The 288,358-nt window shown below is 42.2% G+C and overlaps 3 protein-coding genes across 3 annotated transcripts; 1 reads left to right on the top strand and 2 right to left on the bottom strand.

The window, feature by feature from the left end:
• Positions 1-20,399: 20,399 nt before the first annotated feature.
• Positions 20,400-35,855, bottom strand: LOC138720676 (astacin-like metalloendopeptidase). The gene is given in 14 exon segments (XM_069857026.1): positions 20,400-20,570; positions 20,573-20,630; positions 21,191-21,241; positions 21,243-21,310; positions 22,502-22,578; positions 23,202-23,235; positions 24,892-24,995; positions 24,997-25,057; positions 25,060-25,064; positions 29,928-30,045; positions 31,505-31,639; positions 32,569-32,589; positions 32,754-32,864; positions 35,678-35,855. Coding segments are annotated over 14 exon segments (1,191 nt in total). The 3' UTR covers position 20,400.
• A 21,738-nt stretch (positions 35,856-57,593) lies between these two features.
• LOC138721239 (transmembrane protein 263-like) lies at positions 57,594-271,309 on the top strand. The gene is made up of 3 exons (XM_069858134.1): positions 57,594-57,744; positions 71,845-71,935; positions 266,631-271,309. The coding sequence occupies exons 1-3, from the start codon at positions 57,739-57,741 to the stop codon at positions 266,915-266,917; spliced, it is 384 nt and encodes a 127-aa protein (XP_069714235.1). The 5' UTR covers positions 57,594-57,738; the 3' UTR covers positions 266,918-271,309.
• Positions 271,310-273,735: 2,426 nt separating this feature from the next.
• CHST1 (carbohydrate sulfotransferase 1) lies at positions 273,736-282,650 on the bottom strand. Its single transcript, XM_069857014.1, has 2 exons — positions 282,562-282,650; positions 273,736-275,809 (listed from the first exon to the last, which is right to left on the bottom strand). Exon 2 carries the CDS (start codon positions 275,763-275,765, stop codon positions 274,506-274,508), a length of 1,260 nt encoding a protein of 419 aa, XP_069713115.1. The 5' UTR covers positions 275,766-275,809; positions 282,562-282,650; the 3' UTR covers positions 273,736-274,505.
• Between the last annotated feature and the right edge of the window lie 5,708 nt (positions 282,651-288,358).

The following is a 288,358-nucleotide window of genomic DNA, read 5'->3' as shown; positions in this document are numbered from 1 at the left end:
TTGCAGAAGCACGACTAACAGAACGTTTTAGTCTAGGGCAGTGAATTGTGACTTCACTGCGCCTAATAACACGAATTTGGAAACGAGAGTATCTCCCGCAGGGAAGAAGCTACCTTAGAATGTTGCTGCTTCTGAATATCTTCCCTTAGAGCGCTTTCCCTACAAAGCAGCACTTGAAGAACTTTAGGTCTAGGCTTGTGCACTGTAACATCAGAATGGCTATTGTAGCGTGACTACACAATTTCAGATTGTTCAGCTTAAACACTGCAGGGAAGCTTCTACCGGCAAATGCTGGGACTCGTGAGAGTCTCTTCTGGAAGCGCTTTCACTGCAAGCTGCATAAGCACGACTCACACAACATTTTAGTCTAGGGTACTGAATTGTGACTTCACTGCCCCTAATAACGCGATTTTGGAAAAGAGTGTGTCTCCCACAGGAAGAAGCTACCATAAAATGTTGCTGCTTCTGAATGTCTTCCCTTAGAGCGCTTTCCCTACAAAGCAGCACTTGTAGAACTTCAGGTCTAGGCTTGTGCACTGTAACATCAGAATGGCTATTGAAGAGACACTTCAAAATTTCCGATCGTTCAGCATACGAACTGCAGGGAAGCTGCTGCCTTTAAATGCCGGCACTCATTAGAGTCTCCTCTGGAAGCGCTTTCACTGCAAGCTGCAGAAGCACAACTAACAGAAGGTATAAGTCTAGGGTAGTGAATTGTGACTTCTCTACGCCTAATAACGTGATTTTGGAAACGAGAGTATCTCCCGCAGGGAAGAAGCTACCATAGAATGTTGCTGCTTCTGAATGTCTTCCCTTAGAGCGCTTTTCCTACAAAGCAGGACTTGTAGAACTTTAGGTCTAGGCTTGTGCACTGTAACATCAGAATGGCTATAGAAGAGACACTTCAAAATTTCAGATCGTTCAGCATAAGAACTGTAGGGAAGCTGCTACCGTCAAATGCTGGCACTCGTGAGAGTGTCCTCTGGAAGCGCTTTCACTGCAAGCTGCATAAGCACGACTCATCGAAGGTTTTAGTGTAGGGTAGTGAATTGTGACTTCTCTACGCCTAATAACGTGATTTTGGAAACGAGAGTATCTCCCGCAGGGAAGAAGCTACCTTAGTATTCTTCTGCTTCTGAATATCTTGTCTAAGAGCGCATTCACTGCAAAGAACTTGTAGAACTTTATGTCTAGGGTTGTGCACAGTAACATCAGAACGGCTAATGTAGCACCACTTCAAAATTTCAGATTGTTCAGCTTAAACACTGCAGGGAAGCTTCTACCGGCAAATGCTGGGACTCGTGAGAGTCTCTTCTGGAAGCGCTTTCACTGCAAGCTGCATAAGCACGACTCACACAACATTTTAGTCTAGGGTACTGAATTGTGACTTCACTGCCCCTAATAACGCGATTTTGGAAAAGAGTGTGTCTCCCACAGGAAGAAGCTACCATAAAATGTTGCTGCTTCTGAATGTCTTCCCTTAGAGCGCTTTCCCTACAAAGCAGCACTTGTAGAACTTCAGGTCTAGGCTTGTGCACTGTAACATCAGAATGGCTATTGAAGAGACAGTTCAAAATTTCAGATCGTTCAGCATACGAACTGCAGGGAAGCTGCTGCCTTTAAATGCCGGCACTCGTTAGAGTCTCCTCTGGAAGCGCTTTCACTGCAAGCTGCAGAAGCACAACTAACAGAAGGTATAAGTCTAGGGTAGTGAATTGTGACTTCTCTACGCCTAATAACGTGATTTTGGAAACGAGAGTATCTCCCGCAGGGAAGAAGGTACCATAGAATACTGCTGCTTCTGAATATCTTCTCTCAGAACGTATTCACTGCAAAGGAAGACTTGTAGAATTTAGGTCTGGGCTTGGGCACTGCAACATCAGAACGGCTATCGAAGCGACACTTCAAAATTTCAGATCTTTGAGCATTAAAACCGCAGGAATGCTGAAACCACGAAATGCCGGCTTTCGTTAGAGTCTTCTCTAGAAGTGCTTTCACTGCAAGCTTCATATGCGCGCGTCAGAGAATTTTATAGTCTAGGGTAGTGAATTGTGACTTCACTGCGCCTAATAACACGATTTTGGAAACGAGAGTATCTCCCGCAGGGAAGAAGCTACCATAGTATTCTTCTGCTTCTGAATATCTTGTCTCAGAGCGCATTCACTGCAAAGAACTTGTAGAACTTTATGTCTAGGGTTGTACACAGTAACATCAGAAAGGCTAATGTAGCACGACTTCAAAATTTCAGATCTTTCAGCTCAAGTGCTGCAGGGAAGATGCTACCGTGAAATGCTGGCTCTCGTGAGAGTGTCCTCTGGAAGCGCTTTCACTGCAAGCTGCAGAAGCACAACTAACAGAAGGTATAAGTCTAGGGTAGTGAATTGTGACTTCTCTACGCCTAATAACGTGATTTTGGAAACGAGAGTATCTCCCGCAGGGAAGAAGGTACCATAGAATACTGCTGCTTCTGAATATCTTCTCTCAGAACGTATTCACTGCAAAGGAAGTTTCGTAGAACTTTAGGTCTAGGCTTGTGTACTGCAACATTAGAACGGCTATCGAAGAGACACTTCAAAATTTCAGATCGTTCAGCTCAAGTGCTGCTACCGTCAAATGCTGGCTCTCGTTAGAGTCTCCTCTGGAAGCGCTTTCACTGCAAGCTGCAGAAGCACAACTAACAGAAGGTATAAGTCTAGGGTAGTGAATTGTGACTTCTCTACGCCTAATAACGTGATTTTGGAAACGAGAGTATCTCCCGCAGGGAAGAAGCTACCATAGAATGTTGCTGCTTCTGAATGTCTTCCCTTAGAGCGCTTTTCCTTCAAAGCAGGACTTGTAGAACTTTAGGTCTAGGCTTGTGCACTGTAACATCAGAATGGTAACATCAGAATGGCTATAGAAGAGACACTTCAAAATTTCAGATCGTTCAGCATAAGAACTGTAGGGAAGCTGCTACCGTCAAATGCTGGCACTCGTGAGAGTGTCCTCTGGAAGCGCTTTCACTGCAAGCTGCATAAGCACGACTCACCGAAGGTTTTAGTGTACGGTAGTGAATTGTGACTTCACTGAGACTAATAACGTGATTTTCGAAAAGGGATTATCTCCCGCAGGGAAGAAGCTACCATAGTATTCTTCTGCTTCTGAATATCTTGTCTCAGAGCGCATTCACTGCAAACAACGTGTAGAACCTTATGTCTAGGCTTGTTCACTGTAACATCAGAACGGCTATTAAAGCCTCCCTTCAAATTTTAAGATCGTTGAGCATTATGGCCACAGGGAAGCTGCTACCGTCAAATGTTTGCTCTCGTTAGATTCTCCTCAGGAAGCGCTTTCACTGCAAGTTGCAGAAGCACGACTAACAGAACGTTTTAGTCTAGGGTAGTGAATTGTGACTTCACTGTGCCTAATAACACGATTTTGGAAACGAGAGTATCTCCCGCAGGGAAGAAGCTACCATAGAATGTTGCTGCTTCTGAATGTCTTCCCTTAGAGCGCTTTCCCTACAAAGCAGCACTTGAAGAACTTTAGGTCTAGGCTTGTGCACTGTAACATCAGAATGGCTATTGTAGCGTGACTACACAATTTCAGATTGTTCAGCTTAAACACTGCAGGGAAGCTTCTACCGGCAAATGCTGGGACTCGTGAGAGTCTCTTCTGGAAGCGCTTTCACTGCAAGCTGCCTAAGCACGACTCACACAACATTTTAGTCTAGGGTACTGAATTGTGACTTCACTGCCCCTAATAACGCGATTTTGGAAAAGAGTGTGTCTCCCACAGGAAGAAGCTACCATAAAATGTTGCTGCTTCTGAATGTCTTCCCTTAGAGCGCTTTCCCTACAAAGCAGCACTTGTAGAACTTCAGGTCTAGGCTTGTGCACTGTAACATCAGAATGGCTATTGAAGAGACACTTCAAAATTTCCGATCGTTCAGCATACGAGCTGCAGGGAAGCTGCTGCTTTTAAATGCCGGCACTCGTTAGAGTCTCCTCTGGAAGCGCTTTCACTGCAAGCTGCAGAAGCACAACTAACAGAAGGTATAAGTCTAGGGTAGTGAATTGTGACTTCTCTACGCCTAATAACGTGATTTTGGAAACGAGAGTATCTCCCGCAGGGAAGAAGGTACCATAGAATACTGCTGCTTCTGAATATCTTCTCTCAGAACGTATTCACTGCAAAGGAAGACTTGTAGAATTTAGGTCTGGGCTTGGGCACTGCAACATCAGAACGGCTATCGAAGCGACACTTCAAAATTTCAGATCTTTGAGCATTAAAACCGCAGGAATGCTGAAACCACAAAATGCCGGCTTTCGTTAGAGTCTTCTCTAGAAGTGCTTTCACTGCAAGCTTCATATGCGCGCGTCAGAGAATTTTATAGTCTAGGGTAGTGAATTGTGACTTCACTGCGCCTAATAACACGATTTTGGAAACGAGAGTATCTCCCGCAGGGAAGAAGCTACCATAGTATTCTTCTGCTTCTGAATATCTTGTCTCAGAGCGCATTCACTGCAAAGAACTTGTAGAACTTTATGTCTAGGGTTGTACACAGTAACATCAGAAAGGCTAATGTAGCACGACTTCAAAATTTCAGATCTTTCAGCTCAAGTGCTGCAGGGAAGATGCTACCGTGAAATGCTGGCTCTCGTGAGAGTGTCCTCTGGAAGCGCTTTCACTGCAAGCTGCAGAAGCACGACTAACAGAACGTTTTAGTCTAGGATAGTGAATTGTGACTTCACTGCGCCTAATAACACGAATTTGGAAACGAGAGTATCTCCCGCAGGGAAGAAGCTACCATAGAATGTTGCTGCTTCTGAATGTCTTCCCTTAGAGCGCTTTCCCTACAAAGCAGCACTTGAAGAACTTTAGGTCTAGGCTTGTGCACTATAACATCAGAATAGCTATTGAAGAGACACTTCAAAATTTCAGATCGTTCAGCATAAGAACTGTAGGGAAGCTGCTACCGTCAAATGCTGGCACTCGTGAGAGTCTCCTCTGGAAGCGCTTTCACTGCAAGCTGCATAAGCACGACTCACCGAAGGTTTTAGTGTACGGTAGTGAATTGTGACTTCACTGAGACTAATAACGTGATTTTCGAAAAGGGATTATCTCCCGCAGGGAAGAAGCTACCTTAGTATTCTTCTGCTTCTGAATATCTTGTCTCAGAGCGCATTCACTGCAAACAACGTGTAGAACCTTATGTCTAGGCTTGTTCACTGTAACATCAGAACGGCTATTAAAGCCTCCCTTCAAATTTTAAGATCGTTGAGCATTATGGCCACAGGGAAGCTGCTACCGTCAAATGTTTGCTCTCGTTAGATTCTCCTCAGGAAGCGCTTTCACTGCAAGTTGCATAAGCACGACTAACAGAACGTTTTAGTCTAGGGTAGTGAATTGTGACTTCACTGCGCCTAATAACACGATTTTGGAAACGAGAGTATCTCCCGCAGGGAAGAAGCTACCATAGAATGTTGCTGCTTCTGAATGTCTTCCCTTAGAGCGCTTTCCCTACAAAGCAGCACTTGAAGAACTTTAGGTCTAGGCTTGTGCACAGTAACATCAGAACGGCTAATGTAGCACCACTTCAAAATTTCAGATCGTTCAGCATAAGAACTGTAGGGAAGCTGCTACCGTCAAATGCTGGCACTCGTGAGAGTCTCCTCTGGAAGCGCTTTCACTGCAAGCTGCATAAGCACGACTCACCGAAGGTTTTAGTGTACGGTAGTGAATTGTGACTTCACTGAGACTAATAACGTGATTTTCGAAAAGGGATTATCTCCCGCAGGGAAGAAGCTACCATAGTATTCTTCTGCTTCTGAATATCTTGTCTCAGAGCGTATTCACTGCAAACAACGTGTAGAACTTTATGTCTAGGCTTGTTCACTGTAACATCAGAGAGGCTATTAAAGCCTCCCTTCAAATTTTAAGATCGTTGAGCATTATGGCCACAGGGAAGCTGCTACCGTCAAATGTTTGCTCTCGTTAGATTCTCCTCAGGAAGCGCTTTCACTGCAAGTTGCAGAAGCACGACTAACAGAACGTTTTAGTCTAGGGCAGTGAATTGTGACTTCACTGCGCCTAATAACACGAATTTGGAAACGAGAGTATCTCCCGCAGGGAAGAAGCTACCTTAGAATGTTGCTGCTTCTGAATATCTTCCCTTAGAGCGCTTTCCCTACAAAGCAGCACTTGAAGAACTTTAGGTCTAGGCTTGTGCACTGTAACATCAGAATGGCTATTGTAGCGTGACTACACAATTTCAGATTGTTCAGCTTAAACACTGCAGGGAAGCTTCTACCGGCAAATGCTGGGACTCGTGAGAGTCTCTTCTGGAAGCGCTTTCACTGCAAGCTGCATAAGCACGACTCACACAACATTTTAGTCTAGGGTACTGAATTGTGACTTCACTGCCCCTAATAACGCGATTTTGGAAAAGAGTGTGTCTCCCACAGGAAGAAGCTACCATAAAATGTTGCTGCTTCTGAATGTCTTCCCTTAGAGCGCTTTCCCTACAAAGCAGCACTTGTAGAACTTCAGGTCTAGGCTTGTGCACTGTAACATCAGAATGGCTATTGAAGAGACACTTCAAAATTTCCGATCGTTCAGCATACGAACTGCAGGGAAGCTGCTGCCTTTAAATGCCGGCACTCGTTAGAGTCTCCTCTGGAAGCGCTTTCACTGCAAGCTGCAGAAGCACAACTAACAGAAGGTATAAGTCTAGGGTAGTGAATTGTGACTTCTCTACGCCTAATAACGTGATTTTGGAAACGAGAGTATCTCCCGCAGGGAAGAAGCTACCATAGAATGTTGCTGCTTCTGAATGTCTTCCCTTAGAGCGCTTTTCCTACAAAGCAGGACTTGTAGAACTTTAGGTCTAGGCTTGTGCACTGTAACATCAGAATGGCTATAGAAGAGACACTTCAAAATTTCAGATCGTTCAGCATAAGAACTGTAGGGAAGCTGCTACCGTCAAATGCTGGCACTCGTGAGAGTCTCCTCTGGAAGCGCTTTCACTGCAAGCTGCATAAGCACGACTCACCGAAGGTTTTAGTGTACGGTAGTGAATTGTGACTTCACTGAGACTAATAACGTGATTTTCGAAAAGGGATTATCTCCCGCAGGGAAGAAGCTACTATAGTATTCTTCTGCTTCTAAATATCTTGTCTCAGAGCGCATTCGCTGCAAACAACGTGTAGAACTTTATGTCTAGGCTTGTTCACTGTAACATCAGAACGGCTATTAAAGCCTCCGTTCAAATTTTAAGATCGTTGAGCATTATGGCCACAGGGAAGCTGCTACCGTCAAATGTTTGCTCTCGTTAGATTCTCCTCAGGAAGCGCTTTCACTGCAAGCTGCAGAAGCACAACTAACAGAAGGTATAAGTCTAGGGTAGTGAATTGTGACTTCTCTACGCCTAATAACGTGATTTTGGAAACGAGAGAATCTCCCGCAGGGAAGAAGGTACCATAGAATACTGCTGCTTCTGAATATCTTCTCTCAGAACGTATTCACTGCAAAGGAAGACTTGTAGAATTTAGGTCTGGGCTTGTGCACTGCAACATCAGAACGGCTATCGAAGCGACACTTCAAAAATTCAGACCTTTGAGCATTAAAACCGCAGGAATGCTGAAACCACAAAATGCCAGCTTCATATGCACGCCTCAGAGAATTTTATAGTATAGGGTAGTGAATTGTGACTTCACTGAGACTAATAACGCAATTTTGGAAACGAGAGTATCTACGGCAGGGAAGAAGCTACCATAGAATTCTTCTGCTTCTGAATGTCTTCCCTTAGAGCACTTTCACTGCAAACCAAGACTTGTAGAACTTTCAGTCTCGGCTTGTGCATTGTATCTTCAGGTTTGCTATTAAACCGTCACATCAAAATTTCAGATCGTTGAGCATTATGACCGCAGGTTAGCTATAACCATCTAATGCTGGCTTTCGTTAGAGTCTTCTCTGGAAGCACTTTCACTGCAAGCTGCATATACACTACTCACACAACGTTTTAGTGTAGGGTAGTGAATTGTGACTTTACTTCGCCTAATAACGCGATTTTGGAAAGAGTGTATCTCCCGTAGGGAAGAAGATACCATAGAATGCTTCTGTTTCTGAATGTCTTTTCTTAGAGAGCTTTCCCTACAAAGCAGGACTTGTAGAACTTTAAGTCTAGGCTTGTGTACTGTATCCTCATAATTGCTATTAAAGCCTCACTTTAAAATTTCAGATCGTTCAGCTCAAGTGCTGCAGGGAAGATACTACCATCAAATGCTGGCTCTCGTTTGAGTCTTCTCTGGAAGCGCTTTCACTGCAAGCTGCATATGCACGACTCAGAGAATGTTATAGTCTAGGGTACTGAATTGTGACTTAACTGCTACTAATATTTCGATTTTGGAAACGAGAGTATCTCCCGCAGGGAATAAGCTACCATAGAATGTCGCTGCTTCTGAATGTCTTCTCTTAGAGCGCTGTCACTGCAATGCAAGACTTGTAGAACTTTAGGTCTAGGCTTGTGCACTGTAACATCAGAATGGCAATTGAAGCCTCACTTCAAAATTTCAGATCGTTCAGCACCAGTTCCGCAGGGAAGCTGCAGCCATCAAACGCTGGCACTCGTTAGAGTATTCTCTGAAAGTGCTTTCACTGCAAGCTGCATAAGCACGACAAACAGAAGGTTTTAGTGTAGTCAATTGATACTATTTAAGGCAATAATCCCAAAAAGCAAGTCAGAATTACGTGGCTCACTGGTATTTGGATCAACAGGTGAACAAATATTTTGAACACGTTCCCTAGGGAAAGAAAGGTCTACAATGGAGCTAACCTTGATAAATCTTCAAAAGGATCCCAAACACTGGAAAATCCAATGTCTTGTAGACTCAGAGGCAGATGTTACAGTGATAGCGCAAAGGAATTGGCCCACTATGTGGCCACTATCGTCTCTCTCAAAAGGCTTAATGGGAATTAGTGGCGTGTCATGTACATATCAAAGTACAGATCCAATTCAAGTAAAAACAGCAGAAGTCTATCATTATACTTTTAAACCATACGTCACGCTAATTCCAATGAATTTACTGGGATGAGACGTTCTAAGTCAAGCAGCTTTCACAATTGCAAGAAAACAAAATTTTTTATAGGGGCCATTGATTGGCAGCCTGTCCTACACCTGGCATGGAAAACAGAACAACCTGTATGGATAGATCAATGGCCCCTATCGGCAGAAAAATTAGCCGCCCTAGAACACCTAATAGCTGAACAAGAAAAACGGGCACATATTGTCACTTCAACCAGCCCTTGAAATGCACCTGTGTTTGTAATCAAAAAGAAGTCAGGCAAGTGGAGGCTCTTACACGACCTTGGAGCAATCAACTATATTTTGGAAGATATGGGACCGCTTTAGCCTCATCTTCTGTTGTCAATGATCCTGAAACAATGGGACATAATTACTCTTGACTTAAAGGACTGTTTTTTCACTATTCCATTACATCCAAAGAAAAGTAAAAGATTTGCATTTTCTATCCCAACAATCAATAAAAGTCAGCCACATATTGTCATTTTCAATAGACTGTACTGCCACAAGGAATGAAAAACTCTCCAATCAGGTGTCAAGCATATGTGGCACTAGCTCTGCAACGTTTTCGACAAAAATATCTGCAATTAATATGTTACCATTACATGGATGACATCCTCATTGCAGGCCAAGAGCTGGAAACTTTCATGGCCAGTGTGCATGATCTTAGAGTCTTTTTGCAAAACCGAGGATTGCAAATTGCACCAGAAAAAATCGAAATGGTAGCACCCTGGAGATATCTTGGAAACATTATTTTTTACCATTCTGTCCAACCACAGCAAGTTCAGCTGAACAAAAACATCAGGACTCTAAATGATGTTCAGCAACTTGTCGGGAACATCAACTAGATACGTACTACAGTAGGAATTTCAAATGAGTTAATGCATATTACAAATACCAAAAGGATCTACAGAACTTACTGTACCATGACAGGTGACAGCCGAAGCGCACAAAGCAATTGAACAAATTGATCAACTTATCTCCCAGCAACAAGTTTATCGATACAACCCAAATTTACTATTTAACATCTATTTATGTAATCAACCCTAACGACCAATAGCCATTATTGGTCAGTGGGATCAACATCAATAAGACCCTCTTCGAATAATTGAATGGATCTTTTTACCACACCAACCACACAAAACTTTAGTCACTCGCATAGAAATGTTTGCCCTTTTAATAAAAAAGGGGCGAACTTGACTTATGGAACTCAGTGAACAAAGCCCAGCAACAATATATTTGCCAATAACCACAGATTATTTGCAATGGAGCATTCAAAACAGCTTTGAATTACAGGCATCGCTAGAAGATTTTACCGGGCAGGAAAACAACCATTTACACTCTCATAAGTTATTTACCTTTTGTCAACAAATAGAAATTCTTGAAAAAATCGTTGTATCAAGACCAGCCAGTCGAAGGCTTAACTGTCTTTACAGATGGCTCAGGGAACACAGGTCGGGCGGTGGTTACTTGGTATAGTGATAATGCCTGGCATGAAAAAATAACTACAATTGAAGGATCACCACAACTGGCAGAATTAGCAGCCGTTATTTTAGCCTTTGAAACATGGCAACAGATGCCACTTAATGTGGTATCGGATTCTATTTATGTTGCTGGTTTAGTTCGATGAATGGAAAGAGTGTATCTGAAATGTCTTATGTGAATCATTATTTTTGTTGTTAAAATGCTTGTGGCTTTTGTTGATCCGCAGGAAATATTTATTGTATTTTACATAGCCGCAGTCATACCTCACTGCCAGGATTTGTCGCAGAAGGTAACATGAAAGCAGACAAATTAGCTAATGTAATTAGAATAACCACATCTACACCGCTGCCCAATTCAATTGAGCAAGCAAAACTCTCTCATGACTTTTTCCACCAGTCAGCTAAGGCTTTATGCAAACAATTTAATTTAACTCATGAAGCAGCAAATCAAATTGTCCAGTCCTGTGCAGGTTGTCAACCTTTTCAATCTCATGCTCATTCTGTGACAAACCCTCGAGGTATTCAAGCACGAGAACTACGGCAAACAGTTGTAACACATATAACAATGTTTGGGAGACAGAAACGTTCACGTCTCCATTAACACATATTCATCTATGACGTGGGCAACCACACATGCAGGCGAAAAAGGCCACCATGTACAAGCCCACTTTTGTGCTGCCTTTGCAGCCATGGGAGTCCCCAAAACCATCAAAACAGACAATGGGGCAGTGTATGTCAGCAAATCAACACAATCATTTTTTAATATGTGGAGCATCAATCATATCACAGGCATTCCACACAACCCTACAGGTCAAGCAATAGTAGAACGTTCCCACCAAACTATCAAGATGTATCTTAACAAACTAAAGATAGGGAGCCAAGGTCGTACTCCTCATGAACAATTATATAAAGCCTTATATGTTATTAATCATTTAAATTTAGGACCGTTTGATAAACCCATATTTGAAGTACACTTTGGAAAGCCTGTACACATATCTCTAGAAAGTAATCAAAGACCGTCAGTATAAATACAAGATTTAATAGATCAAACATGGAAAGGACCATTTGAATTGCTGGTATGCAGAAGGGGGCATGCTTGTGTTTTAACAGATATTGGACCACAATGGATACTAGCCCAAGCAGTCCGCCTATACCTCCCAGGAGACAAGATATCAAGATGTCAAAAGGAAGACAATCATTCCACTTCATAATATTGGGAGTTGTACTGTTGTTAATGTTTGTATTAGTATTGTTGTTAGTTATACCATGTATTATGCAATGTTGTTGGAAAACGTTAGAAACAACCGTCAAGAGAGTTTGGTTGCTTGAAGTTAAAAAAAGGGGGAAATGTGGGAATTAGCGATAGCAACGTAGACCTATTCGATACCTCTTTGACTTGGGGACCTTGAACTGACCTTGGGTTGTAGGAGTGGGAAGCTGGACTCAAGCCAGACATAACAAGGAGGTAAGCATCGGAAAGATATAAATCAGGATGGAAACAGCACTTGGAGGTTGCGTGTGGGTCAACCAATCTAAGGTTGGTTGCTGGTGCTTGCAAGCATGTGGACAATAGGCTTGGACCTATCAGGTTGCTATGGGAGGCACGTGGATACATGAGCAAATATATATAAACCTGTAAATTGCAACAATAGGTGTCTCTGCTTTACATCTATCTGGAGTCTGTCTCGTCAGTCATTCCTGCACTGAATCATGAATGTATTTAGTAGTTCAGGCTTTGATATTTTTATTTCAACTTTAGGAAATCTTTTTTTTTAAGTAGTTGATTTTGGTTTTGCTGGTGATCTTCATGCTGGAGAGTGCTACCGAGTGGAAAAAAAGCAAAGACGGAGATTTCTACCATGTTATTTTATACTTGCTATTTAGATGAAGGGAGTTTTGTAAAAATGAAAGGAATTGCATAACAAAAATAATCTTATGCCTTCTTCATGTTCTGCAGACTTGAGACATAAGCAGGTATCAGCTAGCAACTTTTGTCTGTATGCAAAAATGATCATCTGGCTCTGTCAATCTGGGCTCCTTCCAGAGGGTTTAGATAAGCATGCATTGGAGACTACAAGCGGACTACCCAGCAAGTTATGCCTGTGAACACATTCTCAGCCATGCTTTTGTAGATGCTTTGTCAATGAGAAGTCATGCTGGTTCAGCGACAAACACGTATGCTGAAGTTCTTCTGGTGAAACTAGGTGAACGTGTGGTCAGCTGATGGGCAGATCTGTAGAGTAAGCTTACTCACCAATTAGGAATAGCACAGATAGTTCTGTGCAATTGACTTCTTGTAATTAGTAAACTTTTTGCTTCATGCTTTTCATTCGCCAGGATGCCGGTGATCTTTGCCTGAAGGAGGAAGCACCTCCCAGAAATTCCATCTTAGAGCATTCTGTCAAATTACTCCCTTGAATTCAAAGGCAGCTGGCTGTGGAGAGAGCCAAGCCATATCATTTGCAGTCTTCAGAGTTGGTAACACTTAGGGGTGGAATATAATAGACAGCCAACCATCACTATGATGACACAAGGCCAATATCTTTTCCTCTCTTGTTTTATAGTCTCAACACCAAAGCCACATTTTCCTCGGGATTCTACAGCAACAGAACCACCAGTCACAGTACAACCTCCCCTGATGCGCAGTTGAGAAATGCTTCTGTTAGGACATCAGTCAGAAAATGAAAATATTCCAGGTAAAGTAGAGCCACAGAATGAACAAAAGAGTTGTTTTCCTAGATGCGTGTGTCTGTGTTTATGTTTTCGGTTCTTTCAAAGTATTCCGCAAGTCTGCCATCCAACTTATGTGCACAGAAACAGGGGACTGAGGACAAAAGTGGCCATCTTTTCTCCTGCACACCAATATCCTCACTTACCCAACTAGTCTTTTCATTGACCACTTCTCATACCCTTGTATACCTGCCCTCTGCAAGCGAGAAGGACTACAGACACAGGGAAGCAAGCTACTGCCTTCTTTGTGGTATAGCAAGCTGGTCACTGGCCTGACACTTCTGAGAATCAGACCTGAGCGGGATTGTCTGGGCACAAAGTGCTCAGGAGAACTTTCCTAAGAAGGGCTGAGCCACAGTGGATTGTCACAGCCTAAACCAGAAAAGCCCAAGTACTCATTGTCCCTACTTCAGCTACAAGAGGTTTCAGCTGCTGAAGTAATTTCCCCAACGATTTGGCCTAAGGACCACTGAAAAAGGGCTAAAGCCTGCAGGAATTCAACTTCTCTGGCAGACTAAATTTCGCCGCCAACACTAAGCAATTCGTTTTCCTCTGGAGAGCCATGTGCACATCAGGAGCACCAAGAGCCTTCTCCCTGCCTTGTGGCTCAGCTCCCAACCACAGCAGTACTTATGGTGGCAAAAGGCCAACAGAGGGAAGTTTTGAATTGTCAGCTCAGCCCTGGGGCAGCAGAGCTACGTGGTGAGGAAAGCGCACTTGCCCGAGGTTCTCTTCTCTTAGCACACACTAGCTTTCCAGCTCCAAGAGAAGCACCGCATTCCCACACCACACCGCCCTCTCAGCGAGGGGATGGGTGTTTTCCAAGGCAGCCGAAAGTCCAAAAGCAACAAGCCCGGACTCCGGGGCCACAGGCAGCAGGGCAGGAAACCGGGCCGAAAACACAGGGGCTGCGCAGCCCCGGCTGGAAGGAGCAGGGACCGATCTGGGGCCACAGGGGACGATCCATTTTCCCTGCCTGCCTGGGAAATAGAGCCTCACCTGCCTACAGCTCCCGGCGTACCCCACAGCGCGTCATGCTCCGAACTGCAGCTCCCAGCATGCCCCACGGTGCGACCCATTCATATAGAATCACCAGGTTGGAAAAGACGCACAGGATCTTCGAGTACAACCATTCCTATCTGCCACTAAACCATGTCCCTGAGCACCTCGTCTACCCGTCTTTTAAATACCTTCAGAGATGGTGACTCTGGTGAGTCAACCAACTGCCTGGGCAACCTCTGCCAGTGCCCAATGACCCTTTCTGTGAAAAATTTCATTCTGATATCCAGTCTGAACCTCCTCTGTCAGAACTTGAGGCCATTCCCTCCTTTCCTGTCCCCTGTCACTTGGGAGAAGAGGCCAGCTCACTTCCTCTACAACCTCCTTTCAGGTAGTTGTAGAGAGCAATATGGTCACCCCTCAGCCTCCTCAAGGCTAAAAAACCCCAGCTCCCTCAGCTGCTCCTTGTAAGACTTGTTCTGTCTTCACCAGCCCCTTCACCATCTTCTTTGCTCTTCTCTGGACATGCTCCAGAGCCCCAACATCCTTCTTGTAGTGAGGGGCCCAGGACTGAACGCAGGATTTGAAGTGCAGTCTCATCAGTGCTGAGTACAGGGGAAGAATAACCTTCCTGGACCTGCTGGCCACGTTGTTTCTGATACAAGCCAAGATGCCACTGGCCTTCTGCTGTCTCTTGTTCAGTTGGCTGTCAATCAACAGCCCCGGGTCATTCTCCTCTGGGCAGCTTTCCAGCCACTCTTCCCCTCATCTGTAAGACTGCAAAGAGTCTTTGTGCCATTTGGCTTTGTTGAACCTCATGCCATTGGTCTCAGCCCATTGGTCCAGCCTGTTCAGATCCGTTTGGAGCCTCTCTACCCTCCAGCAGATCGACACTTCCTCCCAGCTTATTGTCACCTGCAAACTTGCTAAGGGTGCACTCACTGCCTTCATCCAGGTTGTTGCTAAAGATATGGAACAGGACTGGATGCAGCACCAACCCCTGGGGGATACCACTTGTGACCCCACGACTCCATTTTCCAGCAGGAAGGGCAGAGGGGGTGGCAGTGTCCCCCGCTGTCCAGGAGGACACTGAGCCCTGCCCTGGCCTGTCCGCAGCCTTGTGCAAGAGATGTCAAGTGGCTGGTGGTGGAGTCAATAAGCAGCCAGTGCTGGAGTTGTCAGTCAGCCAGTGGTGGGGTCAAGTGGCCAGTGGTGTCACTTTGGGTCTGGCATTGCTGCCTTGCACACTGGGGTGTGCCACATGCCCAGTACTGCCAGTGCAGTTGGTCAGGTATTGTGGGTTTGCCCATTAGCTGTAGTTGGGTGTTGATAAGACAAAAAGCCCCGGCTCTGATGGTGACAGACTTGCACTCATTACTGTGTTTTTTGCCATAATCCTGTGTTGAGGTCCTGTTTCAGAAGAGCATGAAATCAGCTGAATTGCAAAGCACCGGTTATCCACAGCCAATACTGCTGCCAGTGTTTGTTTGGATTCTTTCAGAACTGAATGGCCGACAGTGTAGGTAAAAAAAAAAATGTTACTGAGTGTAGTAACAGGTACCATAGCTCCCATGAGCCATCCTGTTAATCTTGTAGGTTTGCAGTTACATTTCCCATTCTTTCCAGTTTAATAGATAAGCCCACACTGTAATGACCTACACAATTAAATTAGGAAACTGATGGATCTACTCTTCTAGTAAGACATTAATATCTGAACAAAGCTAAATGTAAAGGGAGAAAATATGGGTTTCCCCTCTTAAGTGTTTGCGTACAGGGTCTTAGAACAACTGTATAAAGCTTGGGAGATAAACTTTGCACCTCTTCTGCAATTATATTAGAGAACACCCTGAAATTCCAGGTTCTGTTTGCATAAAGCAGGGAACAAATATAAAGCAGAATTTACTCAAATAAAAGACTTCATTTGATGTTGTCTTGCCATTAAGCTGGTCAGTAGGAAAAGAGGAAATTTCAGTCTGAATTTTATAGTGCAATGTACCTATTGACAGGTGAAATTTGGAGTGCCGTTTTTAATACAAAATGCAAGCAGCGACCCAAAGAACCTTACCGTCCAGAGGGCGCTGCTGACAAAGATAAGTAAGGCAGTTAGAGAAATTGAACTTGCCTGTGTAGCAACACCCCGGCTGGCTTTGCTGGATGGAACCGAGAGTCGTAATCACGATAGAAGACCTCACTCTCCAGCGGATGGAGAAGAGGGAGTCGCATTCCCCTTCCCCTGCTGTTGCCACCAGAGGGAGCCCGGCTCCCGTAGCTCCTCCATCTCTTGCACCTGAAGTCCATTTGGCAGCTGAACAGCAGCAGCTTTTCTTTATTTTTTTCTCTTGCTTGCAGATGTTTCCCGTGATAAAGGGAACTCCGGTTATTGAAATCCTATTTGATTACTTATGCCATAAGAATTACAGTTTCTATTTGAAGTGCAGGAGATATTAAGAGTCTTTGGTCCATATGCCTTCTCCTTGCCAAACTCAGTTGTACAGTAAGTTGTACGTTCTCTGTCCTACACAGTTATAGCTGCAAATACTGTGTTTTTCTCTCACTTGCTGTGAAACTTTGCCTCAGAATAGGCTTGTCCTTGATAATCTTGGGGTTTGACTACTGTAATGGAGCATATCTAGAAGTAAAACTTTTGGTCTGAAAAAGTTCAAATTCATTCAAAGTGTGGTCGTCTGCCTACTAAGTCTCTTTGACTGCAATGTTTCCCCTTGCAGTTCAGTGTGGTTAAAAGGGCACCTCATCACTGCAGTGAAATTGAAAACTAAGTTTCAGTACTTCTGTTTCAGGAGGCTCGCTTTCTTCTTCTAGAGGAGGAACCAACTGTACTATCAGCATGCCAAAAGCTGTCCTTATTTTCTATCAGGCACTGCGATTCTAGTCATGCAAGCAAGCATCATCTCAGCCACAGTTATTTACTTATGTAAAGGAAATATGTTCTAAATTAAACACAATACCCCTCACTAAGAGTGGTGGTGGTGGGTTTGTTTCTTTGTTTTTTTCTTTTTTTTTTTTTCATGTCTTTCTGTAGCGCCTCATTCCAGGCTGTTTTTCTCTTACAGCAGTGACTGACAGATCTTTGCTTTGGTTCTTACAGATTACAAAAGGATACCACTGATAGGCCCTGATTTTTCTCCCAGGTAGGAGCCTGGGCAGTCCCAGAGCAAGTAAGACTGGGTACACAAACACAAACACTCTTGTACCTTCCACACGCACAGGTTTGTGGAAGTGTGGTCTGCAATTAAGGTAATACCATTGTGTAATGAGGTATGTAGCTATATGGGAATACATATGTATATTCATCACTGCTAGATACCTCTGTTTTTCAACATTAAATTCTCACATGTTGGATTTCAAAGTTGCATTAAGTGAATGCTGAAGTTTCATTAGAACCTCTTAAAATCCACCTATTTGAATCCTAAATTTCTGACTATTCTGTTCATTGTGTCCACTGGCTGCTCATTCTGAATTCATATATCTCAGAATATGAATGCTAATGGACATTGCTTATAAACAATTTTTTTATATATGTGTATATATATGCAGTGCGTGTTGTGGGAGGATTATTGTCTGTTGGATGCAAGTCCCCTTACACTTTGCAGCTGGGGACCCTTAGTAGGTCCATGAATTCTACAGCTTCTCCCTTGTAAGATTCACAACTAACTGTGGGTGAAAGTGAGCAGCAGTTATTATAAGATGGATGCCATTCATCAGGATGTTTTGTATCTTGCATCTGCCTGTTTGGTGGGCCACAGATTTATAGAAGAGTAATGTATAACTAACATGGAGACTGCTGGCAGGAAACCAGAGATTTGAGCCATAATTAGAGGGAAGCTGAAGGTTTTGATTTCTGTGGAGGGTCAGGAGGTGGTTAGGAGCATGTGGAAGCTCCAGCTAATGTGCATGTCCCTGAAGGAAAGTGGTTAACTAGGACCCTTAACAGAACCCTTGAAAAGCGGAGCCTTTAAATCCCAGACTGAAACACCTTTCTTATGAAAGAGAGAACTTATTAATCACATTACATTTCAGCCTGTCTGTACATTCAGGAATGCACTTCTACATCATTATGGTCTAATTTATGTTTTCAGAACAAAAGAGATTGGAGTCTTCAGCCAGGCTGTGTGCCCTCAGGGCTTACAACCTGCCTGCAGGAAGGGCTCACTTACAAATAAAGTACCTAGATTAAGTCACATTGGCACATCTCAGACTCCTACTTAAAACCATAGATCTAGGTACAACTTGGAATTCTAATGTTCCTATATATGGTACATTGCTTTTTCAACATGTTCATGCTCCTTTGCTATATGAGTCAAGATCTAAAACATTGGATCAATGTAGAACCCCACATCATATGAGGAGCATATGAGGAGCGGCTGAGAGAGCTGGGGTTGTTTAGCCTGGAGAAGAGGAGGCTGAGGGGTGACCTCATTGCTCTCTACAACTACCTGAAAGGACGTTGTAGAGAGGAGGGTGCTGGCCTCTTCTCCCAAGTGACAGGGGACAGGACAAGAGGGAATGGCCTCAAGCTCCGACAGGGGAGGTTTAGGCTAGACGTTAGGAAAAAATTCTTTACAGAAAGGGTCATTGGGCACTGGAACAGGCTGCCCAGGGAGGTGGTTGAGTCACCTTCCCTGGAGGTGTTTAAGGCACGGGTGGACGAGGTGCTGAGGGATATGGTTTAGTGTTTGGTAGGAACGGTTGGACTCGGTGATCCGGTGGGTCTCTTCCAACCTGGTTATTCTGTGATTCTGTGATTCTGTGATCAGGCCATGGGAAGGAAATCTAAAGTAATACTCAAGTTACAAAGTGGTTCAGCCTTCGATATATGAAATAGGGACCCATTCAACTTTGTATACACTGAGTTGTCATGGGGTTATTACTTTTTCACCTCTGTGAAAGTCCTCAGACTCAGGGAGGAGAATTAGCTTTTGTACAGTCTGAAGTTATGGTTAAAAATAGAAATAGGGTTTAATTTTCTCTCATGCTGCTGAAATTGTTGCATCTTCCCAAAATATGCCAATCTAAATAGCAAGGTAAATTAAATGAAGGAATATGTTTTATAGCCAGAACACATTAACTTGTAAGAACTACAAATATTTGTTGGCTGCTGCTCATGCACTTTAACCACCTTGAAAGTAAGCTCTAGGCCCTGATGTCCACAACTTATCAATTATCATTCTTCTGAGGGTGAAAATTAACCAGTGCTTTTAAAGGAAAATATTACAGATCCTTTAAAAAACCCCAACCCCGAAACTCAGCATAAACCAGAAGTTTGTTGTTTGCCTTTCTAGCACCAAGCAAGCAAACTGGCATTTTCTATACACCCTTCTTCATAAAGGCATAACCAGAACAAGAACTTTTTGTGTTATGTTTCGGCATTTTCCAGTTTGGTACTGGCGTTTAGTTCTGAATACATCAAGGCAAAGCAGACTGTGAGCTGTCTACAGTGGTCATTGTTTTCTCCTCTTCAGATGTCAGAGGTGGAAGATTTCTCTCTACAGACAAGGTACTTCGCACTTAATATGTTCTCCGAAATTACTGACTCCACTCACATTCAGTGGACTTTGCATTAGGTTTTCAGTCCTTGTTGTTAAAATATATTTTGGCAATACCTCATGGACAACGTCAATACTTGCCACAGCCCACAGCAAACTGGCAAGAAGAGGGGCTTCACTCTATTCCTTCTCCCTCACTGCTTGTTCATGCCACTCTTAATCATTAATTAAATCTATTCCTTGACGTGTCTCATCTCACAGTGGAGTAGTGCAGTTCTTTGAGCTGAGGTGCTGTACCAACATCCTGGTTTGCACCTTTGGTGTAAAGTGGTGATTTCCAGGCTAAGCTAAGGTGCCTATATGAACTGTATAAGTGAGGCTGGCTTCAAAGTACAAATAAACACGTCTCAAGTTTTTTGTGTGTACATACTGGAGTGCACATTAAGGTTAGGTACATTACTTGAGACATAAGACCAAGCTTCAAGCTTTTTAAAGGTATTGAGGAGATTTATATTTTGCTGAAACTGGGGGTATCTTGACTTTTACCTGTGGCTAGGTGATCTCTTACTTACATTCTGTGTTTTCCAACTCCCATCTTATAGTATTATATAATCTTATAGTATTATATGCCAAATGTGTAACTCACAACAAATCCAGGCAACTCCCAAACTATATCACTGCGAAATTCAACCAGCACAAAGTTCCCAGTGGAAGTAAAGTCTGCAACCTTCTCTGTCCCACAATAAGGGCCAACTGCAGGTGATGTAGTTCGGCTTCCATCATGAATGAGCAATAGTCATAGATGCATCTGTTACTATCTTCCAGCTCAAAGGATAACATTTTGAGAGATATCTGGAGGAAATACAACCAAAGCACTTTGCTGTCAAGTTATATCCTTTTCTCTTACACATGTATGTAGCAAGTACAAATAGTCAAATTCCTTATGTGTAGACATAATTTTTTATTTTGTTTTTTCTCCACATCCTGAGCCCATATTGTAATGCAAATTAGTAGCAAATTATTTGCTTAGCTCATTGGCATTTGGAATGGAAGGAGAGGCAAGGGACAAGATTGATCTTGTACACTTTGAATTCTTTTCTCCAGAGAAATACAAAACCAGCACCTGTTCAATGTTTCAGTTTTCTAGGGGGAACTCTTAGCTAGATATTCTGAACAAAGCCTACCATTACAAACTAAATTCATAAGTTCCCACGGACATGTAAAGGTTTTCCCTTGCTGAACACCTTAGGTACCAAGATCCAGCACAAGACCTTAAACTGGATTTTTGTGTTCAGTTTTTTACTCTGAGATTGCCAACTCAAAAACTGGCATTACAGCTGTTATTCTCCAAGGCAAAAATTATTCCATTAGAGTAAACATGAAATTCACAAATTAATTAATCTGTGTCTTACCCTGTATCCTACTAGAGAACTGATGACCCAGAAGCACGCTTGGTTTTTTTTGGTATTTATTGGGGTAGTTTGGAGAGGTGATGACTCCATTTGAATCTGTGAAAGTATTTCCACAATTCACTGAGAAGTAAAGGAGAAAAACAGAGAAATTTGATATTTTTGTCCCTGTGACAGTTTTGAAACTAGACTTTGAGTATACTGTTTCCTGGAACTAGATCCAAATTGCTATTCTCCACACAGAATACATAAATATGGATATCAGAATGGGTGTATTTAAAACCAGTAGAAGTAAACTTGCTTATTGTATTCTTTTTTCAAGAAAAAATGCACTAGCAAGAAATCCTACTGCTGAAATATATTATTTCTTTGCATAGTACTTTGTATCAGCAGCTGTATTGAAGGAACTAAGAAATGGCTGCTAAATAACCTTTGGAGGAGAGGAAACAGCTGCATCTGAATCTACATCTGTCTTTACTATTGAGTGTTACCACATCAGCATCGCATTCTAATAGTACAAACTTACTGCACTTTCAGAAAAGAATTAGCTCAAGTATTCAAGATTGCATTATCAAGCTACTCGTAACACTATCTAGAAATGACTCCATCAAGATGAATGCAAAAATAGTAAAAGTGACACATTTCTAAGATTTCTTCAATTTATGCTTTAAAAGTTTGACTTTTGAGTTGAAATTAGGTGATAAGAAGTTATTTGGGTTACTGCCTTCTAACTGAAAACTGTTGCAGCACAACAGAATTTTATCCAGCAGTCCATAATAGACACTCCTTAAATGACTACAGTAAGCACTGTGTTTCATGTAGCATAACAACAGCCTTTAATTAAGAAATCATAAGTTAACCAAGGTTTTTATCTCTCCCGTTGCGTAACAGGCCACAAAACTTAGTATAACATACTACCCAGATACTGGCATTACATGTCATTGGTTGAGATTTCTTGTTGAGTTCTGCAGACTGTGCTCTTTGGCTGTGCTGTTCCTATTACTTACAGCTGTTGCATTGTTTTTATTAAAAGAAATTGGTTCTAAAGGTGTGAAGAGGCCTAGCAGAGGCTCTCAGAAGAATGTGAGTGGGTTCTCAGGATTACTAACATGAGACCCATGCAACACTCCATTTTCTGTTTCCTGCTAACCTTCAGCTCCATCATTACCTAGGCTTCCGCATTAGCAATTGCTGTGGAAGTGTAAAGAACAACATGGAGAAAACCTACTCTGGAGTACATGGTCAAAATTCTCAGTTCTTCCATACAAATAATATTAATGCTGTTCTCCAAGCTCTGTAAAGGAGTGTTCATACCCCTGTTGTAGGAGGCTCTGAATCCTGTGGCTGTAGTGCTTTCATCACTTCCAAACTCCACCAGCATTGTGGAAAATCTTGAGAAATAAGAAAACATGTTGGGTTTAATGCAATACACAGGGAAAGATTCAAACCATCTAACTGCTATGAAGTGAACTGGGACTTTGTATTCATTTTATTATCCATATATCACTGAAATTTTATTTTCTGTGTAAGAAGAGCATAGAATTTCACCTAGATACCCTGTTACTGAGCCCAGTGATTGATGTTTGCTTGTCTTTGGAAAGCCATCCAATCTTAACTGGATGAAAATCAATTTAAATAATGCATCTGACAGGCCTAATAAGTCTTATGAAAACAGTTGAGGCTGTCTCTTCATTCACTGCATAAAAAAATAAATGTCTTGGCCCTTGAAAATGACTTGCAGAGGGCAGTCATAATAATGAAGAAATGCTGTGTAACCTTGACATTGTGGTCAAAAAAAAGTTTGGGAAAAACAAGCTGAGTTTCAAGTAGCCAAGAGGACAGCAACCAACCAGGCTACATTTTGTCAAACAAAGAAGTAGGATGGCTTCCAAGTGGAATTGTTGGGTAGAAACAAAATCCAGCAAACATCCCTAGTACTGCAGTCCTGGCAAGAGAGAAACAGCTTGTGTGGGAGAGATGGAAAGCTGCAAAAGGTCTTGAGGTGTAGGTCTACAACACCGAGGTCAGGGGGAGTTCTGCCATCAGCACTATTAAGAGCAGCATGTTTTTACAGGAGATGTTCACTAATAGTCATCATGAACATAGCTGTGTTTCTTTGTTTCCTTTTCCCTGTGTATGTACCTTTGTACTTTTTCTCTACTGTACTTGTGCTGCACATGCTCTGCACTCTAACTCCCTTGTTACACCAGTCTTAGCCTCCACTCGAGGTGAATGCTGTTAAAACACTGAAGATATACCCCATCTTCTTTTGTATAGTCTTGTCATCTGCACCTCTTCCCCCTCTTTTCTCCTTTCATGGTACTGTGCCTGAGTCAGAGTGTGGAATTCCTGTATCCTTTAGGAATAATGACATCTAAACCTGTGGACTTCCCTGCCAAATTAGTGTAAGATTTTATGTGTGTCTGCTGTCTTCGGTATAACTTCATGTTTCCAGGTCCTCTTCCTCAGCACATCGTTTGCTAGCATTTCAAACACGGTATGCCCTTCTTTTGCAATGGCAAACAATTCATAGCAAAATTACACCTTAACACTAGAGCTGAAACCTCAGTATAGAACAGTACACATGGAATTTACTTAGGATATCACAGGAATAGCTGAAAAAGTCTGGAGGACAGTGTGTTAGGAATTTGCAATATAAACAATCAAATTCCATCTGGAGGAATAGATATATTTTCAGCTATGCATGACATAGAAGAGTTTAATATCTTATTTGTGGAAGACATTTATTAGAATTTGGTATTCAGTTGCCCTGCCTAATTTACTGTTATTTTCTGTAATGAATGAAGTACACTTATTATCTTTTTACAACTTCTGTGGGTTGTCCAGCTCTCTCGTAGTTATCAGATAAGTGATTCCTTGCATCCTTTCTTCCCATAATTTCTTTTATGTACCATTTTCTTGCTTTACCAGGGACCTCCTGCAATTCTCTCTACCCTACCCACCCCAAAGCATGGAGCTCTGTCTATGCTCCCATGTCTCCAGCACACAGACCAAGGGCACATGCCCAAACCATTCATCTTGCATTCCCTTCCTTAAATAACATTCACTTGTTTTTCCCCTACAATCCTGATTGCTCCCTATTGCTCCTTCTTTTCATGGCAGTGTGTATTATTTTCTCCTCAAGGAGGAAATAATTGCAGTCCTCCCTCTCACAGGATGCCAGGCCCCAGAGTTTTGCTCATGCTAGTGGTTGTTCATCTTCATTTTAGGCTATGCACACTCGTTCACTGTCAGTCCCAAGATGTCCACCTGCTGCCTTCCCTATTTTCCCTGCTTTGTCAGAGATAGATAGAGTTGCTGTGTGACCCCTATCAAGATCTCCAACTATCATGTTTCACACCACATCGGCTACAAGTCCCATAGTCTTGTCCACAACATTTTGCTTTCCTAGTGATCTTGGTATTTTGGATATAAGGCGAGTCTGGGCTCTAGATGGCAATCAAAATAAGAATGTAGAGCTACTTTGCATCTGCCTTGGAGGACCAAACTAACCTAGGTGTAGACACAGATATTTCCCTAGTACAAAAAATGAATGAGAAATTCCATTACACTGAATGTGCTGCTGCCGCAATTCAGCCAACATTAACCATTAACGATTAACCATATTTGCATTGCTGTTCATAAAAGAAACAGTCTTCTTTATCTGAAAGTATATGCTTTCTCTTAAGATTTAGTGAACATACCTGCTACAATGTGTTCCCACATAATCTTGATAAACCTGTCCCGGTCACTGCATGCGTGTTTATGGATGAAACCCAGTGAGTGGTTCATTTCATGCTGAATTGCATTTATCCATGCAACAATTTTTCACCAGGCCTACTGCTTGACGTCCTCCAATTTTTCCGAAGACCAGCAGCTAAGAATAAGCAATTAATCACCAAAATGGTCACATTCATAGAATCATAGAATCATAGAATAACCAGGTTGGAAGAAACCTCCAGGATCATCGAGTCCAACCATTCCTATCAAACACTAAACCATGCCCCTCAGCACCTCGTCCACCCATGCCTTAAACACCTCCAGGGAAGGTGACTCAACCACCTCCCTGGGCAGCCTGTTCCAGTTCCCAATGACCCTTTCTGTGAAGAATTTTTTCCTAATGTCCAGCCTAAACCTCCCCTGGTGGAGCTTGAGGCCATTCCCTCTTGTCCTGTCCCCTGTCACTTGGGAGAAGAGGCCAGCACCCTCCTCTCTACAACCTCCTTTCAGGTAGTTGTAGAGAGCAATGAGGTGTCCCCTCAGCCTCCTCTTCTCCAGGCTAAACAACCCCAGCTCTCTCAGCCTCTCCTCATAAGGCCTGTTCTCCAACCCCTTCACCAGCTTCATTGCTCTTCTCTGGACTCGCTCCAGAGCCTCAGCATCCTTCTTGTGGTGAGGGGCCCAGAACTGAACACAGTATTCGAGGAGCGGTCTCACCAGTGCCGAGTACAGAGGGAGAATAACCTCCCTGGATCTGCTGGTCATGCCGTTTCTGATACAAGCCAAGATGCCATTGGCCTTCTTGGCCACCTGGGCACACTGCTGGCTCATATTCAGTCGGCTGTCAACCAAAACCCCCAGGTCCCTCTCCTCCAAGCAGATTTCTAGACAGACTTCTCCTAGTCTGTAGCACTGCATAGGGTTGTTGTGCCCCAAGCGCAGGACCCGGCATTTGGCCTTGTTAAACCTCATGCCATTTGACTCAGCCCAGTGGTCCAGCCTGTTCAGATCCCTTTGCAGAGCCTCCCTACCCTCCAGCAGATCCACACTTCCACCCAGCTTAGTGTCATCCGCACACTTGCTGAGGGTGCACTCAATGCCTTCATCCAAGTCATTGGTAAAGACATTGAACAGGGCTGGACCCAGCACTGAGCCCTGGGGAACCCCACTTGTCACTGGCCTCCAGCTGGATTTCACACCATTTCCCACCACTCTCTGGGCCTGGCCATCCAACCAGTTTTCCACCCAGGAGAGTGTGCGCCTGTCCAGGCCAGAGGCTGACAGTTTCTGAAGCAGAATGCTGTGAGAAACTGTGTCAAAGGCTTTACTGAAGTCCAGGAAGACCACATCCACAGCCTTTCTCTCATCCAGCAGCCAAGTCACTTTGTCATAGAAGGCCATCAGGTTAGTTTGGCAAGACCTGCCTTTTGTGATCCCGTGTTGACTGGGCCTGATCACCCGGTTCTCTTGCATGTGCTTCATGATAGCACTCAAGATCACCTGTTCCATGACTTTCCCTGGCACTGAGGTCAGACTGACAGGCCTGTAGTTTCCTGGGTCCTCCCTGCGACCCTTCTTGTAGATGGGCACAACATCAGCCAGCCTCCAGTCCAGTGGAACTTCCCCAGTCTTCCAGGACTGTTGGAAGATGATGGAAAGGGGTTTGGCCAGCACATCCGCCAGCTCCTTCAATACCCTTGGATGAATCCCATCCGGCCCCATAGACTGTGGGTGTCTAGTCCATCTAGCAAGGCTCTGACCACCTCCTCTTGGATCATGGGAGCCTCATTTTGCTCCTCTAGCTCCTGGGTTTGTACACAGACGGAACAACTTTCTTTACAATTAAAGACTGAGGCAAAGAAGGCATTAAGTACCTCAGCCTTATCCTCATCCCCTGTCACTGTTGTTCCTTCTGCATCCAATAGGGACTGTATGGTCTCCCTAGTCCTCCTTTTATTATTTATATATTTATAGAAAGATTTTTTGTTATCTTTCACAGACTTTGCCCATCTGATTTCTAGCTGAGCCTTAGCCCTTTTGATTTTTTCTCTACACAATCTTACTTCCCTCCTGTACTCCACCCAAGAGGCCTGTCTCCTCTTCCAGAGCCCATAAACGTTTCTCTTCTTCTTGATATCACTCAAGATCTCTCTGTTCAACCAAGCTGGTTTTCTCCCCTGCCGGCTTTTTTTCCGGAACATGGGGATGGCTTTCTCCTGAGCTGCTAGGATTTCCTTTTTGAAGAGCTTCCAGCCCTCATGGGCTCCCTTGCCCCTAAGTACTGTCTGCCATGAGACTTTGCCAACCAGCCTTCTGAAGAGTTCAAAGTCTGCCCTCTGGAAATTTAATGCTACTGTCCTGCTAACCACCCTCTTCGCTTCACCTAGAACAGAAAACTCTATCATCTCATGATCACTTTGTCCTAGGCATCCACCTACTGCCACATCCCCCACAAGGGCTTCTCTGTTCACAAACAGCAGGTCCAGGAGGGCACCCTCCCTTGTTGGTTCATTCACCAGCTGTGCAAGGAAGTTGTCTTCCACGCACTCCAGGAACCTCCTAGACTGCTTCCTTTCTGCTGTATTGTACTTCCAGCAGATACCAGGAAGATTCAAGTCTCCCACAAGAACGAGAGGCATCAATCTAGAGATTAACCCCAGCTGTTTATAGAAGAGCTCATCAGCTGCTTCTCCTTGGCTGGGTGGTCTGTAACAGACTCCCATCACAAAATCTACTTTCTGGTGGGCCCCTCTGATTTTAACCCACAGGCACTCAATCTCCTCATCACCACAATCCATCTCCATGGTGTCCAAGTCCTCCCTTACAAAGAGGGCTACCTCGCCTCCTCTCCTACCCTTCCTATCCCGCCTGAAAAGTTTGTACCCCACCATAGCTGTACTCCAGTTATATGAGTCATCCCACCACGTTTCCATGATGGCAACGACATCATAGGCTCCTTGCCCTACGACAGCTTCCAGCTCTTCCTTCTTATTCCCCATGCTGCATGCATTGGTGTAAATGCACTTCAGCTGAGCTGCCGAGCCTTCAGCCCTCTTAGAGTGAACAGAGTTTGTTCCCAATTGCCTGGTAACTGGAGTAGCTAGCTCCAGAGTGCCCGTATCTCCCTTAGCACCCTCAGATGTGTTCTCCCCCACTTTCTGTGTTGTGAGGTACTGGTGGCCCACACCAGCACACCCTCTCCGAATCACCACTGCCCCACGTCCAGGCTCGTTCCTGTCTAGCCTGGGCTCAACCCCCTCCCCCTTCACATCTAGTTTAAAGCTTGATTTATGAGCTTGGCTAGGTTTCTACCAAGGGCTTTAGTCCCCCTAGGAGGCACACATGTCCCACCCTTAGCAAGAAAGCCTGGGGGTGTGTGAGCCACCCCATGATCAAAGAAGCCAAAGCCCCTCTCCTCACACCAGGCTCAGAGCCAGGCATTAATCAAATTCTTCTTCCTGACTTCCTGCTCCTCTCTATTTAGCCTTGGGATGGAGCAGAATACTATTTGTGCCCCAGAGCCCTCCATCATTTTCCCAATGGCCCTGACGTCATTCTTGATGGTTTTGGTCTTTTTGTTTACTAGATCATTGTTACCAGTTTGGACTACTATCAGAGGATACTAGTCTGTCTCGTGGACCAGGGAAGGAAGTTTTCTAGCTACCTCCTTCACTGATGTCCCTGGTAAGCAGCAGACCTCTCTATGGAGTGGGTCCAGTCTGCAAATGGGTCCCTCCGTTCCTTTTAGGAGGGAGTCCCCTACAACAATCACCCTCCTCTTCTTCTTGATGGAGGAGGTTTTTGTCTTTTTCTGAGGATGGTGCGGCCTAGGGAAGGATTCTAGGCTGTGGGAACCATCATCCTCATCCTCAGGGTTGGATTCCACCTGCAGCACCTGGTACTTGTTCACCAGGGGAATCTGGGGTTTTGGCGTCTGGGTGAGGGGAGCAGGTTTATTTTGTCTGGCAGGAACTTGCTGCCATTCCCCATCTCTTGTAACCCCAACCTTGCAGTTTGCAGGTGGATGGTGTTTGGACACACAAGCTCCAGCAGGCTGCTGAGTTAGTGAGAGGGCACTGCTCCACTGGTCTATCTCCCTCTCACACTCCCTGATGGTCCTCAGCCTCTTCACCTCCTCCCTTAACTCCTCCACCAAGTGAAGGAGTTCCCCCACTCGAGCGCAGCTTTCACAAGTGGAGCCAGTAACAGAGGCACGAGCTGGTGTGGGAGGGGGGCACTGCCTGCAGCCCAGGGTCTGGGTAGCTGTGTGCACCCACTGTGGCTCTGTCTGGGTGGCAGCATCCATCCTGCCTGCTGCAGCACACAGAGCAGCTTTAATCTTCTGCCGGGTAGCCACCATGGTCCTTGGCGTCTTCTGTCTAATCTCTAAGCCTTCTCTACACCCCACCTTCTCACCCTGCCGTGCTCCCAGGGGGACTGTTCAAATCTCCCGCGGTGGCCGCCGGGACCGGCCCCTCCCGTCAGGCACCGCGCGGGACCAGCGTGTCAGGACCCCCGCCCCCGCCTGGGTTTTTCTGGGTTCATCAAATGCAAAGAAGTAGATGTACTGAGTATGCCACCAAGGGCGTCCATACATGCAGCCACAGAAGTGGACACTGTCCACTGGAATGAGATATCAAGGCTTCTGAAAGCTGCCAAACTATGGGGGGGGGGGGGGGTGGGGGGTGGGGAGAATAAATCATTTGTGATGAGTATGACAAATTTTAAAACTGCAAAATGGCTATATCAAACTAAGGTGAAGCAGTTTAAGTAGTTTAGCAAAGAACCTTTAACAGTTACACTTCTTTAAAGTTTGACAATTAAGGACAATAGCTCATTTTGAATTTTACCCCATTATATTTAACTACAAATATATCTAAAGAACAATGAAACATTGTACCTGCCCCCTGAATCTTCACTTCTAGGATAAAAAAGGTTAATTACTTAAATCCAAATCAAAACAGAAAAGAAGCTGAAAGACCTCCTGAAGGCTTCTATTTCCAGGAGACAGAGAGCTTACCTCTGCCCATATTCAACATGCACATAGGCTGTTTCCGTAGTGCGGTTTACAAACTGCACACAGGTCAGTGTGGAAACCTCTTGCAGAGCATCAGCAATCCAGGACCTCTCTGTCACTGCTAGAAAGAGAGAGGGGCAAAAGAAATTGTCCTTGGCTAATCCAAAACAACCTTTGGTGATGGGGTGCATTTCTTTAAAACTTCACTATAGTCATTAACTTTTTCTCATACAAGTATAATAAAAAAAAAGGGCACAAAGCCTTCAGAGATCTTCAAGTTGATTTGACCTCTAAAGGGGGATTTACGAATTGTAGCCAGCCCTATATTTTGTAGGAGACAGCTGATGTAGACCAAAGACTGGCATTGTTTGTTCCATTAGACAGAATGGAAAAAATGAAACTGTTTCAGGTACAAATAATTGGATTAAAGTTTCCCAAATGAGCCATCTGACTGCAGCTAAGCACCCAAACCCTATTTTGTTTATCAGAGAGAACAGATGTTTGTTATACACTCCTTGGAATCACTTGAGACAGCCTGTGTTCACAGGTTCTGAAAATCACAGTGTTTCTATTTAGGTACCAAATAAAGATCTCAGTGTTTATCTAATTTTGAATATTTTGGCCTAGTTCGGCTTCCTCAGTTATGAATTATCTACAAGTTATTTGTATCTCAGTTTTCTCATCTTAAAGTCTGGGGAGAGGGATGTAGATGGAATAACCATCACCTAACCACAAAAGTATATGCTGCAGTTCTGGAGGTACACTGACAGAGGAGCAGCCCAATAGCGCAAAGACTGGGCTTTCCTCAGCTGAAATGATGATACAGATTCTGTTCCCCCAGGAATGAGAATCGGGCACAAGTTGCATTTCACTTGCGTGCCACTTTCTCTTAAGTTGGGATCTTTTCAGAAGGGTTTGTATGGAAGCCTCAGACTAGACAAACCTCAGCAGAGGAGAGATGGAGGATCTGCACAACCCATATGAAGTCTTTCAGAATGCAATTTTCTAGACTAAAGCATTGGTCCTGCAGCCTCTTGCATGGGACAGAACTCTTGACTGACTATAGGGAAATAATAAGGGAAAAAATAACTCCAAGTATTTTTCTTCCATTTTTGCCTTACAGGACTTCTTGTGCAGGAATGTTTCTATGAGAGATCTGAAAGAAAATTATAGTGTTTGAAAAAGTGCTCCCAGTGGTAATTTTGACAAAAACACATTCATAATGTGAACAAATCATATTTCTTCTTCTGTACTTGCTAAATACCAAAGTATGCTGTAGCTAGCAGGAATGAACTAACAAAATTTACATTTTAACTTTGAATTGTAAATAAAATTACTTAGCTGGTATTTATATAACAACTACTGCCCGAGTAACAGCACATTTTAAATGTCTCTAGCTGAAATGCTTGGACTCTTAGCCAAACTACCATAGGGCTAACAGATTAGCAAAAGGGACATGTCAATAAATTCTCTTTTGGAGAAAGATTGCTTTTGGTACACATCATAGAAACATAAAATAATAGAGTATATGGACCAGAAGATCAATGCTAACTTTACAGCTTCCATTTTCACACACTCACAGAAATCAGAAGAGATATTAATTGGAACCTTAAGTCCATCTTGTGACTTGGGCCATAAACAGCTCTCACAGTTAATTGCACTGCATCGTCCTTTTTTCAAGAGGATGTCTCCTTCATGCACAGCTATTTCACTACCTGGTAGATGAAGAAAATAAAGAACATACAAGGCACTGAGAAGGCAAATAGATGTGCTAAAGGGAGATGAGAGATATAAACTAACCAAGCTTTTGTATGTTTGGAAATTTCTTTCACTGAAGTTCGTTTCCCTACAATTTGAAAAAAGATTAGTAAAATAAGACTGAGTGAATTTAGTATTCACAATATGCTAAGTCTTGTTAGGTCTGCCTTGCTTCCTAGATAGAAAAATTCATATTAATGTAGATGTTACAGTGCTGCTGTAATCAAAGTTGTGAGTAAATATATTTTAGCTTAAGACTCTTTGGGATCCTTCAAAGTGAAAGGCTAAGTATCACAACTCATTGTTCTCTTCATTAGAGCTTGTGGAATTAAATAGTAATCATAACTGACCTCAGTAAAAATGTAATGAATCATACTGAAGAAATAACTATTTTTATCATGTGTATTGAATGCATGGAAGCTATTAAATTCCAAGGTTAACTGTTAATTTGACATAAGATATTGTGACGCTTCTCAGTTCTGACTCCAAAATACTTGGAATACATTTCTCGTAGAGAAGAGCTATTGGTTATTATGTCAAAAATGTGCAACAGTCCTAGATACAGAAGACGGGGAAGTGTCTTATACCACATAGATAAGCTAAAACCATATCAAGGTTAAAAGTATTCTGATTTGCTGAGGCTACATATGGAAAAGAACATTCCTTGTAGCAATTGCTCAATAAATCTTAATTTCTTCATCACAACAGCATAAAAAATTACACTGAATGTGACTTTTAAATGCATCTGAGTTCTATGAATTATTCTCCCTTGATGCTGGAAAATATTTTCAAAGAGAAAAATATACAAAATAATGACAATGAGGTATAGAGAAGCAGCCCCAACAAAATCTACATTTATTTCTATAATAATTACAATCACACTCACCTAAGTAGTTGTTTCTTGTAGCTATCTGTGGGAAAAAAAAGCATATCTTTTAATAAATGCTTATATCCATAGAAGAAAACTTCTGCCATGCATAATCACAGCAGTAAAAGTTTTTAACTGCTTTTAATATAGCCAGAACAACTTAGCAGCAGCAATGTAAATTCTAAAAATCTGAGAGCAGGGACACATCTGGACAGGTTTACTTCGTGCAAGGCTATAAAGAAATGCTAAACAAGTTGGTAGAAGAAAGTACTTAATCTTCAAGTTTCTGAGATGATGATCTCTGCAGCTCAGTTCTCAAAGCTGTGGTTAGTTTACTTGGGGCAAGTTTCATGGGAAAGCTGCTGCTGTTGTTAACAAGTGTAACAAAATTAGATAACAAGAAGTATTTTCACAAAACAAACAAGCTGCAGGACCTCTCAAGAGAATTTCCAAGCTCTCATTTCTTATTTATCTTCAGAAAACAGAGGATGTGGAGCAATAGGAAAGAAAGTCCAGCAACCTTTAAGTGACTCATCTTTAATTCTCAGAAGTACCCATGAGCTGTTCCAAGTCCCCTCACTGCTAACCAAGGGACAGGATATTCAGTAGCAGTCTATTTACAGCAAAACTCAATGTCAAGGAACTCTTTGATCCATCCATGCTGACTACTTGTACTAGAAACTCTTTACCTTGCTGCCAGGAGCCACTCTGCTGAGCCCACCTGTCAGCATTCCACCTCTGTGCACAACTCTTAGCCAGGCATTGATGGCCAGGAGTTGAATCCGATTGTTTGTTGAAATTGTCTTTCCAAAACCATATCTTGCACTATAATCATCACAAGCAGTGATTGCATATCTTTGTGGAGTCTACAAATAAATGAAACCACCAGCTCCTAGATTTTTCACTTCCCACCACCTGGGAAGCCCTCATTCCTTTGATGTCCATGAATGGAAACAAGCCTAGAAAGGCAGGCTGAATCCTAGAAAACTCGCACTGCAAAACTAAGCCACACAACTGGAATATTCATGTTGAAGCCACATGAACACCACCACAGACAGGCAGATGTTGCTTTGTCCTCCCAGCTTCAGACCCTGCTCAAATACCTAGGTGCTACAGAAAATCCTAAGGATTTGCTGCATCATGTCTTTAAGAAACAAGCAAGAAAATCTTTGGAATTGTCTGGAAAGGCAAAATTCAGAGGAATCTATGTGGTTCACAGCAGATTGAGATGGCAAAGTATACCTCTCTGGACAGATATATGGGCTGGTCCATTTTTTTAAGAAGTCAAGCTGGGAAAATCTTAGCTGATGTTATGTAAAGCTTTGCTACTGAGATTTTCATTTTACCCTAATAATAACTTATTCCTAAACTTTCTAAAATATTCCACATTTCTGTGACTTCCACAATCCTTCTACAGTTATAATTTCCGTGTAGATTTTTACAACAATAGTGAGGTGCAGATATAAAGGACCCCTTTTGCTTTGGCTGGTAAGAGGATGAAGTTCAAAAGCTCTCGTTAGTTTTGTTACAGGGGTAACCAGCGTTCCTCCTTTACAGTTCTGAGCAACCTCTGTGTCTATTCAAGGGCAGGTTCAAATGAGAGAGAGAAGGAGTCACAGGAGCACATTTACGCTGGTACCCATCACATAATCACAGAATCACAGAATCACAGAATAACCAGGTTGGAAGAGACCCACCGGATCACCGAGTCCAACCGTTCCTACCAAACACAGGAGAGAGAACAGAAGTTATTTAGACAATAAACACGAGAGAACAAGCCTACATGACCATACAGTCCCTGGAGCTGGGTCACTCCAGGTGTGCACCAAGGAGGGCCAAAAGGGCCCTTTGAAGTTCTACCATGCAGATTTGCACACCTGTTCTATGAAAGGCTGTAATACCTTACTGACTCCTGTTGCAGACCACAAACCAGAGTAACCCATGTGTCAGGAGATTTATCCCACGGTTTAATTAATTTTCCTGACTACCAGAAAGAACTGGGTATTTTTCAAGGCTAATTAATAGACCAAAGACCTATATCACCTGATAACACATAATCAGAAGGTGTCTTGTATATGCAAATTTCCTTTTTGATGCTCCTTGTCTACACCATCTGCTTTGATATTCTAGCAGAATAATGTTTGTCTTGGTCGCATTATCTATGCAATTGATTTGATTTCACAGCTTTAACTTGCATTGTTTCTCCTGTACACCTTTTCTTACACTCTTGACATTTCTCATTCTTAGCCGTACTGCCCTTGATCTGCCAGATATTCTATCACTGCTCTTTGGTGGTAATTTTAGTAGTGTTTATCACGTTCTTAGTGATGCTTACTTAGTTTCATCTTCAGTCTGCAGCAGAGAATGAACACTTCTTTCACCATGTAATCCAGGTCCTTCTTGGCATAATATTAAATGAGAAAGCTTGAAAAAACAAACACCTGTTGGATGTTTAAGTATACATCTTTTCCTAGCTCTGTGTCAGAAATAGATATCATCAGAAGCACAGAAATTTTAGACAGTTTTATTTAAATGAGAGATTTATTCATTAAAAGAAAAAAATCTCCAGTATAAATACTGAGATGTGTTGGAATTATTTTGAAACCGATGAGTGTTTGGACTCAGTTCCTTCTAAACTGCTCCTGCAGCAATGTAATCTCTACTGTTTTAGACCATTTCCCTCTTACCTTTCCAGTGCTAGAATGATCCCATACTGTTAGAAAGGAGAGGCGCAAGCCCAAACACTGTGTTGGAGATAACTACAGGTGTCAGTGAGCCTTAACCTGAAACGATGGTTAGAGACAAGAACCAGCTGAATCTTTCACAGCTAACTTGGTTTTATCTGGTTTAAAGCAGCTGTAAGCTGAAGAGAACTTCACTGTAGTTTTTCAACTCTATGCAAGGGGTAAGTCGGGTTCCTGAAGACAAGCTACAAAGCTTGGTGTCAGTATTTGAGTACTAAGTACCCAGAGGCTGAGCCACATGGGGCTGCCTGGTCTATAGCTTCCCTGGTTCTGATAAAATCTGATCTGAAACCGGTGACCGGCCCTACTGTTTTGTTTTATTCATGGGTGGTTCAGGCACGTAACAGAAGTCCAGGCCTAAGGCTGCCCTCTAGTGGTTTGACGTTTGTGCAAGTGGGACGCATTTCCAGAAACAGTCAAGAACTCCTCATCACTCGCCGCCTGTTCACTCCTTCGATCCCTATCCCAGTACAGACCAGTAGCTGCTTCCTGCTGAAAACTCTTGCAAGAATAAAGAGTCTGTCCTGTAAACTGTACTGAGAAGTTATGCACCAGTTTCATCCCAAAGCATCTCAAAACTATTTTAGCATGTGCACCTTGTTACTGCACTGTTCACCTTCATAGATTACACATACCGATACACTAATAGATTTATGAGGTTCTTTGATGGCCCATTAGGAAAATAAGCCATTTAGCTGCATCATTTTCCCAAAAGTATTTTCAAATTTTAATATTTTTTTGATGAGTCCTCCTAAAGACTTTTGGAAAGCTCATAATCAAATATTCCTCTGGCTCTGCCCTAGCTCCACTTCAACATTGCAACATAGATCATTGCCTCACTCCCAGGCTTGCCTAGAAAGACAACCAAGACAAACAGGGGAACAGCAAGGAAAGGGCTACTCCATAATGAGGACTCCCAAGGAGCTGGGACTGCAGCATTTTGGTACAGGATGGAGGATGACGTGATTGTGAGCTGCCCTGCAGAGAAGGACTTGGGGGTGCTGATTGATGAGAAGCTCGACATGAGCCAGCAATGAGCACTCACAGCCCAGAAGGCCAACTGTATCCTGGGCTACACCAAAAGAAGCATGGAAAGGAGGCTGAGGGAGGTGATTCTGCCCCTCTATTCCACTCTTGTGAGACCTCATCTGGAGTATTGTGTCCAGTTCTGGAATTCTCAACATAAGAAGGATATGGAGCTGTTGGAATGTGTCCAGAGGAGGACTATGAAGATGATCAGAGGGCTGGAGCACCTCCCATATGAGGACAGGATGAGAGAGTTGGGCTTGTTCAGCCTGGAGAAGAGAAGGCTCTGAAGAGACCTTATAGTGACCTTCCAGTACCTGAAGGGGGCCTAGAGGAAAGCTGGGGAGGAGATTGCCTTTCAGGCTCTGTAAAAGCTATGTTGATTCAGCCCTGACATATGATATTTATCACTGAATCTACTACTTCCATTTTTATTACATATTTCTTCCAACCCTGAGTAAGGAAGAAATACAATTGCTCATTCTGGATCCTTTAGAAAGTTTGATTGCACTTCCCATAGCTCTGGCACTGTGGTAATTTAAGCAGCACTTACTGAGCTCACTCACTCAGCACCAGAGCAGTTTGATACGCAAGCCACCTCTGAACTCCTAGGTGAGCATCATTTGCTCCTAGCAAGTCAGTCAGTGCCCTGATTTGTGCTAAAACTCTTTCTACCAAGCAGTGATATTTTGTTTGAAACATTCTTTCTGAACCTGAGATTTCCGCAGATCAACCCCTGTAAGGATGGATCAGGAATATCCCTGTCCTGCTCCATAGCACAAGTGAAGAGATCCACAGATATTTATTTTCACCATTCAGATACGACTTCCACTCTTTATTTCTGCTGCTCCCTGTGTCAAAGCATGATACTTGTCTTTTCACAATGTCTAGCACACATTTTATTTCTATCTGAGATAATGATATTTTCTTGCCATTTCCAAGATTTTATCCTTTTAATTGTTCCTTTTACATAACTTAGTTGCTTTTAGGGAGTTACACTTTTAAGTATCATGTTACAACCATGCACTTTTCAGGCCTTTCTGTTCGATAAGAACTTGGAGTTTTACAAACATGGAAACATATGCATACACATACACATACACATATACATAGAATCATAGAATCACCAGGTTGGAAAAGACCTCCAGGATCATGGAGTCCAACCATTCCTATCTGCCACTAAACTATGTCCCTGAGCACCTTGTCTACCCATCTTTTAAATACCTCCATAGATGGTGACTCAACCACCTCCCTGGGCAGCCTCTGCCAGTGTCTGATGACCCTTTCTGTGAAAAATTTTTTCCTGATGTCCAGTATGAACCTCACCTGGTGGAGCTTGAGGCTGTTCCCCCTTGTCCTATGACCTGTCACTTGGGAAAAGAGGCCAGCTCCCTCCTCTCCACAACCTCCTTTGAAGCAGTTGAAGGGAGCAATAAGGTCTCCCCTCAGCCTCCAGTTCTCCAGGCTAAACAACCCCAGCTCCCTCAGCCACTCCTTGTAAGACTTGTTCTCCAGTCCCTTCACCATCTTCTTTGTTGTTCTCTGGACTTGCTCCAGAGCCTCAACATCCTTCTTGTGGTGAGGGGCCCAGAACTGAACACAGTATTCAAGGAGTGATCTCACCAGTGCCGAGTACAGGGGGAGAATAACCTCCCTGGACCTGCTGGCCCCACTGTTTCTGATACAAGCCAAGATGCCATTGGCTTTCTTGGCCACCTGAGCACACTGCTGGCTCATGCTCAGTCGGCTGTGGACCAACACCCCCAGGTCCTTCTCCTCCAGGCAGCTTTCTAGCCACTCTTCCCCTAGTCTGTAAGCACTGCATAGGGTTGTTGTGCCCCAAGTGCAGGACCTGGCATTTGGCCAGCCCAGCGGTCCAGCCTGTTCAGATCCCTTTGGAGCCTCCTGACCTTCCAGCAGATCAACACTTCCTCCCAGCTTAGTGTTATCCACAAACTTGCTAAGGGTGCATTCAATGCCTTGCCCTTCAATATAAAGATATTGAACACGACTAGGTCCAGCATTGAGACCTGTGGAACACCACTTCCTCCCAGCTTCCAGCTGGAGTTAACTCCATTTACCACAACTCTTCGGGCTCAGCCATCCAACCAGTTTTCCACATACATATACACATGCATTTCCACAGTAGCTTTCAAGGAAAGAAATATGAAACCTTGCAAAACTGGTTTCATACACAAGAGACTGCTTTCAGATAAATTTTCTTAATAGATAAGCATTAGGCGATTGGGCAAGAATAACATTTCTTTCATAGATTTATCAGGATGAAGCTTCAGGAGCAGAACAGGCTCAATTTCTCTGTATGTCTGTAGGGATGGTGCATGTCTTGGGAATATACACAGCTAGGCTAAAAAGTGACATGAAAAATGTACAGGCAGGTAATAACATTCAGTACTTTCATAGCATGTCTCATTCAAAGTATTTTGGAAATATATTGAACTACTATACTGAAAAATGGGATGTTTATCTGTATTTCATGAGTAGAGAAATTCAGATGCTGACTTATGAAAAAGTGCATGCAGGACCTCTCAGCAGCAGAATGAGAACTAGAAGACAGGATTCCCGTGTTATCCCTCCCCATGGGGAGTGCTGTATTTGGGGAGTGCTGTACTTTCCTGATAAGTAACATTTGGCAAAGGAATAGAGTCTTCAAATGTTCACTTGCAAGGACTTAAAAAGCAGTTGGGTACTGTTACCTCTGTTCTAAATGAGCAATTAAGGTCAGGTTTTCAATGCTGATTGCTAAGGAGAAGCACCTTCAGCCACATTTAGGATTTGAAATAGGTGCTCTAGTCATCAGAAGTGCTTAATACCTACAGCTTTCACAGAGTTTGGGGATCTAGCCTTGAAAAAGTTGTATCAAAGGAGTTGCCTAGCTTTGCACAGGGGAAGATGTGTTAGAGTCAGTGTTTCTGTGGCTAATCTCTGTAAGTTTACTGATGAAGTACTTTGTCTTGAATCCCAAGTTGTTGTGGCACTGGGTAACGTGTAGGAACTGGTTCTTTTGTATGGGATTTTCCCATGATGATGGGAGAACATTGTGCCACTATTGTGACTAAGTAACTGTCATTTTAGTATGGAAAATTCTCAGAGTCAGAATATGGTATGAGTAGTGATGCCTGTCAGTAGAAAATAAACATAGTGGATGCTTGATGGTGTAAATGCATGAGTAAAAGACTACAAGACCCCTTCAAGGCCACTTAGTCCAGCCTCTGCTGGCACAGGTATTAAAATAGTACATTAGCTTTTTTAACTTAAAATTTGTGCACTTTCCCCTATCACACCTATGCTCTAGTGAGAATACTGTTCTGAAATTAGATTTTGTGACTAATACAGATACTAATGATGATTTATTTTGAGTTGATGAGAGAAGCTGGGGTCTAAGGAAGCATTGCTAATGACACAAGCTATCCTTTGATGTTAAGATTTGTGGTGAAGATGGAATGTAACAGAAAGGTCAGGCTGGGGTTAAGTGAGTAGCATATTGAGATTGACCACGCAGATACGGCCACACCTTAAAGACTCTGAGCCGACCTAATTGCATTCCCCCTGGATATGCAAGCAAGTTCCCGGAATAAAGTACAGTTGTCATTTCAAGGAAATAGTATGAATTTGAAAACAATCCTGTATATAAATTTTCCGTGAAATCACTGCTCGGGAGAAGCACTCTGAGGACAAATTCCGAGTCTTCTCCAGCGCTGAATAAAGTGTACCTGCCTTAATGGTTAAATTAAACTGTTAAGCGTAAGTTTCTTTGTTTCATCATTACCACTGAAACAGTTGTATACTGGTCAACATCGCCGACTTTTCAAGCGCATATATAATATATATAGTACAACTTTTTTTTTTATATTATGATATAATAGTACAACTCTATAGTTCTAAGGTGTTCTTTTTCTGAAGCAAGGAAAAGAAGTTGAGGGTCTTGAGCTGTTAAAGACTGTAGAAGAGAACAGCCAAGGTTTTCTCAGGCAAATGTTTTGGCTTCAGACAGAAAAAAAAGCCCCAGGTTGTAAGGCCTTTGTTGTGATCTCTAAGTACCCCTATCTTCCACCTCTCATGGCAAAATTAAGCTACTTAAATGGAGGCTGAGATGCCCAGGACAGAAGAGGGATGGTTATTTTCAGGTGTGCTGGAGAAATGGGGCAGCATGGAGACACAAGACAGTTCATTTGCCTCACAGGAAAATGGTGATCTTCTTTTCAAAAGCTAAGAGGAGAAATTTGGGAACTAGTATAACCACATCATCCTCCCTCAGTTTTGGGCTACGTATGACTTCAACAGCTTAAGACCTGACATCGCATGTTTAAGAAATGTGCTAGGAAAGCTTTCATGAAAAGAAATATTTGAGTTCCTAATTTTATAACTCATCTGAAAAGTGGAGTTTCTAGCCAAAAATTACTTCAAACACCAAGCTGTGAGTATCAGCTGGTTATAATTTGCAAGAAGAAAAGCAATAGATCTAGAAATCAGCACAGTTTCTTCTATTTTCTTGCCTATCTGAAAAATGCTTTTACACAAGTATTTTCCAGGTTTTTGTTTGCTTTTGAAACCCAATGGGCTTATAGCACATACATGTGATGTTATAACCTTAATCCTGGAGACTCTCAAGAGTTAGACATGTAGCAGTTCGGCTGAGTTTAGGTTATTGCACTGCTGGGATTTGACATAAACAGCAATTCAAATATTAGAGTTGCATTATCTCATACATCTCTGAACTATGTTTTTTTAACTGTGTGTTTTTGGTGAATGAGGTGACAGTGCCTGATCAACAGGGCTAAAACAATTTAAGTGACCCATGGATGATTCATATTGCATTGCTATGTGTACTGTTTAATCTGCAAGCTGTCATATTGTTGTTATCAGTAGAATCATGCTGTGCTACTCTTATACAAAGCGTGTGAGAAAATGTATCATAGTTGGCATTATCAGTAGAATTGGGCTGTGTCACCTTAATTGTAGCTTCTCCAGCATAAGCAGGATGAAGAAAAGACCATCAACCCTGGCTGACCAATCATAACAAGCATGAATGCTATGTGAAAGGAGACGGACTATGCAGGAATGCTGCACCTTCAGTTTAAAGATAAGAGACATCCAGTTGCCTCCTTATTTTCTCTCTTGGGGTGTTCCAGGAGGCGGGGCAATGAGCAACTGAGACCAGAGGTTCTGCATTTTTAGAATTATGTAAGTTGTTTATTTAACAATACAAAACCTGGTCCCTTTGCAGTGATCTTTAGAGATGCCACCTGTAAGTGGAGGCACTGTGTAGAACACCTTAGTTGCCTGGACAGGCTCTCTGAATCTTTGCTGCAAAAACGGGCTCCCTCCATGACTGTGGATCTGGATGATGATGATAGGGCAATTGGTGATGTATCTTTCTTAATTACTATACTTATTCTCTTGTAGTAATGATTAGACTCATTGCCTTGAAATCTGTTACTGTTAACTTGTTGTCAATCACTACTAATCAATTGTTAACTTTCTTGTTTTAGTAAGTTCAGTAAAACTTGATTTCACAGAGTATTACAGAGGGGCTGGAGAACAAGTCTAACAAAGAGCGGCTGAGAGAGCTGGGGTTGTTTAACCTGGAGAAGAGGAGGCTGAGGGGAGACCTCATTGCTTTCTACAACTACCTGAAAGGAGGTTGTGGAGAGGAGGGTGCTGGCCTCTTCTCCCAGGTGACAGGGGACAGGACGAGAGGGAACGGCCTCAAGCTCTGCCAGGGGAGATTCAGGCTTGACATCACGAAAAAATTTTTTCACGGAAAGGGTTGTTGGGCACTGGAGCAGGCTGCCCAGGGAGGTGGTTGAGTCACCTTCCATGGAGGTGTTTAAAAGACAGGTGGACAAGGTGCATGGTTTAATGGTTGATAGGAATGGTTGAACTCGATGATCCTAGGGGTCGTTTTCAACCTAGTGATTCTACGATTCTATGAATTTGGGCTTTTATGCTGAATGCACTTTTTGTTTAGCACCCTGTAGTAAAATGACAAGCTATTCAAGAGCAGTTTCCGTGCTGGGGCCATCTCATGCAAGACACTGTTAGAGAAAATAATCTCTAGCTGCATTCTGAAGTCACACTGGATTCAACCTGCAAGTCTACCGCTACCTGAATTCCTAATACGTTGGTGGGATTCTTGGAGAGGTGTTGCTCCCTCCAGTGTTTTATTTGTGCCTAGAGTTCCTCTGCTTTGCCTCTGTGATATTTATGGGAGCAGCTAATTTCTATGATATTTTCTTTATCATTGGAATAGAAGAAGTAGGGGAAAAAATAATTGAAAAGGCAAGTCTTGACAATCTACTATGTTATCTTAGTGCTGGCTGATGTAAAAGTCAGGCATTTTAGACACTAGTGTTCTGCAGGGGGGAAAAAGGGGATTTCATTTGGTCAGTGCCTTTCACCTGAAGGCTGACAAGGCGCTGCAACAGCTATTTAATGGTACATGACTGTCTCCATCAGCTGAAGAACTACATACCTTGTGAAGAGTCAAAGCAGGGAAAGAAAGGAGGAAAAGAAAAAGGTGACAGTGCTTCAGGAAGGCTATTGGCCAGCAGTGGGATTATCATGGCATCTTTTGCAGCTCTCCTATGCCAAGTTAGTACTTCCTCTGGATACAGTGGGGAAATGAGACCACATGCCCTAAATGTTTTGCTTTTTAAATAGTTCATATATTTTTCAATGGTTACTAAAGTCCATATAGCCTGCCCGTGCTTTTATCCCCTGCACAATGCCAATATCCTGACTCCATGGTAGCTCTAGAGCAGGTAAACCCAGCTCACCTTTTTTCCTTCTACAGCTACAATTACTCAGCTGCAACCCATTAGTGGAGAACAATACCAAGAGTATGAAAGCATTAATGGCCAAACCAGGTTTCACTAGGATTAGATATAGGACTAATTATACCTGCTAATCACCATATGCGTGCATAAAAAGCAGAAGTGCATGCATAAATGCAAAAGCGCAGTGTTTTGCATGTGGGCACTGTCCCTTGCAAGTACATAAGCATACAAACATTAACAAATATTTGCTCTGTGAGGGATTTTAAAAATAGTATAAGATCTGTAACAGGAATTTAAATGGCCTGTGCAAAATACTTGTGTGTTTGTGTAGTGATGATAAGGTATGAATCTCCTTCCCCCACCATTGTAACCCACTGCTGAGATGGAACTGGATTACTGTCAGAATGGTGGCTGTGTCTTCTATCATCAGTTCTGAAGCATTGTTGACACCCACTTTGTGTGCAACTTCAATTAAATATTCATAAATATAAAAAGACATATTCCTTGACTGATGTACTTCCAGGCTTTTTAAAATATGTGTACCCCTATCATTCCTGTTCATGCAGCATCCACAGCGCATGGTTTAATTGATGGTGAATTATTCCCTCTTTCATGCAGCCTTTGCTCAAAGTCATTATCTGTGAGCCTCTGCTCTTACTAAAGTGATACCAGCACCTAGAGAATGACAGAATGTCCTCTGGAGTTCATTCATCAACCAAAGACTGGAGCTGGCTCAAAACTCAATCTGTAAAAAGGGAGCTAGTCACATATGGCAGCTGGCAATATCTGTGTTGACCATAAACTGCAAAAGCTAAGTGTGGATTGCATATTACACCAAATAAGGGAACGTTCCTGTTCCTTGTTTAGTTCTAGTCATTCAGGGACTACAAGTAGTTGGTTTGAAGTGTTCAACACCCTCTGTGACTAGTTACCACTCCTGGTGCTGACATCTGCCCTCTCCTGACATAACAGCTTGAACACAGACCTGATTCTGTCTGGGCTTTTTTTAGAAAATTTTTGCCTAGTGATTGGACCTTCCCACCATTATTAATGTGTATCACCAGCTGCTTTCCATGGAAACTTGTTTTGAGCAGAAGCTCTTGAAAGTAGGTAGTATTTAAAGCTACACAAAGTGTGCCTCTGTGAGAAGAGAAGGATCTCTGCCATTTACTGCATCAACACAGTGACACTGACATTTCTTTTTTCACTGGAGATTGCCAGGTAGTTAGTCTCTAACTATTCACTAGGCAGTTCAACAACAGTCATTATTCTAGAGGGTGTGTTGGAACATTAATATGGGTCTAATCCAGAGCAATGGATGCTTTATGGATCAGTGGTCAAATTGGAAAGATGACCTGGGAGAGGCAGTAAGAGGGCACTAATGTCAGGACAGGGATACAAGGCTAAAGCTGCAGTGGACAAGCAGATCTAGAATTAGTTTACAGCTCCAACTATACCTGTAGAGCTTCGAAGAGATCATGCAGTGCCCTGCAGAGAAACAAGCCACTGCTGTTAACCCTTGCTCTCTAGGGGTACTAATATTCACAGGACTAATTTATTCATCACAGAGTAATGGAATTAGTGCACTGAAACCTACCTGTCATTAGGAGAAAAGACCTCTAAGATCATCCAGACCAACTGTCAATTCAGAAGAATCAGCCGGATCCACTAGAAATGAATCTCCTCTTTCAGTAGCAGGTACTTTAGGACATTAGTCTACCTTTGCAACACAATTTACATAAAGACATGTTGCTGTGTTTAATCAAGATGCACTTTTGCAAGTGTAGACAAACATCTTAAATGTAGTGGTAAACACCTCTGTAGTAGGGTTCTTTGTTAGGATGTAATTCAACCTAGCAGAACTGGGCTGTAAGGCAAAATCCTTGGAATCTCAAGGTGCAGACCCTTGATGTAGAAGGAGCTACAAAGCTAGTTAAGAAGCAGCAAAGCTCCACCACAGTTAATGTCCCAAGTCTATCTGCTGCAGTGCCTCATGATGTTATTTCCCTCTGGTTCCCGCTACTAACAGAGAAAGTAGAGAGAATGACACTACAGTTAATAATTTATAAATACCCAGTACCGTTGAGCTGCTTAGTTGTGCACATGCATCCCTACACAGACAATGAGCACAGTGGGAACCTGAGACTCAGTATTTGAGGGGTAGAACTCTTACCAGTGAACAGACACCAGAGAGAGCCTGAGAAATGTCAGTGAACTATCCTTCACTTCTTAATTGCTGGAAAGGTGGATCTGTTAGGAAGGCATGTGGGTTGGGCAGCAGTGCCTGGTCAAGCTACACCATAGGAATGATTTCAGAGTCCAGATGTTACATGTGACAGCAGCCATGATGAACTCCTGGAGTTAATATCAAGAACAGTATTTGTAAAGAAGGTCAAAAAATGAAAAAGAAAATTAAGTTTCCACATATGTACCACTGCAGTATGTGGATAGAAGATAAACTAGGAAAAGGTCTTCTTTAGGAGGTCTCTAAAGGTTCCTGACTGACACGTGCAGTCTTGTATGAATGATCTGAAATACTGGATACTTCATGTCTTACCTACATTGAACCTACTACTGGCAGGATTGAAGAGCATTGTTCTCCTTTATTGTGTCTGCACACTCTGTTTTAACAACTGGAAAAGTGAGGATTTTTGCCTCCTCCTTTCTTCCTCCTGTTCTTTTTCTCTTTGGACACATTACTCACCTTTCCCATCTGCAACTGGGGGGCAATTTAATTTAAAGGGAAACACATTTATGTGTATGTGTATGCAGTGATGGCAAGATGGGAAAAAAAGGAGTCTGTCACAGGGTGAAAAGAGAAAGGGAAAAATCCACCTACTCCAAAAGCAGCTCAGAAACTCAGCAGGTTAATCAGGCCAATATTTAAGTAAGCCTTTATACTCTAAGGTACAATTTATGCTCGAATAAGAATCATTCTCAATGCAGTGCCACTAATATGCTTTCTGGACCACAGATCGTGAGCTTGGAGGTTGCTAGTTGACTTTTCAGCCCTGTTGTTATTGATGTTGAGAAAAAACTTTACTCTAGGGAGGAGAGATCATAAAATGGATGACAAATTCATTAGAAGATTTTGGCCTGGAGCACTGGTTAAAGGCAACACCATACCTTTGCAAGCATTGTCTACGTCAACGCCTCCTTCCTGTAAAATAATTTATTGCCTGGGTCGGTTGAAAAAAAATACTTGAAATGAAAAGGTCAAAAATACCTTGAAAAGACAAAGACACCCATATGAATTCTATTTTTCATGATAAGTGTGAAATATCGTCTAGAGCCTTGTTCTGGCATCCTGAGAACAAATCACTGGTGATTCCAAATGTCAGCAGAATCTAGTAGCAGAGCTTTGCTGTCTGTATAGTTCAGAGTCTTCGGCATGAGTTCAAAGTAAAAATGAATCTGAAAATTTCAGAAGTCTGGGAAGCCCATATGCAAACCCAGTTATGTATCCTGGCACTTTGGCTGAGACAGTTTTTTTATTACAAGACTTTGAAGCCTGTGTACAAAAATAAATTGCCTTTGTGCTCTGTGACTAAAGGCATCCAAAATACAGCAGCTTTGTTTAAGTGAACCCAGAAGTTCAAACCCACTTATTTTCACTGTTTTTCCTCATTAAAACTATCAAAACCTGCTTTCAGTGCCGAATACGTGGCTTTTTTATGAAATGCAGCTTCTAATTGATATTAAGGCTGGTGAACCTCGGTAGATTTTTCAATTAATCTCATCTGAGTTTTAATTTTGGAACCATATAAGCACAGTTGCTTTCACAGTTTAGTTGGTGTAAAGTGCTTTTGTATCTTGTCAGTTTTTCTTAGTGATACAAAGATAACCATATATTATATGAAGAAACTGGATACCTTTATTAAATTATAAAATTAAACTAAAATAGTATCTTTTTCATTCTCAAAGAGGGCAAATTCTAATAAAAAAGAGCAACAATATGACAGAATACAATTCTTGACAGGTTTTAAAATTACACATGGGTTATCTAAATATTGCTATCAATCTGAAGCAAAATACTAGCCCTATGGAAATCAATTTTGTGTGACTTCAGTGAATGAAAGGATTTTATTCCCTGAATGCTCCTATAACTATTAGATAATAAGCAGGAGGTGCGGGTGTTCTAATTATGTTTCTATAATGGCTATTCTTACTTTATCATTTATGCCATCTCTCCAGGTGGTAGCATTTTCTACCAGGTGTGTACTGTGTTTGCATGGATGTGCATGACAAAAAAAAGGACAGTAGGTTAAAAATCAAGCTCTGAGCACTCCTGGTTGCCAACAATATGCTCTTTATTATACAACACATTTTGTAAAAATTTCTCTAGAAGGTTCCATCATCTGGTGGTGTAAGTGCCTTGGTCATACTACCTAAGCATCATGAAATACTGCCTGCCATAGTGTAAAAGAAAATAATTACTCCTCGATGCTGTTAGAACAAGCAGACCATGGCCATCGTTCAGTGTCTCCTCATACCATCTTTATTTTCTTGTCATTGCACAGTTTGTGAAAGGCTCTGTCACAGTCATGAAACAGTGAGCCTCATTTAACAAAGAACTACAGAGAAATAAAATGAAGAACCAAAACCAATGACACATAAGCCAAGCTGATATTTAGCGTTCAGGATTTTGAGCAAAACCACTTTGCATTCAGAGAAGTGGGCAGACTGATTACAGTTTAGCTCTAGAAGGCAATGGCTAAGTGTTGTACCCCCGTGCAGAAGAATCATTAATAAAAAGATTTGAAATGGATTTTATATAAGCACTTTCCCAATAACAAGGGAAAAAAACCCAGAGTGAAGTCAAAATACAAAATACCACTTGTAATCTGAAGCAGTAACATATACTAAATCCTTTTTATATATCTACTTGACAGCTGGACGATTTCAGCTTAGTAAAAAGGCTGATATATTTTTCTTTCTATTACTGCCATTTTTGAGTATTACATAAATCACATCTCTATAGTCTTGCTTAGGCCCCCCTTGTAAGAGCAATACTTTGCATGCCCAAACCTGTTTGTAACATAACAACACAGAAGGAGGCAGGGAAGGGGGAATTAAAACCATAACGAAAGCAAAGGTCAATTGCAATCAGTTTTCCAGCTTATTTTTAACACTTATGGTAAGAAAGGAGAATGCATTATTACAGTCATCAGTAGTAAAAATTAGTGTGTGGTTTTTATATTTTGCCTTTCAGCTCAGATGGTGAAACCAGCTAGGTAAATCTGCGTTCCCCTTACCAATTTTTTTTTCTATTCTCAGCCATGCTTATGACGTGCAGATATACCAGGGACATGGTTTGGGCTGTAGAGTCTCCATCCTCCCAATTACGGCCAAATGATGCAGCATCGGTGTTCAGCCGTTTTAATGCACACTACCCTTAACCTTATTACGAAGTATTTCATTAAACACATCAGTTCTACAGCATAGATAGTGAAAAGACATTAGTAGAAAAATATTTCCTTATTTCTAGATTTCAAATGCTCTTAAATCTTGCTGTTGCTTGCTTTAATTTCTGCTAAAGTACTGCCACAAGTATCCATTTTTAACAGTCTATGATCACCAAATCTGCTTTAAACATGAGGAGCATAACAGATTATTTAGAAACATCAAAATCTTTTCCTTTCCATCTGCAAGCCCCAGAAATCATATGCATGAAGCTTAATATATCGTTCATATGCATGAACATTAATATATCAAATCCAGCTGTAACTAATTTCAGAAACTATTAATAAATCTCCCATTGTTACCGCCTCCTAAACAGCCATTCGAGAATATTCTAGTCACTTGGTCACACTTGATTTCATTCCCCTTCTTGATACTTCTCATCTTCCCTGATAAAATACGTTGCTCTGTCCAGAAAGAACCATGACTTAACTTTGTTTTATGCACCACCGAGCCATTCTTTTACTTTAAATTACACCTGTACACCTTGAACCTAACACTAAGATGTCTTGTGAAACACTAAGATCCTCACAGAGGAAAACCCCCTACCACATAGAAGCTTTTGGCATTCCAAATTCTTCAGCTTCAGTGCACAGGCTCCTCTCAGGAGAGGACAGTTAGGGACCTGTGGACCTGTGAATGCTCCTTTCCACAACTATGAACTGTGGCCTCCACTTACACAGCTGAATCACAAGATTGTCTATACTTTTCTTCTTAAACCATTAGGGTGTATTGATGTTTTAAAATCAATAGCGACAAATATTGGAGAGGAGTCAGTTGACGAGTTAGGCTCCTGCCAGTCCAGGATGTGGAGGACTAAGTGATGCTCTGCCACAAATATTCTCTGTGGCATCCAAAACCTCATTCAGATTCTGTCTTATGGCCATATAGACAAAGGACTGCTGTAGATATGTAACTTCCCTTGATTTAGTCTCCCTTATGCCTTCAGAACTTCATTCTCAGGGAGAATTTCATGAGTTCTCTGCTTGAGTTTGAGTGTTCTTCAATATCCAGCTACTAATGCAGCAAGTGCCTCCCCACCTTCCAGGGATCTTGTAAGGGTGAATTTAGGAAAGAGAGAATTAAATGCTGCTGTACTGACAGCTATGTAAACCAATATAATATACAAATCCAGGGTAGTTATCTCAATATGCCAGCCCATCATCAAGATGAAGCACGAGGAAAGGTTAGTGTTTACATTTTTGCGAAGTTGTGGCTAATGTTTTTGCTGGGTGTTCGTAGGATGCAGGATAAGGCCAGCGGCAAATTAATTTTCTCAAGGCAAGGGAGAATTTTTGATCTTGAACAGGGAGGTCTGGAGGAGTTGTAAATGCTTCAGTCATTACTAATCAGCAGCTTCAGTGTCTGGAAGTAATTTCCTTTTCACCAGGACCCTTTAGTACACGAGCTACCATATCATGACTATTTGTTATAATGAATTATTACTGTTCATTGTTTTCCTGTCTTACATCATGTAGTACTTGCATTTATTTTATGCTGTATCATCCTTTATAACAGCAGGCAATGGAAGACTGTTCAAACGTCACAGAGGGCAAGTACATTACATAAGAAACTAGGTCTGAAAAGAGCATGGAGGTAAACAAGGGTAACAAGATAGAACAATTCTAGTTTATGATGGAAGTCACCTGCACTCAGGTGGCTAGTAGGGAAAGGTGAAACAGAACCTCACAGCAGTCTAATTAGGTATCAGTTCTCTCTATTTTAATGCTTCAGTCCACCTGAATGCTTTACAATGATCATTAATTATCTCAGTATGTTAAAATATATTTACGGGAAAACTCTGCAATTGTAGGGGTGAGATTTAGAATCTCAGTTATTGATCAGTCTCTTATCTCCGAGCCAGTGTCTGGTTATCAGCATAGACAAAAACTGTTGAAATCTCACCTCCTGAAGTTAGCACACGTGACAGAGACATGCCATGATGTTATGCTGTACCACTGCTTTCTAGTCTACACAGCAAAACTATGCTCAAATATCACTCTCTCTCACACACACACTCACCCCTATAAAAACAATGATAACTTTTACAAAACTGTATTTATTTTTCTTGTAAAAAGTTGTTTAAGAATGTACTGTTACCAAATCTAAAGGTCAAAATATTTTTTTCACTGGTTTCAACATCTGTTTAACATGTTTGAGATCCTCAGCCTTCACTGAAAATTTGGGGTAGCTTAGAGTGGTCTGTTCTTCAGGAAGGCTGGGAAGTGAACTTCTGTATTATAATGGCATCACTTCTAATTCACAAAAAATAGAGTTAAACTATGGAAATATCTAAACTATCCCTTTCTGCTTCCATTAAGACACACTTACAAGGTGCATCTCACCAGAGCAGTCTTGGAATGTGTTAACTGGATATAATCTTTTCGGATGAAACTAAACTGGAAAGCCTTATTCCAAGTGCACGGCGGTTACAGTCATAAATAGACTTTCAGTCTAAAGTATTAAAGATTGTTCAAAGCAATCACCCCCCAATATATAAAGGGGGGGTTCTCAGCACCACATTTTTCACTGTGTGAGCTGCACTATCTGCTAGTGTGCACACAGCCCACGTTAGGTAATTTTTTGTTAGGGAATTTTTTCATAGCTGCTGAGATAGTTTCAGGAATAAGGGCTTTCTGTGCCTAGCACAAAATAAGCAACTTTCTATTTCCCATTATTTTGTTTTCCCCCTAGATTTCTCTGTCATCCCGAATATTCTGATTTGTCAGCTAGAATGTTGTTTGAATGTTCTACAGGCATTGCAAACACAACTTAATGCTAACTTGTTTGAGAGGTTGTGCATATTTTATTTTAGGGGCTAAGGAAGTTCCTGAGAAACCACAGAATCATAGAATCACTAGGTTAGAAAGGACCCACTGGATCATCGAGTCCAACCATTCCTATCAATCACTAAACCATTCCCCTCAAGCACCTCACCCACTCGTCTTTTAAACACCTCCAGGTAAGGTGACTAAACGTCCTCCCTGGGCAGCCTGTGCCAGTGCCCAATGACCCTTTCCGTGAAATTTTTTTTCCTGATGTCAAGCCTGAACCTCCTCTGGCGGAGCTTGAGGCCCTTCCTTCTTGTCCTGTCCCCTGTCACTTGGGAGAAGAGGCCAGCCCCCTCCTCTCTACAACCTACTTTCAGGTAGTTGTAGAGAGCAATGAGGTCTCCCCTCAGCCTCCTCTTCTCCAGACTAAACAACCCCAGCTCCCTCAGCCGCTCCTTATAAGACCATGTTATGTTTGTCTGAAATTTTGAATTTTAAAGGTAGAAAGCTGCACTGTTTTAAACTTCACTAGAAGGACTCATTTTACTTTGATGAAAGAAAAGGTCTGTTAAGTTTTAATCCTTTAAAATTTAGGCAGTAATCTTTTGTAAGGACTCAGGCTGTAATTTACATATTAAACTCAACATAACCACAATATGAACATCTTTCTACTCACCATCTGACTAGAATATAAATACGGATTTCTACTATGCAATTGAAAATCTAATACAATCTGTGCGAATGGATATTAAGGAGATTCGTGTCAGCATGACAGGAAATGGCAGCAATTGTGAAGTTGTGAATGTTTATCTTCAGGTTTACGCATTTGACAAAATTCACGGTTTAACACTTTTGTAGGGTTTAGCTGTATTGGATTGTGCAGACTGGTGTGTTGGGATGGGGGCGGGTGGGCTCTGTTCGCAGAGCCTCGGGGAGGAGCTCTTGAGAGTCCCTGGGTGGTCCGGGAGGGGCCGGGTGCACTAAGGGGAAGGAACATTCTCGAAGACGGTTGTAATATTCATGAGACTAAATGAATATGCATGAGGGAACATTCTCGAAACTAAATGAATATGCACTAAGGGGAAGGAACATTCTTGAAGGTGATTGAAATATTCATGAGACTAAATGAATATGCATGAGGGAACATTCTCAAAGGTGACTGTAATATTCATGAGGCTAAATGAATATGCATGAGAACAAATGTATAAAAAGGTGTGGCAAGCGTGGTTTAGTGTGTGTGTTTGTAGAGCAGAAGCTTCCAGCTCACCCAGTGCTGTATTACTCAGCTCCCCATCCCTGGGTAATAAAATACTTCGCTGCTGAATTGGCCTGGCAAGTGTAGTCATTTATAACAAATCTAATGCTACTAATACTATTGACAAGATTATTCAATATGAATTTTGTTATAGAGTTTGTTGAGGAGAGGATTTACATTTTGGCTATGTTATTACAGTTAGTATTAAACATAAAATACATAGGGTAATATCTCAGTGCACACATATACACTTATCTTTAGAAATTACTGTGATCAGTGAGACCTTCCCTGAAGTCACTGGCTTCCCCTCCTGGTCTTCTCAGAAGATTTACATGCTGGAAGCAAAGTATGCATATATGTGCAGAACAAATTGTAAATTCTGCAATGATAGTCTCAGCCAGGAAATACTTTCTTTGCAGAATTCTGCAGAATACTTTCTTTGAGAAGTGATCCAGAAAATGATTTAAGGCAGGGATGTATTGTGAGAAGCAAAGGAAAGGGGACTCTGGAGTTGTCAGCCCATGTGAAGTGAGGGAATTGCTTTGCTTGGTGTCCTTTAACGGTTTCCTATTTAAGTGAAAAATGAAAACTAGTCTTACGGTACCACTGTAACTCTGCTCTCCAAGGAGGTTCTGCAGATTACAAAAGACAGTATTAAACAAAAGAAACTCACAGCTTTTCATCCACTTTGCATAGAGAGAAGCTATTTCCAGCCTTTAAACTAGCACATTTTTCCCTTTGTGGTTTCCGACAAAATAGGGTCTACTGTAGTACAGAACAATTTAGAAGACACACTGCTGTCAGGGGCATATTCTTCAGAGAAGAAATTGCAAAGTTTCTCCATCAAGGGGTAAAAAAATGGGACAGAAGCAATCTTTGCTCTTTTGGATTCAATCACTTGTAAAGGTGTAATTACATTTGCCACATAACGCATTCACCTGCAGAATACTACTGAACCAGAGACAACTGAACTCTTGCTACCATAATTTCCTTAATGTTTGATCTCCCAGTCCCAGGAATCAGTACTCCAAACCACTTTTCATTTTGCTTGGCTTTGTCTGGCTTTGCTCAATGCACCCAGTCATTCATGAGCAGTTGACGCCCTTCTGTCCATTTATATGATGTGCCCAATCATACCGAAAATGCCGGCAAATAAACATTCATTTTCGACTCATTTTGGAATTAGAGAAAGCAAGCACCCTTTAATCATGCCTGGGCAACACAAGGGAGCAATCTCCACTAATCACGTGCAGTGAGACAAGACCTGGTTGCTGAATATGTTTCCCACTTACATGCAAATGAATAAATTTCCCCAGAAATTCTATGCATATTTTATTACTTTCCAAGGACTAATTTTAATGTTATTATAAACTTCATGACAGTCAAAAGTCTTGCTAATTTGGAGCTTTAGAATCAGCTCTCTGTCTGACCTTGCATTTCAGACAGACTGTAAACAGAGGGGGGCCCCTCATTACAAGAAAGACATTGAGGTCCTGGAGCGTGTCCAGAGGAGGGCAATGAAACTGGTGAAGGGGCTGGAGATCAAGTCTTATGAGGAGTGGCTGAAGAAACTGGGGTTGTTTAGCCTACAGAAAAGGAGGACGAGGGGAGACCTTATCACAGTCTACAACTGCCTGAAAGGAGGTTGCAGAGAGGTGGGTGTGGGTCTCTTTTCCCAAATGACAGGTGATAGGATGAAAGGGAATGCCCTTCAACTGTGCCAGGGTAGGTTCAGATTGGACATTAGGAAGAATTCTTCACCAAAAGGGTTATTGGGCACTGGCCCAGGCTGCCCAGGGAGGTGTTTGAGCCTCCATCCCTGGAGGTATTTAAAAGACAGGTAGGTAAGTGCTTAGGGAAATGGTTTAGTAGCGGACAGGAACTGTTTGACTTGATGATCTCAAAGGTCTTTTTCAGCCCAGTGATTCTATGATTCTATGGAAAAATGTGTATCTGCCAAGCACAGATCACACTAAATGAATGATGTAACAGTGTCTAGAAAAACACTATTAAAAGAAAACCCCATGCTTTAAAAAAACACGCTGTCAGAGAACTGTATTCAACAAATACAGTTACTTGGGTGAATTTAAACGTTCTCCTGCTTAAATGAAAATATTCTTCTTTTTGTAATAGTAATAATGCTGTGAAAAGCCAAACTCAATAATAAATGCCAATTTGATTATTAAGTAGGTATTCTTTATTAGGTGACGCTAGCACAAGGGGGATAGTTCCATCTAATGGGTGTGCCATTATTGAGGCTGGTTATATGATTTTTTATACTGGTTAAATATACATATTCATACAGATTCCGGGAAACACATTACATATTTGTTACTCTTCCTGGAGTAGGTATGTCTATTATAATCAGTTCTAGGAATTTATTTATATAAATTTCCTCCCTTGGGCACATGCACTCTGCCCTCTGGGGGTCTTCTTCAGGGGTCTCTGGATGAAGGCTGTAGGTCTCACAGCTGAACTTTCAACTCACCTGTCTTGTGCGTGCTCTTAGACTCCTTGGGCTCCTCTCCAAGGTTGCATCTGGTCCTTGCTGGTCCTTTTTTCTCTTATCATTGCACTAGTCCCTGTTATCTGGCTTAATTAGATACAGTCACATCCTTTCACATTTTTTCTAACTGCAGCCTTGCTAAAAGTCCTTACTTAAGCATAAATATGTAGGCACATGCTAACTAAAAACTAATCCTACATTTTAGTTCTAAAATCACAAACTCTGTACATAAATTCAAATATATAGTATGTTAGCAACTTATAAAAATTAGAATGAAAGTAAGCTGGAGAAGTGGGCCAGTGTAAACCTCGTGAGGTTAAACAACGCCAGGTGCAAGGTCCTACACCTGGGTTGGGGCAATCTGCAGTTTCAATACAGGATGGGGGATGATGTGATTGAGAGCAGCCCTGCAGAGAAGGACTCAGGAGTGCTGGTCAATGAGAAGCTCAACATGACCCAGCAATGTGTGCTCGCAGCCCAGAAGGCCAAACATATCCTGGGCTGCATCAAAAGCAGCATGGCCAGCAGCTTGAGGGAGGGGATTCTGCCCCTCTATTCCACTCTTGTGAGACCTCATCTGGAGTATGGTGTCCAGTTCTGGAATCTACAACATAAGAAGGTACTGTTGGAATGGGTCCAGATGAGGGCTACAAGGATGATCAGAGGGCTGGAGCACCTCCCATATGAGGACAGGCTGAGAAAATAGGGCTTGTTCAGCCTGGAGAAGAGAAGGCTCCAAGGAGATCTTATAGTGACTTTCCAGTACCTGAAGGAAGCCTACAGGAAAGCTGGGGAGGGACTTTTTACAAAGGCTTGTAGTGATAGGACTAGGGGCAATGGCTATAAACTGACGAGGGGCGGATTTAGACTAGACATAAGGAGGAATTTCTTCATGATGAGACTGGTGAGGCACTGGAACAGGTTGCTCAGGGAAGTTTTGGATGCCCCATCCCTGAAGGTGTTCAAGGCCAGATTGCATGGGGCCTTGAGCAGCCTGATCTAGTAGGAGGTGTCCCTGCCCATGGCAGGGGGTTGGAATTATATGATCTTTAAGGTCCCTTCCAACCCTATGATTCTATGATCTATTTCCTTTCCTCATCCATTTCTTAACTCATCACTGTGGTATTCTAAGTTTTAGAAATATCTAACATTTCTCTGTATCAGGCACTCCTCAGCTGTCTCAAAGACAGAGGTAATAACTAATTACATTTATTCTTGATAGCTGGGAATTAATCACACTTCAATACCATTATTATACTATTTCATAATTAAATCTGTATGTTTTGGAAGAAAAGGGCTAAATTTTTTAAAAAAGGAGGGAATTAAAATGCAAGAAGGACAAAAAGTCTGATTGTCTCAGGGCAAGTAGGGAGCAAGAGAAAAATTTCAAAAATCTATATGTTCAGATCTTGGCTTGTATCAGACATGGCGTGACCAGCAGCTCCAGGGAGGTTGTTCTGCCCCTGTACTCTGCACTGGTGAAACTGCACCTTGAATACCGAGTTCAGTTCTGGGCTCCTCCCTACAAGAAGGATGTCGAGGCTCTGGAGTGTGTCCAGAGAAGAACAAAGAAGCTGCTGAAGAAGATGTCTTATGACATCTTGAAGAACAAGTCTTATGAGGAGCAGCTGAGGGAACTGAAGTTCTTTAGCCTTGAGAAGAGGAGGCTGAGGGGAGATCTTATTGCTCTCTACAACTACCTGAAAGGAGGTTGTAGAGAGGAGGGAGCTGGCCTCTTTTCCCAAGTGACAAGTGATAGGACAAGGGGGAATGGCCTCAAGCTACAGCAGGGGAGGTTCAGACTAGATATTAGAAAGAAATTTTTCACAGAAAGGGTCATCAGGCAGTGGAACAAGCTGCCCAGGGAGGTGGTGGAGTCACCATCTATGGAGGTATTTAAAAGATGGGTAGACAAAGTGCTCAGGGACATAGTTTAGTGGCAGATAGGAATGGTTGGACTCGATGATCCTGGAGGTCTTTTCCAACCTGGTGATTATATGATTTTATCTCATATGTTTGTATTTTGTAATTCGGGGAGTTAGACATAATACAGTAAATGAAGACTACATGTGAGGCACTGGCACAGGTTGCCCACAGAAGTTTGGGATGCCCCATGCCTGGAGGTGTTCAAGGCCAGGTTGGCTGGGGCTTTGAGCAGCCTGGTCTGGTGGGAGGTTTCCCTGCCCATGGCAGCTGGGTGGGAACTGGATGATCTTTAAGGCCCCTTCAAATCCAAACTATTCTTTGATAATATTCAAATACAGAGTATTTCAGCATCTTATAACAAAATTTTTTTTCCTTCAGCAACTACTTTTCTCAGCTTTAAAGCGGCAGGTGAGACAGAGGGCTCTTTTATTTTCCGTCCCTCTCTGGATCCCGGCTCTGGGGCAGGTGACAGCGCGCCAACCCGGCCTCCTGCAGCATCCCCGCGCTCCCCCAACATGGCGGCGCTGACCCCCCGCGCTTCCTCTTCCGGCCCGGGTGGCCATGGCGCTGACCACCCCCCCTCTTCGCCCGCCATTCCTTTCCCGTGCCGGGTCGGTGTTTGCAGCGGGCGGGAGCATCGGCAGTCCCAGCGCCGGGGGACACGGGGACTCAGCCCACGGACGGTGCTGCCGGGGGACGCGGCATGAAGGTGACGCTGGCGGGATGGGGAAGGCGGGGGGGAAATGGGGGTGTGCACGCTCGCTGTCTGAACAAACCCCAACTTCCAGAAGCTTCGGGCTCCCCGGGGGCTGCGCTGCTCCTGGGAGGAAAAAAAGAAAGATCCACGCACCTCGTGAAAGCCTGGGGTCAGCGCTGCCCTCTGTCCCTCGTATTCTGACCTGTCTGTTTAATTTGCAGGTGTGTGACCTTTCAAAGCGCTCCCTGTCGTTAATCGGTCTGAAATGCCAGGCGCTCCCCGTTCTCCTTGTGAGAAACACTGATTCACTGGGAAAACATGACAAAGTCCTCGAAGCAAAGACGATAATATTTTTATTTTACAGTTCAGCGCTGAATCGGATGCCCTTCTAAGCAAGGCATCCCATCTTACAGAAGCAGTGGGTATATAGACTAGTTTTAGACAAAGAACCGTGTAAGTCCTCAAAGAATGTCTTTATTGTTTCTTTTAGGTTATCCGACCGTGCCTGGAGACTTCCTTCAGGTTATCTCCTGACCTAAAACAGCTATATCTAACAAGACAACTAAGCATATCAATAAATTCTCACAGCCCTAAGGCAGGTTATCTCTTGACCTAAACCAGCTACATCTTACAAGACAACTAAGCATATCAATAAATTCTTGCAACTGAAAGAGAGTGTTTATTCTTAAAGGTTATTTAGCTGTGTCTGGAGATTGTCTGCATATTATTTCTTAATACAGGACAGATTTATATTACAGGATAATTAAACATACAAACCACCTGCAGCAAAACTTACCAATTAATTCTCACATCCTAAATTTGTCTTGCAGAAAAAAAATGTATCGATGAGCTGGGTTGTGAGCTCTTTGAGGCAGAAACTGTACAGAGACACAGTCTGTGCCTGTGATGATGGAGAGATTTGGCATGGGCCTTCCTCAAGCCTCCAAAATGAGTCAGTGTGCATTACGAGTTTTCCAGCTTGGAAAAGTTTGGGTTCTGGGCAGTGCGCCGGTGTTGGTCCCTCAGATTAACATAATCGCTGTGCACGAGGGACTTTCCGCTGTCAGTGTCTGCACAGCTGGCAGAGGAAAGAAAAGGGTCAATTTCCAAGTACATGAAATAAAAATATACAAAAAGAAAGTTTCCTTCTATGCAGTGGCATGTATTTGTTTTGTTTTTGTTCAAAGCCTGAAGAGTAATTTTTTTTTTTTGCTTTCTTTCTGAATGCTTGTTAGTTCAAATAGTGTGGGATAACATGTGTAAGGCTGTTATTGGTAAGCTGTGCTATGTCACTGGATGTGTTGTTGACTTATACAGCAAAACAAAAACCTCAAAGTGCTGGCTGAATGGAACATGAAATGGAGCTGAAAATGAAAAGATTTTCTTTAGCTGCTGTTGCACACAGTTTCTTAGCTTCCTGCACACAGCGTAAACTGTTGATTATTCTTGCTAAGCCCATTACTTCTGCTGAATTCCTCTTTTGCCCTGATAGAGTGGGGAAAGCTCGTGGCTATTTTGGGTGGTCTCAGTCAAAATATAGCCAGATGTGAATGGAGCTGTTTAGATTGCAAGGAAAATGTGTGTGTAGTTGAGGGAAGGTATTTTTTTATTTTTTAAGCAATCTAAGCACTGTATAGAGCGTTTCAGTTTTTTCTCTGAGTGGTCAATTTCTTTTGCTGTAGCAGTTGCCTCAGTTTCCTCTGTGTAAGATTGTTGTAGAGGCATGATTTAAAGTGTTAATCTGAGGGGGGATAATTACCTTTTTAATTAAAAAGTGGAATGCATCACAGTGTTTGTACACAATTTTTTACCCCTTAAAATGGGGAGGAAAGGAGAAGTGGGATTGGGGAGTGTCTGCGAGGTGTTGGAATTGGATTCGGAGTCCTCTTCTGGACTTGCTCGCAAATAGCCTGGTGTGACTTTATAAAGCAAAGTTTTAAGTTGTTACTCGTTGCAGGACTTGCACTAGAACCAAGCTTTTTGCAAAGTCGTCTTGCCTATTTCTCCCCTAATTGTTGTTACATCTTGGGAAATACATCTGAGTTTGTGCATTTTTAGCAGTGTTGATTTTGAGTCTTTCTCATTGATGCTGGCTAGTAGGTTGCTGAGAAGGCAGTGTTGTCAAAGTAAGACAAATTAATGCAGAATTAATGAAGAAACAGGTGAAGAGAGGTAACTGGTAATGTCGGGGGAATTCTGCTGTGGGAGTGATCCTTTCAGAATCCATCACTAACGTCTGATTGTTGCTGAGGAAACTAAAGCTTCATGTATTCTTTAAGTAAATCAAATAGCATAAGTTTCCTACTAAAAAGGTAGAGCGAAATAAAGTAGCATGGTAAAGTCATACTTAAAGCTTGCAGTGTTGTAGCTTTATTGGATTCAAGATATTCTCTTGTGTACTTTGCTTCTTTTCCCATCTCTTTAAAACAATGGCAGTGCTGAAGTTTGTGGGTCCTTTCAGGCTATGCAAAATATAAAACTGGTTGAAACCCATATTTCCTGCACCACAGGACAGGAATGAGGCAATCAGCTCAGAAGTGGACTGTTCCTAAATGTAGGAATATTTAGGTGATATGTGATGAATATGCCAAGAGCGTTTGCTTTCCTTAAAGAGCAGATCGTGTCAATGGCAAGGAAATACACTTTTTCAGGCTGTATTAGGAGCCTGGGTAGCGGGTCTGTCAGGTGGGGAGAGCAGTTTCATTGTTTAGGGAAATGGAGAATTGTGGGGAGATGACCAAATCCCCACCTGTCCATTATGCTGCCAATCACCAATTACTGCCCCACAATACAGTACATTTCCAGTATTCTTCTGTTGTGGCTAGGCACTGGATTTCTCGGGTCTTAGGCAAGCACTGGAGAATGTGCTTGCATCCTTGCCAACAGGACGTCTTTGTGCCTTTTCTTCAACCAATGAATGAATTGAGGCATTAGGATAGTCCTTGATGGCTACCTTGTATGGTTGCTGCTGCAGGCACTGCAGCTGATGCTGCGCCTGTCACTGCTCTAACCTAAATATGGAGTAAGAGGAATGAAAGGCATTGAGAGTGTCAGATCATATTGAAGATCTTGTTTGGAAAAGCAAGCTTAAGATGGGATCTCAGTTCAGTAGCTGCTTCTCTTTTGGTTGAATTGAAGTGATAAGCCAAAGCAGAATGAGAGCTTATGATGCTTTGGCATGTGCTCACATTTAAGGTATGTATTTTGGATTAAGAGAGGTGCCATAAATCTGACATTTTCCTTTGAGAAATTTTATAGCTATAAGAGAATGAATGTGAACTCACTGTAGTTGTTCTGTTCTTCTACTTGTCTGTGATCTGTGATGTTGACATGTGAATCGTAGAGATCACAAAAAGGCAAAGTAGTTTGAAGGTGAAGCAACAAAAGTTGTGGAAAGCCTGAATAAATATTTCTATTGCTTGCATTTACAGACAGCTGTTCCTGAAGGGTGTCATGGATTAACCTGTCAAAACTTGGTGTATATGTAACTTTTTTTTTTCCTACATGTCTGTGATCCTGTTTAGCAGGGCTCTCGACAGTTGAAATGAAAAGTTCTTGGGAAAGAAACAGCTTAGAAAAAGAAGAGACAAAAGGTATTGCGTTCTGTGGACTACATAATAATCTTTTTTCCTGGTATGTAGACCTAAAGTTGTAGGAAGCAGAAGGAGAGTGAGTGTAAGCGATAAGAGTAACAGGAACATGAATTAATTGTATACTCTGTAGATAATTCTGACTTAAATATTTGCGTATGTTTAGTCGCATTTAGTTTTCTTTATTGGTGACCTACCTTACAAACTTTTTGGTGGTTTTCATTTCCCAGTGTTTCAGCTGAATTTCAGGAAGATGGGAAGGGATTACATGCCTTCTAACTTTTGAGCAAGGTACATGCTTGTATTAGTGAGGGCAGTGGTCGAGCTCTTAAGCAGTTTTTTCAAAAGAGGTATTGCTGGTTGAACTTACTGGAAGTCTTAAAAGTGACTTGTGCTTGTGTTAGCAGATCTTAAAGTCTTAATGTTTCTGCAGAGCTAACTAGATCTAGTACAATTGTTCTGCTTCCTTTCAATCTAAACAAATCATTTTGGAGAGGAAGTCTGTGCACCTTGCAGATCATCAAAAGTAAAAGGCAACTGCTACCAAAAGTTATTGCTGCCAGAATTAATTTTTACTGTTAAGTTGTGTGGCTTGCGTTCATAATGATCAACTGTTTTCTATGTTTGATGGCTGTTTAGTTGCTGAGTGAAGTTGGAATCTTGTATGGAGCAAGTTGTGATCTTGCAATCCTGGCAGGTAGTTTGGAAGAAAATAACATCTATATGAAGCCTGAAATAAAAGGGGTGCTACTGCTTGTAGTCAAATTTAAAGACGTGGGATTGGGGTGATATTGGGGAGCTTGATAATTCCAAAAGGTGTAGTGTTTTTTCTGTAGAATAAGTAATTATATTATCTGAAATGTTATGCCGTTAAAACACTACAACAATAAATTTATAGAGCAGCAAGCAATGCTGTACCAAAAGAGCTCTGAACGGAGTTCAGAAGGTGTTCGTAAGGAAGAAAATAGACTTTACTACCTAGCCATCAACAAAATAAATTTAAAATTTGTGCAATAAATACATCATATTACAATGTCCCAGGTAATTCAGAAATGTTTCATATTTTGCAGAATATGCATTTTGAAATTCCTGGTGAAATAAAGAAACAAATAAGTTCTGGACTGAACGAAATATTTTATTTTTAACCTCATTTTCTAGTGTTTAAAATGACTTTCAGTGCTTTTGGAACAACTTTTTACCTTCAAATGGATTTGCAGCTTTTTTATGTTTTCTGTCTAATTTAAAGAAAAAAACAAAATAAAGATTTTAACAAGATTACTTGTTTCAGACTGTTCTAGCAATGTGTCTTGTGACTGTCTTTTGGGAGGGAGTACTTGTATTTTTCAAGCTGTATATGTGCTTATGCACTTTGAATTCAGGTTTTATTGTAGAAGTTACTATTTTCTAGCTGTAAGAGGCCTTGAAAAACTTAGTTAAATTTCAAATCATTTAAGTTATAACAGTAGTTGTGCACTTTTAAGGAAATAAATGCATGGAAATTGAGTAGTTCAAGTTGGCCATGTGAAACCCCTGTTATAGAATACTGCTCTAATGCGTCCTTCCATGACTTGGGGTTTTTGCTTGTTGGGTTTTTTGCATGTGTGTGGGTTTTTTTGTGTGTGTGTTTGTATTTTTGGATTTTTTTTGTTTGTTTGTTTCTTTTAAATTCTGACCCTACTAAGGATAATAGGAAGGGTTTCTTTCAAGTCTTGCATGGCTAAGAAAATCTTGAAGACCTCTGCAATACAGGCCTCTAGTATTAAACAAAGGACTTCTTTTTATTTCAGACATTTCTCATGCTGTCTGCAGCTTTCTGGAGTGATTATTTCCACATCTTGTTAGGAAAATGGAAAATATTCTTTCTGCAGCGTGCATTACCTTGTTACTCTACTCTGAGTAAAACTGGCATTAACCATTAAATCCACCTGTCAAGGACAAGGCTAGAGAAAATATGTTTATACTGCTTTTGCTAATTGTAGTTATGTAGGAATTGTAATAAAACCACAGGTCATTAAGTCTTGTTATTGGTTGTTTTTAATTCACCAACTCAGCTGTCTGAGTGATTATTCTTTCCCCTTTGTGGACAGAGAGTGAATTACAGGAAAGTTTCTTCCCATTGAAATTATCTAAATTGAAATTATCTAAAAATATTGAAATTGAAATTATCTAAATAGGTGAATGCTCAGTTATCAGTATGAGTTAATTGATATTTTTCAGGTTATTTTGTTGGTAATTATTTAATTACTTTCAGATTCATTTGCCGTGATGCAGGGTTATGCTTTGGTCCTACATCGTTCTGTGTCGTACTGCTGTTTCAGAGCCCATTAGGTGTTTGTGTAATGACTGTTTTTCCTATGTATGAGCCTGTATGAGATTTTAACAATTGCTAATGTTTGAGTGATGTTGTGAAATGATACTTTGTCTTCATGTAACTTCTTTTTTTCAAACAAATGCAATTCACCATGGTCAGTTTTTTGATATATACTCATTCTGGACAAAGCAATACCCTGCCTTGTTGAAGTAATAGTTTGAACTAGAATTGACAGCAAATTTTGCAGTCTCTTTTAGGGTAAGTTTTCAGCCTTTGCACTGCTACGTGGTATCCTTTTGATAATTAAGCTGGTTAACCTGCTTGGAGTGAGGAGTGTTCTTTTTGGGTTGGATCAGTTCAGGATAGAATGTAGTGTGGCTTGTTTGGTTTGTTTTCTGAAAAACGCTTTCTGTACTAACATTGATTTAGTAGGTAAAATTCAGATGGAAAATATCTGGTCAATCAAGACAAAATTCAATACAATAATTAGTTCAAAGTCCAGAACTACCACTGAACATACTGTATTGGCTGTTGCTGCATAAGTGGTGTTAAATGCCCCATATAAACTGCAAATCTAAAAGTGTAAGCCAGACTGTTTACTGGATTGCTAGATGGAGAATTAATTGTGGTGTCACTAGTGCTACTGAAAAGTTATTTGTGCCAAGTAAACCCTAATTAGGATTACCAGCAGTACAAAGTTGTTTTATCACTATAGAAAGAGGGCTGGACTCTTCTGCTCTGAACAACAGAACTCAATCTTAGTTTGAAATTTGCAGTATTGAAACTTACTCTCATTGCCTCCTCCACCAGTCCTGTTGTCAAGACAGAATTAAGTGTTGTTAAAATTGTAGCCTCCTTAAGGCATTCGTTCAAATGCAGAAAAGAGCAAGTAACCTCAGCAACTTTTCTCATTCTTTCTTACAGCATATTTTGAGCAAAGTGCTATAATTTTACGCTGTCATCCTCAGCATTTCTATTTCTGTACTTTCCTTTAGTGTTCTAAGGGATTTATTACTGCAACTCAAATTCCCCTTCGGCTCAAACCCAAAGCAGAAGCTCTCATTGTGAGCAAACCTTGTTTTGCAAAATTAAAAGCAAAGTATCCATCAAGAGGCTTTCTTAAAGCTACAGGAAAGAAAAAAATGTTTGTGATTGCAGATCAATTTCTTTTCCTGCTGCAGCCGACTCTGGAAACCCCTAAGGTGTGGGTGTTCAATCAATGGCAATGGCAGGTTCAGTGGAATGTTCCTATTACATTTAGAAAACTTTAATTTAAAATCTTAATTCCCCAATATGCTGAAAATTCATTGCTGAAGTAAAAGCTGCATCAGCAACAGATGCCTGACTAACAAAGGAACAATGATAGTTTTAAACTTCTTTCCGCTGTCTGGTTATCTGGGTATTTCCACTGGATGGTTGTCTGAGCAATAGTGTCTCGTCTCCTCTTGTCTCGTCTCCTCTTGTCTCGTCTCCTCTTGTCTCGTCTCCTCTTGTCTCGTCTCCTCTTGGTCTCCTCTTGTCTCGTCTCCTCTTGTCTCGTCTCGTCTCCTCGTCTCTGCTCTCAGTATTGAGACTTCATGCAGTCCTCAAATACTGTGTTCAGTTTAGGACCCCTCACTACAAGAAAGACAGTGTGGTGCTGGAGCGTGTCCAGAGCAGAGCAACAGAGTTGGTGAAGGGGCTGGAAAACAAGTTTTACGAGGAGCGGCTGAGGGAGCTGGGGTTGTTTAGCCTACAGAAAAGGTGGCTGAGGGGAGACTTTATCACTGTCTACAACTGCCTCAAAGGAGATTGTAGAGAGGTGGTTGCTGGTCTCCTCTCCCAAGTGATAGGTGATAGGGTAAGTGGGAATGGCCTCAAATTGCACCAGGGGAGGTTCAGATTGGACATTAGGAAAAATTTCTTCACCGAAAGAGTTATTGGGCATTGGCCTAGGCTGCCAAGGGAGTTGTTTGAGTCTCCATCCCTGGAGGTATTTAAAAGACAGATGAAGTGCTTAGGGATATGATTTATTAGCGGATAGGTATGGTTGGGCTTGATGATCTCAAAGGTCTTTTCCAACCTTTTCCTATGATTCTATGCAATTGTGTAGAAGCAGAAAGGACATTCTGATCCACAAGTCACTTTCAAATATTGGAAGTGCAATAATTTAATTTGATTAAACATGAGATATCAAAGATAAGTTCCAAGGAACTTCATAACAATAATTGGGTAGAAGAGAGATCTCAAAGTAATGCTATCATTGATTATGTCATTATAGAAAAGACTGATGAAGGTTAGCTTCGTAGTTACTGTGCCTGACAGTAACAATCTGCATACACGCAGCCCTATGACAATGCATCATCTCTCACCAGGTTGGAGGAATTTACCTTGCAATGAGAAGAGCTGGGGTTCATGTGATGTTAAGAAGGGGCAAAGTATGCAAATGTGCAGGAAACTGTTTTTTAGTCTTACGGTCATGCAGTAAGCATTACTTAAACAGAATAAAAAACCAGTAATGCTTTCACTAAGATACTTTAAGAATAGCATTGAAATGTCACAAAATTCTTAACAAACTGTCCTGTGCTTGGGGATTGCTTCACTTGTTTCTTCCTAGGCACCCACTGAATCTTGTGATACTTTAGGGATGCGTATATCCTTCGTTAGCAGTTGAGTTGTATTTGATGATGTATAAAAGGGGTGTTGGACCCGTGCTGGGAAGGCTTATGAGAGAAGTCACAGGTGTGGAGGGGTGAATCCTGTGCTGCCACTAATTTTCCTCTGCTAAATTGCTATATTGGAATTGTGCCTGCGGAGAATACCAGGTCTGAAAATCAGTGTTAGGCAGGACAGAGGACATGTGGTTTAGGCTGGCAGTTGGAGATTGCATCGAATAAGGTAGGTCTGACTTTCTGGCCTGTTGAGAGGCTTTGCAAGGAGTTAGGTGGTTTTGAACAGTGAAAGAAGTGAGGTTCTGGGCTCAAGTCCAGAATAGAAATAAATGTGAAGATGAACGTCAGAAAGGGAGAAACTGGAGTAAAGTGTTCAGAAGCAGGAATGGAAATATGAAGATCTAGGTTGGGAAATAAATACCATGTTCACTTGAAAATGCACAGAGAAAGTGGTAGCTAAAGCTGCAGATTTTAGAATAATTTTCAAAGGATAGTCTTGAAACTGAGACACTAAACTGCTGCTGAAGTTGTGACTGAGCTTTATATCTGTTCCTCCAGCTTCTGTTCTGCAAGGGGGAAATGATTACTGATAAAATTCAGCATAATGGAGAAAAGTATTCATGCGTGTTTTCTTTTGGTTTGGTTTTTGTGGCTTGTGCAGTTCGTTTGTTTTAAGAACACTGTTTTTCTAAGGGTTGAGTAGAAATGGCAAAAAGGAACAGAATTGTAAGATATGTTCTTCTTTCTCCTTGGTTGGGAACAGCTATAGAGTGTCCTTATTAGTAATTAAAAACTGAAGGAAACTTGATGTTATTTGCCCCAAACTCACTTCATTTCAGTAATAATTTTTCAGAGGATGGATTTTTTTTTTTCTTTTGTCTTTGAGCCCCCTCCCATTCATCAGCCTTTGTTTTGGGGTTTTATTTTTTCCTATCCATTAGCCTAATCCTGGCTCAGTGAACTGTCAATGAGCAGACTCTACTTGAGTTTAAGATTATGTACTGTAACTAATCTAATGCTAAGTACGAAAGTAGAGTCCTTTTAGACTAAAAGCTGCCTAAGAGCAGTGGTAGTAGTGGAGGGTAGGGATATTTTTGTTTTTTCAAGATGGTTTGTAGGGACCTTTTAGAAAGTGTATCTGTTTCCAGTGTTGACTTACCTGTTTGGGCATTTGCTGTGACAGTCTCATGTTGCTGTTGACTTAGGTGCAAAATGGGCTGATAATGGTTACCAGTAGTTGCGATAACTCCTGAACTATGCAGGGTTTTTGAGTACCTAATACTCTGCTGAGACGGAGATAGTATAGGTTGGTTTTATGATTGACAAAGCTGAAATAATTTGTCAATACAAATGTGGTGATAAATGCAGCTCTTGGTTTCAGCATCATAAATGTAATTCAGTACTATGTGGAAAATACTGACCTTCATTAGATAGCAACCTTCGTTCTGTCATGCATGGATTTATCACAGCACTTGTAAAATGTACAGTCTTTAAATGTACTGAAAATATAAGCATGTCACTGAAGTTCTGTTCAGAATTATTCTCAAAAGTATTGTATCCCATGGAAAAGGGTGAGTTGTAATCTGAAATGCTTGTAGGTGATTTGTCACATTTGTTTAGTTCAATGCTGGAAGTTCTCTCCAACCATAAATACATACTGTGTTTCTTAGAAGACTATAAGACTGTAAATGAACATATAATTTACTGGGTCACCGCAGCCCATAATTTTGAGTTAGAACTGCAGTGTAAGGTCAGCAGTCATACAGTGCGATCAGAGCATAGGATATGTTTCTTGGGCAGTTTCTGTGAGAATCCTTGTAGGATTTTTCTCTTGATCTTTATAATTTGCTGTGTTTATACAAAGATTTTTAGTTTCCTTGTAGTTCATTGGAACTGTTGGGAGGGGCAGAGTGACCTTGGAATTGGCGCATCTGTTGCTTCAATTTGGAAGGGTTAATAGTGCATCTTCTTGAGTTGACTTGTTTCTGGTCAGTTTAGATATTGTTTTAAAATACGACGTATAAAAATTGTGACTAAATCTTAATTGTGTTAATAGGCAGAAACTCATCAGTTGCTGAAATAAATTGTATGATGTTCTTGCTTGTGAGAGCAGAAATGATCTCTGGAGAGCCAGGAGGTTTTTTTTGTATGTTCCTAGGCTATTCCTGTAATAATACCTGTTTAAATCTCTGCTTTCCCAATGGCTCTGGTGAGGAATGGAAACACATTCTCAATTAAAAAGGCTATATATAAACCCTAAATAATTGAAAGCATATTGTCTAGTTAATAATGTCTGAACTGTTGATACATCTTCTGAATACTAGATGCTCCTAGAAGGAGCCTCAAAGCAAAAGTAATGTCTGTGTGTGTTACTTCTGTCATGGCTGCTGCTCAAGAGGATTATTTGAGGATAAAATAATTATTATTCAAGGATTATTATTCAAGAGGATTATCAATTGCTGGATGCTGCATGGCCGCTTATCTGCAAGCAATTAACTTCATATAGTTGTGTGCATCCCATTCCCCTATTAGTTTGTCAGGGATCCAAAATCATACCAAACCCCAAAATCAACCCAGCGAAAACACCCAAACACTTGGGACCAACAACTTTAAGTATAGATTAGTTATAAATCTTCTTAGAGGATGGCTTCCTGAAATTTCTGATTGCTGTAGGCTACCGTGCTGCCAGGACTGCAGATACCTTAGGTACTGATTATCAAGCTTGCAGCAGACTTGGTGAATGGAACTCAACAGATATAACTGGGAAAAAGCAATGGACATGCTAATCTAAGATACAAAGCTGTTGTAAAGAGACCTGGTAATCTTTTTAATAACACCTGACAGTTTTTGAGCCTTAGGTATTACTTCTAGGTATGGATACAAGAACCTAGAATCTCATCTACTCTTGTACATTTAATTTTTATACTTAGTGAAATTCAGTGCCAACACTGTGCATACTTATTCACTGATCTTGATGATTGAACTGATACACTGAAGTCTGATAAACACCGATGTTTGAGACTGCTTCACCTAAGGGTTCCCTGTATTATAGGTGTCTGTGTATAACAATAAGGTGTTGATAAGATAAGAACGGGGATATTCTATAGAAGATATGTCTAACTTCATTATAAGAACTAGGAAATCTTAAGATTTCTTGTAAAATAATTCTCGTAAAAATTAAGTTTGTAGTTTCTTGACATGCCATGCTTCAGTCTAGACTGTATTTTCAATTTTTAGCATTAAATTTTTAAATATAAAAGATGTAAATTTTTTTTGGTGTTTTTTTGGGGAAGATTCTAGAGAAAGACAGGAAATGTGTACAAAATATAGTTCAAAATGTGCTGTGTCGTGGTTGGTTTTGAGTGGTAAAAAAAAAAAACCCTTCAAAAATTCTGGCCATTTCTGTTAAATATGAAGAATGTTCTATGGAAGTAGTAATTTTGGATTGTGTATTTTTCTTCTGTGGCATTCCAATAGCAAGTGTTCAAGTTTTGAAGTGGAGGGAAGTAGATGATGGTAAACAGCATCACAGCCATGGACTGGTCTCTGGTGGGCTTTTGTTTTCCTCACAGCTGGATTTGTTAATACTAGTTTAGGACTAAAGCTGACTTCCTGCTAAGATAAACCTTTATTTCTGGGTAAGTGTTGTCAGTGGTAACCACCATAGTGGGAAAATTGTATTGCCAGAGAATACCAGGGAGTAGTTCATGCATAAGCGAAAACCCCCATAATGTCATTGCTCATTTTTGATAGTGTTTTACATGCTTTTTGTAAAATTTATGTAGATGGCAACAACTGTAAGCCAAAGGAGAATTACTCTCATGGGTGGTTGTTGGGAGAAGCTTCTGAGCATGTTTGGTAGCAAAGTGAGGCTACTGCCTATTTTGAGGAAGGAAAGATAATGTTTTTCTTACTGGCTTTTCCTTAGTCTCTGAAAGTCGAATTGTCATCAAATAGTTAGTAAGGGCTTAAGCTTTGCCTTGTGCAAAGAGTTCTGTTACTTTTTAGAACTTAAGATAATTGTGGTGTTGCAAACTGGAAGCTACAGTTAAAGGATTCGAGACCACTTCTAGTTTAGGAGTTCTTACGTTTGTGTTTCAGAATGTTTGCAAGGCTAATATTGTCTCCTCATGTCCTACACATCTACATCTTTTATAGGAAAATAAACATTCTGATTTGGTATACCAATGTAGCCTTGTCTTCTCCTTTCTCCCTGTAGCATTAATGGTTGGGAAAGAAATGTATGTAAATATGTTGCCTGTGATAAAATTAATACTCTGTATTCAATTTGTTGCTCCTATCTAGAATTGTTTACGCATTCTGGAAAGCTAATTCATAGTGTTCTGGTGAAGTGAGATTTGATATTTAATTGGACTAGGTTAGGCAACTTACTACTTTCTCATTTGTAGTAAAAATACTTTTCATGGTAGCTACTGCAAGGCATGACTTAACGTTTGAACTGTTCATTGACCAAAGCTGGATGTTATTGATACCAAGTGTTTTTAAATGTGTAGAAATAGGTGAATAGCTTATATAAAGCTTGCATAGACATGGATGGCAGAAATCATGACTGCAATGATGGCACTAACACAATGGACTTCACCTGACTCGTCTCACTTTCCCTGCTATCAGACTCTTGATGCCAGTGTGGCGGTACTTGTTGTTTCCATGTCTGTTTTATTGCAAAAATGGGGAATGGATGCAAAAGTAAGCTATTTGTGCAAAGGAGAGAATTTTAGAAGCGTGATGATCTTTATAATGTGCAAAATGAGGAAACAAAGAAAGCCTTGTTTCCTAATGGCTGCGAAGTGTCCAGTTTCACTCTTGACTGTACTAGCATTCAGTTCCAAAGGAAGAAAACTGGTTAGTGTTTCATTTTTCAAGGAGCTCTGTAGCTATGCCTAGTGTTTATTCTGCCATTACTTTTAAAAATAACAAGGTGGTGCTGGGAGGACCAGACAGTGGTTTGTTTCTATCCTTTTTTCCTCTGGCAGTTTGAAGCTGAAAAAGCAACTACACTTTATAGCTCCACAAGTCATGAAAATATTGCCTGTGCAAGGCGGGGTCAAGCAGTCTTAAATAAAAGTGAATGCTCTCCAAGTCTATACATCTAGTAACTGCTATCATCCTTCCATCAGCAACACTGCAGGCTTTTTACAAGACCTCTCATTTCCCCCCTCCCCTCTCTCTTTTTGTCTTCTCTGCTTTTTTTTTTCCACTCCCCTTTTTATTTCCCCATTTTTTCCCTGTCCTCTGTATTTCCTGTTTATTTTTCCCTCTTTCTCCTGCCTTTCAATTTCCCCCACATCTCTGATTTTCCCCTCCTCTGTGATTTTCCCCACCTCACTTTTTTCCTCTATATTTTCCCGCCTCTCTTTTTCCCACCCCCACCCCCTCTTCCTGCAAGTAATTTGCAAACAAATCTAGCAGCTTCCTTTATTTAATCAGTTTTTTTTTTCACCAGGTTTGTGTCTTTACTCTCTGCCATATGATCGAATCCTGTAATTATTTCTGTGGCTCCTTGTACTCCAATTTCCACTCTTGCTGTTCTGTTCTGCAGGGGCCCAGCTTAGAAACACCAATGGTGGAAGATGAAACCGAGACAACAAGCGAAGAGCTGCCTCCTCATCTGCAGGAAGAGGCTCCTGAAGGTGCAGTACTAGCAGTCAATATAAACTCTTCATTAAACTGGGGAAAACATTCTGGCCAAGGAAGTCTGTCTTATTTAAGTCTGTCTGTCTGACTTGAGCCTACCTCTGCCTGTTTTCCGAGAGAGGCTTTGCTAATGCCAGCCTTTTGCATTCAAAGAAAGCTGCACCCACTGAGGTGCGGTCGTTGTTCTCCATTCCTTTTAATAATACAGTTTCTGTTTTAAATTATCCTGCTTGATCATCCCATCTATACGCTTAGGAATAAAAAGCATCCTCTACTGTCTCGTTTGTGATGTTTTGAGCTTTCACTAGGGAAAACTTCCTAAGTAGTCATCTGTTCTTTCCTCACCTCTCTCTGCAGCATCCTGCTATTGCAGTTGTCCTCAGCAGAGAGTTACCAAAATTGGAGGTACTAGCGATTTTGTTTCTTTCTGCCATCTCTCTTGCAAGCCATTTTAGCCATCTGAGGAGAAGGCAGTTAGACGCTGTGAGTCAGTAGGAGACTCAAGAATGCTGATTTTAATAAAAAACCTTGTTTGTAATGACATGTCCAGGATTTTTACAGGGATTAGATTTTTCCCCACTGTGTAAACGTTGCAGACATTGTATATATGTGATTCAAAGGAAGGAGCTTCCAAGCCCCCTTGCATTCTAGCACTCCCCCCAAAAGTGAGAGGCTAGGTGTGGCTGGGTAAGGATTCTGAGATACTGACTCAATGTCAACTGTATGGTCAAATATTAAGCAGGTACTCTTTATCTGCAGTGCTGGGTGCGTGAAGGATTGCTCCTCCAAACATGCACACCAAGTGAGAAAACCACGCATCTTTTACATTACAGATCTATCCATATTCATTTCATCTCCCAAAAATGTTTTACATGTTCATTCTTTTTCAAGACATCCTTAACATACCTCCATGCCTCGTCCACATGCGCAGTTGGTCCTTTGAGTGGTCATGAGGACCCCGCCTGGGGGTCCAGAGATGAAGGCTCAAAGTCCTCCTCGTTGGTAAACTTTTGACCTTAGGAGGGGGTGCAGCCCAATCTTGTAAAAAAATTATCCTTTTCTGCCAGCAGAGCAATATGGCTTCCCTACTTCCTTATCTTATCTTACAGGATATCAGGTTCGTGTGCAACTGGTCTTCTTTAGAAAAACATTTACTTTAGCTCAAAGCATATATCACTGTAAGATATACAAGTTTAAGCAATTGCCATTTATCATATGCAACAAAATAGGTGTTGCTGTCTTTTGGATAGAAGCTGCTAACATTGCTGCAAGTGATGATATGCTTTGAACTTTTGTCTCCATTTCAGTGACTTTTAAAACTCAGTTGGTCATAATCATTGTGGAAGGCTTAAACAACCCAGAGTGTCCAGATTCTCATTAGCAACTTATTGCTAAAATACCGTGACATGTTTTTGGGAAACATAAATGTGTGTTATGTTTTTCCTTTAAGAGAACAAGGTGCTGATACAGCATTTATACTGACAGCCATTTTTAAAAGGAATATGGACCGAGTAGGTGATTTTAGGAATTTGCGGTCCGTCCCTTCTTGTTTTCTCATTGAGCTTCAGTTTCTTTTTCTTACATTTCATATACACTCCGGCAATTAGAGTATATAGAGGTAAGCGTAAGGCAGGTTTCTTTTTGCATCTCCTATATACCCAGAAGGAAATAAACATGGAAGATGCTGTAATTACTATATATATATACACACACACAGAGAGAGGGTATAATCTTGATGTTTTTTCCTCCCTCCCTCCTTAAGTGTTGCCCAGTCAGCATGTAATGCCAATGTGTTGGTGAAATAAGAATTCTGGTCACTAGCTGTGAGCCTGTTCTCTAAAATCTAAAACACAGGAGATCATCCTGTCTCATCAGTTTGTCAGGAATAGCCTTGGACTATGACTTTCAATTATGTAATTAGAAGGTGTTGGGTTTTTTTTTTTAACATTCCTGTGTATTTTTGCAAACTGAGTTTTTGTGATTGGGAGTGTTTGCTTCTGCCCACAACCCTGCTGGTTTGAATGATGTTTTCCACTTCTGTGACTTGTTTGGTGGTCTGGGAGAAATACATGCTCTAGATATGCCCACTTTTGCTTGGGTGGAAAAAAAAGAAAGGTAAAAGTTGAGCTGCTCTGGTTAAGCGGTGGTACTGTAGATACTGTGATTTTTGAGTTTACAATGACATTAAGAGTAGCAAAATAGGAGGGGTATTGAGAACACAACTGAAACTAGAGACTGCTTGGGAGAAGAGGTGGAAAAATTACTCCTAAAAGAGAACTATCATGATTATACTGAAATTATAGCTGACTCTGTGTATTAGTGGAGCTGAAAAACAGGATTCTTGCTTACAAGCTGCTGTCTACCAACATAGACCAAGTGGAATTCCTGTGATGAAGATCATGTAATTGCGGGAGTTATTCCAAATACCCTATGAAAGAAATAGATCTCTGAAGTTCCTTTGATATTAAATGCCATTAAGCATTATCTTCTTATTGTTGTTCTTGTACTGATTTCTGACTTTTTTCTGATAGCATCTTCTTAGTTAAATGCTTTGTGATAAATAAACCATGTTGTCATGACTGCTGCACTCTTGTTTCCTTGGATCTATGAATTAGAGATTCTGCTTACCTTTTGATAACGAGCGTGTAAGGGATGGAAAGCTCTCCAGAGTCTATGTCCTTCTAGTATAATCCATTCTTTCTCTAGACTGCATCATAGTGATGTTGCATATTTACTCCCCACCTGAAAGGAGGGGATCTGGAAGCATCGTGCTGTATAAATATTGCAGTGAAATAACAGGTTACCCTTCAGGGACGTGTTTCTGAACAGTGTCACCGTATGGCCTTCCACTATTAAAGGGACAATTTTGCAAGTCCATTGTGTATGCAAATGTCTCAGATAGCTGTACGTGTGGGTAACAGGCAGGGTAGCACAGCAAGCGCTGAATTCTTTGTGTCAGTAGTTGGGACAGGAAGAAGTTTTGTGGGTTAAAAAGGAGATTAACCAGGAAATCCTTGCAGTCACCGGTCAGTATTTGCGTGTAACCTGGATACATTTTGATCATCTCCTTTCAAAGTTAACTTCTTCGCTATTAAAACAAGTCAGAGGCGTAAATGTGTGGAAAGCACAGCTGGCACGAGATGCTGCGGGTGATATTGGTTATCTAAAGGGCTTTTTATCTTCGCTCGCCTTGGTACCCTGTGCCCCGCGCAGGTGCGGGCGGCGGCCGCGGGGGGGCGCTGCGGGCTCGGCAGTGCCCGCAGCCCGGGCGAAGGAGCTTATAGGAAAGGCGTTAATATATAATATTATAATATATAATTATAACAATATAGTATTATAATTCATAATAATATAATATTATAATATATAATGATGCTGAGAGCCCGGGCTGCGATGCTGGGAGCCCGGGCAACGCCAGGAATCTTTTAAACCTATTAATGCCTTTCCTATAAGCTACTTTCCAGTATTACAAGCATTGCTTTCCACACTTTCTGCCTCGGGAAGTCTGTTTATCCCCTCATGATGTGTCACCTCTTGACTTCACTATCTGTCTGACCGATTCACATTTTTATTCCCCCTTCATCTTTCCTTCCTCTTCGATCTTGTTAACATACATTTTGGTTTTTTTTCCTCCTCAGTTAAAAGGCAAGTGCAAGGGAGCAGTAGGAATTAGCGCGTGGCTCAGGCTAGCGTGCTTAAAGGCTTCCCAGGGGAGGCTGCGTGTGTGGCAGAGTTACTGTCGCCAAACAGCGCAGGGCAGGGAGTCCCTCCTAAGTGTTAGGAAGTACTTTCCGCTTTGCAAGGATTCAGCACTGAATCCACGTTGCTGATCCATGTTTGAGCACTGAGCTATTCTCAGGCAGGTTCTATGTGATCTGGAATCATAGAATCATAGAATGGGTTGAGTTGGAAGGGATCTTAAAGATCACCCAGTTCCAACTCCCTCTGACATGAGCAGGGGCACCTCCTCCCACTAGAACAGGCTGTTCAAAGCCCCATCCCACCTGGCCTTGAACACCTCCAGGGATTGGGGCAGCCACAGCTTCCCTGGGGAACCTATGCCAGTGCCTCACCACTCTCATAGTGAAGAAATTCCTCCTTATGTCCAGACTAAATCTAAATCTAGACTAAATACCCATTGTCCATAGTCCTGACACTACAAGCCTTTATAAAAAATCCCTCCCCAGCTTTCTTGTAGGCCCCCTTCAGGTACTGGAAGGTCACTGTAAGGTCTCTTCAGAGCCTTCTCTTCTCCAGGCTGAACAACCCGAACTCTCTCAGGGTGTCCTCGTATGGGAGATGCTCCAGCCCTCTGATCATCCTTGTAGCCTTCTCTGGACCCGTTCCAATAGCTCCATATCCTTCTTATATTGAGGATTCCAGAACTGGACACAATGCTCCAGATGAGGTCTCACAAGAGTGGAGTAGAGGACCGGAATCACCTCCCTATATTTGCTGTTAAATAGTGAGAGAAATAGATGCAGTTACCCAGGTAAAGCAACACCTTGCTATATCTGTTGCTATTTTATCTCCTGTTTCAGAGTTCTGTTGCTGATCATTTAATACAGTGTACTGTTAATTATTGTCATTGCCTTACTTTTCTGTCCTTTTCCATTAAATTACACAAGGGAGGTGATGGCAATGAAATGTGATGGTGATTAAATCTTCTGTAACATAATCAGTTGTGAAACAGCAGTGTCTCCTTTGTTGAACTACTCACATCTTGATCTCTTCTATTTGATGAATCAGTGACCCAACTTTATTCCTGCTTCTCCATCCTGTTGCCACTAGATTGAGGGAAGTGATCCTTCCCTTTTATTCAGCGCTGGTGTGGCCAGTCCTGGGCTCCATAGTATGAGAGAAAAATGGACGTACTGAAAAGACACCAGCAAAAGGCCACAAAGATTATTAAGGGACTGGAGCGTCTTTCTTGTGAGGAAAGACTGAGAGATTTGGGACTGTTCAGCCTGGAGAATGATCAAGGAGGAATTTATCAACATGTACAAATACCAGAAGGGAGAATGTAAAGAAGATTGAAGCAGGCTCTTTTCAGTAATGCCCAATGACAACAGGAGGCACAAGACACAAACTTAAACATGATTGAACATAAGGAAACACTTTTTAATGGTGACCTTGTAGTTACTGAAAAAGCTGTCTGAATGTGGTTGTGTGCAACCTGTTTTAAGTGACCTTGCTTGAGCAGGGGAGTTGGACCAGATAATGTCCGAAGGACTCTCCCAACCTCAACCATTCTGTGATGCTGTACCTCATACATACTGTCTCTGTGTGTTTATTGCCTTTTTCTGAAGTTCCTGCATATATACCCCGTCTATTACGCTAATTCGTATGGAAAGAGTACCTTTACTCTGTCAGACTGCTAATTTTATGCATTTTGAGCATGCATCCTTAGTAGATACTGGGGTATGACTGCAGTTCCTTTGCTAACTAGTTTGCTTAAAGTATTCTTCAGAGGGAACAGTCTCCATCAGAGACAAAGTTTTAGTTTTGTCTAAATGTTTTCTGCAATAACCACCATGCCAAGATTTAAGTGCTGTACACTTGAGCTGCACCGTGTTTTGCATCCTCTTCTTTGCTAACTGCAGTTCCTATGTTGCTAACTAGTACTGCTTATACTAAAGCTTAGTGCAAGGTGGTGTGGTCTGATTGAAAAGCTGTGCCATTAGTTAACACCAGTAGCTGCTTTGGGGAGTTTACAAACCATTTTTTTCTTCCATGATCTTTAAATACTAAGCATTAAAATTTTATCAGCCAACCTACTACGACCAATTTGGCAATGAGTGCAAGTCTTGTGTCTGAAACATCTGCTATCTTTTCCACAGTTATCAGACCTAACAGAGATGTTCCTTCTTTGTTGCAGACAGATTGGGCCTTGTGGAGTAAAGCTTTATTAAAAGCAATGGGTCTTAGCAGCTCTGCAGTATGTAACAAATTGTGGGAAATTTACTTTCCAAATAACTGTGGTGTTCCTAATTCAAATTGTTTTACGCTCGCTGTGGGTAAAGAGCACACACAGATAGTTACTGTAAATCAGATGATTTGCACCAATTTAGAACACAGTATCTTGTGTGAGCCTTATAGTCTACCTCCATGGAGGCATATAGCCTTTTCTGCTGTTTTATAGCTTCTGCAACATAAAAGTATATTGTGTACTTCTGTGGGAAGCTTTAGGTCTCCTTATCCACAGTTTGGGAATCTCTAACCCAAAGTATCTAGGAGCTTTGTGGATCACTCATTCAGGATTGTCCTTGGATACAAGTATATTACCTAGATGTATTATCTGTACAAATCTAGCTCAGAAAAAGAAGTACAGTTGCATTTCAGGAGAGGTACTACCATGAGTTCAAGATTTCTGAAATTAATTAGACTTCTAACTTCATACCGTCTTAATGTTGGGGTATTCTCTTACAAGAACACAGTGATTTCTTGAAGCCAGCAGATGCCAGAAGAACACAGCTATTTAAGCATCTCATCTGAGATGTAAGTCATTGAGTTCAAGTCCATGATAGAGGTACTTTTAAAAGGTATATTCCTATAAACAGATCCATTTTTAATGAATGTGTGGCACTTCCAATTAGTTTGCTTAAAGTATTCTTTAGAGGAAATAGTTTCCGTCAGAGACAAAGTTTTATTGTTGTCTAAATGTTTACTACAATAAGCACCATGCCAAGCTTTAAGTGCTGCATATTTGAGCTGTATGTATTTTGCATCCTCTTCTTGCAAGTAACATTTAGTAAGTTTGTCTCCAGACAGCTTATATGCAATTAACCATAAAGAAATAACCGGCAAATGGTGCATTTAATAACAACTCTGTTTCCTTTCAGTGTTAAGCTCTGTACCCAAAATGGTTGATCTTTCTGGTATAAGTAACTACTAAAGTCTCCTGTGGCACTGGGAATCTTCTGTTACCTACGTACCTGTGTGTGCGTAGGTAGATAGTCTACCAGACTAATATCTTCGAGAGGTTCTGTGAGGCTCGCGGTGCAAAACTGTGCTGTCTGGTAAACGCTCTTCTGCTTTCCCAAGTCAAATCACTCTCTTCAGTGTGCTGCCTTGCTTGGCCCAACAGTCAAATCCTTTCACAGATTGCTTTTTAAATGGTCTAATTTTTTTGTTTAATGGCCAGTTCTCAGCCTGGATTCATTTCTGCAGTTCTGTGGTCTTGCAGCTGAAGTGAAAGACTGGGAACTGGAGCACCTATAATCTATTCCTGGCTCTACTCTTGACTTATTCTGTGTCAATGAATTTGGCCTTCCTTGAACTGTAGTAGTCTGTGTGTATGAAAAGGAAATAGCTGTTCTTATTTATAAATTAGGATGGTGAAAAAGAAAATTGTAACTTTTTAAGCTTTAGGAGGTAGGAAATAATTCAAAATTGAAACAATGTGACCCTAATGTATAAATAATCCAAAACTGCCTGATGTATAACTTGTCAGGCTTTTTTTTTTTTTTTGAGTCCTTGAAGTGGTGATTGGATTTGTCAGATAACTTCAAATCGAAGGACAGGTTTATTACAAAGCAGAGAAAGAAATCAGCAATGAAGCTGTCTGTTCTTTGGAGCTGGGACTTTATGTACCTGGCATGTCCTCTCATCTGTAAAAACATTTCTTGAGCTACTTCTGTAAATGGCCTGAGGCTGAAAAGCAGCATTTCAGTATCATCTGTCTCTTTTTAAGGCAGAGATTCTGCACAGCCATACTCTTGTGTTGGCCAGAAGAGTTCTTGTTTCTGCAAACAAAAAAAACCTGGAGTGTCAGCTCACTCTTTTGTGCAAAGTCTACCTTAGTACCTCTGGTTGAGTTGTAATACACTTTTACATCTCTCCAAGTTCTAGTACTGTGTTTCTGTTTAACTTATAGTCATAAGTAAAAGTTAAGATTCCTCTTTGTTTAGGTTTTCCAGTGGATATATTGGCTTCCTCATGTTTTATTGAATTTTGTTCCTTGGGAGATGTCAGCAATAAGAAATAGTAGTAATATTCAACCAGTGTTTTTGGGTGCCCCCTTTTTCCCTCTTTCATCCTCCCTGCTCCCCCATTTCTGTATGACTTCTACAGCATGCCTGCTACTGGCAATGGGCATCTTCCATTCAGCAGGTATGTTACATGGTCTCCTAGAAACAGCATGAAAGGTATTTAAATTGTTTTTATTCCGCTTCTCCCTCTGCCCTATTCTTTCCTCTTCACTGTTTTCATATGATATAATGAGATGTTACTTAGACAGCTCAGCATCTTTTTTCTCTAGCCTACTCCAAGCCCTGCAAATCATTCTGTCACTAAGTGTTGTATGTGTGCACAGCATATGCTGTTAATGGCAGCATCAATAGCCTCCAAGTGCCTGGTGAATACCGTAAGAAAGGTTCTTGTAACTTAAGTGTGGGAAACCTTTTATCAGTGGATCTTGCTAATACAATAACGTTATGAAGTGCGTCAATAGCCACCTGATTTTCTCTGAGGCTGTTTGCATATATGATGGGGCAACAATAGTTTTACCATATTCCTTGGCACAGTAACTGTAAGTAATGTGCATCATCCAAAGGTAAAGGCATTTTAGGGTGAAGGAGAGCCAGTGGGAAGCCTCTGTCAGAAAATACATCATTTTCAATTGCTAGTGAATGTGTTTTAGTCTAGCAATAGGGATTTGAACTGCAAGAGTGACGTAAATGTGTTCTTTTTGTTCCTAATGGACAAAATGCACAGCATATGCAAGCAAGTCTCACTTATAGCTGCCATCTGAAGTACTAAATAAGAATGAGCAATGCAGTAAATTAGAGTCAGGAGTGAAACTGAATCGGTATATCAGTGTGTTAACAATGTTGATATTTTGAACTGCTAAACTATCAGAGTATTATAGCAGGCAATTAAATCAAAAGGTCAGTACATGAAGCTGTTAATTTTGCCTCAGAACTGAGTGAAATGCCCCGTTAACATTTCATAAACAGCTGTAGTCTCAACCTCGCTGCCTGTCTTGGCTTCAGATTTTTGAGCCACTACTTCTATTAATAGTATGATTGCATGATTGCACAAATCCTGGTGACTGATCATTTTGGATCACAAAACCAATCTTGTTCTGAAGAGTAGGTTTTTTTCCAAAGCTGTTTATGAACATAAGGATGAGCTGTAGAAGTGAGGAGGTTTGTGTCAATTTTCTTGCCTTCTGGGATAGTATTCTGGAAAAGTAAAATCTTCATCCACTTTGGAATTGTGTAGAACTGGAGTCATTTTTATAGAGAACAGTCTAGCGCTATCTATGTGTGGAATTCTCCATGTGTCTTATTTTCTACTCACAGTGAAGACCAATGCACGTGTGTTATTAATGTGGAGGATTCTTGGTCCATTCTAATACACTTTGGCATATAGTGGGGGATCTGTACTCTTTCCATCTGTCTCACACTCGTCTGTTAGAGTTTAACTAAGGCAAAATTTTAGGTGGCTTTCTATTGTTGTATCATGAAAAATTAATGTTCTTTTTCAGATCATATCCAAAAAGAACTAATGTAAATATTCTTCATGTAAAATATTAAATCCAGTTTGCAATTAAAGCAAAAAATTTGGCCATATGGTATTTCTGTGAATTGTGAGAGGATGTATTAGAATCTTCTTATAGTAGAAAGAGCAAATTTGGAACCTTGAACTATAAAAACAAAAAAAATATTTTCTAGCATCTGAAACCTGATCTTCCCAATAAGTGAGAGGTGTTCAAGAGGTTGGTAGGAAATGAATGGTTTACAATGTAGCTGTGTGAGCCATTCACCAAAATACCTGTTCATCCATTTAACACCCTAAAAGAGAAGCTGGTAACATTGCTAGCTTCTACTGTTTTTACCCTTTTGAATGTAAATTTTTTTGTAAAGGGGGGATGATGATGATGATGATAATGATAATGGTTCTGCCCTGTGCAGCAGTTCAAAGTCCAAGATTGTAATTTGTTTCCTTCCCTGCTGCCTCTCCAAACTTTTCTAGAGATTAATGTGTGGTGGAAGTGGGGTGTTCTAGGGTTTATCTTTTATTAGTTTGTTTTCCTCTAGAAAGTTCCCAAATCTCTTGAATACAGCATTGGAGTAATTCTAGCTAATTATGTGGAGTACTGGAAAGTGCGATTGTATAAAGTGACCAGTACCTCTCAATCATCCCTCCAAAAGCCAAAGAACAAATCTCTAGCTTTTAATACAATGTCATTGCAATATGTTAAAGTTAGGGCTTGCTCTGCGAAATGCAAAATGTGGTTGCACGTTTGGTTTAGGTTTTTTTATAGCTTGAGAATATTATTGTTACTGTTATTGCAGTATTTTGTTCCTAGCACTTTTTTTTTTTTTTTGCCTCAAAATACTTGACTTATTTAAGCAGGAAAGTAAGTAAATGCTTCTGGTCTACAAATCTTGTACCTTTATGGTTAAAAAGGAAAAAAATACATTTACCAAATCTGAATATTGTCTAAAAATCTCCTTTATGTTATATAAAGAAATGTTTCCTGAGGGATCTGCAGATACTTAAAAGACTCTGATTAGCTGAACCCAGCTGTAATTAAAATACAGTTTGGTCCTGGTTAACATGTGCCCACACAGCTACTGAGAGAGATGTTCCTACATTCAGCCCTGGCTGCCCAGTGCATGGCTGTGTGTGTTTGCTTCCTAGCAAAAAGGCAGCAGAGCAGGAAAAAAAGGAGAGTGAGCACCTCTTTCTGGAGTAAGTGTGGACATCACCAGAGCGAGTTAACATTCACATCATTCCCACGGACCATAGGTTGAAGGATGGATTGTGCATACCTGTAGCATGTAAGCTTGCTTGGAACTTAAGGACAGGTTTTGGGTCCAGTGTGTGCTATGGGGCTCTCCTAGCTTCCTCATTATTTCAGTGAGGAAGAGATCTGCAGCTGCAGGCATCATTAAAAACCTCTTTTGTGATGGCATACAGGAGGTCATCTTTTGATGTCCATGTTTCTAGCAAGTTCAGTGTAGCACAGTAATTAAGATAGTGAAGAAAGCAGAGGGATCTTGGCTTTCGAACTTACTCTTCCTGGCTCTGATCCAAGTATCATTAATATGATATGAGACGTTTTGTTGGTATTTGATTAACTGGGAGGCTTGTTCTTGTTTTGTGTGACACGTTGTAAGTTAACCACCTGGCATGCTGACATGTGTGATTAAAAACAAACACTTAAAACTAAATTAAGAAGCCGACTGCCAAGTGCGCTGCAGGGAGGAGCCCAAGCAGCTACCCCAAGGGACGAACTGGGACAGTCCCTACCAACTTTCCTACTGGTCTGGCCTCCACAACTTTTGTGTTCAGTACTGTGTTCATGACTGTTTATTTTTAAACATTTTCTTCATCTGTCTCATGCACTTAAAGAACAAAATCAGGCAAATGGCAAATTAGAGTTGCACTGTTAAAGCAGACTGCTCTGTGGTGGGAGCTGCTGTTCTTCGGTGGTTCTCAGCACCTTCTGGTAGTGTGGTGTTCCTGCTGTCCAGAATGAAGACACTGTTCAGCCAAGAGGCTTTTCCATTCTCCTACTTCCTGGCGCTGTGACCACTGCGTGGTGTAGGACCTGACAGAGGGTGGCTTCAGCATGTGATGACAGACAAGGTTAGAGTGATCAAGCTGTTTCCATGAGTTGAATTCCGGGACATCAAGCGTGTGTCTGGTCTTTCTTATTTTGTAATTGATTAGTTTGAAAAAAAACCTTGAAGATTTAGCAAAGCTTCTTTCCTCTCTAGTACCCTTCTTTATTTTCTAGTTCTCCTCTTTATTTTAAGGTTTTTAACTTTCCCTCTCTTTTTTGGGACCTTGGTGTGGAAACCGTTCTACATTCCCCAGTCAGCTGCAGGGTGTCTTCAAAGGAAGTGTTGCCCAGACAGGGAGCTAGGTTTACGGTACTAAATATCCAAAGGAATGAAAACTGTAGCATGCACAGTAGCCATTGTTTAAGTTTTGGTAACCCTTAGCTTTATTTTCAGACCTGAAACGTGCTTCACAGTATAACAAGAAACCTTCTGCTGATTCAGTGGGCACTTTCCATTCCACTTAAATCAAAATGTGCCCTCTGACCTGTTTCCAGACAGCTGTGCAGTGCTTGTAAAAATACATAAATCCTCTTGTCCAGAATTGCTGATCTACATCATATGGTGCATCCTGGAGCTGGGTGGTTTTGGAAGGCCCTGTTAGCCCCTCCTGGAAGGGAGAGCCATAGGAAGAGGTGCAGGAAGCTGGGTACTCCTCAGCCCCCTGGCTGGGCCAGCTGAGGTTGCTCCAGCGCACAGCTTCTGAGGCTGTGATGGGGCTGTTCTCATCTTGGCTGTGCAGCTGAATGGCTTCCTTCCATTTTGCCTGTTGATTTATTCCTGAAGCAGAGTAGTTCCTTGACTGATTATTGACTTTGTGAGACTCTACCTTAAAGGAGGTTGTGGAGAGGAGGGAGTTGTCCTCTTCTCCCAAGTGAGAGAGGACAGGGCAAGAGGGAATGGCCTCAAGCTCTACCAAGGGAGGTTCAGGCTTGACATCAGGAAAAAATTTTTCACAGAAAGGGTCATTGGGTACTGGAACAGGCTGCCCAGGAAGGTGGTCGAGTCACCTTCCCTAGAGGCATTCAAAAGACGTGTGGATGAGGTGCTGAGAGGCATGGCTTAGTGATTGATAGGAATGGTTGTACTGGATGATCCAATGGATCCTTTCCAACCTAGTGATTCTGTGGTTCTGTGAATCTGTTAGAAAGTATTTTGGGGAAGGGGGAAGCAGGCCTCATATAAAGCTATCTTGTTCTTGAACACCAGTATCAGATTTCTTTTGCATAGAGGCAGATACAAATATACCTGCTAATTCCCAAGTTGAAATTTCGGTCTGTTTATTTGAAATTATTTTTTTCCCAGAGGAACAAATTTTATGCTTGCAGATCATGGCCTGTGACTAGAGCAGAGGGAAAACAGCAGCAGCAAGTTGCCAGGAGGGGACACATTTGCCTGCTGCTGCTGTGAATTACAGCCGGAAAGAGAAATCTGTAAAGACACTTAAAGTATGGAACAAATAAGAGTGTTTCTAAATAGTTGGAGTTTCCATGACATATCAGCAGTTCTTTTAAATGACCTGTGAATTTATGGTAGCTTCTGGCTAAAAAGTGCTTTCAGACTAAAAGAACAGAGTGTTTTTTCACCTGACTTCTCTTCTTCCTGCAGCACGAAAAAAATAGGAAAAAATCAGGACTTCAGATAGAGATAAAGAGGGTCCTGTGAGGACAGTCTGGAAAAAGTATTCTGACAGCCTTTCAGAAGGACCTAGTTGGAGTGCATTAGCAGTTGTAGGTTTGATTTGAGGTCGTAAGAAAGCTTTTACTTCAGAGAAGCAAGCCATCCACTGCCCTCAGTTTGTCCTGACAATGCTCTTGTTCTCAGATGGTCTCTCTGCATCTCAGATGCATCTGTCTGTCACCCTGGAAAACAGAACTGTGAGTAATGAATTGATAGGAAAGCAGTCTTCCACCCTGCTTGGAGTACCTAGGATATACTTGGGTTGTTAAAACTGACAAATAGGGAAAGGATAGTCTTTGGATTGCACAACAACTTTTAGCTGCAGATGTAGCTCTTCTTTTTAAAAATTGTGGTCAGACTTTTCCTTTCAGACATCCAGCCCTTCAAATGTTGGAATCAATCCCTTGTCAGAGTTTCACACTCTTTAAAGGGTGGGTTGTAAGGGTGAACCTCACATCATTTATCTTTCCATTTCCAGGGCTAAGTTTGAAATGGATCCTGTTTGAACTTAATGCTATTTCCATTGTAACATCACAAGATGTGCTACATTGCTAGTGAAAACAATGTGGTGTTTGAAAGTAAAGCAGTAAATAGTGCAAAGCTGAGTGACTTTAGGAAGAAGAGGTAGGAAATACAGAAAGGGTAGGAAGAGGTAGGTAAACTGGCTCTGGTCAAGATTTTGACAAGAATGTAATAACCTTGAATGAGTTTGGTCCCCAGCAGACACTGAAGACATCCTGACCTTTTTTAATTTTGATTTATTCATAATGGGCATCATGAGAATGGATTTTGTACCTCATCCATTCTGTGACTGATGGGCAGGAGTAATTTCTCTCTCAGTACAGATGAATACACTGTGGTAGACTCCATTTGCCACAATGACAGGAGCAGAGTGCTGTCAGCCACAGCGTTAGCTGAAGAAACTCTAACATGTGCACGATGTATGTGTAGCAGTAGGGTGGGGGAAGGTTACTGATTTGTATGAAACGCAAGTCATGAATTTCCTTTATTGTCTGAAATCTCAGATCACAAGGAAAAGGAGTAACTGTGGCTTTGCTTGAAAGAATTCAAAGAAGGGGGAGGGGAAACAGATTCTCTTACTCCCACCCCCAGAACGACTCATACTCTTTTTTTCCCATAACAGAATTTTATGGATCTTTTGTTTGCAGATACATTCCTTATGTCTGTAGCTTCTTCAACTGTCATGATCCTTATATGCTGAATTTTTGTATGACTGTCTTGTCATGTGGATGTCTGTATTCAGCTTTTGTTTCAAAATATTGGAGACGGATCAGTTTTCACAACTACATTTCCTCATGGATGGCTTTGGGGCAAGAGTGGGAAATATGGGAAGGGAAGATAAAATAATTGAACTGATGCTAAGGAGTATAACTAACATTGTCAGCTTATTGTATTTCAAAATATGCAAACACAGTGAACATCTTATGTCAGTGAACATCAGATATTTAAAAAAAGTCAGACACAAAACCCTAGAATTTTGATGGTGGGTAAGAGGAAGAGAGTATCTGTAGTGAAAAATTGTAATGAAGGGGTTTATAAACCCAATTTCTTTTTTTTTCAGCACAAATGAGCTACTCGCTGGCTCTGGTCACTAAGCAATAACCATATTAGCAGAGTATTCCCGGGTCATCCATTAGGAGTAGCGCTATCTGCTGGAGGAACGAAGCTGGTGAAAGGTCTGAAGCACAAGTCTTATGAGGAGCAGCTGAGGAACTGGGGTTATTTAGTGTGGAGAAAAGGAGGCTGAATGGAGACCTTAATTGTGCCCTCCAGCTACCTGAAAGGATGTTGTAGCAAGGCGAATGTTGGTCTCCTCTCCTAACTAACAAGTGATAGGACAAGAGGAAAAGGCCTGAAGTGAAGTTGCAGTAGGGGAGGTTTAAACTGGATATTAGGAAATACAGTTTCACCAAAAGAGTTGTCAAGCATTGCAACAGGCTGCACAGGGAAGTGGTTGAGTCACCTTTCCTGGAAGTATTTTAAAAGATGTGTAGATGTAGTGGTTAGGGGCATGGTTTGGTGGTGGGCTTGGTAGTGTTAGGTGTACAATTAGACTCAATGATCTTAAAGATCTTCTCCAACCTAAACGATTCTATGATTCTGTGATACAAGCAGGTTTCATGACAGGATGGATGGTAACAGTGGTTCTATTCTGCAGTTCTTTGCTACTGACCAAAACTGTTCAGGAAATAAGGAAATTATGTGTTAGTTATCATTGTGATGGCAGAGCATCCGTAAGTAAAAGAGGAGAGAGGGATGAGAAAGGCAAACATGGAGATACTGGCCTCAGTGGGCCAATGTCATTTTCTGTTCTGACTTCATCAGGTTACATGCTGAACTGCAATTCCAGCATAAATGCTTTGAAAACTGTCCCACAAAACATTTCTGCTGGTGTAGTCCTGCTGTTCAAGCATGTCTTTCTGCTAGTAGAGGAAGCCCATATAAAGGTGGGTAGCCACTATAGGATGCTGTAGGTTTCTTGAGAGGATCCTTTTAAGAGGATTATATTATATTAACAATATATTATATTAACAATATAATCAATTCCTGGTGAATGGAAATAATCTCTAAAACATGGTTTCTTATGCTGGGTTAATGTTCTTGTGGGCTTCCCAGAGAACTAGTCGCTCAGCTGAGGTAGACTCTGCATCTTTGTGTTTTTCCTCAGCTTTATTTGGTAAAAGCTTGATGTCCACTACTAAGTCTCTTTCTAGATCTTGGTCTGCTCTAATTGGTTTACATTAATTGATATTAGCTATTGCTGCACTGCAGACCCAAAATGAAATCGCATAGTCTGTGATACCTATTTACTTTGAGATTCAGGAGTCCTGCTGGGATGTCATTCGAGTAGATACTGTGGGGCAGAGAGCTTCAGGAGTTGAGGGTTTTTTAAGAGGCTTGTGTAGCTCGGCAGCAAGTGATTGCTTCCGTGATGCATTTGGAGTCCTGTTGCTAGCAGCATTTGGGATTTGCTTGATATCTCAGCTTCTTCATTCACGAGTCTATAAAATGTAAGTGCAAACGTGTTACACCAGACCTGTGGTATTTGCCAAAGTTTGCCTGCTTTTTCTGAAAGGTTGTCAAAGTAGAGGCATGCTGATGGTTCAAGAAGCTAAAATGAATGAATAATATGTTGATGGTTTTTTCCTTTCCTCTTTTCCAAGGTGGCAAATGGTGACCTCACAGGACTTTGGCCTGGAGGAGACCTCAATGAGCGTAAATATAAGTCCTTATGGGCAAACTGATCAAGTTCTCAGACAGCTTGAAAAAAAAATCTCTTGTGTTGCCTTTCTTTTGTCTAGGGACTGTTGTCTAATGACACATACTTTAAGTGTAACTAGTAATTGCTTTGATAAAGACCCATCTTATTGCTGTATTTATTTCACCAAATCAAAAGTGATTTTATGTTAATTTCACAGGACCTCTGAAGTCTGAAACGCATCTTCTGAGACTGGCTGTTCTCTGTCAATATCGTCTGTGCTGTTTTCAAAAATAGAAAACTTTGGCATACTAGGAAATTAGTATGAGAATGGTGTCAAATATACTGGACTTCATATCAAGATTGATGGGGGCCCCATGTGATTTCTTTTGTAGTTTGTATTTAATTATAAGAGAGCTTCCCTTTATTTGTAAATACACCATTACCAATTATGAAAATCCTACCACTGAATTTTGCACTTGCCTATTCCATGATAAACAATGTCTTGGTATTTCATGCATGATGATAAAAGCTTTGGTATTTGCAGGAGAATGCAAAGGAGGAAGCTTGGCAGAGTAGGATGGTTTAATTCCTTCGCACCACTTGCTGCTGCTGGAATTCTGACTTTTCCCCTTTCATTTCTTTAGTGATTCTTCCCTTCTTTCACTTTCAAAAGGTAATCTACCACTGCCTCTCTGCTTTCGTGACTTTTTGTTGCTGACCTTTAACAAGCCCTGTAAACGTTACACTAGGTTGTAGGGTTTGTATATTTTTTAACAAGTGAGAAAGCTACAGAGATCAGTGAAGGTTTTCTGGATTGTGTAGAGCCACTGTTTTGGGATTTCAAAGGGAGAGGAAGGATAATGATTACAGAAATATATTTTCCGGAAGGGCTCTCACCTTTTTCATAGAGTGTCTCTATAATACCGGCTCTACTTCTCCTTTCCCATTTTTCCCTTAAAGTTGATATACTTTGTGCACTGGAAGAACAATTGTCGCACTCTGAATCGTTTCCACCGGCTTTAGTCTCCAGACCAGGATTGTTGAACCAGTTTGTGTTGATTGCTCTCCCCATCCCTTTGTCTTCTCGCTTCTGTCTGTTTGCAACTCATGATAAAGCTGATGTAATGTGAGACACTAAAGTAGTGTGCTTTCTTATTTTATGTTTAATACATTTGGGTATTTAATTGATATTGGCTGACATTAAATTTATTAAGTTCAATAATTCTTTTTTAAAAAGTCCTTAATTAAACAGTTTCATGCTGCTATTCAAACACAGCTTTCCGGTCTCTCTCTGAAATGTGGCAACGCTGCTGCTTAGTTGGTGTGTTAAAACGATAATGGCCTGTGTGACAGTGACCAACATGCTGTGATGTTCCCCAAGCTTAAAATTCACTTCAGTTTGGAGGGTGAAAATCTGTTTGTAATTGTATGAGTGATTCTGATATTAACAAGATGCCAGGTGCTGTAGTATGTCCAGCTGATGGTGGTTAATAACTGCATTGTTGATGGAATTCTGACTCCTGTTCCATGCTTTTCTTTCTCAGAGGGTTTAAATAATCTTTTGAAATCACCTTGGGAATTTTAATACTTACTAAGCACAGCATTTTTACTTTGGTTTGCCTCTTTCTGCTAACCCTACAGTATTTCTTAGGCATTGCTACTTCAGAGATCATGACATCTAGAAGCCTGAAAGTAATAACCTGGTGGTTTTTCCCATTAAAATAGAAAAGATCCTGGTTTTGGGACACTAAGCACTGATATGGCACTGCCTAAGCATACCTGGGGCTTCCAGCTCCCAAAGACAACTAAAAATAATTTTTCTTCTCTTTTTTTTTTTTTTCCCTTTCAGTGAATGTGCTTAATCTGCTGTCTTCTATAGCCTAGATGTTTTGTGAGTCACTTCTGTTGCAATGGCTAAAAGTTTAGCCTTCTAAGAACTGCTTTTCTATTTTCCAACCTACCTTCTACCTACCACATTCAAAGAAATGCAAAACATATTTTATTATGAAACACCTATAAGTTTTATAGGTGTGCTGAAGAGCAACCTCAGTGAGTTGAAGGCTTCCCTTTTGCAGTTGATCTGTTAGCATATTTAAGTAGGATATAAAGGGCTCAGTCACAGTTGCAATTTTGGTGTGAGTGTGTTTACGTCACTGGGCAGACAGCTTAATTTCCAGTTCTGTCATTCATTCTTACAGAACCAAGCTACCTTTCTGGGTCTGAATGACCAGTTCCTTACAGTCCTGGGCCTGACATTCTCAAACTGGCGTATGCTACTAAAGAATTATGTAGCCTAATTTGTAACTTGTAAAAGAAATTGTTTTCATTTGGGTTTGGGTTTTTTTGTTGTTGTTTTTTTAAATGTCTCATATGTTCTCTTCAAGCCTTCAAGCTGTTAGGATTAAAGGAGGGGCATATTTATGTAGACTGTTATCTAAAAGATTCTATTTCTAACATGAGTAGTTTCTAACATGGGCAGCCTACCCAGTCCTAGAGATAGCGCTCTCTACAACTACCTGAAAGGAAGTTTTAGAGAGGAGGGAGCTGGCCTCTTCTCCCAAGTGACGGGTGATAGGACAAAGGGCAATGGCCTCAAGCTTGGTCCAGAGGAGGTTCAGACTGGATATCAGGAAAAAAAATTTTCACAGAAAGAGTTATCAGGCACTAGCACAGGCTGCCCAGGGAGGTGGTTGTCACCATCCCTGGAGGTATTTAAAAGGTGGGTAGACGAGGTGCTCAGGGACATGGTTTAGTGGCAGGTAGGAATGGTCAGACTAAATAATCTAAGAGGTCTATTCCAACCTGGTGATTCTATGATTCTGTGATAGTTTATGATATATAAAAAACAATGCCCCTATAATTTCCTCTGGTTTTTTAGTAGCCACTATGCAGTGCAAGTATGCAGTAAAATTTTGTATCTTACCTTGTATTATGAAATTTTATAGTAGTCAAAACTATTCTAAGAATGCATTAGTCAATAATGAACTGAAAAGGGAAGGTCTAGATAAGAAAATATGGACCTTCCTTCCAGACCTGCGTTTGGGTATGGTGTCTGCAGCAGATATTTAACGGCTATTCATGGACTTCTGTTGCACTTGTAACTTAAACGAACTGTTTTAATACAATCTTTTAATTTTATCGTAGATCATGAGGAGTAGGAAGGTGACTTAAAAAAATTTTCCTGAGCATATGGTCTCTACTGCTGCATTTATACAGCCTTTCTGATCCCCTTCAAGAACTCTCAGTATTTCTTCTTGGTTTTGAAAGACAATGTAGATTCTTATTCTTTCATGGCAATAAGCAGATTTAAATGCAAACTGGTCTCATTTCTCCTATGAAGGATGTGAAATTGTCCTGAGAGGGTTTTATAACCACTGTTGGAAAGAGGGGGGAATTTCTGCTTGAGCAATGCTGCTTTTCTGGTGGGATGCAGGTGAATTCTATTGTCAGGCTTGTACATACAGGTAGTGAATTGGAAGCCTAAGATGCCTGACTGGTATCTGACCAAATCTGAATTTGATACTTGGATTTGATCCATGTATTACTGTTCTGTGCGTGCAACTTTTGATTTAGCAAATATAACTTAGTGCATATAAAAAACCCCAAACCACAAAACAAACAACTGTGTTGCTACTGACTTATATTTTAATTGGACTATTTTATAGCTCAGAGGATGGACCACAAGGGAACAACCAATTACTCTGTGTATCTGTCTAAAAGCCTTTTCATTATAGAATACTGATTAAGATTGTATAGTTTCATATTGTTTCATGTTATTGATTTCCATCAACCCCAAGTCGATGGTCTCATTAATTGACAGTTACGTTTTTTCCCCATGTTTCAGAAAATTGACATAAGCAACCTGAGGTGTTAAGTTCAATTTGAACTAGATATCAGTGTGCCTGTTTAATCTTTAGCAACACCCATTATACTCCCTGTTTTAATTTTACACAGGCCATAACGGCATCTCCACAGGGAGGTTATGACCCTCTTGTTATAAGGAAAGCAAATACAGACTTTACAGAAATATCTGTAATATCTGTGAATATCTGTGAATCTGGGAATATCTGTGATAGGGCTTTTTGCCCATCTGTGCTGACAGGAGGAAATCAATATTTTACCTGCCACAGATGCCACAGTAAAGTCTGAAGCCATCAACATATACCAGCTTACTTGAGTTGTACCTTTAATTTGTTTCACTCTATGTGTCTTGCTGGAGTTGGATACAACATTTGAAATATTTTGTCTTCTATGAGAGGTTGGAATATTAGAAACCTCAAGTGAAAAACAAAGGGAGGAACCTCATGTATAAAACATAAAGCAGGGGGGTTTGTTTTGTTAGATAAAGATTGTCTTTGTTCAGGACTCTTAACTTCCCCCAATACTTGCTCATGTATCTTATGTAAAGCTGTCAGCCTTTGATCAATGGTGCATTGCGTTTACCCTTCTGGCAGCTTCCTCTGATACTGTAGTGGCCCCATTTCTTTGTGAACTTCCCAAACGGTACTCAACCACAATGAGCAATGAGGTCCTTTACATATTCAGAAGAGATGCTTGAGGGCAAAGAAGCAAGTGGTGCAACAACCCTTTGTGTTTAATCAGACGGGCAAAAATGGAGCTACTCCAGAGCTAACCTACCTAGCCAAGCTAAGGTTAGTAGGGCTTTATTATAACCAGTAGCATCACAGGGTTTCTTATTGTGCATACTGTTTGTTCAAGCAAAGAACAAAAATTAACAATGCTATGGTGCTTGATTTTAGTTGGTGTTTCTTGGTCTCACGCAGTGTCTCAGTGCGATGAAGTTAATTGTATGCAAGGCTTATAGATTTGCAGATCTTTAAAAGAATTGTTGTTTTCCACAATCCCTGTCCTCTTGTGCTCCTCTGTGTCCAACTGAGGAGCAACTCTGTGTCCACGTGCATGCTCTTGAGGAAAGCATAATGAATTGTGTTTGTCTTGGAAGGGTTTGTCTTCTAGCTGTTGTCTGTTCCTGTGACTGACATACGCTTATTTGAGTAAGTGGGTCCTGCAACTGCTCATCACTGTAAGGTGGAAGGAAACTCATATGCCAGTACGAATGAACCCGTTTGGAGCATGCAGTGCCATATGCCTGTCACTGCTTTGAAACCTCGTTGCTGGACTAATTCAGAAGACAAAGAGTAACTTACACTTACTTTTGCAAGGCCAAAGGTCAGGTACTTGATTCCAAGTGTAGAAAGAGGTAAATAATTTCATATTATTATTTTCAAAGATTTATTTCAGTTTCTTAAAAATGATTGGTTAGAGACACTCTCTCAGGGCCTACCTACCCCAACCATTACTCACCTTTCTGTTTCTCATTGTAGTTCTGTTTCACTGGGTAACCTCTATGACTCAGAATTATGTGATCTTGAGAGGTTTTCTTAGGAAGTTTTTGTTAATTTAGATTAACGCACTCTTCCAAATGTCTTGGGTACTTTCCAAGTAGGGTTTATAATCCCTTTTTCCTGAAGGTTATTAATTCATTGATTATTAATTGCATGTATATAATTGTAATAATTGCATGTGACTGGGACCCAAGGACCCCAAAGTTTTAGAGCTGTTCCTCTTTATGGTCCTCATAGTTTCTTTCCAGTTTTTTTCCTGATGTGGATTTTAATTCAAGATCATTATAATCTGACTTCAAAATCATATTTTGTTTTGCTACTGCTAGGTATATCGCTGTAAATATCTACTGTTTTGTTTTATTTAGTCAATCTCTCTAAAAACAAACAGATTTATGGTTCAATTACAGACACTTTGATCTTTAATGAGTTGTGATAGAAGAGATGGTAGCAATCTTCAGTGAGCCAGAATTTGTTACCAGTTTTCCAGAGGAACAGTTACAATGTTCGTTATCCTGATCAGTTTAAATATTCATTTTAACTTCTCTTCAGGTTAAATAGCAGATCCATTTGAAGTTGATTTCAAAACTTCTGCTGAGTTGAAAAGCATCAAAAAAGCATCACTTTCCTTTTAGTTATTGCATCAGGCAAAAGTATGTTTTTGAAAGAGATTACTGTACATTCATTACATACATGCAGCAATACACCCATGTTGGTTTCTCACACCCTCACTTTTATTTCTTGTCTTGATTTGTTTTAGGGCTGAATCACTCATATGTACTTTTGAGATTTTCACTGAAAGGATTTGAAGCTTGGTAGGTTGTTTTTGGTTTTTTTTTTCCCATAACCTTTGATACAAGCTGAATTGATGTGAAGCCTCCGGCCTTCCACTGCGGAATTTGTCTACAGCATGAAGAATCTCATTATTACAGAGTGCACTTGAAGCCTGAAGTCTAGAGAGCACGATGACTAAATTGATCATTAACTTCTGCACCCTATGAGTCAGTGTCATCTGTGCATTTAATGTGTAGGTAGGTGCCAGCGTTGACTTTCGTTTGTCTGAGTGATGGCAGATGATAATGACTCATGCTTCATTTACTGGTGTCCTATCACTTTTTCTCTGGCTTCATGGACTCTTTGTTGAATCTCAAAGAGCAATTACTGGGAAAGAATGAAGTCTCTATGCGTGAATAAAGGTCAGAGAATTCAGAGGGACTCTGAACATAGCTTTACCAGAGAAAACAGGATGTTTTTCTTTCTTTGGTTTTCCTGAAATACTGGTTTGTGTCATGTCTTCTGCTTTTATCAGTGTAGTTTAAGATCCTGTGTTGCAGGTTTAGCCACAGAAATTCATAAGCTAAGGTGGCTGTGCTCATTTTTCCACTTCTTGGTTGATGAATAAACTAGATGTGTTTGCTCTAGTTTAAAAATTAAAATAAATAGAATCTGGAATGTTTAAATACATCACACCAAAAGTAGTTCCGCAATTTCCATCTATATCAAGAAAATACAATATTGTACTAGTACAGATCTGCAGAGTTTTTAAGCTCATTGCTACTTAAATAAATAGTGCTTTAATAAATTAAATTTTCTTCTAGGAATTATTTATTCTTTAAATTCAGGACCTGAAAAATACTAGACAAAAGACTTCTGTCAGATGTCTGCCACTTACTGTCCTACTTCTCTCTCTTCCTTGATGTCTTTCCTGGCAGAAACAATACAGAAAGTTGTGATTGATGGCATAACCACATGAATGTTTTGGGCCCGAAGAGTTGTTGTAAATGGAGTTAAATCCAGTTGGAGGCTGGTCAGAGGTGGTGTTCCCCAGGGCTCAGTGCTGGGTCCAGTCCTGTTCAGTATCAATTACCTGGATGAGGGGATTGAGTGCACCCTTAGTAAGTTCGTGGATGACACTAAGCTGGGAGGAAGTGTCGATTGGCCTGAGGATAGGGAGGCTCTCTAAAGGGATCTGAACAGGCTAGATCAATGGACCGATGCTAGCAGGATGAGGTTTAATAAGGCCAAGTGCAGAGTCCTGCACTTGGGGAACAACAACCCTATGCGGTGCTACAGGCTTGGGGGAGAGTGGCTTGAAAGCTGCCTGGCAGAGAAGGACCTGGGGTCTTGGCTGACAGAGACTAAACATGAGCCAACAGTGTGCCTAGGTAGCCAAGAAGGCCAACAGCATCATGGCTTGTATTGGAAACAGTGTAGCCAGACAGACCAGGGAAGTGATTCTGCCCTTGTAATCAGGACTGGTGAGGCTGCACCTTGAATACTGTGTTCAGTTTTGGGCCCTTCTCTGCAAGTCCTGGAGCGTATCCAGAGAAGAGTGATGAAACTGGTGAAGGGACTGGAGAACAAGTCTTGTGAGGAGCAGCTGGGGGAACTGAGGTTGTTCAGCCTAGAGAAAAGGAGGCTGAGGGGAGACCTTATCACTGTCTACAGCTGCCTGAAAGGGGGTGGGTGTTGGTCTCTTCTTCTGAACGATAGGTGGTAGGACGAGAGAGAATGGCCTCAAGATGCATCAGGGGAGGTTAAGATTGGACATTGGGAAGAATTCTTCACTGAAAGGGTTATTGGGCACTGGCAGAGGCTGCCCAGGGAGGTGATTGAGTCACCATCCCTGGAGGTATTTAAAAGACAGATAGATGAAGTGCTTAGGGATATGATTTGGTAATGGACAGGTACAGTTGGACTTCATGATCTCAAAGGTCTTTTCCACCCTAAGAGTTCTATGAATCTATGATTCTATGAATGTAAAGCAACAGAACTAGAGACTGTTCTAAAGCTGCTTCTTGCAACATCACATGGTCTCAAATTCACTTCAAAAGTAGACTAACTTGATGTATTTCTCAAAGGGATGTAAGGTGAGAGGCATTCACAGCAGTTGAATATGGAAGATTGCAAAATATGAAGATTTAGGTCAGATTTAGAGATCAGAAAATCTTTTCTGACATGACCAATCAAACATCCATGAGAGGTCAAGAATTTTTATTTTACTTGAGTCAGATATGCAGTGTTTTGCGAATGCTGTTGTGTGTATGAACAACTGAAATTGTTTTCCCATTTGTGAGACTGAGAAATATAAACACAACTGTCTACACGTGGAAGGAAGAAGACATATTAGAAAGCGTTATGTCAGCAGCATATTTTCAAGGAAGCCTAGAGATGCTTGTGTTGCATGCAGGTCCCTTCCTTCTTTGAGCTGAGAAAGAAACAGAGGCCAAAGCAACTTAGAAGGTCTAATGCATTCACTGTAAGGCAGCCTTGCATGTTATCTCAAAAGGCTTACAGAGTGATTTCTGTGGCTGTTTAAAAATAAGGAAATTGTATAAATAGCAGTTGTCAAACAGCTCTTTGGCCTGCAGAGGTATTGAAAAGGAAAGCTTTGGCAACAGCTCACTGCTACAGCAGCTGAGAAACCTTTGTATTACTTAGGGAACAAGAATGAAGCCATTATGAGGTGGTTGGATGGCATTCTGACCACGAAACTGTTGATATTCCTTAACTGAAGGGTTGGAATCTGTTCTGGATGTTATGCCGTATGCTATATACATTTGCAGGACTCCTAGGGGAATGGTGTGTGTTTGTCACTGATGCAAAAATCCTGAATAAGTACATATGCGCATTAGCTGGCATCTCCTGCTCGAGGCAGTTAGCTGTTATGGACTGGTGCTTCTAAGGTGGTGCAACATTTGAGGCATCATCAGCCCCCTGATAGCTGATAATATGGTAGTGGCTTCTGCACCTTGTTGCATTTTAGAGGGCAGTAGTTTGAAATCTGTCCTTTTTAAAATACAATTTTGGATCAGACCTTAATTTTAACTTAGTAGGTAACGATAGTCGACTGGTTCTGGAAGACAGTAGCATGCATTTACCCGAGCCTGGGATATAAAGTTACAGTATTTCCTGAAGAAGAGAAATAGATAACTAAAGCCTAAGCTGAGTATGCAGTCTTAAATCTGCAACAAAATTATCATGTGTTTTTCAGTATCTAGGCTACTCGTCTGCCCTGGGAAGTTAGGAGCTCTGCTCACCACCACTAGAGTTGTGTCCTGGCTGAATGCACACAGATGTACTGGGCTTTTTGAGGTAATATTTCTAATTGTGTGTGTTGCTTTTGGAACAAGATAGACTTTTTTCCCCTGACTTTGTTATTTTATCCTTTTAGTAATCAATCTTTCTACAATTGATTTGAAAATTTAAAAGCAATTATAAAGTTTTAATAGAAGAATGAACATCAGATAAACATGCTACCCATTAAAAAAATCACCAGAAGATGGTGCTTCCTATAGGGAGCTTTAGTTAGAGGGGATGCAAAGAGAACAGGGTTGGAGTTTCTTCCTTGAATTATCATTATGCTGTGTAATGAAGCAGAAGCTTACACAGCCGTGAACTAATTTGTTATGGCTCCTCATGAGGTCTGAAGTCCAGCTGGAGAGAGGTAAAGAGATGACAGTAGTTTGTTAGGAAGGGGAAGCTTTCTTTAATAACTTATTGGAAATTTTGGATTTTCTAATGCCATCTTTGTTCAAAAGCCATTTGGATTAATTCAGTTGTGTCTGATCTATAAATTGCTAGTGCTTCCCTCCTCCTTTTTTTTTTCTTTCTCACTTTTTTGAACATCATGAATGCAAAAGAGGAGATGACTAAATACCGACAAGTGATGCTGTTCACACATGGTAGCAATTTGTTGCCAGCTTTAATGGTAGGATGCTATTTCAGATCTGTTTAAATGAGAAATATGTTTATCACAAGGGTGCTGAGTTGTGCTTCCTTTTTGATTCCTTAATATTTAATGTGTAATGATTCTGTTGAAATCACTTCTCTTCCCATTTCTCTTAAGGCACTGCAGTGTTGATTAATAAGAGCAGCACTGTTGCAAGGTGCATTGTGTTGTTGCTGTATTAAATAATATATATTTGAAAACTGCATTTAAAATAATGTTTTGAATGTATGTTTCCCATGAGCAAAACAAAGGAACTGCTATTTTGTCCTTAATTTGCCTTACTGTATTACAGATTGCAAGAAATAGGAGAACAGAAACATTTGGAGGAAGTTGTTTCCTGATTGTGTTTTTTATCAGTTTTTACCTGCAGTTTTTAATGTAGGTTGCAGAGAATTTCCTAGCATTTTTTTTTTATTAAGAAATCTTAATTTATTTTGCAATGAGAAACCTGACAAAACTTGTTTAGAAAAGAATTTCATCCTGTAGTTCAGAATCTCTTAAGTTTTTTTTGGCAAACTTGAGTAAATGTTTCATCTTTGAAACTAATAGTCTGTGTGTGAAATACCGGTCTTTTAAACTCCTTAAACAAGTTTAATGCACCAGGTACTTGAAATTAGGATTCCTATTTCATAACTTGCCATTCTGGTGGATGATGTCTGTGTATGTATCCATTTAACAGATGTGATATTTAGCTTTTCCAGATGAAAATGGTATCTTCATTTTATTGTTTGTGATACTCTTTCTTTTAGAGTTCCTTCTTTAGGGTTATGGAGTCCTTGACTAAGATTTCAAGACCAAAACAAGCATATGTGCTAGCGTGAATCACAATTGCTACCAGCTTTGTTTGCAAGTGGTCCCAGAGTGCAGCTCTGTCTCTTACAATCTGGCTTTTCTGGCATGGTCCTCATCTGCTTTCCCTTGATATGGAAGAGGGATTTTTTTCTGAAGGCCTTCATCACTCAACACCTTTCCCTCTCCTGCAGGAAGAGTAGCAAATCCAAGAGCACAGGGCCAAAGTCTGTCATTTTTCCTTAGCTTCCCAAGGACTTTTTGGTTGACAAAAGCATCCAATTCCTGTGTTGCAGCGAAGAGGACAAAACCAGCTTGTCACCGCCAGCCATTCTAGCTCTTTTTGCTGGCTCTTCTGTAATGCTGGTGGTACTTAAAAACAACATTGAAATACTCCCAACTTTTAGGCATTTTTTACATACCTGGAGAGTGCCACTGAGGTCCTCTGGCTGTTTTTAGACAACCAGTGTCCTCTTGCTGGAAGTAAGCATGCAGAACATCTGTACTTTCATTTTGATTTTGAATTTGTCAGGATGAGCTAGGACAAACTGGCTGCTAGGGGATATTTAAAAAATGGAGCTCTCAACAGCACACACTTGTGAGAAACCATATGATGTTTGTGTGATATGAATCTGCTGGTGTTGCTTGACCCTTGCTTTTGTATGGGAAAAGATGAAGAGCTCTTCTATTTACCAGTGTTTATCAGGTGTATTTGCCTGCCTGGCTTCAGTGACTTTGTCTACTGAAGTTCAAGACAAACTATCAGTAACTGATCATCAGGTTCCTAATTTATCCTGTGCAGACTGCTTAACTCTCTGATTGCTGAAGTCTACAAAAATCAGTAGAAGGGAAAAAATTAAAGCTCCCTGGTGAGTATAATGCCTCAGCAAAGGCATTGAGTGCTGCCTTGCAGCTGAATTCTGATACTGTCTGGCAGGTGTTCATTGCTTTGAGTATGCTAACCAGTGGTTCAAAAAAAAAAAAGCAAGTTTGGGTCATGACCGAAAAAGAAGCATTCAAGTAGGACAGTCTCCAAACTGCTGAAGCTGGACATTGACGGGAAGAGTTGGAGTTGATAGTTATAAGAGAAACCTAACTAACTTGTGAGATCTGTCATTGTGGTGGGTATCCCTTCTTGATTTTTATGAATTTGGTTGTTCTGAAAGATTGTATTGAGGACTAGCAGGAAAGAAATGTAATTTGTGAATAAATCTCTACTGAGAAATGCCTTTCTGCTTTGCTGATCCTGGGTAAGTGTGTAGACCTTGTACAAGAACAATCTGTATGCACTTCTAACTATAAATACACGTATTAAAAAAAAATACACGTACAGAGTGGTGGAAAGAAAAGCTTTTTTAGACTGAAGGAAAAAATTATTTCATAAGCAAGCATGTTTTACTGAATGTACGCACAAATAAAGGGTAATGGCCGTTGCACAGGCAAGAGGAAGTGATCTATTTTATTGCATAAAACCATAATATATCTGGCTGGCAACAAGGAGGTGGGAAAACCTTTTCATTCTCTTGTGCAGTAGCAGTCCAGTCCAGTCATTCTTTTCTATGATTAACTCTGTGAATATTGAGGCCAAGTTCCAAAAGTGAATCCACATGGTTCCAAGTTGGTAGATACTGCCCCTACTTGTGGTGTTGCTTAAATGAAACTCCCCCCTGAGAACTTGTTTGATAGCTGCTTCAATCATTCCACATAACAAGAGGATTCATCTCACAGTATCTGCTTGGTGTTAACATAACATTCTGATTTTAGAATACTAAAGCAATATGCTACTGCAACAGGTAAGGCAGTCCTGGGCCATTAATGTGTACATTGGACTCATGAGGAAGTATCTCTTCTTAGTTTAAAAATATAACTTCACTGGGGCTCAGATGTGTTGGAGGATAACGGAAGCAGGGAATGGGTTGTACTTCTGAAGATCATCTTGAGTTATTTTGTTTACCATGTGTAAAGTACAGCTTAAATATATAGCTCTGATTTCCTCCCTTCCCATCATCCTTCCCAATGGGCCTTATAGAGCAACTCCCTTTAAAACCTACATAGGCAGCTCTTAAACTGCCTATTTTAGGCCATGTAGTTAAATGACAACCGGATCTGATGTGTTTAAGAACAACAGCTTAAGGTGTTACCAGCTACAGCTATCTGTTTTGTTATAAGCAACTATTCCTGTACAGTGGGAAGTGCATCCTCTGCTTAGCTGCTTCAGAACAGTCCGCTTTGCCATCTTAAACTGCTGTAAAAGGTGCATTTGAGCTGGATTGTGAATTAAAGTACAGACAAACACACTGGCTGTAACAGAGGTTTTGACCTCTAAAAGTGATAACATTCCTGCTTCTATTTTCCTGGAGATTTTTTTTTGGAGGTACAACATTACTTTCATAGGTCGCCTCACTTGTAGTGTGGCTTTGGGTCATAGCGTGCAGGGGTTAGTTTTAGTGGCCTGAAGACAGAGGGATATTGGCACTCCAAAGTGTTCTCTAAATAATACTCTCGAAGGTATATAGCTGAAGGAATGTGGTATACCAATACCCTTGTGTTTCTTCACTGCTTTGTTAACACATTTGAAACCTAGATTGAAACCTTTCAGATGATGAAGTTCTTTCTTTAGTGTTAAGGCTTCTATTTATGTAGATGAGCAGGCTCATTGCTTGGCCCCGATAAACTGACACACATATATGTATGTGAGTAGTTCTGTAAACCCAGTGAATGTTCATCTTTGCAATCCTCAAAACATTACAGTGTAGTAACAGAGTTGTATGTTACACTTCAGGTTTTCTTTATATAAATTATATAGTCAGATTCCCTTGCTTCAGTTCTGTTTGCAGCTTGTCCCCGGCCAGTGGTCATGCCAGGACTCTGCTACGTTGACAGCTGTACTGACTATTAAACTTTAAATAACATGAAAATAAATACGGCCTGCTGACCCTACATTTAAAACCCACCATGGAAACAAGAGACACTTGTTAGATGGCATTGTGAGCCTGTGTGATTCTCTTGTCTTCCACTTTTTTCGTAATGTCTGTCACATGGCAGTTTCTGTAATTCTGAAGTTTTCCTAAGCTGAAGCTAATACTGTAAAACTCTGTTATATTGCATTTTGTTTGACTTTAAATAGGCTGAAGTAGTGCCTGTTTTCATTGTGCCCTGTTACTTCTTCCTCATAAGCCTATGGATAGTACCATCTTGCCCCTCTGTGGGAGCCAGAGCAGGGGCTTTGACTCTTTTTCTGCATTAGAAGGCAGCTAAGCTGAAATCCTTTCTCTGATAGAGAGTACTTTATCCTAGCTCATGCCAATTCAGCAGTGCAGATGCTGAAGCTGTGCTCCCTGCTTTGTGGGCCGACATTCTAATTGTTTTCTTTCTCTAGCCTCAGTTCCTCTCCAATTTTGAGAAATTCTGAGCAAGAACAGCACTTTTCTTCACAGTTCTTGATTGTCTTTAATGCTGATGAGATGGTAACACTCTAGATCTACCTTGCAGAAAGGCAGATCATGCTGTATTGTACACTATGGCCAGTGAAATGAAATCATAGAGTAACAGGTTGGAAGGGACCTCAAGAACCATCTGGTCCAACCTTTCCTGGCAAAAGCATGATATAGGCAAAATGGCCCAGAGCCCTGTCCCGCTGAATCTTAAAAGTCTTCAATGTTGGGGAAAGAATCCACCACTTGCCTGGGGAGATTATTCCAATGATTATTCTCAAACTGCATTTCTAGTTGAAAAGCCTCCAAGGGGGTAGAAGCTTTTGCTGTTGCTTGCACCACAGCAAGAGGCATGGGTTGGTTTGGGTCTTCATTCCAGAGACCATTTGTCATGCTAGTGAACCTGTATGACTGTCTGCAAGATATATCATCTTGGAGTTCAAAAATCCTAAACATCCCTATTCTCTACTAATTTTCCTCTAGGCTGTGTTGTTAGATACTATAGGCAGCATATAATTTTACAAAGTTACCTGCTCATTGTATTTTAATTTTGGGAACAAAAATTTTATGGTTACACAGTAGTGAAGTATTTTACTTCCCACCTCACCCCAAGACATCGTTTCTTCTTGTGACTGTTTCTGACCATTTGTCTCTGTGACTGTGATTCAGTATATGCTTTGTAAGGTGAACTGTACCCATGTTAAGGGAATATAAATCTCTCAGACAGGTTCAATGCAAGCAGTAACCTCACAGAGTTAGTTTGCAAGTCCAAGGCCACTACAACTTTAATAAAAGAGGGTTAAAGGTGGAAAAGACCTAGAAGTCATGCTGTCCATCCCTCAGCTGATGCTTGAGTCATGAAGCATTAGACCCCTGTAGCATTTGTTAATGCTGCAGCATGAAATTGTCCAGACCAATTTGTTCATCCACCTATCATCATCTTGGCTTGAAAAACAGTGTCAGATATGATCCTCATTTTTGTGCTTTGTGCTTGCAGATTATTGTTGCTGGTTTCAGCTACTGTTGCATCAGGCAAAGAAAACAGACCTTTTCCTCCCCCCTCAAATTCAATTACAGCTTTGGTTGTTGATACCAAATTTTATAGCATCAAAGAACAAAAATAGTCCGAAGATGTTTGTCATAGCCATAGGCTGCAATATTATACTGACTCATTTCTGTGTGCAGTAAAGTATTAGGGAGGGAGAAAAAAGGGGAGATGAAGCAGCACACAGATGCTGCGCAAGGCTGTCTATGCATGGAAATAGATGAGTATTTTCTGTAGGGTCAGGCTTTTTCTCATAGGAAACCTTGAATTTACAGTTTTGTTCGCAGTGATTTGATCTGTACCATTTCCTGTCACATAATGTGCTGTGTTCAGATATTGCAATGCATCTGTTATGACAGATATGGTAGATTTGGGGAGTCATATGAATAGAGTTGGGGAAGCTTGAACTATTTATAATTCTTTTCCAGGATGGCTACCAGAACACAACCACTTAATTTTAGGCTTGATGCCTCAGTTTATCTCTTAAGGAGGAAAAAAAATGTACTTTGGCACTTTGTATATTAGCCTTTGCTGAAAACTTGCTTAGTATTGTTGCTGCTGCTCTCTTTCTGTCTGTGTCTTTATTGCTTTTTTGTTGTATCATATCTATAAATGTTTTCTCTGTCCTTGAGATAGGAAGCATGGTTGTCTATTTTGCTTGACTTTTAGAGACTTTTTGAGTGCTTCTTCAGGGAGAAAAGGTGAAATAAAAATGCACCTGCCAACTAGCAGGGAGGTTGCTTCCTCCCTGTTGAGAGCTTCCCTGTTTGTTGATACCCTGTACAAACAGGAATGGATCTGGGGAGAATGCTGCAAAATTGTTCCTTGGCCACACCTCTTTTGTTTTGTGTTTCTGCTGTATAGACCTTGTTAGAGTAAGCCGTGACTGAATTAGCATTTCAGAGACAGTTGCAGCATCTCAGATGTTTCTGGTTTTGTATTTTGTATGTAGTTTTTTTCCCCTCCTACTTTTCCCCTATTAATTAGTTAGTGCTGTGTGGAAAATCTGATCTGCTTGCTGATCATTGTCTTCATTATTGAAGATAATCACACTGAAGCAGTGTGATTATCCTATGAACCTACTTTTATGTCTTTAATAAATTCAGCCTTACTACTTTACACAATGTTAGATGGGTGGAAAAAACTCAAGATGAGAGACCATGTTTCCTCACTGTGTTGTGGTCATTTTGTCTCCTTTGAGCTGCTGGTCCCTGAGCAGTCCCTGAGTATAAGGAGCACAGTCATTTACGTTGTGGCTTTTCAGTGAAGAATAGGAGTGTTTTACAGTGGGTGCCCATCATTGTTAAGTGGAATGAATATGTTCATTTGAATCATAAAACTTGATGAATACACAGGTGGATGTGTTCCCCGTATCAGAAATAAAATGGGAGAGTTCCTTGCCCTTGCTTTAGTTTCCAGTTGTCATACAATCTGTTTATACATTTGCACACTGCCACTAGGAGAAAATAAATAAAGGCCTTGGAAGACTTTCTTTAATAGTGTAGAAAGTTGAAGCTGAAGTTGAAGTCTTGTACTAATTCTAGTAATTCTCTCTTTCTTTATTTTTTTTTTTAAACCTTGCTTCTCAGCATAGGATTGAAGTGAATTGCAGTTTGTGTGATACAGCAAGTTTAGTGAATGAGATGAGACTTGTTTCCAGTTCTTGAGACTACGCATAGTAGAAATTCATTCCCTGAGTAGCTGGGCTGTAGGGCAAATCTTCTGTATGTGTTTGCAGTAGGAGTGACCACTCAGTCTAGAACGACAGAGCATCAAAACTAGTGGGAAGCATGTAAGGTTGTGGCATCAGAAGAAAGAGCTGCGTGCCTGTTCTGACAAAACAGGGATATGGGGAATGTATTAATTTTGCTCGTGTGCTGAACACTAAACGTGCGTAACCCTGGGTACATCATATCTCAGTGATATTGTATGATAGAGTTCAGGCCCCCATCTTCATATTTATTATTTTTTCAGCATGGGCACAGGCAGAATGGTGGCATCTGACATAGTTGTGTTAAAGTTTCTTAGAGCATTGCATTGTTTATCAGGATTAGCAGACTGTTTTCTTTTGTACCTGTACTGTTCTATTACCTCTCCCCTCATGAGACCATTTCCTCCTCAGTGAAAGATGGCTATATTTTTTCAAGTGACACTGATAAACGATTATTACTTACATGGAGGATGAACTTCTGTGAGAGAAACTTGTAAAGTCTTTTGCTCATATAAAATTTTTGTGTTTCTTCCTTGTGTCAAGTACCTTCATCTTTTCAAGTATGCAATGCTTAAGAAACGGCATTCCCTTCAAAGCCTGCCTTTCTTCTCCTTTTCAAACCAGAATTAATTTCTGGTATGTCAGTCACCTCCATGGATTGTGGTATTCTCACTAACAGAATTATACTGGATTGTTCATTTATTAATCTTTCTGAAGTAATCTTTGGAAATATATCCAGAATTGATACAGCTTTAGAAATCTGTAGTAGATAAGTAGTTGCATATAGGTAGAAGAAGCTGCCTTATTTTGCTTAAAGCTGTTTAGAACAGCAAGATCTCTAGTGACATAAGCAAAGTGGAGACAAGAACAAGTTGATTGACTGCTTCTTATGTAATTGACGAATTTTCCTTCTTTTTGCATCCGCTCTGAACTTTCCAGACTGCATGGAGATCTTACGATACAAAGGAAGTGTTCGCAGTATAAAGAAGAACCTGTGTCAATGATAACGTACCCTGCAGATTGTCTTATCAGCCACAGCAGACTGGGAGGGAAGTTGCCTTGGCATTTGCATATTAATTGTTTGTTTTTAATAAACTCTCAATTTACAGACTCTTAAGGGTAGAGTTAAATTAATTCTCTGTCTTGGTAATAAACTTCCCAGGGAGAATTCTGGAAACACTCTGTATAGTTATGCTGGCACTTCAGATGGAAAGAAGCCAAGGTGTTAGCTTCTTCCTGTGTGCAGCAGAGCTATGCAGGGGATGGCTGTCACAACCCTATGCATCTCACACCTCCTCTTTCTTCCTTCTTACTCTAAAGCACACAAATTGAAGGAGGAAGAGTCTTCAGAAGAAGAAAGATATGACCATTTCTGTATGTGCTTTACTAAAGCATTATTTGTAAGTCTTTACTTAGTATTGATTCTCATGACTTTCAAGAAGGGAAGTGCAGTTAATCTTACTTCATGGGTGAGGAGACTGAATAAAAAAGTAGCTTATTGGGTTTTCCAAAACTACAGAGCAATAGCGTGATGAAGGCAGGGAATCCCTAAAGTGCTCTACTCCCCTTCTCTGACAACTTCCTCTCTCACTGGCCATAGCAGCATTTATAAGCTTAAAATTGTGACACAGTCTGATATGTTCCAGAAGCTCTTGCATGAGGTATGTCTTCACTCAGCTCCCTAGGTTAGGCTAAGTATAGCTGTTTTTTGTTAATGGCCTTGTTTATTGCCCAGTGCCCTGTCATGCTAGCTGAGAGGTGCTTCTAGTACACACACAAGAGTCCTGTTGGGTGCTCATGCTGCATGGCACCACTCTTCTTCCTGCTGAGAGTAGCCTTTCTGTAGCAGTGAAATTCTGAAGCAGAAGGCAGCACTGTAAAAGCAGCACAGGGCAGTTATGGTGGTATCTGTATTCTCGGGTTTATCATAGTTGTCCTTAGCAGCATCTTCCCACTGTTGTTCAGAATAAACAGGAGTTCTGATTTACTGTTGAAAATAGGGTTTGTTTTGTAGATTGTTCTCATGGAACGCTCTCTTTAATGTTTTTTCTGTTCCTGCAAGGACACGGGAGTAGCTCTTCTGTCTAATGAAAGAGAACTCTTTATTGAATGGTAAGTTAATGCAGGATGTTCAAAGCTCTGAAGTGACTCTGTGCCTGTGCTGAAAATACTTTTTTTCTTAGGACTTTACTGTGGGCATTGTACTTTTTCTCTAAACTTTATAATGATCCTTGCAAGCCAAGTTGTTCATCCCAGGTGTTGCTTTTGTAAGATAGCTGAGCCTTGTATAGTTTCACATACATCCTGAATGTAACTTACTGTGTAAAGAGAATCTTTACAGTCTTCATAGAAGACTTTGTCTGAAGATGGTAGTATCAACCAGCAGGACTGCTATGTAGTCCTTTCAGCTCAGCCTTTCCATTAGAGATCTTCCCTGTGAGTGGCTTATCCTCTAGCTTAGATGTTTGAAGTGCTTTCAGGCTGAAACTAAATGCATGAGTTATCTGCCTAGAAGCAATCCCCACCCTAATATCCCCTTAAAAGCAAGTTAGCTGCGGAGAGTGTAATGTAATTCTCCATCTGCTTTCAGCACTTTCCAACTGAAAGTGTTTAAAGGCTTTCCAAACATTAATTTAATACTTGCAGCACTTCTGTCACATCAGTGGCTTGATGCTAAGTTTAAGTAGATCAATTTTACACATACGAAAACAGAAGCAAAGAGCAGAGTGGCATATAGAAGGTCACCATTGCAGACCTAGGAATACAAGAGACTACTGTCATGGGTTCAAGCTTGTTTTAAGAATGGAAGTCATTTAAATGACTTGAAGAGTTGTTTAGTTTGTGTGTTTCTTCGCTCTGAGGTTATCTTATTTTTGCCTGAGACCTGTGTGGTGGTAGTAAGTACTTTTTTTTTTCTTTAATGTGCTTCTGTGGCTCTTGACAAACTCAGCTAATCTCTTGATTGAAGTTTCTAAAACTAGCCTTAATAAAATAATAAATCATGTTAAGATTCTGTAACAAGTGAACTAATTATGTAGGAAATACAGTGCTTTAGAACTTTCCAGCATCTACTTTTAGAAACTTCTTTAAATGGGTTGCATACACAGGTGTATACTTCAGTTGGGCAAAATGAAGATAAATGTTATCTTACATTTATGCTAAGAAACATATCACTTTGAGGATGGACTCCTTTGTTTAAACTTGACTTAAATTTTGCCGGTTGCTCTCAGAGAAACAAGAGTCCTTGCTGTCAATGCTCCTGTACTTGTAGGGTTCAGCAAGACTGTTGGAATATGTTTAGTGGTAGTTTAACTAAGGAAGGAAACTTAGGATCTGCACAAACTGGATGGGTAAGGTTTTTCCTTTGGTTTCTGCCCTTCCCCCTTTCTCTGTTTTAGTTCTGGCAGATACGAAAATGGAAAAATATTATTTTAATTTGGTCCTTGGTTGTCATATGAGTTGTGTCTATCTCCTCAGTGCGTGTGCCCTCATGACATGTCTCAGCCTCAGTGATTTCCTCAGGCTGTTGTTCTTATTCACTTGCCTCTAGACAGTAGTTGGCCTCTTCCTCATTTGAATGCTCTTCCAAAAATGTCTTCCTGTAAGCAACTGGTCATTGCATGTCTGTCTAGCTATTTCCTAGTCTAATGATCTAGTCAAAAACTAGCAACTGTGAAGTCAGCTGTTTGGCATGGATATTTGGAGAACTATGGGAGGCTTGGGTATAGAGAAGCATTGACAGATGCTTGAGGCCATCAGTTTGCTTGTCTAACCTCAAATCTCTCCTCTGGGAGAGCAGATCTATTACAACATGAAACAAATCATTTTCCAAAGTGTATAAATGAATAAGATAAGGAAATAGCGAATTAAGGTTCCACAGAGCGTTTGACTCAGCATCTTGTGGCTGCCGGTTAAACAAGTCTTCACTATGCAGCAACACAAATAACTGATTTTCTCTGCTATTATCTCTTTAAGACCAAATGGTAGCATTTATATATTTGTGTTTAATAATATAGAATTGAGTGCAGGTCTTTAGTTCCCTGCAGAGACAGCAGTTGAAACCTGTGAAGTCTACACAAATAAATAAAGAATTTGAAGACTGACTTACTTTATGAATTCCAATAGGTCTCTGTTTGCTATTGCATGCTAATAGGAAGATGAAGGAGGGAAGCGATAAAGACGCAGCATGTGTGAAAACAGAGATTCCATTAATCTGAGATCTTGTGGCTCAGCTTGAGCATTGCTCAGGATGCATCTGCTCTCGAGACCTAGTTACTTCAGGACACAACTTTATGTATACTGACTAAGGGATACAAGGGTAATTTTCCAGATTTGTGTAGGGACAGATGATTGCAGTGACTTGAACAATTCTTAGGCTTGTTGCTGTGACTTAAATAGGGACATTACCAGAAGCTGAAGGACACCTGAAGTAAAAAGGTTAAAGGAGACAGTATAATTGGAGAGGGTACTTCCAAAGACTGGGAAGAGTGCCGAGAGGGAGAAAGAAGAAACATTCAACAACAACCACTTCAAGTTCAAAATGCACTGGGAAAAGTAGCCTATAGGATTTTGACTTCATTTGCTGTATTTTAATTTTTCTTCCTCCATGAAATCAGGGACAGTATTCATAGGAAAGTCTGCTATTTTTTCTTCTCTGGTCTGTAGCTTTTTCACTTCTAGAATTATCTGCATTCATGTGGCAGCCAGATTGTTGCTGCTTGATGTAGAAACTCACATTAAAAAAAATCTGTATACTGATTGCAGCACACTTTTTCACACCTGTTTGCAGAAGTGTTTACTAGTTATGACCCAAACTGGAGTGTCCAGGGGTCTCCGGGTTTGGTTTAAGGCATATCATTTCCATTGCACAATTCATGTCTTATATTACCCAGAAGCAAAAGCAGCACACAGGTGACGCTGTGCTTCATTGCTCTGTCTTGCCCACAAAGTAGTGGAGAGCTTCAGGTGATACTTCAGTCCTACGGAACAGACACTCCAACCAAGCCTACTGCATTTGCTGTGTTGCAGTTTTTCAGTCAGTAGAATGAACACAAACCTTTTTTCTTCCTCCCCTCCCCCACCTTTTTTAACTTCTGTAAAGATAAGTGGTGTTCCTCAAAGTCAAAAATATGTGATTTTGATTCTTTTGCTGAACAGCCGTGTTGGGTCTCTCAAAGTTTCTGGCTCATATTGGGGCAGTTGTATGATTTAGTGATGAGCACACATAAATTTTAATTTGCATCCCTTTAAAAAATTCCCTTGACATGGAATGTCCTGTGAGTTGATCTAGAGCAGGTGAGCTTCCTGTGCCTCAACTCTGCGGGGGCAAGGCTGCAGGCACCTGGCAGGCATCTATTAAAATGAGATTGTGTGCATGTGAGTACATATAGCAGCAATTCCTGCAGTTGTCTTGAAGAGTAGAGGATTGTAGCAATATCTAGTAGAATAGGTGGCACTGGCTTTTGTACTGTGTATGGGCTTACAGACCAGCTTTAGTGAATTGCTAGAAATCAACAATAGTTGAAGTTCATGGTTGTATTTGTTATGGGTTTTTCTGTAAACTGAAATGGGTTCCTTGCTTATGTATTATTCTTGTTTCCCTTACTGATATTCGAGATAAGAGCTTTAGCAAACATTCATGATTCTGGTTCTGTCTTTGCTTCCAACCACGATGTGCATCCTCCTTAGCTTATCCACAATCTGTGTTCATATGACTATTGGAATTTTTTTTGGAGTAACCGGACTTAAAGACATCATGCTATCATTTTAAAGAGATACTGTAGTTTTGGGAGAGCTGTGGGCAGGGGGAAGAAAAATGTATTATAATCAGTCAGTTGATGATATTCATTCTGACTTTTGTTCAGAGAATTGCTCATTAATTTTTCAAATTAGCACCCAAAAGAGGTAGCCTCCAATTACAGTACTGAGCATTGGTTCACAAGTCAGATTCAAGTTACCGCTCCTGGCAGCCAGACTGCAAAAAGGGGTAGTATCTTTGCAGTCAAATATGAAAGACCTTTCACCCAAGAGGTACTCCAAGCTCCAGCCATAAGAGAAATATCAGATGCAATGGTAAACTTTAATTCTGAAAATCACAGCAAATTAGTGAACCCTGAGAAGACAGCCAAGTACACAGTGACTTTTCACAGCTGCTGTATGCTCCTATGTGTCATGCTGTTCTCTGGGGACTTGTGACAGCATGGTCTCTGGCTGCCAAAATACAAGGGTATCATTCCTGCCAAGGAAAGTCTGTGTATTCTGAGCACCTGTGATGCAGATAAAACCTAAAAAAAATTAATCAAGGATGGGAAAACAAAAGTTTATTTTATTTTAGTTTCTCCCAGCTCCTCCAGCTGTGACCATCTCTATGTGTGACCATCTCTCTTGAATGCTACCAGTGTATGACTATCATGATGTTTTGGTATTTGGCAAGAAAGAGGTTTTAAGATACCTTTATTGTCTTAAGTAACTAATTAATTTTCTGGTATTTGCACTGCCTTATTTCCCTTGACTCTGTACAATCAGTGGAAGGAAAATGGAAGGTTTTCCCCAGGGAGACAATAAAGCAAGAGCCTAACGTGACTGTTCTGGACTATCTCCTGGAAGACTCTTGGAATCATCAAATCATAGAATAGTTTGGACTGAAAGGGATCTTAAAGATCATCCAGTTCCAGCCCCCCCTGTGATAGGCAGGGACACATCCCACTAGATCAGGCTGCCCACTCTTTATCTCCTTGTGTTGATTGCATATGAGTGTTGTACAGCTGCAGATCCATGACCTACATTTATGCATTATAAACAGTCTCCAGTATTTTTAACCAGTGGTCTTGCTTTGATTTAGAAACCTCATGGGATATTGCTTTCATAATGTTACCACTTTTAAACTAAATAGTCTCATTAAGGGTTAACTGTGATGGTCTTGATAACATCAGAAGTAGGTTTGATCTTGTCTTCCTTTGCTCAAAGGCCACACTCCACACTTGTGATGTTTTGGTCTTTTATTAGGTGGAATTTCCTAAGAACTTCTTTGCCATCTTCTTTTCTCGAATGCATTTTTCCTCTGTTCTGTGAGTCTCTATTGCATAGGATCTCTCGATGTTCAATTATATGTATACTTAGATTCTAAACTCCTTCAACTTGTGTCTTATCTGAAAACCAACCTTACCAACAGTGGTAGTACACTATCAAAGTTAAGTCACTACTCTTGCAAAAGCAGTGATTAAATATCCCTATTTAAAAATAAAAGCAATGCTTTTGAGGGCAACAAAACTTTCTTACCTTTTCCAAGAGTCCAACTGCATGCAAGTGTCTGGTGACAACCTGATCTTTGGTCACATAATGCTGTCTCTGTAATGAGCAACAATACAAAACAAGAATGTGATTATATTGTCACTCTACAGGTAGGTTATAAATAGAGTTTTAACAGATTCCATATCAGTTGCAAAGCTCCTGCTGCGCCCCGGTGGTGGTGATGCCTTGAGATGTTCCTTAAAATGACTTGAAGTGTTGTTTAAGCAGTGTGTCTCTCAGAGTCAGCTAAGTTGGTTGCTGTTTTCAATTCACTGTATCAATCAGGACTTCAAGTCTCTACATTTTAATTTCTTTTGCATCAGAATCAACTTTGTTGGCTCGTTTGTGCATCAGAGTTGCATAAATTGCCACCTCAGCTGTCAAAAGTAGGTAATGGACTGCTTTGTAAAGAGCCCATTCTCTGAGGACTCTGGAAAGCTTTTTCGGAGCCTAAGCTTATGAAAAACGATTTTAGCTTTCCTTTCTGAAGTTTATATATTACAACTTAGGCACTACCTATTATTTTTAATAGCTGATGGTAAAGGGACAGCTGGAGAACCTGCTAGCTGCTAAATGCTGATAAGTACTGTCAAACGCTTAGTGTGTAGGTGAGTTTGGCAAGATTATAGGATTCTGACCAAGCACACACAAGCACAGAGCTGATGAGCTCCAAAGCTCACAAGGGTTTTGTTTGGTTGTTTTTTTAAACTTGAAAAGGTGAAAATCTAGGCTTTCACCTTCCAGATTAATTCTCTCTCTGCCTTAAGAAAGCAACAGGAAAAAGAATGTTAAAAGCAGTAGTGCTGGTTTATTGTCCCTATGAACTTTAGCTTCAGTAGTTCTAATGTTTGATACAGACCCTTTGATTTAACTCATCTGTAATATTCCCATTATAAAATCATAAAATGTGATCAATGTCTTGATATTTTTATGATCAAAAACCTGTGAACAGCCTTCAGAAGAAGCCTGGCTTCTTCTACCTCTTCCTAAAAATGCATATGGTTGATTTTTCTTCCTGGATCTTCATCCTGTGTCAAAAAATGCAAGTCTGATACCTTGTTTATATCAGCCTGGGGCATATAAACTTCTGTATAAGTAATGAAAGGGCCTCTTGAGGCTAGTTAAATTATTGGTCCTTGCAGTAAGTATCTCCTCTTGCAATTAGAAATCTCTTAACCCCTTGTCTAAAGGCCAGTAGAGTAGGTCAGCAGTTTGAATCCTTGAGAGACTGTAAAGAGATTAGTCACGACTTTCTTCTCAAACTTCAGGACTGATGCTTTTTTTTTTTTTTATTTTTCAAATGCCATCCCTGGCTTAGGTGCTAGAAATTAAAACATTGTATATTTTTTTTCCATAGGCTCCTTCTCTTTTTCCTCCACGATTAGTGGATTTATACAGCAATCAAAATCCTATTGTTTTTTATTTCCTCAGTAATGATTGCACCAAGCACAGACTGTATTTTTTGAATTCAAGATTCTGTATTCTTTTTAGGAAATATTCTGATTCTGTCACTTCTGCCACAACCTTTATGAAGGCAAATTGTCAGGATAATTCTTTGTGGACAGTTAGTTTTATATCTGCTTTCCCTTAAGATGAGACTGAAGTGAGCTTGGCAGTGTTTGGAATTTGAATTTCTAATGACTGTCAGAAGAAAAAGGTCTCTGCATTAATGACTATTCATGATACTTTTAAAATACCCATAAACATTCAGTGGCTATATCCAAGCTTTGAAGGTAACATTTGTGATCAGTGACACACTAATAGTAGATGATAATTTGAAATTTGCTTGCAGAAAAACTCCTATGTTTGAGTATTTTAGATGATGATGATAGTAGATAGTAGATAATAATCTTTATATAGTTGAAATATGTGCTAGTATGAGGCCAGGTAGATTGGCGTTGTGTGGAAGCCAGTAGTGGTACATTTTCCAACATTTGATCCTGCTGGAATAGCTCATTGTATTTAATTATTTTATTTAATTGTATTTAACTGTCTGTCCAGCTTATTTGGGGCAGCAATTGGTCTAGCGGTGTAGAAAGAATGCTTTACCCAAGCCCTGCATAATCTGTTGCGTTTAAGAAAAGGGACTACAGATTTCACTCTCAGCTGCAAGATCAGTGCAGTTGGCCATGAGTTTACAGAACTAAGTAGTTCACACCTGTGCTGTTTCTTTGCAGTTTTCCTGAAATTCCATTCCTCTAGTAACAGCAGAAATACAAACCCCAAACTGTGAATTTAGGTTCAGTTTATGCATGCTTCCACCCACACCCTGAAATTTTCACTTTGTCAAAGGCATTTTCTCGGTAATGTGTTGGAAGTGCAGCATCCAATATCAAATGCCGTTTTTGCAACTGAAATTATATTGGTGATTCTAGATGAGATCTTAATTGCTTTTGGTTCACAACATACTCTGTGTTGCTAGGTAGTACATAGCTCAGCGGTACATCAGGCTGCTGAAATGAGTCTCCAGAGAGGAATAACAGGACTGGGGAGCTTGCAAATTAGGTGTGATGTACAATGTCAAAGAAGTGGTGGAGAAGTGGACTAGAATTGGCCTTCAACAGCTCTTTCTAGTCCACAAATAAGAGAAACTGGCACAGGGATCAATTTAACTGATGGGGTCAGAACTGCAGTAGCTGTCTGGGCTGCAGGTCAGAGCTGAAGTGTGCTATCAGACCTCTGTCTGAAGGTTTTAACAGCACTTGCCTTCTCTCTGCTTGACATGTAATGTATTAGCTTGCTTCTGTGAGTGCTAAAATATGCTTGTATGAAAATATCCATCATATACTATGTGTAAAGGCTTTCTATAGATACTCAAGAAGAAGTGAGAAGGGTATAGACTCTTCTGTGTTTATTTGGAGATGGCAAGTCATCTTTGTCAGCTCTGATATTTCCTTGAAAGGGCATGCTCTGAAGGCACAATGAAGAGCAAAGCACTGGGAAGAGAAGGTTATAAAAATGGCACATACTAGATGAATAACTTGCTGACAGCCCCATTGTATTCCTAATACAATTAGGAATTTCAACATTTCACAAGAAGAAAAACTTCTAGTGCACAGCCTTGAATTTATTTTACATCTCTTGTGTTTTGCAGTCCTGGCACTATCTCAGATTCAGATTTTTTCATACTCTTCACCTGTAAGGTAAATTAAATACTATTGAAACAGCTGTGTGTTGCCTCTGAGAGTATTGCTTCTATCTGAAAGACAGCAGTTTTCCATAGGACATAAATTAGACAGGCTCCTTGGGAGAAATACTTGTAAGTCTAAATGCCAGCCAGTTGAATGCGGCACCCATATTCTTATGTGTCTTTCAGTGTTAATCTCTACTATTATTGCTGAAAAGATGTGTCCTGACACAAGGTAGGCAAATCAGAATGAAATATCTGCTAAGTATCTGCTAAGAGACAGAAAGTTGTACTTCAGATGTTGCTAATTGAGAGTATTGCATGCATTGATCCACAGATGTTGAAAATGGCATCTGTTGGATCACTTTGATTCTCTTAGTGCAGTAATTGTACAAAAAGATGGTAGGCAAGGCTTTTTGACACTTAGTCCTTGTGAACAAAATGCTGCTTTTTGCTCAGTTTAATTCTCTAGCTATTTAAATGTTCATTTTATAAATACTTTTCTTCTAAAATCTCTATACAAAGAATGAAGAGGTTGGCTTGTGCAGGACCTGTGCTACCTTCTCAACTTTCTCCTCTTCCTTTTCTTATTCTTTCTACAGCACTCAAAGAAAAAAAAATGTCCTGCACTAAGATATGTCAGCCAATATTTTGATGTTTTAAGATAAGTATTATTTTGTCCCACTCATTTGTTTTAAATACTACATATACATGGACTGCATTAAAAGAGTCTGAAGTGATGCACTCATGTTTTAAAAAATGCTTCAAGACAACCTTTAGCCAATTCTGTATTCTTGTGAGTTATGATACCACTTAGTAATGTGTTCACATAATACTACAATCTCCCACAGAACATCTGCCTTATTACATTTTCTTTTTATCATTCTTGCTGTGACTATGTCTTAAGAACTACATACAATGTAAGTCTTATGGTAAGGTCAGAAATAATTTCTTCTCATGAGTAGTTCTGTAGTATTACTGTGATATCAGCATTTGTCAAGTATGTGTATAGTTGCATTGCGGCACTGAAACAAAGTATTTGCACCCTGACAGAAACTGAAATACAGAGTCTTTGACTCAGTTGTGCCTTGGGTTTAGTGTTACAGCACGTGCCTGGGAAACCTTTTCATGTTTGCAGAAAGGTGGGGTAGAAGCAGAGGTATTCCTGCTCCTGCTTCGGTGCCTTGAGCTTCAACCTACTGCTACAGCGGTGATGAGCCCCGCTCCAGATAGCTGTAGCAGGTGGAGTTGGAGGCTGTGGTTTTCTTTCCTGATGGATTTTTTCAAAAGCTTGTGAACAAATCAAAACTAGGGTGTTTGGGTTTCTTAGAGTGAGAAAATCAAGGTTTACAAATGTTACGTGATTATCATGTTTTGCCTCCCCCTCACTGATAATCTTTAGAAGATAACAAGTGGTGGTTTATACTACTCTTTGATTGTAACTTGATTTAAAGTCACTCATATGTTGACAGCCTTTGATAACTAATTGGTAACGGATCAAATGTTTCTGTGTGAATCATTCTCAATTGTATTTTCTAATTCCATCTCCCACCCAAAACCTTTAGTTCTAGTAGCTCACAATACAGAAGCATCTGGATAGTCAACATCTCTGGTAACGTGTGGGAGCTATTTTTTGCTCATATGTGTGTGCTTCTGTTACGGGACCACACAGACGCTGTGTCAGTGACACTGCTATGGCTACCTCTGAGCCTGTAGAAATGTATGCGAACATTTCTTCATAAAATGGATATTCTGTGGCAGAACATAGGGAGGTAATGATAAACCCCTTCTGCAGGTTTTCTTTTCCTGTTTCTATTGACCATTATAACAGATAATGAGGTAGTTCCTATGTACTCCAGGGTTGTTCTTGCTTTTGTTCCTTTTCTATAAAGGGAGTCTCTCCTGGTTATTGTGTTTATAGTTTTGGTGGCACGTAATGAGTAGCAATTGTAACGTGGAAGTCTGAAATGCTTTGTTTAGTTATCCTTAGGTTAAATTATTTTTCTTTGAAGTAACAGAAAAGCTTTGTCTTTACATGTTGGATAGAATTGTTAGAAGAAGCTAGATTTTATGTTCTGATGTGTTAGAGTATCTTTTCTACCAAATATAATTGATACTCTAGACTATGTCTGCAAACAAATATAAACCTCCAGTTTTCTATGTTTAATCCCCCTTGTGTTACTAGCTCCCAATGGAGTTTATTCAAACACTTGAAATTGTAAAAGAAATAATCAAATGGGTACTCAAGTTTTGCAGATAGGCAACTGTAGCTTTAAAAATTCATGACATGTCAAAAAAAGAGGCAGGGGAACAAGCATAGAAGAAGCTTTGGCACCAAAGTGCTCTGTCCAAGAGTAAATGAGGGCTGCATAAACAAATGGGACTTGACAATCCTCACTTCCCATTCAGCAGGAGCCAGAAAAGAAGGTGAAGTTGGCTGGGAGTTGTGTAGTTGACTTTATGGTGTGATCTATAAGGCTGAGTCCTAAATGCATGGAGCCAATCTTGCATGCTTTTAACAAGAGAATTAGCTTATAAATCTGCAGCTGTTGTGTGCTGAAGCACAAGATGTGTGAGTTTACTTGCCAAGCTTTAAATTTATAGCTGAGGGCTTACCTGAACTGGGAAATCAAGGTCTTATGGAAAAACTGTCTGATTGGCAAGAACAGGCATGAAAAGTATTGAGTTGGAACAGTCCCATGTACACAGCTGAATGCTGCTGATAAGAGAGCTTCAGGTTAACTGATCATGACCAGTATATAACATTGTGAAATGCACTAGGAGCCCTTTTGCCCTAAGTATCCACAGTGTTTTAAAGGTGCTTTGTCTCCACCGGCACAAAGCTTACAACACTGACTTCAGTAGTGCATGCAGCCTCTCGGTATCCTTTGTGAAATGTACCTTTGCCAGCTTAAAGCTAAGGTGGATCTCTGAGAAACTGCTTTCAATTCTTCTCAATTTTCTTATGTTTCATTAGAGCTCAAAGCTCCTTATACATAGCATGTATAAACCTCTCTAGAAGAAAGGCAGTGCCATGAAGGAACAGACCATAGCTACAGACAGTTGCTTCTGTAGTTCCTGTTTTAATCCAGAAATGTAATGAGTTAATGCTAGTTAAGAATTTCCAGAGAGATAGAATCATAGAATCATAGAATCACCAGGTTGGAAGAGACCCATCGGATCATCAAGTCCAACCATTCCAATCAAACACTAAACCATGTCCCTCTGTGCCTCGTCCACCCGTCCCTTAAACTCCTCTAGGGAAGGTGACTCAACCCCCTCCCTGGGCAGCCTGTTCCAGTGCCCAATGACCCCTTCCATGAAAATTTTTTTCCTAGTGTTCAGCCTAAACCTCCCCTGGTGGAGCTTGAGGTCATTCCTTCTCATCCTGTCCCCTGTCACTTGGGAGAAGAGGCCAGCTCCCTGTTCTCCACAACCTCCTTTCAGGTAGTTGTAGGGAGCAATGAGGTCTCCCCTCAGCCTCCTCTTCTCCAGGCTAAAGAACCCCAGCTCCCTCAGCCGCTCCTCATAAGGCTTGTCCCCCCTGTTCCTCACAGTGCCTGCAGGTCTGCACCGCACCATGGGGCTCTCCTTGTCCCCTTCACGTCCCCCCTTGTCCCCTCAGTACCTGCAGGTCTATGCTCCGCAGCTGGACAAGGATTGCATCACCACCTGCATGCAGATGCCCAGACTCTTGCTGTGGGGGTCAGGGAGATGTGGGTTGTGAAGGAATATGAAAGGGAGGACGTGAAAGACTTCATGATAGGATGAAAGAAAAGCTGAGTCATAACCTATGAAGAGAGGCTGAGAGAGTTGGGGTTGTTCAGCTTGGACCAGTGAAGTTCCAAGGAGACCTTGCTGTGGCCTTTCAGTACTTAAAGAGGGCTTATAAGAAAGATAGAAAATTATTTTTTAGCAGGGCCTGCAGCAATAGAACAAGGAGTAATGGTTTTAAACTAAAAAGGGAGAAGTTTAGACTAGATATTAGGAATAATTTTTTTTAGATTAAGGGTGGTGAAACACTGGAACAAGTTGCCCAGAGAGGAAACATTCAAGGTCAGGTTGGATGGGTCTCTGAGCAACCTGATCTAGTTGAAGATGCCCCTGCTCACTGCAGAGGGTTGGACTAGGTGACCCTTGTGGTCCCTTCCAATCCAAACCATTCTATGATAACCTAAATGTTAAACAAATGGACAAGTTCGTAATCGGATTAATTGAGTATCTGGGACACTAGATGCTGTTTAAATTGATGAGATAACATTTGATTTGCCCAGTGTCTCTTGGGAAATGTGGAGAGCAAGGTCTGAAATAGAAGGTGTTTGTGCTTCTGAGAGTGACATCCTCTGAACCAGCGTTTCCCAGATCTCATTACCAGAGTCACACAGCATTAGTCATCCAGCTTGTTAACACTGCCGCCTGCAGCAGGGCTTTATGAGGAAGTGAGCTGTATTTTAGTCCTGAAGTACTGTTCTTTGCTCACTACCTAAGGTTTGCATAGCCCCTGTCCATATTGCATCTCTTCTGTAGATAAATGGAGGGCATGTTTTAGACTATCAGGGCTGCAAATCAGCTACAGTGACCTCCAGGAAGGTGTCTTTTGTGTAGCTGCTGGAATAATTCCATAGATGTCCCTACTTCAGCTCTTGCTAGATTTTCCAGACTAACTTAGTGCCAGATAGAAGAGGTAGTAAAGAGGTGACCAGCCATCAACTCTTTTCCTGAGTCCTTGTGTGTGAGATTGTCCCTACTGAATGTTTATGAAGGCTTATCTGGTTTTTTTCTGAATATTTATCCAGGAATAGGTTCTTGCACTCCTGCCTTGAAGAGATGCCATATTCTCATTCTTCTAACTCTGGAAGTTTTTCATAGTAGTAAGGCTTGATTCTCTCCAGAGTTATGTTCTTGCTGACATCTTGAATAGTACATTATACTGCTTCTCCAAAGACATTTTGAAGGTATTGGTGGGCTGTTGTATTGGCATCTAGTATCTTTTACCTTCAAAACTGTAAATATTCTTTTGTCTTTGTCTGCTTCTGTGTGGTTTTTATGTTATTCATGACTGCCTCTTTTCATTTTGCTTCTTTTTATCTGAAGGCTCACAGCTTTGGGGAAAGGATTCTTTAGACCACTGCATGTGGAGCCAGCAAATACTTCAATGGAACAGGCTGAGAAGCCTGTATGCCTGCAGTACTGATTTTTCCCTCTTGCCCCCCTTCAGCAGACTAAATTGCTTTCCACCTGGTGAGGTCTCTGAAGTATCATTTAAACCTTGAGTAGAATGAAATTCAGACTCATTTTGTTAGTCTGTACATTTTTGGTGTGGTTGCAGTTATGTTGTTGTTGGTTTCCTTCTTGTTTGTTCACTTATTTGTTTTTTCTTAAGTTTTCATGCTAACCAAGCACTGACATGCAAGTGGCCAGTACTGACCCTTTGTAACTTTTCATTGGGCAGACCACACATGTTGTAGAGGCAGTGAATTTGATGGTAGAATACAAGAATATAGAAATGTTTGTCTCTCCAGTGAGGTGGTTGTGATTTGAGCACCTGAGTGAGGTCTGGGGACTTGTTCTCAAACCCGGCTCTGTCCTTCGGTTTTGGACAAGTTATGTCCAAGCCTATTCTTCATCTCTGCTGTCCACCTTCCAGTTTACAAAAAAAAAAAGTAAACAAAAACCCCACCACCAACACAAAAAGCCCCCACTCTAGTTGCCTAATCCTCACAAGACATTGCAGTTTTCCTGTGCCTTAATAAAGGTTAGTAAGTCACAACAAACATAAAAAGTGCTTTACATTATTAGTTGTAGCTTCACAGCATGTGCTTTTCTTTTCCTGACAAAGGTTTGGCTTTGACTATTCAGTGGGTCTGGTTTCTCTGAGGCCTTTGAAAAGAAATACCAGCTAGTGCCGCTTCTGTCCTAGAGAGGTATTGGTATGCTTTCCTTGCATGAGTGCTGTTTTTCTGTAAAGGAACCCAGGTTTTCTCCTGTATTACTGATCTCAGCCACAGACTTTGCCTGCCATTCGTATGGAAGGGTGGAGATGTCTTCTAGCTGTCTGCAGAAAGAAGTGGTCCCAGTGGTTCCCAGACAGCAGTACAAACCACACTGTTCAGTTCTCAGAAGAGTGTAAGACTCTCTCAGGCAATGCTCCTGTAAAGCAGCACTGGAAGAAGGGGAAGGAGGAGGAGTGATCCAGAATTCTTCCTCAGAAGCATGCCGTGCAGCGTAACAACCTGTGGTCCATTAAAGCTAGGCCATCCCTGTTGTGTAAGTCAGAAGTGGTTGGTTGGAAACACCATGTTTAAGTGAACGCTGAGAAGACAAGTGAATAGGAAATTAAATGTAATTTCTGTAGCTATTTCTTAAATTAATTCTTCAGTGCTTCCTGTAAAATTGTTCCAATTTCAGTCATTGTTGTGGATATTCAGTTCCCATTTGGACAACACAGGGTCATGGTCAGCTGCCATCTGCTAACAGAAGTACCAGCCCTCCCTGCAGTGTACACAGATGCAGCTGGAAGATCCCACTAAACAGCCAGATAATGTGAACTTGAAATAAAGTTGGCAAGTGCTCTGGGAGTGTTGCTTTCTGGGAGTCATGTCCATCACCAAGCTGATTGCATCCATTTGTTTCATTGCTGTACAGCCTTTAAAAGAAACCTGAAGAATTACTTTTAAATATCCCTAACAGAGTAGGATGTGATTTGAAAGGCAGTATCTAGGTAAAAATAAGTGAGATATACTAGATAATGAAAAATCTTTGAACTTCAGTGGTGCCTCTAGGATGGTAATGTTCACTGCTTGTTTTTATCTTATTAAAGGTATAGTAGCACTTAAATTACTTTGCTTTAACACCTTCACATAGCACACGCTGTAAAAAAGGAGAGTTGACTTTGTAGTAACTGTTAGCAAGGGACTCTCGAGTCACATAGCATTATCACTGTTCTTCTGTATTCTTATGAGTATCTGGATAGGAGGTGCTGTTGGGTCATTGAGTGTGCTCCTCTGTAACAGCAACAGGTGTTATGCTTAAAAGTAGTCACAGAATATGAACTCCGTGTAATATGGGTGATAGTGTGCTTCTTAACAATGTAGAATGAATTGATAACCTGTAATAAAAGATCAGATGTTGCAGCTGTAATGTGCCATAAAGTAGAGCAGGTAAGTTTTAGGATATTGCTACAGTCTTAGGCCAATGCATTTGCACAGTATTTATTAGATAAAATTTTTAGACTAATCTAGGAATTAGACTGTATACCTCATTACAGAGGATGGCAAAAATAAAAGCAAAAAAAACCTCTTAGCATTCTGACGGGGCTATGAGGCAGTGGCACAGTATAGAATTTCCTTCCACTCCAAATTTTTGTAAATAATTTAACATCAAACATGAACAGGTCCGTATAACTGCACTAAGAACACCAACACATCTTACACAACTTTCTGTCCAACGGGGGCAACTCTCTAGGGCTTTGAAAAAGAGGAAGGGATGGACTGGGAGGAGGAAGATTTCTGTTTCAAATCCTCCAAGTGACTCATGAATATCTGAATCTGCTGTTTGTAGAAAATAAAAGCAGTGGAAACAAAACTGTCCTGTTTATCCTGTCCTGTTTAAAGCCTTATTCAGAGAGCCAGTCACAGTGTTTCTGTGTCAGCTTGTCATGTTGTCTTCAAACACCGTGTTTCTTGCTCCCTCTTCACCTCTTAGACATGGGAAAAGCATTGTAGAGCTTCATTCTAGATTCTTCATTCATTTTGACTTCCAGTCTGAACTTGGGTGCAACTGTTTTATAACTACTTGGCCCCTAGCTGAAACATTGTCCTTTGACTGAATAGTTTGTAGGGTTTTTTTGCCTGTTTCTCCCATCTACCTTCCCGTGTTTGAAAAGAGTAATCGTAATTTCTTGTAATCTCTCTTTTGAAGAGACTTCATTAATCATTCTTGTAAACTTTCTTTGCAACTTTCCCAGTTTAAGCTCCTCTTCTTTGAATATAAGTGTTTCAAATGAGATTTTACGGATGCCTGGAACAATATTCAGAAATGATTTGCTGTAATATATAAAGCATTTGAGAGCTAGGAAGTGAGAAGCTAGTAGTTTCCCTGAACCACTTGCCCAAGCTCTTTCCCTGCAGGAAGGCCACTTTTCCTGGCAATTCAGAGTCTCATCTGCCTTCTGCACCATTACTCTATGCATGTGCTCAAACTCATGCCCTCCCTCCTGTGGGGAGGAAAATGTGAAGGCCAGAGGATTAAGCAGAATTTTATCTTGCTCACAACAGGTTTACTTTCAAAAATGAGAGAGGGGATTTGGAAAGTGTGTGGCAGTGGTCATTCCTCAGCCCCAGGTTTGACAAGATCAGCAAGGTTAGACTGGAGTCCTCTGTCCTCTCTCCTCCCACAGTTTCTGAGCTCTTATAGCTAGCTAGTTTCCATCTCTGCAGCTGTTTGAGTAAGCTTTCCTAACTGATTTGCTCATACCCTTTTGCTGCTTTTGTACTGAATATCTCTCCTGAAAACAAGCTGATGTCTTGCCTCCTCAACTCCTTGCTTGAGCAATCAGCATGTAGTCTCTGGTGAGGAGAGAATGAAAGTCTGGAGTGGGAGGCTTGTGATGACAGCAAATCAAGTCCTCTCACACTCTGGAGTAAATGCGGAGTAGTTTTTGCTTGGGCTCTACATAGGTACTATCAAGGTCAAAATACTGTTCATTTGCAAAGCTGTCCTCAAGCACACACCGATGCCTACTGAGCACCCAAATCATATGGAGATGAAATGGAAAGAAATCTGCTTCATAGCTTCTCAGACTTAAAGTTGGCAGGTGTGTGTTTGTTTCTTCTCATGCTGCAAAATCCCTGTATCAGTGCTTGGGGAGTTACAGATATTTGCTGCCTATTGAAATTGGTTTCTCCTTGCTTTTGAACCTTTCTGTATTGGTATTTTTCAACTACTGGATGAGAAAGTGGCAAGAGAAGATTTCTTCATCTTTGCCTTAGAAGTGTGACAGATGGAGCTCTTTGAGCCTATATACCAGCTGCACCATTGCTAAATTATGATACATTAGTGCTTCCATTTCTTTGATTTTTCATTCTGCTACCAGAAGAATAGGGAGGTTAGGAGAAAACAAAGGAGCAGGCTGCTTTCAGAGGTGGGAAACCTGAGGAAGGAAGGCCATCGCAACCAGCAGTAAGAAAAGGGACATATTGCAAGGGGAAAGGAAAAGGTACCTAGCAGAGGTTGGGTGTGGGGTCTGCAGCAGCGGTTGAAGCAGTGGAAGTAAGAACACTGAAACAGTGCTGGAAGGAAGGTTAGTATATGTTCGGAGCTTATCATGGAGGCACAGGAAAGCCTGCAAATTCTGTTAAAGTGGGCGCACAACAGAGACGAGTCTAACCTTGGCACATACTGAAGCATTTTCTTAAAGCATTCGGATTACAAGTTGATGTCCATTTACTGCATAGAAAACTGCGTGTGTACAATAAATATTTTCTAAGATAAAAAGCTAACATGTAAATATTTTGTTCTTTTCCTTTTGGTGGGATGGAGGCATTTGTCATGACTTCCATAAAACTGTGACCTACTTGTTGGTGCCCCCACATGCACTGGAGTTTCTCAGCACCAGGTATCCATGGAAGCTGGGCAGTTGTGCTGCCACATGTCCACTCCCCCAGCTCAAGGTCTGGAGGATGACTGAAACAATTGTTTGGATGTCTTGCAAATACACATGCTCCTTCCTGGCTATGAAATTTAAAGGAAACTAATGGTAAAGCCTAAGTATGACAGAGAAATAAATAACAAGTGATAAACCTTTTTTGTGTGTGTTTGTGTATACATAAGTTTTAAAAAGTCTTCTTTTATATATATATGTATATAAAGAGAAAGAGAAAGGTTTGTCTTCATGTGCAGCTGGAGCAAGGCAAGTATGAAAGAACACAGTGAAGAACTATGTGATATGGAGGAGAGGCAATCAAAATGTACTTTTTTTTTTCCCTGCTGGAAATTAAGCTAAGAGTTTTGCTGTAACTTTTTTGAGCAAGAGCAGCAGTTGATTGATTGTTTTTCTAATTAGGCACAGTAACATACACATGCTGTGGATGCACATCTCTGAATATTTTGCTCTAGATGAACTCAGTAGTAGAAAGACTTATTTTTAGTGCAGTTAACAAAAAAACCAAAAACCTCATTCATCTGTGGACAATTTAATTCCTAATTTAGCAATATTACTTGAATTCCAATCTCATGTTCTGGTGTGGTATATGAGCAACTTTTAATTGTTGGGTCACTTCATTGATGATTTAAGAAAGAACACCTGCTAACTGCATGCTTCAAGCAACATTTAAATCCATTTAAAGTTGCGACGTGTTATTCACACGTTGGTTGTAAGACGGGAATTTGACTGCTTTGCTGAATGAGTTGAGCATGAGCTTTCCAAACTCCTGTGTTTTAGAGTACCCATTATTCCTCAGAGAAGCAACAAAGGCAACAAAACACACTTTAGTTGACTAGGGTATTAAATTGTTTACTGAACTTTTGGGAAAACATTCTTATCCTTTTCGACACTGGAAAAAAAAAAGAGACTATGTATTTTTCTTTCGAGGGATTTATAGTTTTAATAATGCAACATTCCCCAATAATACTGCCATCCTCCTATTTTGTTCCCTTTAAAGGTGATTTGAAAATCAAAACATAAATATCTATATTTTTAAAAATTAATCTGATCATACTAAATTGAATATCCATTGTTTTAACAGGAGCTGTAGTCTAGTGTATTAAAGCAGACATGAAGAGGTTTTTTGTTTTTGTTTCTTTCTGTATCTAGAAATCTCCATTCAATACATGAAGAAGTTAAAACTTGTCAAGCTGTGAAATTCCTGTCTCAATTTTAAGAAGTAGGCTAAAATTTTGAGGATGTTCTTTGAAAGGGATTTTAAATGTAAATAATTATTTCAAGATTTGAACAAAATCTTTGAGCTCTTGGCACAGCTATAGCGCTCAGGCTGTCAGCTCTTATGTTCCTTGCCTTGCTTATGGTAATAAGTGGCTGTTGAGTTGAGGATGATTTCGCAGGATGGCAGGTGAGTTTCTGATTTGAACCTGTCTAACCAGCCAGTCTGAAAGCTTGCATGGGGTTTGTCAGATGGTGTGTTAGTATCAGTAATGTTTTGCTTGTGATAAATCAACTTCAAATTTAGACAATCCTAAAATATAGTCCTTCATACATGTATTTCATGTGTTGTGTGTAAACAGCAGAGCAAGGGATGAATTGGTAATGGAGAGAGAATAGCTCTCAGTGAGTCCTCAGCTGTATGAGAACCTGATATCTTCTTACCCCTGGAATGTTTAACGGTGGCACTGGAAAGAGTCTTCCAGAATTTGAGTATTTTATTAGTTAGGAAAAACACTAAAACAGTTTGTTCTCTAATATCTGATTCTATGACACGTGGGTAAAAAGGGAAAGGTAAAATCCCTCTTCCTTCTCCTGACCCTGCCCTGTGACAGAAAGGCTAATGTATGTTTGTGATCTATTATGTCATTTGTATCTAAATTCAGGTGGCGTGCTCCATGGACTTGTCAATTTGTAATGCATCACAAGTTCATAAATAACAACAGCAACATAACAAGGGGTAGAGATCTAAAAAAAAGGGATTTTGCAGTGTCCAGCTTTATTAACATGTAAGCTTCTTTGTTCTATTTGTGGTAGCTTATATTACATCTCTTCCCAAATTTTTGATTCTTACTGACAGGAAATGTAGCTTGTGGCTTTTTTCTGAGTATTTGATTATAAATGATGAAACAATTAATTTCAAATGAGTGTTATAGGGGGAAATCATGTTTCCAGTATATTGGCCCTTGAATGCGAAGACTTTCTTAAGGATTCCAGTTCTATTAGCCTGTTAAAAACAAGCTTTTACAATAGACAGTTCTCCTGTAGAAAAGTTATTATTCACACGAATGTTGCTTGTGGAGGTAGACAGGTGGCTTTGAGATGGAGGATGAAAGATTATTTAGAGACCTTACTTGATGTATTCTAACTCTCTGAAATGTAAAGCTCTTTCAAGGATAGAAAATAAATGACTTTTCAGAGGGTGGGTGGGAACTAATTCCATATGTTGCTCTGGGTGGTAAACATTGATTCTCTCTTTGATTCAAGAAGCTTAGAATGTGTGAAATCCTCTTTAAGGTGAAGAGCTCCCAGTGCATCAGTAAGGCCAATTTCTACTGCACTTGCTGCAGTTTACTGCACTACTTACACTGTTGTGGATTTAGCAAAGACTTCCTTTTAGCTTTTCTCAGTACATAAATTTGCAGAGATTAAATAGGGAAGCCAAAAGGTCTTTCTTGTGATACCCTTTTGGAGGGTGTTCTGCATGTGGCTCTCTTCCAGTTTTATTCTTAATTTTAAAATCAATAGAAGCTTATGGCCGTAAGCCTCTCTTGTAAAAAGATTCATTGATGGTCAGTTATTGAGAGCAAATTGCAGCAATACCATATTGGGTTTCTAAGGGAGACAGATAGGTGTCTGTCTGACATTTTTATTGCCATTCTGTTTTAGTAGATCTCTTTTCTTTCTCTACCTGTCACCATACTGGAAAATATATGGAGTTAGTAATTCTAATGAGCTAGATGCATTCCTGACTTTTGTTTTTTAAAAAAAGTTAAGATAAGTTTTGGAATTCCATGACAAATAAAATGACTTTTTCCTTTGTAACAATGTGATCTAAATTCTTACCTTTAACAGCAGGTGGTATCCCGAGTTCTGTGCTTGGTTCTGCCTGAAGTGGTCACCAAACATCTGTTTTAGCAGACTTTACCAAGGAATTGTCTCAGTAAAGTACTATAATTAGTTAATATACTTCATCATCTCCTGAGGAAGTGACACTTTTTTCTCAATTTCTGTAATATCAGGTAATATCAAAACAAGAGCTGTAGTAATGCATATATAATATTTATCTGACATCTCCTGGATGAAGGCTGTAAAAATACTTCATTTCTGTGGACATAATCAAATACTTGGACTCACTTGAGGTATAGTAAAACCAAAGCCAAGCCTGTCCTCATCTTTCTCAAGGAACAGAAAAGTTAATGTACAATGAACATAGTGCAATTGTATTCATAATCCCTGGTTTTGCAGGATATAGAAAGATTAAAGCACTGGAATTTTTTTGGTGCCTGTCAAAATCTTCAACACTTGTATTTGTTTACAGTGTGTTCATCTTAACTGCCTTGCATTTGAGCATACATCTGCTCATATGTAAACATACATTCTCAGGTGAAGCTGGAGACAGAAGTCTTCTGGTGAGGAGCTGGTAAATTGCTCCATTTGTCTCTGCAAATGTAAATTTCAGTAACATGTTTCATAATATCTATTACTTTGGGAGCTGTTTAAGTTTCTGTTATAGATCTGTTTGGGGAGAAATAGTAGAAGATTCCTGTCTTAGCATTTATATCTGGAAAAGAGCCAAGTCTCCAGAGTGCAGAATCAGTCTGCTTACTGTACCTGTTGATTCACTCTCGGGTGGGAGGAAATTTCAGGGGCGGTTTTGGACCAGTAATAGTGCTTTCATTAGTGCTCTCCATTTTCTCATCTGGTATATAATTACAAAATTCGTAAATGATATGAAACTGGGAGGTACTGAAGATACGTTGAAGGACACAGTGAGAATTGAGTACGATCATGACAGGCTGGAGAAGTATTTTAGGAGGAGGCTGGAATGACACCATGTAAGGAAGTGTGCAGTTTCCTAGACTTCAAAATAATGAAGTGCATAAAATGCATGAAAACAGAGTGGAAAATAATTAGGTAGTGAGTAGTTTTGTAGAACAGAGATTTGACATTAGCAGTTAGTCTGCGATCCAACTAAGCTGAAGTGTTAGACTTGCCAAAAAAAAAAAAACCAAAAAACAAACCAAAAAAACCAGGATGTCAGAGAACCCTGTGTAGAAGAAAGCTTATGAAATAATCCCCAAGACCTCAACTGGAGTGTGGTATTTGGTTGTGGGCACGCTCCAGGGAGGAGTGAAGCAGTGGGAAAGAGTGCAGAGGAGAGCAATGAGTATAATCAGTACTGGATAGCTTGGTGTTTGGAGGAGAACTGAAAGATCTGGAGTGGTTAATCTGAAGATTGGAGAGAGGATCTCAAGACCAATGTTCTAATGTTTAAAAGGCTTGCTGAAGAAAGACAAGGAACTTGAACTGTGTGCACAGAGTGCCTAGAAGAAGTGGTAAAGCTCTAAACTGCTCTAGTAAGGTAGATTCAAGTTGCGGAAATACTTCTAACTGGGAGAACTCTGTTAAGTTGTGGAGCTGATTGGGATATCACGGAGTCTTCATCAATGCATGTCTTTTTTTTCAGGAAAACTATAACCTTTGATTCTTCTGTGGACAATGGGTTATCTAGATGACTTCTTAAGATTCCATGTAGCCCTATATTCGTCTTTGGGTTTGGTTTGGTTTTTTTTTTAATTATTTCTGCAATTTGTGTTGAACTGCAGATCTCTCTCAAGTGCTTCTAAAGATGAGAAATTTTGTACACAATGTATGTCTTTTCGAGTATGTAAACCAGTATAGATTATCCTGCTGGTTCCAAACTTCTCTTTAAAATTCTATGCAAGATCTAGTAGCAAAAGTACTCTTATAAAGAATACCAGCGTTTAGAGACTATTAAGAGTGGGTAATTTTCACATGTAGAAGGGTGATTTGAGAATTATGGCTTGGGTCACGTCAAACACTGCAAGCAAATCTGAATTTAAAATTGTTTCATTGCCCCTCTTCCTTTCCCTTTTATCAAATTGACAGTAGTGGAGAGATGTTTTAATTTTTCATATTTCACTTCTTAATTTGATCTGTTAAATGAATTTTAAGTAGAAACTAGCTTCTTGCACTTACTTAAGACCGTTCTACAATCTGAATATGTTGACACATTTAATTTAAGTGGAAAATTGTATAGAAATTACCTTAACATCAATTCTGTATTGCTTTTACTTCCGACCTCATCATTCACATACACATAGCATATGCCCAGCTGGTATAACTCAATTATGTTCAATTTATGTAACTTAATTATTTAAGACCAGTTTTTCGAGAGCTGATTTCTGTGCTTCATACAGCACTGTTGCTGGCTTAGAGGAGCAGCTGTATAGAAAACACATTTTCAAGAAGACGTGCTTTAGAAATTACACGTCTGTTTTTACTTTCTTTTTCTTTCTGGGATCCTTTTCTTTTCCAGTTTCAATTTGATCACTAAACCACTATTTTAAAACAGAACAGTCTAATTTACGCAATAAATAACAGAAGATAATGGTGATGTTTGTCTAAAATTAATTTAAGATAGTCCCAGAAATTAGACCTTGAAGTGGTTAGGATATATGATATATATAGCAGGACAAATTTTTTCCCTGCTTCTCAGCAGACACTACATTGAATGGTTGGCTAAACACAGTGTGGTGAGTATCAGGCTGAGAAGTTTGCTGCTAGCACTGGAAGATCACAGATCAACTGTTGTATTGCTGAATGGGCAAGAAGTTTTGTGGGATGGAATTAGATTGCCTGGGAAGAGAAAGGGAACTGGAGAGCTGAGTGGTGTGTACATGTAGGCATCACTCTCATACAAATGTACATCACTAATCCTTCTGCAGTGGGTAAGGCATTCCACAAAGGTGATTGAGAACTTCGAGTGAATCATCTTCTGGAGGTCTTGTTTCTGTAGGAAGATTAGGAAAACTGGGCCTTTCATTTAGGGCTTCAGTCAATTGTGTAAAACTAGGCTCTTTAGATCTGAGCCAAGGTCTCTGCATCTTTGAAAAATAATATTTTTAAGAACAAATGAGATATCATGGCATGTGTGTCATGGCCAAGTTCCAGGCTTTAGATAGGCATACCAATTTGCACATGAGAACCTAAAATGGTTTGTGGGGTGAAGAGTCTCAAGTGGGAAATGAATTCACAATTAGCCTTACTAAAAAGGCTAAAATAAAAATAGATAAATATGTGCACACACACTCCATGCCCTGCCATTTGCAGAATTTTTACTGGGGAGAAGAGAATGGTTCTCCCGCTCATGGAGTAGAACAGTTGTGGTCACCACTGCGATAGTGTTATTAGCCCACTGTTTTTGCACCATGTCAACAGAGTTGGTTTGGACCAAATAAAGTATCCCTAAAACTCTTATGGTGTGAGCCTCATTAAATTCACTGAGCTCCTACACAGTAGGACTGTCCACATACTAAATTCAGTGACTGAGCTGGAAGAAAACAAAATTGACCTAAACCATTTCATTTGGCATAGAAAATGTCTTGGAGCCTGTATTTTGAATATTCATTTCTAGAACGTGTGCCATTTTAAATCAAAAAGTCCATAGTGAAACTTCTGGTATTTTTTTCTTAGTATGTTTTGCTTAAGAGTTGGTTTTATTCCAGGAAGAAAGATCATCTTAGGTGTTTTGCTTCTTCACTCATTTTTTTCCCCCCGGGTTTGTTTGTTAACTACAGCAAAAGTATTTGTTCTGCTCTGTTAGGTGTTTCCTTTTGGACAGCATCTTACAGGCTGTGTATGGACTAAATTTAGAGGGAGCTTCACCATTCATTGCAGCCCTCTAAATATAATTGCAACAGCCACAAAATTGATCCAAAATAAATTAAAAGCCAAATTACTGTGGCTGATCCCACTATTCAGATCAGCTGAGTATTTATTCAACTAGCAATACTTCTGAAATTGGAGAAACATTTGGTTTTGAATGAGCCAATTCTTTTTTGAAGAAAAATAGCCCAGCTGAGCTTTGACATCAGGAACCGGTCTTGGTCCACATGGCAGAGTGCAGTAGCCCTACTGGTGAGAAGACGTCAGTAATTCAGATCACATTATGCTGGCAATTCAATCAAATACAAAGTTACCTATGTTTCAGAAACATTTAAAATTCCTAGTTATATAGGAAGTTACTTTGAAAAAGCAGCTGAATGCCTCCTGGAAAATGCTGAGAGTTTCTCTTTAGTACCTATTCTGCTTGCTTGCTCTTATCGTATATTTTCTGCATTTCTCTAACCTTGTTCTTGATGACAAAAGACATTTGCATGAAAACAGGATCTTTGTTTCTTAAGTGTTCATCTGTTCCTGCTGTTTATTTCCCACCCAAAGTCATAATCCTCTGTTTGTGGCATCACAATTGGTTGCAGTGGAAATTATTATGTCGTCACAATGGAGGATTATGACTTCAGGTTGGGGGAGAAGCAGCAGGAACAGATGAACTCTTAAAAGCAAAAATGCTGTTTCATATAAATGTCCCTGATAATAAAGAAGAAAGGGAGGCAAAATACTGAGAAACAGACAATCGGTATGAGCAGACTTGTGCTTGAACAGTAGGCAGTAGATTTACCTTCAGGCAGGAGCAGCTATTTTAAATTAGGGACATGTCTATGTAGAATTTATTCTTTTAAATATTTTCTCTCAGTTGAAAAAAACATAAATACTGATGTTGCTACGCAAATACAGAAATGACTATTTAGTTTGGGGAGGGATTTTTTCATCTTTGTCAAGTATTCTTTTATTCCTTTGTGTTTGTCAAGTCACTTTTAATCTTAAGGGAGTTTCCCTTTTTGTGCCTGCTGATAGGTTTTTCAAACCCAAACCCCACCATTTGGAATGGAGCATCTGCCCTGTGTGAAGCAGGATGACCATGCTGGAAGCTCATCTAAACCACACTGCAGAGCCAATCAGCCAAATGTTTTTCACGGACTGCTTCCACAAGCAGCAAGCTGACATTTCTCTTCAGCATCACAAGATGGAAAGCTCTGAAATACCCAGTAGCAATCTGGGCTTGTGCCTTGTTTGGATTTTATCTGAACTTCCTGACACCACCACCTCCGTGTGGCAGCTGCTTGATTCTTTAGTAACAGGAGGTTAAAAAAATTATTGGTGCAGACTGAAAGGTTTATAAGGACAGAAACTAAAATACCAAATAGAAATGAGGGTAGGGAAAGATTAATAGCAAAGCCTATTGTGTGCTTCCTGTGGTAGCAGCCAATTTGACTCGCTTTCATTAAAATTCTCCTTGTTAGCTTGGGTGATGTGTTGGGGTGATGGACTATTTGATGTCTGAGAAGTGGTGAGAAGATAGCTGTCTAATGATGGACTAATTAGAAAGCCCATCCTAGCAGGATCCATGGAAATTGATTTGCACATGCCATTTTTGCTAATGAGAATCATGAATACATGTTTGCAGTCCTTTACTTTTCCTACCCACAGCTAATGAAAGAGAAGCAATCATTAAAAGCTCAGCTACAATCTATCCAGAGTTTCGTTTGCCTTGTAGGAATAGCCATACTTTTGAGAACTGCAGTTCTAAATAATACTCTTCATAGAGAAGTAAGCTCCACGTGTCTTCTCCTACAAAATGAGTGTGTTTTCTAATACATCTCTTCTCAAGAGTTATCTTTATTGAACAGGGAGTAAATATTTTCTCTGTGCAATTTACAGAAAATTAGCATTATGGCATAAGACTGGAAGAAACCATAAATATGTAATCTGAGTAAAATTAATTTAGATTATTTTTCTTACAATGGCATAACATGTCCATCCGCAATGATGTCAAATATTTTTAATACTTGTAAGTCTAAGGCAAATAAAAAACATATTACTTCTAGTATTTCAACCTATAATTTTATTTGAATTCACATTTAACTAGTTGCTTTCAGATGCCTTTAATCTGCCCAGAGGGTATATACTCAGCCAGGCTCATGTGGCCCAGAGGAAAATATCCACAAAGCTAAATTTTTTTGCAAAAAGATATCCTGAATAAAAAATGGTGTTGATCCATGCAGCGTGGCTACCCATAAGCAGATCCTCTGTTGTCCCTCAGACCTCAGCCTCCTATCACTTCCCAAGCTTCTCAAGGCCTTCCCTGACCAATATCACCTGGCATTGCATTGCTTTCCCTTTCACCTGCATATGTTCTTGTAAAGTCTACCATAATAGGTTTATAGTTTTCTTTAATTCAATTATCTCTTAACTTAGCTATTTTAGGTGCTTTTTGACTGATGTAAGCAATAGCTGGTGATACAGCATTAAACTCTGTGAGCTAGCTGGAGTGAAGTTTTAATATATTTTCAGTGAAATAGACATTCCATAAACACTGTCAGGCAAAGGTAGAGTTGAAGACGTAGAGACTAAAAAAGTAAGATGACAAGCAGCTCAGGGTTGAAAGTAAGAGGGCAATCAAGGAAATGGTGAAATGTCTTTGTAGGCTGCATTGAAGGATTCGGAGCCTAAGGTTGTGTAGTGAAGACTAGAAACAAGGGGAATGGATTGCTGGAAGCTATTGTTGCCTGGATGGAGTAGAAGAAGGGATTGCAGGGGAATCAGAGTGATCTATCAAAAGGGAAAATATGTATGGGAAAGGAAGGAAGAAGGTTCAAGTGACTGTATCTGAGTTTCTCGGATTTCTTCTTAGTTAAAAGAGAAAGGAAAAAGGAATTCTTAAGGAGCCATAGATAGAAAGCAGATGGGGAAACTTGCAAATCTTCTTGAGTGATTCTAGTAAAAGAACAGTAATTTGGTCTGAAGCAGGGAGAAACAAACCAACATGATATTGGTGTCAATGTCTGATATAAATATCGAATCATAGAATCACCAGGTTGGAAAAGACCCACAGGATCATCGAATCCAACCATTCCTATCAAACACTAAACCATGCTCCTCAGCACCTCGTCCACCTGTCCCTAAACACCTCCAGGGAAGGTGACTCAACCACCTCCCTGGGCAACAAGTCCAGTTTGTTTTAATGAAACTGAGTTACCTCATCATAATGAGAAAGAAAATCTTCCATCTGGCCATGAAGGAATTTAGGTGAAGTCAGCACTTTATTTCTGAGGTTGAGCCTGACGAGTTTATCTTGCACCTGCATTCACTGTTGTACTTTAAGCAGATTCCTATGCATTAGTTCCCTGAAGCAAAAGCTGTATCTGATTTTAGCAGTGAAAACAACTGTAAGTGTATTCATCTAATGCCTTGCTTTTTCCCTTGAAAGAAAAAATTTTCTGAGTTAAAAATTTACTTGTATCTCCTCCATTCGTGTTTTGTGATGTAGCATCTGTAAAACATATGTGCATGTGTATATTCTGTGTATTCATATGTATACATAAAAAGCCTGTAGATATTATAGGTGTAAGATTTTTAATTTCTCTACTTGTTCTGTGTTATCTCCCAGCATTAGTTATTCATTAGGTTTGTGGGGGTTTTAATATTTATTTCTTTTTGTTCCTGTAGTGGAACCTATGTAAGAAATTAGGAAGAAGTATCCTTATGTGTTTTCTGCACTGTTACTGGAGTGGCTTTTCAGTCATCTTATAATGCATACTACTTAACATCTAAATGTGCTAACACATAAAAAGAAATAAAAAACCTAATACTTTCTTTAAATCAGCCTTTTTGGACATTTTTGTGTGCAAATGTTATTTAAAACTGAAAACAAACCTGCAGAAGTAATTGGATGGATGCATAGCTCAGTCAGAGATATTCTAAAATGGCAGTCAAGGAAATTTGTCCAGTACAGCAGACTAGAGAGGATTTATTTGTAGACTATATTAGGACTTTCAGAACTTATATTCCTTTAGATGAAAGGTATGGATTTACAGTAATGTGATCCAATAGCACATAGAAATGTTGCTATATACAGGCTCAAACTTTTGGGTTTAATTTAAAGTTCAGGTCATACAGCAGATTAATGACTTGCTTGTCTGCTTGAAACAAAAAAAAGATGTTGATACAGGCAACTGCTTTGTATTGTCATTTACTATGTACAATTCTCATAAATGTGTTAGTTAACTGTAGCACATGGTGTAAAGCAAATATCAAAACATATTGAGTAATAGGGTTTTGTGAAGGTGTCATTAATGCTAGTGTCTATGCACTGCACTAAAGCTTGCCATGTTCCTTCTGTATAGACAATATCCATGCATCTGAAGAGCTGCTGTTTTCTAGAGATTTGATAGCTGTTAAAAATAGATGTGATGGACAGTAGGCAGCCACTGGACAGTGAATTTGCAGTAATAATTTTGTGGAATGCTCTGTGAACAAAACTCTTATCCTTACAGTGTTCCAGTCAGAGGCATAGTCTTCATAGGCACAGAATTACTTGGCTGCAATGAACCAAAACACTAAAGAGAAGGCCACACTAATGAAAAGGCAATGAGTGATATTAGAAACCTAAGACGCTCTGAGAAAAACAGTAGTGATCTACGTAGCTGGTATCTGATGTCCTGCCATGTAAAAAGAAATCACCTACACAGTTCTGTTCTCACCTAAATGCAACCTTTGTTCTATTTTACAGTCTCTTCCCTTCACATATGCTTCTCATCTTTCTTCCCTTAAGGTGCTCTTTCTGTTTTGTTTTCCCAGTGGAACTGCACTACGTCCTGTGCAGGCTTTTTTTCCCACTGCCGAGAACCCTGAATCCTCTCTTCCCTTTCTTCCTTGATATATTGTATTTACTTGACACTAAAATTTGCTTTTATGAGCCATGGTGTATTCTTGCTTTTCCTCAATTGTATCTAAAGAGAGGAAGAAACTGATTTTGTTTTATTGTGGGCAGACTTTTAAAGTGGTTCTGTACCGTGAGATTTGTGTAGTTCTCCCGTGGGAGTTTTCTTTAAGCAGAGCCAGTGGCCTTGTGAAGCGCAATGGTTAGATGATCACTGTCGCTTCTCTTTGCTTTAATTGGAGGTCATTGCAGTAGATCTGCTGAAATATCTAAAGATAACTAACTTTTTGTATCGAGCTTTACTGGGCAACTGTTTTTTATAAGGCGTTTGAATTTACTTTTAAAAATTTAAAAGTATTTTTCTTGTTGGAACTGGATGATCTTAAAGGTTCCTTCCAACTCAAACTATTCTGTGATTCTATGATTCCGTTCACTGGAGTTTACAGCAGTCAGAGAGTAGTGGCAAAACCCAGACAACAAGCTGGCTTTGAGTAACTTTAATACCAGAGATGCCCCTGGGCTGCCATTCCTTACATTAATGAATCTTTTCCTACTTTTTACTCCAGGTTTTACTTTCCTTTAAGATGGTGTTAAAGTGTAGCCCTTTACAACCAGGGAAATCAACTACTTGAGCAGCTGGTAAAATAACCATTCGTACTTTGCAGAGCCTATCCTGGGTTTTCTCATTTAGTTAAGGCTGGTGAAGTACTGGAATTATCTTCATCATTTTCTGAAGTGTAGTGGGAGGAAGCAGTTACAGAAAGCCTTTTGTGCGTTTTCAATGGGATGGTTAGGAGTCCTAGTCAGGGGACAGAGATAGTCTCTGGAATTGAGGTGATGGATCAAGGTTGAAGTTCAGCAGCAATAATTATTAGAATAATTTTTGAGCAACTCATTGACTGAAATATGTTTTTAATAGTCATACTTCATGTTACACACAAAAAATGGAAACCTTCAGATTTTTTTTAATGTTAGGGGTGCATATTATATAAATAATAGGTAAGTTATCTTGGTTCATGGACTGTAATCACCTATTTAGAAGACAGATATGTACAATGTTCTTGATTTACCTGCTCATCAGTCATATAAATTTGCTGTACTTTCTGATTTCATCAGGGAGAAGTTTGTTTATCCCTGGGGAATTGGAACAATGAGCTTGTGAATCATCCTGCACATGGGTAGTCCTCCTAATGTACCCTCTCCCAAAAACCTGTCCTAGCAAAATGAAAAAATTTATCTTTACAGTTGGGTACAGTCATTTAAAAACACACCAACAACAAAATCCTCACAGCTTCAAAAATCTGCAGTGAAGAACAGAATCCATAGACAGGATCCATAACTTTATGCAAAACTTCAGACGGATTTAAAAAAGCATGTTTATAGTTTTCACTATGGACATTTTTTGTTCCATTCTAAAAAGAAATGAAGACACCGGCCAAGGAAAACATCTTGGAAAACGCAATTAGAAAAAAAAATCCTTTAGTTAACTAAATATTTGATTTGTTTCTTAGTTTCTGTATTTACCCTACAGCCTGAAGTTGCCCAGAGTATTATGTTTATGTAGACTAGGTCCCAGGTCATAGAACACCATTTTTTTTTAGTGTATTTTTGTTAGATTAAGTCTTTGGCTCAAGAACTCTTGAGAAATTCAATACCCCACAAGTTTGGTGTATGAAAGCCAAAGAACAGATACAATAATGGGTTGATAAGTGAAACCATCCTTAAGAATAATACTTTGCTCCTATAGTGTCACTTGCTTTGTCCAAACAACTCAACAACTCAAGAACAGGAATTCTGAAAAACCGTAGCTCAGATATGAAGCATTTGTTAACACCAAACAATTATCTCAGTAACAATTGTCGTTGGTTTCCATAGTGAACATGCACTACATATACAGGCATTTTATGCATTGTGTCTCTGCAGTGCAAGAATTTAATTCTTAAAGTTGGGCATGATTCCATTTCATTTTGACACGTACATTTTCATCCAAATCCAGTTGCACAGAGTAACTCCTTAATTAAAAGGAATTTAATTTTGCAAGCCTTAGCCCTGCCAGAGAGACTGTGGACCCAGACTGACCAGAGGTATTTTTCCCTGGGACCTCACATGTCTAGAGTTCCAGTATGGGAATTCCAGGGCACTGGCCCAGCAGACATGGCAGCCTTTGCTTACTATCCAAAGAAGTGTGCTTACCACCTTGCAAACACTGGCTGTTATTGACATACTTTGTGAGCACTCAGGCAATTTTCTTGTTTCTGAGACTCCAGTGAAGGAACTGATGCTTGTACCCTGTCCCAACTGCTCCTGCACCTGCCAGTAACAACTGGATTCCAATTCACCATGTGACTTAAAAATGCTCCCAAATATACTGGCTTTCATAAAAGCCAGCTTTCATTCCCACATGTCTAAAAACTGGGATACTCTTCTAAAGCTATAGCACATCTCTGGGCAAAAATGAATAGTGACAAAACAAGAGACTGCTTTGCCATTGCTGGGAGAAGAGGAGTGCACAGTAATTGTTACTGAACAAGGCACCCAGCTTGCTATGACAGGCAAACATTTTAGTTAGCACAGCTATGTCTTCCATTGTATTATGGATGCAAAGAAAGATATGGATGTAAAGAGTACAGTACAAATACATTATTGTATTTCACATCTGCTTGATATACTTAGAAATTGTTAGTAATGCGCAGCGTGCTTGAGGAATTGTATGGTTTAGCCAATATTAAAGGAACAAGCTCATTCAAACTATGTCAATGTATCTCTCTAAATAAACTTTAAATATGAGGGTATTTTACCATGCCATTATCTATTTCTAACGTGTAAGGTCTATTTTCTTGGTTCAGTGCTTCACTCTTCTCTGCGGGTCAGTCTCACCTAGAGTGAGACTATTTTCTGTCACTGGAAGGAGGGAGTAAGAGATTGATATTGACTGACTAATGGCCTATCCAATAATTAAAGTTGCTGCTTTTTTTGAAACTATTGGCTGATGCTACTGCATAAATATCCTTTATTTTTTATTATATTACTTTATATTAATGTAAGCAAGTAGAATGTGGATGTTCTGCTTTACTGACTTGGAGCTCTGTAGTGCAATATTAATTTCATCAGTCTGCTGTGTTAGACAGCAGGCCAAGTGTGAGACAATCAATCAAGAATGTACCATGAAATATTTTTATTAGACATCTTTAATCACAAGTGAATGTTAGACTAGACATAAGGAAGAATTTCTTCACGATGAGAGTGGTGAGGCACTGGCACAGGTTGCCCAGGGAAGCTGTGGCTGCCCCATCCCTGGAGGTGTTCAAGGCCAGGTTGGATGGAGCCTTGGGCAGTCTGGTCTAGTGGGAGGTGCCCCTGCCTGTGGCAGGGGTGTTGGAACTGGATGATCTTTAAGATCCCTTCCAACTCAAACTATTCTATGATTCTGTGATTCTATGTAGCATCTTGTACAGTGTTGTTACTCTCAGAATATTTGGGTGCATGAGATGCTGCTTTAAATCTGGGTGAGGGAAGGATAGATGAATGTTTGTCTTTCCTCCAAGTTCCCCTGCTGAGATTCTTAGTTGTACTTCTGTGTCGAGGGATTCTGGAATTATACATAGATGTGTCCACAACAAAGGCTCGTGTACCTTAATTGAACAAGCTGGCTTTGTTGCAGAAGTGTTAATGCTAATCTTGTGACAAAAGTGTGTCTTCATAAGATTTGAGGTCTTTCTCTGCAAGCCTGGAGAACTATGAAAGAGCCTAGGAAAAAAATAGAGACTTATATGAGCTAGATCTCCAAATATTTGAGTTTTTCACAGTTAGAAATCGAAGTGTCAATAAAGTGAGAGTTCTGAGCATGGTTCTTTACTGCTGTGTTGTGATTCAGAGGATATGAGAAATGCTTATGCTTTCCAGCAGTTAGATTAGGTGAAGTACTTGGGTGAAATAGCAAGGCGTTCTTAATGGCAGGCCTTGGCACACAGTCTCAGTCTGAAAGTATTGGGATAGAAAAATGAGATGAGATTAAATACCTCACAGTATTACTTCTATTGGATCTATGTGGAGGCAGAGGGACCACTGTGAAGAAGTATCAGATGAACTGAAAAGCTGTAAACCAGTGTCTGCTGCTGACAGTGGTAAGACTAGTGATTACTGAATACATGAGCTGAGCTGTCTCAACTGCTCAACTGCTAAGGACTTCTTATGAAGATATGCTGTAGAAAGTGCCATGATTTTAGCAGATAGAGCCGGGGTGCCCTAGCTGTGTGCAGGACTTGGTACACAGCCTAATCAGTGTAGACAGCTTTGGAGAATACCTGTCCCTTCCTTTTTGGATGTGTCTCCAAAGGCCACCAGTAGCCTGTGTAGTTTGTGACGCTCAGACGCTTACTTCTGTCAAATGACTAATTACCATCGTTTGACAACCGAGGGTGTCACACCTAGAATGTCTGTCGGGTGCTAGAGAGAATATAGCCAGGCAAATTGATAGACAGGCTTCCCCCTCCTCCCTCAAGAAACTTTAGGACAAGACTTTTTTGAAGTAGAAAAAGGATAAATACTAACAAATTGCTCGTAGGTGTTACCTTTGAATGTAAGGTAATAAGTTAGAATCACTGGCAAAATGAGAAAAATCCTGGCTGAACTTAATGGTCATCAAAATTGACTTCAGGAAGAACTGGGCAGAAAGAAGTTTGCTGAGATTAAGGACATTGTAATAAGATTTGAGACAAGGCTTTCTGTTTTTATGAATATAAATGGAATTCAATATTACCACTAAATAGGCTTCACAAAACAAACTTTGTGTTAGGAATGTTGGTGGCTTAGGACAGGAACAAAGAATAAAACTGAAAAAATAATTATAGCACTGAACCCACTTTTGTGGGTTAAAATCAGAGGAGCCCAGAAGAAGGTAGATTTTGTGATGGGAGTCTGTTACAGACCACACAGCCAAGGAGAAGCAGCTGATGAGCTCTTCTATAAACAGCTGGGGTTAATCCCTAGATCGATGCCTCTCATTCTTCTGGGGGACTTCAATCTGCCTGATATCTGCTGAGAGTACAATACAGCAGAAAGGAAGCAGTCTAGGAGGTTCCTGGAGTGCATGGAAGACAACTTCCTCGCACAGTTGGTGAATGAACCAACAAGGGAGGGTGCCCTCCTGGACCTGCTGTTTGAGAACAGAGAAGGCCTTATGGGGGATGTGGCAGTAGGTGGACGCCTAGGACTAAGTGACCATGAGATGATAGAGTTTTCTGTTCTAGGTGAAGTGAAGAGGGTTGTTAGTAGGATGGTAGCATTAAATTTCCAGAGGGCAGACTTTGATCTCTTCAGCAGGCTGGTTGGTGAAGTCTCATGGGAGACAGTACTCAAGGGCAATGAAGCCCATGAGGGCTGGGAGCTCTTCAAAAAGGAAGTCCTAGCAGCTCAGGAGAAAGCCATCCCCATGTTCCGGAAAAAAAGCCGGCAGGGGAGAAAGCCAGCTTGGTTGAATAGAGAGATCTTGAGTGATATCAAGAGGAAGAGAAATGTTTATGAGCTCTGGAAGAGGGGACAGGCCTCTTGGGTGGACTACAGGAGGGAAGTGAGATTGTGTAGGGAAAAAATCAGAAGGGCTAAGGCTCAGCTAGAAATCAGATTGGCAAAGTCTGTGAAAGACAGCAAAAAATCTTTCTACAAATATATAAATAATAAAAGGAGGACTAGGGAGACCATACAGTCCCTATTGGACACTGAAGGAACAATAGTGACAGGGGATGAGGAAAAGGCTGAGGTACTTAATGCCTTCTTTGCCTCAGTCTTTAATTGTAAAGAAAGTCATTCTATCTGTGTACAAACCCAAGAGCTAGAGGAGCATAATGAGGCTCCCGTGATCCAAGAGGAGGTGGTCAGAGCCTTGTTAGCCCGACTAGACAGCCACAGGTCTATGGGGCCGGATGGGATTCACCCTAGGGTATTGAAGGAGCTGGCAGATGTGCTGGCCAAACCCCTTTCCATCATCTTCCAACAGTCCTGGAAGACTGGGGAAGTTCCACTGGACTGGAGGCTGGCTGATGTTGTGCCCATCTACAAGAAGGGTCGCAGGGAGGACCCAGGAAACTACAGGCCTGTCAGTCTGACCTCAGTGCCAGGGAAAGTCATGGAACAGGTGATCTTGAGTGCTATCATGAAGCACATGCAAGAGAACCGGGTGAACAGGCCCAGTCAACACGGGTTCACAAAAGGCAGGTCTTCCCAAACTAACCTGATCGCCTTCTATGACAAAGTGACTCGGCTTCTGGATGAGGGGAAGGCTGTGGATGTGGTCCTCCTGGACTTCATTAAAGCCTTTGACACAGTTTCTCACAGCATTCTGCTTCGGAAACTGTCAGCCTCTGGCCTGGACAGACACACACTCTCCTGGGTGGAAAACTGGTTGGATGGCTGGGCCCAGAGAGTGGTGGGAAATGGTGTGAAATCCAGCTGGAGGCCAGTTACCAGTGGGGTTCCCCAGGGCTCAGTGCTGGGTCCAGCCCTGTTCAATGTCTTTATCAATGACCTGGATGAAGGCATTAAGTGCACCCTTAGCAAGTTTGCGGACGACACTAAGCTGGGTGGGAGTGTCGATCTGCTGGAGGGTAGGGAGGCTCTGCAAAGGGATCAGAACAGGCTGGACCACTGGGCTGAGTCCAACGGCATGAGGTTTAAAAAGGCCAAATGCTGGGTCCTGCACTTGGGGCACAACAACCCTATGCAGTGCTACAGACTAGGAGAAGTCTGTCTAGGAAGCTGCCTGGAGGAGAGACCTGGGGGTGTTGGTTGACAGCCGACTGAACACGAGCCAGCAGTGTGCCCAGGTGGCCAAGAAGGCCAATGGCATCTTGGCTTGTATCAGAAACGGCATGACCAGCAGGTCCAGGGAGGTTATTCTCCCTCTGTACTCGGCACTGGTGAGACCGCTCCTCGAATACTGTGTTCAGTTCTGGGCCCCTCACCACAAGAAGGATGTTGAGGCTCTGGAGCGAGTCCAGAGAAGAGCAATGAAGCTGGTGAGGGGGCTGGAGAGCAGGTCTTACGAGGAGCGGCTGAGAGAGCTGGGGTTGTTTAGCCTGGAGAAGAGGAGGCTGAGGGGAGACCTCATTGCTCTCTACAACTACCTGAAAGGAGGTTGTAGAGAGGAGGGTGCTGGCCTCTTCTCCCAAGTGACAGGGGACAGGACAAGAGGGAATGGCCTCAATCTCCGCCAGGGGAGGTTTAGGCTGGACATTAGGAAAAAATTTTTCACGGAAAGGGTCATTGGGAACTGGAACAAGCTGCCCAGGGAGGTGGTTGATTCACCTTCCCTGGAGGTTTTTAAGGCACGGGTGAACGAGGTGCTAAGGGGCATGGTTTAGTGTTTGATAGGAATGGTTGGACTCGATGATCCGGTGGGTCTCTTCCAACCTGGCTATGCTGTGATTCTGTGATTCTGTGAATAAATTCATGAAACATCCAAAACTACAAATCTTTATCTGGTTTGGGTTCCTTTGTCCTTCCTATCATCATTCCCTCCACCTCAAGGGAAAAAAACCCAAACCCTAAAACCAGAAAGACTAGAAAAGATGCAGAGAAAAGTTGTAAATATAATTCAAAGTTCACAACAATATCCATGACTGTAGACTGAGCCTGCACTGCAGAAAATAAACCACATGGACGAAATCAGGAATACAGGTTTCTTAAATCATGAACAGGGAATAGTTATTCACTATTTCTTCTTGTACAAGAACTAGAGATCATTAATGAAGTTATTAGCTGGTAGGCTCAGAACAAATGAAAAACAGTATTTCTTTTCACAATAGCTGAAAACTGGGATGTTAGTGCTATAGGTTTTTTGATGCAAAAGCTTACATGGGTTTAAAAAGTGAGAAGAATTTGAGGAAGAGAATTCGATCAGGACTTACGTAACACAAGGTTACTAAGTGTAGCTGTGTTCAAAAGCCTCTGCTGTAAACAGCTAAAACAAGGAGACCATGCAGAGAAAGTATCATTAATAATAAACTTGCTTTATTCTTCCCTTCATTTCTGCCCAGATGTTGTTACTGGGTGAGACAGATACTGGGAAGGTGGGGTTTTCATCTGATCCAGTTTTCAGGCATTCTCACTTAAAAAAAAAAAAATCCAGGGTTCTCACTTTAGGGCATAATTGACGTTTCCTTTAGGCTAGTTAACTCCTGTGTATGCTTTTCAGAATCTGCCTGTAGAACATCTGATAATGATTGCTGTGGGAAATAGTTATGCTGAATCGTACCTGTTGTCCGCTTCAGCCAGCTTATTGTATCTCACTGTGCCTCATGCATTCCAATATAACACCTTTTTAAATGCAGCATACTTGCATACCTCTGGTGTTCAGTGCAGTTGTGGAAGATGATGGAAATACTAAAACGATACTGTGAACTCTGAAATAATACAGATGCATAGTGACATTGGTGGTAGGGTAATCAGAAGTACTTTAAATTCCAGTGTTTAAATTCCTCTTCCTTTTCTTTACTGATACCTTTAATTGTAATCTGGAGCTACGAATGTGATGTAGTGTTATGTAATGCCTTACGTTCGCCACAGAAGTTCATATCCTCACCCCACATATGCTTTCTTTGTACTACTCAGGAGAAATAAATAAAGTACTTAATATACATAAAGTACTGAATATATATATTTTGATAAGAATGGTTGGACTCGATGAGCCGGTGGGTCTCTTCCAACCTGGTTATTCTATGATTCTATGATACCCGAGCATGGGAACACCTCGGAGGGCATGTACTGGCACACTTGTATTGTGGTCATAAAAGCAGCAGCAGTATATTGTACATGCAGCAAGTAACAACATATACAAGCTTTGAACTCTGGCTGCTCTGGACATGCTACACTCTAGCTAGTTTGAAGATGAACCTTCAGATGGCTGAAGCAGATCTGCGCTACGTTCTGCAGACCTCTCTCTGCCTATCATTTTCACAACCCCTGACTGGTTGGTAGCTTGTTGGAGAGCGCTGCCAGCCTGATGATCTACATCATCCCCAGGTTGCTTCAAGTTACTGTGGGACATGCTTACAATAAGCTTTACTTACATTTTTTACTTACATTTACATGCTTACAACAATCAGCTTTTTTATCAAGTCATACAAACATCTTATGGTCTCTTTTTATTCAGTGTGAAGCTTTGTATGGAATTGTAATTAAGCACATATTCAGCTAGAAGACATTCTTCTTCTTCCCCCTGCTGCCTCCAGTTCCATGAATCTCCTTAATGTTGTGTTGGATGGGGTAAGCAATCTCTTGCTGTAGTTCTCCTCTACTTCCCAGTGTCTGGCTGCATGGAGTAAAGGAACTAAGCACTTGCCATAGACAGGTTAATGGGAGGCATGCAGAATTGGTGACATACTAAGTTACTGAACAAATGTTGGTTGATTCAAGGCAAAACATACAAATGTTAATTCATGACATTGATACAAATGCTCTCCTTTTTAAAGAAGCCTTGGGATGCCCTTAGCTGTGTGGTTGTCATGTAACCACACATGACTCTTTTATCTTCTTGATTTCTGCAGTGGTTAATTTGCAGAGTTGGAGAATATTTTGCTTGTGTTTCAGATGTGTCCTCCTTTCCTCACTTTTCATTGAAATAATTTCTGTCTGTCTCACTAGGGCCATTCCCAATAATGTAGTTCTCCTTGCTTTTGTGACTTTTCACCCCTTTTGTACAAATTACAACAGTGAGACTTTTGTTCTGTCATTGGAGAATTTCTTATTGTCATAGTAACTAAATATGAATAATGCAGCTATTAGTACTTTCAAATACAGAAAGGTATCTGACAAAATTGAAAGGAAAATGGTGCTTTTCACAGTTTGATGGACAACTTATTTGATAAGATGGTATTTGATTTGTCATCTGTCTGGAAAGGGAAGGGAGACTATGTTTTTTCAAAACTGAAATGATTTTGTTGTGTCATAGCCTCATCCATGCCAGGTACTCTGCTAGGTGATGAGACCTAGAGTTTTTACTTATGGAGGAGGAGATATGAGATCAGCAGCATCTCGGACAACACCGAATATCTGCTGCTACTGGAGAGCAGATAGTACTGCAAACAAGAACCAGTGCAGAGCAGTGTGGATGGCCTAAACCAGCTCAAGGATGTTGAGACTGTTGCTTGGAGGGACAGAGGGGTGTTGGCATGCTGGGCTGTATTTGCCTTGGATCAGTCTTACTACCTTCTTAATTAGAGCTCAGATTTAGCTCTAAATTTGCTTAGGTTTAAAATCAAACCCCAGAACTGCTCGGCTGATTTTTCATGTAATATAGCTATCATCGTTGCTTTTCTTTTCTGAAAGTGAACAAAACAGGTGTGGTTAAAAATGAATCACTAGCTCACTTACTTGGAATTGTTCTTTTCATTGCCAGCTCAGGGGGGGAGAAAAGGTACTGTTGGAAACTGTTCTGAGCTGTCAGCTCAGACCAAGTATGGTCTGTGCGGCTCAGTGCAGCATGCAGTGTTTACCACAGACAAAAGAGAAGGAAGTACTGTTAATTCTTGCTGCACCGTTTTCTGTGAAGCCTGAAGAGAATGCTGAGAGGATTTTGATTTTGTTTCTGTTTTTGTAAAAGACATTTTATGTTTCCCAGGGTGTTGTTCACAATAAGCCAGGTGTCAGCAGAACCCAGACCAGAACTCAGCTCTGCTTTCCACAACACCTTGTGGTGCATTAGGAGCCTGGCAGGAAAATCTCAGTCATCCATCCTTATCTCAATCTATTTTGCCACCATTTCCCTTAAACAGTAAGCCAGCAAAGTCCTGCCCCATGCTGGTCTACACTGCAGGCTTTTCAGTCAGTGCTGATAATGAGACTTTGAGATAAGCCATCTGCTTGCTGGCCCCTTGTGGTCTGTGGGCTTGGCATCGAGCCGCAGAGGCCAGTGACAGGTCTGCTGCAGGAGAGGCCTGGCAGTGACACAGCAGCTGCTCGCTGAGATACCAAGCGCTCTTGCAATTGAGCACCTACGTGCTGCGGGTTTTAAAATGACACTGGCCAGGAGGAGCAAACAGCGCTCCTGTAAACAGCATTTTCTGTCTCTCTGAAGCACTGGAAAGTAAAGGGAAAAGCACAGTCTGCACTAATGAATGGAAGTCAGGGTAGGAGGGCAGAGAGGACTCAATCAGTAATGAATTCATGATTTCATCATGCTTTTGAGCATCCAAGCAGAGAAGGCATGTTTTGCCCAAGTTAATTCTGGCTGATTATAAATGGAGGAGGGCAGGCAAAACCCTCCCTCTTAGGCATTGTTTGTTTTGTGGTTTTGGCAGTCTTGACCCCATCATACAGATCAGCAATAAGTCAAGCTGTATTTCCAATGCGATAGATAGCTCAAATTAATACCTTATTAGAGATTAAAAAGCACTATGCATCTATATCAAGCTCAATACTGTGATTGAGAGACCTGCTTACCCTTAAAGTTGCTGCCACTTCTTCCTTTTGTTTCTTCCCTTGCCCCATCATTTGGCTAGAAATCCCTTCCTTATTGCGGGCTTCCTTCTGCTATGACTCCTAAAATGGAGTGCGAAAGCTTCATCATTATTATTAGTTTTCATTATTATTAAAGCCCAAACCTACTCCAATTCTTATTGGTGAACACATATGCTGTTTTTCTCTTCTTTTTTCTACTGTGCAGTGAGCATCTTATATGAATAGAGAGGGATACATGTTTGGTTTTCTTTCTTTTAGAAGTGAGTAGAATCATAGAATCATAGAATAACCAGGTTGGAAGAAACCTCCAGGATCATCGAGTCCAACCATTCCTATCAAACACTAAACCATGCCCCTTAGCACCTTGTTCACCCATGCCTTAAACACCTCCAGGGAAGGTGAATCAACCACCTCCCTGGGTAGCCTGTTCCAGTGCCCAATGACCCTTTCTGTGAAGAATTTTTTCCTAAATGTCCAGCCTAAACCTCCCCTGGCGGAGCTTGAGGCCATTCCCTCTTGTCCTGTCCCCTGTCACTTGGGAGAAGAGGCCAGCACCCTCCTCTCTACAACCTCCTTTCAGGTAGTTGTAGAGAGCAATGAGGTCTCCCCTCAGCCTCCTCTTCTCCAGGCTAAACAACCCCAGTTCCCTCAGCTGCTCTGTGTAAGGCTTGTCCTCCAGTCCCTTCATCAGCTTCCTCATTCTGGGCCTAGGAAGAAATGGAATTCTTTCTGATCACTTAATCCTAGTATTTAGAGATTGATTCCATTTACTTTTCTAGTGATGAGATGAAACTGTCAACAATTGCAAAGTGAAGGCTAGATGCCCACCTCTCCCTTCAATAAAAGGATATGGCGATGTTGGTATTTTATAATTACTTGAGAGGTACTTCCAATTCTGCAGTGATGAAAGCTATGAAAACATCGGTGTTCAAAAGTAGATGCAGCAGTGACTGCCATGTGCTGTGTGGAGGCAGTGTGGTGTGAGTATGTGCCAGTCCATCAATTTAATTACAGCTGGGTCTGATACCCCAAGCAGCAGTTTGCCTTTCTGCCTTCCCTGCTGGACGAGATGACAGTGGTAAGAAGAGAGGAGAGGGATTTGGGAATAAGCAAAGGATAATAGGGCAAAGGAAAAAATGCAGGACTATCAGTGGAAACCACATCAGATTAACAAACTTTAATTACATTTAATTTTAATCCTTAACATTCATCTAAAAGGTGATTGAGGGAAGGTTTATTAGGATTCTGTGTCCCTGTAGCCCTTCTTTGAAAGAACACTGAACAAGATGATTGCTTGTGTCTCTAATTAGAAGTTTTTCCCCTCTTGATCACCTAAAGTCAAATTCATTTACTCTGCTTGAAACAAGGATTTAATTTGATTTTTTTTTGTTGCATCAAAAGATGTCTCTCAAGCTTGATACAGAACTATAGCCTGCTAATCAAGACGGAACCCATTACTTGCCCAGTTTTATGAATATTCACATCAGAGGGCAGCACCAACCTCATTAGGAAGGGTGTTGCAATCATTATTAAACTGTTGGAGTCCATTATGATTCAGAGTGCTGTAATGATGACTGATATCCACTGAAGGCAGCTGAGAAGAATACCGGAGCATGATGACCTCACTTATTTTCATAAGCCTATAGGGCTTTTAAAAGCTCTCAGCTTATATATTTTTTTCATCAAGTGCATGAAAGTGGTCTTAATATCCCTGATTCTTTTGCACAAGTGGTGTGAAGAGAAACACAAGAGCAATTAGGGATCCTGGAGGTTATGTTTGGGTGATGTGATGAGTTAGTAGTAGTACGAATTCTTTCAGATCTTAGGTCTCCATTAATGAGTTGTTTCTTGTCAGTTAGGCTAAAAGCTCAGAATTTATAAGCTGGATTTATAAGCTCTTTTGTTCCTTCATTGTGAAGTGAAAAGATGGTACTGCATTAAACCTGAGTTTGATCATTCAGGCAGCTGAACTGCTGTAGTTAATGGACCGTCAGCCCTGTAAGCGTAAGCTCTTTCTCTACTCTCCTTTTGCTTTCCTACTCTGAGAATAAAATCCACTCGAGGTTAAATGTTACTACAAACAATTTGCTATCCCTGCCTTTCTTTGGATCCCTGCTATACTCAAGCTCAGTGAAAGGAGGTTAGCTTGAACTCTCCAACTTGCAGTCTCAATCCTGCCTTGGTTATATGTAAATGGATTACATTTTTGCAAATTAGCGTAGTATTTGTGGAATTTTTTGGGGGCATTTATAATTATCTGTAAGATGTGTGTAGCTGTTACTATACTTTCTAAGCTCAGAAAGAAGTTTCTGATCTCAGCCTTCTTGTAGTGATGAAGTAACTGCATCTAATCAAAGACCTGGATCCTAGAGATCATCTCTCAATCCAGAAAAAAGCTCTTTGGAATCCTTTGGGATCTCTCTTTGCTTTGCCCTGAAGGTTGCTGAAAAAGTTGTGGAGGCTGGATGTACCACCTCTTTCTCCTGCGGGTTGGAGTGGGAACCTTGCTGTCTCTTGTAGCACAGCAGTCTCAGTGCATCTGTTTTAACTGGTTTTAATCAACATTTCTTGCTACAATGTTCTTTTTATAAACTTGGAAGAGACTGTTAATGCAACTGGTGAGGCTGTCTGTAAATTATTCTGTGATAAAGATGCTATGAAAAGGAGGCATCATGGGAAACTAATAGTAAATTTCAAGCAGGACAGCTACGTGTCACCAAAGAGGATCTCTTTCTTCGTTCTTCTTCAGGCTTGGCTTCCACACTAACTCGTATGAGATCTCTCTGACATGAGAGCTCACACTTCAGCTACCATCTTGTGAAAAATGAGGGAGTGTGTCCTAGATGATCGAAGCATAGTATTATAGCTACAGCTGTGCACAGCAGAAGTAACATTGGTCTTTGTAGAATAGAAGAGGAAAGAGCTTCAACCAGCTACAGTGTTAATTAGATCTAGTGAGGGAAGTGAAAATGCGAGGGTCTTGTAATAAGCGGGGCTGAATCTGTCTTTGATTAATGGTATTGCCAAGTGGATTAATTAGAACATTAACTCAAGTACTACCTAGAGGGGTCTGTGGCAAAGAATGTGTAGCATTTCAACTAAAGAAACTGCAGTAGGCATCTTAACAAAGACTGGGACACATCTCCTTTACAGGGCTTTGGCAGAAGTAGCAAGCTGTGAAGCAGCCTGCCTCTGGCAGCAGAGAACATCTCCTAATTAGACTGTTTGCACAACACTTGTTGGTAGGAGAACATATCTTATTTGATATTAGGAGAACACATCTTTGGGGATGCCTCTCAAGTAAACCTTTCCAAGATGAGTAATTAGACTAAGCCATTAGTTTTCATAATGTCCTGATTCACTTCAGTTTCTAGATTTTATTGCTCGTAAGCACCTACCATTTATCCCGTAACCCTTGTGTTCAGCAAAGATGGTCTCTGTTCTGAGGTAGATTTGGACCTTGTGGGAGGCAGGTTTTGGGCAAACCATCACTGGATGGCAAAATAATTGTTTACCACTTCCTGTGCAAAACATCATATTTTGCTGAATGATGGAAGGTCACCTTCTCAGGTTGATTTATTCCTTTGTTACACGTAACAATAAGCAGCAAGTGGAAAAGCTGTAGTTTAGGCCTTCTGTTTCTTTTATAATTATAATTTACTTCTAAAACAAATGTAGAAAGCGTATCACAACTTAGTTTGATAAACAACCATTTCTTCAAATAGGGAATTTCCCTTGCCCTGGATTACATTGCATGTGTCCTTTTAAACAGCTTTACTTCAAGTAAGTCTATCTTAATTGATCCCCTGAGAGCAGCTGAGAGGTTCCCTGCTGCACCAGCTCTTGCTCATTAATGCGTTTTACTATTAATGAAGATATGTAAATACCAAGTTGTTTAAAAAAGGGCTTCACCTCCATTATTGCACACTAGGCCTGCCATTCCTACAGGTATTTGCTGATGTTAGTTAACAACAATGCCTGTTCCTAATGATCTTCTTGCCCTGCAAAATAACTCGTGATGCATTGCATGGAACTGAATGAGAGGCTGTGGCAGTGATATCCAGTGCATTGAGGGAAAACAGAGTTTGCTGTTCCCTCGATGCCTAAATTTTCAAGAGCCACAAAAGACGTTAGCTTCCCATCTGCACTGATTTTTGATAGTATTTGAGTACTTGACTCTTATTTTCCTTTAAAAATCTCCACTTTGGTGGTTTGTGCAATCCTGAAATTGTTAGAAAAATTTTGTCTTTGTACACCTCTGAAATGTGAATTGCTGACACTCTTTTTGTCACTCTTGAGTGCACCAACAATTTATAGCAACTCATTTTGTTTGGCCATTGACAGACCCATTTCTCTCTGTGAAGTGACCACACTTTCTTGGCTCATCTGTAAACCCAGTTGAGCAGGAGGAAGCTGGTTTGTGGTATACTCTCATGTTTATGGACTCCTCAAGTGATTTGTCAGTGGACAATTAATTTTGGACAAGTATCAGCTTTTCATTGTTGCTTTAGATTGAAATAGTGTTTTTTACATGTGCAGCTTCAATGTAACAGTTGGAAAATCTGTTACTGACATGTTCTTTTTGATAAACCCTTTAATAATCATTGTCTTCAGTGATAGGATATATTCTCCACATATAGTTAGCCTGTGTCATTTCAGACTTCACAAGGAAAAGAAATGAGTACTTTTCCTTCACATTGAAGTCATCCTTTTGCTTCCAACCCACTCTCCAATTTTGTATGTTGGGCTTCCTCTGTGAAGCCGAAGCTCTTTTCTCAAATAATATAAAGGAAGTGCGTCATGAATCAAGAATAGGTTAATTTTATAGTGTTTTATGTTTAAATGCACAGCTGGGTATGTTGTTTCAGTACTTGTGCGTACACGTGTAATGATTGTGTTACGTGTAATGGCCTCCTCTCTGCTGAGCAGTGTCTGAATCCTTTATCAGAGTGAAGGCATGGTTCAGAGAAAACATCAGCTAGCTAGAAATTAAGTGGGTTTGTACCTGTGAAAAGGGGGAAGGGCACAGATCTTTGCCTACCTGTTTTATAGGTCTTTACGTGTGTGTATTTGACATACATATGTGGTGTCAGTTCCTTCAAGATCTACAGTTACCTAGGTGTTATCCATTTACTAACCTGCTTCCAGTCACATAATTTTGCTTATACTGTCAGACTCGGCATTAAATCTTGGGCTTTCTCTTCGCCAAAGGTAAATATTCCTGAGAAATTTCAAGGGGACTTCTCTGACTACAAAAGCAGTGAATAAAATATCTGAAGACAGTGTGTAGGAATTTTCAGAGCTATGTAGTATCAGTAGGATTGCACAAGTAAGAAGCTGAAATTTATCATGGAAGTTCTTCCATGACAAGAAGTGATTTTGCATCCTGCAATGAAGGCTTGGTGCTTACAGTATAACTCCTTGAAGCCCTTTCACCTGATTTATTGTATGCCCTCTGCAAGAAAAGGTGTCCAGCTCTAAAAAACATGCAAGACAAATACTTCTGATTTGTAGTCTTTATAGCAGAGTAAAAAAAGGGCCCTCTGGATCTTGGTGTTATATATGGAGCTTTCTTTCTAGCCATTCTTTCTGTGGTGTGAGCATGCAATGTGGAAAAAAATGCCTGAGAATGCTTTTCTCCACAGATATTTATGCTCAAAAATCAGTCAAGATCAGTGTTAGTGCTGAATACTCAACCTTGTTTCTTTTTCTTTATGTGTGTTTGTCGCGTAGTGCCTTTCAGACATGCATTTTTTGTATAAGTGTTAGATCCCTTGGATAGTACCTTTTACACTCCTTTAATCTTGCCTATTTTCTGCTCCTCTCACTATTGTTATGGTTAGAATCTTTATAGATTTTTTTTTTTCCTGTGACTGTGATCTTGGCACCAAATTCATTACATGCAGAACGGGTAACATGTAGAGAGTAGTAATGAAGTGAATGTCATTCCTCAAAGGCACAAGTATTTGCTCTGGGGGTTATAACTGTAGAGTTGGGGCTACAGACTATAAGCAAGAGTCGCACACTTCTTTTTAAAATAATAATGTTGCCTGCAGTAGCTAATTTCCAGAATTACAAGAGCTACCAAAAGGTACTTCTATTGGAAAAACAATGTTGTCAGAATATTTGCTTCTAATCCTGGAAAGTCCCAACTTATCTGGAATTTTAATAAAACACCATTTTTATATGTTTTAAGAACTATTTTAGGGATGTTACAGGTTTTAAAATATAGCAGTTACAATTTCCCTTTGCTTCCAGGGCATGTACACTTGGACTTAAGAATATTAAAAGTGACCTGGTTTTATAGGCCATATGGAAAATAGTGCCAATAAAATGTCTGAGAACTCTTTAAAATAGCCTAAAATAAAAGAGCAGCGTGGTAGACAGTAAAAAAAATTTCTTTCTATTCTGTTTAAGATGACCAGTATTATTTGTTTGCTGCTTATTTAAGTCTTTCAATCACACCATGCTACTTGGTATTTGTTTGGTTCAAAACCTGTAGAAATTCCTTGCTTGAGTGCAAGCACCAGATAGTAAAGACAGATTATGAGTGATGGATGCAGCCCTGTGGAGAAATACTTGGGAATATTGGTAGATAAAAAATTAAATATGAGCCAGCAATGTGCACTCACAGCCCAGAAGGCCAACCATATCCTGGGCTGCATCAAAAGAAGTGTGGCTAGCAGGTCAAGGGAGGTGGTTCTCCACTGCAACTCTGCTCTTGTAAGACTCCACCTGGAGTTACTGTGTCCAGCTCTGGAGTCCCCAGCACAAGACCAGACCTGTTAGAACAAGTCCAGAGGAGGGCCATGGAAATAATCAAAGGGATGGAGCAGCTTTCTTGTGAAGAAAGGCTGAATGAGTAGGGATTGTTCAGCCTGGAGAAGAAAAAGTTCCAGGGAGACCTTATTGTGGCCTTTCACTACTTAAAAGGGGCTTGTAAGAAAGATGGGAATGGACTTTTTACCAAGGCCTGTAATGACAGGACAAAGGATAATGGTTTTAAACTAAAAGAGGGTATATTCCTGTTAGATGTAAGGAAGAACCTCTTACAATGAGGGTAGTGAGATGTTGGAACAGGTTGCCCAGAAAAGTTGTGGATGCCCCATCCCTGGAAGTATTCAAGGTCAAGTTGCACAGGGCTTTGAACAATCTGATCTAGTCGAAGATGCCCTTGCCCATGGCAGGAGGGGTAGACTAGATGATCTCTGAAGGTCCCTTCCAACTAAACATTCTGTGATTACACCCAGGACTCCACCATGTGATTAGTTAAATGTCTTCTGCATTCCCAAAGGCAGAGGAGTGGCATCTGGGCAGTTAGGACTTCTGTTCTTGGAAGGTGTGCTTTTTGAGAGGAAAAGGTTTCAGAGACATTGCATCTTGGTGAAACTGAAGAAATGCTTGAGTTGGGATAATGCAAGCAGTGGTGACACAGTTCTCTCTTGCAGGAGTGTGACATGACAGGAGAACAGCTAGCTATTTGATAGGTGTTTCTAACTTGACATGTCCCACAGTAACTAAAACTTCTCAGTCCCATCAGTGAACGGTACACCCTGATGATCAGCTCACGTACTTTGTTTGTGAAGAAAGGAACATCTGAAAATAATTCAAATTAGGTTTAATATTAGTGGTGAAGGAAAGCCATATCAGCTCAAAACACAACCTGAAATTCAGCCAATTTAAAAAATAAAGCTATTGTTTCCTCATGTGTTTTTTGTTATTCTTGTCTTTAGCAGTGAATATAGATGGCAGGTTTTAGATGACACAGTGGCATCATTTTATAGGTTCAGCTGCAGTAAGAGAAAAGTCGAGCTGACCAGGAGCATCTGTATTACTCTTTTGCTTCAGTAAATGCGTACAGATGTGCAGATGGGAGGTTATGGCTCTTCTGTCAGCAAAGCTCCAACAGTCAGGTTTGCATCTCACAGTTCAGGCTCTGAACTAATTTTCAGTAGTAGTGGGATTTCAAATGAGAATATAGGCTTGTGAAAGGGAAAAGCCACTAGGCTTTTACATAATTAAATATTTCAACTTCACTTGTTAGAGCAGTTCTACTGGGGCAGTCTGTCTGGTAGAGGTGCACTGGCAGAGGTGTTCTCTGGATGTTTAGAAAAGGATGTGTGAGACTGCTAAGGACACATCTGGTTTTGTTCTCTTTAATTCAAGAGTTGGGTAGATGGTTTAGTCAGCTGGAGAAGATAAATCTACAGGGGCTGCAATGCCTTGCCTCAGTAATAGCAGTTATGTCAGGAACAGAGAGTTCATGTGAAAACCTGATATTTACTGTGCATGTAGGCTTGAAAATATGGAGATATCAAGGCAACTTTTGCTGCAAAGCTTGAAGTCCCAGTATTTTAGGCTAAATATAATGGACCAGATTAGCAAACATGGCTGCTCATACATTAACTAAAATAAGGGCATGTGAAGGTTGACAAATTGGATTAAAATGCAGAAATTTTTAAGAATAACTGATAACCTTATTGATACACATGCCCTAGCTTTTCATGCAGGTAACAGGAGAAGCCTAATTGTCATTTAGAGTGGGAATTTGCATGGGGAGAGAAAAACTGGCAGCTGGTTTGGGATTTTTTAAATGAATACACGAGAGGGTGTGTCTACCAATGCTCGTCTTGTACTTGAGGATTGCACAGAAACCTCAAGTGCTACATCAAAGACAGCTGGAGGAGTGGCTGGGAAAGACTGTCTACCTGCTAAAGCTGGCTTTTTATGACATTTAACTACAGCAGAAAACAGATCACAGACCAGAGAGGAAACAGCCTAATGAGAGTATTCGGAGGTGTTGAAATAAAGATAATATTACCTAGGTGGTGACATAAAAGACTACTTTGTGTCTAAAATGGTAATGAGGATCCTCCCACCTTTTAGGCTCCTTACAGACTGTGAAGTAAACAGGGGAACTAATAGAGAGGGAAGGGAAGTGTCAGTGGTGGCTAGAAAACAGAGCTGGAGAGATCATAAGAATCGTGGCAGAGAGAGCTACCAGGAAGTACTGGAAGTGCACCCATCCTGTGCCTTGCCATATGTTGTAAAAAATAAATAGTGAAGGCATGGTTTTGCCACATGCAAACTGGCTCATAGTTAGCCCCAATTGAGTGTGGTCTAAATAAAGAAATCAGGCTGCAGAAAAGCCTTTTATCCACACCCCTGGCAGTCCTTTCCCAGCACTGTTGCATTGCATCTGTGAGCTTTGTCGCATGCAATGTGATGTTTGGAGCTGTCTGCAGGCACTTCCACACTGGGTCCCAGTGCCTGCTGAGAATTCTCTCAGCAGCAGGGCAGGATTTGTCTTTCTGTAAGATCCTGACCATCTGAGCTCTGGCGCCTTGAACCTCCCGCATACTTTAGCTTATTGTCTTGCAGAGCTTCACTTGCAGCCATCTTTTGAACACGCCTTTCTATAATATGGTAAGTTTTGTAAAACCTGTGGTTGATTCATTACACACGACTGCGTGGAAGCTGTGTTGAATCCTCTGTTTTGGTTAGCAGGATGAAACTTAATAGCTTGACCTAGAAATTCAGAAAGAGACAGAAGAAAAAGGAGAGTTAATGGATAAACTCCACAGAGTGGCTGAGATAAAGGCTCCATGTTTTGTTCTGCTGCTGTTTCAACAGAAAGAGAGCTTCTTTAAGTGTCTGCTTTAACCGGTGTGGTTGGGTCTCTGCTAGGTGGTGACTCAGGAGAGCAAAGAATTTTTGCCTGTACCAAAGGAGCACAGAGGTTCTTTTTGTTCCCTTACAAACACATTTAAAAAATACAATTCTGTTTTATTTAGTCAGAATAATTAAATACAGAAGGTATTAAGGAGACAGAGATAAACAACAGAGGATATGTGTTTTCTGGTTTGGCTAATGGGGAACATACTTAGATGTTGCACATGGCAGGAGCTACAAGGGGAGATGCCTCTGTGCAGCAGAGAAAACTGATGCCAGATAAGCAGAAGGAGCTGTTCAATGACCAAATCTTTCAGAAAGCTTTTAAAAATAAAATAACAATTATCACTTGTATTCTGGAAGTACTCAAGACTTCTGTGTCTTTTGTGGAAGATTTGTGGTTGAGTCAGAAGGGGTGTAATCTCCATACTATTCTGAAGGATTGTAAAAAAAATAAATAAATCAATATTTATTTACTGACTTGCAGGTGGCAAAGGTCTGCAAATTTCCTCCAGACAAGCCCATTTCCTATTAAGGAGGTGCTGATCATTGACATTTAACATCTGTGCCCAATAGACAGCACATAGTTCTCTGAGGGAACTTGGATTTGGGAAGGAGGCTGGGACCTGAAATTGCTTGTGCTTCACTGAGACATTCATAGTTACTGTTGTCTGAGAGATGCTTGAAGAGGTTGCCTAATAAATTATTCTACTCTCTTGCATGACTCTGTGGCTGAATGTTGGAAAGATACTACTTTGCCATTAAATGAAAAATACAGGGACAAGAAGATGTCTGTCTCTCTGATCTGCCTGTGTGATGGCTTTGCTGGCACCATGCATCTTGCAAAGTGCTACACTTGTTTGTGACCTAAGAGGTAAACCCAGTGTCACAGATCATACCCTGCTCCTGTCCAGCTGTAAAATGATCATTAAAATAGATCTGACCTTTCAGTTTCTTTCTTTATGTAGTTTCTGATGTAATCAAACAATAGTAAAGTAACAGCCGTGGAGTTGGTAGTTCCCCAAATTATTTTCTTCCCTTGGTTGAGAAACGCCGTTCCCAAACCAAGAAACACACAACACTATTCGTAATAGACTTAACATAAAAGTCTGTATATCTTAAAAATTCAACAGCTTCACATTGCTCATGTTTTGACACGTTCAGATCCGTGGGGTACATTTATTTTTAATATTTTTTTCTTCTTCTGTAATTTTAAAATTGTAATTGAAGTCTTTGTAAGTTACAAACTTGGAAAATAGTTTTTTTCTTTTGAAAACCTTTTTGTTCTACTCATATAATTTTAATCTATTCAAGTCTACTGGAAGTTCAGGTACCTGCTCTTTCTTTGCATTTAGATAGAGTTTGGGGTGCAGATCTGCCATTTATCAGAGAACTGAGATGTGACATACCAGCTGCTTGGCCATACAAGTAATACTGATTACCCAGACACTCTGATCGCTTAAGTGCCTTGCCTCCCTTGTCAAGCACTTTAATTAGGGGGCCCAGGATCATCTTCTCCTTATGGTTTGTCTTCTGAATCAGGGAACAAATCTCACTCATCCTGCAGCAAGTGTCCTTACATTTGTCAATGACCAATTAACTTTTAAATTTCAGTAATCTTCTTTTTGTAGAGATGTACATCAGGTGGAGAGCTACATTATCATAGAATCATAGAATAGTTTGGGATGGAAGGGACATTAAAGATCATCCAGTTCCAACTCCCCTGCCATGGGCAGGGACACCTCCCACTAGATCAGGCTGCCCAAGGCCTTACTCAGTCTGGTGTTGAAAACCTCCAGGAATGGGGCATCCACAGCTTCCCTGGGCAACCTGTGCCAGTGCCTCACCACTCTCATAGTAAAGAATTTCCTCCTTATGTCTAATCTAAATCTGCCCCTCTCCAATTTATAGCCATTCCTTCTGGTCCTATTGCTACAAGCCTTTTTTAAAAGTCCCTCTCCAGCTTTTTTGTAGCCCCCTTCTGGTACTGGAAGGTCACTATAAGATCTCCTCGGAGGGTCCTCTTCTCCAGGCTGAACAACCCCAACTTTCTCAGCCTGTCCTCCTATGGAAGGTGCTCCAGCCCTTTGATGATCTTTATAGCCCTCCTCTGGACCTGTTCCAACAGCTTCATGTGCTTCTTATGTTGAAGATTCCAGAACTGGACACAATACTGCAGGTGTGGTCTCACAGAAGAGGAATAGAGGCACAGAATCAATTCCTTCAACCTGCTGGCCACACTTCTTTTGATGCAGCCCAGGATACGGTTGGCCTTCTGGGCTGTGAGCACACATTGCTGGCTCATGTTGAGCTCCTCATCAATCATCACCTTCAAGTCCTTCTCTGCAGGGCTGCTCTTAATCTCGTCATCCTCCATCCTGTATTTAAACCACATATTGCCCAGACCCAGGTGTAGGACCTTGCACTTGGCCTTGTTGAACCTCATGAGGTTCTCACAGACCCACTTCTCCAACTTGTCCAGGTCTCTCTGGATGACATCCCATCCTTCCAGTGTGGCAACTGCACCACTCGGATTGGTGTCATCTGCAAACTTGCTGAGGGTGCACTCAGTCTCGCTGTTAATATCATTGATGAAGATATTAAACAGCACTGGTCCCAGTATGGACCCCTTAGGGACACCGCTTGTCCTGGATCACCATCTGGACTTTGAGCCATTGACCACTACTCTCTGAATAAGACTATCCGGCCAATATCTTATCCACCGAACAGTCCACTCATCAAAGCCGTATCTCTCCAGTTTAGAGAGGAGGATGGTGTGGGTGACCGTGTCAAAGACTGGTCTACATAGCTGAACAAATTACCTAGTAAGGGATGGTCACAGGAGGAACCCAGACAGAAGTGCCACCTGAAACAGAGCACAAACAAGTTGTATGTTAGAAAATGCAGGGTTTAGTGAAGCACACTTACAGAGATGACCTTCATCACTGTGGTTTACTCTTTATCTGTAAATTGGCAGGTTTTCCAAATCATGACATAGCTCAAAGTGGGATTTTTAGGTTTTTTCCTGCCATGACGCATTGCCCTGGACTTGCCAAGCAGAATATAAAAACTCAGGATACTAGAGTACAGGCACGGAGAAATAAATAATATGTTTACAGTCATCCCATGTCATAATACTCAGTGTTCGTATTGCACACTTCGAGATAGGCTTATGAATGAAGAATAAATTTTGCACTTCAATGGGCTGTTGATGCGTGCTTCTTGGTCCTGAAGTAAGAGTGAAAGCTAGAGGCAGAAGATGTCTGTTTTGTACCAGTAATTAAAATATAGATACACCTAATAGAATTGCAGTTACCCATTCAAGACCTTCACTTGTGGTCTGTGGACAGGACAAAGTCTCACCTGAAAAGAGATTCAGGAACATCAGACCACAGACATGGGTGGGCATGAAATCTATTTGTAGCCTTTGCACCCAAATTCTGAGTTTGCCATTGTAATTAGATGATACAACTCCAAATCTTATATGTATAAAAAAATAAAAAAGCATATAATTTATGGTTTTGTTCTTAATGATCATACACTCAAGCTATTTTTTTTTTCATTTATACTCCAGGTGAAATTCTTCTCATCCTGTAACTGTGGGAACTTAAGCTTTACACATAATGCTAATATTGCAAGCTTTGTGACAAAATCCAAAATACTGGCAGCATTATAGGTGGAAGATTAAGTTGCCTTGGATTATAAAGTAATGAATTTGCAAGAGCTGTTGATGGCTTTCAAGTAATCTTTTGTTGTTCTGCTTTTTGAAAGAGGTGTTTGAAAATGAACTGAGAGCAAACAGCATGTGGAATGGCACAGGAGGGGGTTTTTCATTACTGTTGTATTTATCATTTAGCACAGCCCTGAGCTCTGTCAGACTTTAATGGCAAGGTCATTGTTAATTTCAAAGTTCAAAGCGTTCTTTAATCTTCCCTTTATTTTGCTCACTCATAAATAGCATTATGGTTGTCAGCACCCAATTCCAGTGTTCTCACCAGTATTAACAGGTTATCCTTGATAGGTGGGAAAACCCATCTTGCTAAAGGAGCTGTGATTCAAGAGGTCAGAGCATTGTCTGTCTCTGGAAACAAGGGCCATAAAATACTGTTTAACAAAGGGGTCTGTTTGCAATTTGGAGCCTCAGCATCTGTCTGGTAAGTGCCTGGATGCCAGAGCTGAAGAAAGAAATGAAAACAAAGAAAATAAAACCCCAACTACTAAACACTTGCCAGTACACTGAACAGAAGAAAAAAATCCATAAAAGGAGCCACTTTTTATTAAGGAGTTTTCTTAACAAGGATTATTTCTTACTTTTTGAAATATCCTCATGCTCCACTTTCTAGCTAAGTGGGAAGAGGAACATTTTGTAAGAGGTTCTTTCATTCATCCCTTCTTCCCCTGCAGCTTTCATGCTAATAAGCTGCACAGATTCCAGAAGTCAAGGTGGATTTATAAAGGGATTTAGTATGTTTGGAGCTTGTGAGAGGTTTTGAGTTTAAAATCCACTAAGGTTGATTATTCTCAGAAGAGATAAAGGTCTGGCAAAAATGAGGGAAATTTCCCTTTCTAAACTACCGGTCTTGATATCTCAAAATCTTAGTATCAATGGAAGAGAAAGGTAATAACGACCTTTTCAGTCTTGAAAATGCAGTCAGGTTGGCTAGCTTTGGCGATAATTCAGGAATTCTATCTAGGAAGTTTGTCTAGAGCCCCAACTCCACATAGGCCTATGAATGTTTGGCTGGATTCCATTCTATATTATACTCAGACTGGTAAACTAGAAATCAGAATTTCCATTGCTAATATGCTGAGCTGGCCAGATCCATTTATTATATTATTTAATGACGTGCTGCCCTATGTCAAACTTGAATGAGTGCTTACAAAAGATGTTACATTGCCCCCTTCTTAGAAGCCACTGGAGTTTTGTGATGCCTGTCTGTCTTTCATCTGATATTCTTGCTCTTTCATGCAGACATTCACAAGTGTATAATCTCTTCGCCATTGTACTAAAAATGTTTTGAAGTAGTTTTAATGATTTTCTGCTTCATGTTGTCTGTATTAGACATGTATTTTCTATATGGGGACCATAGGGCTGAAGCTCTGTTGTCTTTTTCATGGAATCAAGATATTGTTGAAGCTGTTTTGCAAAGGCATTTTTTGTGAACTTTATTTTTTGTTAATACACAATACCAAAAGGCAAAGGTAGCTGCTTAGCAACAAATAATTCTCCTGACTTTTAAGAGCACAGTGAAGATAATACTGAGCACAGTCATGGTGGCACTCTGGCTGATGCCATACCTTTCAGTGCCTCATGAAGGTAGGAGAACGAAATAAACACATATTTTTCTGGATCCTTGGGGCAGAAGGTCAGCCTCAGAAGACCAGTGATCAAATGACTAGTTTAATGAAATACTAGAAATGCTTTTTGATTCCCATCAAAGTTTGCCTGTTTTGCTTTTGTATGGGCAGCCACAATTATCAGCATAAAAACTTGTTTAAACAATATGATGATAGAGAAGTGAAACTCTCCCTGATGATGCATCTGTAGCAGGGTCACATGTGCTGGAAGGCATGGGGGGCTGAAGACATCTTCTCAACCTTCTGAAAGTTGCAAAGGCATTGATTTAGTCTTGTTGTTATGTATGATACATTACTCTGTGCAAGCAGATGCAGGTAGAGTCACTGCTGAAAATAGTCACTGGTATAACACTCATAATTTCTGTATGTGTCAAAGTTATGTTTGTGAATGGCCTTAATTTCCCTTGTCTGTGTGACCTGGCCATTATTCCATGGTCTCAGCTCACGGGGCGACTTAAAACCACTTCCTCAAAGCGTTTGTGTTTTACAAGTTCCAGGAAATGGAAGAGCTCTTCTAACCATTTATCTTTCTGATATCTCAGCGGCTGTTCACCTCACTTGTCCCCCAGCTCCCTTACCTGGTTTGTGCTGCCCACCTGCATGAGGCAGCACAGGAGGAAAGCAAAGGGGAACCAAAGGGGAGGGGAACAAGCAAAAACGTTCCAACAGGAAACTGCAGGAGACAAAAGATGGAGCAAAACACTACTTCACACAAAAGAATTGCTAAGTTAGGTGGCCTTTTTATTAAGTGGTTGACAGTTAAAGAGTCTGTTGGGCCATGAGGAGTTCTCACGGATACTGTTTAGGATTGGCAGAAAGTTGGACTTGGAAAACGTTAGACTCATTTGCTGCTTTTAGGCTGTCTGTGTTGATAAGGCTTATATATTTGTTTCTGAATCCTGAGATTCTGTGGGAGATCATTCATTTCATTTACATATAGAACTGCTTTATACTTTGATTAGTTGTACATTAAGGAAAGGACTGAACTGTTGCCCTCCAGAGGTCCCTTCCAACCTGAACTATTCTCTAGTCCTATGGTTCCATGTTGCAGGCTGCCAGTTAGCTCCAGTCTTGCCTCTCCTTACAATCACCAGGTTTGCCCACAGCCTTAACTTGCTTGTGCTTCCTGAGGTCACTGGCTAGAGTCATTTGGAAGTGCTACCTTTATGAAATAGGTCGTGAGGTGTTTTGTTTCTTAGCATGCATTTAGTTTTCAGGGCAGTGACCATTTCTGAAATGATATGAATTTGTTTTTCATGCAAAAGTTCTCCTTCACCTGAGACTTTGTAAGCTTTTTGAATACGGTACCTCGAATACTGTGTTAAATTCCGGGCCCCTTGCTACAAGAAGGATGTTGAGGCTCTGGAGCGTGTCCAGAGAAGAGCAATGAAGCTGATGAAGGGACTGGAGGACAAGCCTTACACGGAGCGGCTGAGGGAACTGGGGTTGTTTAGCCTGGAGAAGAGGAGGCTGAGGGGAGACCTCATTGCTCTCTACAACTACCTGAAAGGAGGTTGTAGAGAGGAGGGAGCTGGCCTCTTCTCCCAAGCGTCAGGGGACAGGACAAAGGGGAATGGCCTTGAGCTGCACCAGAGGAGGTTCAGGCTGGACATCAGAAAAAAAATTTTCACAGAAAGGGTCATTGAGCACTGGCAGAGGCTGCCCAGGGAGGTGGTTGAGTCACCATCCCTGGAGGCATTTAAAAGACAAGTGGATGAGGGGCATGGTTTAGTGATTGATAGGAATGATTGGACTCGATGATCCTGGTGGTCTTTTCCAACGTAGTGATTCTATGATTTTTTTTCTGGGTTTGGAAGTTATAGGCCAACACTAAATTTGCTCTTGCATAAATTTTGTGGTGATTTTTGTTTCTTTGTTTGAAAGAGGATTTCTGAAATTTTCAGGCTTCCATGTTGTGATATAATATAATTGTTCTCAATAGCACAGATTATAATGTGGAAAGGAGAGAACGCTTTTGCTTGTAAGTAAATTCATACTCCTGCGTGCAATCTTGTCTCAATTTACGTAAGGTCGCTGTTGATGATGCAGTAGATGATGCAGTGCCTTGTCATAAACTGAGGATATGATTTAGTTTATATGAAATGGAACAGGATTTATTTGTTGTTGTTGTTATTATTGCTGAGTTTGGAGCTTTTGCATTTTTGTTTGTGGCTTTGTTTGTTTTAAGTAGACACATTACACAGATGACAAACTGAGTTTACAGTGTTTTCTTATTAAGGAAAGCTATACTTCCATCTGTTCTTGTCTTTTACGTTAAATACACTGACAACTGTGAAGTAGATTCACTTTCTAGGAGGTGAAGCTCAGCTGTGGGTTGCACTGGAACCGTCCTGATTAGGTCTGCCATGTAGGTATGTAATTGTATGTGTACAGTTATGTATGTGCATTCGCTGTTTGTAACCGGTACAGTTCTCATATGAGGAAAGATTTGCTGATGCAGCTGCTTTCAGAAGGAGCCTAAAGAATTTCTGCTTTCTGTGATAAAGCAGTTCCTAAACCTCACTGAGTATTTTAGCTGTGATTTGGCTCAGGTAAGATAATGTCTTCAGTCAGCTTTGCCTCTGACAGGAGTAATTTCTGCCCCCAGCAATTCGTTGTCTTGCTCATCTCTTTTTTTTTGTCAGTGTAAGCATATGTGAAGTTTTATGGCAAATCAGATTGGGGAGCTGATATTGGGGTTTGGGCTAGGGCAGCCCTAGGTTGTAAGAAGAGGCTTGGGTAAGGAGAGTAGGACTGCTTTTAGCAGCAGTGTCAGCTTCTGCCAGCTTTACCCATTAGTGGTACTGCAGTCAGAGCTCTGGGAATTTTCAGAAAGGAAGCATCAGTTATTTTCTGAAATTGAGTTTTGCAAACAACCATAGACTCAGTGAGGTGTGTGTTGGATAAAAAAACTTATCCAAATCCAAGGAACCAGTTGCCAATCGATAATACCCTGGATGAATTAACTGCATGTTTGATGTTTTAAATTGTCCTGTGCATGTTAGCCTTTGGTGTGTGTGTGCACCTGCTTCAGCAGCAGGAGATTATAAACTTTGCTTGTTTCAGGCTCCTTAGTTCTGCTCTGACTCATGTCCTCCATGGGCATGACACAGCTGCCATTCAGTTGGTGGGCAAAGAATATTGAGCCATTTTCTCCAGAAGAGTCTCCAGATTCACTAGTAAGCTCTTGGGTAAACAGTCTGGGAGGAACCGGGGAACCATGTTCTGGCAATTGCTTGTTATGAGGATAATGACTCTGTTCAAAAGGATAGAACATACATAAAAAGTCAGAGAGAGAACTCCCGGCTTTACTTGTAAAAATGTTGGTTGCAGCTGGAAGTAAGTGATAAGGGACACAGCAGAGCTGGAAATGAGCAGTGACCATCTTGCCTTCTTTCAAGTGTGTTGTGCCCTCTTGGGACATCAGGGAGCTTTCTGGTTTGTAAAGGCCGTTAAATGGCTGATTAGTGAAGAGAAAGGAGCTGTAAATCCTTCCAAAAACATACTTTGCATTTTTATTAAGTAAAAAATCAGCTTGAATGATGTATGATCAAATATTTTTGTATTTCCTATCAACTAAGCTAATTGATATAACAACTCACTGTACAGAAAAGCTTCTCTCCTGCATTTCATTGCTTTGTCTTATCCTGCATTAGCTAGAAACAGATCGTTCTTATAGACTGGCAGTGACCTTCAGGGCCAATAAATGAGATAAATTTTTAAGCAGAAATAAGTGCGTCATTTCATTGTCCTTGGCCCTTTTTCAGCAGCAAATCTAGTGCCCTCAAAAGTTGCCCACCAATATGGCATAGAGCATTTGCTCGTTTGGTGCTTCTGAACTGAGGAAAGTCTAAGAAAGCCAGATTAACTTCATTCAGTGTGAGCTGTCGATAGAGTCGTGAACTTGGTCACTAAAAATAGTGAGTATAGCAGAAATAGGAAGCAGCCGTAGATGACCACCAGTGCTTCACAACAGATTTTCATGCTGTCAACTTAGTTTGAGGTGAGGAAATAAACTGGACTGGAACTTCACTGCTACCACAAGAACCTGAAGCAAAATTCATGGAGAAGTGGCCTTAACTGACTCTAGGACTGTGCTGTTAATGATTTTGAAAAACTTCCACATTTCCCAGGGAAATAACATAACCAACTACAGAGGAATTAGTCCAGATCCAGGCTTTTCTTACGTGTTTGTTCTAACAAAAGGTATGTCTTCATTAATCAAATTACAAGTGTAATAATTTTATTGAATTATTTTAGTTGGAATGAAGAGAGTCACGTGGAGAAAATACATGGAACTAATGAACGGGTTTTTTATGCATCTGGAGTTGAGGTAATCTTTAGTTTCAGTGCACAGAAGAAAAATCATTTGAGTTCAACTAATTCTCTGTTTTCTGGACTGTACCTTTAACATTTTTAGCAGTTGGTAAAAGATAAAAATACTTCATTGCCTTATCTTTCGTTTTGCTTTTCCTGCTTTAGCTGAATTTGGGAGGGTGAAGGTTGCTCCAGTGACAAGTGCAGTGGCAAGCGATTTGCTTGTCCGTGTGCTTTTTTCTTTATCATTACTTGCCTGTCATTTTCAATCCTCTTCTCTAATTCTTTTCTATATAGCATCTCATATGCATTTCTTCTGTCATCTGGGCATTCTCTGTCTCTCCTCTTCTTTGCTTACCAATTCCTTTGCTTTTCTTTCAAGAGTGTTTATTATTAGCCTGTGCTGACAGGAGTCATAAGTATGCATGTGGCTCAGTTTTCCAGGGATTGGAGAAACTTGTGACTATTCCTTGCTGATGGACTATGTGCTAACTTTTAGAAAAAGTTACGCTCAACTGGTACAATCATCATCACTAGACTGAAGGAGTCTGCATTGTTACATGTCAGCATGGCTCCTTACATTATTTTGTATTAACTAAGTAGTTGTATCTGCTTTGGATTTGGTGACTGACATGCTAAAAACGTTTCTCCTGTCTCTGATTTTTTTCTTCTCCTATCTGGGTATGTTGGGATACAGCAGAGGTTGTGTGCAATAGGGTTATGTTAATGTTTGGATGCTCTAATTATCTGCATAAAACTGAGCTGCTCTATAAACTGAATCAGTGCCCTCAAATCATAGAATCATAGAATCATAGAATCACTAGGTTGGAAAAGACCTTTGAGATCATCGAGTCCAACCGTACGTGTGCACTACTAAATCATACCCTAAGCATTTCCCCTACGCTTCTCAAACGAAAGCACCCTCAACAAGTGCTGCCGTCGGTTGTGCTTCTAATAGAAACCTGTTTCAGGGAAGAAACGCAAGGCTACTGCCAGAACAGCAGCTCTCCAGCAGAATCATTGAATGGTTTGGGTTGGAAGGAGTCTTAAAGATCATCCAGTTCCAACCCCCCTGTGATGGGCAAGGGGCATCTCCCACTGGATCAGATTGCTCAAAGCCCCGTGCAACCTGGCCTTGAACACCTCCAGGGATGGGGCAGCCACAGCTTCCCTGGGCACTGGTGGATGAGGTGCTGAGAGGCATGGTTTAGTGTTTGATAGGAATGGTTGGACTCGATGATCCAGTGGGTCTCTTCCAACCTGGTGATTCTATGATTCTGTGATTCTATGATTCAACCGGTGCCAGTGCTTTACCATCCTCATTGTAAAGAAATTCATCATTGTGTCTCATCTAAATATGCACCTCTCCAATTTATCGCCATTCCTCCTAATGTCATTTTTTAGTGTGCCAAAAGAGCTATGTATCTGTGCCTGCTTCCCTTCTGACTCCCCTTTTTCAATCCATGACACAACAAATAGAACGGCTTATTTGCTTTACATTCTTAAGACAGAAATATGTGCAACCAAGTCCCTGAGTCAAGATGGTAGGTCCTGTGTTGCTTTGAAGCAATCCTGATTTTCACTTTCAGTTCAGTCTACACAACTTTAACTTAAGTTTTAGTGTACTGAGAACAGGAGAGCTCCAAATCTAGTAATGAACACTGTTCTCTTTTCCCACCAACTGTGCTCTTCCCCAAAAGAAAGGAGAACGTAGTGGAGGCAAGGGAAGGGAAGCCATAGACCTTTCCAGCAATAAAATGATGCTGTTGATCTTGTGTTTAATACTCTGTTAAGGAAAGAAGCTGATGATAGTGCTGGTTTTGGAGATTTTAATCTGGTAGTTCCTAGAACAGTTCCTAGTCCCATGGCAGCATGCTTTGGATGTGACCCAGTCAGAAAAGAAGTAGCTGAGACTTTGGATTGCCTGTTGAGACAGTTGCGAAAAGTGTGATTGCAAATCCATGCTGATTTGTTCACGGATATTTTTTTCTCTTTGGATGAAAAAAAATGTTATTTCCAATTGGTTTCATTGACATAAAACCAGAGGAGCTGACTTAAAACTTTGTTTCTCCGCCTTTCTCTCCTTTTCTTTTGAATTTTTTTTCATATGCTGCAACCCTTTCTTTCTTGTTTTTACAGTAACTAGCTGTACATCCAAAGTGCTACTTTTAGTGCACAATGCCTACCACTAGGACTGAAAGAAGGAAAACTGAGGATTCACTAAACAAAGCCCAACACTGGAGCATCAGCATACGATGGTTTGCCCTGCTTCTCCCCTTCCTACTTCTACATTGTATCTTACTTAAAAAGCTGTCTTTGGCTAAGTCATCATCTGTAGCATTAATAAAATAAGATGTGGACACTCAGTACCATCTGGAAGGAGGGCTAGGTCTGTTCGGAGAAGTGCTGTTGAGAGAGATTGTTGCCTCTTTACTCTGTGCTTGGAGGTAGCCTGTGCAGAATATCCTCTAGTGAAAGCCAGCATGGTCTGTGGCCCATTCATGGATGTAATTGTCCTTATCCAGGTGCAATGCAATAGGAATTGTGACTTAAAGGTAGAGGAGAAAGCTTTGTGTGAGACAAGAGAGACTGCTGCCTAGTGTGGTAGGTTGTTCTCCTTCATCACCACGTTGTGATGAGATGCATCCAATGGTAGGTAGCATATATTGTGTTAGTGATGATGACATTCATTCGCTTCTTTGACAAGGAAACTACAATAATCACTGGAACAAGAATAACAAGATGGAAAATGTTATTGGGATGGGAAAGGTAAAAGTAAAGGAGAGGACCACAGTTGAAAATCCTTCATGATTCAGTAGTAATACAGCATTAAGCCATGTATTTATGTAGTCTGATAGGATCTTCACTGGGTACTGAGGTTATGTAGCACTTCTACTTCGCTGTGTTGACTAGAGGTTGACCAGAGCTTAAAAAAGTCCTTTACTAAAGAGAGTCGATCTAGCATTTTAGTGTGGTTGGTGCCATGTGATACTTTCTTTTCAGTGCCAGAAAATCCCCAGAAGGTTATAAGACACAAGACAGTATTTTACTTAACTGAACTTTTCACTAGCCTGGGATTATAGGAACTCCTGCAGTGGGCTGCTGAGGCAGTGGAGAGTCTCATTTTCCTTAATACAGGTAAGGTATCTCCCCCATGTCCTTCCTTCTGCTAAGATTTGAAAGAAAATTATAAGCTACATTGATGACTGTTGCATTCAGAAGGTTTATCCTTAAAATATGTTGTGCTATAGCTGTTTAGGAGTTTACAAAAAGCTTGGTGAAAGCTTCTCTGTGTGTTTTGCATAACATCACTGCAGGACAGGAGATATCTGGTACCTGACCTATAGGTAATGGGCCTCAAGTGTGGTATTAGCCCTGAAAATTTGTCCTGTCAAAGTGGTGTGGCTGGAGTTGTTTGAACTGGGGAGACTTAATACATGTGAGACTGAGAGTGGGAAAAAGTCTGGACTGGGCCAAATCAAAAGTCTGAAAGTCAAACCACAGATTCCTGTTAAGATCTATGAACTGTGTTTCTCTAGTAATAATTTTTATAGGCTATCCATGCAGCTGAGTGGAAAATTGGAGCACGAGTCCCAGGCATTAGTTTTGGAGGATTTTGTTATGTGAGGGAAATAGAGTGGTTCAGGTGGTGCCTCATCTGTTTCTTCTCCTAACGGAGAAGGAAATGTTTCAGAGATGGATCCCCTCAGTTGTTCTCTAAACATTTTAAAGTTTTTCTCAGGCTCTTGCTGTCAGCAAAATTCATCAGGGAGAGCTATTTGTAATACAGAGTCAGAATGACAATGCCTTGCAAGGGTTTGTTAAATAATAGAAAAGTAAATACTTCCTTAAATACTGTAGTGTTATCTCTTTGTTAGATGCTCAAAGATGTCCAGTTATAAGAAGAAATAAACTAGGGAGATAGATTTTTGGCATCCTTCTGACTCATCCATATTTGCTTGATGTAATTCAGACTTCATTTAGGAAGAGGAGTAAAACAGTTTGATCCCATGTCTGTTCCAAGTTTGGTCTTTTTGCTGACACAGCTAAGAGGAGAGTGGTTCTGTATTGTTGCTGAGGCTTAATAAATTGGAAATCAAAGACACACTATGAAAAAGTGATGTTACAGTGTCCTGATACGTATTGAACAGGTGGTCTTGCCATACATTGCTTTCTCTTTTAGTGTGCTGCCTGTGTTGCATGCAAGAACCTGTAATCTCCTGCAGTCAATTCTTTATTTTAAAAATTGCGAGGAGCAATGCAACCAAAAACATGACAAGTGAACAGAGCGCAGGGCTGCTGGTCGAGTGAACTAATCCTATTTCCAGCTCTGCTACTGATTCTTTGTAAACTTTGGCACATCACTTAATTTCAGTTTCAATATCTTTAAATGCCATTAGTCCCTAGAAGCAACTTTGGAATAAAAATGTTAACTGCTTTCTCAGGAGGGGACCTCAGGGTCACAGCTTATGAGACCCATTTTTTATGACTGCCACACATCTCCATGAGAGCCCCTGTATTAGCAGAAACTAAATTTAACAGCTTCTGAGTGCTCCTTTGAAAGTCATCCTGTCTTAAATATTCACCGTGTTCTGTTGCATTTTATGTCTGTCAAGAAATCTCCTGACTCCTATTGCTCTGTAACAAGCATTTTGAAAACTGGAGGGATGTTTTTAGAAGTGCTCTGGTCCCTGTGCTACTGTCTCTGCCCACTTCAGGCACCTGTCTCTCTTGCTCTTCGTCTCTGTGCTTCTGATATTGTTGGCTGAATCTTGCACAGACTTCCCTTCACCCCTTCTAACTCTTATTAAATGCAGTTTATCTCTTTGCTGTTAAGTAGTCTATTGATTCACTTTAGCATTTATTAGATTATCACTGTCTGGGTTTTGAATTTTTTTAAGCAATTTTTCAGATGTGTATATGTGTACATACGAAAATAAATCAATGAGTAGGGACAATGCACAATTATTTACACGGCTACAGCCATCACTCTAATGTAATATTATAATTTAAATGCTTGATGAGTGTTCAGACAGTGAAGGTCTGTACTGCATGCTCTGCAGTGCTGGAGCCCTAGGGTAATGTTTTTCATAGCTGTTTGTTCCTAAATACTCTTGATGGAAATACAAATGCCACTGAAGCTCCATATGTGGTTTCAAATACTGGGAAAACGGGGAATGGAGGGGACTGCACTGTTTAAAAAATGGCACTAAAACCTTAAAATGTGTTTGAAAAAGGAACTGAGACGCAATGGGTCTGTTTGAGAGAAAAGAGTGGTAAAACCAAGTAGAAAATTGATCTGCAAAGCCTGCAAGTTTATTTGTAAAATTCCACTCCAGCAGAAGCTTAGACACTGGAATGAAAATATGCTGCCAGTGCTAAGGTTAACCCTTAGCAGCTCAGTAGTTTTTGTCACCTATGCCTTCCTAGGAAGACCTTTGCTATTGTCTTTGCATGTTTTCTCTGTCCGGGGGAGGCAAACAATTTATCTTAGTAGTGTCTTACAGTTGTGTCTGAAATTATTCATATTTATTTAAATTTACAAGTGCACTGCACTGTTTCGTATTATGGTCACGTTATCTCTGTCATGCCCTACAGTGTTACATTTTTCATTGTGCTGGCGGGGATCAGACTTCCTCTGCTGGATCGGTTTCATTTTCACCAGCTGCTGGGAATAGGGACAGGAATTTGGGGATTACAGATATTCATGCAGCCAAAAAGGAAACAAGCCAAATTTAGAGGAACATTGTTAAATTCTGTCCCAGGGGCCTGGCTTTTATTTTTCTGAAGCTATGAAGTCAAAAGTCAAAAGACTTTTTAGTGTCTTAGTTCATCACTCCTCCTGTTCTTGGTAATCTACCCTCCATCAGGAAAGTATTCTTCTAAAATTCTTTAGCTTACCATCTTTTTGTGTAAAACCTCCAGTTTGCTGCAGATGTGTTTGTACAGGCACAGGCCTGAAGTTACCAGAACTCTTATATGCATACTAACACCATGCTAATGCTAACTGAACATTTGCCAATGTGCTCTACACCTGGGGCCACACACTTTGTATGGAGAAAAATATCTAAGTATACACAGATGCATATACCTCAAAGGAAGAGATTTCATTTCTACTGTTAAAACTGACCCAGAGCCATTAATGTGGGCTCACAGTTTATTTGCAGGGTAAAGCGCTTTCAGAGAGCATTTTGTTTGTTACCTTTTTTTAAACTGATTTTTCTTTCTTTACTGAACTATTCCTTTTCAGTCCCTATTTCAGTAGAATCTTTTCTTTCTGTGGCACAGCCACTCGTGTGGTACAATCAGAGCTCCTCTGTTCCATTCTTCTGCTAAAGGCTTCCTCCAGCCTGGCTTTATTTTGCCCTCAAGCCTGCTGAAAAGAAACTCTGAAGCTTTCCTGCTTATTTTAGAAAAACTTCACTGTAAGGTTATCATTAGTTCAGTTGGGGGAAAAAGGATCTAGTCCTATTGTATACCAGATTTTCTCTAATGCCATATGTACTGGTGTGTATTGTTTTATTTTAGTATGGTTCTGCAGCTAGCGCTCTCCCATGCAGCCTCAAGTTTTCATTTAATTGTCCCTTACTTGTGGCTTTGTTGATATAAAACCAAGGTCAAATTGTTGCTGGTATCCATGCACCACACATCGCTGCTGCTCCCCATTTCTGCACCCGCTTTGCTGGAGCAGTTTCCATAGCAATAACCTTTTCAAGTTTTCCAGAAGTGTTACAAGAATGATTTTCTATCTCCTCCTCCTCAGCAATTCAGGAAAATGGAGCCTATTAGAGATACTTTTTTGTCCTCTGTGCCTTGATAGGAGCCTAGCAGTGGCACTCTGCAATCCCAGGTAAAGCTCTCTGCACCACAGAATTGCTCTTCCATGATGAGGAGCCCAGCCAGGCTGCCCACTGCTGCAATTTGCTTGACCTGATATAGGTTGTCTTCCTTTCTCTCTTGGCTTGGGCCACAGTGTTTTTATGTCATTCCAACTTCTAAGAACAGTGAGCAGGGCAAAAAGTATTCTGAAAATGAGGAAAAAATATTATATATCCCAAAGACTGAGAGTCAATAATTCAAGTTTCTATTACATTCCTTTCTTCTGCCAGGTGTGTGAGGTGCTATGCAACAGTTCAACTTGCAGCTCAGTAGCATATGGGAAAATATAAATCCCTGGAGAAGGAAATCATTAAGCAGCTGCATGGAAACCCTCAGGAGCCTGACAAAATGAGGAGGTCAATGTTAACATGGGACAAACAATGATTATCTTACAAGTAATGCATTCTGGGGCAGATATAAGGTTGTGGTTTGAAAGTGAGCTGTAGGTGATAGAATCTGTGGCAATGTGGCGAATCCTTACTTTGGGACCTACAAGGCCAGAGCAGGATGACCTGATGAACACAGGTATCCATGCTAATAGCATCCAAAGAGCAATCCTGTGGTAAAGCCTAGACCTGCAGCACTATGACTGGGCATTAGGATACTACCATTTCTAAACTGATGAGCAAGCTATTCCGCTAAAATAGTTATTACCGTGTAGAAATGTGTTGAAAGCACTTTGTAGACAGAGCTGTGAAGTGTTCTAGGGTGACACATAGAAAAATAGCTCCCAAGCATGACACGGCTAGGTTCATTTTAAACTAGCCTTGCCTAACAGGGACCTTGGAAACAGCTGACTTTGAAGTACTGTCTGAGATACAGATCTGTATGGCTTATATTTAACGTTCACACTTGGAATTGAAGTAGTAGGACCTAAGTCAGCTTTATTTTTGCATTCTCCCTTCAGCTTTGTGACTAGACAACAGCAAAGTTGTGAAATTCATGGGAGAAGCCTCTGAACACAGGAGATGAGCCACATTCCCGTGCTAAGATCCTTTATGATCTCCATGTGCCCTTGGAATTTTACGCCATATCTGAAGTCTGCCAGACCCCTCACTGTGTAGGCTTTTGATTTCATCATTTGTTTCAGCCTCAAAAAGGCATTTTGAATATTTTAAAATAACTCTGTTGTCATTCCTTAGTTAAAAAAAAGCTTTTCTTCCCTCTGTTCCCCCCGCCTTCCCACTTCAACCTCAACTGTTCATACACCTGTTTGTGCTACCTGTGGTGCTCAGTGAGAAATGTGCTCTTTGCGGAGCTCCAAAAGATCAACAGAGAGATTAGTTAATACCAAGTAGGTGCAGGGTTATGTTTTACCTGCTAATTGAAGTACTACGCCTATGGATGTTAGGGCTCTTACAGCAGCCTAGCCAAAATACCGTTGCTAAGTTTATTGCTGGTTGATTTCTCCAGTAAGCATGGGTGCTGGCTTTGTGGAAACAAGTTATTGCTGAAGAAACTTTTAATTGGAAATTCTGTGTCTCTGTGTATTGTGTCTCAGCTGTAACATCGTACTATTGTGTTTTGCACCCAGTTACATGCACAGACTAGTAGAAGGAAGGTTGGAGAACTTCACTAGTCTTTCATCCCTTTCACAGTTTCTTTAAGCTTCCTTTACTTGGAAATCCCAGGTGCTGTACTCTCACAGACTTAAAAAATATCATTTTGACAACCTAATCTTGCAAAAAGACAAAGTTGGAGTATTTCTTCAGGAAAGTGTCATAGCCATATGCATACAGGATTTGGGTTTTAATTATTGCTACACCCTCTAGCTATAATAAAAGACCTGTCAGTGTATTCATGCTGTCCCTATTCATGTTCAGAGGGTTGGAAAGCAGAAGTTTAGATTCATTCTGGATTGAGGTTAGGCAAGCAAGGTCTTTTCTTCAGCATAATGACTTTCAATTCAGTTTGGTGACTGATCAGTTCAGCTGTCTGAATTGTGTATACGCAAAGAGAAGCAGAGTTGTGCTTTTGCATACATTCAATTTCCATATTTATAAATCAGAATCTGCCTCCATTTAAAAAATGAAGTGTCATTGCGTTCAGCTTATAAAGAGCAGCTGCCACCACCCTTAAAACTTTGAAATGTTCTCTTGAAAACTCTGAGAGTGCATCTGTCTGAGCCTCGTAGTGGTCTGAGCTTACAAGTGGGAGTAAAGTGTTCCTTATTACTCAAGAGTTTAGACAGTAGATCAAAGACTTGAGGTTTAAGCAGCTGTCTTTCTTGGATGAGCCTGTCTGCATGGGTAGGTGCAAAGTTCCATCTGAAAAGGAGAGTCTTGCGGCTGCCACACTTAGTCAGAGTACTGCTGTTTACTTCTTAGAAGCATCACTGTGTCCTAAGCTAGCAAATCATTTCACTAGCATGAGAAAGACCTTCAGTAGCTTTTGACTGCAAGCTTTTTCTCGTTGTCCCAGTGGCCTAACTACAGAAGCAGAAGTGATGCTCTGGAACTCTGCAGATCCGTAAAAAATTTTACTTTACTTTTAGGGACGGTCTGTAGAGTAAGGCTCTCCTGAATATTTCAAAGAGGATATGCAAGAACTCATGATGTAGCTGTGGATGGGTTTGCCCCAAACTGAGAGTGATCAGGCTACGGTGTTACAGTGTGGGTGAGACACAGGGCTGAGGAGCTTGTACATTCCCTCAGTGACTGCTCCTGGCAGGACTTATGCTCCTATTTCCATATGGCATCACACTGCACAGGCTGGGATTTATGGAGGGATGGAGGAAATGGAAGATATTATTGCCCTCTTCATTTGGCTTAGCATGCTCCTACAGAACTTTGGCACCACAGGTAGTGCTACATTGGCTGTGATGGTACTAGCACTGCAGGGGGAGGTGGCAAGGACTAAGGTCTTTTCCCAGGGTCTGTGGTTTCTTGGGGGTATTGTGTCTTTAAAGCTGTCTGCCCATTGCAGAATGTGGATGGCTCCTCATGACTGGCAAAGCTCTGCCATGGCTGTGCTGCAGTGCAGAGGCTGCTTTCTGAATATTTTTCCCACCAGGTCTCATCTTCTGGCAGTTGACTGTGCCTCTGCTGTGCACATCATACAAGGAGGACACGCAGATGCTGTTTGTCACGTGTGTGCTGTAAGGACACAGACGCACACTTGGAACTAGCTTGGGCGCATTATTTTTACACTTAAATATTCAGCACATCAGTAAGAGATGTAGTTGTGTACTGCAATATCACTGCCTCAGTATTCGCAACTATGAAATGGTGTCTGCATATCGGGGATCTTTAAGAAGTTATTTGTAACTTTGTCCTCATCTTTGCTACATCTTCCTGTTGCTTATACCTCGTCTTGCAGGTCCCAAACACAAACACCCTCTTGTGCTCTGTGTTTGAGTTAGTAATCATAATACAGTAGTTCTAAAGACTTTTTCCTCTTGATTTTGTGCACAGAAAATAGAAGGACTATTATTTTATAGACCTAAAGATGTCTATTTCTGTAATTTCACGTTGTCTTTTGGCTTTCTGGATTTCACATCTAATTAATGAACTCCCTTGGTATCTCCGTAGGTTGTACAGCTCTGAGCTCATTATTGGCACCTTACAAACAATGACTGTAAAAATGCTCTGAAGGAAGTGGTAGTGGTTGGTTGTTTGGTTGGTTTTTTTTTACAAACAAGGACATCTCATTGTCTTCCTTCTTACATCTTTTCCTGATTCTTTTGTTTCTTTCCTTCTTTATTTTTTAAGGTCTTCTCAAAGAGTAGTGTGAGACAAGGAAACATCATAAGCATGAGTGTTTCCTCTGCACTGGGCATCGGGCAGGCAAATTTGTGGTGTTCCCTCATGGATCGTTAGAGCCGTTGTGTTGCACTGTTGTGCAGTTGGACTTCCAGTGCCAGAGAACTGATCAATGACACTTACTTGAGCCCACACTCTCATTTCATCTCTGGATTATGCCAGTTAAAGTGGGATTCTGTTGTATGGGGGTAGATTTTGCCTTTCGTACAACTTGTCTTGTGAGGCTGGTGGCTTCGTACACAGTAAACAGCTCAAATCAAAACTGTGTGTTTGGCCAGATAAGTAGGATATAAAACAAGCATAAGCTCAGAGGGTTTGGGCTGTGACATCAGTTCATTTCACCTTGTGGAATGATGAGTGATTTCTTGGCAGTCGAGGTGAAGCAATGGCAGTGCTGTCTGCATGTGAGCTCCAAGCTCCTTGTGCAGCAGTGTCCTTCTGGAGGATGAGGGAGGACAAAGCAGCCTGCAGAGCAGGCACGAAGGTGTCTCGACTCAGGGATCAGTGGAGCCACAGACTGGTAAGTCTCAAGCCTACAGAACTTCCAAGTTCAAGTATTTGACTGCACTTGAATTCTCTTCCCCTGGGAAAGAAGAAAAAGCTTTAATTTATGAAGTGTCACAACACATTACAGCACATCACAGCCCAACACACCGCTGCATGGAGCTGACATTTGTTTGCTTTAATTCCTCAAAATAGCTTTTATTTAGAGCAAATGTTCCCTGTTAATTCAAACAGTTTTCATTTTCCTCTGCTCTGTACTCGCCAGTTCCCATGGGGACAGTTGTTCCTGCAGTGCTTTGCCCTGTGTTGGTGAACTGTCAGGCCTTGTCAAGGGTTTCAGTTATTTTTCTTATTAGTAATGGAGAACTTCTTTGTTGACTCTCAGCCCAAATGCTCACTAGGCAGGCTGCAGTGATGCTTATACTTTTAATTTTAGTGTTCTGACATACCAAGTGTTTTGCAGTCCTGCAAGGAATAGGGGTGAGTTTTGGCTCCAGGTGTTCGGTAGTCACCTTACTGGCTGAGGCAGTGGAAGCCAATGTGGGCCCCAAAAGCTGTTGCAGATGAACTTGCTGTAAGGACTGGCTGTGGTGGAAGCCACCTACAGAAAGTCAGTCTGTCTGCAGACTTGTGGTGCTGCGGAAGCTGCTTTGCTTGCCAGGCAGCAGCTGTCTCCCTGAGGGAGGATGCTGTCTCCCTGAGGGAGGATACAGCCTCCCTGAGGTCAGCCAGCATGTCGGGCTGAGTGGCACTCCTGTGATACAGGGCTGCCGAGTTCCTTGGGATGAACAGGCAGTTCCCTCTCCTGAACCTGTCCTCTGACAGTGCTCTGACAAGCTGAAGTTTGTCAGCAAATAGCTGAGGCTCAGGCCTAATTAGGATCGATATCCTGTCATGGTGGGGGCTGCCCAGGCACACAAGAGGCACCTTCACCTGTAGTGAAAAAATGCATGAAGAAGGCATTTTCATTTATTTGCTTACGTGTTTTCTGGGAGGACGAGGATCTGTTCTCCTGAGAATAGCAAGTACTGCATGTCATGTGCAGGGCTAAAAAGAAGGGAAGGGAAGGGAAGTTTAGCCACCTATCTCCTAGTGTGCACTACATCTTTTGCCTCCTGTGTAAGCAACATCTGTACATGTACAATATTCCAAATCTCTGGGATTTGTCATTTAATGAATTCTAGAATGGCCAATTTAACACTTCATCTAACTTTACCTAGAAATTCAATGTGACTTTCCTTTCCATGTGATAACCTAAAGATGAGCAATACCCATTTTGGGTGTGTTTATCTTCTTGAGGAAGATGCATATCTTGTCTATTTGGCAATTAGTTGCTGGACCATTTTTCATAGAATCATAGAATCATAGAATAACCAGGTTGGAAGAGACCCACTGGATCATCGAGTCCAACCATTCCTATCAAACACTAAACCGTGCCCCTTAGCACCTCGTCCACCTGTCCCTTAAACACCTCCAGGGAAGGTGACTCAACCACTTCCCCGGGCAGCTGTTCCAGTGTCCAATGACCCTTTCCGTGAAAAATTTTTTCCTTATGTCCAGCCTAGACTTCCCCTGGCGGACCTCGAGGCCATTTCCTCTTGTCCTGTCCCCTGTCACGTGGGAGAAGACCCAGCACCCTCCTCTCTACAACCTCCTTTTAAGTAGTTGTAGAGAGCAATGAGGTCTCCCTTCAGCCTCCTCTTCTCAAGGCTAAACAACCCCAGCTCTCTCAGCCGCTCCCTCATAAGGCCTGTTCTCCAGCCCCTTCACCAGCTCTTCTGTGGACTCGCTCCAGAGCCTCAACATTCTTCTTGTGGTGAGGGGCCCAGAACTGAACACAGTATTCAAGGAGCGGTCTCACCAGTGCTGGGTACAGAGGGAGAATAACCTCCCTGGACCTGTTGGTCATGCCGTTTCTGATACAAGCCAAGATGCCATTGGCCTTCTTGGCCACCTGGGCACACTGCTGGCTCATGTTCAGTCAACTGTCAACCAACACCCCCAGGTCTTTCTCCTCCAGGCAGCTTTCCAGCCACTCTTCCCCAAGCCTGTAGCACTGCGCAGGGTCATTGTGCCCCAAATGCAGGACTCGGCATTTGCCCTTATTAGCCCTCATGCCATTGGTCTCAGCCCAGCGGTCCAGCCTGTTCAGATCCCTTTGCAGAGCCTCCCTACCCTCCAGCAGATCCACACTTCCACCCAGCTTAGTGTCGTCTGCAAACTTGCTAAGGGTGCACTCAATGCCTTCATCCAGGTCATTGATAAGGACATTGAACAGGGCTGGACCCAGCACTGAGCCCTGGGGAACCCCACTGGTAACTGGCCTCCAGCTGGATTTCACACCATTTCCCACCACTCTCTGGGCCCGGCCATCCAACCAGTTTTCCACCCAGGAGAGTGTGTGTCTGTCCAGGCCAGAGGCTGACAGTTTCTGAAGCAGAATGCTGTGAGAAACTGTGTCAAAGGCTTTACTGAAGTCCCCTACCTGCTAAGAAAACATGAAAAACTTATTCCCCCAAGCTCAGGCAGGCTCAGTTTTCTCACTGCTTATCAACTACCTTTAGCCTGTATTCACATAATCCACTCCTCTTCTAATCCTGCCCTACTAATGCTGGCTGCCAGCAATCCTTTTTGCAGGAGATCAGTGTTGGGGCTGACCTGGGATCATACTCTTAGATGCCAACAGTTTGAACTACAGCTGAACTGCTAGGACACGTATGGTGGAATGGTATGAAATGGGGATCTCTGGGACATCAATACTTTTAATTACAATTAAAGGTATCAGTAAAGAAAAGGAAGAGGAATTTAAACACTGGAATTTAAAGTACTTCTGATTACCCTACCACCAATGTCACTATGCATCTGTATTATTTCAGAGTTCACAGTATCGTTTTAGTATTTCCATCATCTTCCACAACTGCACTGAACACCAGAGGTATGCAAGTATGCTGCATTTAAAAAGGTGTTATATTGGAATGCATGAGGCACAGTGAGATACAATAAGCTGGCTGAAGCGGACAACAGGTACGATTCAGCATAACTATTTCCCACAGCAATCATTATCAGATGTTCTACAGGCAGATTCTGAAAAGCATACACAGGAGTTAACTAGCCTAAAGGAAACGTCAATTATGCCCTAAAGTGAGAACCCTGGATTTTTTTTTTTTAAGTGAGAATGCCTGAAAACTGGATCAGATGAAAACCCCACCTTCCCAGTATCTGTCTCACCCAGTAACAACATCTGGGCAGAAATGAAGGGAAGAATAAAGCAAGTTTATTATTAATGATACTTTCTCTGCATGGTCTCCTTGTTTTAGCTGTTTACAGCAGAGGCTTTTGAACACAGCTACACTTAGTAACCTTGTGTTACGTAAGTCCTGATCGAATTCTCTTCCTCAAATTCTTCTCACTTTTTAAACCCATGTAAGCTTTTGCATCAAAAAACCTATAGCACTAACATCCCAGTTTTCAGCTATTGTGAAAAGAAATACTGTTTTTCATTTGTTCTGAGCCTACCAGCTAATAACTTCATTAATGATCTCTAGTTCTTGTACAAGAAGAAATAGTGAATAACTATTCCCTGTTCATGATTTAAGAAACCTGTATTCCTGATTTCGTCCATGTGGTTTATTTTCTGCAGTGCAGGCTCAGTCTACAGTCATGGATATTGTTGTGAACTTTGAATTATATTTACAACTTTTCTCTGCATCTTTTCTAGTCTTTCTGGTTTTAGGGTTTGGGTTTTTTTCCCTTGAGGTGGAGGGAATGATGATAGGAAGGACAAAGGAACCCAAACCAGATAAAGATTTGTAGTTTTGGATGTTTCATGAATTTATTCACAGAATCACAGAATCACAGCATAGCCAGGTTGGAAGAGACCCACCGGATCATCGAGTCCAACCATTCCTATCAAACACTAAACCATGCCCCTTAGCACCTCGTTCACCCGTGCCTTAAAAACCTCCAGGGAAGGTGAATCAACCACCTCCCTGGGCAGCTTGTTCCAGTTCCCAATGACCCTTTCCGTGAAAAATTTTTTCCTAATGTCCAGCCTAAACCTCCCCTGGCGGAGATTGAGGCCATTCCCTCTTGTCCTGTCCCCTGTCACTTGGGAGAAGAGGCCAGCACCCTCCTCTCTACAACCTCCTTTCAGGTAGTTGTAGAGAGCAATGAGGTCTCCCCTCAGCCTCCTCTTCTCCAGGCTAAACAACCCCAGCTCTCTCAGCCGCTCCTCGTAAGACCTGCTCTCCAGCCCCCTCACCAGCTTCATTGCTCTTCTCTGGACTCGCTCCAGAGCCTCAACATCCTTCTTGTGGTGAGGGGCCCAGAACTGAACACAGTATTCGAGGAGCGGTCTCACCAGTGCCGAGTACAGAGGGAGAATAACCTCCCTGGACCTGCTGGTCATGCCGTTTCTGATACAAGCCAAGATGCCATTGGCCTTCTTGGCCACCTGGGCACACTGCTGGCTCGTGTTCAGTCGGCTGTCAACCAACACCCCCAGGTCTCTCTCCTCCAGGCAGCTTCCTAGACAGACTTCTCCTAGTCTGTAGCACTGCATAGGGTTGTTGTGCCCCAAGTGCAGGACCCAGCATTTGGCCTTTTTAAACCTCATGCCGTTGGACTCAGCCCAGTGGTCCAGCCTGTTCTGATCCCTTTGCAGAGCCTCCCTACCCTCCAGCAGATCGACACTCCCACCCAGCTTAGTGTCGTCCGCAAACTTGCTAAGGGTGCACTTAATGCCTTCATCCAGGTCATTGATAAAGACATTGAACAGGGCTGGACCCAGCACTGAGCCCTGGGGAACCCCACTGGTAACTGGCCTCCAGCTGGATTTCACACCATTTCCCACCACTCTCTGGGCCCAGCCATCCAACCAGTTTTCCACCCAGGAGAGTGTGTGTCTGTCCAGGCCAGAGGCTGACAGTTTCCGAAGCAGAATGCTGTGAGAAACTGTGTCAAAGGCTTTACTGAAGTCCAGGAAGACCAGATCCAAAGCCTTTCCCTCATCCAGTACCATTTTGTAGGTATATGTGGACTCTCGCTGCTTTTTTAACAACTTTATGGTACTTGGGAAAGAACTTGGAGCAGGTATGTTCTTCCATCTTTCTTCAGCTGGAATAAAGAGACAGATCAGGTGATTGTCAATGGTATTGTTGTTTGTTTTCCTGAAGTTGTTTTCCTTTTTACCCAGTCTCCTTCACTGTCCTTCATTTTGCTGCATCTCCTGTGAGGAGGGAGACAGAGCTGCCTGAACAGAAAAAAAGATTTCTGCTTCTCACTTCTCCAGGTGATTCAATGCAGTAGCAAATCCCAGGTCTACGTTGCATCAAGCCCAATGTCACAGTACTACTACTACTGGAAACTGCTGCTGTCAGACAGTGTAACCGCAAGCAAGGTGAGAAGGACACTGAACAGGCAGGGGAAAGTACTGAAATTCTTGTTCCTTCCTACTCTATGTATATTCCTGGAAAGATTTCTGCTGCATACTTTCTTGATCCTCTACTTAGAGCAGTACTCTTCTCTAGCTAGGTACTACAGGAACAAAATGGAAAAGTTTCACTATGACCAGAAAGCTTGCAAGGGCTAAGCATAATATGTGAAAGAGTCTCTGGTGCCTCCTTAGATTACTGTCTCCTGGGCTTTGGGAATCACAAATAAGTTAGACCTTCTGCAAGACACTCATCAGACAAGCAAATCTGCCTTGACTTCTGAGCGTATTAAAATACTTTCCTTGGGACAGAGCAAGCTGTTGGGGAAAGCAAGAACTGAAGATCTCAGAACATCAGAACTGTTTTATTTTCAGAACATTTTCCCTTTATGATTGAAAAAGCTAAATGAGTAAGGGAGGCTGTTTTGTAAGAGAGAGTCAGTGAGGGAACGGTGTGAAGCAGGAGTGGATAAGTGAGCAAGAAGTCGCTCTGTTGGCATGGCAGTCTCAGCACAATCAAAAGCAGTGTTTATGTAATTTAATGGCAGAGAATGCCTTTTGCTTTCCTTTTCCTTGCCTCAAAACTATTTTATTCTATTATGTTGTAAAGGAACCTGCATACATTTAATCCTAGATGGTTGTGCTTTTTGTTTCCTATAGTGCCTTCAAATGTCTATGTAGGACTTGGCTTCTCTCCTGAAGTGAAGACCAAGGCTACAAGAGACTCTGAAATGTGATGGCCGAGCTTTGGGCATTGGGAGCAGTCTTTTCTGTAGAGGAGGGGTCAGCTGGAGTACTGCAACTCTAAAGTTATCAAAATGGCAATGAATACTCACTGTGGGTAGAAGGCCTAGTTGCATCAGGTGCCGTCCACTGAAATATTAACACTGCAATAATAGGCCACCTTTAAGCAGAGGCTAAGAGATGTACATGTACAAATGCCTATAAAACTTATGTATGGTATTTTTGCCCCCTCCAGAACAGCACATTATTTCCACTGTCAGCATTTCTGTGAAGCTGATCTTGCTCAACTAAAGAGCATCCTCCTCCTCTGGGCAGAAACCCGACTCATTTCCCTCCTTCCCCTTGCTGTCATTTCTGTTCCTCACTATGCTCCATATCCAATGACAGATAAATAATAACTACAGTAGAAACCACAGCCACTTAGTTTATTCCATGCTGCTTTGTGCTTTCTTCTTTGCTCATTGTGGTGAGGTCTTTTTCAGGATTATTATTTATGAGATAAATCTCAGTGCAGAAGTGCAAAGAATGCCAGTGTTTTCCTTGATTTGGGCATGAAACTTAAAAAAAGTTTTGACAGTTTTAGTACACAAAAAACCCCATCTCAATCTGTGGATAACAGCTACTATTTTGTATTTGGGAGACCACTGTGTTACCCATTGATTCTTCCAAACCCAAGAGTCATGGGACAAACCTCAAATACTGTTGATTTTCTGTCTGCAAGGATTATGCTTGAAACTGCCTTTGACTATGTTGTTACTTGTCTGGGATACATATCTCTCCAGGGAGTATGTGGCACTTCTGTCCCATGCCTGCCTTGCATTCCTCATGTAGTTTAAGGTGTTGGCTTTAACCTTTAAAGCTTGAAATAGGATGAATGGTGTGTGATATCACCCAGGCACATCTGTTGATTTCCCATCCTGCTAACAGCTGGTTGGTTTAAGGAGTAACAGTTTAACTGGAGGCCTTTGGTTCTGTGATACCTTTCATGTATTGTCTTGCCAGTGTCTGAATTGTGTCATGCTTCAAGATGAGCAACGGATTCTCCTATGTGTTGGGTATGGAAGACAAAGAAACTTTGACCGAGTCACATGTGGATCATAGCTGTCTGCATCTCCTGATGTTATACAAGCATGAAATAGGCAAAATCACAAAAGCTGTGGAAGATATTACTAAACTTGACAATGAAAGGAAACAAGTATGGAATCTTTTCCTTTGACAGGTCAAATGAACAAGCCAGGGTCATGGTGAAGGACATGATGCTTTGTGTAGCTGCTTCTCTCCTATTTTCACTTTCCTAGGAAAGGGTAGAAGCCAGACAGCAGATTCCCTTAGCTACTGTGCTTAGGCTTAGTTAGGCAGAGCCCATGGATTCACTTCGTTTTGTGTCTTCTGACCTGTTCCAAAATGTGTACTTCCTTCTCACCTATTCCTTGATGCTTTTTGCAAGGAATCGTGAACTTCTGAGGAAGCTTTCTCTTTAAGTGACATTTATTTGTATTGCCTAGTACCTTAAAGCATTGCTTTGCCTTCAGCAAAATAAAAAAAGGTACTTGAATGAAAAGAAAGGGGTTATAGCAGTGAAAGAAGAGGGTTATTATGTGTAATAATGTTAGCATTCTTTGGAGAGATGCTACTGTAGTTGGAGGAACTAATCTTTGCTTGCATAAGTAGACAGAAAAGCTGGCAATTTACAGTATCCGCTTGTACCCAGATGTCAACTCACATTTCCAAAGAGAATCATCAAGTCAGGAGATAAACAGCTGGTACAGGCGAAAAGAAAATAAGCTTGTAAGTGTTTAAGAAAAAAAAGTGTTAATTTTTATGAAGTGTAGTGTGCTGGCATCTAAACAAATGAAAGTCAACAGCCAAGAGCAGGGAAGTGAAAAGGATTCTCTTTGGTTTTAACATCTAAGAATTTAAGTCTTGGTTTCTCTTGTAACAGCTTCAGAGCTCCCTTGTATTTTTGTGTGAAGTTCCTTCTACCAAAGCTTTATGTATACTAGCAACAAAATGAGAGCAAGCATTGTTGGACCTTCCCACAGCTCTGTCTTTGTGTGCTTTAAACTGGACCAAGTATCAGAGCATGGCCACACATACCTCTATTTTTAGACTCTAATCTGATGTGCATGTCTCTCAGTCAGAGTCTCAGTAGCTGCTTCAGTTGCTTCAGAGATGCTGATGGCAAAGACAAGGTAGGTTTTGGAGACAAAGTCTGGATGCCACATATAGGGTGCTAAAGATTAGTCTTCCTGAGAAGTGAGACATTTGCCTAAACTTGTAAGAATTGATCATTAGATAATTATTAAACAGTTACACGTAAAACCAGAGTGTTTCGGTGGTCAACAGGCATAGAATTGTAGCTGCAGGGAAAGTCGATGCTGGGATTATTGCTGAAAGAGTATCTAACAGAGCGCTGACTTGCAGCATCCTTTGCAGGGAATGAGAAGCAGCAGGTCTGCTGCTGGCTTGTGGATGTCTTTCTGTACAGGCAGGAGGCAGGCCTGCATCCTAGTTGGGCTGATAACAAAGCAGACTAAACAAGTCTTTAAAAAAAACCCTGAAAAACAGACTATAAATTCTCTGCTCCTTGAAGGAAAATAAAGTGCAGTGTATTTACTGTCTTTCTCCCGCCTTCCCTCCCGTTCTTTCTCACTCCAGTCTTCTAATGCTCACAGGGCCTAGCAGGGTTTTATGTGGATATCGTTGGGATTATCTCCCAGTTTTTTCTCAGATAATTCATTTGAGAGGTTGTACAGAACTGCATGGCTTGTAGGCTGGGAATCACTAAGCTAGAGACTTTAAGATGCTTGCAGACTCCTATCTGGACAGAACAGTTTGATATTTATTGGATGTGCTACTAATTGGTTGAAAAATCCATCTTTCCTACATTTTTTATTTTTGCTTAAGGTCATTTTCTGAGGTTTGGGAAGTGCAGGAGGGTAAATAAGTGAGATACCAACCAGGCAGAGTGTACTGAATATTGCTATGGTGACTTGTGATTTATGGTCCATGTTTCCATGTGCTTCTTCCTAAGTGAACAGGGGATTGCTGACAGTCTGTGTACTGTCCTGGGGTGGGAATCCTACAGCCCACACAGTATCCACAAGTCAGAGGTAGTGTATTTCAGAGTAGGTAACAGTGCATGCACAAAAGCCAGACAGCACAGCTTGGAGAACAGACCTGGAGACATATTTGTAAGTGTGTGTGTTATTCAGAGAAGGTCTCCTGGTTAGCAGGGACAAAAGGTGCATGTACAGATTCCCTGCCATGGCTCACCCTCAACAGCCATGCCTAGAGCAGCAGACCCCTGCAACAGTTCCATCCCGCATCTCTTCCAGAAATAGAACCTGCAGCTGCCAGTCCTCCCCTACACCAGTGTTTGAAACAAATTAATTGTAATGAGATGAGCTGTCTTACCTGTTATAGTATTTACAGGATAGTTTCCACTTCACAGCCATCAATACCTCCACTCTTTAAATCCAGTAACTTCCTGACTGCTATACACTGTCTTCTTAATGGGCTGACACTGATTTAAGGCTAGAAAAACCCTGTTTAGAGCTCTGCATTAGGGAGAGTGAATTTAAATTGTAACCACGCCATTTGGCCTGGGACTAAAAACGTCTACAGAAGTGACACATTTCAAACCATGTATTGGATTGCAACAGCAATGATGCAGAAAGTTCTTCTAATCTTAGTTGGTGGATTAGCAGGAAACCTGGAGATTAGCATTACCAGCTTTCCTAAGGGTCTGTAGTCTTAAAACTAGAGAAACATGGCTGCTATGGACTGCTCTGTAGCCTCATCTAAAACCTAGCTGTGTCCTGGATCACCTTGCTTGCTGATGTTGGTGACGTGGACTCCCTGCATCAGGGAGAGTCTTCCAGAAAGATAAATACTTTATTTGAGCTGTGTTTAGTTCCTCTCTTGGACCTGTTACAGTAGCATCAAATGGTTTCTATTTTTAATCTTTTGTAGCTGATTGTTTTAGAGGAATTGAAGCAGACTTCACTTATTTATTGATGGCTGGAAATGAATACCCTGCAGCCTCCCTCTTGCATTCCTAGTGCGACTGAGAGGAGAGGTGTAGAATCAGAATAGAATATCTATCACAGTCAGCCTGCAAGGCTGTTATTTGAGCTGTCTCAGAAATGTTTAAGTTTTTTGCTGTTGTGTTAAAGCATTGGCAGTTAGATTTTGTTAAAGATGACACAAGCAGAGAGGTTTTATTTGAATCCCACCCACATGATCTGTAGAGATTTATGTACAACAGAATATGAAGTTCCTCATTTTTACATATCATGGATTGGCCTTCTTATCTTGTGATGCAGGAAGTGTATGCATTTTGTAGCCTGGGAGGGAGGAGAGGGGAAAAGGGGGGGGGGAAGAAGAGGTGTGTCCTTTTTCTCTTCCACTCTTGTATTTTGTGTGTATTTGTTAAAGCCTCTACAGCCAGATACAGCTGGACACTGAGTGATGTAGGCTATGCAAGGACAGTTTAGCCACGTACAGTCTAGTGATGGGATGCCATTTCAAACTCTTACTAGCCTCTCCACATCGAGAGACTTTACATCGTGCTGTATCTGTGGGCAGCAGTTTTGCAGATGGAAGCATATGATACCGAGAAGCTAATACAACAACAGCTATACTGGCTTTGTCCTGCATGTGCAATCAGCAGTGAACCCATGTTCTCCCAAGGCACAAACCTCATATAATTTTGCTACTGGTGTCTTTCTCATGAAACTTTCCTTTCCTGCTCAGATTGATTCAGTCAAGGGCATAGGACAGGCAGTGAGAATATGATTCCTGACACTGTATCCCCAGTGAAGACCAGTCCAAATGTCTTCTTTTTTCTACTTGTTTCCTTCCCATTGTTAAAGTACTGATTGGTAATTGCCAGTCTTTACCAGACATAAGCCTCCTGATTTCAGTTGAGGGAGGACCATATAGAAAAAAATGTATGGCAAGAACTTGTGAGATGCAGCCTGTCACTTCCAGGAGGTGAGAAATAAAAGGGCAGATTGCTCTGCAATCTGCCACCAAGTTCACTTGTGTGTGCTTTGGGAGTGAGCGAGGGTGGGACGTTTCCTACAGGGTTATTCGTGCATAAAGCAGCCAAGCAACTTTGAGCATCTGTTTCATTATTAAACCATTATCATTAGCTAATTTCTCAAAACCATTCAGTGGAGGAAGGGAAGCATCATGCATTTCACTGTGTGTATACCTGCAGGTTACTTCATTTTCTTTTTGGATATGATTTGATGGTCATTAGCTGAAAAACAGTAAAGTCATTAAAGGGTCATAGGTGCCCTCTGGAGCCACTTGCTGTATGTTGATAAAGGGAAATGGCAGTGTTATACAAAATACAATCTGATTACCACATCTTAATTACAGACAAGAATAAGCTGCTAAAGAATGGTTCTGTAAGAATATTATATTTGTGTTCATACAGCATTTCCAACTTGAAAGCTGTGAGCAAATATAGACTAATCCTTCCAACAGCCTTGAGGGTGGGAAGGTAAATCTATTACTATTTATTAGGAGCTTGCTTCAATTAACTTTAACTACTGTTAAAATAACTATGAATTGCTGAAAAAATTAATGCTATTTGCCTTGCAACAATTGCAACAATTTTTAACATCTTGGATGTGCTAGTACTGAGTAGCATTTCTGGTATCTCAGATAGAAAGGTGTCATTTGACTGGAAGAAGACTGTTTAGAAGACTCAAAAAAAATTACTTTATATTTCCATTAATCTTTAGTGTCTTATTAAATACTAAATATTCTTGTTTGGTAAATATTTAACAAGCTCTCTAGGGCTTTGTAGAATGTATTGTTTTCAATAAACTTGCACAGCACCATGTTGTTATTATTATAATTAGAGGAAATATTTTTCTGTGCAGCATAAAACTGTAGAAGTTTAGTACTAAAGTCCCTTTTTTATAGCATAGAACCACTGCGTTTTGGCTCCTTTAATTGATAACATTCTCTCTCAGCCCCAAGCTGGGGGATGGGCTGGAAATTATAGATAAAATCATTAAGCATATCCTAGGCACCTGCAAGGCACAAAATGGACTAAATATTGTTTTGGCTGCATCTGGGACTCTAGATGATGGTGTTTCACGTTGGTTATCTGGCTGACAGCTCCTACAAAGTTCCACTGATGTCAAGTTGTCCTATGGATGCTCAAAACACCTAGCAGAGGGGTGGTATTTCCTATGAAAGGCTGCTCTTGGAAATACAACAGTTTTAAACTTTTTCTTCATCTTAGAGACTAGGGAGTTCATGTTTGGTTTTATAATGTGTGTGTCTCAATGGCAGGTCAAAGATGGGGAATCATTCCATAACCTTTGCTTTGTTTTTTCTTGGCTTCATTGGCCAATGGTTGAAGCTTTATTCCAGATTTATACCTAATGTATTGGCTAAAAAATTGTGTATTATGTGCCTGGAGGAGAATATGGAACATTTTGATTAGTTGCATGAGAACTTGGCTTAGCTTAAGCCTGTTCAGGTTTCTCGGGATTTATGCCCTGGGCAATTTTTCTCTCTTTCTCTCTCTTTCAAAAAAAAACCAAAAAAAAACCCAAAAAAGCAATGTTTGCGTTTTTTAATTTTTTATGTTTATTATCATGCACATTTATCATCATTTTGGAACTATCCCCTCCATGCAGAAATATGTTGCAAAGCTGCAGAGTGTGTAATACATTCCTAGCTTTCTCATGGAATGTTTTGTGTGTAATTTTATTACATAAAACTCCTGGATTTGACTTAAGGCTTAAACAGTTGTCAGGTGCTTGCAATAGATGGCTGAGTGTCTTGTGCCCCTTTTTTGCTCATGTATGCTGAATGAAAACCTGTTTATCACTTGTTTGGCAGACTCTCAGTACTCGTACGCAGCTTGCCTTAATGCTAATGTGAACTACATACACACTGAAGAGCCAAAAGAGCCAAGTTCCTCCTTAATCTACACTATCAGATAGTGAATACCTTGTCATAGTACCCAAGGTGGCCTTTCGCTGCTCAGAAATTCAGTTTACCATGCCTTTATAGCTTAAACTGCATCTAGAAGCTAATTGGATTACTCCCCCCATTCTGACAGGTGAAATATGGGGCAGTGTATGAAAGGAGCTTGAACAAGTGGTAACAATTGAGAAAGCAAATGGTGCATGCAGAAGATCACTGTATATCTCTTACACTGGCAGTGGAAATCACTGGGTTCAGGTAGGTGCTGGGAAACATCAGCCTGGTGCAGCTGAAGGTTTTGGGTAGCCTTCCTTGTTTGTTCCTCTTCAAATGTAGCTCCTCACCCTTCTGCTTTTATCTGTACCTGACACCTGGTTACCTGGTGCCTGCAGCAAATGCACTGTCCAGGAAGGGTTAATGAGAGAAGATCAAAGGTGTGCAAGCAGCTGCTTCTTCAGCAGGGGTCTCCTGAATGCCTCTCACTTTGCCTCTTCTTGATCTTTTCTTCTTCTGAAATAATCTCTTACTGTATTTCTAATAGTTAAGAATTGCTTTTTCTTCTTCCATGTCTCAATAAAGTGCCAAAGGAGCTGGGACTGGGTAGACATTCTATCAGAAGCTGGCTGGAAGCAGAGTCAGCATATCTTGCCTAAGCGGTTCTCTTCCAATTGTGTTTCTCCTACTGGCCTCCCTCTGAAATATGTCAATCCCTCCTCCATACAATGCAGTGTTTTGAAGTTTGGTCACTTCTGTACTTCCTGGATTTCCTTTTTATGACAATTGCAGCCCTTAAGAGCAAATTAAAGTGGTTGGGTTTTTTTTGGTGGCTTTTATTTTTTATTATTTTGTCTTTGGAGGCACTGATTGAGACTCCCACCTGAGACTAGGCATGCTTTATCTGCTGCCTGCTCCTAGTCTTTTCTGGTCCTGAAGTGTTCCTGTTGCTCTTGAACGCCTGGGAAGTCCTAGAAGTGGTTTTTTTCCTTAGTCGGAGTTTATTGCAGAGATTTTAAGACAGGAGAGTCTATTTTATTATCCCTCAGACAGCCTGAGCAAGCGTAGTCCTCCCGGTGGAGCTGCTGACCTGCTTTTATATGGACTGTGTGGCAGAGACAGCAACTGTGGGTCTTCATTGGTTGTTGTGCACCTTTTACAGATTAGCCTCTGCTCTGTTCTTATGACATTATTTTGTAGGCATGTTGACAAGCTGCTTTGATAATAAGAAGTGGGTGTGTATTAACTGAGAAGAGGCATTGGCTCACCTTCTCTTATTGTGTAAGCCAATTAGGCAGCTGTCTCCCTGTTTTTGTAACTGGAATCTGTGTGAATAAAGCTGGTGGTTAACTATAGATGGCAGCAGCTTTCTAATGCTGTTATTATGTGTGCATGTTGTTCAGTTTTCCCAAAGCAGAGGTGATGCTTCACTCAGACCTCAGCTCCTATTCTTCTTTGTTAAACTGAAGCATTCTTAGCTTAAGCTTTTGTAAGAAAAAACCTAACTGGTGCAACAAGTCATTACTACTCTGAGAATTTTCTGTCTGCAGAACAGGATGTGCTTTAATTGTCACACTCCTTCGTGTTTATTAAATTGTAACTTAAGCCTATTTCCAGCACTACAATGTTTAAGAAGATTTCTGGCTTAGCCTGATGTCTGGCTGCCTTCTGTGTTGTACTTTTACAGGTTTTCTTGAACTCAGTAGAGATGTATAGCTTCCTATACCAGCATCATACTTGTGTTGCATTCTCTGTAATCATCCCTTGAACTACCTTGCTCTGATAGAGCACCAGCCTGCCGTTGTCACTCAACATTATGTGTTGCCACCCGGATGTGTGTTATTTACTGTAGGTTTTTCTTCAGTATCCTCGCAGGTGAGCATGTGCTTGTTCTGCACAGTGCATAGGTGAATTTCCCTGCAAGAACCTTGGTGTTAAGTGGAGCTGCACAGCTTTTAGTATGCAGGATAATAGGTTAAAGCTAGTTAAGCTGTCATCTCTGCCTAGTAACAATTAGGGTACTGAGAAATTAAATCAAATGGTTCTTGTACAACTAAGAAAGTTATGCTTCCCATTCCAAGGGACTGGATCTTTCCTTGGGTCCACAGTGATACTTTAGTATCCCTTTACTTGTCACGTTGCTCCTTTCACTTCCAGTGTTACCCAGCTTAACTTCATCCTGCAATCAATTAAAGAAAACAAAAATACTTGGTTTTCCCATTCAGTGTGTTCTTGCAAAAGCCCTTTAACATTAACGTTAGTCCATGAGTCAAGCCATTGGGTGAGATGCGTGTGTCTCTTCCCTGTTACACATGTACATAGTACAGTTTTCCGCCAGCCAGGAAAAAGCAGCAGCATGTCTGACCCATGATATTTCCAGTTTCTGCTGTTGCCTAATGAAATGCTTCAAAGCTAGAGAGATAATGCTTTTGTTTGTATTTGAGGCTCAGAAGGCAATGGTTGTGAATAAGACTGAGTTCGTAGACAACTGCTTTTTGTCTGCTGGTAGAAATCACAGAGCCCCATCACTGCTCTTTTTTTTTTTTATAGTCATCATTCCGTCCTTTTACTTGTTTGCTTTTTTTACTTTTGAGTGGAAACTAGTGGGACAGCAATGAATGCAACCATTAAATTTTGCTGGAAATGATGAAATGAAAGTGCATATTATATTCATACCTGATGCATCATTCTCCCACCTCTACCTTCCAGCCCATCACATTCTAGTCTATTTCAGAGATTTAGATGCATTTATGTCAGATCTCCTATCCCAGAATACAACCTACATGCAAGTATCAACCCTTAGGGATACATTAGATGTAACTATTATATCTTCTTATGTCAATAAAATTATAATCACAGAATGTACAAATGTCCTACTTTGGTTTCTAAAAGCACCACAGAAAAGAATGAGATTAAATGAAAGGGCTGTTATGCTGCATTTTACATGTGCTTATATGCAGAATATTGCCAAAATCTTGAGCTGAGGCATGCCTCTACTCTTTCTGTCTGTTGCTGACAAATACTCAGCCCTGAATGACTAAGTGCCTGAGTAAGAGCTGACAAAATTAGATTGAAAGATTAATTAGGCTTTCCTCCATTTGTCCATGTGCCATGTCCAGGATAATCATGAAGGCCTGAGTGACTGGTAGAGCTTTGGTCAGGACTATCACATACGGATTTTACAGAAACAGAAATACTTGGTTAAGTGAAACCAAGTTAATGAAAGAGCTGGATTTCAGATCACTAAACCCATTCAATGCTTTCCTTGAGAAATAAATTGTTCTGAGTTCTCATTAGCTTGCTCAGACCCCTTTTACTTCTGACTGAAAACATCTGTATGGAGGTTCCTTAGTTAATGCACCTTAAACTTACACCTGTACTTAATTTGGCTTAACTTGCTTAAGTTGCCCTTAATTGCAGATAAACCCTGAGTGAAACAAGCCATATTTAATTAGTGCAGCAAAGCCTGGAGGGCAGGAGTCATTCTTTGTCAGACAGAAGTTCTATTCTCCCTTTCAGGCAGGCATGGTTAGTTATCTGTGCTCATGAAACAAACATCTCTGACTGTAAAAAACGAGCTTCATCTCCCTAAGAAAACTGTACAGCCCTTGAAATTAAAGGAGTAGAGGGAAAGGGAGATTTTATTCTGTGAGCATGTTATTCTGTAATAGTCTGCTCTAGTGTGTTTTTGCACCTTCATTTAAACTTTCTGGAATTGACTACTGTCAGAGATGGAACAGAAAGCTAGACAATTTCTTGCTGATTCAGAAACACAGGAATTTCCATACTCTGAGCTGCGCCTCCATGGCAGGGCTGCATGCCGGGCTAACAGCACCTCTTTCAGCCAGTGCGTAAAACAGAATTTCATTTTCTAATACTTCTAACCCAAACTTTTTAACAGCCAAAAATATTCATTCAAAATACTGGTATCTGCCAATTTCTATTTTAATTCTCATTTTTTAAGTGCCAAGGAAATGGGAAGAGGAGGATGTACTAAACTGCAGAAATACATGAACAACAATGACTTGGTTAAGGATTTGGTGATCAATGCCAGTAAGGGGAAGACACATGGGCTATGTTCTTTAAAAAAAACAAACACAAAGTTCTGTTTCCCTGGAAGGTAAGATTTGGGGACACACCCTGTCTTGCAAGAGGACAGCTTTCTTCTCTGTTTATCAATTTAACACCTTGTACCTTGCCACAACTGAAAGGAGTTCGTAACAGTTGCTCAGCTGTGTAATATCCAGGAGAAGTGTTTACATAGATTTAGAAGCATACTGGACTATTGGTGGGATTTGTGCAGTAGCTTGTCCACAGACTGAATGGAAGAGATGGTTTTTTTAGGAGGGATCAGGAGCATAAATCTGGTGGTTAATGTTTTAGGAGCATAGAGTTTCAGTGTTAGTGAGATTTTCAATTCAGTCTCCTATGGGATTGTATTCACCAGACATTTTATTGGGAGATACCATGGTGAGCACCTGTAAAGCTCAAGATATCTACTTGATATAATCAACAAACTTAGAAGGACTGAACAGTACTAGATTTCATCCCTGTCTGCTACCCTTAAAGGTTTTGTTATCAGTCAGCCAGGTATGGGTTAGGACTGGACAAGGGACATTTTAAAATCAGGAGACTTGCATCTTTGCTTTTCCAAATTGGCCTATTCCTGTACAGCATTGCCATGTTGAGGTGGAGGACCTATTCCTATCAAAAACCGTGTGCATATCCTTCCAGTTCTCACCATTACACCCTTTCAAGGAACCACTATTTTTAAAATCACCAGCACTTCTGTAAGATGAAGATTAGTTGTGTGTTTACTTAAAACTTCCTTGCAGAAATTGCTTTCCCTGGTCTCTGTATGCATGCACATGCATGTATGTCTGCATGCTGGCGTGTTATATAAAATAACTGGCTGCTTTGGAAGGGTACTCTTTTTTACCCTTTTTCCTTTCTGTGATTCTAATTTACAGTGTCATGTGGGATATCTCTGCTTGAGTAGATGACAGCAATATTATTTCAGGAAGAAAACAAATGAGACTTAGGAGCGGCAAAACAGATCTGGTTGCAGGAGGATTGGGTAACAAAGGAAATGTGCTGAAAAAAATGCTTTCCTGCTTTCTGCCTTTAGAGGGCTGTATAATTTGTAACTGTTCTCTGCGAAGTATCTGAGGCAGTGCCAGGTGGTGGGAAGTTAAATTAACCCCTGTGGCACATAGTTATCGGCAGAGGCCAGACCTGTGGATCAATACCTCAGTGCAGTGAGTCACCTTATCAACTGGGGGAAGTGAATCTGTAAGCTCCTTATTTCTCCATTCTTTTAATTACAGGGATGAGTCTGGCAGTGATGAAGATGGAGCAAACGCGAATGTCTGATGCTTGAAGCCTTTTGATTTCTGAGTTGATGGGGTGAAGCCAATGAAAAGCTGTGAGAGACTCAGTGCACTTAGTCTGATAGTGTATTGCCTTTTTCCAAGTCTCCTCAATCTCCTCTTTCTTCCCTCCTTCCCCGCAGGTCTGGTTACACTCAGTAGCCACATGGTTTGTGCTTTGCTTGACCGACACAGGTAATTTCTAGCATCACGAGTTAAACCTATTTTTTGTTATTAATAATAATAAAGGCTGGTTTAGTCTCACTTAAATGGATTAGCCTTGCTCCTGCCTGCTTTTTGACTGTTTTTGCTGCTGGGGGTTCACTCTTCTGAAGAGTTCTTGCAGACAGAGTTATTGCCAAGTTTGTCCATCACTGACGCATACCTAATATGGATCAGACCGGGGGCTGGTTTAATTTCAGAGAGCTATCAAACCAGAATAATGTGTCTCACAATGGAAGAATGAAAATTTCCATTGTAGCTATGGAAGATACTTGCATAGCTGCTGAGTCAGCCTCCTCCTTTCACATGCCCACAAAGCTTGTGGGTGTACCCATTTTCTGCATGCAGCCCCCTGAATTCGTACCTATTGACAGCTAAGTCTTCATGCTTCCTTGAAGACTGTCTACCAAATCTACTACTGTCCTCTCCACCTCCCCCTTTAAAAAAAAATTTAGAATAAATCAGTTGCATTCTTCCCTGTTATTTTTTTTCTAAACTCAAGAGTTATCCATTAATTGCTGACTAGTGCACTAGTAAATCAAGTAACATGTTGTTCTTTCCTAGCTGCACCCATTTTCTAGAGTATTGGAATATTGGCAACTGTAGCCATTATTGAACAGAAAAATAAACCAGGATCAAATAACCACAAGGAGTTTATAATAAAGCCAAGTGTAACATGTCCATCAAAACCACTCCTCTTCCTTCCTTTCGCAATAAGTGGATTGGTTTTGCCTTTTGAACAATGACAGGGGGTCACTGGCCTTAAAACTAGTTGTCCCTCTGCTGAGACTTGAAGCAGTTACAAGATAAGCTAGTCTTTTAGCTGAACAGTGGTGGATGTGGATGGGCACCTTGGGTGACTGCCTTCCATCATAAATGAAGGCTGCATTTGCAGTGGCTCCTTAGCTTAACTGCTGACTTTCTGACTATTGTTCTAAATCTTCTCCTGTCCTTCACCTTATGTTGTGACTTCTAACATTGCTTTCTGGTTCAGTTCCTGTACTTGTTCTGCATCCAGTTGCAGACATTCATCCTAAGCACTGGGCATGACTGACTGTTCATGCTCTGGTCTCTTTCTCTTAAAAATTCATCTGAGCCAGGACTGAGCTTTCTGGGTTTCCTACTGCTTTGTTCTTAACCAATTGTCATCATCTCCCAGTCATGGCAAGTAAATATATATGTGCAGCTTTCTGCATCACTGTTCCTAGCATATCTGGGGACATTCCTGCATAACAATGGGAGGTATGTATGTCAGTCTGCTGACTGTGTTGTCCAAATTGATTGTCCCCATCCATCTTCTTCCCCTCTTCTTGCATATGGTCAGTTCCTTATCCATCATCTCTTCCTTTTTATTCACATTTAAAGGCACGTTTTCATACTTTAAATACCTTTTAATACTTAAGTCAGGCCAAGTGAAAAAATTACTCTTATGTTGAGATAAGTGTGTCTACAGAGTGATTTTTCACCCCTTAGTTTTATTGGGAAAACATTAGATAAGGCCTTCACTAGACAAGTATGTGTTTGGTTTAGATATTTTGATTGGAAAATGTGTAGATGAGCTCAAACAGAAACAACCCAGATTTAATTCTTACAACTTTTACTTCAGTGCAAGTTTTTTTATGGTTCTGAGACACTGGGTGAGGCTCATGTGAAAGGCTTTCAGGGTAAGTTTGTGGGTCTTTGGGTTCTGATGAAAACACCATGCTTCATCTCAGCCATAACAGAGAAGTAACTGTGATCGTAAGAATTGTGTCAGCCACAGGCAAAGGGCTAATGTTGCAGCAGAACAGCATTAAAGATATTTTCTTTGGCTCACTGGCACTTGAGGAAGGATTGTAAACAAGCCACTGTGAGGAAGCCAGTGCACAAACAGGTAGGCAGAGGCTGATATTGTCTGGATCTTGTAGATGGGAAGTTAGTGGCTTTACTACTGTGCTTCTGACTTGGCGTTCATTATGCTTTGCATGTCACCACAAAGATTCTTGCAGAGGGAGAGCATCTGAGAATGAAAAAGTATTGATATGAAGTAACAGGGAACGGAATCAGGTGCAGAAAAGGGGGAGGAAGGATCAGAGTTCACTTTCTTCATCCCAGCATGACTTGTGTCTGGACGACTGTCAGGAGAGTTGTGAATGAGTTTTCCACAGACTGACTCCAACTGGCTAGGTGAGGTCACTGGGCTTTTGAAATATTTGAGGTACTGGTTTTAAACAAGTGACTGCCTCAAGACAAACAGGAATAAAGCAGTCTTGTATAGTCTTGGTCATACAGTGGCCACTTTGTTCTGCTTTCACTGCTCACAGTGAAATGGCTTGGCCTGTTAAATTGGAGACTTTGCATCCTTTCATGGTCATCTACCCCATCTGAAGTCTGCCTGAGTCTGCACTGCAGATGCTCCATGATTCTACTCTTCCAGAACGAAATTTATATTTCCCCTTCTTAGAGTGAAAATGTTGAAGCTGTTGTGAAAACAAATAGCTGGAATCAGAAATATCAAATTTATCCCTGACCCTGCCAGCATGTGATCCAATACAAGTGACTGAGGGGAGATGCCCTGCATCCCAGTTGATGCAGAATGAGCCAGCAGCTGGGAAGCTTGCTGAAGCCTTGTGATAACAGTGCCATGGTTACAGTTATATCCTGAAAGGAGTTTTAATTGGGGTGTATTTTTTCCCTTCTGAAAGAAGGTGACTATCCAGGGACAGATGACACATAGATTTAGTTGTTTTGTTCTCTGTTTCTCTGTAATTGTTATTTGGCTTTTCTCTTTATAAATGTTTAATATGAAGTCACTGAGTTTGGGTTAAGGCTGAATTATGTATTCTTTGGAATTCTGGTCTTCATTATAGACCAGATACATTGCCAACCCCTGTGAGGATCCCTCAGAAGTACATCCTGTGTAAATTTGGCATGGGGTGTGTGTATATATATATATGCTTTTATGCTGGATTTAGCATCATCTTTTGTTTGTGCGCGTTGTATCTAAGCCGAAGTGCTGGAGGGTTGGAAACAGACAAGATTGAATGGGTCAATTGTATAAGCTGGCAAACACAAGATTTCCTCCTTCACACGCTATGCTTCGTCTGTTCTGCTATAACAAAGAAAGATGAAGTGTTTGGTCTATGTGGTGTATGAAGGCTTTGTCAGAGGCTAAGCACTTCAAATAAGTAAATATAGCCAAACTTGCAAGTACAGACCTTACTTATGAAGCAGAATAACACTACACACACACTTAACAGGCCTGCAAAAGAAAGGTAATGAAGAGTTGAGTCCTGATTACATAGTTAAGTAGTAGCTTCCCAATAGAGGCTCAGAGCCCTTTGCTATCACCATGAAGGTGCATTATACTGGAGGTGGGGGACAGTCACTGAATCCAACTGATTCAAAAAGGTTTGGGGTTTTTCTCTTTGAAACAGGAGCAAAAAGGAGAAAACCTCATCTTTTACTGATTCTTTCATGTAAAGACCTGCCTGAAAATTTCAAATATTGCTCTCATTTTCCCTTCTTTCCTCTCTCTGCCTTCCTGCTTCATATTTGAATTGCAGAGAGACAGAGTCAGTCAGATCCATCGCTTCACCACAAGAAATACTGATATCTTTATGTAGGGCAGAGGTGAGCTGCTTAGGTAAAGGTAAACCTATGGTCCCAGCTCTGTGTGCCTGTCAGCAAGCTCCAAGGAAATTTGTCATACTTCTGCCAGAAATTCATGCTTTTTCCCTTGGCGACCTTGCCCTGAATCACCAGAGCAGCTCCGTATTGCCCTACATCTGCTTCAGGAGGACACCACCACACTTTCAAGTAAGACCACAATCCTGCTGACTATGTGGGAGCTGAGTTCCCCACTGCTAAAGTTTAGCTGCATCTTAACAGAACATACCAGCTGGTTTATGACAACGTTATTCAATAAAACTACTTTTGCTAATGGTGAAGGGTTGCTTTTCAGCACAGTATTAGTATTGCTTCCCAAACATGAAATGTAAGTGGCAGGCTATATATCTCCTGGGTACTGATGAGAAAATAACTCGCATGGACTAACTTTCTGCACTGAAGAACACTGGCAATGGGCTGTGAAATACAAGCAGTTTGGGGGTTGTACAACTCAAAGTAATGTATTCCATAGTAGGATGCATAGTGTCTCCGGGAGTTGCACAGCATTGCATGAACCAAAGGTATATTCATGGACACATTGTGGGCAGCATCATACCTTCCACAACATGCACTGTTCTGTCTTGCTACATGTAAATAAGCTATTTTAGCCTTCATGGCTTTGAATTTCTGGTAGTTTTAGATGACTTTTCTGCAGTTGACATTGTTTTGTTGGCAGCCCACTTCAGGCATCTTGTCAGAATGCAGCTGTTTTCCCCTCCCCATCCTATCCCAACCCACTTGTATGTCAGCTGCAGTGAACTGTTGTCTTATCAGTCATCTTGTAGAAAGGGTGGTTTGAATTATTTTCACCAGAAGCCTTGTGCCTGCTACAGTTTTCAGTGAAAAAAATGTTCATAATTCCCTCATAGATGAAGAAAGATACTGTCTCCTTCCTTCTTATATTCAGGAGCAGCAAGACACTTCAGGCTGTATTTTCTTACCCTCCAACCTCAGAGGCTGCCTGTCTGATCACCAAGTTGTGTAAAAAGACAAGGGGATCACCATGTGCCTGCATTGTTCTCTGACTGTTTCTATTCCTTGTGTTCTTCTAAGGACTGAATTTGCACACAGCTCAGCGTGGATGTTATTTCCTGCTTCCTGCAGATGTGAGAGCCCAGCAGAATAATACATATGACCCAAGTGTCTGGATACCCTGGGAGCAGAACCTAGATGAGTGAGTTGTACACTGGGTGTCCCAAAATCTCTCATTTTCAAGTAGCTGATCAGGTAATTTGTGAAATGCCTATGACTCCTGAGTCCAAGATGTGAGCTTTATGAGGTGATAGTGTTCACCAGAGAATAGCTTACAAAAGGATGAGAGCTTTATCTGAGAAAAAATATTGGAAAAAGAACATGTGCAGTATATTATCATGCTCAGTAGGAACACAGATTTTCTGGAAATTTGAGCTAAGTAGGGCGAGAAGTCAGTTGTGTTAAGTCATCCAAACAGAGTTACGCCACCTGGTTGGGTATCTTATGGCAAACTGGATTTTTTCATGTGGATTTTTTTAACTCATCACAAGAATCAGGACTTACACTTCAATAAATAACTTGCTTGTCTTTGGATTTTGATTAAAGGTGTTTCTTCTTTACAACTACCTGAAAGGAGGTTGTGGAGAGAAGGGAGCTGGCCTCTTCTCCCAAGTGACAGGGGACAGGACAAGAGGGAATGGCCTCAAGCTCCACCAGGGGAGGTTCGGGCTTGACATCAGGAAAAAATATTTCACGGAAAGGGTCATTGGACACTGGAACAGGCTGCCAAGGGAGGTGGTTGAATCACCTTCCCTGGAGGTGTTTAAAAGACGGGTGGATGAGGTGCTCAGGGACATGGTTTAGTGACTGATGAGAATGGTTGGACTCGATGATCCAGTGGGTCCTTTCCAACCTAGTGATTCTATGATTCTTCTGCCATCTTTGAGGTCAGCAGGGGCTAGGAAGAAAAAGATGTGAAAGGGAAGGACTTGGAGCACTACTTTGAGTTAAACATAACGTAGGTAAGTAGCAAGCTACATTTAGAAATCAGAGTATGCTTAAGTTGTAGATTGCAGCAGTCCCTCTGTTGCCAGTTCTAGGCTTCTCATGATCATACTGCCAGATAATCAGTTAGTGCCAGCAGAGAGCTTAGAGCCTGACTTGAGAGGTGAACATTGTGATGAGGCTGAGATGCATCATGTTATCTGATGGTATGAAGACATTCAGGTCTTGAGTAGTGATCCCATTTACTCCTCCACTCTTGCTGCTTTATTTCTGAAATGAAAGGCTGCTGCTCTAACACACAGTTCACTCTGATTCTTCTCCATGTGGATTTCAGGGCATTCACGTATAATTGTAACCTAAGTTTTTATCTCATGCCAGCCTCCTGCTCCTGTGAGCATCACCAGTGAAAAGCACCAGTTGGACCATGATCTACACAAAACCTCAACAAGCAGTGACACTCCTGCCACTCTGTTCAGACAAGCTGAAGCAGCACACAAGCCACAATGTCATCTGCCATCAGCATTTTCACTCATTTCTTGTGATGCTGTTGATAGTGGGTCTACACAGCAACAATTAATACCTCAGGGTTTTGGACATGTTTTCAGCAGAATAATAGAGCTTTGACTCAGCTGATGTTCAAATGACGTGTCCCACGTCCATGTCAAGAATTTCCTTTCTTTGTAACTTGAGACAGCTGAGCTTGAAGTTAATCTCAGGGTTTGTGGCTTTGAGGGCTTTTACTTCCTCTGGCAAACTTGTGAGGAAGGCTTCTTCAGAAATATTACATTGGATGTCACTTGGTAGAAACTATAACAGTTGGAGATAGTAATAGCACTGGTTTGAAACTAGGAGTGAAATGCAGGTCTAGCATATGGACATCTAAAATCTATGGAGTGATGGAGCTGAGGAACATGAGATGTTCAGCTAGCCTTTGAGTTGAGAGCTCAGAATTCAGGTTTTATGACATCAAGCTGTCTTGGAATTCGGTTGCAGTAAGCAGTTAGTGCTTCAGGAGAGAAATTCCCAGCTAATCTTTTTTCCTGTATTTGCCAGGCAGACTGTGCTAAATCAGCTCAGCCTTGTCCCCACTGTGCAGCGGCTGGAACCAGTCTCACTCCATCACTTTTAATGAAACTGAGTCTCTGTGGTTTTCACTAATTTACTCATACGCAAGAGAAATGAGGAAATATTTTCCTGTCTCTCTCTGATAATGAATGAGATATGAAAGAGCTTCATGGCCAGTAAGCACCCTGGAGGGACTTGAGTTTGTCAAAATGTGCAAGGCGTCTTCATCAAAGTAACAAAATTATTTTCTTTCCACTTACTCTGTGAAGTGAAAATTCACATGACAACAGCCAGAAACATGCCCAGTTTTGCTTAGGCAATGGAATTAACATTGAAAAAATGAACATGTGGCAAAATGGATAACATCTTTCACATCAGTATTTTTAGAGGTGTATCATATGATAATAAATGGTTACCTGGGGCAGACTTCAATGTGGAGCTTTTGCTGTAGTCTGCGTTGATGTCTGCACTGTGAACCCCCGTTTGCACAATATAGCACGTTGCTCTCAGAGTACAGCATGAGTAATAAATGTTTCCTTCAAGGGATGTATCGAATTTTGTTTACCAAGAATTCCCATTTCTGTTTTCTGCCCTCGTCAAATGTACTTTGTATACATCAGAAGGACAGAGATAAGAATTTACAGAAGATTAAACAGGCGCAAACTCATTAAGAGAGACAGTAAGGGATACAAATTGTTAAACAAAATTATTAAAGTCCACTTTAGAAGTCTTCAGGGCTTTTCAGTATCCAGGCTTAATAAAATTAACCAACTATTGCAGCTTAGCTCCTGTGCTTAGCATTGCTATCAGAAGCAATCAGTAGGAAATCTAACCTTATATGGTGTGGTTTTGGGGTACAAATTGTAGGTTCTGTTCTAAAGTAGAGAACAACTCCCGAGGAATAATGTTAGCCATGCAATTTCAACCAGGTAACTTGTCGCATTGCTCCTTAGTGCACTCCTTTACTTCAACAACCCCTTTTTAAATGCAGTCCCTGTGAAAGGAAGAGTAAGTAATTTGAACTATTACTCCAGTTTCATACATGAAACAGGCAATGCTCCTATGAAATACAGACCATGAACAGCGAGCTGAACACTTCATAGTCCAAGGACTAAATTAGCTAGCCAAGAGAGAATTATCACCCTACAAACCTCCCACTGAAATCTGAAGGGTTGCAAATATTTTTTGTTGTTTCATTTGAATATATAGTTATTCAGTCATGGCAAATGCTCACTGAATCTACTATTTAAACAATATTGCATATTAAATTAATATTATGTCTGTGGAATGCAATTCGAGTGTCAGTCAGTAGTCCCCTGTCTTGTACTCACTACTTTACTTTCATTTTAGTATTCTCTGGGCTCTTAAGCATTTGTCATGTATTGATTCCCATGGAATTCCCAACTTTTCATCCCCGCAGGGAGCCTGTACATCTCTGATTGGTGGAACAGGGGAATGCCTTGGTGGTGATTTCTTTTTGTTCTGGATATATGCTAGATACAGACTGGGCGTGATTTGCCCAATTTTTGTGATTTTATTGCTTGTATCAGGTAGAACTTGAAAGCTCCAAGACATTCAGGAGCTAGCTTTAGTGGGTGCCTTGTGCACTCACGACAAGACACAAGATCTTGTTTGTGTTCTAAGATGACACCTATCAAGTGAACGGAATGAAGAAGCAGAGAAGAAAAGATAATCATGACAGAAACACCTCAAAATATGGATTATATATTATATATATTATCTTAATTTTTCTCCTCTGCTTCCTTGTTCTATCTTTCACCAGTTCAAAATACATTTTTTATATGACTAAACTATTAATAACATTCAACCCTGTTAACAAAGAGGAGAGTGTCTCCGGTGCCTTCTTCTGCATGTGCAACAATTAGCATCACAGCAATTAGTGTCCTGCAGACTGTTGTTTGTCCCTCTAGAATGGTGTGTACAGCACAAGCTCTGCTGAGGAGAGCTGAGTAACATCAGGTAACATGAAGCAAGCTCCATTGCTCCTGCAATTTACTAGCTTTCATCTTAACCTTGCTTCATCCTAAAAAAACAGATCCTTGGAAGCAGCTCCTTCAAGGCTGTTTGGGCTCTTTTGTGCTGAGTTGTGGTTGTGCCAGCCCATCTCCGGGATCCATGCCCTCTGTGTAGGATGGCTGCACAGCAGCAGGATCTACTTGAAACACCCCATCACCAGTGTAGAATGATCCCTGCTGTTGCTGAAGGCAACTCTAAAGCACTCTAAGGAAAGGCATGGACTGGCACATGTATACAGCCTTCTAGAAGGAGCCAAGAGTGGGAGAGGCATTTGGCTAGCATTGGCAGCCTGGTGCTCCCTGGACACCTGTGCTGTATCAGTACATACCAGCAAATTGAACAGACTTGCTGCCAGTGACCTTTAAGAAGTGATCTCTGAGGTGGTATTTCCCTCACAGCCAGATCCTTAGCAGTAGACTTGGCACCTGTGATACCTGTTGCAAAGCTGTGTCAGTATAAGTTTGAATTTCAAGCATTCTGGTGCTCCACACAATATGTCAAATTCATCACTCCCCGTAAGGAAAAGTTTGCACAGTTCCTATGCTGAGTGAAGTTATATATTAATCAGGAGCATGAAATATATCTCACCTATAGAGAGAGTTCCTCCAGATAAATATTCAAGTCATTAAGAATGCATTTCATGGGCCAGAAGCTCCAAACACAGTTTCCACTGCTGTGGGTCCTTTACCAAAAGAAAAAATGATTCTAAAAATCTATTTAAAATTAACAAAAAGAATCATTAAGCAGAGCAAGATTTTTAAAAATGCACTTTCAAGCTGGGAAACCACCTCATTTAGTATAATGAGTGAGCAGCTCCTTGGGCCCTGAAGAGAAGCAAATTGAAACAAAATGGCTCCAGCACTGACTTGCATAATGATGGGCTGAGCACGTGTCCTGGCATGTAATGATCCCATCTTTCCCACGGGGCTGCAGAAAACAGCATTTATTGTGACAGAAGGCTCTGGCCAGGATACTGTATCCATCAGGATAAAGAAAAGGGCTGGTAACAGTATGAACATGGAGTAGAAGAAGAGGAGGAGAAAGGTTAGAGAAGTTTAATAAGTTTAAGGTTAGAGAAGTTTAAGGTCTCGAGCACTGGAGACGAGAATAGTGATAATGCTCACAGAAGCAGAGTGGGAGGCAGGAAAAGGGCAAGGGGTCAAGGGACAGCACATTTGGAAGGAAGAATGAATTGAGGTGGTTGAGAGATGGCTGGTTAACTGGCCTAAGAACGAATGAGCAATCCATGATGGTATAACTGACCTTCACAGGACCTCTTGCCAGCCCTAAATGCTTCTTTCCATCTCGTATTTCCAAAGCAGCACAAGGGTGTTTTGAGAGAGAAGGAGCCAACCTGCACAAAAATGTAGTGGTGTCGCACCGATAGCAGCTGTGCATCTAGCAGGAGCATGTACTTGTACCAGCCCCATGCTCTTTTGGCTTTCCTGCATGGTGAAGAGTTTCCTTAAGTGAGAGGAAGAGTAGGCCAGTTGCATCCTTGATCTTTCTGCTGAAATGTCAGCTTCAGGTAAGAGAATGTTGAATGACCATATGAGACAGAGTAATGAAATTTGGATGCTGTCTTTTGCGAACTGGACTGGATATCTCAACTGCTATTTCATATTTTCTGTGCTATTTCATAGAAGTTACTGGGCAGCTGTGAAACATAAATGGAGCAGTGGATCTCGGCTGACAGATGTTAGTTTTTTCCTTTGCAGCTCCCAAAGTCCTTGGAGGTCTTGCTCAGTTTTTAAGTTCCAACTGCTACTTAGTCTGTTTTGGCTAAGTAGGTTTAGTGGGTCACTGTGCTGAATATTGCCCTACAGCAAAATCACTTGCCTACTTCACAGGTGCAGTCTGGCGAGTGGAAGATCCTTAATTAATGACCTATTTTGTGAGGGAGGTAGTGAGAATGCTTTCTTCGGAACATCAGTCAGCTGACCTAAGTGAAGTTTAAAGCTGTATACCCTTTACAGTAACATCAGAAAAAGTGCATCTGTCCTCCTCCATGCTAGATAAGAACTCAGGAAAAGCACAGACTGATGTAGCAGCTGCATGCACACTCATCAAAACTTGGTGGTCTCAGTGGAACAAGGCTGTGCATGGTCTGTTCTGCATGCAGCCTGCCTGCTGCCTGATCTGTCATCCATTCCCTTTCATCTATTATTGTGCATGGGAAGCAGGGAGGCTCTTTGCTCCTCTGTCTGTGGCTTCTGTCATTTTTTTATTATTGCACACTGTCAAAATGTTGTCTCTCCCCACATCTCCCTTTTGCGTGTTTCCCTTTGGAATTTGTGCTGAAAGATGAAAGCAAAACCATCTTTCCACGCTACTAAGAAGGCAGAAGGTTCATTCTGACACATACGTGGCCTGTGGAGACAACAGAGATCGCACTGGGGATGAAGAGGAGAATATCTGGGTGGAGAGAGGCCATCTGTAGGCATGGCCCACCTTCTCGTGGGCTCTGAGAGGTTTACTTACTGTAAGAGCACCTATTGTCTTGTTTACTTAAGCCTTTATTCTGCCACTTGAATGCATCTGTGATCCAGATCAGCTCAATATACCAGGCAACACATCAACTTCATATGTAGGTGAGGACACACAGATCTGTGTTTTGTACTCCTGCAAATCTCCACTGACCACAAGACTGTCCTACCTCCTAGCGAAAGCCTTTCCTGGGAAGGCAGGCAGGAGTGTCTGTCCCTGCATTTGCACTGCATGCAACACTTAAAGCCAGCTTTTTCTTTCCAGAGTCTTGTTTCCAAGGCAGAGACTCCTTCAAAATCACTTAAAAAGGAGGAGAAGCAGGGTGATGTTGGCATTGAGTGTGAGGGCCCCTAGAAGAACTGACAGGCTCTTTTTGACTCTCTGAGGGAGATGCTGGGAACTGCAGGGGGAACTGTCATCTCTTAGAATATTGGTCTTTCTGGCAACTTTGCAAATTAACAAGATTTTGAGTGGGGAGTTGTCTTCACCTCTGATCCAAAATCAGACTTGTGTGTTCCCTCATATGTGTCCTCATCCCTGCCACATTGAGCAAGAGCTGTGTTGATGAAGGACTTGCTAAGAAATAAAATCTCTATAACATGACCTTTGAAATCTAGCTGTGCTCCTTTGCTCTATTTCTTTTCTCTTTTTGTTTTTCTCTCTGCCTTGTTTATATTTTCAGTAATTGTTAGAAAACTGATGTCCCTCCATCTTTAAATACATTAAACCTGGGCTGTAATGGAAGGAACTGAAGTACCATTAGTGCCATACTGATGTTACAAAGCACCTGAATGTAGTAGATACAGTTTTAGGTTTTCAGCACTCTTCTACCACCAGGACCTTTGATGCTGCAGAGGAATATGGAACATGGCTTCTGATTTAAGGATATTGCCAGAGGTCCAGTGTTACTATTCTGGATTCCTCTTGCCTCTCCATCCAAACCACCATCTTAAGTCTGATTGGATCCTGAGGTCCTCTCAGACATTCGGGTCTCTTGTCAGAAAGGCTGAGCTGTCAAAACCTGATGCTCAGGTTGGGTTTCAGCACGTCCAGTTCTCACAGTGATGTATCTCTCTGTAGTTTCAGCTGCATTCTCTGATCTTTGCCCCCTTTCTTAAGTGTCTGTGTAATGGTGTTATGTCTGCTCTCTCACATATCAGAGACCACTAGGATTTAGGGCTTATAAATTCCCTTTTTTTCAAATACTTTCATATCCAGCACTGTTCAGATTTTGTCACTTGAATTGTCTTTAGAAGACCATTACATTTGTGGTTGGTTGTGGTTTTTTTTATAGTAGTTCATAGTTACCCCAGTACTGGTAGCATAAGTCACAGAAAGTATTGATGTCCCAGAGATCCCCATTTCATACCATTCCACCATACGTGTCCTAGCAGTTCAGCTGTAGTTCAAACTGTTGGCATCTAAGAGTATGATCCCAGGTCAGCCCCAACACTGATCTCCTGCAAAAAGGATTGCTGGCAGCCAGCATTAGTAGGGCAGGATTAGAAGAGGAGTGGATTATGTGAATACAGGCTAAAGGTAGTTGATAAGCAGTGAGAAAACTGAGCCTGCCTGAGCTTGGGGGAATAAGTTTTTCATGTTTTCTTAGCAGGTAGGGGACTTCAGTAAAGCCTTTGACACAGTTTCTCACAGCATTCTGCTTCAGAAACTGTCAGCCTCTGGCCTGGACAGACACACACTCTCCTGGGTGGAAAACTGGTTGGATGGCCGGGCCCAGAGAGTGGTGGGAAATGGTGTGAAATCCAGCTGGAGGCCAGTTACCAGTGGGGTTCCCCAGGGCTCAGTGCTGGGTCCAGCCCTGTTCAATGTCCTTATCAATGACCTGGATGAAGGCATTGAGTGCACCCTTAGCAAGTTTGCAGACGACACTAAGCTGGGTGGAAGTGTGGATCTGCTGGAGGGTAGGGAGGCTCTGCAAAGGGATCTGAACAGGCTGGACCGCTGGGCTGAGACCAATGGCATGAGGGCTAATAAGGGCAAATGCCGAGTCCTGCATTTGGGGCACAATGACCCTGCGCAGTGCTACAGGCTTGGGGAAGAGTGGCTGGAAAGCTGCCTGGAGGAGAAAGACCTGGGGGTGTTGGTTGACAGTTGACTGAACATGAGCCAGCAGTGTGCCCAGGTGGCCAAGAAGGCCAATGGCATCTTGGCTTGTATCAGAAACGGCATGACCAACAGGTCCAGGGAGGTTATTCTCCCTCTGTACCCAGCACTGGTGAGACCGCTCCTTGAATACTGTGTTCAGTTCTGGGCCCCTCACCACAAGAAGAATGTTGAGGCTCTGGAGCGAGTCCACAGAAGAGCTGGTGAAGGGGCTGGAGAACAGGCCTTATGAGGGAGCGGCTGAGAGAGCTGGGGTTGTTTAGCCTTGAGAAGAGGAGGCTGAAGGGAGACCTCATTGCTCTCTACAACTACTTAAAAGGAGGTTGTAGAGAGGAGGGTGCTGGGTCTTCTCCCACGTGACAGGGGACAGGACAAGAGGAAATGGCCTCGAGGTCCGCCAGGGGAAGTCTAGGCTGGACATAAGGAAAAAATTTTTCACGGAAAGGGTCATTGGACACTGGAACAGCTGCCCGGGGAAGTGGTTGAGTCACCTTCCCTGGAGGTGTTTAAGGGACAGGTGGACGAGGTGCTAAGGGGCACGGTTTAGTGTTTGATAGGAATGGTTGGACTCGATGATCCAGTGGGTCTCTTCCAACCTGGTTATTCTATGATTCTGTGATTCGGTTATTCTGCAATCACAGTCCCAGCTCCCATTTAAAGACAGTGAGATATTCTGTTTAATATCCTTGCTATTTGGGAAATCAAAGGTTTATCACTATCTTTGAAAATAAGAATTAATGCAATTCCTTCTATAGTGCCAATTAAATTCTCCATTTAATTCTGGGATCAGCTGGAGATGTTTCTGACTAAGACTTTAGATGTACTCATCTTAATGCATCTATCTTAGTTGCTGTTGGTGTTTTGCCTCTCTCTGGTGCCTTATATTTCAGGACAGCTTCTTCTGAGGACATTAGCACTTTCTAATCCCCCACATTCACATCCTTCTTTTTCAGCCCCTCTCTTTGATGTCAGACTGAAAACTCCATTTAGTTATCTAAATATCACAAAGCCCATGCTGGTCTCATCCTTACATATGGAAGTGACCAGTTAAGAACTGGTTTAAAATTGCTCAACTGAATGGCAAGTTTAACATTGGTTGTTAGAGGGTAACTGTTCCTTCTAGCAAATCATATTTTTTAGTTAGAGATGACAGCTAAGATTTCTAGATGTTGATTCATGCTGCTTGTAAAGCTTACTGTCCTGCACAAGGCTTCTGATGTGATTGCCATGCTGGGATCTGCCCTTTACCTGCATTGGTAGCCTTGTCAAACTTTTAGGAAAGCCAGTCATAAGGTGAAGAGAGCTACAGGTGTTTGGGTTTCTTCATTTAATGAAAATTCTGTTTTTTTCCTGCTGCAGGAGCATCTTTCCTGCTTCTTGCCACAGCTGCTAGCCAGGTATAAGCAAGTGAAGGCTACTATCTAGGGACCAATGCTAGATTCAAACCAAGGGCCCAGGTTCATAGCCAAGCTTGTCTCTGTCCCCCAAACTGATACAGCTTTTTCTATGTGTATTCTTATCCAACATGAGGTTATTTCATTCATTTAACTTTCCAGTGAAAAAGGAGTACTAGATTTGTGCTACCTTACTTTGCTTTTCCCACTGATAACCACCACCCACAAAGCAAAATTCAATAATTGCTGAATAGCTGCCCAAAACACAGTACATAGTGAGTCTGTAATATCATATGTAACTTCATAACATGGCAAATGAGGGTGATTTTTGTTTATTCCTTTTGTGGTGGGTGGACCTTGGCTGGACACCAGGTGCCCATCAAGCTGCTGTATCATTCCCCTCCTCAACTGGACAGGGGAGAGAAAATATAACAAAAGGCTCATGGGCCAAGATAAGGACAGGGAAAGATCATTTACCAATTACTATCACAGGCAAAGAAGACTCAACTTGGGGAAAAGTAATTCATACCAGCCAAATCAGAGTAGGGTAATGAGAAAATAAAACTGAATCTTAAAACACCTGCACCCCAGCCCTCCTTTCTTCAGGGCTCAAATTTACTCCTGATTTCTCTGTCTCCTTCCCCAGCACAACACAAGGGTATGGGGAATACGGGTTGCAGTCAGTTCATCCCATGGTGTCTCTGACGCTCCTTCCTCCTCAAGCTCTTCCCATAATTCAGCGTGGGGTCCATTCCACAGGAGGCAGTCCTCCGCAAACTTCTCCAACATAGGTCCTTCCCACAGGCTGCAGTTCTACACCAACTGGATTGGGGTCCTTCAGGAGCAGACTGCTCCAGCATACATTTCCTGTGAGGCCACAATTCTGCCAGCAAACCTGCTCTAGTGTGGGTCCTCTCTCCACGGTTTCACATGTCTTGCCAGTAACCTGCTCCTGCATGGGCTTTTTGTGGTGTGAGAGCCTCCTTCAGGTGCATTCACCTCTTCCTGCACAGGGTCCTTCAAGGGCTGCAGGTGGGTATCTGTTCCACCATGGATCTCCATGGGCTGCAGGGGGACAGCCTCATGACAGAGGGGCAGGGGGTGGGGTGGATGGGATACAGGGGGAAGACCTCACCATTATCTTCACCACAAGCTGTGGGGGAATCTGCACCGGTGCTGGCAGCACCTCCTCCTCTTCCTCCTTCGCTGACCTTGGTGTCTGCAGAGTGGTTTCTCTCACATATTCTCACTACTCTCTCCAGATCCTCTTGCCCAGAAGTTTTTTCCCCATCTTCAATATCTTGTCACAGAGGTGCCACCACTGTCGCTGGTGGGCTCAGCCTTAGCCAGCGGCCGGTCCATCTTGGAGCCAGCTGGCATTGGCTCTATTGAACATGGGAGAAGCTTCTAGCAGCTTCTCACAGACCACCCCTACAGCCACTCCCAACTTGTGAAACCTTGCCACACAAACCCAATACACCTTTATTTCTAAGTTAATCTCTATTTAAAATTCAGTGAGCCTTTTCTGACTGTAGCTTTGAAAAGCTTTGCGGACTTAGCGAATTGTTACTGTATTCAGGGATACTGTTATGATGACAGCTAATTCCTTGAGCAGTGTGATTTTCATCTGGCTGCTTGCTCTTCTTACAGAGCTCCAAGGTGATCTGTAGCTGTGAGTGCAGAAGCCTGATCAGTCACGCTTTCCAAAGGACCCATTCAAGACTATCTGGCCAGAACCAAACATCCTTTATTTAGCACTTTGTGTAGCAGTAGGAAAAATGAATAAAAGGAATGCTAGTCTCAGCATGTTCGCTGACAGTCAGTGAAGTCAGAGTAGCCTGCAGTGATCAACACATATCATGGAGCAGAGAGAAGTTAGCTCTCTCTCATCACTTTACTCACATTCATGCTTCCACTTTTCACTTTGACTTGACTCATTTGAGTGCTTGTCAGCCGGCCTAGCTAGCTTGTCATGTTGTCTGTTGTGTTTCTTCAACCACTCTGTCTCCCTTACATGAATGGCAACTCTTTAATTAGGATATTATGGGAGGATGGACCTGGCCGCAGGTCTCTGTTAGAAGCAACACCTCACCACCCATTCTTGAGATGAACAGCTACATCACCTTATTTCCCAAGAGCTCATGTAACAGGAGCTAACTTTTCTGATGAGACTTTTCTTTTTTTAATGAAGAAAACAATATTTTCCTTTATTTTATTTTTTTTCCCTCTAGGGAGACCTGGTATTAAAATATTCAACTGTCTGTCTCATTTCTTAACATGCAATTTGTTAGGAAGTGAGTTTCCATTAAATTCTTGATACTTGGCATACTTGGACTTTGATAGGCATTTTTCTTTTCTGCAACAATACTTTTTTTCTTAGCGCATTATCTGCATGCAAGATCAGTCAGCTAAATTCCTGTCTATCAGTCCTCTCTATTTTGGGTCGTTTTTAACCGGTTTGAGGTCCATAAGTATTTCAATAAATTACTGTCCTGGATCTCAGATTTTACATGGGTCATAGGTGAAATGAGTTGGGAAGACTTTGCCTAGAACATGCTGAATGCTTTCTCCTTCCATCCTCCCCATTTTGAAATTATACTTTTCCCTGTTTTCTATGCTTAAAGGAGGAGTGTGAATTCAGGCCAGGTCAGCAGTGAGGTGGTATCTAGAGAATCCTAATCCTTTAAAACAAGGTATTTAGTATTCAGTCTCCCCTTTGATGGGGACTGGCAGGACTTAAGGCAGCCTCTCTATGTACATTATGGTTAGTTCTAGCTAGGCTTATTGAGCTCATCACTATCACAGGCACTGGATTCAACTAATTTTTTATTATTCATCACAATGTGTTCTTTGACTAAATTGAGTTTTCCATTGCTATTGCAGCTGCTTTCTCAGAAGAGCTGATAATAAATGCACAGCCTTTTTCTGAACATAGTGCTTAAAAAGCACATGGATGTGGCTGTATTAACATAAAATTCTCTTCTTGCGTAGTTACTCATCCACTGGCCTTTTCTTCTGTGGGTGGCTGTTGTAAAAGAGCTCTTGGGTGTGCAAACACTGCTACAAGTTCTCATGTAGTTCTGTCCAACAGCTTGTTGAGATGTCAGAGGAGAAGACAACTGTGGCAAAAATCCAAGCCCTTACCCCAGATGACCTTCAGCAACATCTGTTTAGTTTTGTCCCAGGGTAAAGTAAATTATATGTGAAAAATCAGGTGGGAAAGTAGTGAAGATGTAGCTAATCCCACTAAGCCATAGGATAGAGTGAGCTTTCAGCCATGAGCTGGGAATGAATCTATCACAGCTGGCCGCAATGGGCCGTCTGGTCACAGTAACTTCAAAGGGGTTCTCAGCAGCTATGGGTTTTCTCAGGCATTCATTTTCTCAGGAGCAGAGTGAGGAGGAAAGGATGCTCAAAAGGGGCAAACTGGGTTGATCTGTTAACAGTGAAAGGAGATTGAGGGAAGAGTGGGAATTTTCATGGTTCTACATAAATACATTCTTGCATGAAGAAGTGTGGAAACTCTGGGGGGCTCTCACAGAAAGGCAGGAAACATGAACAGCAAATGACATGAGCAGCTCTTCTAAAATCCTTTTTCTAATCAGTCCTCATTGTGTATGTGTGCTGTGTTCCCAGTGCTTGGTGTCAGGTACTGTGTAGCCCCCATCTTGAACCCAAGGCCAACAGGTAGATAGCATAGCCCCAACCCACCTTGACTGGCAGATAAATGCAAGCAGTTTTGGTCCTAGTTCCTTTCCCCACCCTCCCCAGGGAAAGGGAAATGAGACAAAAAGACTTGTGGATTGGAAACTAAAACAGCTTTAATGAAACAACAACAACAATAATAAGGGAAATACTGTTAATAAGAAAACAAATAAATATATACAAATATACAAAATTCCCCTCACCCCACTACAGATGACAGGCATAAGAAAAAGGGCTGGACTCAAAAGAAGAAGGGAGCTGGACTCAGGAACCGGATTCAGGAATGCATGGATCCAGGATCAGGGAAAAAAGGCAGATGAAGTCCTCACTGGACATTGGCCATCAAAGAAGAGAGATTGATGCTTGTGATCCCTCAATTTTGTAGTGAGTATGATGTATATGGGATGGAATACTCTGTTGGTCAGTTTTGGGTCACCTGTCCTGCCTATTTCTCCCTGCGGTGTGACACCTTTTCACTGCTTTCACTTACAGCATCCCACCAGGTTGAGGATGGCCTTGGATTCTATAGGAATAAGTATAAGCAGTGGCCTTTCTGCATACCAGTGCCCTATGTTATCACAATTAGAGAGAAACCCTATGTGAAAAACATGCAGTCAGTTTTCAGAAAATGATGTTACTTAGACGAAGCTTAGCTGAATAGTTAGAAAACTAATTTTACTTTAGCTCAAACCAGAAAAGTGAGACAGGCTCTGCGTGGCCTGCTTTACATCCCTTAGGTCTGGAGTGCAGATGGAAGCATGAGCCAGCTCTTTGGACTTTCCTGGCCCCGAGCAGCATGGCTGTTGATGGGCCTCAGGTCCTCTATTTGCAACTGATTTTAATCTTGTGCACTTCAAAGGTACTGCCTGCAAAAGATAATCCTTTGCTATGCATCAGCCAATGGCTTCTGGCAGTCTGACTTTAAAAGAGGTAGAGCAAACTTTGAAAATAATACTGGCAGACTTGGGTTCCTATCGCTCTTTCCCATACTCAAGAGTTTGTGGGAGAAAGAAAGCATATGGAAATCAATCTAGAACTTGAATGTAAGCTAAAAAACAGAGTCACACCATGAACTGACCAAAATTCCAGGCCCAGGCCCTTCCCCCTGCCCGCCCCGCCCCAGCTTTGGGAGCACTTATTCTTCTCTATGGTCTACTTGGACATCAGGATGAGGAGAAGAACATAGGTCAACATGATTTGAGTGTTTACTGTGGTATTCTATTCAGATACAAATATTAGTGTGTTACGGTGGCCAACTTCTGGTTCAGGTGGGTGAGTCACTTAAAAGCCATGTGGCTGAAAGGTTAGAGCAAACTGCTTTCACCACTGAGGTGTCTGCAAGCCACTACACACAGGCAGGAGGTTGCCTGCAACTTTTAAGTGTGCTGCTGAGGGAGCTGGCTCACAGCTGCTAGCTAATCAAAGTCAACATTCTTCCCTTCTCTCCTTCAGAAGGGGACCCTGTCCTCATTTCTAAGCTGCTGCAAGTGGAATGGCTGCTTTTAATAGAGTGTGCACAGAAGATGGTTGTAGGCAATTGAATTAGGGTTGCGTTATTAGTCCATCTGTGCAATATGCTCTGTTTATTGACAGTCTGGTTAGAGTGGCTGGAGCTTGTAAAAGGTAAAGTGTTTCCTACTATTGAATTCTGGGATTTGTCCACCTGTTAAAAGGAAGCAGCTCTGGAGGAAGGGATCTTTCCACACTGAAAACGGACTCAGTGTGAACTCTCAGCACTGTTTTCCTATAGTTCTGGAAGGGATAAGGTTTGCAAGGAACAACAACTTCAGATAGCAGGATTTTGTTGTGCAGTTTATTGTGATGTGCACGCTCCCACTTCATCTGCTTCTGGCAAGGGGCAGCTGGTGGCATGTGGGATTCTATGCAGGACTCCAGGGGAAGCTCTCTTTTACTCACATTTCTAAATGTTGCCTAGTAGAGTCTGATTTGCGGCAACCATAAGCCAAATTCAGTCCCTTAATGTCATTGAATCTGTGAGGTATCTTTATGAATTAAACATGTGTACGTCAGAGGAAAGAAGTGTGTACTGCACTGTTGGTTCAGGAAGGTGTGAAATGACTTTTGCAGCAGGTTTTATGTTGCATATGTCAAGCTTTTGTCTGTAACAGTAGCTCCACCGTGCCATTTGAGATGGAAAGCTTATCTTTAAGGATGATCACTAAGTGGGTATGGAAAAAATACAGCAATTGCTTATGCAACAAGTACATTGTTTTTTTGAAGACAGCAGGTATATACTGTTGCCTTGGGAATAGAAACATGGACAGAATCATCACTCCTTACCAAAACCATGATGCTCATATGAGCTTATGGCTTCTCTGGAATCCCCTATTTCAGAGCTTGGCTGTCAGTGCACTCCCTCTCTGCTCACCAGCATCACGTGTTTATTCCTGTTCACAACAGCTATCCATAGTGTTTCAGTCACATGTCTTCTAAATGATCTTGATGGGTCTTTTTCAGTATTGAGTCTCAATAAGTGAGCTTTATTGTTGCGCATTATGAGACAACACAAAATGACTTTTGTATCTGTATCTGTTTATAGGTTCATAGTGAAAACCCTATACAGAGAAGCAGCAGTGATGATTAAAGAGGGTGTGGGAGTTACTTAGGAGAACAGACATTGAAAAGCTGAATAGTTGTAACTTGACTAAAAAGCGACTTCTAAGGCATGTGGTAACTGTATTTGAAAGTTGCAGGAAGGGGGATTGTTTAGGGTGATCTAACAGGGATTCAGTTTAAGCAGACTTGAGTATCAGAATTCTTTGTGACAGGGATATATAAAATCTTCACTCTGAATAAAAGAAGCCTCTATCACTTTCTTTGTACAAGACAGAAAGTAGTCATAATATATGGAACAACACTTCATAACATGAGAGATGTGTTTAACCCTTAGAAGATGTATATTGTTCTTGAAATTGAGTTGTGAAGCAACTTCCATTTCTAGAAGTCGAAGCTCCAAAGGACATGTCTTGAACACCCCAAGTGTTCTTATTGTGGCTTATTATTTTCAAAAGAATCAGAAGGAGCTAAACAGCAAACTCTTACTGAAACTTCTTCCACAACTTGGAAAAGTCAATATTTAAGCGGTAGCATTTGTACTGGCATGAAGGTTGGCATGAACCTGGGAATGCTTATCTTCAGTTACTTGGCAGTGGCCTGCAGCAACACAATATGAAAAGCAGAGCACAGTAAGGGTGTATAAAAATTTGGTATTCTTAAAATCACATGCATTACTGTAGTGTGCCAGTCCTGTGCGGGAACATCTCTCTTCATTGAGAGCTGTGAGACTGCAATAGTCAGTCCATATGAAAATGAACAACACAGTTTGGAGATAGTTGACATTTCTAGATATCAGACCTTGAAAAGCCAAGGATTACATAAAATGTCTGCATCGTGTATTCCTTCTCTTTATCTGGAAGAAGGAAGAGTTTAATAACTGAGAGCTAGACTAGGGAATCCAGTCCATCCAGTTACTACAGAGAGAGAAGATTGTGGAATATCAATGCACTTTGAAATCTGTATCCTGGTAGACCCTGGTGTATTTGTGATGATTTGCAAGTAACCTGACAGTGCATGAAATAATTGTCTTTGTAGATGTGAAACAACATTGGCATTGACTTTGTAATTTAAATGAAAGAAACACAGTAGAGTTCTTTTAGATTCATAACCTTAGTACAATGACTTATTTTTTCTTTATAATAGATTAATTACTCAAACAGGTATTATTTAAAAAGGTTTCTCTGTTACTATAAAGCAGACAAAACCAGGTAAGGATCCATGTTCTTGAACGGTTACAGTATATTGCTTTCCACCCTGTATATAAATATGACCTAAACCAAAGAGATTTAATTGTTTGAGAGTAAATAATTGTTATTCAGGAAATGCTTTGTTTGACCTGTCCTGTTGCCACTGTGAAATGCAAATCACAAAGCAAATAGCAATATAGGCTCATTTCTTTGTGTGCTATGTGCAGTATACACAGCAAATGCACAAGCAGCAGCTTTGATAGCAGGTTAGAAATCTCCATTGGTGTCCAGTGTCATTAGTGCAATTTCTTAGCAACAAATGATTGTCTTTGAGCAGAAGCTTTCATTAAGTAGTTTTGACCTTTTCGACATCACGAGTTTCCTATTGTGTGCCATCTGCAGATAAGTAGGGAGTTACTCAATATTAATAGGTTTATTTTATCAGGTGAAGTGTTTATTAAAAAGAGCTTGCAAGTATATGATAAAATCTTTATTTGAAGCTATGAAGTAGCAATAGAATTTGATGATCCTCCTAATGCATTTGGTATAAAACCTTTTTACATTTCCAACAAAGACCATTGCTGCCCTAATTACAAACTGTTACTCTCTAAATAGTGGAATTTAATCTTGTCTAGTGTCAGTATCAGCATTTACTTTATCAGTCTTGTCAGGTGGCATTTGGGGGTGCATTGAATTTCGTGCCATTTTAAGCCGTTTCACTGGCAAAGCACATAGATCTGCGATGTGTTTAAATGGGAAATGGAAAATTCTCAGTATAAACTTGTTAAAAATCTCATTTGAGTTAGCATATAGTCCTCTGTGGGACATGAGTCTGTATAATCCCAGCCCATTCTGTAGCAGCGTCCTTAAACAGTCTCCTCCACACTGCTTTGTGGGAGAACATTTGGTTTAGTTTTACATTCAGCACATGAGTTCCTAATTCAATAATAGAAGTAAATTCATGGTGTCAATACATAGAATTGAGAATATCAAGGCAAACCCAGCTACCTGGTGAATTCTAGCTGTAAGCCAGAGCTAATGAGCAATGCATTATGTTGTAGGTAGTTTAAAACCTGTTATTTTCCAGAAATCCAACACAACAGTGCCATAGTCTGTCATTTTTGGTGGAGGAAGAGAACCAGTTGCATTGCTTACTGTGACTTTGCTTGGGTCAGGATGGGTGCAGAATCCAAGTGCCCTCTGGGGAAAACATTTTCAAGTCCTGACAGCAGTGTGTGTGTGAGCACATGTGCAATGAAATAAATTGGCTCTTCTGCTATAAAATGTGATAGGTTCCCATTGGAAGAGTGTGCTCTGGAATGTGCTCTGGTAGGAGACAGAGCTGTACAGAGAGGATTTTCAAACGTGACCTCAAATTTCCAGGTGATCTGCATGCTCTTCTTTTGTTCTTAAAACTGGCAAATGTCTGCACAACTGGTATTGTCCACAATGCAGATGTGAGGAGTGTGTTTGAGCTGTGGAGGAATATTTGCTTACTGGGATTTCTTACTTTCCTTCACTTCCTTTGTTTCTTTCCCCACCTGCAGCACAAGGCACTGAATCAGTGGGTAATAAGTGAGAAAATACTGCTTAGGTTTATTGTTTAATTCCCTCAGAGTTTGATTTCTGGAGAACATAGGTTTAGTTTAAAGCAGTCCCTAAGCAACAATCTGGCTATAATTCATGCTTCCTATTCTTACTGAAGTGTAGGCAGCCCTAGGTCTTCACGAAGATGAGTATGAATCTGAGAATATATCATCATTGCTCTTAAGTGTGCTTGGGATATTTTGCCATCCTGGACAGCAGTCGCATCTTGGTAATGGATACCTGACTTCCAGAAGAATCACATTTGGCCTAATGTTGGTCTTTTTAACTATTTTTTTTCAGAAGCTGTTAACATGAAGGCAGTATCCAGTTCCCACTGAGAATCTGGCTATTTCTCGGTAGTGCCTCCATGGGAAATAAAATATTTTGAAAATCTGGCTTCAGTCTGCACTTGATGAGCAGGCAGAACGTACTGCTGAGATTGCTGTTCAGACATCTCATTCCATGCCTTACTGCAGGAATCACTGAAATCAGGAGAGGCAGGAATGCAGCTGGTAATTTGTGCCTGCCAGTCTTTTTCACTCCCCGGATTGATGAAAGCACCATCTCAATTTGGTAATACTAGCAGCTAAGCCTGGTTTCATTACTGCTTGCTCAGACTTTTCTGTAAAAGAGATCAGAAAAAAACCCCTGGAATCGTAACTAAGAACCAGAAAAGGAAGTCAGAGCAGGAAATGGGCATGTCGTGTCCCATAATTTGCCAGTGCGTCTTTGTCCTCCATTGCTGTAATCTTCATGTTCTGTTTGTGTTTATCCATCCTTTTCTCTGAGGCTGCAAACTCTGAACAGCTTTGTTTGTGATATCCCGATCTGTCCCAGCTGTGTGCTGTTTCTGAGCAGATGATGCCATTTGCAGCATGTTGCCATACTGTGTGGCTTTTGCAACAGGCATGTGTCCACAAAAGGCTGTGTGGGCAACACCAGAGGTTACTACTTGGTGATATTGCTCAGCTCTCTTGGGGCTGAAGGTTACTGCACTAATTTATAGTATCAGTCTACCTTCTACCATGGTACTATCTGTTTCAAAATGCCTTCTCCATTTCAAGGAATATCTTGAATTCAGTACATTCAAATAATTTTTTTATGATTTTCAGTTCAATAAGGTAAATTTGTTGTGAATATAAAATGTCGTCAAGTATTTCAAGAAGAAGGGTTTGTTTGAGCTAGTGTTCATTACGGGAAGATTAATGGGGCCACTGATCTCATTAATTTGTTATTGACCCTTAACTTCCTATAATGGGTCAGGCGTCCCTATTTTAGCTTCAGGAAAAGTTTACCCAGTGAAGTTACCCAGTTCCGTTACTCTTTAGCATATAGTTTTAATAAGGTCTCTGTTTTATATCCAGTCCGACATCTGTGTAACTTGAGCTATAGAGGCAGGCTACACAACATGGGCAGGGTCCCATGACACATCCTGGTGTCTCCCCAGGGCTGTATTATAACTGTAAGGAGATCTGTGCTTGTAGAGTCATAAATAACATATTTTTCAAACTGAATCTAGCTTAGGTCATGTTTTTTCTGGTTCATCTTTGCATCAAGAGCCATACAGTCCAGCCCGCCTCCATGAAAGGCAGACCCAAGGAGACCTCCTATTTTTCTGAAAGCACGTGTGTCATGGAAATACCAAAACTCAAAGTCAGTCAGTAGAATGCACAGACGTGCAACTTACTTCAGCCAGTGGTGAAAATGGGCTACGCTGTGTTTGTTGCAGTTAAAACTGCTGTGCTGGCATTGGTGTCTCATTAAACTGCAGTGACAGAATTGGGATTGTAAACCCTTAAATGTGTGGTTCTGGCAGCAGCCTCATTGTCAAAGGAGGCGTTTCTATTCAGGTGCTATCATAATAACAGAATTGCTTGGTTTTCAGTAATGCATTTCTTCAACTTTCTGGTGTCTCTGTCCTCCTGTGACAAAGAAAGCCTGCCTGTCTTCCCTTTCAAGAGAAGATTTTTAGGAAGGACCTCTTATAGCTGAGGAGAGTGCTGGGTGCTACAACAGTGCCACCTCTGTTAATCAGGGTGGCTTTTTGTCAGGCAGTTTTTCAGTCTGTTTGGCCTCCCTGGTCATCAGCTACGTTTCTCCATGTCTGATTATAACATTCCTAACCCAGGGTATGGTGTCTCACTGTCTCTGCCACATTGGAGAGAGAGTATCAAAACTTGGAGGAAAGGAGGAAGTGAGTGAGGAAATAAATAGACTTTTTGTCTTCTTAAAGCTTTATATTAATTTGTCTTTATTCTCCAGACAAACCATGCCCTTCCCTGAAAATTTGTGCATCTCCCACTGGTAGGCATGAGGTGGTAAGCCTGGTTCAGGGTGGGAATCTCAGCTGTCTCCTCTCCCACCTCCCTGAGTCATAGAGTCATAGAATTGCTTGGTTGGAAAAGATCTTTGAGGTACCATACCTGTCCACTAATAAACTAAATCCATGAGCGCTTCATCTAACCATCTTTTAAATACCTCCAGGGATGGTGACTCAACCACCTCCCTGGACAGCCTCTTCTAGTGCCTGATAACCCTTTTGGTGAAGAAATTTTTCCTGATGTCTAATCTAAACCTCCCCTGGTGCAACTTGAAGCCATTTCCGCTCGTCCTATTGACTGTCACTTGAGAGAAGAGACCAACACCCATCTCTCCACAGCCTCCTGTCAGGTAGTTGTAGACAGCCTCCTTTTCTTCAAGCTGAACAACCCCATTTCCCTCAGTCACTTCTAATAAGACTTGTTCTCCAGCCCCTTCACCAGCTTTATTGCTCTTCTCTGGATGCACTCCAGCACCTCAGTGTCTTTGCAGTAGGTTTCCTACACTATCCTGCCCTAGGCTGCAGTCCCACGAAAGCAGGTGCTGTATGACAACCAAAGTACAACACACCGCCTCATGGCCCACCTCCTTGGTTTTGTACATAAAAGCAAAGGGTTTCTTCATTCGCATTTCCCCATATACTTGTAACCTCTTTACCAAACATTTTGTGTTTACCATCTGTGCACCCTACCAGCATGCTGTGTCCCCTGATGCTCTCTCGTCTGCATGCCCTGAAGGCAGACGGCACTGTGCTTCTGTTCAACAGTTCGTGCTGTCTTCTGTGCTTCATGCTTTTTTGAATTGCTGCTGTCCCATTGCACAAGGTGCCTTCTGTCTTGACTCTCTTCTTGTAAGACTGCAACATTAACTGCTATGTGAGAAACGTTACCATCCTCATCTGGCTGTTGGGGCCGGTCTTTTGCCATGCTATTTACACTTCTGAAGGCACAATTTTTTTATAAGCTCTTTCTCTAATAAGTTAATCTCTAAGTTCGTGTTTTCTGTGGACGCTTTTTATTAGGAAATTTTATTTATATACAAACATACAGTAAAAACATAAGAAAGATGTACCTTGCTGAAAGCATACTGACTGGAACTTAAAAGTTTTTTTTAAGCCTCTATTTTAGTCTCTGAATGCTTTTTATCTCTTGCACTACAGACAACAATTTCCTCTTATGCCCTCTGCTTTGAGGAAGTTCTGTAATTTAAATTCTGGTTTCCAACATCCTCCTGTGTCTTTTATCTCATGTCTCATAATTTTAAAGAATTTTGCTAGCCACTTCAAGGACATTGCTTAAGCTAGAATCTACCTTACTCTTTAAAGCCTTTTAAAAATCCTTTCAAGCCTAGTATTTCTTATGCTGGCTCTTAAACCAAAAATATTACACTTGGTAAAATCTGCATCTTCCCTAAAACTCTTTGAATGAAAAGTGTTTGCAGGGTTTCCAGGTTCCACCCAGGTCTCTTTTCTGAGCACCTTTACAGCTCCTTCACTCATACCCACAGGTCCAGACCTCCCTCTCTTGCTCGTGCTCTCCAGGAAGCTCTTGCCATGCACCCCATGCCCTGGTGACTTTGGAGTCTGAGCAAAAAGGAGATGGTCCCAGCTGGTGGCTTTGTTCTTCACGTTGTCTGGGTTTCTTCTGCCTCTTAGCTGGAATTCACAGAACCGCAGAATCATTTAGGTTGGAAAAGTTCTTTAAGATATCAAGTCCAGCCATAAACCTAACACTGCCAAGTCCATCATTAAACCTTGTCTTTAAGCACCACGTTGCAGAATCAAATTTTGCAGGTGTCTTTGCTCTAAATTAAGATCTTCTGTTCCTATATAACTTCTTGGAACAGTTTGTCTTCTCGTAAGCTGTGCTTCTGCTAATACTGCTTAACTGCAGATTAATAATGATCTTCTAGCCACTATGCTTCTTATTAAATATTTATATTGTGGTAGCACATAAAGGCTGTAATTGTGGTCTAATTGTGCTGATTTATTCAGACCAGTTCTGAGACCTTTGTTACCACAAACTCTGCAGCTACCTCCTAGCAACCCTCCTACATGTCCTTGTCCTTCATTGTCATTTTCCTTGGTCAGGTCAGGACATGAAACTGATCCCTGATTCCCTGGTGTGGATACTGAACGGCCAAAAACTACAGTGTGCTGACAGCTCTCTGTGCTTGTTCTCTCTTCATCCCTTCTTTGATTTATTCTTTGATTTTTCAAAAAGAAGGGAACAGGGCAGCCTGTCTTCTGAATTTCTCTGCAAATTTTTGCCCTTGTCAGTGTATCTTTTATATATCTGCTGATTATGAAGATCGTGAGGCAGCCCAGGTGAGCAACCACCTTCTTCCCTCATGCATATAATGCAGATTGCTTCTTAGCTCGAGCTACATATCTCAGCTGCTGCCAATGTCTTATACGTGTTGAAGAATCTTTCGCATTTCTTATAAATTAATCTCCTTTAATCCTGGCAGCACTGTATGGTTCGAAGATGTTTTTCATTATGTACAGGTAGGATTATGGCTTATTTGTTAGTAGAAGGGAAAGATTGTTTTTTTTTCATTGCATCCCTGGTAGTTCTTTCTTTGCTGAAATCCTAGTTGATGCTTTTTTTTTTTCTCTGCTCAGCCTGACTCTGTGGAAGGTGAAGATACAACCCTCAATATGAAAAGTAAATGTCACAAGTCTTGTTGAAAGCTGCAAACTAGCATCTCTCTTTCTGTGATGATCTGCCCTTACAACATCCACTCGCCAGTTAGCCACAGTGTTATCGTCTTCTTTTTTCGTTGTTTTAATGGTTGCTCTGCTCTGGAATGAAGAGAATTTCAGACCCACAACAAGACACAAGCTTGTCAATAAATATTCCCTTCCTGCTTTAGGATTTCCTTAAACTCTTAGGTCCAGTTGTCAATGCAAATCTGTAATATCTTAGGCAGTAAATCACTTTGAGGCAAAGCAGAAGAAATTCTCATCTTCAATTGCCCCCAAACCCTTCTTATAGAGATAGGGACACTGCAAGATGTGTTTTGCCTGGTGTCCCTGTATGATTGAAAATGGAGCTTTGTTGACAATCCGTAGAACAGTTGTTTATTTTAAGGAAGTGGGACAGAATGCATTGGTGTGTTACAGAGCAAAGTCATCTAGCAGAAGTAATGAAGACAATTCTGAAATAACACAGTTGTGTTTAACTTTACCTTTTTTTTTTTTTTTTTTTAATCTTCATCAAGTCTTTGTCAGGACTGTGCTGAAGGCTGGAATCTTTTGTTCATGTCCTGATGTCTTTGTAAGCACTAGACAGCACAAAAGACAAGTGAGCTTTGAAGTAACAGGACCTTGTGTACTGCTCTACATCTGCATAGTAAAGAAGTCTTTAGGGCTAAGAAATATTTGGCTCTCAGACACAGCTTAAGTCCTGAGTTTGAAGAATTGAGATGGTTCTGTCTAGACTCTAAAGTGAATATAAACTATTGGTGTAAAGAGAACACAGAGCAGAATTGGGATGCTTCAAAATTTGGAAAAGGCAAAAATAGGCACCTTGGTGCAATACTGAAGGTCTCCAGAATTTACAAAATTAGTATTGTAAATGGGGAATTACCATCACAGGGAAAGAGTGAAGCAGTACAAAAATAAATCATGCAGCAATTCAGTAATAAAAGATCCAGAGAAAGAAAGGAAATCTGAAGAAAAAACAAAACCCCCAAAACAAAAAAAGCCCCCACAACAGCAGACAAACAGCAAATAAATAAAATAAATTAGGAAAACTATGATGCCTGGGATAAGGATGCTCCATCTAGAATGAGGATTTAATGAACTTTATGATGTAGCCAGAAACTGAATTTAAAATGGAGTGTACTAAGGTTAGGACATGGTCATAGAGGTCTCAGCTATTCGGAGTCTTGCTTTGTGCAGCACCAGGAGTTCACAAAAACCGTCTGTGTAACACAAAAGCATCTGCAGAATGAGTGGAGGTTGTGTCTGGGCTAAGCAGGAGTATTTGTGGGTTTTGCATGGATGCTTCCAAACAAATTTGCCTAGTGCTGTGGATGATCCAAATGTTGGAAAACTTAGTTCCTGGTGTCCTGTTTTTAGCTTGGCTCTGCTAGCATGCCCCACAAAGCTTCTATTGACACGAATGCCAGCCAAACATTGAAGTTTACAAGAAGGAGCAGAAGGAACAGAGGCCAGTTACCTAAGCTAAAGCCACAAATATGAAAGGAGGGGGGTGGATTTCAGACTCTTAAAGGAAACAGGAGGAACATTATTTTTCCTATCAGTCGGGTATGAGGTTATCTTCTGTTCTGGCCATTATCAGGTTCATGCCTTCCATACCTTACTCCTAAAGACTTTCATGCTGGCTTTGTAAAGTTAAACAGTTCTGGTTTGTAACTGTTCTGCTTTGTAGCTGTGAACAAATGCATTGTTCATAAAACAAACCAGCCTAAAATGCACAGAGTGCTTTTCCTGCCAATGGATTTTATTCCTGTTGTGCAGGAATCAAAGACTGAGATGATCATTCTGTCCTCCATGTGTCTCTGGTGAGACTGCCAAGAACGAGGCACCCAATTAGCACCTGCAGTATTTAGATTTTTATTGTGGAGAGTCTTGCCTAAGTAGGAACTGATCTGAATAAAGCCAATTCTAGCTAAAGCTGTGAAACTTTGTATCTTCCTCCCATTTTACTGAGCCATTCAGTTTCCCTTTACACATCATTTCAAATAAAAAACGGTTAAGTTAGAAATGTACAGTGAGCCAGAGGGACCCACACAGCAAGGGTCTGCAGGGGTGAGACAGCTGTGCCACTTCATAAAGGGGGAACAGAACAAGTTGCTTCCCACTCTCCCCCAGTCTTTTCTAGGCTGCCACTTTCTTTCCCTTGTGTACAGCATCTGCCGTCTGTGTGAGTGTAATTTAGCACTAATCAAGAAGTGAGTGGGAGCCACAAGCTCATTTCATTTACAACCTGAAAATGGCCTCCTGGGAGCCTGGAGAGGGTACCGACTGCTTTCTCGCCACAAAAGCTTCTCCACCCCACTGCTGTAATTCTAACCACCAAGCTCCAGATCTCAAAATTCAACACCAGCTCAGATTTACGGAGCATTAAGTGACTGAATTAAATCTTCTACATTCACTCGGCGTCAGCCTGACTGAGTAAAGGATTTCACGGGCTGGGGTGCTTTACAAGGCCATAATTTATAACATTATGCAGAAGCTGCTCCTCCGAGTTTTATTTTGACTTGCCGCAATGTCTTATTATTAAGGTCCCAATAGAATTTGCTGTTTTTCTGTTTGCTTTGATGTGGGAGTTTTAGATTAAATGTAAATAAATAAATGAGATTTAAAATTAAATTAGGTTACATTTGCATGAGTAAGGAGTGAAGTGCATCTTTCTTTCACTATATAAAACCTAACAGACCCATTACCCATCACAGAGCCCTCAGTTGCTCCTGAAGAAAAACGACATTTCTCTCTGCATAGAAAATACTTAAAAGTCCCGAGAATAGATTTATAGGAATATTTTAACCTTTTCTTTGATCCTTGAAATGTCATTGTTCTGTAGGCTACACTGCAAAACGTGACCTTTTATAGGAACCATGGGATGGATTTGATCTTTGGAAGACATTTTAGAGATAATGCACTACAGGGTGCAAGGAACGTTCACTCCTGAAGAGAAGCTGAATATGTTTTTGTCTGCAGATATGTGTGTTTGTGGTATACCATAAGGACAAAAGAATTGTTTATGTTGAGGCTTGTACTCCAGAGACAACAATGAAGCGCATAATAAGAAAACATGGCACCTTCTTTTGTTTTAATGCACAACAGTTTTATTTTCATTGCATTTAAAAGAAAAATTTAAGTAGCAGAAATTGTGCACATAGGAAACACTTGCAAATGAACATGTTTGAAACGGGTTTTTGTAAGCACTAGCTGTTTGCTTTACAGAGTGCAAACTTCTTGAGTGGCAAAACACAAAGATGAGCATCTCAGGAAGGAAAAGAGCTGATCCTTCTCTTCAGGTTTGTGTTTGTTCTGGTAGTGTCCCCTTTTACAGATCTGCAGCCAGTCTGTCTCAAGTCCTTTCTCTAGCTGTCTTACACCCAATGTTGTCTATGCCACCCACAGTGTGAATTCTCCAGCAAGAGATCTGGGCATGAAAACACCTGAGCTGTTTTGACATTTTCGAGTCCATGGCTTCACACTGTGTGAATGCTGTCTCTTTGCTTTGCCAGTTGCTGTCGCAAACCAGATCTTTCTGAAAGATGCTACAGCTCTTATCAGCAATCACTGTACCTAATTCTGTAGGTCTTGCATGTGCATAATTTTCACTGAAAGCTATTGTTGGCAAAATGTATTAGATTTTCCCCAGAACAGAAGATATGCCATTCCTGTCCCAGTGGAGATTGCAGTCCTCAGTAGAGGGGAAACCTTTTTGATGAGAATGCAGTAAGGGAAGAAGTGAGTGAGAGTAAATATCATAAGTTGGCTCCTACTTGTTGGTTATCCAAGTTTAGGATGAAGTGGTTGGTAAAAGCGTCTAATGAATTCTGAGCCACATCAACATCCAAAGAGTTCCTGGCATTGTCTCTTCAGGCATCTGGCTGCTGAACTATCTGTCCCCATGCTGAGACTATGCTGGATCGCAGTCACTCTGAAGCTTGGGGTGCCAACATAAAGAATTTACAAATACCCTAAGAAGTCAGAAAGACTGAAGGGTAAGAGGCAGGTACTGGTCTGGAGGATATTGAATTCTAGATGGCATTGACCCTGCCTTGCCGAGAATGGGAACTGTGATGTGGCACAGACAGTCCTAAGGGCCTTGCAGGGAAGCCATGGAGACCTGAACAACATTGCCTTCATAGACACTGGCCTGAAAGGTTTTTATAAATACCTAATGTGCCGGAAAAAAAATTAGTGTCTGGAAGTCACTGGCCTTTTTCAGTGTGACGTGACTATGGGGAAGTGATGGCCAGTGACATTTTGAACACAGGAATTGAAATGAGCAAAATAAGGATATCTCAATGGCAAGTTGCAACAGGAAATTATGCACACTGCACCTTAACAAAAAATGTAGCAGATAAGCCCTAGTCTCCTTAGTTTGCTCAAATAATTGAGCTTTTACTCTGATGCTTTATACAGATGACTTTTTATGGAGAGTCAGGGCTTAAACAGGTTCTGCACAGGACAGACATACCATTTTTTAAATTGTCTTTTGTCTTGTCTGCGTATCATGTTTGATCTCTGTGTGCTGCCAGAGATGAGCTGAAAATGAGAAGTGTGGTAAGATGTCGTGTGAACTTTTCTCTGAATCTGAAGTAGTAATGGTGAAACACTTATGTGTAACACAGTCAACCTCAAAATGTTTCGAACAGCTGAGAAAAGCTTTTAAATGAGCATGATATGTTTCACTTGTTTCACAGGAAAAAAGTGATTAAGTATAAACCTACTGTTGTCACGTGAATAATATTGATGTGATGTGTAGCACCTAGTTGCATCTTGTGCTCTGCTGGAGGTCATAAGATTATCAGAAAATTATTAAAGGATGTATATGTTTTATGCTATGTGACTTGTACGATGTTGTGAAATCAAAAAGAGGATTTTGTTGTCTAGAGAAGCAACCAAATCTGTAGTAATCCAAGTGTGTAGTAAGTCGTAACAACTCTCTGACAACCAAAGGTAAACTTGTCCCCAGATGAATTTAGGGTTGCTTCCTTTGACTTCCTCCTGTATGTCATTTAACTCTGATTGCAGGATAGTGTATTTACACATATTAAATAGTGGGTGAAGAGTAGAGGAGGCAACTTCAGATGTCTTTGATATCATCAGGTGTCTGTGCGCGGAGAGAAATCAACTTCATCTCTAGGCATTTAGTGAGACTGTAATTTTAAGTCTTGATTTGAATGAATGGGACACCATATATCATTGTGAATGCAAGCCAGCTGCCCCAGTGCCCAGGACATATCAGCAACTTAGTTCTCTGAAAATGATACTCAATAATGAAATGTTACTGGATTTGTCCTCTATACGTTAATGTAAAAGGAAGCACTGGACTGAATCCAGAACAAAAATTCAGAATTAAGTTTTGAGTAGATATTAATTCATTTTGTTATTTTCCTCATTTCCCCAAAGATGGAGAATCATTACACAAAACCGACACTCCTAAGATTCAAGGAGGCAATAAAAGTCTGCAGCAGAGCTCCTTCACAAATACTGCACAAGTTTTTCTTCTGAGTTGTATAATCCAAATAATCACCTTTGTTCTGTAATACAGTAAAGTTGATTCATCCTCTCCTTAAATCTTTTTTAGTTGACACTCTCAAGGTGATCTGCACCATGAGGCATGCCATCCCACAGGCCATGTTGTATCTGCCTGTGGTGGTGACCAGACTTCCCTTTGGAGTGAGACATTTTTGGGTGTTAATGGGTGTTCCCCACTCCGCTACTAGAGGATGTTTTGGGTAATTCTTCCCCAATACCTCTGTCTTGCTTCTAGCAATCTGAGTTTTAGGCATTTCCTGAGCCAAACACTCCATTTGAACCATCACAGTTGATCGTCATCAATAGACCTGTCCTCTAAGAATATATAGAATTACATTTGGAGCAACTTATACTTTTGACCTCAACAGAAATCTATGGCAGTTTAATTCCACAATTCAAGTGTGTGTTGTCTGAAAAAAATAATTTCATTCATTTGTTTTAAAGCTGCTGCTTGATCATTTCACTGGCTGCCTGGTAGTTCCTCTGATATAAAAAAATAATTAATAATCATCCCCTATTCAAATTCTTTATACCATTCATGAGTTTAAAGCTTTTTATCGTATTCATCCTCAGTGATATCTTTTCCCAGTTGCAGAGATCTAAACTGTTTATTCCTTTCTCATCCGGAAGCTGCATGATACCTCTCAGTCAACAGCATTGTGACATTATTGTCATTTTCTCTAGTTCTGTTATGTCCTTGTCAAGGTGGAAAAGCCATAATTGTGCGTGGTATTTTAGTCATACACTATCCATTGATATACAGTAGTGTATTTAGGACTTCTTAATTCCCTCTTCGTCATAGTTTCTTCATGGCAGCTACATCCCTGGTTTAATTTCATAGTGGAATACAGAGAGATAAAATTGGAAAGCTGTAGTCTAACACAATCTGGTGGAGTTGTAAGAAGCTCTGTTCCCCAGCAGTGAAGATCTATAGCTCAGATCATGGTTTGTCATTTTCTTTGTTACAGTTTCCGTCCATTGCTCGTCATTTCACATTCTAATGCTCTCGTTTCTTTAGCGTCATGAATTGCTCATCTAGAAAACATACTAATGGAAGATGTCAGAAATGTAGGTGAAATGTGCTTCTCTGTTACTTAGAGAAATTAATTCCAGGATGTCCTGCATTTCTGAGCTGTTTGTTTTCACTAGGATGCTGTGCTTTCCAAGAGTTATTACTTAATAATACCAAGTTGCTCCAAGAGAAGCGCCTAGAATTTGCTTTATCATATGAATTTAATGCAACCACCATCTCCTCAGTAAAGACCACTTTCTTCCCTTTTTAAAAGGTACTGAGCAGGGAGAAATAATGATCCTAAGTTATTTTGTGGCACGAACCACATTGCGTGAGTGTGCATACTAATTCAAGAGTGTTGTTCCCATTGGCTTTTAGGGGGCTTCAGAGCACTCAATCTCTACTAGCCCTCCTAACCACAAAAGGTAATGCTTGAGCTGAATGTTCAAGGAACATGATTTTTGAATTGTATATTAAATTGCTATGTTCAGAATGTTATTTGTTTGCATATTAGAAATTGCATCCATGTCCAAACCCTTTTCTTTCATCTGCCGCTTTTTCCCCTCCCGCAACTCCACATCTTACTTAACTGTTTGATAATCACTTGTGCCACTGTTCTCAACTTGGGAAAACACAATCTTGGGGAGTGTCTTCTCAAGAAGACGTTTTTGGGGATCTGCTATAGAAGCACAGCTGGAGAGATGAGAGGGGCAGCTCAAGAAGTGCACGGTTGCATCTGTCTAAGAAAACTACAGCTGACAGAAAAGTGAACTCAGAAAACAAAATGTAAAGCTTCTCAAAAAAGCAAAGACAAGGTGCTGGATCTTGGACAGTTGTTATGATGACTGAGTCTTGTTCTCGAGCTCTTGCAGAAATTTGTGGCACTGTTCTCTTGCTTGTGGAAGCTACAAGCTCCCCTCCCTTCCTCTTGCAGCCCTTTTCATGGCAGCTCCATCTCTCCATCCCTGTTCCCAAACCAGCCCCCTCTTTCCATCATATCCCCCTTCTTCTGCCAGTACCTCTGGAGATGCACAGTCACAAGACAAATGACCAGTCCCTCTGCAGGGACACAGTTGAAACCCACTACACTGGTACAGTACTTGAACATAGAACAAGAACAGGCTGTGGAAAGCTTTCACAACTACTTTAAAGTAGTTTGAGATTTTTGCAGCCATCCTCCTGACAATTTGCACTTGGAGGAAAAAGGAGGAAAACCAGATGTATCAAATTATGGGATGGAAGTTCTTTTCAGAGGTTTGCTCAAGATGTGCTGTTTCTTAGTGCAAAGACATGATGCCTGCTCAGGGATCACGACAGTGGGTCTGCAGGATGTTTTCAGTCCCTGGTGGTATAATGCCATATGCAGTGCTGAAAGAAAAATGTCTGGCTGTGTAAAGACACCTGAACTTTTTGTCATCTTGAATACTATTCTTATACTTTACTTTCTCTTCTCCTCCGAGCCCTGATCTGTGCTGAGGTTCTTAGAGCAACACATTTCCCAGGTGCTGGAAAAGTGTTTTGACCCAAGGACCCATAGGTGCTATTGTATAGTGTGGCTCTGTGATGCATGTGTTAGAATATCTCCAACTTCTTCACCTCACGAAGCCCAAATGCATAAGTTTTTGCACTTTTTTTCCTCCTCTTCCCCTCCCCATGCTGACAGCAATGCACAAATGATGCATTAGAAATGCATCTGAACTCTTGAGTTGTGGCTGTCTGAAATTTCAGCCTTTCTAAAACAACAGGTCATGGAAGCCGCAATTTTTATTGTGCCCTAAGGTTGTTGCTAGTGAATCATCAAAATAGTATGATTCAATTGTAGCCTTAACATTGTTTTTTCTCTGGTGCCACAAGCGTGGAAATGCAGAATTGATATGCTTTGACTTCTGGTCACAGGTGCTGCCTGGTCTGTTTAATGCACAGACAGTAATGTTTCTTATTTCTAGCAAATCTAATCCCAAGTACACAACTCTTCTTCTCAGGCTAGGCTTAATTTGGGGATAAATGGCAACACAAGGCTTTCGCTCATCTTTCTGATTCTGTCTCTTATTCAGATGCTCCTTTCTCCCATGCCTCCGTGCTTTTTTATATCTTTCATATCAAAGCACGTAGGGAGCCTCATGCAGAAGAGTTGGGAATTGACATGTCACATAAGCATCTCTGACACAGATAGCAACCAAATGTGTTCAGACAGCCCATGCCACAGGATTTTTGCTTGTCTCGTCTCAAAATTACTATCACCTGTGCCTTGCCAGTGTGGCTCCTAAGACTGTAACTGCATCAACAATCTGTGTCAGGGCAGAAGAGGTGCCTCGGACACAGGCACTGATTAAGATGAAGGACTAGATTGTTGTAAAAACTTGATTTCTTGGTGTAGCTTAGGTTAGGTTTGTCAGATTGTCAATCTATATGGTGTGATTCAGTCATGAGTTGTTAATTCTGTGTCTGGCTCACAGGCTAATGGTGTACTCACCTCAATTCTTACCATGATAACAAACTATCTTCCCTTCCCGTTCCAACTCATAAAATATGTCATACTTGTCAAATTGTGGGATTAAACCCTCCATTTCAAGCCAAATGGTAGCTGCAAAAATCCTGAGGAATTGTATATGGAAGAATTCTTCTCCCCCTTCTGGATTTTCTTTACATGTTTTCTTTTTTTGTTTCTTCCCTGCTCCGTTCACCTTTGAAACTTCAGAGAGAAAGACAGTACTACAGTGAACGTGTTTCAGACCAGTGAGCAGGTTTTGTCTCAAGGCTTCCCCTGTGCTTATCACACACAGTTCTGCATTATTGTCTTCAGACCTCGGCTTACATGGTAATTGTATGAGCCTTCTGCTCTGCATGTCCTGCCATGAATCAGCTTTAGTAGCATTCATTATTTCTATGACTGTCAGGAACCTAGATGGAAGTTGCCTCTTTAGATCTCCTCTTTCTCTCTCTCAGTATTGGATATGAGAAATAAATGAAGATCTTTTCTGCAGAAAGGTTACAGATGTCCAGAGGAAGAGACATGCTGTGCAAGGTGATGATTTGCATGGTTGCGTTGGCTAGACTCATTCTTTGCCCCTCTTTAGGTGGTGGTGTATTGAGCAGGATTTTCTCGCAATACCTGTGGGAGCAGGTCTTTGTGGAGAACTGTCATGGAGTGGAGGCAGGTGAAATGAAGTAGGAGGTAGAGCACGGGGAGAGAAAATGTCCAGAGTAAATACTGGAAAAAGCTGAGGATAGTAATGGCAATAGCAAGTCTTCAGCACATGGGTTTGTTCAGTGAGCTCGTGCTTACCAGATCTCCTTTGCTTCCTTGAAGTCACATTGCTAGAGAGCAAGGGTAGGACCATGCAGACCTTGACAGCCTTGTAACTCATGAGAGAGGTAGAATCATTTGCCTACTGTCCAATGATTTCCAAATGTCATTAAAGAATTGTCATTTTTCTCTTACCTTTCATGTTTCTTGCTACTCCTTCATAAAGAAATAACCAGACAAAATCCCAGTTTTTTCGAAATCTCTACAAAATCCTCTGTGAGTTTCTTCATGTTGTAGTGCATTTTTCATAGTGCTCCCACTCCTTAATGCCCAGTCTTTGTGTTTAGCCTTATATTATTCCTTCCAAAGACATCCTGAAGACAAAATCTAGTGGTTGGCTTCTTCTACAAGATTGGTCTGAGATTGGCAGGACCACAGCTCATGAGGTAGAACAGTCCATCAGTGTAACATAGTGTCTGGGCAGTACTTACAGGGCAAGCAATTAAACTACAACAACATTCACCTCTGAAATGCAGTGTCCTGGTATACAATAAATTTTTTCGTGTTAAAGGTTTATATTGCTTCCTCAGGAACTGGTTTGGGATGTAATTGGTGTATGCTGCAGATTTATTTCTCCAACAGGTCAAACAACCAGAATATTTAATTGCTAAGCTGAGCAGGGCTTTTATTTTCTCCAATTATATTTCTATCAAATATTAATTTGTCTGTTTCATGTCCCACAGAGGATTTGGACTATTTGGTGCTTGCAGCTAGTGGATTTTCCCAGTGGGTTTGCTCCTCCTCCAGCTTCTCCTTTGGCAACAATTGTGCCAGCGGAGGAGTGGTTTGAGTGTGGGCATCAGTGTTTCATTCATCTAGCTATGGCTTTCCCCCCTGGAATGAAAATGCATTAGGAACCATCTCAGCAGATGGCTTGGAAGTGTTGCAGCAGTCTGTGGTCTAGAAGCAGTTCCTTTATTTGCTGTGTTTTCAAAGAGTTGTAGGCTTCTGGTGTGAGCAGTTTATTATGAACTTGAACTTGATAGGCTGTGGCCTACCATGAATCAATAAAGTGTACAAGACTGTATACAGTTGAAGTGAAGGTATCCAGTAGGAGAACGTTAAGGATGCAAGGGGAAGTGTGCAAAAAGAAGAAAATGTGTATCATCAGTTTTCACAGAGAAATTTCTCTCTCTGCTTTTTGCTGCATTTGCATTACAATATTGTATTTAATAATACAATAGCAATAGTTCTCAAATAACACACTGTGATGGAACATGATAATTTGCACGTAAGTTTAGAGATATTTGTAGGATTTTTATTTTCTTGCTCTACGTTTCCCTGTTTTCATTACCACAATGTGTCTGAATGAGACCTCTTATAGACTTTGTCAGTAAATCATTTACACCAATAATTTTGCAAGTAACCTTATTAGACATGTTCTTTCCTAGCAGTGAGGCAGCTAATGATGAACCTGATTTGACCATTTGTACATATGCCCAGTGCAGTTCTTAGCTTCTAATTTTGGGAATAAGGGAAATAAATAAAGATCTAAATTATCTCCAGTCTTGCATTAACCCTATGTGTGATCCAAGTTACTCCATTCTCCTAGGGAAATAAAGTAGGTCTGCGGTGTGTTAAGGTCAATTTGCTTATACTAAAATTTAAGTTATGTTCTTTAACTGCAGTTACTTCTCATACATAGTCAAGCTTGTCGATACTTTTATAATATATGTCTGAGGAGGAGGATGGGAGTAGTTACTTAATCGTTTGCTTATTTAAACCCACATTTTCTAGTAATGTCCACTGAGGAAACAGCGGCAGAAAGGGATAAATATACAAAAATATATAACAAGAAATTACCATCTTGTTCGTGTCCTATCTATCAAAGACTCAAGCTTAAGCGCTCACAGAGAAAACAGGAAAAATGGATGCAAGTCCATTCTCTCAGGTCAGGAGGCTTTCCATCCCTTTTTCAACAAGCTAGAGAATGTTTTGAGGCCAATCCCCATAGCTGTGCTTCTCACAGTCTTGTGAAGGGGTACTGATGGAAATCCTGAGCCTGATGGTGAGAATACCGAGCTGGCAGAGGGAGTACTTTAATTCCACTTCTCGATCCACTATGTGGTTTATTGGTTTTGCATAGAAGAAAATGCTAAAAGAAGTCCATCCCAAAAAACAGAATAGCCTAAATATATAGTACTCTGCAAGCAATTTGAAGATAAAAATTTGAATCATTGGGGCCATTAAGCCTAGTTTTCTTCTATCCTTGGTGAATGCTCTTGCCTCTGAGCCATTACATAAAAACTAAATGCGCCACCAGTTTTGTGAATCCAACCATTCATTTTCATAACATTTTTTTCTTCCAACAAGCACTGTAAAGTGTGAGTTTTATTCTGGATAAACTAGAATGTTTCCTGTTGAGCAAACAATGGTTTTCAGTTGCCTCTTTTCTGTGCTGAAGAGTTTTAGATTGAGCTTGATTTGAAGCAGATCTTTATCTCAGTTTATTTTTTTTTTCATAAAATGTCCATTTCAACACGCTTGGGGGTTGTAGCATTATTACTGTACTGTTGCGTTGCTGTTAAGGATTTGATTGAAGAGCTTGGACCAGTTCTGTTGCATGTCCTGGCCCATTGCTTTACAGTCTGTGATACAAAAGCAGTTGGGAGGCTCTGCGTCACTTCAAATAGGTCTGCAAAGTTGCTTAAGACAACTATACTAAGATCAAGATCTCTCTTAGAAAACCACAGATTTAATTCATGGAAAATCACAGCTCAAGTCTGATCCAACAAAGCACATAGACAGACACCTGCTTAATTTTAAGGAATATGCAATGTCCCATGGACTTTTATGGGTCTTATGGTATCATGAAGCATTTTTACACACTGAGTTAGAGCACTCAGTGCAGGACAAAATCAACTCCTTAATGAGCTTAACAGAAACCCCCACAGGGATACTCAGCATGTGCTTTTTAAACATGTCTAATTGAGTCAAATGAAAACTAATTCCCATTGGGGTCAGGCCATGCCCAAGAAACCCTTCTGGGATTATTCTTTGAAATCCTTCAAGCAGAAATATTTCCATGCCAATTTCAACTCCTAAACCTTTTGACTGTGGACCTGTTCAAGAATAGGCTAACAAGAATTCTTGTTCTATGAGAATTTTTCCTGTTCCCCACATCCCTCACCTCCCATTCTTCTCCCTCTTACTTTCCTTGCCACCTCTCAGCATACTAGAAAAGGTCAGAAGCAATTTGATTGGATGTCCCAAGAAACAAGTGCCTTTGAAGAGAGTGCAAGCCCATGGAATTCAAATATGAAGCTAATATCTTGAGAATTGTTAGGTCCTAGATATAGGGCTTTATAATGAAAATCACCTTTGAACCTTACATCTAGCTGTTTTAGTTTAAAGAAAAAGAAGTCTTTTCATTAAGGCAAAAAAAAAAAAAAACCAGCTTCCTAGTGAAGGCATCTTCTTCCCTCTTTGTTGCCTGGGTAATACACTTGGGCTGTTTTTCCATCCCTGGATACATATTCTACAGACACCATGAAATCCAGGGAAGAAACAAATGAATTAGCAGTCCCAGGGGGCTGTCAAAATGCAAAAGTTATAAATTTGAGACAGACTTAGCCTAAATGGATGTGTTTCAATTTGTGAATAAATGGATACATGGCTGTGCTTGTGTCAAGAGCTGCTGAATCTCTGCAGCTGCTGACCTTACCCTCCCTCACCAGAACTGCCTGGTCTTTTCTTTGATTGATCATGCGTAACAGATACTGTATCGCTGTTGAAGTGTACATCATTCTTATCTGCTGGTAAGACTTGCAGAGCTGTTTGTCTGCTTACTTATCAACATAATGGGAGACTTCACTAGTTCTCTTGCATCTGTTAGCTTATGCTTTTTTGTTGATATCCCAGTTGCATTCGTCTTTGTTAGAGACCGAGCATCTTTGCTTTTTCTGTGGCTCATTTAAAAATGTGCAGGAAGTCAAGCTGCAAAGCAGCTAGTTAGCTTTATAAGTGGAGGGGGAAGCTTACACATCCCAATGCTGTACCTTAAATCTGGAAGTGAGCCATTCTGATTTGGCTTACACATTTCTCTGTCAGGTGTTGGCCTTTTCAGTAGCAGCAGCATTCCTCCTCTCCACTGAGAGACGCAAGCTGAGAAACCCTCTAGCACTTAGAGACAGGCTTTGACTCTAAGTGTTGGTGCATTTCATTTTGATCTTGGCTTTCTGATTTCCAAAAGTTCTACTTTACTTTGAGATCTTTTAGTTGTTTAAGAGCTGACACACGATTTGATACTTCCCATAGAAAATTGGAGAGCACTTGCTAGAGGCCAATGTCAGCCCTCCCTGGTATGACTCCTTTAATGTGCAGTCTCTGCTAAATGGATGCTCTGATCTTCTCTGGAATATTTTTCATTCTTCACAGTGAAAACAGACTTAATCTGTTGGAAATAAAGAGGAATTATTTCTCACTTTTTGGAAGGAAGGTCTCTCTTCAGTTTCAGACTCCAGCGCAGACTGGCTGAACTCCTATCTTCAGATTCCTGTAGGGGTACCTACAAGCAAGGAGGTTTTAACTTGCAACCATCGACAGGAGAGTAGCTAATGTTGTAGACCTTCTCTAGCTGTAGCTTCTATATTTTCCCATCCTCACATAATATATAGTTGTCTCTGTCTATGCTGGACTGTGCCAGCAGGGGACTAATAATGTCCAGCAAAAGGTACAAAAATGATGAGGCCTTTTTCATTTTAAACTGAGTAGTTTAGGCTTTCTGGCTTGCTGGTGGGGCTTTTTTTTCCGAATATTTTAGTGCTTCTTCGAGGAAAAAATAAGATGGCAGCTGCAGGGTACAGTCGCCCTGCTCCAAGCAACCCCTTGAAGCTGAATTCTGCTGTAGGGGCAGGCTCTTGGTCAGACAGGGTTCATTAAAAGGGGGGAGGGGCTCTTGAGTTTGCCTAGCCAAGGGCAGGGTTTGGCCTGCAGCATACAAGCAGGCTACTGGGGTGTGCAAATCTTGGGAATTTCTCATCAGGCAGCAGCCCAATGCTTGGTGAATTTGTGGATGAAGTAGACTGCAGTGCAGCCTAATGCATGCTAGTGCTAGTGCTTTGGGAGGGCCCAAAGCTTTTGAGGTTTGTTCCATTTGAACAAACTAATATAGTCATGGTAGCAAAATGAGTGTTTTTTTTCCTAAGGATGACCAAAATGTGGGTCTAATTGGGGACCTGTTCTCAGAAATTTCACGATGCTGCTTCCCTAGTAGGGCCAGGGAGGGTTTTTCTTACTCAAACTGGCCTCAGTTCAGATGCTGCTGAAAGGTCAGTCCTCTGATCCTTTTTTCAGACTTTTTTTCTTGTCACAGTGAACAAGTCTTATCCCAGACAACCAAGAACATCTAAGAATGATGGTTTTCTGCTTGTTTTCCGGCACAGCTGGAAGTCAGCCCTGGGAGATCTGTATGTATCTGGTGTAGCGTTCGTGGAGTTCATCTGAACAAAGCAGAATTGATGACATCCTTAGGGAGAAAAAAAAAAAGAAAAAAGGAAATAAATTGGTCCTAGTGTCAGAGCTGATCAAATGTACAAAGAAGGAAGGCATTGCCAGACAGTATCTGAGGCTGGATAATCTGCATCAAAATACTCTGTGTCAGAATCAAATAGTTGCTGTGATGAGTAAGTAATTTTCCCCCAGTTCAGAGGATATTGAGTACCAAAATTTTTACATCCTCTTAGAAATTTGAAAACAGCCCTTTTGTCCCTATCAGTGCTGGTTGTTTTTATTTTCCACTGGACAAACATTGATTTTTCTTGCTGCCAAACTCTGCATTTCTAATGGAGCTTGAAATTAAAGTGATTTTTTTGTGGTTGTTGTTGTTTACCTCCTTGTTTGCACACCAACAACCTAAATGATGTTGGCACAGCTTGAGGAAGAGGTTTCTTCAAGTTTTAGCGGAATGAAGCAGGGAAAGCACAATGTATCTTTTTCTCCAGGCACTACACAAGTGATGGTCACCCCATGATATCAAGGGGTGGTTTTATGTATCATTGACACTGATTGAAAGGCTTGGGAAAGCTTGCATTTGTTTAAGATATTTGGGATCCAGAGGGCATTCTTTACCATACTCTGCTGGGATGATGATTTCAGCATGCTGCATGCACAGCTTTGAGGTAGCATCCGCTGCAATATCCTGTAATTCTGCTCCAGAGAATCTGTTCCCCTGTTTTGGAGATACCTTTTGTGAGGTCTGCAGATTTATCAGAGATATCTTGATTCAGAGAGAGTAGCAATTAAGCTGAGAGAAGAACGGTGTTGCTAAAACCTTCTTACATGTCAGAATTCACTGTCCCTCCTGACCTTATAAATTGGGATGCTGAATTGTCGTGCCACCCTTGTCCAAAGTTTTAGTTGATACAATAATCCATCCTTGTCTGGCTAACTTTAGCAGTTTCAACTGGCTAAAAATTACAGTGTGCACCTTGTACAGTAACTTGAAAATCTAAATGTCTGAGTATTAGAATCATAGAATCATAGAATAACCAGGTTGGAAGAGACCCACCGGATCATCGAGTCCAACCATTCCAATGAAACACTAAACCATGCCCCTTAGCACCTCGTCCACCCGTGCCTTAAACACCTCCAGGGAAGGTGAATCAACCACCTCCCTGGGCAGCTTGTTTCAGTGCCCAATGACCCTTTCCGTGAAGAATTTTTTCCTAATGTCCAGCCTAAATCTCCCCTGGCGGAGATTGAGGCCATTCCCTCTTGTCCTGTCCCCCGTCACTTGGGAGAAGAGGCCAACACCCTCCTCTCTACAACCTCCTTTCAGGTAGTTGTAGAGAGCAATAAGGTCTCCCCTCAGGCTCCTCTTCTCCAGGCTAAACAACCCCAGCTCTCTCAGCCTCTCCTCGTAAGACTTGTTCTCCAGCCCCTTCACCAGCTTCCTTGCTCTTCTCTGGACTCGCTCCAGAGCCTCAACTTTGCAGCTATCCTTTTGTCCCAATGCCAATTCCCCTTAATCCTATCAAATACACTTGGAAAAATCCTTGTTGTCGGAGATAATGGTCTTATGATATGGCTGTGTTTCCTTATTTTAAATATGAATAGATAATAATAGCAAGATTTCTCCTTTCCATTGATGTTCACATAACAGATTAAAAAAAAAAAATAAAAACCCAGGAAATTTTAAAGCCCTGTAATTAGAAATAGCTAAAGATGAGATACTCCTGAGTCCTTGTACTCAGGGCCTTTTGGTAATGCAGGAGATATGAGAGAACTTTTCATCTCTCCACGACTGGAAAGTCTATGACTAAATCCCAGCTCTGCTCCCAGCAGTTTGGATCCATATGGGCCTAGTCTAATTTTCTTAACCATCACCCAAGAATTAGATGTGATCTTTGGCAAGAGTCCATGCTGCCATGTATTGAGAGCAGGAGATATATACCACAGAACCATTCTGTATTAAACCTGACTGGCAACATCTCCTGAACATTAGGTCAGCAGTTTTCCATCAAATTGCTACCAATTATTGTTGATACAGAATGAAGGTCATTAATTAAGCAGAAAGAAATTGTGCATTTCAGGATCAAGACTTGAGCAGCTCTTCTTCATTAAGAGCCTGCTATCAACATCCTTGCTAGCTATTACAGCTAGAAATTCTTTTAAAATTAATGTGTTAATGTAGTGTTCTACTTAGGAAAATGGCTGAGTGGGAATGTGACACTGTATGTTTTGTATTTATTTTCACTTGCTGACTTAAAAACTAAAATCTGTCCACTTTTCAGCTCCAGCAATGATTTTTCTTTCTGCCAGAGGCACAGACTTCACCTGGGATCTGGAAAAATTCATCTGTGCTATCTTTATCACCAGTGGTGATGTATGGAACAGACATAAGGCAGGGCTCAAGGCTTGTGTTCCAGAAGTGCAGAGCATCCTTGTTGGTGCTGCACTCCAGGCTCATTCTCCTCTCTTGGCACTGTGAGACTAAGAGGAAAATTCGTGCATGCTGGTCAGGTCAATAGTTTAAAAAGTGAGAAGGGGCTGGGAGCAGAGGTAGTGGATAAGAAGGTCACCATATCACAGTGCTGCTTTCTGTTGCTAATTCCACTCAGTTTTGTCTGTGCAGAGTCCCCAGGGTTAGGTTGTAGACCAGAGTAGCACCACTGTCATGTGGGAGAAAGCCATGAAACTAGTATATTAGGACAGAGAGTTTGCAGTTTGGAGGGACTCGTTTGGGGTAAGTCAGCAGTCTTCTATCAGTGAGATAAAGGTGTTAATGAACCAGTACCTTTGTTCTGTCAGATTTTTTACAAGCCAGCGCAGAAACTTTTTCAAGGTCTTTTGCATCTCTTGGCTGTGATGCTGTGGGGCTTGACTCAGCAGAATTCAGTAGCATTCCCTGCCCTGTGTTTTACTCCTCTTTGTTTCTACTCCTAAGACTGAAATGTCATATTAGATTAAGAGCTCTACAGATGTCAGCAGCGTGAAAGGCATCCCTTTCATTTTAGCAGGAGTGGGAACTGAGGCACTACATTGCTGAGGGTGTCTGATGGAGTTTTGCTAATAGGATCTGATTTCATGAGGTTTGCATCCTATTAAGGCAAGTAAGAATCAGGCCTGCAAGCATGATAGAAAAGTGCAAACACAATAGAAAGGCTTTTACGAATATTAATATGCCATGAAACAATGCAAGGCGAAAATGGTGATGGAGCAGTAGTGGTAAATGACTGCTATCTGGTGTAGCACAACAGCCTCCCTTTCACCTTGCTTCCCCCACCATCTGCCTGCAGCCTGTCACTTGCAAACTGTGGTAGATTCAGGGATGCAGCTTGGGAATCTGATAGCTTCCCTGAACCAGACTCATGCCTTCGCTGTAGGTACAAGTGTAACTGAAGTATCTGATCCCTGTGCACCACTTGTCAATCTTCCCTGGCAGCTCTGCCAAGGTGCAAGCGAAGATCAGCTCTCCAACTATCCAAAGAGTTGTTTCAAAAAGTAGCCTGGCTTATCCTTAATAATCCCCTTCATGGATATCATCCATGTCAATGATCTGTATGCATCTCTAACCTCAGTATAAAACACCAGCTGGTAAAGCTCCTGTATTTCCCTGTGGTTCTGGGACTGGCTCACAGCCACAACTCTGGCTTCCTCCTAGTGGATTGCTTCCTCTGCTGTAGCTCAGGAAACTGCTGGTTGTGTTTTGCACAATCTGTCCTATGATGCATCACCTTTGGTGTTTTCCTGCAATACTTTCACAGAACGTTCAATTCATGCCTACATGTAGATTGCTTTTCTTACCTGATCCTTTGTGCATTTTGAGCTTTTGAAACTATATGCAAACATGAACGACCCCAGCATCCCACAGCAGACCTGCCCTTAGCCCTGTTTAATGGACAGAGAAACAGAAACAAAGGAAATTACCAACAGACGGGTTGGCCAAGTTGGGATTAAATCTTCTGTTTCTGTAAGAGGACTCCCATGAGTGGCCCTTCTGCATCCCCCTGCCAAACCACCACTGCCAAGGCAGGCAGTCCTGTTTCTTCCTGCAGCACGTGCAAGCTGCAGGGCCTCTGGGCTACGGGAATTCGTGGCATATACTGGCCTTCCAATTTGTTCACCTTCCATTTCTTACAATGCTGATCTCTCTACAGAAGTGTTTGAAAATCCCGGAGACATTGATTATCTTTCTTTACACACATTTCTTTATCAATTGAATTATTTAGTAAAGAAGTATGTTCATATCTTATTGATATCATTTGAGGTGTAATCTTACTCATTTTCCCTTAGCACTTGTTTAAAGAAAACAACATTTCCTTCTGTGTTTCTTTGGTTAGTTTTCCTTTCATTCATCCCTGAATGTTTAAGTATTTTATTGCTTTTTTTAGTCATGGAAGTTAAGTGATTTGCTACCTTTCATAGAAGGGAACAGCAATCACCAAGAAGCAACATCTGGGTATCATGCCTGCTAGTATGGTCCTGACCACTCTGAAATGGTATCAGGCAACAGGTGGGCCAGTAGTGCTGTCCTTCCACTTGTTAGCAAACTGCCCATGGTGGAGCATTTTTTAAACAGGCCCTACCTAGTGTGATGGCTTTGATTTCTCAGTCATGGTTAGTCACGGTTTTGTGGCTTTGATTAATTTCCTTGATTCACTGCTTTTTTCCCCGTCATCTTTCCTGTTACTTTTAGTTGCTTTCTGCTTCAGTTTCCTACCTGTTGACTGGGGCTAGCCACATTTCACAGCAAAGGGGGATATGTCAGAGTCCTAAAGGTTCTGATATCATGAAAGCTGTAGAAGCAGGTAAACCCAGGTAGACATCTTCAGGAGCATGGCTTTGTTTTAGTAGTCTGCAGGCAAGCTCTCTAGGAAAATTGGGGCCCAAGCAGGTTTGACAGAAGCACCTAACGCTTGTTAAAGAATTGAGTAATGGTCACTTAATTAAACTGCCCTCCTCTTTCTACTTCTGTTCTTTGGTAGAGAAGTGAGAAGCCAAGCCCCAGTGCTGTGCTGTTCTCCCTGGCTGGTGAGAGAGGTGTTTATGCTTGGCCTCTTCAGGGGAAGTCCGCTTGTTTGCATTGTATTTGTGGCAAATTACTAATGGTAGAGATCATTTTTATTAACCAAGCTGTCTGCATTGAAATGATAGATTTTTTTGTATTATTAAGATCATCCAAGGGAGTCTCTGCAGCGGGAGGAGAATGATGATAATTTTTCATTTAGCTTAAGAGCAGATGGTTACAGAAACATCCTATGTAAATAAATTAAGGAAAAGCCACCCTCGCTAATAGTTAAGTAAACAGGTTTGGAAACAGCCGGCTCAGGACCAGGCTTTTCTTTTTTTCTTCCTTTCCCGCAAAAGCATTTTTCTGCTTTTTGGCTTGTAGCCCCATATGGATAGGGTGTTAATTAAACCAATTTACTTTTGGCCCAAAGTCATCTACAACAGTGTGAGTCCTGCTAAAGCAAGACTCACTCAAAGGCAGCCTTTCTGAGCACTACAGAATACTTACCTAGCCTAAGCAACTGGCCTGTAATAAATGTTACAGATAAGCATTTCCAAACATATTTTGTCGTGGTAGTGAGGCAGTGAACAATCTGAGATATTACTAAAATTGTTGTATTTTTTTATAGATGCATTGTTCCATCACCAATAAGTGCTGTAGTCACAATGCCATGCTGCCCTCGAGAATTTCCACTCAACAAAATAAGTATTAGAAGTGGAGGAATTAGAGGTGATTAGGAGAGGCATGTCAGATTCTGTAGCACAAGGGCTGCAAATGCCTCAGGTGCAGTAGTTGGAGAAGAGAGTAGTGCTTCTTATCTCAGCCTCCAAAAGTGGGCGAGAGGTGTCAGAAAGATGGGATTCTGAAAAGCCTACTCCTTAATGAGTTCACAAAATTGAAGGCTGCAAGAGCCTTGAGGACAGAGAAAGTTATGCTTATCTTCTTTGAGTGGTTCTCTCCTACCTACCTGACTTAGAACTGGAAAACAGGTACACAGAAAACACTGTTGCACAGGACAGACCCCTCTTCTGTCATCTCAACCAGACCAATGCAAAAACATCACCTGGGTAAAAGGCTTCTTCCCAAGGTCTCTAGTCGCACAACCAGGATTTAGCATGGTTGCAAGGGGTTTGAAGTTTCAGGCAGTAACAGAACAGGATTTGTGCCCCGTATCAGGAGGAATAATTTGCAGATGAAGTGGTGGTTTTCTCAATTGGTAGAAGCTGAAGTAGGACCACTCCTCTTGCTGATCTGGAACAGATACGTACCTGAGATTACTTGAGCGGTTTCTGGATTCTAGTGTAGATTTCCTTTTGGGTGTGGACATTTGAAAAGACACGATACAAAACAGATATCACTATTACTGATAGCAGTGATTGGATATCATACAGAAAAAAATTCTGACCAAATGACGAAAATGATAGAAATGTATCAATTTTTAACAGTACCAAAAAAAGACTATACACCTAAGGACTGATAGTGAGAATGTCTGATGTTAGCTGAGAGCTCATTGGGGGGTTGAAGGAAGAGAAGGGTTAGAGTATATTAGTTGATGAAAAGCATTACTGTACTCTGTCAATATACTGAAAACCAAAAGCAATTCTAGGTTGTATAAGGCAAACTGTTTGCTTAAGGAAAAGCTGGTAGTATTCATGGCTTTGTCAATTCTCTGCACACTACCAAACACGTATGTGCAAAAAAAATATGACGGGAGGCTGACATACAGGTAGAGAGAAAGGCTTCTGGGGTACCTGGGGCAATGGAGAGTCCACTGTATACATGAGGACAAGAAGTGTGACAGTTGCTTAATCCAGCAAAACAGAGGCTGAGGGAGGTATAAATGCATCAGAAGAGTAAACACTAGGGAGGAAGAAGAGCAATTTAAACTAAACAACAACATTGGCACAAGAGGAAACAAGTATAAATGGCCCATGAATAAATTCAGGCTGCAAATTAAGTTAAGATTGTACATATCCAAGTAAAACTACTAGGGAAAATAACTTAGCTGTTTCTAAGATGGCATTTGGTTACCTATATGAGAATTAAATAATGTGCTTAGCTGTGGTAAGCTATGGCATCTCCACTACCTTAGCTGACAGTGGAGGACTGAATATGATTATACTGTGGTTTTATATGCGTATATGGGGAAAGATCAACCTGAAAAAAGCAGTCTCCATACTTGATATCTCCAGAGTCAGAGACATCGTATGTATAGCCTATATGCTTCACAATTACATCTGCTACTTAATTCTTCATAGTTAAAAAGAGTTCCTAAATAAATGGCCAACCCCTCAAAATTATGAACTTAAAGTAAAACTCAGTTACTTCATCAACTATGACAGAGCCCTAATTTATGAAAGCAGGCTGTTTACTCAAAGCCTGGGACTGCTTAAAAGTTTGAAAAATACTCAGATGCAGGTGTTAACAGATCTACCACCAAGACTAAAACTGCCGTGTGTGCACAGTGAAAATTTCTCCGCCAGCCTTAACTGCTGCTGATGCTTCACCACCCAAAGCCAGCGACAAGCCTGTTCTCCAGCAACATATATCTTCACTGCATCAATGACTCTGGAAATTGAGAAGTGATCTGTGTGTGGTCTACCTTTCTCTTGTTTGATAGACTGATTTTTTTCCGCCCGTACTGTAGCATTTAAACTGAAGTCTGTGTGTCTCAAAGCAGCAAGCTACATTAAAAGATGTACTTTGCAGTGAAGAAAATTCTGTTGCTCACCAGAAGTAACCACACCATGAACCTTATTGGCAAGAATAAAATATGTAAAGTTTTAATACATGCCATACATCTCAGTGGATGACAGAGGTATTAATTGAGGTGATGTTTATGCCAACAAAAGATCTTTGTCTACACAAACAACATTAATTTACTACAGCTTTAAGATTTTAGCAGCTGCAGACTGGTAATGCCTTATATTTCTTCTCTGAATCTCCTTGTTAACAAGTCTTTATCCAAATGTTGTAGGCTAGGAATGAAGGTAGAAGGTTATAAGGAGGGGAGTGGGGAGTGAAATCTCAAAGCTTTTCAAAACTTCCTTATTTTTGGATTTCTAGTGTGTAGGACAGTTGCGGGTTAAGTCACTGAGCTGTGAATTTGCAGCCTTTTGCTGGCTGGATTTGCAAAACTGAAGGATTGTTGCTTTGATTAGCAGGATAATTAGAGCTGTATTGTAAGCATAAGCTGCACTGGGCTTGCAAGTACTCATTTCTTACCTTGACCTCAGAGACTGGCCAGGATTCTTAATGCTGTACAGAGAGACCCAGGGTGTCTATTTAAAGACCTCCTGTGCACTTACCCAGTCCGTCTTTCCTGCCCTGTGTTAAGCTCCCTTTTGGCAATGGTGCAATTTCATAGCTCCTGGGTGTTTGGTTTTTTTTCCAGGTTGCTGTCAGTCAGCTTAAAAACACTTCTCACTGAGGTCGTTAATTCAGTAAAGTCGTGTGAGCTTTGAGGACCAGAGTCAGGAAGCTGTGAGCCTCCATGGCACTATGGGACAGAGGAATGGAGACCAGCGGCATTACAATGGAGCTGCTTTGATGAAGCTCCTGCATGCTGACCCAATGCCGGTCTCATATTTTTTTTCCTCTCATTCCCTCTGCTTCTCCTTTCACAGTGGAAATCAGTCCCACCAAGCAAGTCCAAGTTGCAATAAGGTCCTCAGTTGCTAACTCCAGAGAAAAACTGAGATCCTTGTCAATTTTTTTTTATCTATACAATATCTCTCAGTAGGCAAATTTTCTGTTGGCAGCATCTGCTGTGACTCTTGAATCTTTATGCAAAGTGCCCATTTGGTAGCTTAAACCTGTACACTAAATTTGAGATAATTCAGTCTCACATCAGGCACCTCTGCCATTCTGAGTTTCATAACTAAATAAAGTTACTTATGAAGTAATTCCTTTAAAGTCACAAACTCAAATCAACCACAGTCCTTGAGAAAGAAAGATCGTGAGTAGGAGGAATTGGACTTTGCTAGCTAAGCAGGCTCAGACATGAACTGGGGGATCTCCCAGAAAATTAAATAGGTGACACAACACAGCTTGTTTATCCTAAATCAACATTAAATCAATGAACATTAAATCAATGCTGATTCTGTTTTTTCAGGTCCTGCATTGTAATTAATCATGAACTTAAAATGCTGAACCTGAAAGTTTGCAACCCATGTTGAGATGTTGAAGTAGTAGACACCTTCAGAAGTTTGTCAGGATATGTGACGTTTCATCCAAGTGGTTACTGCCAACTTGACCACACGGAAAGAACTGAGTATCTTGAAAACTTATGATGTTTTCTGAGATCAGGCTCAGTCTTTCTAGACAAATTTTAGTATTTCCTGATCTAACCACTGTTTTTCCATTTCCCACTGTTTGTGGGTGGAAAGTTTGATGTTCCAGAACCTATCATCTCAATGGAAATTAATTCCCAGATAAGCTTCATTTTCCATGATGATCCTTGACAGGTTGAGGAGGCGGGTGAAGTTAGAAGTGAGTGGACCCCAGCACTGCGTATGTCTATGCAGTGGTTCATTCGCTTCCCTGGCAATCAAGACCAGCTGGACTCAATACCTAGAAGTGCTCTTACAGACATGCCAACTCTGTCTCAGTGCACTGGCTCCTGGAAAGCTCTGGTATGTAGAATCCAACCATCACCAGAGCTTGACATAAGGATAAATTTGCAAGCAGACCGTTTTTGGCTCTTGCTGTAGCAGTCTCTGAAAAGAGTCCTTCTTTCTGTCTTTCCTCCACCTCCTTTTCAGAGACATAACCAATGTTTTCCACAAATGGAGAAGTTTACAGTTCCTCATACATTGCAGTTCCTGCCAGAAATTTTGGTTTAGTTGCTACAGCAACAGCTTAACAAATTTTTAAAGCCCCTGCCACTGGTTGTGTCTCTGCCCTGTTTGTTCTTCATGTGCATTTCCCCAGCACCGCACAAGGCTGCAGAGGCAGTGACTGAGAGCTCTAATAACCCCAGTAATGGATCCAATTATGACTGTTAGTGCTTCTGTTGAGAATACATGAATAAGTAAATCTGTGCATAAGGATGAAAGTGTGTTTTTAAAGCTGCCTGAGCAGTCTCTTGGAGTGGTGGCCACATTGCTCTTGCCAAGACCTGGTGGAGGACAGCAGCTGAGGATTCAGCAGCCACTCAGCTCCCCTCTGGACCACACAGGCCCACAGGCTTCCGGCGAGTTGTTATGTTGTCACTAGGTGTTGGCCATAGACTTGGGGGCGTGGCCTCACACCTCAAGCAGTTGTTTGCGCTTGTTGCAGTTCCACTCCAGGTGGCTCTGTGGGGCAGCTGGGTGCTGGGGTGTCTTCTGACAGAGCCTCCCTCTTAACGGCAGCCATACGCATGATAAATAGTGTTCCACTTTCATTAGAAAATGTTACCATGTTCTCATGGTTATAGGGGTTGTGGGTGAGAATGGACTGGGCAGGATAGAAAACGCAGTAGCAAACTTTTGCAGATATGTTCCACTCTTTGAGTTCTGTTCCATCAGTGCAGGATTATCCTTGCATCCTCTTCATACCACCAGAAAATCTGTTACTTCACCACCCCCTCCTTCACCATATACTGATAGCACAGGGGCACCTGTCCTTACCCAGCTCTCACCCATGGTAACACACATTTGTGGTCATCTATCATCCAGCAGTTGATCAGATGGGGAAAGGTGTTCTCTTTTGTTCCCGAAGGTTTCCTTCCTTTTCTGCCTTTTCCTAGCTGATGCATGGAGTGATAAGAGAATAAATGTCTTTTGGATAGCACATGGCAGATTTAGAGGAGGGAGTCCTGAATGACAGCTGTCCCAGTGCTGGCTCCTCATATGTCAGAAGGGAGCTGGAGAGGCAGGCATCTGAGCAGAAGTTGGCTGCAGAATACCTTTCAGCAAACAGTGCTATGTTCCTTCCCTGTTCTATGCACATCAGGGGTGGCAAGAGGAAACACTCACACTCCCAAGATTCAGGCAGTGAGCCCATGGCACCCAAAGTCATTTGTAGGCACCAACTCCTAGTGTTGTGCATAACCAACCAGGAATCCTTACACTTGTTCTAGCCACTCTTCCCCTTCCTGTGTCATTTCCCACTTGTCCCAGAGCCATGTTTGCACAGCTGCACTGCCTAAGTTTATTTTTCTGGTGGTATCAGAGTGTCTCTGGATGGGCTTGGACAAACTGGCTGCCAAAGGCGGTGGTGGTAATTCCCCAAAGTCAGAATCACTGTGCTTTATGGAGTAGGTGTTGGTGAATTCTTGAGAAAATTATGTCCTTTGTGAGCCTTTGAGCAGAAGGCTGATGGTCTCCTATTAGAGTTCAGAAGACAAGAAAGAGCTATGAAAGAGAAGCAGAGTTTGCTTTTTCTGAATTGAAACTATTGTCTTCTGACGAGTTGTTGGATAGCTGCTTTACAAATCAGCCTGTGAGGAGAAGGCTAGGAAAGGCTGACAATACATCTTTTATTGGATGTACATGTCCCTTTGAAACCTGAGATTCATTTCTACACACTATATTCTGGTTCTATATAGACTTTTTTTCTGAAGTGAGGTCTCATTTTCCTGCCCTACAGAGGTTTGCATTATTAGCCTGCTCTTGTTATCTGCTGGAAATCAGGAATAGTAGGGCAGGAATTACAGTCTGGAAGAGGTCCCTGAAAGCAGTTTCTGGACAGTAAGCCCATTTTACATACAGATCTGCCCACATGATCCAGGTCCCAAGAAAAGTTAAAGAACCCTGCAAAGTAAGATGTTCTTTGTCATCTCCCAGATGTCAGGGAAGCTGAGAAGAGAGTTAAAGGAGGGCTCTTCACCCCACCCCACCCCCCACTCACTCAGCTGATACCTCCAGGAAAAAGGATTGATTCTTTTCCCCTCACCTGGGCTCACCTAGCTGTGTCACAGGAAAGTTCATTTCTGTTATGCATCATTAATCTGGGTTTCTAATAGCAGTAAAAGACTCTGAACTTAGTCGACAGAGAAGTTAACAACCAGTTTGCTGGAGTCCTAATGGTTGATCACTTAGCCTTGGTTGATGGTTGATCACTTAGCAACTGCAGGCAAGGGCCAGTTTCTGAGAAATAATTGGGGTCATAAACAATAGCTCTGTAACAGAGACTGTGCCTTAGGAGAGGGGCTAAACATATTCAGCTGCAAGAAACTTACTGACTTTGGATGGCATCCAGGAGCTGCCATCAGCCAGCTAGAGTTCAGACAGCCAAGTCATTGCTGTAGGGGAAGAGAAGCCTTTAGTGCTCCACGGACAGCATCTATCTGTGCTCAGGATGGCCCCTAGCTGGAAATATGCTTGAATGAAGGCACAGGAGGCTTGATAAAACTTCTTAAGCAGAAATATGGAGGGTGCAGATTGCAGGCTGTGTGTCTTCTAGTCCATTTCAGAAACAGGGCTTGGCATTTAGGAATGATAAGATCTGCAGCCTGGGCTAGGTGGGTTGGTGGTGTCAGCTGAATTTCCTAAGTTGAAGGCATCTGATGGTTGAAGTGCCCCCTTAGGTTGTTCTGGCTGAATGGTGAACAGGACTGCAAATGCCTTGCTGCCACAGCTTCTGCTTGAGCAGATGTGTGCATGTGCGCAGCAGGCGTGAAATGGTGGGGGGGAGGGGGAGGGGTCTTCCAGGTCACTTGGGCTTTGCTTTAGCATTGTCAGAGAATTAACGTTTCTCTGTCTGAAATTCCAGAGTTGGTTTGTTGCTAGGAAAAAAGTCCAGAAAGTAACATTAAGAGCTAGGAGGGTTATTTAAATTAAAAGGATTTTTGTTTGTACTTCCTAAAATAAAACTCTATTTCTGACTAGTGAGCCCATTAAGAATCCCTGCTGAGGACACAATGTACACAGGGGTTCTCCAGGCCATGACAAGATGTTTTCTTTCAGTGGAGGGCTTGTTGGGACTGGAAGATAGCTTGATGGGATTTCTGATATGGCGTCAGCCTCTTGTTAGATTCATGTCAAGCCAGTTGTTCCCTATATGCATCTGATTGGAAAGAAAGGGAGGAAAATAAAGGTAGAAATGAGTTTCTGTAATGATTGCAGTAGCCAAGCTGGAGCATGGTGTGTTGGCATCTAGAGTTTCTGAAGGTCTTACCCTGTTGAGAATGAAGGTGGCATGTGCGTGCACATGGACCACAAGCTGAGCTGCTGGGAAGGTACCTGACATACAGATCCTGCAGCTCTCTACCGTGGTACTTTAAAGCATCCTTGGATACTCCCTTATTTTTAAAGGAATCAGTCATTCTGCCCTGTTGCTTCCCGCGTGTACAGAATTGCAGGAGAAAATTTAAGGAGAAGGGTAACATTGTTCTTCATTTCCAGATAGCAAAAGCATGACGGCATTACCAGGCTAAGCTACATTACAGAATCAGGACAGTAAATACTCTCTTTACATGGAGACCTGAAAGGCTGTTGTAGGTGTGCAGCTGAATTTTTCCACTAAGCCCTTTGCTCTCAGAGCAAGGTCTGGCTCTGCTTGTCTTTCATTCAAAACAGGTAGGTCCTGGAGAAGGGCAGTAATCCTGAAGGGATCTCCAGACTTTCAGCCTTCCCCAGCACATAACTATCCCAGTCAGACATATGGGAAGATTTTCAGTAGTTGGTAAAGTGAAAGCAGAAGTAGTAGCAGTATTTCTAATACTGGTTTCACATGAAATCCCTACTGGGACCTGGGTTCACCAGGCTGAAGGGACACCTTTGAGTTAAGAAAGGTCCTGCTGGAACTGATGGGAGATTGGTTGAATTCATTTAGATGCGCTGCAGACTAGAAACTCCTTGAGAAAACTAGAAACTGAGCAAGCTTAGATATACCTCCCAAGAGAGGCTAGGAGTGTAGGTCTGAGCTGTTGGCTGTGCTGAGAAAGTGGGCATAAGTCTCTCTTATTGCAGATATTCCTCCAACTATATGATGCACTAATCTCAAAAGGAGGCCTAGACATGCCAGGGTCTCTGAGAGCCAAAGTAGACACCAGCTCCATGCCAGTCCTGCTGCGGTGTCGAAGAAGAAATCCAGTTTACCTGCAGCACCAGGCACAACCTTCAGGAAGCTGAGTGCATGTGGGATCCCTGCAGTGCTGTGTTGAAATCTGCCTTGGAAAGAGCAAGAACATGAATATGGGAGGAAGTGAAGGGAACTGTCACACTCATAGCTTCACATCTCTGAACAGCAGCTCTGTGTGCAGCACCAAGGAGAAGGTTTGATGTCTCCTTGGGCAGTGTTTCTGCTACCTCAAATTTATGGATTCAGGGCTGAGATTTCCAAGTGGCAGACTCACCAAGAACACAACAGGTAGAACTGGCTGACTCACTTCAAAGTGACGGAGGCGATGGGACACGTGAGAGGTTTGGGCCTAGAGCTGGGGTGTGATTTTTGCACTGGAATAGATCTAATCAGCTGAGGTACCAATGAATTGTGTCATTCCCTGGTCAGCCTGACTGTGGGGGAGGGATCCTCTGCCTGTTCATCTGCTCCCAGAGGTAGTGTACCTGCCCACTTATGACTGCAGCACTTTCCCCTTGACAGCTGAAATGGGAAATGAGTTTCTGAGATGATGGCATCGAACACCTACCACCAGAAAAATAACAAAAGCCCCATCCTGTCTGTTGCTGGCATGCTGAAGGGTAAGCAGGCAGACGTATTCATGCCTTCCCGGCACAAAGCCAGCTCAACTGCTTCTGTAGCACACAGCTTTTAGCTTAACTGCCTTGTTATCCTTTGGATGGACAGAAAGACTCCTGGATGGCCGCTGGGATGAATGTGTCATTTCTCTGAGTCAAAAAAGCTTCACTCAGACCTCAGGTCACTTAAAATTCATAGCTTTGCTTTTTGAGCTGCCATCAGTTTTTTGTTCAGTTCCCCCATAGGACTCGGTAGAGGTGGAAAGCACATAATCAGAATAAATGGGGAATTTCTGGGGTTCCCTGATGCCATTCATCCTGCTGGAAAGCATCAGCATCCATTCTTCAGCTGCTCCAGGAGTGGGAAGAGGGAACATCTGAACCTGGGTCCAACCCTACTAGCAAGGCAGAATATCTTCCCAACTTCACTGGGGGTATTTTTGGACAAATTCTCAGATAGCTCAGCAATAAAGTACTTGAATGACAGTCATGAGTTTCCATAATGTAGAGAGACTAAGCCTTTAATAATAAGGTGGCAGAGGACACAAAATATTCACGCAGATGATGAATGAGCAGAACAGGCTTTTACTGTATGATCTTGGCAGCTTGGAGCATCTTCCTGCTGGTTAGACATAACTGTCTGTCACTCTCATGCCCCCTTCCCAAACTGCTGCTGAGACCAAACTTTAGGCATTTTTTGATCAATTGTGAGTTAGCAGTGGTGTCGTGGGAAGGGCGTATAACCTAACTGGACAGAGGAGGCTTAGCTGAGTTGCCTTTGTTTAAAATCCACTGGGTAGCACTAGACCATGGAAGAAAAGTAATTTCTTACATAAGCTTGGATTATGTTATTTACTTGCCATTGTTTGTAAGGGCCTCATAGAACCGTGAAAATGACCTTTATTTCTCTATGGATTTTGTCCTTTTTCATTTTACAAATATTGATTATTTTTTCTCCTATGTCTTTATCAGAGCTGAATTAACAAGGCTGTTTAACAAGAGCCTCTGATTCATTTGGGGTGGGGTTGTGCCAGGTACTATCACAAGCAGCTGAAAGCAGCTCAGTGAAGAATGTGCAATCACTGTTACAGAATTGACAGAGTGGGTGATGTGCCCTGACAAGTGCTGAGCTAGCATGGGTCAAAGAGCAGGCTTAAAAAGATGGTCTCCTCAGCCTAGGCAGAAATGCTAGGAAGGGTTATTTGTAGGGAATAAAATCTGTCTGAAACCTCTCCTCGTCAGACCATTAGCATTTAGGATTATGGAAAATCATTGAGTCCATTGGATTATTCCCATTCCATTCACAGATCCCCAAGTAAGATCAAGAGCCCATATTCACAACACGAAGTGACTCCTGTCCTCTTGATCCAAAGTCTCAGTGTTGCAGTGATGAGACTGCAGTAGGAAAAGGAGCCATTGGTGCAGCTTTATATGCTCTTTCTTGCAAGGCTTTTAAGCAAGTCTCTTGACTGATTCAAGAGCTTGTAGGTGGAGCAGAGAGTGGAAATTGAAGGCAGAGAGTGACATAAAGTTCAAACAAACTAAGTGTGGTGGCCACTTTTGATGCTTTTAACAGAATCCATAATTCAGGAGAAAGCATTTAATGACCTGCATGCCTCCTGGACATTCACAAGTCTATGGGGCTGGATGGAATCCATCCGAGAGTACTGAGGGAGTTGGCAGAGGAGCTTACCAAGGCACCTTCTATCATTTATCAGTAGTCCTGGTTAACATGGGATGTCCCAGACAGCCGGAGGCTTGACAATGTGATGCCCATCTACAGGAAGGGTCAGGAGGATCCAGACAACTACAGGACTGTCGGCCTGACCTCAGTACCAGGGAAGATTATGGAGGATTCATCTTGAGTGCACTCACCAGACATGTGCAGGACAACCAGGTGATCAGGCCTAGCCAGCGTGAGTCCATGAAAGACGGGTCCTGCTTAAATAATGTGATCTCCTTCTATGACCAGGTTACCCGCTTAGTAGATGAGGGAAAGCCTGTGGATGTTGTCTATCTAGACTTTAGTGAAGACTTTGACACCATTTCCCACAGCACTCTCCTGGAGAAACTGGTTTCTCATGGCTTAGACAGGTATACTCTTCACTGGGTAAAAAACTGACTCGATGGCCAGGCCCAAAGAGTTGTGGTGAATGGAGCTAAATCCAGTTGATGGTGGGTCACAAGTGGTGTTCTCAAGACTCAGTGTTGGGGCCAGTCTTCTTTAATATCTTTATCAATGATCTAGATGAGGGGATGTCTTGTCTAAATCTTCCCCTGTCTAGTCTATAGCCATTTTCCCCTCGTCCTATCACCACAAGCCTTTGTAAATGGTCCCTCTCCAACTTTCCTGTAGGCCCCGTTCAGGTACTAGAAGGTCGCTAAAAGGTCTCCTCAGAGCCTTCTCTTCTCCAGGCTGAACAACCCCAACTCTCTCAGCCTGTCCTCATATGGGAAGTGCTCCAGCCCTCTGATCATCCATATAGCCCTCCTCTGGATCTGTTCCAACAGCTCCATATGTTGAGGATTCCAGAACTGGACACAGTTCTCCAGATGAGGCTAATCAGTTAGTGCTCATCAGTCTGCCCTCTGCAAAAGGTAGACTCTGGCCTTTAGCAGCTTGCTGGGCTCGGCAGAGCTGAGACTAGCTGCTGCCTGCCAGCCTGCTCTGCTGCAGGTCTTGTGGGATCCCCAGTGTGCTGCCTGGGCAGTCACACCATCCATGGCTGAAACAGACCAGTTAGGTGGGAGAGGCAGCAGTGGAGATGTAGCTGTTACCCAACAGGCTGGCAATGATGCTGAGAAAAGAGCTGGGTCTCCAGGCTCCTACCTCATCCACACCGTTTCTAATAGATGATACTGGCTGTCCTGCAACTCAACTCACGTTTTTCCTGGAGCAAAAGGAGCATTATCTCTGGGCTGTTGGCCATACTGGTCTTCAGCATCATAAGAGACCACGTCTATGCCATCAGAGTGGCTGAAGTCTTGTAAAGCTAGAGGGGAAATGACAAAGTAAGAATCATGAGTCCAACAGCATCCTGGTTGAAGGGGGACTCTGGCTGTTCTTTGCAGGCCAGTACAGCAGTATAAAAGATTTTCTGGATCGAGAAAACAGTCATCTTCTGTAGGAAGATAAAGCAAAGGAACTGCAAATTTTTGTCAAACATGAGAAAGAGCCCCATTTCAGGGCAGATTTTGGCTCCTGTATTGAAACCACTCAGGAAGCGAGAGGACAAGCTTATAGTCTTTCTTCCATTAATACCTCTTACAAAGTGCAACAGCTGAACAGGAAGAGCAGAAATGGGATTCAGCTGATGCTTGAGCCATTTAACGAGGTGTGCAAGGCTGGTCAGATGTTTAAACCACGGGGTTCTTAGCTGCTCTGAGGCTGATCTCCCCAAATTCTTTTTAATGGAAGTTTCAACAGTGCTGTGATGTCTTTACAAGCCATTTCTGTTTTAGTGACATGATGCTATCCAAGCAGAAGAGCCAGAAAACTCCGAACAAACTCTAAGGCTAACACCTCCAGAGTCAGAGCTTCAGCTGTTTCTCCTGGAAGGCTCAATCAGGGAAAACAAGCCACTCCATGTCACTGTTCATTTACCCTCCTGAACCCTGTCTCTCAGTGCTTCAAGGTAGATGCTTCAGCATTTAATACTGCACCTGGGGCATGTGCAAGGAACAATTAAAGCTTGTTGTGCCAGTGAAGAGCCCTGGGGTAAGCCAGGCTCTGGAGACAGCTGCCCTGTTTCGCTGTGTGCAGCAGCTTCCCAAATGATTCTGTTGCAGCGAGGCGAGTATGTCTTGCTGGTGGCTGCGTTGAAGCTTAAAACTCAAGGACTAAACACAATCTGGCATTTCTAGGCTTTTTGCTGGTGGCAACTGTCTTGGTTTATAGCATTCTGTGGCCTGGTAGTGCAGAGCTGGAGAGCACAGCTGCTGAGCCTGGGAAGCCATTCCCAACCAGCTGCAGCATGGGGCTGATGGCAGGAGTGAAGCACAAGTATTTAAAGAATAAACACTTTGTGGTGCTCCCTTTAACACTTTGCTTGTGACACTGCATGATCTAGATCTTTGATCCTAAAATGCCAGAAAAAATGTGAATGGGAGTTCCCTCATCTCAGACATAAATGCTTGTTACAGCTGTGCCCTGCAAGGGTCAGCTAAGCCTTCTACAGCTGCAAGCAGGCTTGGAAGAAGGCAATGATGGTCACTCCCTGGAGAAGGGCTCTGCTAGAAGATGTACAGCAAGATTTCATTTGTGCCCAGCAGTCTTAGCAGTCTCTGCCTATTTCAGCTGCTTGTGCTAGAAGAAGAATGTATTGCCCAAATGGAGTCTTAGCTATAGGATAGACTTGCATGGCTCCACAACAGCAGGACAGTGTGCCTGGAGAGGGGGCAAGCTTTCCTCTTGCCTTTGTTACTTGTCTAGAAACTGGAAACCTCTTCAGAGATAAATTGGAAGTTGTCATTGGCATCACTACTGAGAATGTCAACAGGAATCTGTCAGTGCCAGTGATGATGATACAAACACAATTTCCCTGTTCCTAATTAACCTTCGTGACACCATGCAATACAAGGAAATGGGGATCATTAACTTCAGCTTCACTTTACAGAAGGGGAATAGAAGCAGCACTGGTAGCCCTATGTGTTTCAAATTGAGGTAGGCTTGGAAAAATCAGAAGGTTAAAAATAGCAATAATCCATTTGGGGTTCTCAGATGCTTAAGAGTGCACTTGAATCAAACTTTCAGGTTTCTCTCCAAGAAACATCAGGATTGGAAACTTCTCTCCTATACATGCTTTTTTGCGACTCAACAACCACAGCTTTTAGAAAATCACACATTCTCAATCACAGTGGTACAGAGGCAATGAAGGTCAGAGCAATTTACTCAGTGTTGCTTAAAACTCAGCTGAGCAAAGCTGGGACTAGGCTGTGTGCGTAGCTGACCCTCCACCTTTTGCTTATTCCCGCAGACCAAATATTTTTCTAGATAGGAGAAACTGCCTAAATCTACTAGTCATCACTTAATAGCTGCGGAGGTGTAAGTCAGGCTTGAACTAGTGACCTCATCCCTTCCTTTCACGTCTGCTGACTGATGACATTGACTGTTTACATTTTGGTCTTTGAGCCAGCCCAGCGCATTCGCCTGGGGCCCAGCAGGGATGGAAGTGTTCTAAAGATGCTCTGTAAGAGCAACTTGTACCAGTCCTTCTTAAAGTAAAGAGTTCTCCCTGCCAGTCGTATCATCTGCTGGCAGGGGCCAAGGGGAAGAATAACACCTGTGCCATTTGTACAGGTGACCAGCGCAGGCTATCATTTTGTCTCACCAAATAAATGCAATGTAATGCAAAGCCCTGAGGAGTCACCATGGCAGCTTTGAAAGTTGTATTTGTTATTACCGACAACCTGATCTTATTTCTGCCCTGAGTTATAGATGTGGTCAGTAACAGAAGAGAAAACTCAGTTTTCTCTGGAGCCCAGGCAGTCAGGACCCCTGCTCTGGAGAGGAGCCAGTGTCGACTGCAGGAGGGCTGTGGCTGTGCACGAGAGCCTGTTGTGTGTGATGCTGACCCAAAACCAGAAAGCCAGCATCCATACAAGGGTCTGTTTTGTTCATCTTTTTCTCTCCTTCTTCTTCTGTTCTAAGGTGATACAGGGTGAAGTGAAGCTGAAGGGACACTTGAAAAGGCCAGATCATTGATGGAAAGGAATAAGGGCGTGGAAGCTGGTGAAGAGCTTTCATGAGCGACATGGGAGCAGGCTCCAGGGAACAGAATTGTTCCCCTGTTCAGGCTGTGTGTCTATCTCTCTGATTATTTTGTGGTTTTCATCTCTGCTGTCTGTCTTGCCCTTAATCTGAGCTCCTCTGAGCCAGCAAAATGCTTAGCTCACTCCATTGTCTGAGAGACTAATTTGCACTGTAAATCCGATGCTTATCTTACATGACAGTTTACTGTGGGGTTTATTGCAGTCCTGAAGACAAACTAACTAGGGATGGCTAGAAAGCATTCAACACATCATCTGGAGTATAGAATCAATACGACCTGTTTCAGCTGGCTGCCAGGTTAGGACGTGGCCTTTTGTGGTTGGGGTCACAAGGGATTTCTCTTTGCACATCTATTCAAACCTGCGTTTGTTGGATTGGGTTTTGGGTTTTTTTGGGTACAGTTTCTGTTCTGTGTTCTCTGTTGGAGCTATTGGGATGATTCTGGAACAGTCTTCCACCCTCTTAAGGCCAGGTTGTCCATCCCTCCTCCTTACTACCTGTGGAGTTTTAAGAATCACAAGAGTGACTTGCTGCAGACCAGGTGCAGGCAGCTTGCAAGCACTGGTGCTCCAGGGTACTGCAGCTTCATTGTCTCTGCCTAGCTTGATCAGAAAGAACCTTTGTCCTTGTCTTTCTTCATTAGTATTTACTGACACTTTCTCCAATATGTATTAGCTCTTTGCTGGCAAAGTAACATCCCCCCTCAATCTCATCTGCAGTTGCCTCCTTCCCTTCCATCTAGTCCCTGGGCGATCCACCTGCAGGCATCCACATATCATCTAAGACATTTTCACACTAATGTTGTTCAGATAGCTGGGCAGCTCTAGTAGCCCCAGGTCAATCGGAATTTGTGTAGTGGCCTGTATCTTCCTACAGAGGGGTTCCAGGTAGCCTCAGATACCTGGGGAGATCCAGGAGGTTTACTGCATTGATATAGCTCTTGGTTCTGCAGCTGAGCACGCCACTGGGTGTTTAATACCCAAAGCTTCTGCATTGCAGTCCTGTGATGGGATCCTGCTTCCCTGGATGGGGGTGTGGGAACAGACCATCTGCCATCCTCTGAGGATGATGTTTGTTTGGAGGACAAGTCTGATTTTTGCTGAGTAGGGTCCAGCTTTGAAGTCTCGTGGATTTCTGGATCCCCCTGTTCTGAAGACAAAACACAAAAATGGCTGTACTGGATAAGCTGTATACAGCAGCTGGGCAGCTGGCAACTCAACTTGAAACAGAGCAAAATAAACCCAAACAGAGAAACTGTTGTGGAATAGGCAAACAATATGTTGTATACTGGGTAGAACTGTAACTGCTTAGGCTACCCAAGAAACTCTGTACTGGCACCTCTCAAACTCCATTTTGCTGCCCAGATTATCAGACCAGTGTGTAACCTGAGGCTTATTCTAAGTCTTCAGAGCTTGTTAACACCATACTCCTCACAGACACTGTCCTGAGACCTACTCTTTACAGCCTGAGTCAAGCTCAGGGGCAAACCTATGACTTCAAGAAAACTCTAAAATCTGCAGAGTGTTAGAAGAAGCCAGCACAAAAATATACAGGAAAGGGTCATCACATAGCCTAACTCAGGGTAGTGCCTAGCCTACATTAGGCTACTGTGTACATCCTCCTCTGAAGAAACCCCCATCACCTTCCCTTGCTAGAAATGGAGCCAGAGGAATTGAATCACCTAACTTAAACTCCTGTGTTAAGTGCCTAAAAGTTAGCAATTCAAATCTGAAGACATTTTAATTTGTTTCCTAAGAGGTCTGGAAAATGACATTCCCACAGATGACATTGTGCAAGCTGAGAGTTCCCGATGTGAGTAGTTGGCCTCCCATCCACCCCAGTGCTTGTAGTACAGGCAGCAGCTCAGATCAGTTTGGCAAGGTCAGGTTGTCCCTTCAGCCATGTGCATCCAGCACCCTGGGGCAGCTGGTGCTTCCAAGGATAAATCTGTGCCCTGCTGCTGAGTGTTTCTGTCAGACTTCTGGGTGGTTTGTTTAAAAAAAGAAAAATATAAAAGGAAAAAGCTCATTTTCGAGCAGCACTTAGAGACCCTACTGTGTTGCATGAAACACAGACAACAGGAAGGTAATCTCTGCTCCAAAGGATTCACAGGATAGCTTGGCAGAAGTGCACTGAATAGCAGGTGTGGTGAAGATATGGCATCAGACAAGTTACAAGCAGTAAGAGGAAGGTGTTTGCTTAGACTGACTAGGTCTGACATCTCCATCAACCAGGGTGTGCAGCATGTGAGGACTGTGCAACTTGATGTGCAGTTGGGCCAGCCTCCCTGCAATCCAAGGTCTTTGCTTGCTGACAAAGGAAATCCACTGCCTATATCAGTGTTGGTTCTAATCTGCATGGAAATGAAAGTGGGTGGAGACATCAAAGAAGGGTTTCCAGGAGGAGTTTTTTGCTGCCCAGAATATTGTTAACAATCAAGAAAGGAAGCTGCTGCCTCGCTGGATAAACAAGGGGAGTGGGGAGCTTTAGAGAAAGGGGGTGGGAAGAGCTGAATGTATTGGAGAGTACTATGGAAGGGCTGAGATCTCAAAAGAGAAAGTGCATTCAGGCAGCAGCTCTTGCTTTCCTGCCATTAGCTCTATCAAGCTTGTCCATCTGCTTAGGTTAGTGATGAGCCCATTTCTGCAGCCCAGTCTGGGCAGGTGGCTGCACTGGGGTGCTGCAGCCAGAGATGATTTGGTCCCAAGGACAGATGCCAGGCCTGTTCACGTGCCTGTGCTGGGGGAACAGTTGTGCACAGGGCTGTGCGGTGCAGTCCGGCTCCTTTCTTGGGGTGCTGGTGGAGCCTCTGCAGTGCTCTGCTCTGTGACAGTGGCTGGTACTGGCATGGCCCCTGTCCTGTGGGCTTTATGCAGAGACATGACTGCATCATGTTTTTTTATACAGGCTTTCAGAAAGCCAATTCCATCGCTGTCACTTCCATTCTTCTCAGGAAATGGGGTTCACATTTAGCAGGGGGCTAAAGCCCTCCTGATGCATAAACACTGTGCAACCTCTCTTCAGCATATGTATGTTAGCATATGGGTTAGAAGGGCTGCTGCTAGTCCAGGGGTTCTGTATTCCCTGCTGGCGCTTGCTTTTTTTTCCTGCCAGGATTGCTTTATTGTATTTTCACAATTATTAGTAACCCATCTCGTGTACGGAACTGGCAGTGATTCAGAAATCAGAGTATCCAAAATATCTCACCCCACAAAAAGAGCAGCTCCTCCTTTGCAGCATTGTTAGCAGATGCAAAGGGAGAGGATTTTGTGGAGGCCAGCAAGAGTGCTGTCAGATTTGAATCCTGTGAGTAGCAGTTCAGAGTCAGCCCTTTCCCAAGAAGTGATGAGCTGTGAACCTCATGCCTGCAGTGTTGTGGGCAGGTGCGATGGCAGCTTGGGTGGGTATACCATGCTGGCGCTGATCCAGTTGGCACAGGTAGACCAGCAGTGATATAGTGCAGCAACTTAAGCACTGTCTTAACACTATTAAATACATAGCTGAGATCTCCAGGGGGCTTGTACAACCTGAGGTGACATTTGTGTCACTGTATCTTTGCTGCAATTTGTGATCTGTGCTAGGTCAGATCTGGCAGATAGGTCTGTGCTGTGCCTCGGTTCTTCATCTGAGGACCTGCAGGCCATACAAACATCAGCTTTTGCTGTCTACTGTTCATGCCCTCTATGCTGGCATTAGTCTTTGTGATTTACTGGTGTTAGCCAACATGCAGGGGAGGGGAATTGCATCTCGTAGTGTGATTTGGTTTGTATTTCAGCACTGAGTCTTGGGAGTTTGGGGCTGCCCCACTGAGCACCCTTCTTCACTTCTCTGTTATGTGTGCAATTCTGCTCCCACTCTCTGCCCTCCTAAAGTCCTCTCCTGCCATGCTGTAGGGCTGGGGTTGTCCTGGTTCCTCCTTCAGGCACCAAGATGTCTAGGGATGCAAGGCACTGCACTTGTGGGAGTATGTGGCATAGCGGGCAACCTTCCTGGGCTTGAACGGGTATCCAGAAAGAAGGTCTTTGGAGTGGACACTTCTGACTTTCCTTTTCTCTTTCTCTCTCCACAGATGCCAGCAAGGACCATCCGCAGCAGCAGGCAGGGGTGATCTGGAGAGTGACCGGTGGCCTGTTCAGCATCACCCGGGGAGCCGTGGGGGCCACGTTGGGAGGAGTTGCCTGGGTGGGCAGCAAGAGCCTGGAGCTCACCAAAACAGCTGTGACCAGCGTCCCCGCTGCTGGCGTTGGACTGGTGAAGGGCAGTGTCTCAGCAGTGACCGGCGGCGTCGGAGCTGTGGGCAGCGCGGTTGCCAGCAAAGTCCCTTTCACCACAAAGAAGAAGGACAAGGCTGACTAATCCCCATTGCGGCTCCCTTCCAAAAGATCAGCCTGCCCATACTCTCCCCCTACAATGCACCTCTTTGAATTGGAACCAGCTGCTTCAGGGAGGGTCAAGCACCCAAACAGACTCTGGCTGCAGCCAGCTTAGCACCACCTGCCTGGCTCAGAGCTCACAGAGCCACCAGTCAATGCCTTTCACTCTCTTCACCTACTGGAAACCATCTCTAATCCGAGGACTTTAAAGGCACCATTGTCTCTGTCTTGCAGTTTCCTTCCTCCCTTCTTGCTCTTGTAAGCATGAAGGGTGAGAGAAGGTGTCAGGCTGCAGGAGAACCATAGAAGAAAGTCCCATTTACACAAAGGAGAGATACTGTGAAGAAGAGGAAGCCTCCCTCCTGCTCTGCACCTCTTACCTTTTGTTTGCAGGGCCCATCCCACAAGCTGCTCCCAATCACTTGCTCCCTGGCTTAATTGCATGCTTCAGAGAAAGAACCCTCTAGCTCAGCAGAGCAGCTCCAGGGATGATGCCACACAGGAGTATCATATATCCCAGGCCACCAGCTTCTGCACAGATTTTCTTAACGAGGGACAAGATGAAAGTTGCTGTATGTTCCTATTCCCAGCTGACAGTGGCATCTGCCAGGCCTCTGTGATATTGCTGTACAGGTGGTGATGCTCCACGGAGACAAACTGAGCCCTTGGGTTTGACCCTTGAAGTCCTGGTACTATCCCCGTTTCTGACAGGGGCATTTTGGTTCTAGGCCACACTTTCACTCCACAGACATCACTAGTAACCATGAGCGAGCGTGTCCCCAAATGCCATCTGAGTTCTGCTGCATGATGGGCTGGGAGGCTGACTCTGTGATGCTACGAGCAGTGGCCAGGCTGTGAGCGGGCTGTGCTGCATTGGAGAAGACTTCCCCGCAGTATGCTCCAGCAACAGCCAGCCTGCACAGGGCACTCTTCCTCCACACACTGCTCCTGGTGCTCCAGCCTGGCTGCTCAAAATGACTGTGTTGCACTAAACGGCCCACCCACAGTTGTAGTGCTGCAGAAACTGAGGCATCTGCATTTATCTGGGAGTCACAGCCATCCTCAGCCTGGCCCATGATGCTCAAGGGGCCATGTGGCATTATACACGCACACGCACATACACACACTCTCACTCCCTCCCTCCAAGGTCCCCTGTAATTCTTGGGATGAGGAAAGCAACAGGTTCCACCATGAACTTGCTCCTGGCTATGGCGGGTGATTAGCCTAGGTTTTTAGGTGTTGAATGCATAGGCAAGTGAAGCAGTGCTTGTGCTGTATTTTAGAAATATGCGTCTGTTAGTGTGTGTGTATGTATCCGTCCACAGGAATGTCTTCAGCCAGGAAAACAAAACTGTGCCACTGCCATGGAGGAGTTACGTAGTCATCTTCAGCATTTCCAGCATGTAGTCTTTATATTGGGTCCTGGTCCAAGTAAAAATCATGGTTTAGAGGACTTTTTCCCCTCTGTTGCCCAAGAGCATAGTTTATTGAAACCAAAGGAATGTCAAAAAACACCTTTCTCCTGTCTATGCGGTTTGTTTACCTTCTGTCCTATGTTTTGGACATTGAAGCCAACTTTCTTGGTCTTCATTTCCTGTGAGAGGTCATTGTACTTCCTAGCTGCTCTGCTTAGGACTCAGACATCAGGGAATATTGAAGTACAATCCCCCTGCCACTGTTTTTGCTCAGTGTTCTTGGACTTGTGAAACAGTTTTGATTCTGACTTTTATTAAATCCACACTTTGTCCCTGATCTAAGTTACTGTGTCCCTGTTCTCATCATGCTGGTGTTAGTCTCTTCTCCATACCCTTCTCTGGGTAGTCCCTGCTGTTTGCAGAGGCAAGAAGTTGCTGATCTCTACAAAGTGTTCCTCTTGATGGCACGAGAGTGGTTTAACCTACATCTTTGTTTCTGAAGAGGAAACAGCATTTGGTATGTATGTGCATTTTCTCACTTTGTCTCTTGTTCTGGTGAAGGCCAAGTTGACCCAGATGTGTCAATTTTGTCTCTGAAGGCAACAGCTTCACAGAAAGGTGCGGCCTTGATGTTGCCCACACTTTGCTGGGATGCTCATGGCAGTTGGCAAGGCCAGAAGTCTTGTCTGTTTGTTCTTCCTTTGTCTCAAATGCCCTGCAGAGCAGGAGGGCAGTTTGCACTGTGTGGATCTCTGCTCACTGCTCTCCCTGAGCACGTCTCATTTCCTGTTCCAGATCACAGACTGCTCCTGGAGGCAGCTCTAACCCCAAAGCAAAAAGCTGCTTGTGCATAACTATCTATGCTTTCACCAGCGCTCTTAGAAAGATAGTTTCTTATCAATTGGGACAGAAGACAGTCTTCTTCCGAACTGCCTCTCTCAGGCCTTGGACAGGAGAAGATGGTATCTAAGGGGCTTTACTTCATCAGCCACCCCTGGGCAGGCGGTGGGAAGCTCATCATGCTTTCGACTAACCAGTATCCCACACAGGCTCTTGCCGAGGGAAGCAATATATCCTTCCCAAGTTGTTTGCAGGCACTGTGTGCGCAGAGCAGACATGGAAGGTGGCAGAGAGGTGCATTAAGGAAGGCCATACGGGTCCTGAGGTTTTCCCTTATTTTTCTTTCTGCTTTTCTGTGCATCCTTGCAGTAAATGGAGTAAAGTTCTCCGTTTGCCTGGAATTGCCATTTTCTTGCAGGACAACCTGGAGAAGAGGAGAAGAAATATGAGGGGAACTCACAGCCTAAATCACTGTTCTCCAGCCCAGCTAATGGAGAACTCATGCACCGTAAATAGCAGAAGAGATCAGATTAACAGGCAGGGGTAGAAGATTAAATCTACTCCAAAACCAGGGCCTCACACCACTTAACAGGCATTCAGGAATACGTAACTATGCAGGACTCAAAGGCCTGTGTAAAGTATGACTTTGTTAGCATGCTAGGCCTGCTCAATTCATCCAGATGACTCAGCCCCAGACTGCTTTTTTGGGCACCACCAGTACCACAGCAGAAGGGAAACAGGGTTGATGTTGCCAGTGTAAGAGCAAAGATGCCTCCTGATAGCTTTGGCTGCAGGATAGTAGCATCTGGATTGGATGGGGAAGCAGCTGGCTCCTGATGGATGCCCCATCTTTCCTTCTCCCCCACTACAGAGACTCCAGCTAGCTCAAAGTCCACCTAGGCCACTGATGCAACTTTTTCGTATTGCCCCTTTGTGGTAAGAGGGGCAAAAAACTACATTGTATGTAAATCCCATTGCTATTCAATGGAGGGTGGGACATGTACAAAATAGGGGCAGTGCCAAAGTGGAGGAGGGGGTGTTAAGGGTTGGAGACAGTGCAAGGAATTATCACCAGTTTTCACGTGACAGCAAGAAGATGAGGAGCGACTGGTGACAGGAGGAGGCAAGGACTGAGGAGCAAGAAAAGGGGAAGCACAGAGGAAAATTATTTCTTAGGACAAGCTCTGTATCAGAGGATGAAAACAATGGAGTTTGTTCTAGTGAAGAACATGAAAAGGGAAGTGGATGAATGTAGGGATTGGTGTGTGGTGGTGCTGCATGCCAGCCTGGTACCCTGGTTCCATAGCAGTGATGATTGCTAGGCTGTTCCATTTAGCTACATCACCATGCCCAACAGATGGACCAAGCTCCCTCTTCCCCCTTCCTAGATCTCTCCCAGGCTTTTGTCATGATCTCCCCGTGCTGGGGCTGGATCTCCCAGTGGTGGAGGTGGGATGTGGCCCTATATGTAGCCCTGTGCCCCACTACAACTGGATATTCTGACATTCTCCTTTTTCCCTTTGCTCTTTTTTTTTTTTTTTGTTCCTCCTGTAGCTTTCTGTCTTGTCTCTGGATCGATCTCTCCAAAGCTGTCAAAAAGACCTTCATGAAACATCCACACTCCTATTGGCTGAGAGGGCAGAGAGGGTGACTCTGCCTCTGCAGCTCCCGTGGCTGGGAGAGAAGTGCACGTCTTCCACCCCTCTCTGTCCCCTTGTGTTTTGCCTGTGGAAAATCTTAACCTACTTCTTTTCCTCTGGGTTCCCTCGTTGGCTCTTGTCCCTGTGGGTGGATCATTTCTGTGTCTCCTTTGCAAAGTCATCCTTGTAAAAACAGCAGGGTGAGTGGGAACATGGAGATGGCTGGAGAGGGACACAGAGCTGTTGGGACAGATGCCAGGGCCCAACTCTGCTTCTGCAGGGGCTGAGGAGCCCTTTGGCAACCCAAAACCATCACTGTGGCCACACAGTCCTGTGCACAGTGCTGGGCTCGGGAGAACACTTGTGTTCTTGATCATTTCATTGTCTGTAATTGGTTTCCTACTGAATTTGTTTGCTTGGTTTGTTTTGCAGCGTGTTTCTGGGAATATTCTGCATCTCTGTATTTTAATTACAGTAAAATTTGAGGATAAAAACCTTGGTTACACTGGTTCTTGTTTCCAGTGGGGGGGGATGAGGAGAGGAAGCACAGTTGAAGGAGGATGTTAGAGGTTCCTTGGGAAATCAGATCTCTCCCCTACGGGCTCTACATGAGGCACCAAGCAGGGCTGAACCTCCATCCCTGCTTAAACTAGGACACAGCTTTCAACTGTAATTCAAAAGCCATTTTGCTGCAGGCACATTTCCTGATTGGAATGGTAAAAACAGTTTGGATAAGGCTTCTAAACTCAGTTTATTGTGTTGGTTTGAAGGCTAGTGCATGAGAGGACTTTCAGGATGGGGACAGCTGTCCTAGCCCCAGAAGTGGGGTCTCAGCAGCCAAAGATGGGAAATTTTGCCTCTACAGTCACTGTTTCTTTGTGCAGGTTTGCATGTCCACTTGTCCCAGCTGAGGAAGTGAGGGAAAGCCTGGTTCTCCCAGAGCCTCCTGCCCTTTCTGCAGCACAAGGCAGTGTGACATCCCTCTCCAGAGCTGCCAGGGAGCCCTACAGGCAGCCAAACCCTCTGCATTTGCTTGCCTGCTGGCAGACAAGTGCTGGTGCTGGGAGCGGGCACAGCCAGCCACACTGGCTAGCTCACCTACTCCACAGGCACTTAGCCAGGGCAGAGCCGCCTGTTGCTCCTGGGGACACACAGCCCTGGCGCAGGGAGAATTGCAGCCCAGCAGCTGGGCTGGATCAGGCCTCTGAGAGGGTGTCGCTGTTAGTGGGGCAAGGCCAGGAGCCAACAGCTCAGCATTTGATAAGTGCTGACGAAAGGATTAATTTAGTAACTAATAACAGGGCAATCAAGCCATTTATTTGGTTGACATTTTGCTGCAGCTGCTCATTAAAAGCAGCACGCTGATGAGGCTGTCTGCAGCCACCTCTGCCACCTGCCCCATTCCTCTGTCCTTGCACACAGACACAGCTGGGACCGCATGGCATGGGAGGCACTGGTGGCAGAAGCAGGTTTGGTAGGGGAGTGGACAGAGCGAAGGCACTTCTTGCTCCTGCCCCTGAGTGAAGGCACCTGGGGTGGGGGATCTCCTAGGAGCTGCCCCCATGCCTGCTGTGGAGACACAGATGGAGGAAGTGCCTGTCCTGGAGTACATGCTGTTGCCCCATTCTCATGGGGCTGGAGCCGGCCATGTCACCTCGCAGGCTGCACAGCTGAACTACAGGTGCTCCAGCTGTGAGCCCTGAGGAGAGGCCATCAAATACACCAGCCCTGCTCACCTTTTCTGCAGTCCCACCAGAGCAGGTTGCTGTGTTAAACCAGGTTGCAAAATGCTCCTCCAGCCGTCTCTAAAGAGGGAAAAGGGTGCTGGAAACGCACAAATAGTTACAGCTGCCCCCTGCCTCACCCAAACAACGTGTATGCGGTGTATCCCATTTCTCTGTGTGCCACTACAGTGCCCAGTGTAACCGTCTCCTAACTAAGAGCTTGGCTAGAAGCTGATGGGCAGCAGATCTCTGAAGACACCTTTGTAGAGAAAACCTGCCCAGGTAGTTGGGCAGTGAGTGGCTCAAATACACCTGTGCCAGGAGCAGGTCCAGCACTGGGAGTGTGCAGCTGTGGGTGAATGTGACCCATACGTGGTCACATATCTCTGTGGTCCCCATCCTGCCTGGCTCCAGGAACACAAAAGATGGGAAACTGCTGGGACATCACTGTCCTCTGTCCCCTAGGGACTGGCCCCAATGGCTTCCAGTCTGCAGCTGCCCATGGTCTGCCTGAAGGGGAGGCAGACTGCTGTTTGGAGGACTGTCCCAGCTGGGTAAGAGGAGCTGGTTGACTGTTTCAGCAGACAGAGATCAAATAGGTCTCCTGTTAGGATCTTGGCCCTCTTCTGCTGTGTTGTATTGCTCCCACCCTGCGTGCCCAGCTTCCCTGTCCAGCTGCTTGCTGCCCTGCTCAGCCTGCAGGCCCTGCGTGACCAGGGCGCTCCCGCTGCCTGCAAGGTGCCTTGCGCACAAGAGCCCTCCTTCCATGGGCACCTCATGAAGAACAGCTCTTGCATTGCCATCTGCTTGTTCACTCATTTTCATTCTGGTAGTTTTATGACCTGAACTCAACCACTTTTCTCTGGTTTTCCAGAGCAGAGCATGACAATGCTGGTATTAACAGCATCGAGGCGTGGGGGGAACCAAGCAGCAGCCTTATGGGGCCAGGTTCACCGTGCTGGTGCCGTAAACACTCTGAAGCCGGGCTCTATGGCAAACCCCATGCAGGCCAACAAGCTATCGGGCCTGTAAATACCTACAGGTTCTCGTTTTTGGCTTAACTGCTTGCATTTTTACATATTTCAGATGCAAACATGCACATGCCAGGAGGTGCCTGCAGTTCCCTGCCAGCCTTGGGGGCTGTGATACAGTTTCCCCCCAGCCCAGCCTCGTAGGAGCTGGGCAGACCAGAAGCTGCTCTTTGCTTATTGGTATATCCACCTCAGTGTAGTCACTGAGCTCTTTCAGTTTGAAGTTCACCCCCAGATCAATTTTATTGCACTTTTATTTACAGAAAACACAGAAATAAAGCATTAAATTTGTTGGGCTTTTACCAAAACACCCAACTATCTCTTTTTTCCCTTTTTTTTTCTTTTATGGGTTTTTGGCACAAAGAAATATCACAGGTGTTACCAAACAACCATGTAGGAGCAGCTAACCAGCTGCCCAGCCCAATAACAGGACTTAGACAGACAGACATGTCCCACCAAGATCAAAAACAAGAAGGTTGTTCCATGTCCAACTTCCAGTCCTGCTCATCGACAGCAAGGGGACTTACTCTAGAGGAGAGGACACCATTCATAAATTATATTTATAGTTACCTCTTACATTGTAAAAGTAAACCGTGTAAAAGTGCAGTACCCCAGGTACCCTTCAGTTTGGAAAGCTTGAAGGTCGCTTTATACATTTTGTGTGTTTTGTAAACATTGTTACCCATCCACAGTTCTGGCTCTTGCTTGGAGAGACCTGACTCCTCTTGGGTCCAAAACGTGTTGAGGGGCAGCAATCACTTTGCCTGGACTCTGTTGAGATTCCCGTTCAAGGTTTAGTGCAAATTTTGGAAAGAAAAAGACAAGAGAGAAAAAGAAGGGGAAGGAACGAAACAAAATAAAATAAAATAAGGCAACAGTTAGAAACAATCCATATCAAAACCAGGCCTCCCCAGGGATGCCTTAGGAGAAGGGCAGGAAGTCTCTTTCCTCCACCAAGCTGATGGAGAGGTTCTTCAGCTCCTCCTCAGAGCTGGCGGTTTTGTAACCGAGCTGTGCCAGCACTTGCTGGCAGGCGTGCTGGGTGAACGCCACGATCTCGTAGGACAGCCGGAACCGCCACTTCTCTGCTGTTGCTGCTGAGTTGCGCACTGTCCCATACTTGTGTTTGGAGGAGGACCTGTCTCCTCGGGTGTTGTTCTGTATCCAGCGCTCGACATTGCTGTCCATGGGGATGCCTAGGAAATCATAGATCTCCTCGGTCTTTTTCATGGGGTTCCTGGCCAGGTCTTCGTACCGCACCAGCATGTACTTGCCTTTCAGCCACGGCGGCCGGTTGAGGCCGGTGGACACAGAGTTCCAGAAGTCCTCACACACTGTGGTAAGCTGGGTCACATCTAGGTTGTATGGCTTCCTGCCAGTGCCGTCCCAGATCCTCCACAGCCGGTAGGTGTCCCGGAAAGTCTCGCTCCGAGATGCCAGGATCCCCCGAGGATCCCTCACCAGTTGGATAACCTTCAAGTTCAGCCGTGGGTCCTCCACCAGGCCCCGGAGGTCGTTGACCTCAGGTACCCGCACAGTTTTGATGGCCACATGACCGTGCTCTCTGCAGGACTCAGTGGCCAGTGTCAGGTTCAAAGTACCACACTTCTTCACGCAGTCTCCCTCCTCCAGATGGAGATCGATGGCTCCCAAGGACTCGCAGACAGGTGGCGAGCACAGGGCCTTACTGGCTCCCCTGCGGAACAGGCGGTCAGTAGTGTGGTTGACAGGCTGGGGTTTGATGTAGTTCTCCAGGAAGTAGAGGTCGCAGTCATACAGGCTCCTCAGCAGGTCTCGGCTGGCCCCCAGCATGACCCGCCTGTCTGTCATACTCTTGCCTTGGGTCAGCTTTGGGATCAGGGTGTACTGGACATGGTAGAGGGGCTCAAATAAATAGAAGACATCAAAGTGCTGGTTAAACAGCTGCCCGACAAATGAGGAGCCACTTCGGGTGGTGGCGAGGATGAGGACGTGTGTCTTCCTAGAAAGGTTATACGAGAAAGTGGGGGTCTCGTCACACAGCCTGTCACCCGCATCAGCGTCCTGGCTCAGGCTGCAGTTCACAGGGTTGGGGATAGGGCAGCTGTGGAAGGACTTGGAGGTGAAGGTGCGGATTGCTGTGTACTGGATCGCAATGGATGCCAAGGCTAGTAGGAGGACAGCCTTCCAGGAACATTGCATGGCTGGTCACCTTCATGGAGCGTCTTCACAGGTCGTCTCAGTGTCTGCAACCCAAGAGAGAAGTCAAAGGTTGAGCAAGGACTGTCTGGAAAGGGATAACTCTCCACAACAAGGTTTAGAGTAAGGGTTACATTTAGGATTTGGGGCTCCTCATGGAGAGTTGTCCTTGTGGAGGGCTGGCTACAGAGAGTTGTCCTAGACCCAGGACTGCCAAGGAGGACCCAAGTATCCTACAGTCAGGTATACCAGCAGCCACCCTCCCACAGTGCACGTACATCAGCCGCAACTACACAGGTCCCAGTCACACACCGCAGAGCTCCGTTTCAGAAGAAAGGAGGACTAGTCTGACCCTGACAAACCTGGAGACACAATGCCAGACAGGACTTCAACCCTAGGGACTGCTTCCTTCTGGGCTTGGGGTGTATCCTGTGTCCCAGCTGCCAGCTCGATTTGCCCCAACACCGAGCTCTGGTGCTGGCCAGATCCTGCTTAGCTCTGTGATTCAGACACCACCCCCCTTACCCTGAGCACCAGACCAGGAAAGCAATACTACAAAGAAGGAATTAGGAGAAACTGCAGCCCCTTCATCCTCTATTGGCAATAGTGCAGCAGCAGGAGCCCTGGACATCAGCAATGGGCACAGGGAAGAGCAGGGCTGTAGTTGCACAGGCCAGCTTTAGTCTACTGGTGCCAACCCCTGACTTTAGGTGCCCTCCCGTAGGCAAGGAAACTGAGCAGGACTTTTGGATGTAGTGTTCATGGATGGCGAGGTGAGCACCTCTGCCATGCCTGAGGAACTGCGGCATTGCTAAGAGGGGATGTAATCATGGTGGTGCTTCAACATCTCCCCCCCCCCTCCCCATTCACTAATCAAATAACCTTCACAGACCACCCTGCTGCTCTCCAAAGCACAGGGCTTCACAATCAGATGCTATCGCTCCCCAGGGCCAGCAGGGATCAGGCCAGAGGAGGTAACAGACTCATCCCAGAAAGCCCAAATGAGCAAAAACTCCTGTGCCAGGCAGACGTCCCAGTAAGGGGAACAGCTTTGAAAGTGCCCTGCACTCACCTTCCCTTTCCAACCATCCTTCCATTGTTGCCTCTGCAGCCCCCTGCCTACCCTCCTAAGGCAAAACCAAGGGAACAGCTCTAATACCTTTGCTGTCCACCCAGCAGAGGTCTTCCCACAGCTTCTTTGCCATGGATGCTTCCTCTTCTCAACTCTTCTTGTGCTCCCTGCACGTCCCCAGGGAGAGCACCAGGCTGTCTCCAAGCCGGTGGCGAGCTCCTGGTCCCCTGCTCACCCCGGCACACCAGTGACTGCAGGTGGGACTTTTAGAGTTGCTGCCCAGCTGACATCTTCACAGGAGACTGATGGGCCAGTGATGAATTTCAGCACACAGTGCCTGTTCAGGCCCAGAGCATGCTGAAATCCCTGATGGACTGGGGATGCTGCAATGCACCTAGTGTGCATTCCCCAGGGCAGCTGGCACAATGTGTTGTTCCCTTCACCTCAACTTGCCTCAAGATCCCAGGAGACACCCTGGCACTTAGCGAGTGATGCTGGGAGCCAGAAAGACTGCTCCAGACCTCCAGGGGAGTTGAAAACTTCCTTTCTTTATTATTTTTATCATTATTTCTATTATTTACTGGTTCCCCTAGCTGCTCAGTGCAGTCAGGTGGCTGCAGGAGTTCTCAGGTCCACAGACCTCTCCCTGGGGGCAGGGCTTTAGAGCAAGAACCCAGCATGGGGGCTCTGGCACAGCTGCGGCAGGCGACCCCTTGCCAGCCATTGCTGTATCTGTGCACTAAGAGCCACACTTTAGACCTGTAACAACGCTTTGAATAAGAGATGCTCTCTCTTGAGCAACAAGGGATGCTTTCCCTGGGGCTGCTGCCTGCCAGGTGCATGGCATGGGGCTGGGGAACCGAAGTTGCAAATGCTTGGCTATTGCTGTTCCTGGTTTGGGGTTAACCATCCTGCAGAGGGGAGACCTGGCCCCAGTGTCCACATGTAACATTCTATCACTTGGACAAAGTGTTTTTCCAGGTCTGCTAAGTCAGGGCAAGACTGGAGGGTCCCTGCTAGCATCGCCTGGCCGAGGAGGCTCCAGTAAGCAGTGGGAATGCTTTCTTGTTCTCTAATGATAGCCAGTCACACTGCATTCCTCACACACAACCTCAGCTCCTACTCCTTGTTTGCGCTGTTGATGGATGCTGGAGCAGATGTGATTCAGATCGTCCCACAGTGCGGCAGAAACCCACTTCCAGCTCCCTGCAAAAGGCAACGAGAGGCCACGTGCCTCCTTGGTCCCAGTTCCCACTGGATTGCCATTGGTGAGAATTTCAGGTTCTCCACTCACCCAGATCCTCTGCCCTTCACAATGCACTAAGCTGAGGAGGGGCAGAAATGGGGCATTGTTTCATCACCTCCACAAAGCAGGTGCAAAACTACAGCCCAACTTTCTGCCTTGGCCGTCCCTTGTCACCCTTTGCACCCACCCTGCTTGCCTGCTGAGCCACAGCTGGGGAGGGGCAGGTTTTGGGAGGAAGTTTCCCTCCCTGACGTCTCATCTGTGGCCTTTAAAACCAGCCAGAGCCTCCTCTCATCCCCCAGCCAGCTCTCCCGCCTCCTCCCATCCCTGCCTGTCCCTCAAGGGCTGCAGTTCCCGCTCAGCAAAACCCTGGGCTCAAGAGGCAGTGGCAACCAGCACCTGGGAGCTGCCAGCATGGCTGAGGATTGCTTCCACTCATGCTCCCCTTTGCTGGACACAGCCATGCTGTGAAACACCTGCCAAGAAGGAGCAGAGCGTGGCTCTGCACAGCTCGGAGGGGGCTGGTGGAGCGGCAGCTGCAGCAGATGTGCTGCAGGAAAATGCCTCCTACAGACACAAGCAGTAGGATAGCCACTTGCTCACCCATCCCCACCTGGGGAGACCTTCTTCTTGAACCGGCCTATTCCCCTTTTGGCACTGATATTGGGGCCAGCATTCCAGACCAGCAGCTGGTGCGAGGGCCTTGCCCATGTGGGGCTGTGTGCGAGAGCCTTGCGTGAGGCGCAGACTTCCAGTTACTCAGCCCTAGACTGTAGGATGCTGTGACCACGGGAGTGATCCACAATGAGCCTCACAGACATTTCCATGCTATAAAGTGTTCCTAGCTGAAATCTCCCTCTGCTTTGTCTCGAGCTCAGTTCCACCAAAGACGATGAGCAAATGCAGCCTGAGGGCAGGAGCTGAGTCTGGTAGGTCCCTCCAGGCAGCTGGGACTGTGAGATGGGAGAGCTGGGCACCTGGGGTTAAGTCCCTTGTACCTTCAGCCCCTGGTGCTGCTGGCACTGCGAGGGCCATGCTAGAAGGCACATGGGCTCTTTCTGTGCTGGGGTCACCTTTACCTCTTCTCCAACCCGAACTCCCCTCTGGTCAAAGCTCTGCTGCCTCACACATCCAGCTCTCTGCAGTTGAATCAGGACCAGGCTGTCCACGAGGGATGCACAGCAACTGGCCCCGAGCACTGCAAGAGGCTGGCCAGTGCTTGGCATTGGGACAGGAATATTGTCTGTGGGAAGAAGGTTCCTCTCCCCTGCCTCACTTCCCACAGCCTTGAGCCCAGAGGATGGGAAAGGATGGACGCAGGCCGTGTAGCTTCCCCAACCCCGCACACCCGCAAAGGGCAGTTGGTGGGTGCACAATCACCTGCCCTCCACCTCCCCTGACTCCCAGCACTGCTCCAGGGAGGATGAGCAGGAGAGAAGCCAGCAAGACAGCCCAGGAGCAACGTGGAGATCGGAGGCGATGAATAAAGCTGAATGGCATCTGTGAGTCACCAGCGCAGGGAACAGCAAGTGTGGCTGGCCAGCCACAGCACAGCAGAGGCCCAGGAGGAGATGCTGAGCGGTGGACTCCGACTTCAGGGATGGTCTTCCCAGGTTTGATGAGAATGACCTGCTTTTAGAGCCATGCAGCACAACCACAGCACCAGAGGCTGCACTGGCAGCTGAGCTCAGGCACTAGGCAGGCTGGACTCTGCAGGGATCGGTGCAACTCCCACATGATCTCACCTCCAAAAGCTGCCAGGTGTATACAAGTACACAAGGCAGTATCCCGGACCTGCCAAAGCCTGTTCTCATGGGGGGGCTCCCACAGCATCCCAAGGAGCATGGCTGCAAGCCTTCTGTCCCCAGCCTTCCTTGCAGGTTGCCTTGTGGCTCCCTGGAGAGGGATGCATTTGGATCCCTTGGGGGTGACGGCAGTTTTAGGCAGGGAACCTTGCAATAACCAATAACTGACACTGTTGTGTTTCCAAGGCTCACTCACAGGGCAGTCTCAAAAAAAGCTACTCTTTAAAGCTGCCTTCCAGGCTTTCCATCTCCCTCGACAGCTTCCCAGAAGTTGTGCCCTTGGCCTAGCCAAGCTCATCCTGGGCTGTCTCATCACTGCCAGGGAAACCCTTCTGCGCTTCACCATGACAGGGAGGAAGGGAAAAGGGAGTTGAAGAAAGTGTGAGGGTTTGTGTCAGGGCAATGCACTGGAGGAGCGTCTCTGCCCCATAAAGCCTTGTCTGGTGTGGGTCAGCTACTGGCACCCTCTACCCCAAAAACCGATTCCCACCAGCAAGGCCGTTTCCATGGAAACAGCAGAGTGACTCAGGACTTTGGGACCAGCAGGAAAACACAACTGTGAGCAGCAAATGCCCAGGAGGTGCTGAGGTCTTGGTGCGAGGAAGGGTGGATGGGCATAGGGATGGACCAGGCATGTCTGGCTGCCTGCCCACACACTTGGGCACATTTATGCTGGTGCAGAGGGGCACACGGGCACACCCTGCATGAGGTGAAGCCCATGCTGGGAGCTGTAAGCCAAAAAAATCTCTCTCCTAACACAAGTGCAACTGCAGTACTTGGAAGGCATCGCTGCAGCACACTTGTCAGGGGACGCATCCCAAAACGTGCTTCATCACAAACAACCCTTCATCTTCCCTGCCTTGAGATGGAGACCCAGGCATACACCCACAAGGTTCGCAGCACTAACTTCAGTGGCCACTCAGCCCAGCGCTCTGCCTGGCAAAGGAATACCCCTGGATGCCCTGCCCAGGGCACAGCAGATTGTTGGAGGGTTGGTCACAGATGGCAAAGCTGCAGCCAGTCCCCTGCGGTGCCTCCCTGCCCAGCCAGCCTGGCTCCTGCAGCTCCACTCCCCGCCACCTCACCTCACCGTCCAGGCATGGAAATTAAATCACAGGATTGTAAAACAACTCTCAGCCAGGGACCCACTGGCATGGGCCCTGCCGCTTCCTGGTGTTCTCCCATCGAGCAAAGAGTTTATCTCGTAAAACAACATGTTGTGGCCACTGAGGCGGGGAAGATGAGCTCCTGACAGGGTTTAACAACGAGCATCCCACTCAGTGGCAGTGGCTTAGTCATGCTGGTGGCTCTATGAAGCCAGGCAGGCACTGAGCGTGCAAATGGGCCAGCCACCCCGGGCACAGATGGGCTGTGACCCATCACTGACTGCCCAGGGAAAAGGGGGACCACTGAGAAGAGTAGCACTGAGCTGCTGCTCTTCCCCCTCACCACAGGTGCTACCCGATTTTGGGTATCACAACAGCCATGTGAACAGAGCTGGTCTCTACCCCCAAGTTTACCCCACAGCAAGGCCCAGCAATATGAGATCCTGATGGGGTGGGATTGAGCCTTCAGCCTCACCTCTTCTTCAGCCGCATCTCTTCTTCAGCCGCATGGCACTGGAGCTTTCCTACAGTCACAGCTTTGCACACCAGCTGGGGACTCATGCCTGCCACCTTCCTTGGATAAGAACCACACCGTACACCGAGCGGAGGTGCTTCATCTCATGAAGACCCAAAACTTGCTCTACTGTCATGTGCATCACCTCAAAGGCCACTCTTCTAATGATAAGGCATAGGATCCCAGTGCTCAAAGCTGCTCCTGGCACGCTGCACACTCCCCTGTCTGTACCTTCTACTCTGCATTTCAGAGGAACAGAGATCCTTTGCCACCTGAAGATTTCTGCCCACTTTGACCAGCACTTAAATCATCACAGAGCTTTCAAATGGGGATTTGGGGTTTTCCCTGCTGGTACCGATCACACGTTTGGAGTTAATTAATCACTCCCAAGTAATGCCAACCCCAGCCAGTCCTGAAGTTTTCTTATCACCACATCCACCTGTGCCTGTTTATCCCTCATCTGCTGAGCCGCATCTGCCTCTTTCTGATAACGCAAACACCCAGCTAAATCCGCTACCAATATTTTTGCGCTCTCTGCCTTCCCCTGAGCCATCGGGCAGCCCATTTGTGCCCGCTCGCTCCCTGGCAGGAGCTGGAAGGCTCTTTTTGGACGAAGGCGCCCATTCAGCACCTCGAACCGCTCTCTCGGTGCCGGGGTCCGCCCGCGCCCTAGCTTTCCCGTAGGACCGTTCTAGGCGATCGCTCCGAACCCGCTCCGCCAGCTCTTCTCGCCGGCCCGCGTCCTCTCGGCAGGGTTGATTCTTTTTTCAGATTCGCTTTAAGGTCTGAAAAAGCATTCGCTCCGGCGGCTGGCGCGGCTGGGCAGGGCACCCGGCCCCCACCGGGGACTTACTCGTTGCAAGCGGCAGCTCCTCGCCCGACAGCAGCCCAAGTTTGGCCGCGGCTCCTTCCCCCGCGGGTCATGAAGCTCCTTCCCCCGCGGGGGCGGCCGGCGCAGCCCAGGACCGGGTCTCGCCGCGGAGACGAATCCCTCCCGCCGCCGAAGGGATCACGAGGGGGCCCTCCCCCCGACCCCGGTTCCCCATCGCCACTTACCTGGCGCAGAGCCGCGGGCTCCCCCCGCATCCCGGCCGGCGGAGCTCTGCTGGCCGCACCGCGGGGACTCAACGCCGCCTGCCCTGCCCGCGCGGGCGGCCTCTCCACGCCCGCCGCTCTGCTCCGCGCCGCTCCGCTCCGCCGGCGTGGGAGGGAGGGGGCTGCGCCCGATCTCCCCTCCCTCCTACGGCCCGCCCGCAGCGCGCATCCGGCGCACCGGCACCGGCACTGCCTCCGCCCCGCACAGCGCTGTCTCCCCCGCACCCCGCACAGCGCTGACACCCAGCACAGTGCTACCCCGCCCCGCACAGCGCTGACACCCAGCACAGCGCTGCTTCCCGCACAGTCCCTGCCCCCCATATAGCGCTGCTCACCCTGCACCCCGCACACAGCGCTGGTATCCCGCACAGATCTGCACTCCGCACAGCCCCCACACCTCCCCCAGGACCCCGCAAAGCGTTGCCCCCCGCACAGCGCTGCCCCCCCGCTGCACCCCGCACACAGCGCTGACACCCTGCACAGCCTCCACAGCCCGCAAAGCGCTGATAAGCCCCCCACACAGCGCTGCCCCTTCTGCCCCCCGCACACAGTGCTGACCCCGCACAGCCCCTGCACCCCGCACACAGTGCTACCCCACCCTGCCCTCCGCACACAGCCGCTGCCCCCCGCACAGCCCCCGCCCCGCACCCCCCCGCGTCCGCTGGGCTCCCGTCTTTGCGGAGCAGCAAGCTCTCCGCTCCCCTTTTCTCGTCCCCAAGGCGCCCTGGCCGGAGCAAGGGAGGCCCCGGTGGACCTGCCAGCTGGGCGCTGGCAGGGGTCATAGGGATGCCCGGGGCCGGGTCAGGACTTGATGGGAATGGTTGGACTCGATGATCCAGGGGGTCCTTTCCAACCTAGTGATTCTATGATTCTACGACACCCTGCAGGTGATGCTGGATGTGGGGCAGCAGGTGCCTCCCACCCTCCCCGCGCCACAGGGCTTTGGGGTCAGCAGCCACGCCTACTTTAGTAGGTTGAGTACCAGCCTCTAAGGAGGCTCTCATGGGCAATGAGATTCTGACTTGTGGAAAAAACACGTATCAGGACATAAACATAATCCTTTAGTCATAAACCATGGACCAAGTCTGAGATTTTTCAGTCTTGTGATTCAGTGGCGGAGGCGGGGGGTCTCCTTAGTCACTTGTCAGAATCTCACCTCAGCTTTTTAATGTGACAGAGTTGGACATATACTTTTGGCAACTTGGAGTGTTTCCCTTTTGTCAGGCACCTGCCAACTATGCTGCATTTTTAGCACTTTAACTGCACCTCCACTGAAATGGCAGCTGACAGCAAGAGCCAGCTAATGATTCTGGAGGGATGCTACAACGGATATTCATTTTTTGTACCTCCATTTTACTTTGTGTTTGGCACTGCCTGGTCACTGTAAGGAATCACATTGCTTTTCTTCTTACATTCGTATGAGCAACACCCAGCTCCTGACAACACCCTGAACTCTGCAAGGAGCTGCCTCCACAGCTCAGGGATTTCCAAATCTTCACCTCCTACTCCAGGATTCATGAAGTGCAACTCTGGGGTTGTGGTAGTGGCATGTCAATCAGCAGCTTGGAACAACTTTCACTGGCAGCAAACAGGCTACAAGAGAAAACACAGCCCCGGTCCCTGTGCTGCCACTGTGTTGAGGGAAGAATAAATCCCTGGGAACGCTGGTCTCTCCTTCACTGCAACAGTGAGTTCAGGGCTATGAGATGGCCTTTAAACACAACAGCAGAGTCGTCGCTTTTGATGTTTAGCATTTTGGACTTGTATTTGCTGTTTTAAGAGTACCCAGATCTTCTACCAGTATTTCTCAAGTCTTTTGCAGTATCCTGACAGCCCTAGCCCCCTTAATCTAATTTTAGAAACTTTGTAGGAATTTTGTATTTATAAACAGTTGGTGCTTAAATATTATTTCCCTCACCATAGCAACAGCTCCTCATCGTAGCATACTCTATATGGTGCTACTGCATTGATGTAGCCTTGTTTTGAGTGAGAAAACTCTGAAGCCAGGTTCTCTCATGCTCATTTTCCTGTGCCTTTCGAAGGGCAAGGACTGAAGCTCCTATCTGTCCTGACTCTTCCCAGAGCTGGGGAAGAACCGTACCGCTGGCTGCTGCCAGATATGCACTGGGGGCCCTACAGTTTGTCATCATCTGTGTTCCTCTGGTGATGTGCCTGCCCCATGCATGGATGAAGTTCACCTGCTGTGGTGTAGCCAACCTCACACCTACGGACCCATAGAACTTCTACAAGAGCCCTGGGTGCCACTCCAACATACCACGCAGGCCTTCGCCAGCTCTGGAAGACCACAATGCACTCCTGATGTATGCTCACATTTGGCAGCCCCAGTGAGCAGCGGGGAGGAGCTGGGAGTGGGCATCCAACTAGCTTCTCATGATGGCTGTGCTCTGCTCCCACTGGGGGACAAGGCACTGGAAGTGCTAGGATTTCAAGGAGTTCTGCCAAGCGAGGCATAAACCGGGTCAGGGACCAGTACCAGGAGGAAATCAAGGATCTCATGATAAGAACGCAAGACCAGATGGGCACCTGTGCACTTTCTAATCTTTCCAAAGAGTACGGATTTACTCCTCTCAGACACCAGCCCAGAAGCTGTCTGGGCACTGGAAAGAAATTCAAGCAAACAATGTAAAAATTATGAGGAATGAAAACAGGGCAGAAGGATGAACTGATGCTTCCGATAATTTCAGTTAGGCATGATCACATGTTCTGATGCTCCTTAGTATTTTAAGCAGTAATCTAAAGAGATGCTGTTGGTTTGAAAGTTTGCATGTCATAACTTTGTATCTCTGACCAGTGAGTATTAAAATGTTAATTAGGCTCCATGGTGTGTGTTTGTGGTCAGTTTGCCTTTCAGAGGGAAGGACTCCTGTGGCTTTACCTCATCCTCATCAAGAAAATTTGCCACTGTTTAAAAGGCATCATTTTACCCATGCATGGCTCAAGCTGGAAGAGCAGAGAGGCTGCTGATGACTTGGAGAGTCAAAAAAGCTCACCTTGTAATATTTTCATCTGAGCCCAAACGCAGTTTGAAAGCATCCAATTTCCATGCTCTCCAGCAACAGATTTCTGTGAAGGCTCTGTATTTTATCCTCTTGACTTATGGTTCAAAAAATCTACCTTAACAACATACTCTGTTTGGCAACATATGTAATAAAATACCAATGTGGCTGTTAAGGTGATATGAAGGTTACTGTTCTAATCACTCAAAATGCAGTCAGGAGCAAAGTTATGATTCTTACAGTAATCCAGCCACATTATATCCACTGTACATCTTGCAAAATGCTGTTAACGTAAAGAGCAATGTATTAAGGCACATAAATTCAAAGGCAGACTAATAGAAAATACTATTTGTGTACTTAGGCATTTTGAGAACCTGGGGTGTTTCTAGACCCACCTGGATGCTATGTTTTTTCCTGACAGAGGAGAGGAGGCTCTCCCTGGGCTTCACTGCTGGTGTGCTGCTCCAGCAAACTCCCGGCAGTGTTGGAGGTCCCCTCCCTGCCTGGTCGAGTCTTTCAGTACTGCAAGGAAGTGCTACTCAGGGCTGAGATGATAAAAACTTTGTGGTTGCCCCATGGGCCAAGAATGCACAGAGGATCGCAAGGTATGTTGCAGAGAAGGGGCTGGTTTTTTCACATGCTGGTGGCTGCTCAGCAGCAGCTTGGCTGCAGAAGGGTGGGAGCAGCAGAAGGATTGCGCCGAAGTGGGGTCTGCCACCGCCTCTCCCCAGCACCATGGCTCTCATTGGAGTGTTGTGGGGTGCAAGCCTCCCCACAAGGAGTTTCTAAAGTCTAGAATGGTGTGCAGGGTTGGTAAGGTTATCAAAATCATTCCTAAGCCCTGCAGGAGTGCCAGCCAAGATTTCTCCCAGAGTGTTTTTTTTGATACCGTGATCTTAACGGACAGAGTCTGGAATAATCTGGGGACACTTGACTTTCAGAAAATGTTCTTTCTTGTTGGCCTTCATATAGAAGATTTAACAAAAGTCTTCAGGCTTGATGTTCTTCTGTAGTTCAGAAGCAGTGATAAACAACTCATGTTATAATCCTTGAGGATTATAATGTTATAATCTTGAGGAGCTTATAAATTCTATGTGTGCAAGACTGGTAATGTAGCCAAGGACGTGTTTATTTACCCCAGCCTTTCACTCTCCCTTCCTTTTTGATTTTCCTTTCAAAGAGTCATGAAGAATCAATACAATACATAAAATAAAGGAAATTAATGAGGGCAAAAGTAACTATCTCAATGCTGTGTTGTTATTTTGATATACTTAACAGCACGGAGGCTACAGATCAATTTTAAGTTGCTGGTGGGGGAGGGAGATTGTCCTCCTTTACACAAAAATAAACAAAATAAACTATCTTTTTGTAAAATCCTAGGTTTTAAGGGCCAAATTGTCATTGCAGCTGTTCAGCCTTGCCCCTTATTTCTAGTCTGGAGGCGTTGAGTTTTGGCTTCCAGCCACTGGATTGCATTATGCCTTTGCCTATTAGATTAAAGAGCTGTCTGCTATCTGAACTGTTTCTCCAGTGTAGGTATTAATAGATCATGATCAAGGCACCTCTTAACCTTCTCTCTGAGAAGTTAAATAGGCTAAACTTCTTTGTCTCTCACAACGAAGCAGGGATTTCTGGACTTTTCATCATTCTTACTGGTCTCTCCAGCCTGCCCGATGTCTGTTTGAAAACACGGACCCCCACAAGTCAGAAAGCATCCCAGGACTGGCTACAGGAGATTGTACCTCTGCCCAAGCACACCTACAAACAATTAGCCCACCATGTCACCCTTGTCACCAGCCTGGGCTGATGGCTGTCTTGGCATCTTGTCTTACTCCTGAGAAACCCACAAGGGAAAGGTCAATCCTTACAAGCTCCTGGGGTCTGCATTATTCCTAGCAGAGAAAACAATGTAAATGAGACACAGTACAGTTCTCCTCTGGCCTTGCTGCTCATCCGCCAGCTATATTCATCCCTCCCAGGCTTGTCTCTATTTTTCATGAGGTACGGTCAACTAGAAAACTCACATGCAGGTGGAGACCAAAACCAGTATCAAAAGCTGTATTGGACTTTAACATATCATTGTATTTTTGTTTTCTTCTCAAGAAGTGTACATCAGGCTTCATGGTGTTAAACGTGCCCCATAAATCAAACCGTAGCCAAGTCAACACTTTTTCATGGCTTTTATCTTTTGTAGTTCCATTTTCTCTGGAGTTCAAAATACAGTAGCAACATTAATGCTGATTCTAGTATTATTAATAAAAAGAATTCACATATTGTGAATTTAAAAAGGCATTGAGTGGGTATTTACTAAGACAGTCCATGTTTCAGAGATGTGAAAAAAGAGAAGTTTACGAAAGTGTCAGTAAAAAAAAAAAGACAAACAACAGTCTGGTTAAATAGCAGCCAGTCTTTGGGGCACCCCCTCCCAACAAGTCCTGAGTCCCTGCCTTCCCCACTGGTCCCAGCCACCCACCCCAGCAGGAAAACTCTCAGGAAACTGTATCTCTGGGCTGCTTGGTGGCATCAGGTATGTGTTTATGATGTGTTTGCTTTGATCCTGTAATGAACGACAGGGCTGTCAGAGCCAGCCGTGTGTGTGCCACCTCTGTGCTGTGCCATGCTAAGGTGCGCTGTGCTCATACCCCCACTTGTCTTGAAAACTTCTGTAAGTGCTGAAGGGTGTGAGGGGCATAATCACTGTGTAGCAAAGCAAAATCATGTGGAAAGGGAGGGGATTTTAT

Source organism: Phaenicophaeus curvirostris, chromosome 5, assembly GCF_032191515.1.
Source record: "Phaenicophaeus curvirostris isolate KB17595 chromosome 5, BPBGC_Pcur_1.0, whole genome shotgun sequence".
In the NCBI taxonomy this organism is placed as follows: domain Eukaryota; kingdom Metazoa; phylum Chordata; class Aves; order Cuculiformes; family Cuculidae; genus Phaenicophaeus; species Phaenicophaeus curvirostris.
The sequence above is the reverse complement of the archived record's forward strand: the minus strand, read 5'-3'. Positions and strand labels throughout refer to the sequence as shown.

Bases quoted from the DNA above. Each gene is read 5' to 3' on its own strand.
- LOC138721239 (XM_069858134.1), top strand. The intron at 71,936-266,630 runs GTGCAGTACTAG...CTCTCTCCACAG, and splicing joins GCAGGAAGAGGCTCCTGAAG to ATGCCAGCAAGGACCATCCG.
- CHST1 (XM_069857014.1), bottom strand. From the start codon at position 275,765: ATGCAATGTTCCTGGAAGGCTGTCCTCCTACTAGCCTTGGCATCCATT.